The 231,366-nt window shown below is 41.8% G+C and overlaps 2 protein-coding genes, 1 long non-coding RNA gene and 3 pseudogenes across 18 annotated transcripts; 1 reads left to right on the forward strand and 5 right to left on the reverse strand.

Moving 5' to 3' along the window:
* Nucleotides 1-11,229: 11,229 nt before the first annotated feature.
* On the reverse strand, nucleotides 11,230-11,833 carry LOC129013129 (dynein light chain 1, cytoplasmic-like; annotated as a pseudogene).
* A 12,355-nt stretch (nucleotides 11,834-24,188) lies between these two features.
* Nucleotides 24,189-24,888, reverse strand: LOC129012366 (uracil-DNA glycosylase-like; annotated as a pseudogene).
* Nucleotides 24,889-25,355: 467 nt separating this feature from the next.
* STON2 (stonin 2) lies at nucleotides 25,356-199,435 on the reverse strand. Of its 16 annotated transcripts, XM_063651947.1 has the most exons (10): nucleotides 199,245-199,383; nucleotides 189,691-189,801; nucleotides 162,637-162,831; nucleotides 160,649-160,934; nucleotides 158,292-158,576; nucleotides 133,346-133,543; nucleotides 88,418-88,588; nucleotides 41,478-43,316; nucleotides 35,242-35,444; nucleotides 25,356-33,087 (listed from the first exon to the last, which is right to left on the reverse strand). In XM_063651947.1, the coding sequence occupies exons 4-10, from the start codon at nucleotides 160,734-160,736 to the stop codon at nucleotides 33,004-33,006; spliced, it is 2,868 nt and encodes a 955-aa protein (XP_063508017.1). In that variant the 5' UTR covers nucleotides 160,737-160,934; nucleotides 162,637-162,831; nucleotides 189,691-189,801; nucleotides 199,245-199,383; the 3' UTR covers nucleotides 25,356-33,003. The 16 variants fall into 16 exon arrangements, with proteins under 16 accessions (XP_063508017.1, XP_063508019.1, XP_054305598.2 ...); XM_063651949.1 differs by lacking the exon at nucleotides 88,418-88,588 and having other exon boundaries at nucleotides 199,245-199,418; XM_054449623.2 differs by lacking the exon at nucleotides 162,637-162,831 and having other exon boundaries at nucleotides 25,356-26,554; nucleotides 199,245-199,389.
* LOC129013131 (small ribosomal subunit protein eS24-like) lies at nucleotides 97,332-97,752 on the reverse strand (annotated as a pseudogene).
* On the forward strand, nucleotides 175,366-175,934 carry LOC129013132 (dynein light chain 1, cytoplasmic-like). Its single transcript, XM_063651300.1, has one exon. It carries the CDS (start codon nucleotides 175,390-175,392, stop codon nucleotides 175,657-175,659), a length of 270 nt encoding a protein of 89 aa, XP_063507370.1. The 5' UTR covers nucleotides 175,366-175,389; the 3' UTR covers nucleotides 175,660-175,934.
* Nucleotides 199,436-204,912: 5,477 nt separating the features above from the next.
* On the reverse strand, nucleotides 204,913-213,086 carry LOC129012174 (uncharacterized). The gene is made up of 3 exons (XR_008493573.1): nucleotides 212,818-213,086; nucleotides 205,210-205,364; nucleotides 204,913-205,119 (listed from the first exon to the last, which is right to left on the reverse strand). It is a non-coding gene; the product is annotated as an uncharacterized LOC129012174 (long non-coding RNA).
* Between the last annotated feature and the right edge of the window lie 18,280 nt (nucleotides 213,087-231,366).

A 231,366-nucleotide genomic window follows, 5' to 3' on the forward strand; every position in this document is an offset into this window, starting at 1 on the left:
GTAAAGAATGATTCGTGAATTGGGCAGCGCCATGAGCCAGAGTAGGCTCAGACCCTAGTGCACCCCTGTAGCAGAAGGTTTATGGACAAAGGAAAGTGGTGCACAGAAAATCAAAGTGAGGTACAGAAACAGCTGAATTGGTTACAGCTCGGTGTTACCCGTATTTGAACGCAGTTTGAACAGTTGGCCATATTTGATTGGCCAAAACTTGCTGATTGACATAAGAGTAGGCTACGGTCTATATACAGCTCCATTTAGGTTATAGTTCATGATGTACACAGACACCTTTAGGCTGAAGTTAAAATATGTAAGGAAGAAGGTTTAGGCTAAACTTGATTTAACAACATTATACTGATTGGACCTAGTGAGTGAGAAGTGGCAGCTACTCTAGACTTGTAAAACAGTTGTGTGTTCAAGAATGGGAGCTAAACCTGACTAAAATTCAGAGGCCTTCTATCTCAGTTAAATTTCTAGGGGTTCAGTTGTGTGAGGCATACTGAGATAGCCCTTCCAAAGTAAAGGATAAGTTGTTGCCTTTGGCCCCACCTACAGCCAAGAAAGAATTGTAACCTCTAGTGGGCCTATTTAGATTTTAGGTGCAACCTATTCCTTATTTGGATTTGTTACTCCAGCCCATTTACCAAGTGACCCAAAAAGCTGCTAGTTTTGAGTAGGGCCCAGAACAGGAAAAGGCTCTGCAAGAGATCCATACTGCTGTGCAAGCTGCTTTGCCACTGGGGACATATGATCCAGCCAATCCAGTATTGCCTGGAGTCTCAGTGGCAGACAGGAATGCTGATGGAGTCTTTGGAAGGCTCCTGTAGGTGAACTGCAGTGCAGGCCTTTAGGATTTTAGATCGAGACCCTGCCATTTTCTGCAGATAACTATTCTTCTTTTGAGAGACAGCTCTTGGCCTGTTACTGGGCCTTAGTAGAACCTGAGTGCTTGACCATGGGCTACCAATTACTGTGTGACCTGAGCTGCCCTTCATGAACTGGGCATTATTTGACCCACCAAGCCATAAAGTTTAGTGTACACAGCAGCACTCCATCATCATGTTGGTCAGGCTGGTCTTGAACTCCTGTTGCTTTTGAACGCCCTAGTCATTAATATATGGCTCTGAAAAGGGGGAAAAAAAGAAAAATAAATGGAGTAGGGGGTGCTAGCCCTTTTAATCCCCTGGAAGTTGCTTCAGCTGGAGGGGGAGGGGCATACAACAGTTGGGAGAGGTCAACAATGGCTACCTGCCTCTTTGTCTGCTCCTTTGTGAATCAGAAACAGCAATCAGTGATTAAAGTCCAGATCCCTGATATTTGGAGGAAAGGGTCCTTTTTACTCACCCTGGCATCTGCAAGCTATGTGAAAGCTGCTCCTGGAATGTGTGCATGGCTGCTTGCCAAAGGGCTGAGTGGTGGGGGATGGGTAGCTGCTACCGTGCTAAGCTGAAATTGACCAGAATTAACTGCAATTTACCATCCAAGCCTTCCCTGGAAGCTGCAAGCCTTCAACAGACACTAGAGTTTCAAAATAGGTAAGACAGATTCCCTCAGTGCAATTGTTGTTAAGTTGGGGAGACAGATTTCAGGTGCTCTCTACTTTGCTATCTTCCCAGAGTCCTCTCCTCTAATAATTTTTTGAAGGTGGGACTTATTAGAGACTATTTCCTAACTGTTGGAAAAATCCAACAGAAAATCAAAACTTAATAGTACAAGAGAAAGTGCTTATTACAGATATCTGTCCTTGAGAAAGGCTGAAGATAGGCTTTAGAGGTGTTCATCTTTGCTAGGAACATCTTTTGCTTTTGTGTACTGTAAAAGGAGAAAAGAATGTGGGCAAAGAAAGTCAGAATTGAAATGAGAGAAAAGAATGTTAGAATGGGCTAGTAGATTTAGTGGGGAAAGAAAAGTAAGTCCCTGGGATTGCTTTCACTTTTTCTATAGAATACAAGAGAAAGTTACCAGCTGAGAGTGAGGTGTAAAAGATACTAAGGGATTGTGAGAAGTCTGAGAAAAGAGGAGAACACACAAAACAGCCATTTCTTGAGAGCAGAAGATCAAATGTATTAAATACGTGTATAAGTTTGTTATGTAGAATTGATTGCTCACTTGAGATTTGGAGTGAGAATCATCACGGCTGCATACTTTGATCTGTTAGTTGCTTGTGGGAAGGCACAGACTAGGTGGGCATTTAGGCTTAACTAATGTGCAGACATCACTAACTGTCCCCAAATAGTCACATCCTTTTTTCTTTTAATAATAGAATGCCCTGAGTTTTAGTCAGTTGTCTTATTTCATTTGTGCTGCTACAACATATCTGAGAGTGGGTGACTTATAAAGAACAGAAACTTACTTTTCACAGTTCTGGGGGCTGGGAGTCCAAGATTAAGGAGCTGATAGGTTCAGTGTCTGGTGAGAACCTGGACTCAGCTTCCAAGATAGCGTCTTCTGGAAGGGAGGAATGCCATGTCTTCACATGATGGAAGGAATGAAAGGGTTGGAAAAGAGTGAACTTTCCCCCTTCAAGTCCTTTTATAAAAGCATTTATCCATTTATAAAGGCAGAGCCCTTGTTATCTAAATAACTCCCCAAAGGCCCCACTTCCCAGCTGATCCAATAGGGTGCGAAATGTGATGTGTGCAACTCCTGAGTCATCTTCATAAGGAGGAGACCACTTGCCCTGATCTCAGTGAGTGACTATGATGATAGCCCATTGCATATAAGGGGTTCAATGAGATGTGTGTCTTTGAAAGGGCAATAGATAATGAAAAAAATAATAGACTCGGTGAATTAGAAGTTGTAATGAAATAAAATTTTGAAGTGAGATATTAGATAAATTGAGAGGTGACAACGTGCTAGCAGCCCTCGCTCTCCGTGCCTCCTCGGCCTCAGTGTCCACTCTGGCCATGCTCGAGGAGCCCTTCAGCCCACCACTGCGCTGTGGGGGCCCCTCTCTGGACTAGCCGAGGCTGGAGCCGGCTCCCTCTGCTTGCAGGGAGGTGTGGAGGGAGAGGCGCAGGCGGGAACTGGGGCTGCGCAGTGCTCATGGGCCAGTGCCAGTTCTGGGTGGGCACAGGCTCAGCAGGCCCCACACTCAGAGCAGCCGGCTGGGGTCGCCAGGCAGTGAGGTGCTTAGCACCTGGGCCAGCAGCTGCAGAGGGTGCGCCGGGTCCCCCAGCACTGCCGGCCAGCCCACATGGTGCTTGAATTCTCGCCAGGCCTCAGCCGCCTCCCGAAGGCGCAGGGCTCGGGACCTGCAGCCCGCCATGCCCAAGCACCACCCCCTGTGGGCTCCCGCGTGGCCTGAGCCCCCCACTGTCCCCTGCTCCGCGGCACCGGGTCCCATTGACCACCCAAGGGCTGAGAAGTGTGGGTGTGTGGTGCAGGACTGGCGGGCAGCTCCACCAGCGTCCCAGGTGCAGGATCCACTAGGCGCAGGATCCACTAGGGGAAGCCAGCTGGGCTCCTGAGTCGGTGGGAAGTTCCAGAACTTTTATGTCTAGCTGGAGGATTGTATATGCACCAATCAGCACTCTGTATCTAGCTTGGGGTTTGTGGATGTGCCAATCAGCACTCTGTATCTAGCTAATCTGGTGGGGACTTGGAGAACTTTTATGTCTAGCTAAAGGATTGTAAATACACCAGTCAGCACTCTGTCTAGCTCAAGGTTTGTAAACGCACCAATCAGCACTCTGTGTCTAGCTCAAGGTTTGTAAACACACCACTCAGTGCTCTATGTCTAGTTAATCTAGGGGGACTTGGAGAACTTTTACATCTAGGTAGAGGATTGTAAATACACCAATCAGCACTCTGTGTCTAGCTCAGGGATTATAAATGCACCAATCAGCACCCTGTCAAAACAGACCAATCAGCTCTCGTAAAACAGACCAATCAGCTCTCTGTAAAATGGGCCAATCAGCAGGATGTGGGTGGAGTCAGATAAGGGAATGAAAGCAGGCTGCCCCAGCCAGCAGTGGCAACCTGCTTGGGTCACCTTCCATGCTGTGGAAGCTTTGTTCTTTTGCTCTTTGCAATAAATCTTGCTGCTGCTCACTCTTTGGGTGCACACTGCCTTTATGAGCTGTAACACTCACCGGGAAGGTCTGCAGCTTCACTCCTGAGGCCAGTGAGACCATGAACCCACCAGGAGGAATGAACAACTCCAGACGGGAGGAACGAAGAACTTCAGACGCACCGCCTTAACAGCTGTAACACTCACCTGGAAGGTCTGCAGCTTCACTCCTGAAGGCAGCAAGATCACGAACCCAAGAGAAGGAAGAAACTCTGAACGTGTCCAAACATCAGCAGGAACAAACTCCAGACACACCATCTTTAAGAACTGTAACACTCACCGTGAGGGTCCGTGGCTTCATTCTTTAAGTCAGTGAGACCAAGAACCCACCAATTTCGGACACAAAATCACTTGAAAGATAGGGATAGTGGTCAGAGAGTGAAGTGCTTGGATCAAAGAGTATAATTATTGGGCAAATTTATGCCTATAGAAGTGGGCAGCTGATGTGAGATTTAAAAAAAATTAGAGTTGGGGAGGTCAAGGAACTAAGAGGCCTCATTGTTGATTTGATCATCAATCATCAAGATTGGCGATGTGAACCCTGACTATCTGAGACAGGTCTCAGTTAATTTAGAAAGCGTATTTTGCCAACATTGAGTATGCGTGCCCATGACACAGCCTCAAGAGGTCCTGATGACATGTGGCCAAGGTGGTCAGAGCAGTTTGGTTTTATACATTTTAGGGAGACATGAGACATCAATCAACATAAGATGTAAAATGAACATTGGTTCATCTGGAAAGGCAGGACAACAGGGAGGGGGTTTCCAGGTCATAGGTAGGTAAGAGACAAATGGTTGCATTATTTTGAGTTTCTGATTAGCCTCTCCAAAGGAGGCAATCAGATAAGCATTTATCTCAGTGAGCAGAGGGGTGACTTTGAACAGAATGGGAGGCAGATTTGCCCTAAGCAGTTCCCAGCTTGGGTTTTCCCTTTAGTTTAGTGACTTGGGGGCCCAAAGATTTATTTTCCTTTCACAGTGACAGGAGTAGGGATGAATAGAAAGAGAGCCAGGTGCTAAACTCTTCAGTGAATAAGGAGAGGCTTAAATGTCAGCAGTATAGCAATATTTGGGGTTGTAGCATCTGATAGCATAAACTTCAAAGGATTTAAATTTTTGAAGAGGAAAGAGAACAACTTATAAAGCTGCAATAGGAATCAAGAAGGATACTGGTCTTACGCCTCATCTTCAAGCCCAGGGGTGCATGGTATAAGAGTGGAAAAAAACGAAAAAAAAAAAAAAAAAACGCATCCCTTGCAGAGTAGTGCAGGGCAATCAGTGCCCTTAGGGAACAATTGGCTTTCAGTCAGGGCATGAAATTAAGGGAAAGCTCAGAGAAAATATTATAGATGTTGGTAAGAGATCATGAGTCTCCGAGGGCACAGGAAGTGTTCAGGCAATTAGGAACAAGTGGGAGAGGGGGCCATATTCATGGATCAATTGAGGTAGAATGGTAAGAAGTGTTTGAACCTCTACTGGTGCAAAAGGCAAATGGACATGTGAGACATGTTGATATAGTGATCCTGAGGGGCAATTAGAGGAGGGTTGGAAATTGGCTTAAGATAAAAAGACTAGATGCCCCATCACTCTTGCAGTCAGTAGTGCTCTGGCAGATAAAGGGATGAGTGAAAGATACCTGAGATGTTGATTTGTCAATGGTAACGCAGCCATGGCAAGCTCCAAAAACAGTTTCACCGAAAGCTGTGAGAACTCTGTAAACTCATGTTATTTAAAGCCTCAGTTTACTTATCAAGGAAATGAATCAAATGGATATAATAATGATAATTGATAATCATGAAGATTAAATATGTGATAAAGTAATGGCTCCAATTCTTTTTTAATTTAAATTTTAATTGACAAATAACTGTATGTAGTCATGGGGTACATAGTGAAGTTTTGATATATATAATGTATAGTGATCAGATTAGGATAATTAGCATATTAGCATATTAAACATCTCAAACACGTATTATTTCTTTTTTTTTGGAGACAGAGTCTCGCTCTGTCGCCCAGGCTGGAGTGCAGTGGGATGATCTCAGCTTACTGCCTGCCGGGTTCAAGGGATTCTCCTGCCTCAGGCTCCCGAGTAGCTGGGACTACAGGCGCCCACCCCCATACCAGGCTAATTTTCTGTGTTTTTAGTAGAGGCGGGGTTTCACCGTGTTAGCCAGGATGGTCTCTATCTCCTGACCTTGTGATCCACCTGCCTCAGCCTCCCAAAGTGCTGGGATTGCAGGCATGACACCATGCCTGGCCCCAAACATGTGTTATTTCTTTGTGTTGGGAATGTGTTTCAGTATCCTCCTTCTAGCTATTTCAACCTATATACAATATTATTGTTAACTATAGTCATCCTACAGGGTATAGGAAACTAGGATTTAATCCTATCTAGCTGTAATTTTGTATCCTTGAGCAAATCTCTCCCTTCCTCTTCCTTCCTCCTACCCTTCCCAGCCTCTAGTATCCTTTGTTCTACTTTTTACTTCTATGAGATCCACTTTTTTTAGCTTCCACATATGAGGGAGAACATGTGGTGTTTAACTTTCTCTTCCTGGCTTATTTCACTTAACATAATGTCCTCCAGTTCCATCCACGTTGCTGCACATGACAGGGTTTCATTCTTTTTTTTTTTTTTTATCACTGAATAGTATTTTATTGTGTATATATACCACATTTTCTTTATCCAGTCACTGAAATTTATTCCTAGGTATTTTATTTTTTGTAGCTATTTTAAATGGTTTTGCTTTCTTACTCAGCTAGTTCACTGTGTATAGCAACACTACTGATTTTTTATATTAATTTTGTATTCTGCAACTTTACTGAATTCATTGATTGATTAATTCTAAGAGTTTTGGTAGAGTCTTTAGTTTTTTTGTCCATATAAGATCATGTCATTTTCAATGTCTCCTTTCTAATTTGGATGCCCTTTATTTCTGTCTCTTGCCTAATTGGTCTGGCTAAGACTTCCAGTGCCATATTAAGTAAGTCTGGTGAGAGTGGGTATCTTACCTTGTTGCAGTTCTTAAAGAGAAGCTTTTAGCTTTTCCCTGTTCCATAAAGACCTTAGCTGTAGTTTTGTCATATATGGCCTTTATTACGTTGAGGTACTTTCCTTCTATACCTAATTTATTAAGATTTTTCCATCATAGAGGGATATTGAATTTTATCAAAAGCTTTTTCTGCATCTATTCAGATGATCATATGGTTTTGTTCTTCATTCTGTTGCTGTGATGTATGACATTTATTAATTTGCATATGTTAAACCATCCTTCTATTCCTAGAATAAATCCCATTTGATCATGGTGTATTATCTTTTTGATATGTTATTGGATTTAGTTTGCTGGTATTTTGTTGAGGATTTCTGTGTCTATGTTCATTGGGGTATTGGCCTGAAGTATTCTTTTATTGTGTGTTCTTGTCTGGTTTTGGTATCAGGGTAATGCTGGCCTTGTAGAATGAGTTAGGAAGAATTCCCTATGGTCAATTTGTTGAGGTAGTTTGAGAAGAAATTATATTACTTCTTTAGATGTTCAGTAGAATTCAGAATGTTAACACTATCTGGTCCTGGACTACTTTTTGTTGGAAGACTTTTATTACTGATTCAATCTTGTTTCTTATTATTGGTTTGCTCAGGTTTTCTTTTCTTTCTTTCTTTCTTTTTTTTTTTTTTTTTGACATGCTTCTATTATAGAGGATGTTCAGGTTTTCTATTTCTTCTTGGTTCAATCTTTTTAGGTTGTTTGTGTCTAGAAATGTATCTGTAACCTCTAGGTTTTTGAATTTATTGGTATACAGTTGTTCATTGTAGTCTGTATTATCCTTGGTATTTCTGTAGTATTCGTTGTGACATCTCCTTTTTCTTTTCTGATTGTATTTATTTAGGTCTTCTCTCTTTTTTCTTATTTTCACTAATGCTTTGTTGATTTTGTTTATCTTTAAAAAAACAGCTTTTGGTTTTGTTGAATTTTTAGTCTCCATTTTGTTTATTTCTGCTATTTTTATTATTATTTCATTCTATGAATTTTGGGTTTGGTTCTTGCTATTCTAATTCCTTGAGGTGCATTTTTCAGCTCTTTATTTGAAATCTTTCTACTTTTTTGATGTAGGCATTTATTGTTATAAATTTGCCTCTTAATACTGCTTTTCCTGTGACCCATAAGTTTTGGTATGTTGTGTTTCTATTTTTTATTTGTTTCAAGGAATTTTAAAATTTCATTCTTAATTCCTTCACCCATTGGTTGTTCAGCAGTATGTTATTTAATTTCCATATCTTTTTATAGTTTCAAATGTTCCTCTTGTCATTGATGTCTGGTTTTATTCCATCATGACCAGATAAGATACTTGATATGATTTCAATTTTTAAAAATTAAAAAAAATTTTTTGAGACTTGTTTTCTGTCCTAACATATGGTCAGTCCTGGAAAGTGTTCCATGTGCAGATGAAAAGAATGTGTATATATATATATATATATATATATATATATATATATATATATATTTTAAAGATGGAATCTCGCTCTGTTGCCCAGGCTGGAGTGCAGTAGTACAATCTTGGCTCACTGCAGCCTCCACCTCCTAAGTTCAAGCTATTCTCCTGCCTCAGCCTCCAAAGTAGCTGGGACTACAGGTACATGCCACTGCACATGGCTAATTTTTGTATTTTTTTAGTAGAGTTGGGGTTTTACCATGTTGGTAAGGCTGGTCTTGAACTCCTGACCTCAAGTGATCCACCCGCCTTGGCCTCCCAGAGTGCTGAGATTACAGGCGTGAGCCACCGTGCCCCAAATAATGTATATTCTACAGCCGTTGGTGAAGTATTCTGTAAATGTCTGTTAGGTCCATTTGGCCTACGGTACAGTTTAAATTGGATGTTTCTTTAATAATTTTCTGTCTAGATGATCTGTCTAATGTTGAGAGTGGGGTTTTAAGGTCCCCAATTATCTATAGTGGAGTCTATCACTCCCTTTAAATCTAATATTTGCTTTATATATCTGTTGGGTGCATATATATTTATAATTGTTATATTCTCTTACAGAATTGGTTCCTTTATTAAGATATAATTAATGTCATTCTTTTTTTCTTTTTACAGCTTTTGACTTGGAGTATGTTTTATCTAATGTAAGTATAGCTACTCCTGCTCACTTTTGATTTCCAGTTACATGGGGTGTCTTTTTCTATCCCTTCACTTACAATTTTTGTGTGTCTTCACTGATGAGGTGAGTTTTTTTGTAAGTAGCATAAAGTTGGGTCTTGTTATCAATTGTTTTAGTCAATTCCTCCAGTCTATATGTTTTAAATGGGGAATGTAATCCATTTACATTCAAAGTTATTATTGGTAGGTGAGGACTTAACTTCTGTCATTTTATGGATTGTTTTCTGGTCTTTTTGTTTGTTTGATTTTTGTTTTTTTGTTTTGTTTTTTGAGACAGTCCCACTCTGTCGCCCAGGCTGGAGTGCAGTGGCACAATCTTGGCTCACTGAAAGCTCCACCTCCCGGGTTCAGGCGAATCTCCTGCCTCAGTCTCCCGAGTAGCTGGGACTACAGGCGCCCGCTGCTACACCCAGCTAATTTCGGCTAATTTTTTGTATTTTTAGTAGAGATGCGGTTTCATTGTTAGCCAGGATGGTCTCGATCTCCTGACCTCGTGATCCGCCCGCCTTGGCCTCCCAAATTGCTGGGATTACAGTTGTGAACCACTGCTCCCGGCCCTGTTTTCTGGTTGTTTTATATGTCCTTTGTTCCTTACTTTCTTTCGTATTGTTTATTTTTGCAGTTGGGTGGTTTTCTGTAGCAATAAGCTTTGATTCCTTTCTTTCTCCTGCATGTAGGTAAATAATGGTGGTAGTTGTGTTTTCACTTCCAGATGTAAGATACCCTTGAGTATCTCTTGTAAGGCTGGTCTGGTGGTGATAAATTTCCTTAGTTTTTTTCTTGTCTATGAAAGATTTTACTTCTCCTTTATTTTAGAAGTATAGCTATGCTAGGTATAATATTTTTGACTGGCAGTTTCTTTTTCTTTTAGTACTTTGAATATATTATCCTATTCTCTTCTGGCCCAAAAGGTTTCTGCTGAGAAATGCTTTGTTAATTTAATTGAGATTCCCCTATATGTGACTTGATGTTTTTCCTTTAATGTGCCTTGGAGAGGATCTGTTTGGGATTCTTTGATCTTCCTGAACCTAGATCTCTGTCTCTCTCCCAAGAATGTTTCTGCTGATTATTTTATCAACTATGTTTTGCTCACCTTTTCTCTTCTTTTCCTTCTGGAATGCCCATGATACCCATAAATTCTGTATACTTTCTTCATTCGTTTTTATTCTTTATTCTTTATCCCTTTTTTTATGGTCTGTGTATGTTACTTCAAAATACCTGTCTTCAAGTTTAGAAATTCCTTTCTCTGCTTGGTCTAGTCTGTTGTTGAAGCTCTTAAGTATATTTTGTATTTCATTCATTGAATTCTTCAGCTCTTGGATTTCTGTTTGCTTCTTTTTATGATATCTATCTTTTTGTTGAATTTCTCATTCAAATAAACTGATTTTTGTGATTTCAGTAAATAGTCTATCTGTATTCTTTTGCATCTTATTGAGTTTCTTCAAGATTATTATTTTGAATTCTTTTTCTGTCATTTCATATTTTTTATTAGAGTCTGTTACTAGAGAAGTATTGTTTTCCTGGAAAGTGACATATTTCTTTCCCCTTTTCATGGTTGATGTGTTCATACATTGATTTCTACACATCTGGTGGAAAAGTTATGTTTTCCAGTTTTATGAAGAAGGCTTCACAGGGAAACACTTATTTGTACCAATAAACCTTTGGCTGTCAGTTCAGTGGGGTGCATTGACCTTGATTCTAGGTATGTACAGTAGTGTACTCTCCATTTAGTCTCTTCACCTGTAATCCATACTAGTTGCATTTGTGTGTTTCTCAGTGGTCTAGGCTGAGAGAGTTTGTGATAATGATGTGGCTTTGCCAGAGTTGGGCCTTCCAGACTGTTTCTCAGGCCTGGTATGTGTGTGTGTGTGTATGCACACAGTGGGTCAGCCAACTTGGGGTTTGGCTCACTGTGGTTTAGGTCACAGGGTTGTTACTCTGGCTGGGAGCATGCACACATGGTTGCTCAGTTGGCCTTGGGGTGTGCCTGCCAGGAATGGTTTGCGGGACTTTTTTTTTTTCACATCTGCAACATATTTATTTTTTAAAGGAATGGATTTTGAGAGAAAACAACGTGGGGCAGAAGTATGGAATAGAAAATAAATATAAATGTAGGCTATTTTGCTAATTGTTTTATAACCACAACAAGCTAGTACAGAGAATGCCCTGTATAAAACACAACGAAGGTTCAAACATCGAGGAGTTGCCTTAGCAAGGCTGAAAATTTCAGTCTCTGGTATTTGGAATTTAGGCTGCAGTCCTTGTTTTTGGATGGATCACTGGGTGTGTGGCACAGTCCATGCTTTTAACCAGATTTGAACAGAAGAATGGCCACTTGGCCCAGGTAGAAGTAGATGAAGTGTTTGGTTTCATGTGTCACGTAACTACTGAAGTTCCTCCCCACGATGCAATGCCAGGTGGGATTGTACTTCTTGTCACATTCCTTCTTGATATGAGCCACAATGTTCTTCTCTATGTTGTATTTCTCCAGCGCCTGAGTAGCGCACTCCACTGAGTTCTGTTACATCTCTTCCGACATGTCTGCATTTTTTATCACGGCTTTTCGGTCGCACATGGTTACCATGGAGAAAGGGGCTGGCCAACTGCAACGTTCTCCTGGGAGGTGCCAGCACAGCTCAGGCCCGGCTGGAGCTGCCGTTGCTACTGAAGCCGTGGCGCATCTCGGTCTATGGGACTTTCTTCAGCCCAGGATGTGGGCACACAGCTGCTTGGCTGGCCTGGTGATGTGTCTGCCGGGGTGGCCCACAACATGCTTTCTTTGGTTTAGGATGCAGGCATAAAGCTGCTTGGCTGATCTAGGGTGTGTCTTCTCTGGGTGATTCACAGAGTTTCTTAGGCCCAGGACACAGCTGCCCAGTTTCTCAGCTGGCCTGGGGCATGTTTGTTGGGGGTGGTCCCTGAGGTTTCTCAAGCTCAAGACGTGATCACATGGCTTCTTGGCTGGTGTGAGTGCACATCTGCTGAGGATGGTCCAGGGGGCTGTTCCTCTGGCTCAGGATGCTGGTACACAACTGTTTGATTGGCCTGTGGACATGTCTGCCATTGGCGGCCCATGGGGCTGCTTTTCACGCCCAGGATGTGGGCACAAGTCTGCTTGGCTGGCCCAGGGGCACGTCTGCTGGGGGTGGCCCGCAAGTTATTTCTCAGATCCAGTGCATGGGTGCATGACTGCTCTGCTGCCTGTTGGGCACAAGGCTATTTCTCAGACTTATGACATATCTGCATTGCTGCTCAAATGGCCTGGGGTCATTTCTGTGGGTGGTGGCCCATGAGATTATTTCGTAGGCCTGGGCAAGGAGCACAGGACTGCTTAGTCAGCTTGTGGTTATGTCTACTACAGGCAGCCTGCAGGGCTGTTTCTCAATCTAGGACATGGACACACAGCTGGTCATTTGTCCTAGGGGATGACTGTCAGGGACAGCCCACAGGACTGTTTCTCAGGTCTGGGATTCAAGTGCATGGCTGCTCAGCTGGCTCAGGGGCACGCCCACAAGGGGCAGCCTGCGGGGCTGCTTTTTAAGTCCAGGATATGGGCTCTTGGCTGCTTGGCTGCCCTGGAGACGTGCCACTAGTAGTGACCTACAGGACTCTTTCTTAAGCTCTTATCGCAGACACAGGCCCACTGGGCAGGTCAGGAGCATGACTGTTGGGGGCAGGGGTGCTGTGCTGCAGGGCTAGTTCTAGTGTAGCCACTCTGCTGGCCTAGGGCATCTCAGCTCCCATATGTGGGAGGACACACACTGGTTTGGCTAGCTCATGGACAGTTTGCCCTGGGCGAGACTGGCAGACTTTCTCTAGCTGGATGTATGGTGGTGGGAATTGGTTTCCCTGCTTTGCAGGACCAGAGTTACAGCTGATCCTGGGCCCAAGCTCTGCACAGCTAGGGCTGTGGCATCCAGCTACCCTTGTGGGCTTGGCGTAATGAAAATGGAGCCCCAGTGCTGGGGTGGCTGCTGACCCTGGGAGGAGGGTGCACTCCACAGGTGGCTCTGCTGTCAAGATGGGGCTATGCTGCAGCAGCTTCGCTCACAGGGAGTGGGTGGGGGTGGGGAGTGCACACCTTACCCTCCTAATCCAAGGCAGTGCAGCTGCATGAATTCCCGGTAGCTCTCCAAACGGGGCTCAGGGCTTGTGAAAACTGTGGGGTTCTCCTGTAGAAAGGACTATAGGTGTTTGTCAAGACAATGAAGGCTGGTGGGGATCTGCTTACCTTTTCTCCACAACAGGAAGTCCCTCCTGTCTTCAGGCCATTCCGATTTGGGAAGAGCAGATGGGGCTGTAGAGGCCGGGTGCCTCCATGCTGCTCTTCCGGACTTCTATCACCGCAGATTCATCCCACTCCCCCACTGTACTCCAGTGCTCTGCCTTCAACACTCCAGTCAAAGTGAGCTGTTTATTCATTGCCTTGGGCCTTTCTTGTTGGGAGGAACGAGCAGCAGGTGTCTCTAGTCAGCCATCTTGCTGACATTACTCCTGGCTCCAATTCTTTTTTTTTTTTGAGATGGAGTCTCGCCTTGTTGCCCAGGCTGGAGTGCAGTGGTGCTATCTCAGCTCACTGCAACCTCTGCCTCCCGGGTTCAAGTGATTCTCCTACCTCAGCCTCCCAAGTAGCTGGGATTACAGGCGTCTGCCACCGTGCTCAGCTAATTTTTTGTATTTTTTTAGTAGAGATGGGGTTTCACCATGTTGGCCAGGCTGGTCTTGAACTCTGACCTCAGGTGTCCACCTGCCTCGGCCTCCCAAAGTGCTGGGATTACAAGCGTGAGCCACCACACTCGGCCCTGGCTCCAATTCTTTACCCCTCCCTAAGTGCATACTCTTTCCTTGTGACTTCATAGTACACTAAATAGGTGGAGTATGTTTTCCTACCTCTTTAATCTGGTCTGGCCATGTAACTTGATTTGGCCAATAGAATGTGGGAGAAGTGATAGTGTGCCTTTTTTTTTTTTTTTTTTTTTTTTTGAGATGGGGTTTTGCTCTTTTTGCCCAGACTGGAGTGCAATGGCGCAATCTCAACTCACTGCAACTTCTGCCTCCCGGGTTCAAGCAATTCTCCTACCTCAGCCTCCCAAGCAGCTGGGATTCAGGCATGTGCCACCATGCCTGGCTAATTTTTTGTATTTTTAGTAGAGATGGGGTTTCACCATGTTGGTCAGCTGGTCTCAAACTCCAGTCCTCTGGTGATCCACCTGCCTCAGCCTCCCAAAGTGCTGAGATTACAGGCGTGAGCCACCGCACCTGGCCAGATAGTGTGCCATTTTTAAGCCTAGGCCTCAAAAGCTTTATGTGTTTCCACTCTCATTCTTCCCCATGAAAGTGACATATTCAGGCAAGCCTTCTGGTTCCTAGAGGAGGATGAGAGACACATAAAGCAGATCTGTCCTAGCTTAGATGCCCCAGCCATGCATGGCCTGGAGCAGAGCTGCCTGCCAACACTTAGACACCAGAGTGAGCCCAGCCTAGGTCAGCCAACCTCTAATAGACTCACGGATGTGTGACCTATAGTAGAGAAATAACTGTTTTGTAAGCTGCTGAGATTTGGGGTGGTTTGTTGCACAGAAATAGCTAACTGATATAAAATATAAGGCATCAAACATAGAACATGGCATATGGTCATTACCCAACTGATATTAGTGTTCCAGTTATTATGGTTATGTCACAAATTACCTCCAAAATTATTGGCCTGAAACAACCAGTTATTAAGCTCACAGATTATGTGGACTGGCAGTTTGGATAGGGCACAGAGAGAATGGCTTGTCTCGGTTCTTTGGTATCTGGTGCCTCAGCTGGAAGACACTGAGTCTGAGGGCCAAATCATCTGCAGGTTCATGTACTTACGTGTTTTGGTTGATTCTGGCTGTCGGCTGAGACTTTCGCTGGGACTGTCAACTGGAACACCTACATGTAGCCTCTCCATGTGGCCTGGGCTCCCTCACACATAGTAGCTGAGTTCCAAAGGTGAATGTCCTAAGAGAGAGCCAGGCAGAAGCTATATCCTTTATGACCTAGACTTGGAAGTCACATAGCATCACTTCCACTATACTTTCTCAGTTGAAACAGACATAAACTAGTCATAACCCAGATTAAAGAGATGGGAAGGAGACCGCACCATTCGATGGCGGATAGAAGAAATAACATGTGAAACTGAAAATATTGCTGTTCATTGCATTCATTTTGGGAGAACACAGTCTGCCATAGTTAGGCACTTTTATTATTTCTACTATTCTTGTCAAACAGATATACTGATTTTCTCTAAATCCACCATTTACACTTAATTCTGCCTCCTTTACTTACATCAGTGTTCTCTCTACTTGGAATGTACTTCCTTCCTTCACCCTGCCTTGCTCTGCCTTTTGAAGTGGTACCCTTTCCTTCAAGAGCTAGCTGAAAGCATATCCTTTCTCTCAGTCTTTCCCCTGGTTGTAAGAGGCAATTTGATTTCTCCCTGCATTTCCAAAATCCATAACTTTAGCGCCATTTATTTAGCACTTGTTATCTATATCTTGCATTATACAGTATCTTCTTCTCTTTTTTTTTTTTTGAGATGGAGTCTCGCTCTGTTGCCCAGGCTGGAATGCACTGGTGTGATCTTGGCTCACTGCAACCTCCGCCTCCCGGGTTCAAGCAATTCTCCCTGCCTCAACCTCCCGAGTAGCTGGGATTACAGGCGCCCGCCACTACGCCCAGCTAATTTTTGTATTTTTAGTAGAGATGCGGTTTTGCCATGTTGGCCAGGCTGGTCTTGAACTCCTGACTTCAAGTGAGCCGCCTGCCTCAGCCTCCCAAAATTCTGGGATTACAGGCGTGAGCCACCACACCTGGCCTACATTATCTTCTTAAATGTAATTCATTTTGAGGGCAAGAAAGACAATATTTTCAAGTTTTAATGTGTACTGCTTAGTAGTTAGACTAATTATTTTGCTAATCTTAAGAATTCCCTAGGCCGGGCACCATGCCTCACGCCTGTAATCCCAGCACTTTGGGAGGCCGAGGTGGGCGGATCACAATGTCAGGAGTTCGAGACAAGCCTGGCCAACATAGTGAAACCCCATCTCTACTAAAAATTAGCCAGACATGGTGGCATGTGCCTGTAGTCCCAGCTACCTGGGAGGCTGAGGCAGGAGAATCGCTAGAACCCAGGAGGCGGAGATTGCAGTGAGCTGAGATCGCGCCACTGCACTCCGCCCTGGGTGACAGAGCGAGACTCCGTCTCAAAAAAAAAAAAAAGAATTCCCTAAATGAGTTTTGTTTTTGTTGATGAGGGTAATATTATAGAGTGGTCAAGAATACCGTGGTCTCACGACAAATGCAGCTTTATAAGCAAAGGTGAAATAGTCATTGCTGGAATATGCAAATGTGGCCCAGCCTCCCAAAGTCATTCCTAGGAACACTTCTGTATGTACTTGCTTACAATAGACATATTACATTTTCCTAAAGTTTCAAGATTAAGGATGTGCTCATTCTCCATAGGGCCTTCAGTCATTCCCTCTTCACTGGTTTTGGTTTTCCGTTTGTTGCTCCTCTTTTTTTCCTCTCAAATACTTTATTGTTTCCCACAGGCTTATCTGTTTTCCTACGCTTTATTGATACTGGGATTAAAATGAAATAGTAGAACATTCCATCACTGCCCCTATATTTTCTAACATATGGATTCATGTTTCCATAAATTCTATGCATCTAATATTTTCATGCACATCTTTAAAGAATAGATCTCCACAAGCTCATAATTTGGGTACCAACTATAGAACTGAAGATGTCACATACTGTTGTGTAGTTTTCACACTGCATAAAAGGACTGTTTTATAAAGGCAGGGATGAAATCCATTTTTTTTTTTTTTTTGACAGGGTCTTGCTCTGTCACCCAGGCTGGAGTGCAGTGGCATGATCTCAGCCCACTACAGCCTCCACTTCCCAGGCTCAAGGGATACTCCCACCTCAGCCTCCTGAGTAGCTAGGCCTACAGGCATGTGCCACCATGCCTGCCTAATTTTTGTATGTTTTGTAGAGATAGGGTTTCACTATGCTGCTTAGGCTAGTCTCAAACTCCTAGGCTCAAGCAATCTGTTAATCTTGGCCTCCCAAAGTGCTGAGATTACAGGCATGAGCCACTTGGCCCAGCAAAATCCAGCTCTTGATCTACCTGCAACATTCTCTATGTTCTGGTGTGGAGCTTTGTCAGCCAGAAAGTGGGATGCCCTTTTGTAACTCAAACAAAGAGGTCAAGTGTGTTGCTCTTGGCCCTGACGGTAGATGTGATATCAAAACTGTCTTCTGAATGGGTGCTTCTAGAGGGTTGGGACCATATCTCATTTATCTCTATGCCCTTTCAACCTCATGGGGGGCTTAGAGACATTTATTGAATTACTACTATATTGCTCAGCAATTATTCCTAAAGATGACAGAGTGCGCCAAAGATACTAGTTATAACTGTCACCTGAAATGGAATTGACTCACTCACAACCTTCCTGTAGGTGGCAGAAAACCAGAGATGAGAGCTTAAACAAAGATTAGAAGCAGAGATAAAGACAGTAAGTTCCACTATTATCTTTATGACTGTTGGGCAAATTAACTGACCTTCTGTGCTTCAGTTTTTTTTTATCTGTATACCTGTAAAATGAGGATATTTACAGGTATAAAATGTTTAGTAACCCTCCTTTGTAGGGTTATTACAAGGATTAAATGAAGTAATGCATACAAAACACAAAGCAGAGTGCTGGCCATTGCTGCTGTCACTGTTGAGTAATGTAAAGGAAAGCACATTGAGCTAGCAAAGGAACTCACAGACTAAATGTTAAATATGTAAAATTTATGTGATAAGAGGTTTTGTAGTGGAATGTATGTATTTTGTGCCTTATGTTTAATTAGAAGAAATAAAATGTGTTAAGAGGAGAGACTAGTTAAAAGGAAGGCTCTTGCTCTGTCTTGCTCTGTCACCCAGGCTGGAGTGCAGTGGCATGATCTCGGCCCACTACAACAAGTTACTGTGATGATAAGGATGATGCTTATTGTTCCGAAGGTCAACTTTTGGAGGTACTGTCTCCATATCTATCAGGGCACATTAAAAATACTTCTAACCAGAAACAAATACTTCTAAAAATTTACTGCCAAGATCTAGAGGATTTTGAATCCTCTAGATACAAAATCCCTGAGGTGGGATTCCAGAGGTAACACTGTTGGGAAGCTGAATTAGCTTTGCCGTCATTGAAGCATTAAATGGTTTATAAAGAAAAAGTCTCAGGGCACAGATAACTCAATTCTGGGTTGCAGAGATGAGAAAAGCATTGCCTTCAAAATTCCATCCCTATTTGACCATGTTGCCTTGCCTCAGAGAACATTCCCCGATGGAAGCACTGTCTGCCTGCAAGTAGAAATCCCATTACTTGAATATTTTTGGAAAGGGGTCAAGGACCTTGAGTAGAAATGAGGTCCTTGCATTCATTTAGAAGTAAGTCTTCACCTTTGTGGCGTGTCCTGCGGTTTTGCTCTTATTTTTCTTTGGTTATGCAGCTTTTAATTTTTTTTAATGTTTTTATTGACAAATCATAGACTTTCTTGTTAGCTTTTCCTAAACTGAGCAGCAGACTGATGTCTTGGGTACTCATCAAGTTCATAATTTAAAAATCTTAGGAAAGGATATATTGGTATAGAACTTTTTATTTGGTATTTTGGTAGCAAAATAGCAACTTTTTAAGAAAAACATCAGGGTTTTTGATAGGCTACTTATAGGATAAACATGACCAGGTTCCGCATTTCTAAATCATTCTTTTTCCTTTGTTCCACCATTCAATCTGGTCACTAAGTGCTTGCATTCTTCCTTTGCGTGGAACCTTTCTTTTTCATTGCAATTGTCATTCCCTTATTAGAAGTTGTGATATTGTAAAATAAATATTGGGCCTTCTTCCTGTTTCCTGACATACAGCTTGTAAAACCCTTAGAATCTATGGACTGATAAGGGTATCTTTTAGGTGCTAATGATATGACTGGTGGCTGGGGGTCCCTAGATAGCTTCAGGGTAGGGTCTGGTTACTGGAAAGACTGAGGCAGGATTAGAGGGTTGAGACTTTCAGCCTCATACCCCGATCTCAGAGGGAGGTAAGAGGGGCTGAAGGTTGAGTTGATCACCAAAGGCCAACAATTTAATCAATCATGCCTGCATGATGAAACTCCCATAAGAACCTAAAAGGACTGGATTCAGAGAGCTTCTATGTAGCTGAACATATGGAAGTTTCTGTAGGGGCTTGGACGCTCTGCCCTCCTCCCACACTTTGCCCCATACATCTCTTCCATCTGGTTATTTATTTGTATCCTTTGTAATATTCTTTATAAAACATGAGAAAACAGTGTTTTTTCTGGGTTCTGTGAGCTGCTCTAGGAAATTAATTGAAACCCAGCAAGGAGTACTAAAAACCCCTATTTATAACCAGTTAGTCAGAAACAAGCACAGGCCACAATCCATGGCATCTGAAGTGGAGGGCAATGTTGGGGACTAAGCTCTTCAACCTGTGAGATCTGATGCTATCTCCAGGTAGATAGTGTCAGAAGTGCCTGTTCACTCCAGGTGGATCGTGAACTGGAGGACACCTGGCTGCTGTCCACTGGAGAATCTGCTGCAGAATCCACTGCAGAATTGCTTGATTTCTGGCGAAAAACTCCCACACACCTGGTGCCAGAAGCGCTGAGTGACTGTGTGAGAGTAGAGAACAGGAAAAATATGTCTTGTGTTGTTTTTTTCTATTTCTAGAGTTGGTGTCAGAACTGTTGCATTGAGGAACCGAGTAAGAACGGGGAAAAGTACTTTGGTGTTTTTCCTATTTCTCCTTACAGAAGTGTACTGAGTAAAAGGGGATAGATTTTTTACTGCCAGCAAATTAGAAGGAAACATGCTTGCAGCACTCCTGACAGCACTAACCTTGGAGCTGCAAAGAGAAAGAAAAGCAACAGTAGGGAGAAGACTTTCCAGACTGCAGATCCCCAGTAATGGAAACAGGGGATTGACTTCAAGCGATTACATGAAAGTTTTATTAGAATGCAAAATTAAATTTCAGTCATTTTTAATTGCACATTGATTTGTGTTTGCTGATTCACATTATTTTTGGTGTACTTTGCCACACACGGAGAAAGCCAATTCTCTTAATTAACTATTGCTTTTATAATCAGGAGGACAAATCTAATAAATATAAAACACTAAAAAGCAGCACACAAGTATTAAAGGCAACCAGTGAGATATGCAAAAGGAGTGTGGGCAAAAAGCAATCGACCTGGGCAGATAGAATTGGGGACTGTTTCAGATCTCTAAGATATGTCCCTTTCTCTGCCGCTGCCACCAGGTTAGTCTAGGCTCTCAGGACTTCATGCCTGTTAGTGAAGAAGAGAAGAGACAAGAGAGAGGGTAAAGGAGGGGGGAGGAAAAGAGGGGAGAGAAGGTCATGACCCACTGGGTTTGCTCTCCATAGGTGGAGAATAGATTGTATCCTGTTCCTGTCCATATACCTCGACTGTGGCAGGACAGGAAACTATAGGTATTTGGACCTTAATGCTTTCTGAAAATTTTATCTGTGACTTTTGAGACAGCTAAGAAAATTGTGAGTTTTTGTTAGCTCTTTTTTGGAGATTTAAGGCAGATTTCTCTTCTGTTTGTAAAAATTCTTCAATGGGTCCATGACAGGATAAGATGGAATGAACTAAAAATTACTTTGCATAATAAAGGTGGTGTATAATGGAGACTCATTTTACCTCCCATCAAGTTATTTTGTCTGCCATTCCACTCAGTGGGTCTGTGAAGGATGATGTCAAGTCAGAAACAGTCAATTCACGTTGGTAAAACTCAGAATAATTGTGTGACTCATTTTACTCACTTCCCCCACTAACCAAGAACTGGAACACATTGTTCAGGTGGCTGGGATTTACTTGGTGATTACGCTGTCAATGTCAAGGAAGAAACTGAAAAATTAATTGAGGGCCATAGAACAATAAGGTTTGGCTCTTGTGTCCCCACTCAAATCTCATGTTGAATTATAATCTTCAGTGTTGGAGGAATGGCCTGGTGGGAGGTGACTGGATTATGGCAGGGGGATTTTCCCCTTGCTATTCTCATGATAATGAGTGAGGTCTCACAAGATCTGCTTGTTTAAAAGTTTGTGACACTTCCTGCTTAGTGCTCTCTCCTGCTCTACCATGCTAAGACATGCTTGCTTCCTCTTTGCCTTCTGCCATGATTGTAAGATTGTAAGTTTCCTGAGGCCTCCCAGCCATGCTTCCATACAGTCTGCTGAACTGTGAGTCAATTAAACCTTTTTTCTTTATAAATTACCCAGTCTCAGGTGGTTCTGTTTTTTGAGATGGAGTCTCACTCTCACCCAGGCTGGAGTGCAGTGGCATGATCTTGGCTCACTGCAATCTCTGCCTCCTGGGTTCAAGTGATTCTTGTGCCTCAGCCTCCTGAGTAGCTGGGATTACAGGCACGTGCCACCACACCCAGCTAGTTTTTGTATTTTTAGTAGACATGGGTTGGCCAGGCTGGTCTTGAACTCCTGGCCTCAAGCAATCTGCCCACCCCAGCCTCCCAAAGTACTGGGATTATAGGCATGAGCCACTGTGCCTGACCTCAGGTAGTTCTTTATAGCCTTGTGAGAACGTTACTAAAAAATAGAGCAACTTTCATTAAGGAAGACTCCATTAGTCTACTTTATGGGCAATCTATGTTATTTTCAATAGTGTTGACTTTAGAATTTAATCCCCATTAAAGATGAGATTTTCAGAAGAGTTTTCAGTTTTCCTCTGGCAGTTAAAGAGACAATGGTCTGGAACTTGAGGAGTTAGCCCATTTACTCAGGCTAGGATCAAAGGAGAAAGATGTTTGAAAAGGATTTTCTCTATAAAGTATGGTCAGTGAACTTGAGGAGGAGGAATGGGGCTGGGCATGGTGGCTCGCGTCTGTAGTCCCAGTACTTTGGGAGGCCAAGGTGGGAGGATTGCTTGAGCCCAGGAGTTTGAGACCAGCCTGGGCAACATAGTAAGATCCCCTTCTCTACCATAATAAAAATTAAAATTAGCCAGATGTCACCTGTAGTCCCATCTACTTGGGAGTCTGAGGTGGCAGGGTTACTTGAGCCCAGGAGGTCAAGGCTGAAGTGAGCTGTGATCATGCCACTTCACTACATCCTGGGTGACACAGCGAGACTCTGTCTTGAAAAAATTTTTAGAAGTAGAAGAAAGAATAATGTCTGATATTCAGTTAAAAAAAAAACAAAAAACTTCAACAGTCTTTTATTACCAAACTAGCACAGGATTAACTCTAACCCAGCTAACAGCAAAACAGCATCAGTAACAAGATCAAGGATGGAGGTACAAGAACAATAAAGACTGTCTCCTAAAAAACGAATTGGAGGCTGGGGGCAGTGGCTCACGCCTGTAATCCCAGCATTTTGGGAGGCCGAGGTGGGTGGATCACCTGAGGTCAGGAGTTTGAGACCAGCCTGGCCAACATGGTGAAACCCTGTCTCTACTAAAAATACAAAAATTAGCCAGGCATGGTAGTGTGCACCTGTAATCCCAGCTACTTGGGAGGCTGAGGCAGGAGAATCGCTTGAACCTGGGAGGCGGAGGTTGCAGTGAGCCGAGATCGCGCTACTGCACTCTGGCCTGGGCAACAGAGAGAGACTCTGTCTCAAAAAAAATAAAATAAGATAGAAAACGAATTGCGAAAATATATACATATTTGCATAAGTATTTTTTTAAAAAACTAAAACTTTTCAGTGTTGCCGAAAAAATATCGCAAAGTGATTGCAGTCCACAAAAAAACAGCATTTGGCAGTTCGTGCTGCCTTAAAAACCCCAACTCAAGATAACTCTAGGAGAAGCTCACCCCCGCATTTAAGAAAAATGCCTTTTCTCTTCTTCCTTGTTCAAATTCCACTGCTTATTCCATAAAACAACCGAAGAATAACAAGACCCAGGTCACTTTTCTCAGCCCCTGTCTATATGTTAAGGCTCGTACCACGGACTATTCCTTAGGAAACTTCACCTCCCCTACAATCAGGACATTGAGCCCTGATTTCTGGGCTAGATTTCTGGAAATCTGCAGAACATCCTCATGCTTCCTTTATGGAGGGGCCTGAGGACTCCTTAAATGATCAAGGGGGCAGTGTGCCTGGCTGGGACTGGAATGCCAGCCAGGCTGGGAAAAGGGTTCCTCTTTTTTTTTTTTTTTTTTTGAGACGGAGTCTCGCTGTGTCCCCCAGGCTGGAGTGCAGTGGCACGATCTTGGCTCACTGCAAGCTCCGCCTCCCAGGTTCACGCCATTCTCCTGCCTCAGCCTCCCGAGTAGGTGGGACTACAGGCGCCCACCACCACAACCAGCTAATTTTTTGTATTTTCTTTTTTAGTAGAGATGGGTTTTCACCATGTTAGCCAGGATGGTCTCGATCTCCTGACCTCATGATCCGCCTGCCTCGGCCTCCCAAAGTGCTGGGATTACAGGCGTGCGCCACCACACCCGGCATTGAAAAGGGTTCCTTTCTAAGCAAAAACACCCGAACACCTTGTAACTGGAAGTCTAACCAGGCAAAACCTAGTAGCAGCAGGTACAATACTAGGGCTGTACCAAAAAGTGCAATCTCCCCCCTTAAACATAAAAGTAAAGGTGGCGAAGACAGCCAAGTGAATATTTGACCTCACCTGTCTTCTGAGAAGTCTGCATATTTTGGACTGAAGCCATGTTGCAGAGAAAGACATTTGGTCACAAAGTAGCCTTTGCTGTATCTGGCTGGATAAAGCTGCCATTCCTGGGCAGCCTACTTCATGGCTGTTTTAATGGAAGCTTTGCCCCCTTACACAAAGTACTTAAGAATCAATTCAGAAATTTTCAATTCGACTTCATAAATGACAAATACTTTAACAGCAGCTTCTCAAAAACCACCAATGGCAACAGACCACCCATCAGTTGAGGATCACAGCTCCTTCTAGTCTGTGAGCTTCTGGCTGGACTTCTGCAGCAGCTCATTGGTCTTGGAATAAGTGTCTACATCCAAAGAACTCTCTATACACCAACAACCAGAAGAGATGAGCCACCTGCAGTACACAGTGCCACCTCCTATCAGTGGCACCGCCCTCATTCTAAGAGCCCAGAGCAAGAAGACAAGGCCATTCAGTTCAGATTTAGCCAGGACACAACTGCATTGGCAAATGCTCCCAGCCTCTCTCAGGAGAATTGGCTTGATGGAGCTGCACAGTGAAGACGGTGAATAGAACACCTTGTTTGGCCCACCCAGATAAATCTCCATGGCCAGGATGATCAAAACCATCTGTCTGTAGGCAGCGCTTTATACATGTTTTCCAAACTAGGCAGAGATCGCACAGGTCTTTGGACACTAAAGCAGCTTCGTGAGCTTGATAGGGTCTGTGATATGGATCCTGTCCCAGGATGACAACCTCCACACCTCCTATGTCATACATCTGGGTCCAGGTGAAGACTTGGTGTTGGGGAGTATAAACAGTGTAATGTTTTCTTTCTTCTGCAACAAATCCCATTCGTTTTATAGAATATAGTTTTCCGAACTCTCCATTGAGGTGTTTCTTCCAACTCTCACCAAAGACCACAGGTACGTTGTGGGCACGACATCGGCTCACTGCAACATCCGCCTCCCGGGTTCAAGCGATTCTCCTGCCTCAACCTCCTGAGTAGCTGGGATTACAGGTATGCACCACCACACCCGGGTAATTTTGTATTTTTAGTAGAGATGGGGTTTTACCATGTTGGCCAGGATGGTCTCGATCTCTTGACCTTGTGATCCACCCACTTCAGCCTCCCAAAGCACTGGGATTACAGGCGTGAGCCACTGGGTCCGGCCAACCTATCTTGAATTGACTAAATTATATCTATGACAAATTTAACTAGGATAATTAAACAGGTCATTTGTTAATTTGTCAGCTTATGATCACTAACCATATAAGCTGGGTGATTGGCCTTATATTAATAAGCATTAATTTTCATATGTCTGACTTCATTAAATTTGGCATAGTGACACTTTGTTCAAAATTTTTTTTATTAATAATTCATTTTCCTAGCTCAAAAAAGGATATAATCAGTAGAATAACTAAAAACAAAACCTCACCTCTACAGAGATAGCCAGTGTGTAGACTTTATTACATAGGCACATATTAAAAAAAAAACATAAACTAGTTTTACATAAAATTAACCACAATAGTGCAAGAGGTTACACTGAATGAGAACGGATGATGAATGATGGAAAATGCAAGGCTTGGATCAGCTGAATCATTCACTGGATTTTGGGTTCATCCATCCTGATGCACTGAAATTTAGTACAGACATTACAAGAATGGAGGGTGAGGAATGGTGCTTCTCTGTCACCGCCTGGCTACAACACTGATTTTGATTAATCTCTTGAATATGGTAGTTTTCTCCAGGTTCTCATCAAGTAGACATAAAAGTTAAATGAATGCTGGCTTAAGGTCAGAGGAGTTCATATCCCTCTCATCCCTCACCCCTATACTTTAGAACTCTCACACCCAACAGTTTGCTGTTGGGACCTGACTATACATCTGCTTTCCCAGAATGCTCTGGTAGAATACCACTGGGGTTGCTGATCCAAAGCACATGGAGGCGCAACAGTGCTTAAGGCTTCAGTCACAGTGTGGGGCTAGACAGCATCCCCAACTAGAATTGAGGGTTTGATCTGTGGGGGAACACGAACAAGCAGGAAGAGGATGCTGGAATTCCTTACTCTGTCCAGTTGGAATCAATCCAACACATCTGACTACCACAAGTACAACCAGAAAAGAAACTAAAATTACACACTCAAACATACCACGAAAGAGATGCTATTTTGTAGCTTGTACATCGTTTAAAATATTTTTTTAACTACAATTTGATGTTACTAAGAGACAATGAGGATGCAGAGGGGACTGTCCCTTTTCTCTCATCTGGTTTTGCCATAACTTACAAATAGTCCCAGGATGTTTACTGAGTGTCCTCCTTCAATTTTCATATTTTATACAAAATGACATAAGACATATATATATATATATAGACCTCATTGATTATCCTAGCATCCCCAGTACTTGGAGGGTTAGACCTACTTCTGTGTCAGGTAGCACCCAAATCCTAACATCTATTTTGGAGACCTGTCTGTGCCTCTTCACGCTCACACCATTGTTCTGATAGATGATGCCGGTGGAACTTCCAAAGAAGCATTCCACCTGATCTTCACCACCCTCTCCGATCCTCTTTTTAAATCTATGTGTGGAAGCAGCAACTGCAGTGTAGAGGATTTGGAAGGTTGTCTGTTTCTGTCGTCTGGGGAAATGATAAAAAAAAAAAAAAAAGAGAGATGTGAAAAGGAAAAAGATGGACCAGGTGATTTTTCCAATCTTCAAAATTTAAATTTCTTGGTTCTTATAAACATACGAAGAGTCACTGAAAGGTGGCACCAACAGATATTTTGTAAAATAACCCATAACTTTAGAGCTGGAAAGAACTTGAAGAAACAATTAATCCAACTTCCTCACTTTTTTGTCTCAGGAAACTGAAGCCCAATTGGGAAAACAGCAACTTACTTAACATAGTGATTGTCTCCATGGCTATGTCCTTTAAAGATTCAGAGAAACCCCAATTTCTCCTTAATAAATCCATTAGGGCATGCCTATGAGTGACTTTAAATAAACAATCCTCAATGTCCTCGTGTCTAGCCTTTCCTCCCTTTAGGGAAGCTGGCTGCTAACACAGCACCTGACCAGAGTAAGACATTTGATAAATATTTGTTGAGTTGAATTAATCCTGCCGTCTATCCCTTTTTACTGTGCGATCTTTATTTTTCCTAGAGCTTCTTACTTTTAAGAGATGGCTTCTAGTTCAAGTATTTTGAGGCTTGGTATCCAATGCTGATTTGTCATCTCTCTAGATTTTACTTTTTCATATTGAAATTCTTTTTTTAGTCTGTTCTCTTATAGCTTTTGTTACATCCAATGATCATTTGCCTCTCTCCAGGCACTACCAAACTCATTACTGTGGATAGTTTCTGCCTTTACAGGCTTAGAATTGCCAGGTTGAGAGAGACATTTTTTTTTTCAATTCTCAAAACAACTAGACTTTCTCCAGCAGATTTGCTAAGGCACACTAGAAGAAATGTAAAAATCTCACATTCTTGTTTTAGTTAATACACGGGAGAATATTACTAATACATACATTTGTTTTCTACATTGGTGGTTGCCTTATACATCTCCTTCACATTTAATTCCTTAAACACATAAATATGAGTCATGATATCTAAAGCCAGTCTCATTTAAACAAGATAAGAAATGGTGGTTTGTGGGGAATTAGCACTTAGACCTTGGTAATGTTTAGAAATCATCTTTAGAAACTTGGTGAGAATGCCCTAATTTTATGTAAAGAGTCGTCATGGTTTTTGAATGGGACTTGGTAGTAAAGTGTGTGAGACAGTGCATTTACCAAATGATATTTTTTTGTGGATTTAATTTTTTGTTAGTTTTGTTTGAAATTCCTGTTAAATTGCATTCTGGACATGACCTAAGGCTAGCTTGTCCAACCCTTGGCCCATGATGGTTTTGAATGTGGCCCAAGACAAATTCGTAAACTTTCTTAAAATATTATGCTATTTTGGCCAGGCGCGGTGGCTCAGGCCAGTTATCCTAGCACTCTGGGAGGCTAAGGCGGGTGGATCACCTGAGCTCAGAAATTCAAGACCAGCTGGCCAACATAGTGAAATCCCATCTCCACTAAAAATACAAAAATTAGCCAGGCGTGGTGGCGCATGCCTATAGTCCCAGCCACTCGGGAGGTAGAGGCAGGAGAATCACTTGAACCCGGGAGACGGAGGTTGCAGTGAGCCGATGTCATGCCACTGCACTCTAGCCTGGGTGACAGACTGAGACGCCGTCTCAAAAAAAGAAAAAAAAAGAAAATGCTATTTTTTGGCCACGTTTTTAAAGCTCATCAGCTGTTGTTAGTGTATTTTATGTGTGACCCAAGACAATTCTTCCTATGTGGCCCAGGGAAGCCAAAAGATTGGACATCCCTGACTAAGGTCTAGATATGCTGGAATTAACATATAATCCTCATTTTTAGAAGAGTTAAAGTTACCACTCCAACTGGGAGAATTTCTATAAGCAGGCTGGATGGTAGTGCTTCCTACTTAAACCAATTTAATATTCCCAAGGCTTTTAAGAAAAAACTTCAGCTCATTCTGTTTTCCCACCACTAAACTTATGGTGAAATATATATCACCTCTGAAATCATGATTTTATCTCACAAATTTTGACCTTACTATCTCAGACCGCCATCTTACTGTAGTGACAAAATAAATGCACAGTAATGGTCAGCGGTTAGTGCTGGAAGAACAAAGACCTACTGCATGAAGCCTGGTTGTGCACTCTATCAAATGCTTTATTTTCCTACTGACCATTGAAATGGGCAAGGCTCAGGCTCATAGATCTGTTTGACTTGCAGGAACAAAGCAATTAATCACCGTGAATATGGACAGCATCTATGCTACTATGCTTTGGGGCACAAAAATGTTTTTCAATGTGAATGAGGTACATTGTAGTTCAAATTCAGCAGCATATTAAGTGCCTAAGTGCTGACAGGTTTTATTACTTGACTCTGGAGGCAGGAGTAAAAGGAAAGCAAAATTATTTAAGTCCTTCAGGAAATAAAAGCATGCTTGCTGGCTTTATTATGAGTATTTGATGATAAGTAAGGGTTAAGGAGCCTTCCAGTCTCAGGGTCAGTATTCTTTCAGCAAACATTTATTGAATACATACTCATTTTCCTTTATTTCATGAGTATACGTTTGCCCTACCGGCAAGCATTTAAGGTGGCTGAACCCTATTATATTCCAAGCTTTGTGCTAGGTGTTGGAAACACAAAAAATTATATACAGTCCTTGCTTTCATGGATCCCATTTCTCAGAAACATAAGTTTCTAGGGAAATAAACTTACTCCCAGCCACTGGATTTGAATAGAAATCAGTCTCATTTCAAATAAAAAATATTTTAAATCAAACAATGTTCTCAAGGATTATGAACTCTGCCAATAATGCAGGAAGGCACAGTAAGGGAAGAGCCAAATAGAAAAAATGAAACTGTCCAGATAATATTTAATATGAATGAAATGCAAACTTTTGATAAGGAATAACTAGTACTATGTCTGCAAGAGCAGGCAAGGGGGATCATCTAATGGTCTCCCCACAAAGTGCCTCACATTGTCTTGTCTGACATGTCATGAGTACATTTCTTATCTTTTTGCTGTAAAGTCAAAAAGCAGGCCCTAGACTCAAAAGAAAGCACAGCTCTTGATACCATGTGATATCTAATTTATGTTCTAAGAGTAATACTATGTACTGGTAAAATGAATTCATTTTTAATATTTTCACATTATTAACAAAGATTATTTGTGACCACAAAAAAAAAAAATGAAAAGTCCAGGTCCAGGGTGGCAAAAGTAGAATCTGCATATCCACAGGTAATTTGCCCAACTGTTTTCTATGTAGGTTATTACATAGTTAATTTGCCCACTTGTGTTTTCTATAGAAGTTATTTAAACCTAGTAAAACACTCATTATGTCTAAAAATATATAGTAGTAGTATCCCCAAACCCCTAAATGCTACCCATAATCAGTTTCCTAAAAACAGTAGAGGGAAAACAAATTTGATGAAATTAAGATGTTAGGTTTTTAAAAATTAATAATAATTTGTGGGTCCAGCATGGTGGCTCACGCCTGTAATCCCAGAGCTTTGGGAGACTGAGGCAGGCTTATCACCTGAGGTCAGGCATTTGAGACCAGCCTGGCCAACATGGTGAAACCCCATCTCTACTAAAAATACAAAAATTAGTGGTGCATGGTGGCGGGCGCCTGTAATCCCAGCTACTCAGGAGGCTGAGGCAGGAGATTTGGAAGGCAGAGGTTGCAATGAGCCGAGATCACGCCATTGCACTCCAGCCTGGGTGACAAGAGCAAAACTTTGTCTCAATAATAATAATAATAATAATAATAATAATAATACTCTGTCTCAATAATAATAATAATAATAATTTGTTTGCAGAATATAGATAGCATAGAAGGGATTTTTCCCAACTCTTGGTAAAAAAAAAAAAAAAAGTCCAGGTGCATGTACACAGGAAATGAGAATTTACCATGGGGGTGGAAATAAGCTCCAACAAGCAATCCACATGTGATGCTAGCAGATGAGGCAGAGATCTTGACGGAGTGCTAAGCCTGAGTGACTAAGGAAGGTGCTGGGATGAGCTTCATTTCCCTTGCCAACTCTCCAAACCATTTAGATGTTCTATGAGGAATTAATCTCAAAAGCCTTTAGTACAACAGGGGAAGAGATACGCTTTGAAATTCCTTGACAAAAACCTCAAAGGAACTCCACTGTATTTCAAAGAGCATGAAAAACCACTTATGAAGAAAAAGACAAATGAAGTTAGAGAGTCTTATTACTCTTGAGACTAAACCTATATTTAGAAGGAATCTTGGTAGACATATAGACCAAATCCAATGTAAGATTCCCTTTCACAGCACGTGGGATAGGTGGTTATTTTAACCGTTGGGCATTCACAGGAACAGGAAATTTTACTAACTTGAGTCTATTCCTCTTTAGAACAACTCTTATTAGAAAATTCTTCCTTATATTGAAGCAAACATTTGTCACCTGTAAAGTTCCTCTTTGTTCTTATTTTTGCCCTTTGAAGCTACACAGAATAAATCTAATTCCTCTTCCTTTTTATAGCTCAACAGAAATTTCTAGGCAGCTACTGTATCATTCCCTCCTTGTCTGCACTCCCTTTCCAGCTATACCTTCTGTTCCTTCAGGGAAGCTACTCCCTTGTTCTTGCATCATCAGACTCTTTACAACCCTGGTCACCTGCCTGTGGACACAATCAACTTATTAATGTCTCTCTTAAAATATGATACCCATAATTGAACTCAACCCTCCATTTAGATATGGACTAGATGGAGGGTTAATAAAAGCATATAAGGCTTTTATTAACACCAGCTGAATACATTAGCTTTGTGAATAGCCATGATATATTTCTGATTCAACACTGAACCTCCATTTCTGTAAGGAAATATTTCTCTATAAACTACTGTGAAACCAGGTCTTCCTAACACCGTTCCCATCAACACCACACACGTAAACACACACATCCACAAACACACACTCCACTCTGTACTTAGAGGGTTGCATTTTAAAAACGCAGAATATAGGGGTTTCTCATTAATGCCTATTCAATCATCCTTTTACTTTCAGTCTTAGTTCAGATATTTCAAAATACTGTAACTATTTCTATATCCCAGTGTCAATACATATTTAGCTCCAATGATTGTTCATTGAATACATTAATCTTGAATCCATCAGCCAAAAACTGGAGATATTGTTCATTTCTGCGTCATCTACAAATCCAATAAAGTGTGCTTTCTGTCCCCCCATTGTATTCTTCATGGGAGAAAACACTAAGATACAAATAAGAAGCAGAGGTGAGTAGGAACAAATGAAGGAAAAGAAGATTAATTGTCCCAGAAACAGATGAAGAAAAAGAAGATGGAGTGAGCGTTCTGACTCTTGGAATCAGGATATAATGTTCCCAACATTAGAAAAATATGGCTTTTCCATGTCTCTACCCTAGAGATACCTTTTCAATCCAATACAATACTGTGATTATCAAACTCTGAATTTTGGGGGAAAGCTCATTCAAGCTTAATTTTAAAACAGCTTTAAAAATTATCTTTGCAGCTTAAATTTCCTATAAAGTTGGGTTAAAGGGACATGCAACTGTCTGTTGGTCATGAGGTATAAAAAGAACTCCCAAACGCCCCTTACAAATGCCTCAGGTATTATATATATTTGTTTCAGGAATCAGAAGTGGACTGTATTTTTCAGTGTGAATTTGGGAATTCACTGAGATTGAATCTACCTCTTGAACTGAACATCATCTTATATTTAATGTCTCTTTTCTCCAGAATGAAGAAAACTAAGCTTAATTTTGCCTTCCCCTCAACAGCCATTTTGCAGAATGTGGGTCCATTCACAGAATTAAAAAGTCTCCTATTGTGCCTTTTTCCATTGTCTATTGTGACTCAGGATAGCAAATCCTGTGACTGAAACCCTAAAGAGATGGAAAAAGTGTTCCAATCTAAACAATTTAGAGCCTGGAGGGAAATGTCTTGGGAAGCTTAACATTTAAAGAATGGAGACACTTCAGAAAGGTCTAGTAAGACCCAAAGAGGAAATTCGTTTTGCACCTTTTCTGAACCTTTTCTAGACAGAGTAAAAGAGATGGATTCTTAATTAACTTCTCATGACTGCCTTTTCCAGAAACTTATGCGAGTGACAGATGAACATCAGAAGGGAATCGTGCTAACACTGATGTGGGAGGTTCTTTTCCTGACTGTAACAGTCACAACAAACCACATACCAGTGCTGTGAGATAAGCAGAGACAAGACAAGGAGGCTTAATTATACAGTAAGCTCCAACAGTCAGGTGAACCACGTGCTTTAGGCATGATCAGAATCAAAGAGCCTCTCCAAAAGCCACCATTCTCAGGGTTTCCTGGTAAAATACAAGTAACTACAAACAGGAAGATCTGGTACACTATTCCCAACATGGAGTGGCCACAGCAGGTATTGACTGAAACTTCAGCTACTCAGGAAGACACCCTATCATGACTCAGGAAGACACCCTATCATGACTCTGGGATCAGGATTCCTTGCCGCAAGGCTTTGTCACTGCACTCCACACTCCTTGGGATTTTCCATTTCATCTCCTTCAAAGTCCGGCTTCAAACTCTTTTTTTGCTCAATTTCCACCTGCCAAGAATAGAAGTTGGAGATAAAGATCAAAAAGAAGAGAAAAAGCATGCAAATAAATAAATAAACCAAAACTCCATAGGTACTTTGAGATTTCTTATAATTTTGCTAACATTTTGGGCGTTAGCCACATTGGAGCTACTGGCCCTGAGTATATCATGTCTCTCTCTTTGCACATGTTCTTTAATTGGTCTGTAATTCCCTTTCCCTCATGGTCCACCAGGAAAATTCTTATTCTTTGCCTTGTACATTTGGTCAAAGGTCACCCCTTCTGTGAAGCTATTTTTGACTTATTAAGTAGACTTAGGTACTTCTCTCTGTGAATATTTCCACTGTATCTTGCACACCTGTCTGGCTCCACTATACCATGGGCTCCACAAGACAGGGGCAGGATCTTGTTCAATATTTTATGCAATAACGTAGGAATACAGTGGGCAATCGACAAAGATTTATCCAATGAATTAATTCCTTTGTAATTGACTGTTTGTACCCCCTCAATACTTTTTTTTTTTTTTTTTTTTTTTGAGACAGGGTCTCATTCTGTTATCCAGATCGGACTGCACTGGCACAATCTTGGCTCACAGCTCACCGCAACCTCCACTTCCCGGGCTCAAGTGATTCTCCTGCCTCAGCCTCCAGAGTAACTAAGATTACAGGCACACACCACCATGCCTGGCTAATTTTTGAATTTTTAGTGGGGACAGGGTTTCACCATATTGGCCAGGCTGGTCTTGAATTCCTGACCTCAAATGATCCACCTGCCTTGGCCTCCCAAAGGTCTGGGATTACAGCCATGAGCCACAGCACCTAGCCACCTCCAATACTTTCTCTCTTTAGAAAACCTCCAAACTGATAAATACTGGAATGTTTACAGTTCTACCATATCTTCTGCAAAATACTTTCGCAGTATTAATCTTTGAAAGTAATACATCTCAACCGAAATCTTTGATAGCTCAGGCAAGGAATTCTTTGAGCTCAGGGTTCAGGTTGCTCCTCACAGCACCACTTTGGATATTTATGACGCTTGACCTACAGGGTAATGATTCAACACACAACAGTCAGGTTTGAGGGAGGTGCTATTTTTTTCCTAGCCACAAGATGGAGTGTTTGTTCCTTTTGGTAGTTAAGTATTTTAGCCCACACAACTAAGGAAACATTTAGAGGAACAATAAATCACCATATAAATCCAAGGATATTATTATAAATAGAAAACCACTTTGCAAAATCCTTCTTTAACAAACTCCCTTTCCAATCGTTGGCATTTAATCTCCTATTGAATTTCCAACTCCCCAGGAAAGTATCGCTTTCTATTTATGTCAGAAAACTCCAACTTTCATGATTCCTTCCATAGCCCTGACCCTGTTACTATTATAAACATTTGCTTGGTTTTTGAGTTTTGTCCTGTTACAGCCCAGTACCCAGGTCATGTGTGTCCTAACTTTGTTCAGGTCCACTTCATCAACTCTAACTGAAGCATATGCTTTGGGATAGCATTTTCTCCCCTCCATTTCCAAGCTCACTACTCTGTGACATAAATTATACTGCAAACGAATAATAACAACTCCTTTACCCCATTACTCTTTTTCTTTTTTTGAGACACAGTCTTGCTCTGTCACTCAGGCTGGAGTACAGTGGTGCAATCACGGCTCACTGCAGCTCAACCTCCCAGACTCAAGTGATCCTCCCACCTCAGTCTCCTGAGTAGCTGGAATACACGCACATGCCACTATGCCTGGCTAATTTTGTACTTTTTATAGAGATGGGGTTTCGCCATGTTGGCCAGGCTGGTCTTCAACTCCTGAACTCAAGTAATCAGCCCACCTCCACCTCCCAAAGTGCTGGGATTACAGGTGTGAGCCACTGTGCCTGGCCCCCATTATTCTTTTTGTTGTCATTGCTCATAATGACAGAAAGACATTATATTCTCTTTGATGAGCCTCTTTATTTTTCTCCAACCTTTCTCTCATCCACTAGCCAGATTATGCATTTAAATCAGAGCAGACACATCCACAGCTATGTATAGTGAACTTCCTCTAAGGCAGTAAGAGGTTACCAGGCGAACATAGCAAGCATGGCTAAAAGGAATAAGAGGGGGAGGGTAGTGGGGTGAACAAATGGAGTTGGAAGCATTAGCCAGATGCTTCCCAAGGCTACCTGGTAGCTGTAGTGTGCAGAATAATTGACCCACTTCCTGACGTCAGTCTTGTCTTCTACAGACATAGATCTCACGCTGGCTTTGGAGGCAGAAGTTGTGGGCATGCTGAACTCGACATTCACGTGATTGGCAAATCTGGAAGGCACTTCCCGGTCAGAGCCGAGTTCAAGGTGGCAAAAGAAACAGTGTGGGTGACCGGAAGCTATGAAAGAAAGACAATCGAGAGATCAGATTATTTGGGGAGAAAGTAGAAGGAGCAGCCAAAGGAGCCACTTCAGTAATAAAGGAGGCCTGTGGGCTCGGCACCTGGCAGCCTTTCAGAGGGTCTAGTGTTGAGCACGAGGATCTGCCGGGCTCAGCAGAATTCACACTCCTGTGTGCCTCAGCCCCTTGATATAACTCCATCAGATTCTAGCAACCTGGTATCCTAGCAATAAAACCCAAGGCCTGAGAAACAGGGGCCATCCTGCCTGCTCAAGTGAGAGTGATATGTGAACACAGCCCCAACACTAAGAAATAAGGGATAAGGATGTGAAGAATGGAATGGAAGGGATCAGCACTTAGCACCTGATAAAATATCAGTGACAGCTTCCTGGAGCAAATCATTGCTTTCCTTTGAAGAATGAATTGATTTTCTTAATAGTATTTCATATTTTCAAAATGCTTTTGGCATGCTTTTGTGGGTGAATGATATATGTAAATGACAAGGACTTTATAAATAGCACATAGATATTAGGGAAGCATATGGTACACTGGACAAAACACCAACCAGCAGACCACCTGGGTTGGACTTCCAGCTCCCCTACCAAGCAGCAGAGCTCCTGCCCTCAAGTCCTTTATACTCTCCAGGCCTCAATTCCTCCTTTGTAAAGTGGGGAGATTAGGGTACAAGGGATAAAGAGGGAGAAGTACAACAGGGTGGGCTGGTCAATGCCGGCACAGTCCCTTGCTGCTCCTTAATTCTATACATCTATGGGTAATTCCATTATACTCGTGATGGCAAACTTTGGGTTTGATTTTCACTTGAGAATTGTTATTGAGATTTTTGAGGAAAAAGAGAACTTACTTCTGTGACTATAACCACTGAAACATCATTGTCATTCATCTGCCATACAAGAAACACTGAAGCACCCTATGCCTTGTTGTATGTTAAATCTTTTACACAGATTCTCTCTTTGAGTCTTCAGTACGATCCTTTGAGGTCAGAATGTTACCTTCATTTTATAGTCGAGGAAGCTAAGGCTTAGGGAGGTAAAATGAGTTACCCACAGTCACAGCTAGAAAGTGGCAGAGCTAAAAACTGAACCTAGCGGCAGGCTGAGGCGGGCGGATCACGAGGTCAGGAGATCGAGACCATCCTGGCTAACACAGTGAAATCCCGTCTCTACTAAAAATACAAAAAAATTAGCCAGGCGTGGTGGCAGGTGCCTGTAGTCCCAGCTACTCGGGAGGCTGAGGCAGGAGAATGGCGTGAACCCGGGAGGCAGAGCTTGTGGTGAGCCGAGATTGCGCCACTGCACTCCAGCCTGGGGGACAGAGTGAGACTCCGTCTCAAAAAAAAAAAAAAACAAAAAAACAAAACAACTGAACCTAGCAGTCTGACTCCAGAGTGTTCTTAACCACTTTGTCTGAGTCATAACCTCATGGTCCCCAAAACACAAGACCAAGTTTGCAGGGTGACAGGAGTAGAGGGGGATTGAGCTGTAAGAACCCCCATATAGCAACTAGCTATAGATAAACAACATGAAATGACTTTGCCTTAATTATGTAACTGAAACAGCCCCTTAGTTATCCCAGTTTCCACAAACAAACAATTCCAATGTTCTTTATTGGTCTGGCTAGGACTTTTCAATCTCAGAGAGTGAGGACATACACACCCGCTCTCCAAGGAAAACATTAGATAGTGAAGTATTTGTTTTGCTCTGTTTCACAAACGTAACATATTTCAGTGGTTATTTCTAAAGAGTAATGCTTTGGAATACTGAAAAATTTGCACTGATTTTAGGAAAAGAATTTAAGTAAGATACATATAACAGTAAAAATTAAAGTAATTGAAAATGAATCCTCTCAATGTTTTTAAATTGTGTGCCACATATGTAATTATACAGCTATCATTTATGGGACATTTATTACAGGCCAGATACTGCGCTAAGCCCTTAAAAGCATTATCTCATTTCATTCTGAATGAACTAGATATTAATAACCCTATTTTATAGATGAAAAAAATTAGGTTTCTCTGAGAGGGTTAAGTAAATTGCCCGAGGTCACACAGCCGTTAAGTGGTAGAGCTGGAAATAAGATTCAGAGATGACTCTGCCTTCAAACTGTGTCCTAAATTCTTCTCAATATCTTGCTGTGAAATTAGATCACAACAAAGCATACAGATGCATCTCTTAATTTAATAGCAACTTGGACAACTCTTTTAATCTAATTACACTTATTTTGCACATTGCTGGAATATGGAGAAATCTTTCCTTTCTACACAACTGATTCCCTCCTTTTACTCCACCAAAGTGTACTCATAGCAAATTCTGCAAGCAGCATTCTTTACTAGAATCCTAACATCAACTCTCAGATGGGTAAAGGTGGTGGACAGTTAAGGAAGTTCAATTTTGAAAGCTATTATGGTTTAATTCATAGTAATGCATTAATAAGTCCACACATTCTGTCACTTTCCTTGATGAGGCTGAGAAAATTCAACAAAAAATTCAGATTTTTAAAATTTCCCATACAAGGATGAACATATTGGGACTGCTTTCCCTTCACCTGGTCTAATGAGAAGGGGGATTCCTGCAAAGAAAGCCACTTACGCAGGACAAAATGTTTTATTTCCTGGCAGATGATCTGTGGAAGCAGCAGGACTTGTTTTGGTGCCTTCTAAGATTAAGAAAAACTCTTGGGATGAAGGTGGGAGGGGTCCTTGGAGAGCTCAGAGAGGGGAGCTGCCCACGTAGGTGGCTGGGCTGGGCTGGGCCAGGCTGGGCTGGGCCCCACCGGCGGGAGTCACGTTGGAATTCAAAGGTAGCTGCTTGATCTCTTGGTGGCTGGGACTGGGACAAGCCTGCTGTGGCTGTAGGCTAGGGATGCCAGCAACACAAGGGTGCTGACCTGCTGGCCTCTGCTGCCTGGGGTTTGACTGCCCTGCCCACTGGGGCCTGGGAATGCAGGGCCACTGTAGGCAGGAACGTGTGAGGAGAGGTAGGCTTCCAGCCAGTGGGGCCTTTGACCTCAGCTGAGCCCTAGCTTCCTTAAAGAAGGTTAAGGATTACGAAAAATAACCTGTACAAAGCACCTTCCCAGGGCTGTCTAAACACCTGGACAGCAGAGCCCAGGAAAGGGCTATTACTATAAGATAACCATCAATTCTCTGGGTTCCCGGATGGAACACTGCAAGGGAGGACAGGAGCTGGGCACAGTGAATACCAGCAATGAGTGAGAACTTACATTCTGCCTGGAATTCACATCCTATACACCTCAAGTTTCCAAAAAAGGGTGCTGTCTATTTCCCGAACTGGTATGGAAACATACCATTGGCTAGAGAAGTATAAGAAGCCTCTTTTTGGGGTTTCACTATTGAAAATATTGTTATATAACCATGACAGCAAAAGCAGTAATGGGGCAAGGCTGTGAGGATTTAAGTAAGAAACATCAACAGATATCTTTATGCTGTGCCATATTTCAAAAATCTTCCACAAACGAGGTTCCAGCAATCTGGAAACAGATACGTAAAACAGCATATAAGCTGCATTTACTTGCCCTTGAGCCAACAGAACACTCTCCACTGGGAATCATTAAGGAGAGTGTTTGCTGAAGGCCTGGTTTTGCTTTTTCCCTGTCCTGTATCCATCCTCCCTCTCTTCTGGTAGCAGTCTTTTTCTTTCTCTCCTTTTGGGAAGTAATCTTCCCCAGTGCTACATGTTGTCTTGGTGGTCACGTCAGTCAAAAGGCACTCCTCTCCCCTAGTCTCTTGAGCCAAGTTGTAAAAGAACAAAAAATAGGGACGGGTGCGGTGCCTCAGGCCTGTAATCCCAGCACTTCGGGAGTATGAGGCAGGCGGATCACCTGAGGTCAGGAGTTTGAGACCAGTCTGGCCAACATGGTGAAAACCTGTCTCTACTAAAAATACAAAAATTTAGCTACTCAGGAGACTGATGCAGGAGAATCACTTGAATCCAGGAGGTGGAAGTTGCAGTGAGCCGAGATCGTGCCACTGCACTTCAGCCTGGGCAACACAGCAAGACTTCATTTCAAAACAAATAAACAAACAAAAAAAACAAGAACAAAAAATAGTCTGTGATGATTTGTCCTAAGGCTACATGCTGAGGAGACATCCATTAGTCTCTATGACCAGAGCTACTCTAGTGCTGTCTTTCTAAAGTCTTCTTGATCAGTCTTTTCCTCAGGTCTCTGAGCTATCCCATCCAATAATTTGTTTTGTTGCTTAAGGTAGCCAATAAGTCTTTGTTGCTTATAATAATAAAAAAAAAAAACCTGCATGCAGTACTTTTAAATGTTTGGGAGAAATCACTTTGAAACAAATAGATATGTTTGTACACACTGGAAAAACTGCAAATATCTGTTCTTCTCGTGGAAATTATTTCAATATTTGTGTCTATCTGGCTTCATCTACCAGGAGGCACCGGTGATATATTAAGAAAAAGACCCTGGATGTGACTGCATGACTCTCTAGATACGTCACATCACCTTCCCGACCTTAATTTTCTCATCTATAAATAACTTGACTAAGTTATCCAAGGTCCCTTCCAGCTTGAAAATCCGGTAATTCCATGGTTGTCTCTTTCCAAGGGCTTCCGTGTCAAAGGAGAGTTCAGGGTTTTCTTTCTTCCTCTGTCAATTTAGAGGGGCCCCGTGGATACGGTAGAAGTTACAGTGCTACCACCAGCAGAAGACAGTGCTGATTTCAGGGGAAATCAATAAGCAGGCACAGAGAGGAACACTTGGTTTTAAAAATTCTGTCAGTTTAGAAGTAGGGAGTAGCAAATCCAGCCTCAAACACAGAGGTCCAATTGTCTCTTCAGTTTGCACAGCTACACCCAGTGTCTGATACAGAATGCCCTGGTGTGTGTCCACTCCCTGGATTGCCTGGGGAGCTGGCCCGATCACATTGCCGTCTGCCATCACTTTGCATTATACTTAGGAAATAATAATACAGCCACTCCACACTCAGAGCGGGAGAGGAAGACTCTGAACACACTGCTAGGATTTATACTGAGAATGGAAGAAAGGATAGCCACATAAGAGAAAGCCATTTCAATCAAGAGTTTTTCCAAACCTTATTCTTTTTGCTCAGCTAGTGTATCCACTTTTGTTAACAGATGGGCAGAATGTATTCTAAACAAGAAAAGAAGGGGTTTAAAGGCTTACAAGATCATGGGCTTGCTGCCTACCACTGGGGTCACCCAGACATACTCTAAGAAATATGTGTATTAGTGCTGGTTTGACTGCTCCCTCATTTTGTCATTTCACTAAATCTCACAGGACCCACGGGGGAAGTAATTGCCTTCTGGACTCACTCAAGCACAAAAGCATCCCTGATAGCTGTGAGCAGCCCAGCTAGGGCTGGTAAGCATTTTTTTGTTTGTCTAAATAAAACATTCTTTTCTTTATATTTTGTCTGCTAGAATTCTGGCCCTTTTAGAAATTCATGTCCTAGCTGGATCTTCAGTCTGATTGAAGGCCACTTTTCTTTCCCATCCCCCAGTCCCAGAGCCAAAGTCTGAACGTGAGATATTATGACTAACAGGCCTTGCACAGGGTAGCTGGAGTCATAAAATTAACCTCTCAGTGTATTGTCCATGACTGGCCATAAACTGGCCCTTTTACCTACATCGAGGGCAGTGTGAGAAAGATGTCTCTTCAGAAGCCATCTAGAAATGAATCACTTCCAGCACCACAGCTAATACGTTAATGAGTCCCCAAAGAATATAAATTCAGAAGCTGCCCTGAAAAGCTGCTTAGCAGCTCAGCTGAGAAGAATAATCCCTAGTTTTATGGAAGATGTGTGATAATGAGCGGGTGAAAAGACAGAGTGAACTGGGTCACTATACGCATTACTTACCTTGCTCAATTATTTTTACTTTTCTGGTCCCACTTCCCCTCCATCACCACTCCCATCACACAGCAAAAACAAGCACTTCATAGAGGATGTGGAACTTTGATCTCAGCTTTTTCACAACTGTATGTTTGTTTTCACAGAAGAGGAACCACCACCCACCTGAGTTTTTGTCGGGCAGTCGGTTTATCCTCCACACAATGGAGTTGAAGGCATGCTCGTACTTGGCAGTTCCCAGAGTTACTCTCATGACAGGCTCAGAGCCAGAAACACTAGTGGAGCCAAAACTTGCCCCCCGGTTCACTTTGGCTTTCAAAGACTTTTCCCCCAGGACACTTTCCCTGCGGAAGTTTTTCACCCACTCACTGGGCACAGGGTAACGGATCATCACATTCTCACAGGGAACCTGAGTGAGGGGGTCACGATTGGCGGAGAAGCCAGTTGACATCCTCAGCCAGCTCTGCACCTCCACCTCTGCCCCATTGACACTTGCGGCCGTCCTGAGTGTGAAAGGCAAGGTCTTCTCAGCAAACACTGTCCTGAACCGCATTAGCTCAAACCGGCACGCATCCAAAGGGTTGAACAGAATGACCCGTGAGTTGTGGAAAACATCCTCATCCACACACCCGTGGAAACGGCACTCATGGAGCTTGATCCACTTTGTGGTGGTGGTGGGCATGATGTCCTGCCTCAAAACTATTTCATTCCCTTTGACGAGGATGTCATTGAGGCCCAGGCGGCACTCTGCGAGCCCAGACAGGAAACTCAGGATGTGGATCCGTGTCAAGACATGGTGCTGGAGAATCTGGTTGTCTCCTTTGCTCACAATGCCAGAGAATTCATCTCTGACATCCACTGTAATCTCCTCTTCAAGGTAGTTGAGGCCAACTGTGCTCAAGTCCATTGACAACACTGGCAGATCCATGAGACGGTCCTGAACTGCATGGATGAAACTCAGGAAGTCATCGTAATTGGTAGTGCCCAGCTTAATCACCTGTTCCCTCTCTGCTGTGTGGGCCACAGCAGGTTTGGGCTGGTATTTCTTCTTCTCTTTATAGGTGACACGGTCTATCCGCAAGCTGTGGATTCTGCCATTCTCATCATAGTTTTGAAGCCGGGGTTCTGAAATCTCATGACAGATCTCTAGCTTGAACTCACGGAATGGTTTTTCTAGGCCCTGCTCATAATACAGCTGCAGGTAACCAGTGTCTGTCAGTTTGACGTAGATCGGTCCCCAGTGCCTGGAGGACATGATGTTTTTCTTCTCAGGGATCCTCAACATCATTGGCCACCCGTCACGAGGCTGGGACCATGCTGATCCAGGCGGGTGAGCATCTAGTTCAATCCAGGCTATTGGGTCATCATCAGGTAGAGCTGCACTGCCAAAGTGATCAGGGTCATCAATTTGGAGTTGTTTGAGTTTTTCAACAGCATCAGAGTGTGACTGGGTTTTGCTTGAATCATCAAAACTGATGGCATCCTGGTAGATGACAATGAGGGAATCTCTTTGGCTTTTGCCAGTGGTACTGGAAATGGAACTGTTTTGGGAGCGCCTCTCCTGCTCCTCAAAGAAAGCACTGAAAGGGTTGATAGGGGAGGGCTGTACATCCTGCAGAGTCTCATTCAGGAAAGGGTTGGTTGCCCTCCAAGGTGGAGCTTCAGTTACAGAAGGCATGCGGTTTAAAGAGGAAATGTCCAGCTTCTGAACTTTGGAGAAGTTCATCAAAGTGCTCTTGGGACGGTCCCTCTTCTTAAATGATCCCATTGAATTATAAGGTACATCTGGGATCACAGATGCACTTGGTGGTGTATTTGGCTTCAGAGAAGAGGTGACTGGTGGTAAAGGGCAGCTGACTTCATTGTCATCAAAGGTGACCCAGCTGGGAAAACGAGCAGAGGTCACTGGAGGGGCAGGGTGCCCATTCATGGCTGGACTGCTGGCCTGCCAGCTGATGGCCTCCATCTCTACTTCTTCATCTTCTTGAAGCGAGGAGGAATTGTCTAAAAGGAAAAGGAGAACATATGAGCTACTGCTCAGGGGCTCTAGAGGTAAGGAAAACTGAAGTATGGGAATGAGGGATTACTAGAATTTTAACTGGAATCCAGTATATTCCAAAGCAGCTCATTACCTGTTTCAAGTGCTTAGTCTGGGCATAGATCTCACATTTTTGTAATGAGCACCCCAGAGGAGCTATCGCATTAAGTGCAATAAGAACACAATGGCTATATCAATACAGAAGTATTGACTGGTAGTACCAAGTTCTCTTGCAATTTATATACTCTTCCTTATTTTATAAAAGCTTCAGGAATAGATGTTTTCTGTACTTAGCTTTAAGGAATGTATTCTTAATTTTTAAACATTGAAAGCCATCTCCTATATAAAATGATATAAGCTCATCTCACTGAAAAAAAACAAGTTATCATCTGTAAGTGATAATATGATTATAAATAATATTCTTGAAGGGATTTTAGCCTAAACATAATGAATAAATATTAAAGACAAACAGTTAACCTTCTTAATATTCAGTAAGTTTATACATGTGAATAAGAAAAACACAAAAACCCCAAGAGAAGTCTGAGTAAAGAACATAGACAACTCATGAAAGAGAAACTAAAAAATGTCTAGTAAGTATGTGAAAAATATCCAATCTCACTAGTAATAAGAAAAATGGCCGGGCATGGTGGCTCATGCCTGTAATCCCAGCACTTTGGGAGGCCAAGGTGGGCAAATCACGAGGTCAGGAATTCGGGACCAGCCTGGCCAACGTGGTGAAACCCAGTGTCTACTAAAAGTACAAAAAAATTAGCTGGGCGTAGTGGCGGTCACCTGTTATCCCAGCTACTTGGGAGGCTGAGGCAGGAGAATCACTTGAACCCAGGAGGCAGAGATTGCAGTCAGCGGAGATCGCGCCACTGTACTCCAGCCTGGGCAACAGAGCGAGACTCTGTCTCAAAAATGAAAAATGAAAAAAAAAAATCAGTGAAGATTTTGAAAGATTTTAGTGCTCAATGAGGGTAAAGGTGCCATAATAGGAGCACAAAGTGAATGCTTAATGAAACTGTAAGTTGCAACAAATGCTCTGAAAAGAGATTGGGCAATTTATATTAAGGATCTTAACACATGTTCATAAACAATAACTTAGTAATTCTACCCTAAGAAAATAAATCTAAATTATGAACCAAGTTTGAAGAACAGAGATGTCCATTTTGGCATTATTTATAACAGGGAAAAATATTTTAAATATTCAACAATTGGGTGAGTGTTAAGAAATTGAAGCCTACAATAAAATAATACCCACCCACTAAAATGTTTACAAGTAGGCAGTATATCAGGAGGAAATGCTCATGATATAATCTCCTTTTTTTCTCTGAAGTATTTTTCCATCTTGAAGTTTATTTTTTATGATAAAAAGGTTATTACAAATAAAACTCCACTTTAGCAGGGCCTTCAAGGAAGGAGATACAGGACTTGGGTTCGATGAGGGAAAGATCTAAACTTTTTCAGTAACCTAAGGACCGTGGGTATCTGCTGGGGCTGTGGGAAGGGAGGGGAAATGAGGCTTTTAGCAAGGAGGAATGAATTCTGGTGAAGGAACAGCACAGACAACAAATGTGTGCATATAGTAGGTACTCAATAAGGTTTTTTGATTAAATAAGTAAGAAAAGAAACTTTGCTTTAGAGTAGCTCTTCCATTCTCTACGTCTCTGCAGGAATGTGTATAGGGGATCTCTGCTACCATCCTACCCACTGTTTCTATGGCCAGTTGTTTGGAATCAAAGGGAAATGGATACTCAAATGACTGAGTTTTCTGACCACCTCACTACACCTTCATGCATATCACATCCAACCACACCCATCAGCAATGCCGCACATAATTGCACATGCAATTATACAAGGATGGGATGCTGGCTTGTCATCCATCTTTCCAAGTAATTTATTCAAACAGATAGCAATTCTCTCAAATGAAAACATAAGTTTGAAAATGTAGGCTAGGCCGGGCATGGTGGCTCACACCTGTAATCGCAGCACTTTGGGAGGCTGAGGCAGGCAGATCACTTGAGGTCAGGAGTTCAAGACCAGCCTGGCCAAAATGGTGAAACCCTGTCTCTACTAAAAATACAAAAATTAGCTGGGCGTGGTGGCACAAGCCTGTAATCCTAGCTATTCGGGAGGCTGAGTCAGGAGAAGTGCTTGAACCTGGGAGGCAGAGGTTGCAGTGAGCCGAGATGGCGCTACTGCATTCCAGCCTCAGTGATAGAGCGAAACTCTGTCTCAAAAAAAAAAAGAAAAGATAAAGAAAAAAGAAAAGAAAATGTAGGCTAAACACGAGTATGCATATACATATACACATATCCATACCCCCAGAAACATAATGAGCAAAAAGCGTTTTCTTTATCTACAGTGACTAAAAAGGATTCTAAAGCATTTTTAAATTAAAGATGAGAATCTCCTTCAAATTAAGCATGAATCCAGTTTTGTATAAGTGATTAATTTTCTGAAAATCGAAGGGAAAACAGTCAGGAAACAACCTACACTTACAGTATTTATATTTTATTTATCATTTTGGTAACAAAGTCTAAAAGGAACATTGTAGTCCTGAGTGAAATATAATCACTTCCTTGGAATGGTAATTGATCCTGTCTAGAGAACTGGGAAAGGGGTACATCTCAAAACTCATCAATTTCTAATGAGGCAGCTCTAGAGAGCCTTTGTGATGTAGTGTTTCCACCCAAACAATCTCTATTGGCCCACCCCTGGCATCAGGGTTATCCTTTTTGTCTTGGAGCTCACTCTGTAGTTTAAAACAAGCTGAAGTCCTTTTTCTTTGGAGGGTGGCTTTCTGCCAAAGCTGTTTACACTTGCTGCCAAAGGATTCCCTTCTGTTGGGAAGCTTGTCCTCAAAACAGCCCTTCTCATCTTCTAAGCCAAAAATGAAAAGAGAAAAAAAGGCCTTTGTCCCTACTGAAGATCATTTTCTTACAATAAATTCCTTTTCAAACCAAGTTAGTTTAAATCACACCAAGTCCTAAACAGTTTTGAAGCATTAGAGTTATAATACAAACTAAATGAGTGTCTTTAAATTTGAAGGGAAATGTTTGAATTCAATTAATTTCTAGGGATTCTATTTTCTTTCTGACAGTCATTAAAAAATATCAAAAGACTTTGTTACAAAATTATCTTTCCTTTGGCAGTTTCATGTCCCATAATTGCATGTATTTTTAAAACTTATTCTCTGGGATGGTAGCAGGGCATAGGTAAAATTTCTGAAATTGAGATTTTGTTTTTCTATGAAATAATTTATTTAAAGAAATCCGAGAACTGTAAGAAATACATTCTAAGAGTTTATCCTAAGGAAATAACAGGACAAGCATGCAACGATGTACACAGTGATGTTTATTACAGCAATGCTTCTATCACAGAAAAACATGAAAAAACCTGAATGCCCAACAATGGGAGACTAGTTACATCAGTTGTTATACCCTTAAAATGAAATTCCATGTAGCTGTCAAGATGATGCTCTTGATGTATGTTAATTCACACGGAAGTTGACTAGGACATATTGTGTGAATAACAAGAAGCACCTAAAATCTGCAGTCAAATTGCCTGGGTTTCAATTCCATACCTGCAGCTTTTTAGATATGTGATTCTAGGCAAGTCTTAAATTTCCCTCTATCTCAGTTAAATTAGGGAAATATTAAATCCTACCAGACAAATAATAAATGCTCAGTAGCTGTAGGCTGTTCTTACTACTACTACTACTAGAATGATAATGTGTCATTATAGAAAGTATGTATGTATTAGGAAGCTTTGGAATATAATAATCTCGTAATATTTTGATGTGAAAACAAATCTCTCATGGGATAAGAGGTGATTTAAAAATTCGAAATCTGTATTCTTTCTTTCAAAAACTGCAATGTTGCTTCAAAATAAAGCAACATAGCATTATAATAAAAGTTCAAAACATCTCTTTATTATTACTACTAATTAACCTTAGAGAAAGGAAACAAACTGCTTAGCTATAGTCTGTATTGAGAAAGCAGCAGTTAGATCTTTCCCAAGACAATTATGACTGGTGTGGCTGGGACTGGAAACAATGAAAGGGGGAAAAGCTGGCAAATTTCTCCAGTAAGAAATAGGCAAAAACCAAGTATCTTGATCACAAAGCTAATTCTTCTCCACAATTCAATTTACTAATTTATTAAAATAAAACCAAAACCCAAACTCCAGCATTATTTTAATTACTATCTCTCCCACTGGCTACCTCCAAATTGTTTTTATTATGAGTTGGGCTGCTGCCAAACAAAAGCCATGTGTAAGGATTAGGTTCTCAGTCTACACCACAGGGAAAATTTCCAGTACCTAAGAGGTTCCTAGTGTCTTTAGTGATGCAAACTAAAGAGAAGCAGTGGATTCTTTTAATGTTAGGCCACAATCTATTTCAAGCTCCTAAAAGATTAAATTCAATAAAGTGATTTCAGTAGTAGTCAAAGCCACTAAAACTGAGTAAAAAGTAAGAACTATGGGAGGAAAATTAAGTGTCTACATTTTGAATATAGAGACTCTACTATCTTCTTTCCCTTATTTGTTAACCTAATTTGTTAATGCAATGACAAATACAAAAAAACCATATCGATAAATGTTCATTGGAATTTATTAGGAGTGGCAAGAACAAATGTTCTAAGATCACTGCAGGTTTCTAAACATGCAAGAGCAGTGACTGTTACATAACAGCATATAAAGGCATACCTCGTCTTTTTGCACTGCACTTTACAGATACTGCATTTTTTTTTTTTTTTTTTTGAGATGGAGTCTTGCTGTGTCGCCCAGACTGGAGTGCAGTAAGCGCTATCTCGGCTTACTGCAAGCTCCGCCTCCCGGGCTCACGCCATTCTCCTGCCTCAGCCTCCCGAGTAGCTGGGACTACAGGTGCCTGCCACCACGCCCAGCTAATTTTTGTATTTTTAGTAGAGACGGGGTTTCACTGTGTTAGCTAGGATGTTCTCGATCTCCTGACCTCATGATCCACCCGCCTCGGCCTCCCAAAGTGCTGGGATTACAGGCGTGAGCCACCGCGCCCAGCCGATACTGCATTTTTTATGACTAGAAGATCTATGGCAACCCAAAGTCTGTCAGCACCATCTTTACAACAACACGTGCTCACTCTGTCTCTGGGTCACGTTTTGGTAATTCTCGCAACATTTCAAACATTGTCACTATAATTATATCTGTTACAGTGATCTGTGATCTTTGATGATACTATTGTAACTGTTTTGGGGCACCATAAACTGTGCCCATATAAGATGGTGAACTTAATCAATAAATGTGTGTGTTCTGGGCTGCTCCACAGTCTGGCCATTCCCCTATCTCTCTCTCTCTCGAGGCCTCCTTATTCGCTGAGACAAAGCAATATTGAAATTAGGCCAATTAAGAATCCCACTATGGCCTCTAAGTATTCAGATGAAGAGTTACACGTCTCTTATTTTCAATCAAAAGTGAGAGATGAGTAAGCTTAGTGAACAAGGCATGTCAAAAGCGGAGACAGGCCAAAAGCTAGGCCTTCCATGCCAGGTAACCCAGTTGTGAATGCAAAGGAAAACTTCTCAAAGGAAATTAAAAGTGCCACTTTGGTGAACACATGAATGATAAGAAAGTAGTGACAACATTCTCTTAAGCCAGAGCCTAATTCAGATGAAGGCCCTACCTCTCATCAATTCTATGAAAGTGGAAAGAGGTGAGGAAATTGCAGAAGAAATAAATAAATAAATGAAGCTAGCAGAGGTTGGTTCATGAGGTTTAAGGAAAGAAGCCATTTCCATAACATAAAAGTAGAAGGTTAAACAGCAAGTGCTAATGTAGAAGCTGCAACAAGTTATCCAAAAGATTTCCCTAATATAATAGAGGAAGGTGGCTACACTAAGCAACAGATTTTCACTGAAGATAAAACAGCCGTTTACTGGAAGAAGATGCCATCTAGGATGTTAATAGCTAGAGAAAAGTCAGTGCTTGGCTTCACAACTTCAAAGGACAGGCTGACTCTCTTGCTAGTGGCCAGTGTGGCTGGTGACTTTAAGTTGAAGCCATTGCTCATTTACCATTCCAAAAATCTCAGCGCCCTTAACAATTATGCAAATCTACCTTGCCTGTGCTCTATAAATGGAAGAACAAAGCCTGGATGACAACGCATCTGTTTACAGCAGGAATTACTGAATATTGTAAGCCCAGGTTGAGACCTACTGCTCAGAAAATAGAGGTTCCTTCCAAAAATATCACTACACACTGACAATGCACCTGGCCACCCAAGAGCACTGATAGAGATGTACAAGGAGATTAATGTTGTCTTCAGGCCTGCAGCCATGGAACACAACATCCATTCTATATCCCATGGATCAAGGAGTAATTGTGATTTTCAAGTCTTCTTATTTAAGAAATACATTTTGTAAGGCTGCCATAGATAGTAACTCCTCTGATGGATTGGGGCAAGGTAAACTGACAACCTCCTGGAAAGGATTCATCATTCTAGATGCCATTACAAACATTTGTGATTCATGAGAGAAGTTAACATTCACAGGAGTTTGTAAAAGTTGATTCCAAGCCTTGTGGATGACTTTGAGGAGTTCAAGACTTCAGTGGAGGAAATAACTGCAGATGTGGTGGAAGCAGCAAGAGAACGAGAAGCGAAACCTGAAGATATGACTGAATTGCTGTAATCTCATGATAAAACCTTTCTTTGGTCTTTTTTTTTCCTTTTAATGGAGAACGGGGTCTCAAACTCCTGGGCTCAAGCTATCCTTCCGCCTTTGCCTCAGTGCTCAGATTATAAGCATGAGCCACTGCACTCGGCCTCATGATAAAACTTTAATGGATGAGGAGTTGCATCTTATGGATGAGAAAATAAAGTATTTTCTTGAGATAGAATCTACTCCTGGTGAAGATGCTGTGAACACTGTTGAAATGACAGCAAAGAGTTTAGAATATTACATAAACTGGGGCTGAAAAACTACAGATTGGGTACTATGCTTACTACCTGGGTGACAGGATCATTTATACCCCAAACTTCCATGTCATGTAATATGCCCATGTAACAAACCTGCACATGTACCTGCTGAATCTAAAATGAAAGTTGAGGCGGGGTGCGGTGGCTCATGCCTGTAATCCCAGCATTTTGGGATGCCAAGGTGGGTGTATCACTTGAGGTCAGGAGTCCGAGACCAGCCTGGCCAACATGGCGAAACCCCATCTCTACTAAAAATACAAAAAATTAGCTGGGTATGGTGGCGGGCACCTGTAGTCCCAGCCACTCAGGAGGCTGAGGGAGGAGAATCACTTGAACCCAGGAGGTGAAGGTTGCAGTGAGCTGAGACCGCGCCACTGCACTCCAGCCTGGGTGACAGAGCCATTTCCATTTATTTGTCTCAAAAAAATAAAGTAAGTAAACATTGCAAATATGTTGAAAAAGAATATTACATAAACTTAGTTGATAAAGCAGCAGCAGGATTTGAGAGGATTGACTCCAATTCTGAAAGATGTTCTACAGTGTGTTAAATGTTATCAAATAGCATCACATACTACAGACAAATCTTTCATGAAAGGGTCAACTGATGCAGCAAACATCATTGTTGTTTTACATTAAGAAACTGTCACAGCCATTCCAACCCTCAGCAGCCACCACCCTGAGGCAAGGCTGTTCACCAGAAAAAGATTATGTCTTGCTGAAGGCTCAGGTGATCATTAGCACTTTTAGCAATAAAGTGGTTTTAATTAAAGCATGTACATTGTTTACACATAATGCTATTGCACACTTAATAGACGATAGTATAGTGTAAGCATAAGTTTTATCTCTACTAGGAAACAAAAAAATGTGTGTGACTTGCTTTATTGCAATCCTTGCTTTATTGCAGTGGTCTGAAATCAAACCTACAGTATATCTGATGTATGCCTGTACTTAAAACTGTACAACCAGCCACAGATACACAGTAGGTATTTCATATTTATGCAGTAATTTGTTAAGTGAAAAGAGGAACACAGAATTTTGGGGCTTGGAGAGATTTTAGAAATAGTAAAACTTGACCTCTTCATTTTACAGAGAAGCCTGAGGTCAGCAATTTTAGGTAAACTACCCAAGATGAGATCAGAAGTCAAGTCCTGCTTTTAATTTTTAGTAACTCTAGTATTTCCTTAATGCTTGTTCATTAAGCTAAAATCTGGTTAATTTTTCCCATTACCTTTTGAGATTGGCAAGAGTTATCTTGACACAACTTCTCAGGAACATTTTTCAACAGGGAAAATAATTAATTACGGGTTAACATCTATTTACACAGAGAAGTCTTTGGGCAAAACGTCAAGTGATGTCATGCACTAATGTGTAAATGTATAGGGTGAGAGAAGGGAGTTAGTCATCTCAAGCTTATTAAGGGAGCTTCTAACGTGCGTAAAATATGCTGGGATCTACTTAGTCATAACAAAATACTATGATAAAAAGAAGAGCCGGAGGATAAGTCTATGCTGTGACCTACTTAGTCATTACAAATGATACATACTAATGATAAAGAGGACAGCCAGAGGATGAGTGTATTCATCTGTCTCAGCATTGTCCACGACAGAGGATGCTTCGATGCTGGTAAATAAAGTACCTGGTCAGAGATATTCCCAAAGTGAAGAAGCCAGTTCATCAAACTACCACTTAACATTACTTAACAGAATCTTTATCAAGACACCACATTCTCATTTTTACTTACTAAGGTGACCTATGAAGCAGTACTGCACACCTTCTTCAAATGACTGGTTCAGCCTGCCCTGCCAACTCCCTCCCTCCTATTAGGACAGCCTGACCCAACACATTCCAGCTTTCTTTTTTTTGCTCAGAAAAGCAAGCATCAGACTTTAAGTTTGTTGACTGGTTCAGGACTATCCCCAGTTTATTCCATGTTGGTGGGGTATAGCCTCACGTGGTGACCAGGAATATCTTTTCTCTCTGGTTCTAAACTTCTGCCTCTGTTTTACCATTGCCCACTTCCCCATGCTTTCCCCAATACTCTACCTTTGGATCCCCACTTTTGGCCTCTTCCTCTAACAACCAACTATGACTGAACTGGCTTATTGGTTCCCTGCCTCAATGTGCCTTTCTGATATCTGTTTCTTGGGCTGTCTTAAATGAGGGCTCCATTCTCCGACTCAGCCTGGGCAGAGACTCCACTACGACACCTTGCTGTGGTCTGATATGGCAAACACCAGTTCCCCAGCAGAGGTCTCGTGCCGAGGGCAGGGTTAGATTCTGGCATCTATGGTAAACTGAAAAATCAGTATTCTGCTTTATAAATTAACTCCTTAACATTTTATATAACAAGGTATCTTGAAAAGAGTTAACTAGTGATAGCGAAACCTGCAGAGACCCTAAGCTGTGTTTTATTTTATATTGCCATAGCAAAAAGTACCTGTTTCCTTCCTATTCTCCAATATAGTCATTTTCAACTGTAGAGCATATCACTGTTGTTGGTTAATGACAGGAATGTATCCTGAGAAATGCATCATCAATGGTGATTTCCTCATTGTGGGAACATCATACATACAGTGTAGTTACACACACCTAGATAGTATATCATCATAGAGTGTAGTTACACAAACCTAGATAGTATAACCTACTATACTCCGAGGCTATATGGTATAGCCTATTGCTCCTAGGCTACAAATGTGTACAGCATGTTACTGTACTGAATACTGCAGGCAATTATAAGCGTTTGTATACCCAAAGATATCTAAACATAGAAAAGGTACAGTAAAAATACGGTCGTAGAGTCGTATAGGACCACTGACATATACGTGTTCTGTTGTTGACTGAAATGTTATGTGGGGCATGGCTGTACTTATGAGCCCATCAAAGAGAACTAAACCAAGGAGTTTGCAGGAGCTCAGCCTTTTGGATGTGAAGCTCTGCTCAATGGACCATCAAACACCTATATGGTATGAAAAGAAGTGAAAAGGGGGCTTTTTTCGCTTTGGAGGTTAAAAGAGAAGTCGTCCTATATCTAGAGGTACCATAAGGGAGAATGTATCATGTATCATAGGAGCAAGGGAAAAAGGGGGTCTCCATTCTTACTGATTTTAGCACACTTCTTATACCCATGCCAGGGCTGGGGAGCCAGAAAAAGTACTTCCTGGAGGAGCACTGGGTAAGTCCCCAGAAGCAGTGGCAGAACTATAATGCCCACACTCTTACTGTGACCAGGACAGGTGACTCATTAGGACTGCCCTCTGCCACAGAAGTCTCACTCATGTGCGCCTCCACATCCTCACTATTCACCTGCTCACCATGTGAACACACCCCAGCAACAACGCAGGATGCTTGCAAGATCCAAGAAGCCTCTGGACCTTTGAAGAGGTTAGGAACAATTAGGTTCCTGGATGTTAGTGAAGGGCTAGGCTGTATCAGTATAACCTAAAGTGGAATTAGATGGGACTGGACCCTGATGTTACATTTGGTCAGAGATACCTATTTCTAACAGCCACATCACTCTTGAGTGAGCAAGTAAGATCAGTTTCAGGCTTTGTAAGATGATTCTCAGGTCCTGGAATTGCCAAGGAAGCTAAAGCCTCACTGTTGCAATAGTTAGAAGACAGAAAAAAGGACCAGATTTATAAAAGATTAGGGAATATGTGGGGGACTGGTCAGAGTGGTGGGAAAAACTATAGGGAAAGGACGCAACATTCTGAAAGGTCAGAAGGTTCTGCAGAGCCCCGGGGGAGAACAGCTGAAGACAGCTATTCTATAACCCTGAGGCAGAGGGCAAGGAGTGGGTACAAGAGAGTATGGGGGAATTTATCTTAAACAGGCTTATTTACTTATGTTGACCAGGAACTGACCTTTATCATCTGCGTGTGTGACATTCCTTGAAAGGGGAACAATAAATGTTAATTACCTGCAGGTTGTGTTGGCTCCAGGTTTTTGGCATTGTGCCTGCACTGAATAAAAAGCAAGCAGCTCCAGCTTCTTGGGGCTGCACTTGGGCCACCAGAGACGGCCAGTCCCCTAGCTGCCCTTACACTGCATACCTGTGTCTGAGTACTTATTTCATCCATCCGTCTGTTGGCCAGGGTTTGTGGGACAGACCCGGCAGGAATTATACAAGGGCAAGGGCTTGATTATCCTCCTGGTTATGTTGGTGAATAACAGAAAGCCAAGCTATGCCTTAGAGAGAATGTCAAGTGGCCAAATGAAATAAACCTAGAGGTTTCAGTCTCACCAACAGCTCTGTCTATTATCTCCCTCACTGCTTCCTTCAATATATGGGTCTACTTTTAACCAGCACTAAAGTCCTACAGATCAGTAATGCTGCCACAGAGCTGGTCTTCATCAGCCTCTTTATATATAATACTTTTATATTCCATTGTATGGGCACAGACCCATGCCTACTTATTCTGAGAGTGGAGCTTGGGAGTCTCACTAGTCTCAGCTTCTCAGAAGTCTCTTAGCTTCATGGGCAAACATACTTTAAGCACACAAAGCAAAGTCTTCACCTTCACAGTCCTTAAACAGTTATAATAGTGCCATTCTACCAGATTCAAAGTCTGATCATTTTGAACCTTAGTGATGAGAATTTCTGCTTCACTCAAGTTGGGGATTCTGTAACTGTGGTCAGGGGGCTGGTGGTAATGGCAAAGAAAGAGAGCTGAGATCTCTTGCATGTTATTATATGTGCTTGTGTACATGTGTCCTGGGAATTAGGAGAAGAAGATGCGTTCTGAGTCTGTATCACATTGATCTTCTGTTTGTTACCTTTGCTGTGCTATATCATTTCCAGGAGAAATTCAAGAAGTCTGTTGGGGGTAAGGATGCATACAGTCAGCTGACCAGCATCACCCACAGGAAGGTTAGGGGCAAGTACTGCAAGCTGAAAGGATCCCTACAGACGACCCCTTGCATCTGTATTACCCAAAACTCACTGTTCTTTATGTGGACTTTCCAGCAATGACACTGACAACAAAATAACCAAATAGCTCATGTATGCAGTAGGCCTGTCTTTTCGATTGGATTTGGAGTTGATAATTTGATGTCATTTCAGCACTTGTCCAACTCTCTTTTAGTTACCAAGATCAAAGGGGACATCCTTACAGACTGATGGTAGATGCAATTTATAAAAGTGTAAACACATCAAGTTAAGATAATCTCTTAGAAAAAGAGGAAAATAACTAATTCCCAGCATACACCTGGCCCATTGCTCAATAAATGTGAGCTCTCACAGGAAGAATATATATATATATATATGTCTCATTTCAAAATTATTAAAGCAGCAAAAAACAGGATAGGAGGAAGTAGGGAGGGAAAATGCCTTTGAAGTTATATTAGTTATCAATCCAACAGAGAAAAAAGGAAAGGAGACAGGAAGAATGAAGAAAGGAATTGGAGAAAGAAAGAATATGTTTGTTACAGGTTATGATTTCCATGAATCCAAACCTTTCCATAATTATTGCAGGGATAAACTTCAAAGACTTGAGAACTACAAGGGATATGAAAGTCCGTACTTCAGGTATGAAGTACAACTATGAAGACAGAATGTATATGAAGACATATACATTCACAAAGCCATTATGGATATACCAAAGAAGTACAGGAATTCACTACATAAAGGAAGTATTAAGTCATGAATACACTTTGATCAAGACAGAATGTTCAACTTTCTATTATCCCTCTGGTACTGAGAAATGTCTCTGTAATTGCTGGGCAGGTATAAAACATTTTAGCAGTCTAGACAAGCAGTCCCCAAAGTGGAAGAGTAGACTTAAGGAGATACTCAATTGATCCACTGGGGTATGGAAAGAAAATATTTTACAACTTCTATTTTTGTTCACTTTTAACCCATCTTTTCAATGTTTCTACTTTTTATTTATTATGTCACAAAACATTAACTAAAACACCTAGTATGTTTGTATGTTTATTAGTTTTAGTTTAATTTATTAGTTTATTCTAATAAATTAGTTTATTAGAATAAACTAATACATTTATTCTAAATATATTAGAGGATCATGATTAAACGTTTGTAGAAACTTGATCAAACATCTGGAGAAAATGCTTAGTATACTAGGCATGTTTCAAATACTTAGCATGGGTACACGCACACACACGCAAGGATATCACCTCTTCCCTATCCTTTTTAAGAGCAGGCTATTATAGCCAGAAAAATGGCCCTGGTTGTCAGTCCAAAGGGAAAGGTATTTTGACAAATATGAACGATCTGTTATCCCTTTAAACCTTTCTATTATTTGGGCAATAATTCAATCTTAAGTGCTCTAGCTCCCTGGTGACAATGGTAACAGCCTATCTTAGGCTTTCCCTGTTGCCTGGACTTCAGCTAAATGTCGACTTTACTGCCATCCCTTCTTTATTTCTAGAAAGTCTTAAAACCAGCATTCCAATTCTGCACAAATTCTAAAACTGATTTAAACAAACAACTGCTGGAGTTGCTGCCAGGGCCAAGGATCATGTTATCTCACATCAGAACACCAGTCCAGTCCCTTTCTTGGCCATACACTTGGTATCCAATAAATACGTAGCAATGACAAAAAGAGGAGACGTCAGTGAGATCCTGACCCATGCCAGGTGATATGGTTTGGCTGTGTCCCCATCCAAATCTCATCTTGACTTATGGTTCCCATAATCCCCTCTTGTCATTGGAGGGACCTGGTGGCAGTTAATTGAATGATGGGGGCAAGTTACCCCCCGTGCTGTTCTCATGATTGTGAGTTCTCATGAGGTCTGATGGTTTCATAAGGGGTTTTGCCCACTTTGCTTGGCACTTCTCCTTCCTGCCACCATGTGAAGAAGGATGTGTTTGGTTCCCCTTCCATCATGTTTGTAAGTTTCCTGAGGCCTCCCCAACCCTGCAGAACTGTGAGTCAATTAAACCTCTTTCCTTTATAAATTACCCAGTCTTGGGCAGTTCTTTATAGCAGCGTGAGAATGGACTAATAGCACCACTAGCTTTATAACAAGTGTCTTTTGAGTTGAATATTTGAAATTTTCTGTTGTTCAAGTAACAGGCTGAGATTACTACTTTTGCCCTTAATAAATTCTTAAACCAACATGGTTCAGAGGGAAAGGACAAAGTCAACATAGTGAACAACACAGACAGAAAGAATATTGTATTGCCTTCTCTGCATCCCTCTGCACTAATCTGGGTAACAACTTCACAACTGTCCTTTTGGGGACTCCCCCGTCTTGCTCAAGTCTTCACTGATTGTCAACCAAGGTGCACCATCCATGATGCATGTAATTCAAGCACAGTGAGGTTCTTTTTGGAAATCTTGAATGGACTGACTCAAGGGCAGGAAGATAGTGGGGGCTAAGTTATTCAGACGGTGGCACCCTAGAAAGCCTTCACCTTAGTTCTTGCTGACTTGTGTTTTTTTTTTTTTTGAGATGGAGTCTCGCTCTGTCGTCAGGCTGGAGAGTGCAGTGGCGCGATCTTGGCTCACTGTAACCTCTGCCTCCTGGGTTCAAGCCATTCTCCTGCCTCAGCCTCCCAAGTAGCTGGGACTACAGGAGTGTGCCACCACACCCAGCTGATTTTTGTATTTTCAGTAGAGATGGGGTTTCACTACCTTGGGCAGGATGGTCTCTATCTCTTGACCTTGTGATCCACCTGCCTTGGCCTCCCAAAGTGCTGGGATTACAGATGTGAGCCACCACACTCGACTGGTGACTTGAGTCTTAAAGGTGCCAAGGTTCCTGGCCATCTGTGGGAGATAGCAAAAATGGCCACATATTCTTCCTCCTTCTCTATCTGTAGTCTTGGGCAGCTCCCTCCCACTCTGACTCTGAGCTTGGCTATGTGACTTGCTTTAGTCGAGATTAAATACATATATCTTAAACAGAGACTAGAAGAGTGCTTGTGCACTGGGGCTTGCCTTCTTTTGCTATACTTGGAACTCCAAGACCATAATGTGAGTGACCCTTCCAGGGGATGAATGAGCATATGGAGAATCAAGACATAATAGCCAACTAGGCTACTCATGGGACCGCAGACCCATGAGTGAGCCGCTGAGGAGGTCAGCTGAGCCTAGCGCAGGTAGGGGAATGCTCAAGCACCGACCAGATTGCTGATTTGCAGAATCATAAGCTAAACAAATGGTGGGTTTTTTTCTTCAGCTACTAAATTTTGAGGTGGTTGTAACACAGTAAAAGCTGATACACCAACTTCCTGAAGCCTGGGTATTCAGCTTTTCTTTTGCTTCTGTAAGCTACTATGTCTTTAGAATAAGTTATTTTCACTCACAGTAAACTTGGCTTCTGTTACTTGCAATTCAAGCTCCTTAGCAGCCAGACAAGAGATAGATGAAAAGATCCTTGCAGCAACCATGGCAGATATAAATTCCTAGAATCTTCCTATCTTGTCTAACTAAATGAGCAAAAATATTTCAGTTTTATTATGCCTCTTTACTCTTCCTGATTCTTTCTACAAGGAGATAGGACAGTATTCTTATTGCTTAAGTAATGTAAGACATACTTCTGTAAGTTTGGAGGAGTTTTAGGAACCTTAGCAGAAGAATTTCCATCTTTGGCCTAGATCAACCTAGGCATAAACAGGTGAGAAGCAGACAGGACTTAACCGCATTGTTAAGTGGTTAAGGGCATGGACTATGGCTCCATGCTGGTTCATCTCTTGGCTACTCTACTCCGCCTACTAGCTCTGTGACCTTGTGTAAGTTACTTAAATGTACTAGGCCTCCATTCCCTCAACTAAGGCCTATTGAGATAATAATAGTACTTACCTCTTACATTGTTGTGAGAACTGAGTTAATGTATATGAAGTATATATAGCAAACATTTTATTTTTGATATTATTATCATGATTATTCCTTAGAGTCCATGTATCCCTGGGGAAGATCTTGGAAGAGACATCTAGAATTGTGGGGCCTTTGATAAAGTCATGGGATGAAAGGTTTTATTTCTAGTCCTGGCTCTACCACAAACACACTGAGGTCTAAGGCAAGCCTCTTTGTGCCATTTCCTCATGGGAACATGAAATAATCCTAATCCCTGTCCCAGTTCACAGGGTCGTTTGGAAGCAAATATGAAATAACACATGTGAACATGCTTCTAAACATGCAAAACATACCAAACAAAATTGTATGGTAAGGCCTACAATTGCTATTCAGACATTGAGGTAATTCAAGGTTCCAAATCAATCCTTCATTCCTTATGCTGTTTAAGTGGGTGCCGGGTGGGCAGTTATTGCATTTTAGAAATACAAGATTATAGGGCCGGGCACGGTGGCTCACGCCTGTAATCCCAGCACTTTAGGAGGCCGAGGCGGGTGCGTCACAAGATCAGGAGATTGAGACCATCCTGGCTAACACAGTGAAACCCCATCTCTACTAAAAATACGAAAAAATTAGCTGGCTGTGGTGGCGGGCACCTGTAGTCCCAGCTACTCGGGAGGCTGAGGCAGGAGAATGGCTTGAACCCAGGAGGCAGAGGTTACAGTGAGCCGAGATTGTGCCATTGCACTCCAGCCTGGGCTACACAGCGAGACTCCATCTCAAAAAAAAAAAAAAAGAAAAGAAAAGAAAAGAAAAAGATTATAAATATGGAGAAAGCATTCTTGGAATATTTATTTACAGCTATATTAAACCAAAACTTGTCTATACCAACTATGGATCTGTGTTGAGAGTCTTGGTTATGTATCAGATGAAAGAGGTCATGGCTATTTCAATGATCTCCTAAATACCAAAAGAACTTCTGAGAAAGGAAATTAAATCAAGTAACCACAGAATAGGGGAAAGTGGAAAGGCTAGAACATTCTTGCATCTTTATATGTCCTGAAGTGACATATAAAGATGCCACTCAAGTGACTTGTCCCCCACTGTCCTTAGGGCCATAGAGTTAAGTATTCTTTGCCTCCAATGAAAATGACTCAAGATTTAAGGCACATTGAATCTAAGGCATTCACATATGAATTCATTTCAAAGCACATTGGTTTTACAGATGTTCAAGTCACCAAGTTCTAAAATAAATAACAGTTTGTTTCCATAAATATCAAGAAATTAAATTTCTTAATAACTTTAAGAAACTAGTTATATGTTAGAAAATTTGGAAGGTGCAGAAGCACATAAAAAGCACCTAAATCCTGCTGCTACCCCAGATAATCAATGTCACCATCATAATGTGTGTTTCCTTCAAGCAGTCTTACTCTATGTACACATTCATAAACATACACAGTTCTACAACATAAGGATTATTCTGCATATCCAGTTATAGAGCCTACATTTTTTCCGTAGTATTTTGGGATGAGAATTCTCACAGGACAATATTCAAAACAGGCAGTGTGGAAGACAGTAAGTACAGTAGTTGTTGGCAACATCTAACCAAGCTGTTAGTATGAGCATTATGTATGCTAAAACAGTTTGGAGGGCAGAGCATTAAATGTATTTAATTTTAGTACATATATGCAATGTCTGGCTGCCTCAGAGTGGAGAATACAGGATATGTGAAAAGTAATAAGAAAATGTGGTGCTAGATAGAGAACGATCAATGCTGATGATTTGTTTTATGAAGTAAATTTGATTCCTGTTGACATTTAAAGTCAGGGACTTCAGTAGACAAAAATGAGGTAATGGGATTACGACTTCTATTTTTCAAATCTAAAGTTTCCTGCCTGGCTGTGATACACCATGAAATGTTGACAAACATGCTGCCCTCCACTCTAAAAATAGTAACTTTTGTATCCTTCATTGAGGGCATTTCCTAGGGATAGGCTTGAACCTCCTTTGCAGCTGGACACACAGCGGACTGGCACGTCTCTTTTTCTCTTTGTCTCTTTTTCTCTGCATATATGAGAGAAGTCAAGCAAAAGACATAAAGGTGAACTGTCTCCCCACTCATAAGCAAAAACCTTACTTAACTGTAGGGCAGGTTGCACAATATAAAACACAGAGGGTTGCTTCCTCAAAGACCGTTTAAGAACATGTACTGTATAGCACAGAATTTCTATGCTACTTCAAGAGCAGACTGGCAAATACACAAGTCAGCATGCATTTGATAAATGTTGATGGCAAATAAAGAACAAATACTCCCTAAAATATTTAGAGAGGAAGAATGTAACAATCCTATCTAAAACCTTCTTAAGATTTCTGATTAAGATTGTGTAAGAGGAAATAAGCACATACCATCTTCAGCCACCTGGCAAAACTGAACCAAAGAAAAAGATCTTTATGGTATGAGTTTTTCTTTAAAGTATTTAATTTGGGGTTGGATTCTCTAACCCTACAGGACCCTTGGGGACTTCTGGAATGTGTTGGACACTTTGGTGACTCCTGGAGTTGACTTCAGGTTTCAAGGCAGGAGAGGTAGCTGGAAGGATGGAAAGATAAAAATCTACCACCGCTGCCTCCAAGACAAATAGTGGCCTGGCTGACCCTCACCAACCATGTACTGTATGCCAGCTGGTCTGTCTAGAGCTATACCAAAATGATCTCATTTGATCCAGGAGACATCTATATGAAGTAAGTCTCCATTACCTCTATTTTAGTAAGGGGGACACTAAGGCACAGAGGTTAGGTGACATGGCCAAAGTTACACAGCTAGTAAGAGGAAGAGCTAGGATCTGAACCCAAGAGGTCTGAGTTTGCAACCCTTAGTCTTAACCACTCTGGTATACTGCAGCATTTGGATTGTAGCTCTACATTGTTAGAACTGTCCAATCTTGAGCAAATTTCTCAATTTCTGAGTCTGTTTCCTCACTTTTAAAGAGGATAATAATATTTCCTATGCCCCACAATATGGTTGTGAGGACCAAATAAGACATGTGAATGCTATTGCAAAATATGGCATGCTATGTGATTTAAATTATTTTCATTATTACTGGTAAAAAATGAGAAAGAAGGAGCACTTATTCATTCATTTTCAGGTTTGAGGTTTGTTTTGCTTCGTATAGTATAAAACTTTCTAACTTTAATAATCAATAGAAAGTAATAAAAATAACTGGCCAGCCGGGCACGGTGGCTCATGCCTGTAATCCCAGCACTTCGGGAGGCCGAGGTGGGCAGATCACCTGAGGTCTGAGACCAGCCTGACCAACATGGAGAAACCCCATCTCTACTAAAAATACAAAATTAGACACGCTTGGTGGCGCATGCCTGTACTCCCAGCTACTCGGGAGGCTGAGGCAGAAGAATCGCTTGAACCTGGGAGGCGGAGGTTGTGGTGAGCCAAGATCGTGCCATTGCACTCCAGCCTGGGCAACAAGAGCAAAACTCTGTCTCAAAAGAAAAATAATAATAATAACTGATATTTATTGCCATGCACATTAAGTACTGAGAAACAGGAGAAAACATTCCTTCTATCAGGAATCTGTAATTAGAAAGAAAAAAAGGAGTCAAATAGAGCTCCTTGTGGGGGCTCTATAATTCCAGCGATGAAGCCTATTCTAGATGTGGGTGCCCTTCCAGGAAGGAGAAATGAGCTATCAAGAATTTGTGGCTCTCCAGATAATGACTTCCTGTTCCACAAAAACAAAGCACAGCAGCTGGAAATAACAGTCTATCTCCGATCCCTATTCCACATCCTATGGCTGTCATCCACAGACTAGTCTGAGGGAGGCTTCCTCTAGCTCCAGGCCTCTAAAGCCTCAACTGCTTCAGAAGGAAAAAAAAAAAAAAATTCACAGAATTTAAAAGCCAAACTTACTAAGAATTACCCCTGAGCAAAGTCACCCTGGACTCAGACTCCATCTGTTGCAAGTCATTAAATTCCCAAGCACGGCTGAAGTCCCTGATCTATACCTCTGTCATGACACACACAATCTGTTGCTGTTTATTTTCCTGCTCTGGTAAGTTCCTAAGGAAGAGAAACTACAGAAAAGCATGTTGAACAGAACCATGCTAGGAGTTTCATCCACGAAACTGAAGTTGGGACAGATGAAAAAATGAGCACCTTCTAAAATTAAATGATTAAAGGATCAACAGAGAAGTCCTTAGTCACCCACCACGAAATGGTTTGTGAATATGTTGCTCTCAGAGATTTAAGCCAAGCAAGGTGACTTGGATATAATTTTAGAAAGACTTGGTAGAAATGTGTTTGAAGTGTATTAATCTGTAACCTAATTAATTATATAGAATCGTAAAACTTTTTAAAACATAATTCATCCATGTCACTAAAGAAAATCTAGAAAATACACACAAGGGAACGAAATAAAAAGTACCCAAAGTCCCACCTTTACCACCAAAATAAGAGACATCTGTTTTGTTAAGAAGGTTGATAAAGGAAAAACTGAAAATAGCAACAGCCCAAAACGCTCATAAGTTCTAGCCAGAGGGCTCAGGTGGAGATCAAATGACACCAAACTGTATTTGGTACTAGAATCATGGTGGTCACTTTAAAGCACATGCCTGGGCTTCTCTTAGGCAACTCTTCTGCATCCACCAGGAATATTGCAGAAGTCACCCATACATGCATAGAATTAATGTGTTATACAAACATATATGTGAGACTATCTCAATAAAGGTAGAAAAAGTATGGCAAAATTTAACTTACATTAACTGTAACAGGAATACTATTATCACCATACTAAGAATGGAAGGGAACTTCCTCAACCTGATAAAGGGCATATACAAAAAGAAAACCTCAGCTAACATCATAATGGTGAAATATTGAAAGTGTTCCTCCCAGTCTCACCTATTCAGCGTTGTAATGGAGTCCTTAGGCATTGCAACAAGGCAAGAAAAAGGAATAAAAAGTAAAAGAAAGAGGTTGAGCCCTGTGGCTAACTTATGAGCATTTTGGGCTGTTGCTGTTTTCAGTGTTTCCTTTATCAACCTTCTTAACAAAAGTAAACATAATTGTAAAACTGAATACAGCAAGGCCTCGGGATACAAAGTCATTCTTTAAAAACTCAATTATATATTAAAATACTAGTAACAAGTCAACTGGAAATAAGTCCTCTACAAATATTGTTTACAATAGCATAAAAATATCAACTACATAGAAGTAAACTTAATAAAAGATGTGTAAGGCCTCTTCACTGTTGAGAGAAGTTAAAGAAGGCCTAAATAAATGGAGAGATTTCATGTTCATGGATTTGAAAACTCAAAATTGTTAAGATGGAAAATTTTTTTGAAATTGATCTATAGAATCAATATGATTCCAATAAAAACTCCCAAGCTTAAAAAAATTTTTTGATAGTTGGTCAATTTCTATCAAAGCCTATCAATCACCAAGACAATCTCGAAGAAAAATGTTGTAGGACTCACACTACCAAATTTCAAGATTGACTATAAAGTTTCAGTAATTAAGACAGTCTCATAGGAAAGACAAATAAGTTAATGGAACAAAATGAAGAGTGTAGAAGTGGACCCACGCATGTAAAGTCACTTGAGTTTGGGCAAAGATGCCATGGAATTCAATGGGAAAAAAGAGTTCTCAATAAAATGTGCTGGAGCAACTAGATATCCACACAGAAAAAGTAGACCTTTACCCTTCCTTCTCTCTCTATCTAAAAATTAATCTGAAAGGGATCACAGATCTACATGAAAGCCAAAACTATAAAGCTTCTAGAGGAAAACATAGAAAAATATCTCCATGACCTTAGGGTAGGCAAGAATTTCTTAGGACACAAGAGGCACTAACCATAAAAGAAAAAATATAAATAAATTGTACTTCATCAATTTATCAAGACATCAGTAAAAACGTTAAACGGCAAGCCACTGATAAAAGAATACATAACTCCCACAAATCAATAATAAAAATACAAACACCTCAATAGGCCACAACAAAACTATATAAATGGCTAGACAGCACATGAAAAGGTGCTCAGCATCATCAGACACCAGGCAAGTACAAATTAAGCTATAATGAGATCCTAAATACTACCATGATAATATCAAATGTGAACAAAGATGTGGAGCAACTAGGACTCTCATGTGTCATTGGTGAGAGTACAAAATGGTAAAATCACATTTAAAAATGGTTTGGCAGTTAAAAATGGTTTAAATGATAAATTTAAACATTCACCTACTTTATGACCCAACAATTCTACTCCTATGTTTGTTCTCAAGAGAAATGAAAAATATGTCTACAAATAGACTTGTTCAAGAATGTTCACAGCAGCTTTATTAATAATAGTGAAAACCTGAAAACAACCCAAATGCCTATCAATAGGAGAATGAATAAGCAAACAGTATCATATTCATATCACAGAATACCACTATAGCAATAAAAATAAATTGACTATTTATATATGCAACAACATGATGAATCTCATAACCATTCTCTGAATCTTAAAAGTTACTATTGCACCATCATTTCTCCAGGTTTGACACATTCATTTAATCTCACACCAATCCCATAAGGTAGATATTTTTATCCTTCAGCTTTAATAATAGAAATAATAGAGAAAAAATAATATCTAAGATTATATTCTCTCATTCAATATTTATTGAACACATACTATTTGTTACTAGGCAGTAAAACATGTCCCAAGAACATAATGTCAGCCAAAAAAGACACAAGATTTAAACTCAGTCCTTCCACACTACACAACACTGCCAGGTCCTACGACAAGCTAAATGTAAAAGAAGGAATAAGACCTTGTCACTACCTTTAAGAAGTTCAGAGACTAGCAGAGGGAACAGGCAAATAAACCAACAACCACAATACAGCAAAAGCAATTACAACACAACACAAAGTGTTCTTATGGGTATACAAAAAGTGCTGTGTGAACCCAAAAGAGGAAATGACCAGTAATTCTGTCTGGGATAGTTGAAGCCAAACTGGCAAAGGAGCTGACATTTCAGTTGAGTGATATACTAGCAGAGAGAATGTCTGAAGACATTGAGACAGAGTGGAACGTGCTCAAGATTTGGAAGTAAATACACCTGGCTGGGATGCCAGATCAGTATTCGTATTTGTGAAATGTGAACAATTACTCAAAAACTTGAAGGGTTGTTGTGAGAACTGGAAAAAACACAGGTAAAGAACTGAGCCCATGCAGAGGAAACTCAATTTTTAGTAGCTTTTAGTTTTTGAACAAATAACTGTTATTAGTCATATTGCCAATATACATCTTCTATTGTAGATTTGTCAATCTCCAGAAATGCTTGCTTCTCAATACAATAATATTAAGTTTCTGAGGCTAAACAGCTTAAGCCTAGATCTTAAGCCCATGGTGATTTGCTAGCTTTGACCTCCCTCCTCACCTGAATATGACTCGAGCCCCAACCCATAACACGGCACTGTGCACTGAGGGCAGTTGGCTGTCCCAATCAGAGTGGTTTATTAGAAGGCTGGAGGCGAGGACACAAAAACATCAGGACTAATAGGAGTAGTAGCCACTCTGAACTGTGCCTGTCTGTGGAAAACCATTTAGAACAGCATTTGTAAGCATGCACCATATCAGCTGCCCCCTCTGTACCCAGCTTACAGCAATACTCACTTTCATCAGCATCAGATAGCCCTATCTGTCTACAAATTTCTGGAACAGAGGCTAACAATAAATGTTAAAGTAGTCTAAGAGAGACAGTCTAATAAGGAGGCCCAAAATGGCAGAACTTTCTCAATACACACAGGCTCTTCCTGTAGTGATGGAAAGGCTCACTTGGATCCAAGATTTTAATATAGATAATGAAACAGGCTCAGTATCCCTTCTGATGGTGCAGCAGGTTAGTGCTTCTGAATGTTAAAGCATTTATGCAACAACTCAGAAAGTGTTTGCAAAGCTGACTGATTCTTTACTGACATTTCTAGTCAAACTAGACTCATTAAAGTAAGAGAATGACCATGGTGTCAGAATCCATGGTGGCAACTTCTGCTAACACACAGCTTTGCATATAAAGTTGATTGCATGACAAACTGATACAGAGGGTGTTTACATCATTTAATCATCAGAGAGGACACTGAAAATGTCTCTACAAGGAATACAGCACGTCAAGAGACAGCAGGCTTGTGCTGTGCCACAAACAGGCTGTGGGGGACAGTGGGAAAATTATGTAAGATCTGTAAGCCTCAGATCCCTCACCTATCAAATGGGATAATGATGCCCTGCAGGATGTTGTGAGAATTACAGATGATGTGGGCAAGTACCTGACATGGTGCCGTACACAGAATGAACACTTAATGATTGTTTCTGCTATAATCAATGTAAGGCGCTGCCATCTATAGTTTAGAGGGGCAGGAACAAGTAGAAAAATATTTGCTATGAGTTGATTGCTTTTGTTAAATGGCTTTTAGACTGATTATATGGAATGGAGTTCAGTGAGGGTGTACGTGTGTGGGGGGTGTGTGTGTGTGTGTAAGAGATAGAGAATGAATACAAATGAGAATGAGAATAAGAAAATGTGTACTGGGTGAGCAGAGGATAAGCAGAGAGAAAGAAGGGAGGAGACGGGGGAAAAGTAGCTTTCAGAAGAAACATGTCTACCTTGTTACTAGACCAAAATATTTGAAGGGCAAGCCTTCAATGTGTAATGTTGTTTTACTTTTACTCTGTTTTTAGTCATTATTATATGCTCCATCAGAGCCCGACACACAGCAGGCACTCAGTAAATATTTACTAAGCGCATACCTGGATCAAGCATTGTGCGCACTTGCAGGTGTGGCTATGACTAAGCACAGAAAAAGGAAACCAACAGTGGTGGTGTGGGACAAGTGTCAAGCAGTGGCCCTGATAGGCAGAAGTGCCCTTTGCCCCGGTGGCTGAGTCACTGCGCCACCACAGTGACACACTGAGACAGGTTCCATTCACAACATCAATAACGACATGAGGTCATTCTTCCAACAAAGCAATGAACCCCAGAGAGAGGCTCCAAATCTTAACACAGGAAGGGTCTGCCTGCGTTTGTCACCCTCTTCCTCAGTGAGCAGATCAGGTGCATGAAATATTTTACTGTCCCATCCTGGACTGGATTTTGCCTTCATTAACCCTATGACAACCCAAGGGGAGGTATATTTATAGTTTATAGGTGAGGAAAATGAAACTCATAGAGCTTACATAACATGCCTATGGTCAAATATCAACCAGGTTTCGAAACCAATGCCCTTTTAACCTCCTTGAAGTAGAATGCATATACAGAAAAGTGCACATATTGTAGCTCCATATATTTTCACAGTTGAGCACATGCATGTAACCAGCACCCAGATCAAGAAACAATTGCCTTTGTGCTCCTGACCAACCTCTTCCCCGACCAAGAATAATGACTATCCTGACTTTTAACAACTACATGAGTTTTGCCCAGAACACTCTAAACTACAGTAATCACTCCTTCCACCAAATTCCTCTGATTTTCTTATCGGCATCGCTCATTTGGAATTTCCCAATACTCTCTTGTAGGGTCAAATAGTTGTTCTTTTACGTACCTCATCTTTCTGATTATGATTAAAACCTCCTTGAGGCCAGGGTTTTGTACATTTTTAGATTCCCCCACACACTTAGCATGGAGCAGCCACTGTAAAGTGTATGTACTTAAGAGTTATTTTCTGGTTACTGTGTATCTGACACTGTTTCAAGCACTTTACCTGGATTATCTACTCTGATGCTTTCAACAACCCTGTGAGGTAGGTACTGCTATTATCTCCCTCTTACAGATGACAAAACTAAAGCACAAAAAAGTTAAGTAACTTGCCCAAGCTCACGCTGTTAGAGATGAAATCAGGGCCGGGCATGGTGGCTCATGCTTGTAATCCTAGCACTTTGCGAGGCCGAGGCAGGTGGATTGCTTGAGGTCAGGAGTTCAAGACCAGCCTAGCCAACAAGGTGAAACCCTGTCTCCACAAAAAATATCAAAAATTAGCTGGGTGTGAAGAAACGGGCCTGTGATGAATCTCAGCTACTCAGGAGGCTGAGGCATGAGAATTGCTTGAGCCTGGGAGGCGGAGATTGCAGTGAGCCGAGATCACGCCACTGCACTCCAGCCTGGGTGACAGAGTGAGACTGTGTCACAGGAAAAAAGGAAGGAAGGGAGGGAGGGAGGGAGGAAGGGAGGGAGGGATGGAATCAGGATTCAAACCCAGGCATTGTTACTTTAGCCTTTCTTGTTATTCTGTTCTTTTTTTGGCAAACTTTTTTAAAAGTATAAAATACACAGAAAATAACATAAATCATAAGTTTAAAGTTTGATAGCTTTTTACAAAGTGAAGACATGTAAATAATTCACTATCTCAAAAGACAGATCCCCAGAGACCCCTTTGTACCCCCTTCCTATCACTAACTGCCTCTTCCCCCAGGGTAACAATTATTCTGACTCCTAACACCACACTGTAACGTGCTTGTTTTTGAACTTAGATAAATGAATTCATATAGTATGTTCTCTTTATGTTCATGAGATTCATTCATTTCATTGCATGTGATGTGTTAGTTTGCATTTCTGCATTGTATTCAATTGTGTGAATGTGACACAATTTATCCATGTTAGTGTCGATGGACATTTGAAAGCTAGACTTCTATGAATATTCTTGTATATGCCTTTGATACACACAAGCTTGCTTCTATCTTGGGTACCCAGGAGCACAACTGCTCTCTCACTGGATATGCAAAGCGACTATGCCAATTTACACTCCCACCCACTGTGTATATGTGTTCTGGTTGTTCTACATTTTTACCAACACTGGATACTGCCTGTTATTTTCATTTTAGCTAAGACGGTGGGTGTGTGTTGTGTTACACTGTGGATTTTACTGAACTTTCACTGATGAACACTGAAGGTGTATACCTCTTCATATGTTTATTGGCCATTTGGATAGCCTCCTTTGTGAAGTACTTTTTCAAGGCTTTTGTCCATTGGGTGGTCTGCTGTCTTCTTGTTGATCTGTAGAAGTTTTTTTTTTATATATTCAGGATATGATTTCTTTGTCATTATGTATTTATTGCAAATATCTCCTCCTCTTATGCTGCAGCTTGCCTTCAACTTTCTTAACAGTGGCTTTTGCTTAACAGACATTCTTAATTTACATGTGGTTTAATTCATCAATTTTTTTCCTTTGTGGTTAGTCCTTTTTAGGTCTCGTTTAAGATATATTTTTAAGGGACTTACATTATTAGAGATTGACTGGTGGGATTGTCAGTCAAGGTTCCTCACCCTGATGTAGTCACATGCTAACCTAAATCAATGCAAAACTTTTTGCCCGGTATTTGGCTCTTTTGGAAAATGAAAATGAATCTGAAAATGGTTGTGCTCATTTATGAAGACAGCGGTACTCAGCAGAAACCAGCTACAAGTCCTTGCCAGAGACCCAAGAGCTGATCTAGTTCTGGCCTTTTCTGAGCTTGGCCTTTCTCCTTGATTATTTAACTTCCCCTTCAACTCTGTGAGCAGCCCCCACCTTCAACTTGTAGTACACTCTCCTTTTTAATTTTTTTTAATTGCAACCAAAGAATCCTATTGATTCTTTTAAATCTCTCTCTCTCTCTCTCTATATATATATATATACACAGACTCTATTTTATTTATATATATGTATATACACACATACATACTCTATTTTTTTTTTTTTTTTTTTTTTTTGAGATGGAGTTTTGCTCAGTCGCCCAGGCTGGAGTGCGGTGGTGTGATTTCGGCTCCCTGCAACCTTCACCTCCCGGGTTCAAGTGATTCTGCTGTCTCAGCCTCTGAGTAGATGGGACTACAGGTGCCATATGCTCTATTTTTTTTTAAGAGATGGAGTTTATGTTGTCCAGGATGGAGTGCAGTGGCAATTCACAGGTGTGATCATGGCATACTACAGCCTGGAAATCCTGGGCTTAAGTGATTTTCCTGCCTCAGCCTCTCAAGTAGCTGGGACTATAGGTCTATGCCACTGTGCCTGGCTGATGTTCTCTATTTTAATATATGGCACTAAGCACAGACTTAAAGTCTGATCAGTCACACTGTCCAAACAAGAAATTTCACCTTCACGGAATTCAGTCCTCATCCTTTCACGACTGCAGGGTGGCTTCCTGACATCCCCAGAGATGGTTCTGCCTTGACACCACATTAGGAAAAACAATGGCATTTTCATCTCATTGGCTCTTAGGGAAATAAAGAAGAGGAAATCCAGTTAAAACTGAGCATCCTCCAATAAAGCAGACAATTAAAAAAATGCAATAGGACATTAACCCTTTAACAAATTAGCAAGCAAAGTCAGCTCTGCAGCTGTGCCCAAGCAGGATAATTACTATCTTTTTTAGCTGGCACTATAGCAACAAGCACTGATTATTTAAATGGGGAGCAAACAATAATTTAGGTGGAATATTATTTAAATAACGAGCACTTCTAAAAGTCAAGTTGATCATGAATAGCAAGCATGGGGAGGTGCACACTTATAGAAACTCTTGACTGTTATAATTGGAAGGGTGTTTGGGGAATCATCTCAGTGATCACTCCCTTAGATCCTCTACATTTCACAAGATATGAGCACAGGCCAGAATTAACAAGAGAAATTTTAAAAACACACAGAAAGAAATTGCACCTTCAAGTGAGTCTAAGCTGGTGAGCCGTGCACAGATTGCACTGATGCAATTATAACATTAGGCATTTCTGGATTGCATCTTTTGGAAGCATTTCAGAACGGGCAGTGTTGTCTTCAGCATGAACTAAGCAGTAGAAAATCTTCATTCCTTGAGGTTGATTGAGTGTAATTTTTCAAAACAGTCAAAACTCACTTGGACTCGAAGCTAGTGAGTAAATTTCTATAAATTTATTATCTTTTTAAAAAAGGGACAATACAAAAGAGTATGTAAGAGCCTGGGCTTCAGAGTTAGAGAAATCTGGAATCCAACTGACACTGGCTGGTGTGTGATTTTGAATAGAAAAGCCTAGCTGAGCCTCAATCTTCTTGTAAATGAGAAAGAATTAATAGTCTACTGTTCACGCTTGAACCACAGGGGTTTGAACTGCACTGGTCTGCTTATACGCAAATTTTCTTCCGCCTCTGCCACCCCAGACAACCCCTCCTCTTCCTCAGCCTAATCAATGTGAAGGAGACGAGGATGATAATCCACTTACACTTAAGGAACAGTAAATATATTTTCTCTTTCTTATGCTTTTCTTAATAACATTTTCTTTTCTCTAGCTTACTTTATTGTAGGAATGCAGTCTGTAGTATATATAACACAAAAAATATGTGTTAAATCATTTTATGTTATTGGTAAGACTTCCAGTCAACAGTTGGCTATTTTAGTAGTTATGTTTTTGGGGAGTCAAGTTATATGTACATTTTCTACTGCTTGGGGGTGGCATTCCTAACTCCCGTGTTGTTCAAGGGTCAACTGTATCTGATGGGCATGGTTGATAATCAGATAATATATCTGAAGCTGTTATATCTTTATCTTTTATTAGGACACAGAAGCTAAAGGAAAATGGCTTTTGTCTATTGAATATAAATGGGTTCCGAAAGGACTTCCCAAATAGAAATGTATGTTTGAAACATTGTCATTACGCTTACCTGCTCTGGATTTATGCAATCTAGCTCAGACTCAGAAATTATTATTTTTTTTTTTTGAGACAGAGTTTCGTTCTGTCACCCAGGCTGGAGTGGAGACGCGATCTCAGTTCACCGCAACCTGTCTCCTGGGTTCAAGCAATTCTCATGCCTCAGCCTCCCAAGCAGCTGGGATTACAGACACCCACCACCATGCCCCGCTAATTTTTGTATTTTTAGTAGAGATGGGGTTTTGCCATCTTGGCCAGGCTTGTCTTAAACTCCTGACCTCAGGTGATCCGCCCACCTCAGCTTCCCAAAGTGCTGGGATTACAGGCATGAGCCACCGTGCCCAGCCTAGAAATTATTTTTAAAAGAACACTGAGCAGACAAAACCTAATCCCAGAATTCTATGTGCTAAAGGTGGGGCATTTATTCAAGGGTATCCCTCTTGGTGTCTAATAAGGCCTGGCCACTCATGCTACAACTCTACGTCCATCCGTAATAACCCATGGGCAGGGGAGAGAGCAAAGAAGAGACGGCAGCTTTTGGTACAAGGGAGAATAAAAGAACTGAGGGAGGAAACAGCAATTCTCAAGAGACAACCAAATTCACCCAGAGGACATGGTTTTACCCATAGAGAGATATATATATATATATATATATATATATATATATATACATACACTGAAGGGTTATGTGGCAGGATTTGAGACAGAAAGGCTGCTTTAAAAGGCTATGTCTTCAATATTCTCAAGGGCAGGCCAGCTAGGGAGAATAGGCTGGGCTTCTGATAGGAGTGCTTTATTTGGTTCAGCAACTACATTAACCTTTCCCCGGTGTTTGCCTAAAATCTTGCTTTGCCCTGCTTCTATGAGAATGGAAATAAGTTGTCAAAATTCTATAAAAAAAAATCTCGTTATCTTGACCCATGAGCTTCAGTATCCTTATCAATAAATGAGGGAAATCATACTTAACTCACAGTACTGTGCAAATTAAATGAGATCTCATGAAAAGCATTAATTACACTGGCACATGGCAGCTGCTTGACAGGTAACAGTTATTGTTATTACTGGCTTTAAACAAACAAGGAGGTACCAAATATTAGATCTGAACTATTAAAAAAAGATAATCTATAGAGAAAAAAAGTTAGTCTAGTCTGCATAATTCTAGAATTTGCTAAATCTTGGTTTGAACAATATCTATTATATCTTGAATGTATGTTTATTGTCTCCAAATACTTTATGTCTTCTCATTTATTTACATGTACTTTAAAATTTTACTTAGTTATGATAATTTTTTAAATCACTTAATTATCCTTGAGAAAATCTATTAATAAATCCCTAGGTCTAATGCTCTGCAAATCTGACCCTTCCTTGGAATTGCAGAGCTAGAGGATGAGGTTTCACTATGAAACATTCTAGGAAATCCCTGGAGCCATGTATGTAGCTCAGGAATCTTATTTTGTTTTGATCATGATTATGTATCTAAGGGACAGGGTTTGGGGAGGAGCTATCCCAAAGCGGGAAAAAACAGGAACCAATCTTTCTGTCATCATTGCCTCTTCCAAATAATAGGCAGGCATATATTTCCTGTGGAGAGTTAGGGATAACGTACCAAAGACAGGAAGAGACTGGGCCAAAGGTGGTGGTATCTTATTTGAGAGTCCTCTGCACAGATGACCACTCTTACGTTTCAAAACAGCGCTCTCAAACAGTTTTATGTTCATGGTCACTTTGGAAGAGCAGCAGGTCAAGAGATCATATATGCAGGACTCTGAATTAGAGCTGGGAGACCTCCCCTTCTGCCACTCAGAAAATTCATTATTTAATACCCCAGGAATCAATTTCCACATTTTAAAGTGAGGGGGCTGGATTAGATGATCCTGAATTCATCTTGTCTTTAAAACCCTAAAATTCATATATATTCTTCTTCTACTTTATATTATGAGAGACAACAATGTAAGTCACCCAACTTTGGCCAGAATGAATTAAGAATATTACACTGCTTTTGATAAGACACAAATAAAAGATATAGTAAAATAAAAATTCACATTAAAGATAAAATGTATATAAATATAGTACCATCCTGCAGTCATTGCCAGGAGAGCTGCCTGCTTGTTTTGTGATGTGCCTGCTTGTCATACACTTCTTCTCTTGCACAGAACAGTAACTGTGAACCCTCAAAATGGGTTATTTAATTTCAACCTATGAACAATTAAGACAAACTAGAGGTGCAGATAGATGAACCAGTGTGAGTAGCATCTCCTCCCCCATTCAATGTGGTCAACATGTGAGTGGCTGGCAGCATTAGGAACAGGCAGTAAGGTTTATGTAAGACTGAGAAGTCTAATTGCCCTCCAAATAGCTGAGTATCCAGATGGCTAACATTTATTGAGGACTTACTATATTCCAGGCCCTAAAATGATGTTTTATATACATATCTCATTTAATATTCAATTATCTCTCCTATTTTGTGTATCAGGATACACTGCTGCATTGCACTGACATCTCTTTCACAGCAGAGATGGACAGGAAACCTCCCGTTTCCTCTCCCCATGCCCTCTTTCCAGGTCCAATGATTCACATTCCTTCCCCTCAAGCCTGAAAGTCCAGAGGGAATGGAGCTTTTAGGAAGTTTGATATTTGACCTTTGACTTTTCATAAGTGTTTTCCTCTAAATGCAAAGGATTTGAGGACTACTTCTCTGTCTTCTATGGTGAGTCAACGGGTGCCACTGATATCCCTCGAGTACTTGTTCCATATTAGGCATCAGTGCACAGGGTAGGTTTCAGCTAGGATTTGAGCTAAACGGCAAGTATATGGACTGGGAGAAGACGGGAAAGTAAGCCTGGGGCTTAGATGACCACTTCTTGGACAATAGAGCTGAATTTATATTCTTTTTTGTGTTGCACCTAGTATTATACCCAGCCACCAACAGGTTAAGAAGCAGTATAATATACCAGAAAGAGCAATGGAATAGGAGGCAGGAGAAGAGTATGGGAATAGGTCTCTGTCACCCTCATTCCTGCCTAATCATCTCTGCTTTGCTCTGCTCTGCTCGCCTCTCCTCCTCACCGAGGCTCCTCCTACCCCAACAGAACCCCTGATGTTGAGAAGTACCAAATGTCACAAGGGGTGTTTCTAATTTGAGAAGGGTAAAGGAGAAAAGAAAAGGCTGAATATCTCTGCAAGGTACCTATTAAATACAGTAACAATTTTAAAAATCATACGATGAGCCAGGTACTGTACAAAAAAAGATTTCTTAGATGATCTTATTTCCTTCTCACAAGAATCCTATGACAGAGACATTCTATTAACTCCACATAAAATTGAAGAAAATGAGGCACAAGGGTTAAATAACATGGCTGCTAGTTGTACAATTAGGAAGTGGCAGAGCTGAGATTTAAGAGAGGCTTTGCCACTGAAAAGAAAGGGATTTGCTTTGTCAATAATTGTTAAAATGTTATTTATTTCCCACAGGTCTAGAAAGAAGCAGATCCCTAGAAAACAAAGAGAATGCTTATAGGAGACTTTCTCTGGAAACGAGTCAGGGACATGAGATAGGAAAGCACCATATTCATACATATTACTTTTGTTTTGCATATTTCTTAAATGAAGATTGGCCAATTAATATTGCCCAATGAGACATGTGAGCCTTATGGTTTGGCTGCTTGTCAACCCAACACAATTATTTCCTGATCTTTAGCCAACACGGCATGTCTCTTCATCAGTAAGTGAATAAGCAGAATGGACCTGTGTGTGTGTGTACATGCCCATGCTTGTGTATGTACCAGGTGTGCAGCATACGTGTAAAGCCTGCAGGCACACCTTGCATTCTTGGCTAAAATTCCTTCTCCCTCCTAAGAAGAGAGATTATATGATTGTCTTAGTCATTTTCTTTTCGTGAAATGGTTCTGGGACAGATAGAGTCTGCTGGGATCTAAGCTCCCAACTGGACCAGGCAAGCATAAAAAGGCAGGCTACTAACACCCACTGTGTCTGTGGGTGCTGGCAAGAAGGGAACCTCAGGTAACTATGCAGAGAAAGCCTGACTTTGGCCATTAAAGCTAAACTCTTAGGGAGAGGAGTCAGAAAAACTTTTACTGGTCTTACCTGCCCATACTCTCTTATCTACACCTGTCTTCAAGGTAACACGCAAAGAGGCTGCTTCACTTCTTGAAGGCGGAGAGCTTATGCTTTCTACTGAAACTTAATTTACATAGTAAAACTCCTTCCTCTATAGTAGTTCCTCTGAACTACTTCCTCTATAAATTGCAAACTCAGAAAGAAGAAAAGAAGTTGTACCTTCTAATTCAATCAACTTCCCCCTAAGTCTTCTGTACCTAGCAGATGAACGTCCATCACACCTCCAACCTAAGGAATTCTCCCTCTTGCCTGCCAGCATCTAGACTTAGCCTTGCTGCTTAAAATCAAATTGCCCTTCATTGTTTAAACATAACTGGTGTAATGGCTAGCTCTGGTTTCATGATGCATTTGCTTGTATTGACTGTAACTACTGGTTTGCAGGAACCTGCCAATCCTTTTGAAAACTGGTAATTTTTTGAAAGCAAAATATTTTATGCAATTCAGACCACTTTTTGTATGCATGCAATCATCTTTTGGTAGCAAATTCTTTGTGCTATTACACAACAATGCCAGTAAGAATTCCATTTAAGAAACATGTCCTTGCTTGTAAGGCTTGGCAGTCAAAAAAGAAGGACCCTTACAGGCAAACTAATTAAAAGAGCAAAGTCCCATGTTTTCATTGCTTTTCTTGTCATTGTCCTCCTTGTACTCCTCCCTTCCTACCTCTTTCTCTTTTTGTCTACAATTTCCATTCTATATACTATCTACTATAATCTCCTTCCAGGGCCTGACCTCATTCCATGGTTTCTGTCACAAAAGACTTATCAGTCCAGTCAAGGAAAATCAAAACCTATCTAGTGATTAGATCAAAGACAATAACCCAGGGAGTTTTGTTTTGTTTTAATTTCCAGTAGCATATTTTGGGTCTTAGAGATAGATAATAAAGAGAAGAAAAACAGAGAAAGTAAATCTTAAGATCCTTGAGGACAGAGAATGCGATACAATCATCTTTAGACCCTCCATAAAGCCTGACGCAGCACCTTCTGTCGTTCAGTGAATGTTTACTGCGTGACTCCTACATGCAGAGACGATGGTGAACAAAACAGATTGGGTGCTTGCTTCACAACTCTTCAGTCTCACAGTGAGAAAGAAAATTGATTAAAAAAAAAAAAAGCCAGGCCAGGTGTGGTGGCTCATGCCTGTAATCCCAACACTTTGGGAGGCCGAGGCAGGTAGATCACTTGAGGTCAGGAGTTTGAGACCAGCCTGGCCAACATAGTGAAGCCCTATCTCTACTAGAAATACAAAAATTAGCCACGTGTGGTGACGGGTGCCTGTAATCCCAGGTACTCAGGGGGTTGAGGCAGGAGAATCGCTTGAACCTGGGAGGCAGATGTTGCAGTGAGCCAAGATTGTGCCACTGCGCTCCAGCCTTGGTGACAGAGCGAGACTCCGTCTCAAAAAAAAAATACACACACACACACACACACACACCCCCCAATGAAACAGATCACTCATTACAAAGCGTGGTTAAGTATGATGAAAGAAAATAACAGATTTATTAGGGAACATACTCTGGGAGTCCTGATCTAGCCTGAGGTTCAAGGAAGGCTTCCCTGATGAAGCAATACTGAAGCAGAGAGGTGATGTGGTGTCTGACTAAGAGTTAGGGAAGCAGTAAGCGACAGAGCCTTCCAGTGCCTTGCAAACTGTAAGACTTCAATGAAGCAAAGCCTGTTCTACTTTTAAAACAACTGGAATCCTGCTTTTTCACATGTAGGAAGAGATGTAAGACAAATCCTGGAAATCTCATCCAAGTCTTTCATTTTACATATAATGAAATTAAAATCCCCATATGAGCTGGCCAAGGCCACTTCCTGGTAGGACCAGACGTCCAGGCTTCTGGTGCCCAACCCGGTGCCCTTTTGACTACACTGCCACAAGAACGGCAGTTTCAGTGGCCACACAAACTTCAAGGCAGTGATGCGGGCCCTTCAAACTTACACAAGATGAAAGGGTTTATCCTATATTCAAATGCTCTATAGTGGGATAAAGATAAAAGCTTTGAAAAATTGAATTCTGTGCTGTTTGTGAAGAAAGGCTCAATATGTCCAGGTATTTTTGACCAAGATGTATTTGTAAACCAGCAACAAAGAGTGAATCAGGCAGATTTTCCTGCCAGCATGCAAAGTGAAAACAAGACGTAGATGTGATCATGGTACTGTGGCAAAGTGATCCATCAATCCAAAGTGACAGTTAAGGCCTATTGATTCCATGCATTAACCCAGCAAGATCCACAATTAGCCCTAAGCTCTGATTATCACCACACCTGAGCCTTCCCTGCCACTTACAGAGATCACAAGAAACAGGCCTGAGTAATAAGCTAGGCATTTTATTACATGCTGTGAAGCCACCTGGGAACTTAATACCATTTAAGCAACTTTCCTCTGTAGCTTCCTCATGTTCTTCTCTTTACAACACTGCTACACCAAATAAAAACAATACCTCTTTGTTTTTGTTGTTTTGTTTTTAGAGACGGGGGTATTACTCTGTTGCCCAAGGTGGAGTGAAGTGGCATGGCTCACTCCAGCTTTGAACTCTTGGGCTCTAGGAGTCCTCCCACCTCAACCTCCCAAAGTGTTGGGATTACAGGTGTAAGCCACCATGCCTGGCCTAACACCTCCATTTTGCATTCTTGGTTAGCTTTTCCTTCTCAGTAAACAACGAAGATACAGAGTTGGTTAGAAGAATGGTAAATGCAGAGGAAAACCTACATTCTGGTCCACTCTGGCATCTCCAAATTTAGAAGTGAACACAGCAAGAGTTTTTACTATCACTCTATTTGCTAAACAAGAATAGTAAGAGAAAGTTTTTGAAATGTTGCCAGGGGTTACATCTCAGAAGAGAGGCCTCGTTTAGAAGACAGAAAAAGATGCTACCGACTACAGATGAAACCTCAATTCCTTCCTCACTCAACACCTCTTCAACGGACAAAAGACTGGAAATGTCCCTCCAATAAAAACACGTTCTCTCTCCGCCTTTCCATGATTCTTAGCCCCTGCTTTGTGCTGTCTCTTTGTCTCCAAAAAGAAGCTGCTTTATTGAAACATCATAGAAAAAACAGTGGTCCCCCCAGACAATGAAGTCGCCTGCATGCAGGCATTTCCAATGTAGGCAGGCTATGATACTGGCAGAATTCTCAACCTGTTGCTATAGTAGCAGAAAGAATGTGATTCCAGAAGCTCTGCTGAGATCCATATCCAAATCCCTCCTGCTCCCGCAGAGAACATTAACCCTTCATTGTCCTTTCTCAGGGGCAGAAACACCTGGGAAGAATCCCAAATTTTTCTTATGAGCTGGGTGCTGTAGTCTTAGCATTTGCTCATTCACTCATTCAATACCTACTTAGGCTCTATTATGCTGGCTCCCAGGTTTTAAGTGGTAAACAGGGCAGACATGGCCCTTGGCATTGAGCAAGGAGAGGAGGAGGATATGAAATTATTGCTCAAACAACAATATATTATGTAGCATCCATGTATACGGGAGACAATATGATATTTACAGCAAAAACATCACCAGAAAGGTAACAACCTATCCAAGATAACCAGCTTATGTATCAGTTGTAGCAGACCCTACATATTCTGGGCCATTATAATTATTTGATTGTTTGCATGTGTTAATTGGAGAAAAATACCAATAAAAATGCCTGCTCCAATCATATCATGCCTCCTACAAAACATTAGTTAAAACACATTGTTTAATTACACCAATTTTTTTCACATAAAACAGAAATAGTACAATCTATCAGGGAACCACTGCTGAACATGAGGTTATGATCCCTCATTTATAGTCACCAGGCAACAGAAATGGCAGGTGAGGGCTCAGAAAACATGTAAAAGCAGCACAGTCACAAAGACCTTGTGAGAACTTCTAAATAGTCTCCTCACCGTCTATTTCTGTGGTCAGGGCAGTAATGAAGAAACTTCAGGAAATGCAATTTAGGAATGACCTATAATCCAGCTTACTTTCTCTAACATTGTGGTATGGAAATCTCATATTGTTAAACACCTTCCTGCTAGATTTCCTTTTTTCCCATGAAGCACAAACAGTAGGGAGGCGGGGTTTCTTAGGAAGATCAACTCAGTAAGTAACGCTATACTCAGTAAGTAATGCTTGTTTTGGGAAACAAGGTACTATCAGCAGATTGCCAAGAAAAAGCTGAAAAAACAAGAAGATAGGTGGCTAATCTCAGTTGGCCATTAGATGTGATCTCAGGAAGGTTATATAATCCTTTGTACTTCAGTTTCCTCACAGGTAAATTTGATACACCACAGTGTTAGTTCATTTTGCATTGCTACAAAGGAAGACCTGAGACTGGGTAATTTATAAAGAAAGGAGGTTTGGCCGGGCGTGGTGGCTCACGCCTGTAATACCAGCACTTTGGGAGACCGAGGCGGGCGGATCACGAGGTCAGGAGATCAAGACCATCCTGGCTAACATGGTGAAACCCTGTCTCTACCAAAAATACAAAAAATTAGCCGGGCATGTTGGCAGGCGCCTGTAGTCCCAGCTACATGGGAGGCTGAGGCAGGAGAATGGCGTGAAGCCGGGAGGCAGAGGTTGCAATGAGCCGAGATCGCGTCACTGCACTCCAGCCTGGGCGATAGAGTGAGACTCCGTTTCAAAAAAAAGAAAAAAGAAAAGAGGTTTATTTGGGCTCATGGTTGTACAGACTATACAAGAAGCATGGCAGCAGCATCTGCTTTTGGGGAGGCCTCAGGAGGCTTTTACTCACGGTGGGAAGGTGAAGGGGGAGGAGGCGTGTCACGTGGCAAGAGAAAGAGCAAGAGAGATGCTAGGCTCTTTTAAACAACCAGCTGCTGAGTGAACAAATAGAGGGAGCACACGCTCATTAACACAGAGAGGGCACCAAGCCATTCATGAGGGATCTGCCCCCAGGACCCAAACCTCCCACCAGGCCCCACCTCCAAAATAGGGGATCACATTGGAGGGGACAAATATACAAACCAAACTAGCCACATATATTGAAAGGCACAGAATGATCAATAGCAAAGCCTATAAATTAATGGCCTAAAATAAAGTGCTTTATTCTTCTTCTTAGTGTCACCATAAAACATCATTTCTGCCCTGGAGAATATCTGAGAATCTCAATCATATGTGACAACACTCGTTTCCTGTCTCAATGAGAAAGGCTTAGGCACAAGCCTTTCTCAAAATAAATCAGGGAAAGATGTGCCATCAGGAAGGGACAGTCTCACCCAAATCTCTCTTAACCACTGCAATGTTGGGCTCAGCTATGGGAAAAGGTCCCAGCCTTCAGAGTAGATGGAAACTCATACCTTTTCACCTGAGAAAAAGGGGATGACAATAAAGGGATATCATGTGATCTAAAGCAATGACACCACACACATAATACCCCTCCTGGAACTGGGAAGTGGATAACCAAGCCCAGTAACCCGTAATCTTTACATTTTAGAGGATACAGTGGGAATGGAAACAGAGGCATTCTACAGGAATTCCAATGCCATTTCTGCAGCTATCAAGTTTGAGATATCTTCAGGAGTTTCTCTTTTGTTTTTTATTTATTTTTTTATTTTGGGGTTGTGTTTTTGAGGCGGAGTCTCACTCTGTCGCCCAGGCTGGAGTGTAGTGGTGCAACCTTGGCTCACTGCAACCTTCACCTCCTGGGTTCAAGCGAGTCTCCTGCCTCAGCCTCCCGAGTAGCTAGGATTACAGGCGTGCACCACCATGCCCGGCTAATTTGTATTTTTAGTAGAGATGGGGTTTCACCATGTTGGCCAGGCTAATCTCGAACTCCTGACCTCAAGTGATCTGCCAGCCTCGGCCACTCAAAAGTGCTGGGATTATAGGCGTGAGCCACCGCACATGGCAGGAGTTTCTTTCCCTTCAAAATTCCATTAGACAGATCATAGCAGCTATGAGTCCCCTGCTTACTTCCACATCACGAGGAGCAGAAGACGGCTCCAGAGGATGCACACTTCTCTGTTTCTGGGTTATTCTAGGGTCCAGCTAGGACTTTAGGAGCCTTCCAAAGCAGGAAAAAATGCAACTCCCTCCTCATACGCCCTTCTCCCACTGGGGAAGAGTATTTTAATGGCTCTATTTCTTCACTCGTCTCCATATCCATGCCCTTTGCCACAAGTATTTGCAGTTTTTCACGCTAAAAAAGTGAAATAGGCCAGTCCTAGTAGCTCACGTTTGTAATTCCAGCACTTTGAAAGGCCGAGGCGGGCAGATCACTTGAGGGCCTGGTCAACATGGTGAAACCCCATCTCTAGTGAAAATACAAAAATTAGTCAGGTGTGGTGGCCAGCACCTGTAATCCCAGCTACTCGGGGGTCTGAGGCACAATAATCACTTGAACCTGGGAGACGGAACCTGCAATCACGCCAATGCACTCCAGCCTGGGTGACAGAGTGAGAGACTATCTCAAAAAATATAATAAAAAAAAAAATTAAAAACTGAAATACATTTCCCTGTCCTTTGACACTGTGCTTGGTCATGTGACTTTCCTTGACCAATAGGATGCTAACAGATTAGTGACATTATCAGAAGCTTAAAATGAGCTTGCACACTGTGGCTTGTACCCCCAACTCTGCCATCTCCATGAGAATAACATGCTAAAGGTAGCAGCTGGTGCCAAGGGAAGGATGAGAGACACATGGTATAAAGCTACCCGCCTCTTGAGTCCAGCCTAGAATCAGCCGATTGCCCCCCTCAAACTACAGACACAGGGGTTAGGAAATGCACATTGTTGTATAAAACAGATTTTGTGGTTGTTTGTAATGCAGCATTATTGTAAGCAACAACTGGTACATATGCCATAGTAAAATTTCACCTGAAATTTAATGGTTAAAATACTGCTTGCTTTGTTTTCTTACTACATTATAAGTAATTTATACCTGATTTTTTTTTTTCATTAGACTCTAAGATCCTCAAAGCAAGGTCCTATTACATTCCCAGTGTCCAGGATATATTCATGAGTCTGCATCATGTTCTAAACTCCAGGCAGATACAATGGTAAACAATATACATTCTAGCCATCAATATGCAACTGTGGATTTTTCCCATCTAGCATCTGGGTTAGTTTGCTTTTGGCCAAAGGTGATCATAAAGTTTACTTTTGCAGCTAGAAGTATATCAAGTCAGTAATGAACTCTGAACCACCTGAGTGTTATTTGCTTAAGTACAGATGAACTGGAATCACTGCATCTTTCAGTAATGGAAGGGACTGACAAGACCATTGAATTATTGCGTTTTAATCCTGGCCAATTACCAGAGCTTTAAAAATTACAGGTTCTGAATCTTCATCTACAGACATTTGATTGAATACTCTAGTACAAGGCCTAGGCATCTGTGTTAAAAATGTCTCAGAGTAATGCTGACAATCACAAGAACTGAGGATCCACCACCCCCATTTAATAGAACCCCTTCATCCAATGACTGAATCTCTTCTACTGAGTTGAACTAAGGGTTTATAATGACATTAATAGACCCCATAAGGGGACCACATCCAGGGAACTATGTATCAGTTGGCTATGTTAGTATAACAAACCATTCCAAAACTCAGTAGCTTGAAACAACAAGCATTTATTATTGCTTATGAGTCTATGGATCTGGATGGATTTGTCTGATCTCTGCTAGGCCCACTCAAGTGTCTGAGGTTAGCTGGCTGGTCTAGAATTGCCTCACTCACGTGGCCAGTGTAAGGTCACTGTCACCTGGGGTGATGGGGTCTCTGGGCCACAGCAAGCAAGCCCATTCTGTCTACATTCCAAGAGATGCCAGATTCTAGGAGAACAAGCACAAGTGTGTAAGTGAGCCTGTTAAGACCTTGGCTTGGGACCTGGGCTTGGAACTGACATACCCACACACCTTCCCTTCTACGAATTCTGTTGGCTAAAGTAAGTAGTAAGGCCAAGCCCACATTCAGGGGCTAGGGAAAGAGACTCCAACCCTTGATAAGAGGAGCTGCAAAGTCCTATCTCAAGGAAATAGATTTAAAGAGGAGAGTAATTGTGACCATTTTTATAATTAATCCATTACACAGCATAACATGGGGGAGAAATAGCGCTTCCAGCCAAATGTGATTTCTAAGTGAGGGCTGAAGTTTTCACTCTCATCTCAAAAATTACAAAGTCCACAGGTTAAAGCTACATCTTACATTCATTATTTCTACTCCTGCCTGCACATGCACACATCTTACTTAATCCTCAAGATCTCAGTCTGAAACTAAAGCAAAAGCAATCTATTTACTCTCAGCACTATTTTGTATTATCCTTTGGGGTTAAGAAGACTGGATGACACTCCCCTCTTATGAGGATGTGTTCAGGACAGGTCTCTGCAATGTCTCTTCCTGGCTTAGGATATGCCTACAGATGAAATATGACAGTGATCATCAGAGCCACACCCTCGAAAGGACCCCAGAGCATTAGCATGAGGAGCACCAAAGCATAAGAAGAAACATTACAGGAAAAGATAACACACAAGACCAGCAAATAACCCCAAGGAGCAGGAAACTGGAGCTCCTTGAAGACTACAGGCTGATGCTAATTAGATGTTAGGCGTCAGCTGTTTCCTAGGCCCTCTTCACTCTACCTCCCTTCTTCACTCACCCTTGCCAGACTGTGACCACTTAGAAAATGCACTAATACTGCAGGGCCTGAATCCACAACTATTTTCCCTGATCCAAGCTCCAAGATGCATGCAGCGTGTCTGGGATGTCGCAGCAGTTATTCTAGCATCTCTACAGCTAAGGTGCTGCTATTTTTCAGAAAAATCACCATGACCTTTTGGATAGCTCCACTCAAATTCTTTAAATGTTTACGTGTGGGCCAGGCATAGTGGCTCATGCCTGTAACTCCAGCACTTTGGGAGGCCAAGGCAAAAGGATCACTTGAGCCCAGGAGATCAAGACCAGCCTGGGCAACAAAGTGAGAGCCTGTTTCTACTTTAAAAAAAAAAAAAAAAAAAAAAGAATTCCAGAAACCAGAAAACACAGGATGGTAGAGTGGTGGCCACAGCTGGGTATTGTTCTGGAGACTTTTTGGAGGTGATTCAGCAACTGGTAAGGAGAAAGTACATGCTGCTCAAAGGCAAGGGTATCTCAAGTCCATAGTTAGGTGCCTCTTTATATATAGTTTTCAATCTGCTTGGTAGGATCACTGCTTAAAGGACTAAGCAACAGGAGTAGGTGAAAAACACAATGAAATAAAAAGAAATGCTAAATTCACCATACAGTTGCCTTAGGAAAGCCAAATTCAAGCAGATGTTGCATTCAATTTGCTTCACGAAGAAACCCCAGGAAGTTCTAAAAACATACCAAACAGGCCATGAATGGGAATGTATGAAAGATGCACTTGAATGTGTTCAGAGTTCTGAGCTAAGGATTCTGGGAGCAACCAACCCAGAGATCCATTTCTTATCCATGAGGAACATCTGAAGCCCCCATCCCATCCCATGGAAACTGGACCATACAGGGGATCAAGGCCCTTTGATTTGGGTCAAATGAAGGTTGCCAGGTGGAGGTTAGGGGGAGGGTGTTAAGTGAAAATGCTATATAAACTGCATGTTTTTGCTTTTTGTAAGTGGTTGTGGTTTTCCTGTTCAGCCTGCTGCGACTGGACCGTCCCTCTACATAAGTACCCCCTAATAAAAACCTGTCATGTTTGCTGGCCCTGGGTCTCTTCTTCCACCTCTTGAATTGGTGCCATCCCTACTGAAGTTAATAGGGGGCTGGCACTACATGGAGAAAATTTGCCAACACTCTTCTAAACTGTATTCTATTCCTGAGCACTGATTCTGGGACAGAAGCACGTTTGGGGTGGTGATGGTTTTGAACCGTAACGTGTAGCATCCAATGTACAAATGCCTATGAGAGTCAGGATAGCTATCAGTGCCGTTAACTGCATGGGCGACTTAGAGTGGCTTCTATTTGATTTTTAATCATAACTGAAAAGTCACAAATTTGAACCAGCAATCTCTAGGCAAAATCATCCTCACGGTTCCTACCCCCACTTCTTGCTCACTTGGCCTCCAAGTAAATGGCATTCTTGGATTGTCTTCTAATGAGCTGGCTGATGGGGCTGCAAGCAATCTATGCTTTCGATTAATCAGCGAAGGGGAAATTAGAGCCGCAAAAAAACAAACTACTGGTATTATCACCACAGGAACACTGGGCATGGCAATGATGACGTATTGCTGATTCACCTCCAGCAAAAGACATACCGCACTTTCCTGAAACTTGGAAGAGGGGCATTCACCCTAAGACAGAAATTTTCACCCTATCTGTGACCATTCCCACTCATACCCTCACTCACAGCCAACTTCATAGACTTCCTATATGCCAGAAAGTTCAGATGTGCCATCTTGGTACACTGTGTTTTAGGGCAATTTGCTGCAGCTCTAGAAACCTAGACATGTTAAGCATAGGCTGCTCCGTACGGGGAATCCTTAAGTTGCCTGCACACAGTTGCCTAAAACAAACCTGTGCTGCATATTCAGAGTCATCTGGCACAGGTCAAACCTTCACAGGTGTCATGGCAGTGCCTCGGTTTGGGCAATTTCTATTGCATTTCCCATATCGCTCTCCTATAAAACCCCTTAGTTCAGCATCCTCACACTCTGATGTAATTCCTCAAATTAACTTTACATGTAGCCTTGTCTTTCCTACATTTTTATGAATATCTTCCCAGGTATTAAAGTTTGGGCTAGGCCAGGAACAGATGCAGCAACTTTATTCCTTCACATGTCAGTGCAATCAACGGCTTGTGTTTAGAATAAATACTTGAGACACACAAGCCTGTTAACAATGCAGTGCTTGATTACTCTGAATTACTCTCTCACCCACAGCAACTGAGGGAGAGGGCCTTGGCACCAGCTCCCTGCACAAAACCTGCTTCCCAGCCTCCACCATTTGCCTCCCGACCATTCTCTCAAAGAATTCTCAACACACTATACAAAGATCTCAGTTTTCTCCCTTAAATGCCACACAAATTCCACATTGAACACAGACTTTTTTCTTCCCATAGCACCACAGATTTAATTCAATACCTTCATGTTCACAAATATTTAATTGGACTTACCTTGTAACTCTTTTCCTCAAACCCCATCTTGCATCTTCCATTCCACACTGAACTCCTTTAAATAAAGGGGCTCTTTTTGTTTGTTTTGAGATAAAACATCACCTTGGTCTATTACAAAGCTATCGTGACACTTAAGCTACATTTCAATTAGTCAGAGGTGCCTATCTATTAAAATGTCCACAATCCTTCACACTTTTTCTTCCTCAAAACCTATTTGGTAAGCAATGTAGTTTTTTGTTTTGTTTTTCTACAGTGCCAAAAGGGTACATTGTACTAACTAGAGGTAATTAGTATGTTAAGTTTTCTTCCCAGGCCAGGCTATCGGGTTACAACTTCTAATAAACCCTCCTGTGAAAAGACATTTCTTTGTCTTGGGACCACTGAGAACTAACCAAACAAAACACCTTCAATTGTCTCAGAAATTCTGCCATCTAAACACAATCAAAAAGAAAAGCCAACACCAAAGCAAACAAAATGAATGAAGTGTTCCTGCTGCGGGCAGCCCTTACCATTGGGAGCGGAGGCCCCCTCCAGACCCTCGCCGGGGTTCTGGCTCCTCTTGGGCTGGGGTGAGGGTGGCGAGGGGTCCAGGCGGTGGGTGCGGGTGGAGGTATGCTCCGAGCATGCTTGAACAGGACTCACTGCCGTCTGCCTGCCTGTCTGCCACTCGGTCCTCTTGTCTGGGTGGGAAGGGCCAAGATGAAAAAAAAATGTGCAGGTTACTCACTGGCCTTCTCTGGCGGGCAGACACACCCAGGAGGAGGGCGAGGCCAGGCGCAGACAGGAGAGTCTTCAGAGGCTGAGCCTGAGATCTCCCTTCTGATTTCCTTTTGTGATTACTTCCTGAACTTTAAGCTCAGTCTGCACGGGCATGGGTACTTAGGGAGGCAAACAACACTTGGGTAATTAGATTCTAAGGGCTTAATGCAAAGGTTACTTCAAAAGGCAGTGCTTTAGCACACATCCTTTTGCATTTCACTCTGAAATTTGTTTCCTCTGAGTTAGAGTGTTAACACTGGCATAGGAAATGAGAGTGAAGGGTTACTCTGGGGCAGGGGTCTGGAAGAGCCTGGAGCAAGCAAACCTGGATGTGATTTAAACAATGAGTTTCTGGAGTCTCACTTTTAGGCTGAATTTTAGAGAAACAGGATTCTCAACAGTCTCCCAGTGCCTGTGGACTTTGCCTTGTCCAAGGGGCACATTCTTGAAGTAGGTATCTAGAAATCAAGATTTCAGAAATGGATTCACATTGAAAATTCAAGAACTTATTTGATAGCCTGACCTCTGATTAACCCTGAAATGAAGCCTTTCACAAATGGATAATAATTTGTTGGTCTGGAGGAAGCATGCGTGTTCATAAACAAAGGCATGGCAGTAATACAGCCGAGGGAGATGGAACGGAGGGCGAGGGAACAGGTACTTGCCTCAATTAACCCTAAAAATGCGCTTATGAGGGAGGATAACTGTTCCTCTTTCACATGTAAGCACACTGAGATCCAGAGGTTAGGGAACTTGGCTCATGCTGGGCCAGCTAGTGAATGGGAGACCCCGGATTTGGACCCAGGTTTGCCTGAACCCAAGACCTGGTATCCTCCCACCATACAGCCAGGAATGCCTTTCACCACTCCAACACTCACCTTTCCTCCACCTGCAGCTGACCTAAGGCTGGATACCTTTCCTTAAAGTTTTATAACTTTTCCAAAACTGATATGCCATGAAATGTAATTCTGTGGGTTTCTAGTAAGTGCAATAAAAGGGGAAAAATGTACTATATAGGTTTCTCTACTGTAGCTTCTCATAGCCTTTTGTATGTTAATATACATTGTGACTCTCCAAGTTCAGGACCTACAGTGTGCCACGTTTCCCTTCCCAAAGAGGGGAAGGGATCTTCTGAATTTGGAAGAGATGTGTTGTTTTTTTCTCCTCCTCTTTTTTTTTTGAACTTATAAAAAATTCATTATAAAAAACTTCAAACAGTATATAAGGGCACAAAATAAAAAGTAAAAAATTCTCTATTATTCCTAACAATCTGTCCCATTCCCCAGAGGTAACCACTGTTAGGAATTTCTTACGTATCTGGTTCAGAAATGTTTATGCATATAAAGCATATATGACTATCCTCTCAAAAGCAACATAACTGGGATTAAAGGATACCCGTGATGTGTTATTTGGCACTTAAAAAAAAAACTTAATGATACATTTGAGATTTTCCATATCAGCATATAGAATTGCCTGGGCAAGTTAGAGTCAAGAAAAGTAAAAGTTAGGTCTAAAATATTGGATTACCGCTTTATAGTAGGGTCTGCAACAGCGGCCACAGTATGCACTGAGGGGCAGACTGAGAAGGGAGAAAGAAGAGGGACTCATACCCCTGTAAACGTGATTACAGTTGAATAGATACTACACGTTTTACTCTATGGGTTTAAAAAAAAGTGACAGAGACACGAATTTCTTCCCTCTTCCAGCTCTGACTCTCACCCCAATGTATTAATTGAATAAAGCCTTACCCTCAACAACCCCAGCAATCAGTTGCTATTATTATCCTCATTTTACAGATTGAGACAGCCATCTCAGAGTATGTACCCAGCACACAAGAACAGCAAAATAAATGCTTGAAGTTTTATTAATGAAGCAAACATGACATTGGCCACCCTGATTTTTGCCACACTGTGTTCCTAAAAGCCACACTATAAAGTGGATCCTATTTTCCCTTAGGAACAATGTTGTAATTACGGGTTCTGTTCCAAGACCTCATGTTGGTTTCCTGTAAATTCAAGACATAATCAATAAAATCTTGTAAAAACAGAGATACAACAATAAATCTCATAATCATGTAAAACAGTAAAAATGATGTTCCATGACTCAGATTTTGCGAGACTGGCTCATACAACCCCTCCTTTTTACTGATGATGGAAAGAATATCCAGAAGATCCTGTGGATCTTCTCTAAAAGTATATACCTTATACTGTCTCAGTAATGAAACAATTTTAAAATGTGCCCACATTTGAAACCTGCATTACACAAGGAACTCCAACATAATCTACAGTGTACATACAAACATATTGTATCACAAATTTGACACAATATTAATATACAAGTTAGAACAGGCATTACTCATTTAACCAGAAATAGCTTCCCCTGCCTGCCTCCTTAGAATTAAAAGGTCATTTGAGGAATGATTTGACTGACTCATTTCTTAGAAAAACTGTCTACGGATAATGTGAATCGATTCTTTCCTATTTTCTCAATATATTTTTCTGTATAAACCAGAGGCTTTCAACATCATTCCATGGGTTTTATCCCTGCTAACACAGTTGCAGAAGTATCTTCATAGTTTGAGACATTACTTGGGACCTTAGCTTTATTTGGGGTGTACAGTTTGACCTAATCCTCCTGTGCTCCTGCCAATTCTTTCTTTTTTATTCCTCCCCACCCACTGTCCTAAGTCAGGAAGCCAACATGGCAAAACCCCGTCTCCACTAAAAATACAAAAATTAGCCAGGCGTGGTGGCACGTGCCTGTAATCCCAGCTACTTGGGAGGCTGAGGCATGAGAATTGCTTGAACCTGAGAGGCAGAGGCTGCAGTCAGCCGAGATTGTGCCACTACACTCCAGCCTGAGCAATAGAGCAAGACTCCATCTCAAAATAAAATGTGAATTATAATTATTTAATATTATCCAGTCTCTAGACAGTGTTAAATTCCTCTAAATATATCAAATTTTTTTTATACTTTGTTCAAGTCAATACTGCAGTTGTTTCATAGGTGTTGTCGTTTTATCTAAACATTCTTTTTCCATCTTTATTTTTTTCCTTGCAATTTATTTGTTGAAGAACCTGGTTCTTTGCGAGAAAATGTCCCACAATCTACATTTTGATCATGGTATGATTTAATATGTTCCTCTCCCTTTGGAATTTATAGTTAGATAAGAAGTTTGATTGCATTTAGATTTGATTTTTGGACAGACTAGCTATTTGAAAGGCAGTCTTACATACTTCCATCAAGAGGCAACTGGCGTTTGATAAGTTCTGGTATTTGTGCACTTAGCAGCCATTGAGAATCAATGCCTTGGTATTATTTCCTAGGGATTGAAAAATGACTTTCTTCCATTTCTTCCTCACTTACTAACTGGGATGCTATTAATATTAAAGGTTTATACTTTCCAAAATGAAAGCATACATTTCCCATTTCTGTTTTTGGCCATGACACGTTATGTTAGACAATATATATTTTTTTCCACCTACGTATTTCATTAAAATCTATTTTACTGAGAAGATTATTTGCTTTTAACTACTCAGATTTCTGTAAAATAACAACAAGTGGAAAACACCATTCAGAAACCTTCAGTCAAAGAGTGGTGAAGGACTGGTCCACAGCACACCACTCAAGTTCAAACCTAATGTTGCCACCTGTGAGCTCTATGACTTCAAGGCTTTTCATCTTCTTACACTCAGTTTTTTCATCTATAACATGGAGATAATAAAGCCTACCTTACAGCTTTTATGAGAATTCATGATAAAGTATGCAAAGAGTATGTTTCAGTGTCTGACAAATAGTAGATACTCAATAAGTTGTAGTCACGACGAGTTTCATCATTGTCTCCCCCATACCAAGCACAGTGCCTGGCAAACTGCAGCTGCTCAATCAATATCAAGTGAATAACTTCAGGGATGATTGGCTTTACTTTGTCTCAAGCTGATGGTGGCTTTAATAGTTCAAGATGCTGGGAATATAGAAGTCTATTAATTAAATGTAAATAGAAGTCTATTAATTAAATGTAAGTCCATTCATGGACTTACATTTAATTGGCTGTAAGAATGGAAAAGGGCATGATTTGCCCCCAGGTTCAATTATCCCAGTCAGCTATTTTGAAAATAAGTACTACTGGTAACCCAGGGTTGAGGAACAGAATCAACTCAACTGTATCTACAGACAGGTAAGGAGACATCAATTTTCTCCAAAAGAAACATGTAGCAGCATTACTATCACCTTGACTTGGCCTGAGGTGCTTTGAGGGCTCACTTGGTGTACTGAGTTAAACTGTGTCCCTTGAAAGATAGGCCGAGGTCTGTTACAGTTTGGATGTTTGTCCTCTCCGAATCTCATGCTGAAATTGGATCCCCAATGTTGAAGGGGGGTGCCTAATGGGGGATGTATGGGTAATGGGGTGGATGCCTCATGAATAGATCAATGTCCTCCCTGGGGAGGCAAGGGGGCAAGTGAGTTTTCATTCTATTAGTTCCCACGAGAGCTGGCTGTCAAAAAAAGCCCGGCACCTTCCCTCTCACTCTCTCACAGCCTCTCTCACCATGTGACTTCTGTGCATGCCAGCTCCCCTTGTGCTTCCCACCATGAGTGGAAGCAGCCTGAGGCCCTCAACAGATGCACATGACAGCGCCATGCTTCTTGTACAACCTGAAGAACCATGAGCCAAATATCTTTTTCTTTATAAATTACAGTCTCAGGTATCCCTGTATAGCAACACAAAATGGACTATGATGTTGAAATCCTAATCCCCAGGACCTATGAATGTGACTTTATTTGGAAACAGGGTGTTTACAGATGTAATCAAATTAAGACGAGGTCATATTGGATTAGGGCGAACCCTAAATCCAGTCACTGGTGTCGTTATAAGAAGAGACACGGCTGGGCGTGGTGGCTCAGGCCTGTAATCCCAGCACTTTGGGAGGCCGAGGTGGGCAGATCACGAGGTCAGGAGATAGAGACCAACCTGGCTAACACAGTGAAATCCCGTCTCTACTAAAAATACAAAAGAAATTAGCCAGGCGTGGTGGTGGGCGCCTGTAGTCCCAGCTACTGGGGAGGCTGAGGCAGGAGAATGGCGTGAACCCAGGAGGCAGAGCTTGCAGTAAGTCGAGATCACACCACTGCATTCCAGCCTGGGCCACAGAGTTAGACTCTTGTCTCAAAAAAAAAAAAAAAAAAAAAAAAAGAGAGAGAGACACAAAGATACAGGGGAAAACGTCATGCGAAGATGGAGACAGAGACTAGAGTTATGCTGCCACAAGCCAAGGAAAGCCAAGGACTGCCAGCAACTACGAGAAACCCCATTGACATATTGACTTTGGATTTCTAGCCTCCAAGACTGTGAGAGAATACATTTCTGTTGTTTTCAGCCACCCAGTTTGTGGTAATTTGTGACAGCAGCCCTAGGAAACTAAAACATACAGTGAACTCAGACCAAAAGTATGGATCAATCAGCCTACCTATGGCTTAAACCGTTTAGTGGGAAAGAGAGAGAAGGGGGTGGGGGAAATCCTAGACAGGAGAACCTGAGTCAGCTTTAATTTGTCTTAGACCAGCTGGGCCCACAGCTGACTCTTCAAAGCTGCACAAGTACCAAAAGGTAAGCCTGCTTTACCTGAAAAGCAGGTGGGCAGAGGCCACAGGACTTGTTGGCACTGATATGTTAGGAATGAAAATGCCCTTTGTAGGGTAAGGCAGCTTCCGTCTTCCTCCACAGGAGGGAAAGGGGAAATATTAACACCATCCCATGTTGGGGGAGAAGTACTTTATCCTAGGTATCCACCTCTGTATCCTGTTGTATCTCAGGGAGGCTCTATGGCCTAATAAAAACATCTACACTCTCTGACGTGGGATGCTCCTTAGCACTCCCCTGGTTATTCAACCACGCCAAGCCTCAGCATACCACCACCCCCTCTCGGCACCGGGAGAAGAATTCAATGCAATAATGCAGTGGAGAACCTGGCATGTGAGAGGTGCTGGTCTGGCACCCTTTACAAAGCCGTATCTGGATACTTGTGATGGTAAACAGTCATGGTGGCCACTCACAAACCCTCCCCTTGTGTGCCAGGCACTGAGCTGGACACTGTAGAGACTGAGTTACGATCTTTGATAAATGAACTGTGTTAGGGCTTTGGGATTTAGAGATGGTGTCTTTTTTTTTTTTTTCTTAAAATGTTATTTATGTTATAGTAGTGTTTTATAATAAAATGTCTTAAAATTCTGATCTAATATTTTAAAAAAGAAGTGGGAAAAGCTGTCACACATATTTATTAAAAATGTATTTTTTACAACATTGCTCAATTGTTCAGCAAGGCACAGCTGAATCTTGCCAAAGCTCCAAGACAGCCAGTGTCCACCCTTAAATTTCCCCTCACCCACACTGCACTCCAACACTGTCAGTAGCACATGATTTAGCACTTAATTGGTGGCTAATTATTGCAGGTGTGCTAGTTTTATTTTCTTAGCTTAGCTCCCTCAGGGCAAAAATTACCTCCTTTCACACCATCTATTAGCACCTACTCAAAAGTCCCGCATGCCCAAGGATTAGCTGGCCTTACAGACAGGACTATGCAATAGACTTCTCTCTACCTTTCTGGAGAACAAGCCATAACAAGCTGCTTAGTGATTAAGTTAGTGCAAGGAAGGAAGCAGAAGAGACTATGACTAAGAGCTGTGCTCACATTTGGGGTCTGCTAAATAATTTCCTATTGGTCCACTCTGAAATGGCACCACCAAAGCCATGGGGCAAAACATGGAGGTGGTACTCAGAAATCCAGCTATAGGTCAAAAGCACCTGAGAAACCGGTGTGTATGTGTGCAGGCTTGTGTGTGCACTTGTAGCGGCATGTGTACATACCTCAAGGCTAAAGCAATTCAAGCTTTTCTCTTCCTGAGATAAAAAACCAGCCTTTCTCAGTGACTGCTAGAATGTATTATTTCTTTACGACTGCCACAGATGCTTCGGGTACTTGCTGGAAGCAAGAAAGAGACTTTAGCTCCGTTTGTCTTTGGAAATGTGGATAGGAGAATTATGCTCCAGACACTGTGCTAATTTCTTTACATTTGCTCTTTTAATTATTCCACTCAGAGGTTCTAGGGGGTTGGACCAACCCCATTTCACTGGCTGGAAAACTGCCTAGAAAAGGCAGAGCCAGGACTGGATCTGATGTGTCAGTGACTCCAGCATAGACTTCTGCATGACCACAGTTCAATACTACTGGGAGGGAGGGGACAGAGCCACGAACTAGTATCAGGCAAAGTTGTTAGACCCTAGACATTTTCCTCCCGTACCCTCATCCACTGCCCACCAATATAACGAATGAACTTTCACTGCAGACCCTCAGATCACTTCACAAAGAAGGCCTCTAGGCCTAAATCCAGCCATGGATAGAGGGGAGGTAAAAAGAGACCCATGTTGAAGCCGTTGGACTTGAGTTAAAAGCTGCATTGTCCCTCCTCTCCATGCAGAGCAGCTAATTGAGGTTAGAGCCATAGAAACCAAACAAAAGGCTCTGAGGAGCCCACACATCCTAGCCTAACTGCTGCCAATCACTGTGGGAAGGGCCAGAGGAAGCCCTGCTTGCCCTCATTCCTCAACAGTTTAATGAAGATTTGGTCTGTCATCTTCCCAGGGAAGACACTCCTGCATGACTGTCTGAGAGAAACTGATTTTTATTCTCAAACAAAACAGTGGATCCTCCTTTAAAGCCAGAAGTCGGCAATAAAATGGGTCATAAACATATTTATGTATTTATAACCCCCTTAAAATAGGCACTTGGATTTCTCTCCCAGCCCCTGAGCCTGCCAAAACCAAATTTCTGGAGAAGTTCCTCAGCATCATGGCTGGGGAGCGATGGGAAGGTCTGCAGAGGCTGTGGTCCTCCCTGAGACGCTGCCACAGATGGGCACTTTTCGGGCCAGATCTTCCATGGTGTCTGAAAGTTATGAGAATATTCACCCAACACCATCTATTAGCAAATGAGGATATCCGGCTTGCTTTGTATGTTTGGGATGATTCTGAAAGAAGTCACATTCGCATTTTAATATGTCTAAGATTTTATCACATAAATGACACACAAAAAAGCAAAATTTTATATGCACCATAAAGCAAGGATTACCTTTGAACCGGCAAAGAAAAACCCCACCATTTTCTTTTTAGATTTATTTTACTTCTACTCTGTAAAAACCTCTCTTTTGGGGATAGAAATTCCTGGGAAGAAGGCATCATTACTCAGATATTAAAAATATCTTACCGTATGTTCCCCACATGGGCTTGAGTATACTAAACCTACCTCAGTGCCTTGAACTTACTGTCATCTACAACTTTTTGCCATTTCTGTAAATTGACAAGCAGACTTTCTGGGACTCAGGATTTTAGCACTTTTCAAACAGGGAAGAAGCTGTCATATGAAAAAAATATTAGATTTGTTCTTCATGGATTCAAGACATTGTCATAATAACTATAATAATTAAAATAATAATAAATTATTGGAAGAGCTGACATCTATCCAATAAGCATATTTATTATATCAGTCATTATTTTAAGAGCTTTTTTTCACATGAAAGTTTTTAGTTTATTAATATTCCTGTGAAAAATCCACAATGGCCACAGATAACATCATTGCAACACCTTTACCCCTTCAGCTGTGATCCAATCTCCAGCTCACTGCCAGACACCTCATTTCTTTTTAGTGACACCAACATTGGCCTTTGCAGTCCCCTGACTTTCCTCATTCTGTTCTTGTGTTCCTCTCGTTGCTTTCTTGAGTTCTTTTTCTTCTCATACAGACCATGTCTTACAAGTCTATGTTTGGATTCATATTTCTTTGCATAATCCAAGAAGTCATAAATCAAGCCAAAGTCAGTTGTCTTGCCACCACCAAAATGAGTTCTGAATCCAAGTACAAAGATGACATCCAGTGTGGTCTTGTACATTTTGGCTAGTTTTTCCCCAATTTCTGTCTTAGGTACGGTACTGTTGCCTTCCCGGGGTGAAGGACATCCATGACCATTTGTTTCCTCTGAAGTCGTCGGTTGGTCATGAACTTTCTAGTTCAGATAGTTACCGTGTCATTCATGATGGCGGTCTATCCTCAGACAGCCAGAAAGGCTATTCTAGGAGCTTTAAATGTATTTTTTTCATTCAGTCTTCTCAACAACCCTATGAAATCGTTACTGTTATGGCTCTAATTTTGCTGATGAAGAAAACAAAGCTCAGAAAAGTTAAGTGTTTTGTACTGACTCAAACGGCTAGTAAGTAGGGAAGTCAGTTCCAACCAGGCAGTTTGTTGCCACAGGACTAGTTGTTAACTCTAACACTGCATGAACATGGAATGAGCTTCCTCTCTAGACAGCAAGTCCTTCGAGATGAGAGACAGCCACTGTGGTACAAGAACTTGAACTTCACTTGGCAAGTTACCCCATCATGTCCCTGGTGATACCGAATTCGTATTCCATTATATTAAGCTACTTGGTATCAACATGATTTTCTAGTTTTGAACAGGTTCTATAGTTATGTTTTTCATTTTCGCCAGGAAGTTAGTGTGCCATTTAAGAAGCAGAAGGGAGATCAGCTTGTCAGGACAGGCGGCATTCAGATTTCTAATGAAAACATTTAGATTTGTACACCTGTTCTGAGACCGCCTCCACTTCTTCTTAGAGGCAGGTGGTTAAATACATATCTTTATCAAGGTTTCTGCTCTAAAGCCAAGAGGCTCATCCCTGAGGCAGATGCTACACAGCACCTGCAGCTTGCACTACTTTTTTTTTTTTTTTTTTCTGAGATGGAGTCTTGCATTGTTGCCCAGGCTGGAGTACAGTGGCGCGATCTTGGCTCACTGCAACCTCCGCTTCCCGGGTTCAAGTGATTCTCCTGCCTCAGCCTCCCAAGTAGCTGGGATTACAGGCGCCCGCCACCACGCCCAGCTAATTTTTTATATTTTTAGTAGAGACAGGGTTTCACTTTGTTGGCCAGGCTGGTCTCAAACTCCTGACCTCGTGATCCACCCGCCTCAGCTTCCCAAAGTGCTGGGATTACAGGCAGCTTGCACTACTCTTAAGCAAACCCAATGAGAATGGATGTCAGGTTCAAGCACAGCAATAAGGCCAGAAGTGATTCTGATGCTGAAAGGCCAGGTAAGATTCCATTAAACCAGCCTTCTCTAAGTCACTGTGCCACCTCCAGGGCACTGGTAATTGGCCAGATCCAATACCCACCTCCTCTCTGCCAGAAGTGCTGAGTGCAAGAAGCATCTATAAAGAGGTAAAATATTAGATTTGTTGAAAGACTGCTCATTTTGTCTCCCTCGACTACTTTTTCCCTTCACTTCATTTACTTAAGTATTAAGATACAATTCAAGTTCCATCACATACAATGGAGCTTACAACACAGAGGAAGCGGGTAATGTATTCGGTCATCATCCAGCCTTGAATTATTAAGAGGAAAACTTGACCAATCTTCTAGAACCTCTAAAACAGTAACAGCAACCCCCTTTTATTATTCTGAGGGCGAAGAACTAGAATTCTAGGCCTCAGGCAAGCTCTTCATATCTTTCTCTCTTTCTACTTCCAGTTCCTCTTAGCCAACTGTTTCCAAAACGCCCTTTCTGGGCACCCAGAAAGAAAGAGGGACATGTCCTTTTGTAGGGTATGAAGCACATTGGCTGTTGTTACTTCTCCAAGTGAAGCTGAGCAGAAAACTACTGGCAAGCCTAAGGCAGAAATAGGGCAGAAGGACGACTGGGAAAGAGCAAGACAGGGAAAAAGAAATGTCCTATCATAGTCTGGTGTGCTATAACAGGGAGCTGGCTGCTCTTTGGACCAATTACTTTTACCAATTTTATTTATTTATTTATTTAGAGACAGAGTCTCATTCTGTCACCCAGGATGGAATGCAATGGTGTGATCTCAGCTCACTGTAACCTGCATCTCCCAGGCTCAAGCAATCCTCCCAGCTCAGCCTCCCAGGTAGCTGAGGCTACAACACACACCACCACGCCTGGCTAATTTTTTTTTTTTGTATTTTTTTTGTGTGTGTATATAGACAGGGTTTTGCCATGTTGCTCAGGCTGATCTGAAACTCCTGGACTCAAGTGATCTACCTGCTTCGGCCTCCCAAACTGCTGGAATTACAGGTGTGAACCATCACACCTGGCCTACCAATTTTAAATGTAAGAGTTGGCACTAAAAATGGTGACCCATTCTTTATATAAAGACTGGCCAGTGACAGTCTCAAAGACACTATTCAAGAACTCTGTGGTAACGGGAAGAAAATAAAAAAAGATGAGAAAGAACTAGAAGAAGAAAAGGTAGAGAGAAGAAGTCTCAATGTATCTTAATCATGACCCCCTCAAAAGTGACCAAGTATATCCTTTCCCACTCCAAACACTTCCTGTCATTTCCATCTAATGAAATGTGCAGGGATGGTCTGAAGAGATGCATTCAACAGGAAAGGAAGCTGCTCGGTAAGAATATCCAGGGTGTCACCTCTCAAGAGTTATTGTTTTTCTTTTGGTTCTGGGGACATAGCTGGACTGTCAGATACCCTGCTGCAGGAAAAGTCACGCACCTACAAGGGAGACAGAGGAAAGAGCTGAAGGGAGAAACAAAGATGTAAGTTGGAAGAAGACCTAGATTTCAGAGTATTGCAATGGGTTCCATAAGTTTCATAAATAATATTCTTGGATTTACTATGGAGTCAGTCCTGCCAAAATCTACACTTGGACTTGAAACCTAATTGAAGAAAGTCATTCAGAAATACCAAAATGAGTGAAAGTATGACCAAAAAAAAATTATTTTGTTGAGTAGGAATTCATGGAGCATATTTAGGGGAGAGAGAATTTAGGAATGGGAGAGAGAGAGAGACGGATATACACACAATATTAAGAGAAGGTCACTGAAAAGGTAACAAAAACAATTCCTGACTTTTTGGTTTCTGTAGATCTCAGCAGGACAAAGGTTATGAGTGTCTGGTAGGGGCTACTCAGGACTGAGTAGGGGTATGGCGGAAGGTCAAGGAATCAGAATTCCAAGGCTATTCTTACAAGGACTAAAGAAAAAACTGCCCTTGAGGTTGAGGCTGAGTCAGAAGGCAAGTGAAGCCAGGGGATTCATTTCAGGTGAAAATGAGATCCAAAGTTTGGCACGCTGTACAATAGCTGAGAACAGGTAATTCCAATTATACCTGCCATCTATGTAACAGTCATAATTTACAAGTTAACTTACCACTGCATACCTCATTTCATTCCTCAATAAACTCTGTGAAGCAGTTAGGTAGGGTGGGTATCCTTGTTACCACGTTCCAGGAAGAAACTAAGGCTTAGTGGGGTTGAGTGATATCCCAAGGTCTTATGGCTGCTAAGTGGGGGAGTGAGGGCTCCTAGTGAGCTCTTCTGACTTCTACTCCAGTGCTTACTCCACTATACCATAACTCAGGACTACCAGAAATATCACTAAGGGGAAGGTGGATTTGGAAAATACTTAAGTGAAGGGCCAAATCAGCAATGTAAAGTACATGACCTGCATGGAGGGTGGTAGAAGTGGACCCTGCTGGTTTGTGGGAAAATGTGGAACGACGGCAGCTCAACAGGGCATGAAAGTCACCACGGGGAAAGGAGACTATGCCAGTCCTTCCAAGGTTGAGGGAATTAGGACCACAAAGAGAAGAAGGGAAGTCAGGTGACTTTAAGGAATTATAGCGAGCACAATGTAGAGGTAGAAAAGGTAGGACTATCTCCTCACTATCAACAGGGATTTGAAGGATACAAGATGGCTCAGGATGGAGTGAGTGAATGAATTAGTGGGTGAACGAATGAAAGCCAAAGACGCTGGGCAGAGAGGCTTTAACCTCAGATGAGTGATCAGCAGGAGCAGGGATGATGATGACCATGGGTAGAGGAGAGGGTGGGAACTACAGCAGTGACAGGAAAAGAGGTAGCTGTTGGGGAAGTTGCAGAACTTTTCCAAGGTCTTAGTCTTAGTCCCAAGGTTCTAACTGTAGTAATAAATTCGAGGATGTGAAAATCGCTGTGAGCTTTAGAGAAGACAATGTATACGAAAGTGTCTGGCAGTGCCTGGCAAATGGTAGGTGCTCAACAACCTCTGATTAAAACAGAAGTCAAGTCACAGGGACCCTGGGAAATGTGCTCTTCACTATTGACCTTTGTGTTTCAATCAAATATTTACTGTATACTATTATGGGTAACATGTTGGAAGTGATCTAATAATGAATCAGACATTGATATTGCTTTTACCCTCCGGGCACATCTGATACAGATTACAGTGTAATGTGGCAGTAAATTCACCTGTTCAGCAGATAATTATTGAGCATCTACTATGCGCCAGGCACCAGTGATACGCCAATGACAACAGAAAGTCCCTGTGCACGTGGAGTTCATGTGGGCACAAAGGACAATTCAAATCAGACAAATCATTTCAAGTAGGGTTAAGTGCAATGGAGAAAGACAAAGGAGAGTAAAGAGGTAGAGAAGAAAGCGGGCACAGGAGACCCTATTTTACTCATGGGGTGGTTGGGGAAGGCCTGTATGAGGAAGTGACAATTAAGCAGAGACATGAATGGAGTGAGGGAGTGACCCATATGAAGATCTTGAAGAACGACCTTCCAGAAAGAGGGAACAGCAAGAGAAAAAGCCTAAGATATCAGTAAGTATGAACATGAGAATGGAGGAAGTGGTGACTGACATAACACAGCTGCTGAGATAGCAAGGAAGTCAGTCCTACCTTGGGGTGTCACTGTATGTATGGGGGTGTCACATTATGATATAATATGAAATATAAGTTAGGTACAGTAGCATGTGCCTGCAATCCAGTTACTAGGGAGACTGAGGTGAGAGGATCATTTGAACCTAGGAGTTCGAGAAGTCTGGGCAACATGGTGAGACTCCACCATAAATAAAAAAAGAAAACAAGATTTAAAAAAAGAAAGAAAAAGAAAAATATGTTTGGTTTCTACCCCAGGTTCCTAAGACAGAACTCCTAAAGCTCTTGTAGACAGAGGTGATAGGAGAATCTTCTGTTCTAATACTTGGTTGTTGACCCCGATTCTTGACACAGACATCTTAAGTCCCTTGGAATTTCTTGGGTGAAAGTAGCATCTTTTGTCCTAATAAGGCAATTCTTGGTGGACTTCTGAAGGTCAGGATAGGAGCTGGCTGCCAGGGGAACCAACCATGTGATTAAAGGATTGGAACTTGCAGCCTCCTCCCCAACCTAGGAAGGGGAGAGGAGCTGAAGGTTGTGTTGATCACCAATCAATGGCCAATGATGTAATCAATCATGCCTATGTAATAAAGCCTCCATAGAAAACCAAAAGGACAGGGTTCAGGGAGCTTCCAGGTAGGTGGACACACGTGAGTGTCAGAGAGGGTGTGGAAGCTCTGGGCCCCTTTCCACATGTCTTGCTCTGTGTGTCTCTTCTGTCTGGCTGTTACCCTTTAAATGAGAAACCAGTAAATATAAGTACAGTGTTTCTCTGAGTTCTGTGAACCGCTCTAGCAAATTAAACTTAAGGAGGGAGTCATGAGAATTCCAGATTTATATCTGGTCGATCAGAAGTATAGGTGACAACCTACTACAAGCAACTGGTATCTTAAGCGGGGGATAGTCTGTGGACTGAGTCCTCAGCCTGCAGGGGTCTGACACTATGTCCAGGTAGATAGTGTCAGAATTGAGTTAAATTATAGAACATTTCATTGGTGTCTGCTGGATAATTGCTTGTTAGTGGGAAGCAATCCTCACATATTTCGGTGACCAGAGGTGAAACATTCTGTATTGAGAGTAAGAGTGAGAGAAACACTTTGGTCTTTTCGATCCTTAATGGGAGGCATAATAAGGAATCAAGGAAAACTTCCTGGAGGTGCTGGCAATTGAGCTGAACCTGGACAGAAAAGCAGCATTTGGTTCCACAGCAAAGGAACGCTGTAAACCAAGGCCCAAAGGAGGAAAGCAAAGAGTGTGTGTAGGGAGCAAAGAAGAGTTTAGTTTGGATGAAGAGGACCTTTGATAGAGGGAAGTGGTGGCCAATTAGGCAGGAAAGGTGAAGGGAAGCAAGAAAGAGCAGGAGGAAAGAAAGGGCAGGAGAAAAGAAAGGGCAGAAGGAAAGGAAACCTTAATTTTTGAAAATACATTATCTACTAGGCACCTAGGTAGGTTCTTTGTCTTATTTCATTTAATAAACACAGCTACCCTAAAACATTGTAATAGACGGCAAACTGAGGCTAGGAAAGGTTAAACCCCAGAGTGAGTTATGGATGTCAGGCTAAAGAAGTCAGGGTTTAGGCAAGGGAAATCATGGAAGGTCTGTAAATGCAGGAGGGACACAGGCAGAGCTGTGCTGCTCTGGGATTAACCTGGCACACAAGGTGGATGGCAGCTCAGCAGCAGGCGACCAGCAAAGACAGTGCAGATCTCCAACCATCACTATGGGGAAGAACCATCTTGTTTCTTTCACATTCCCAAGGCTCTGAGTAGTAGGTCGATATCAGGTAGCCAGCACTTGATTAACAGACTACCCAATGTGAAGTTCAGAGCCGAGAACAGCATAGCCCCTGTTCAATCTAATCTTCCTTTTCTTGTGACAGGGATGTCATGTATGAGCCAAAGAAGGCTGGGCTAAAGTTTTAGCTTTTTCAGACTGTAAGGTAAAGTATCAAGAAGGAGTGGCTTACTTGCTCCTCAAACACTAAAAAGTTGCATTTGATTTTTTAAAAAATAAAACAAAGCATCATGCTATAATATGATGGAATACTACCCATCAATAGAAAATAATTGATTATTGGTACACATAACAATATAGATGACTCTCAAAATAAGCTGAGTAAGGCCGGGCGTGGTGGCTCACGCCTGTAATCCCAGCACTTTGGGAGGCCGAGGCGGGTAGATCACGAGGTCAGGAGATCAAGTCCATCCTGGCTAACACGGTGAAACCCCATCTCAACTAAAAATACAAAAAATTAGCCGGGCGTGGTGGTGGGCGCCTGTAGTCCTAGCTACTCGGGAGGCTGAGGCAGGAGAATGGCGTAAACCTGGGGGACGGAGCCTGCAGGGAGCCGAGATCGTGCCACCACACTCCAGCCTGGGCGACAGAGCGAGACTCCGTCTCAAAATAAATAAATAAATAAATAAATAAATAAATAAATAAGCTGAGTAAAAGAAGCCAGGCAAATTAGAGAACCTACTCTATGAGTCCAGGTATATAAAATTCTTGAAAATGCAAACTAATTTGTAGCGACAGAAAGCAGAGCAGTGGATGCTTAGGGGTGGGGTGGGGAATAGAGAGAGAGGAAGCGATTATAAATGCACACGCGGAACTATTGGGGTTAGTGGATACGTTCATTATCTTGATTATGGTGATGACTTCACAGGTGGGTACATGTGTCAAAACTCATCAAACTCCACTCTTGAAAGCTGGAGAAAAACACAATGGCTCTATAGATCTTAAATAGGGCCCTTAAAATCAGGGGAGATAAGCACTACGGATTTCCATAGCTTTTGGGACACAGATGTCTTGTGAATATTTGTGTTCTTTCAGGGCACAGAGCTGGACCACATTTTCCAGCCCTGCTGGCAGTAAGCTGTGGCCAGACCCTGAGTTCTGGCCAATAGGATGCGCACTTCCACAGCCCACCCAACACCTAGATGACTCTGAGGACGTAGAGTAGCCTGGGTTCCTGAACTCTGGAGCACTGCACACGGACACCAACTCGCACTAACGGTGGCCTGAATGAAAAATGAACTAGGCTGAGTCACTGAAATATTGGGTTTTTATAGCAGTTAGCCTCCTGGACAAGGACATTATATAAATTATCTAAATACTGTTAATATATATCAATATATAATATATAGAATATTATATAACATCTAATCACTAGTGGAATATGTTACATAATACATGTTAATATATTAATAATTGGTATATTACTATTCTTAATACCAATATTAATACCAGTAGAACAGTAGGCAAATCATTGAAACTTAATAAGTCCTAGTGTCCTCCTCTGTAAAAAGGAAGGACATTTTTCTGCTTACCTCACAGGCTGTAATAAAGGATGAATAAAATCATGTATGTGACAGCTTTTTGAAAACAGACGTACTTTTCACATATAAGATAATGATCATAACTACTATTACAAATGTCCGTATCTGATTTTCTTAGGCCAAGTTCACAGTTTCACTTCCAGTGAGCACCAGGTGACTTTTGTTCCAAGTCAGAAAGACCTCACTCTTAGCTCCAGCAACTCCCTTCTATTTGATACGGCCTGAAAAGCATTCACCAGGACGGTGCTTGTTGATACAAGAAGGGAGAGGGTTGGGTGGATATGTTTAATTGTAAATTCACAGATAAGGGATACATTTTGCAAAATAAAAATAAGATCAGCTATGCTTCTTGCTTTATATTTCCTCATTTTATAAGTGTTTATTTACTTATTTATTTTTTTCAAAAGTCTGGCCCCAAATCCTATTTCTAGGAGGTCACAAGGGAAGCAAAGCAAGACTGATGTATTGCTAACCTAAATCACCACTGCTGGAAAAAGGGCCTCAAAGGGCATTTGAACACTAGCAATTGAGAAGGCACAATGGGAGCAAGTGGGCGTGTATGGGGCACATACCCACTCACCCACAGAGCTCCAATTAACTCCTGGGATTCCTTTCAGACTCTTCTAGATAGTGCTAGTCCACCTACTGTAACGAAAGTTCTGCCAATACTATATTTTAAACAGGTGAAGTAAGAAAGCTTTCAATGAATGTCAGTTTTTCCTTTTGGAATCCATAACCCTAATCTAAATTATGCCACAGTAACAGATAATCTCAGAATCTTCATGTCGTAAAATTACAAAGATTTATTTTTCCCATTTATACCCATCAAGGATCAGCTGCAGCTCTGTTCCTCATCTTCATTCCGGGGCTCAGGCTGAAAGAACAGATCATGTCTACAGCATCTGACTCATCCCTGGCATTCATAGGCACTGATCTAGGAGTTCAGATGCTGGCTCACATAATACATGTTTAAGCATTTAAAAGTATAAACCACGCTAGACTGTTAAAGTATGTGTTATACTCCTTGACCATTATTATGTTCATAACAACCTAGAAAGCCAAAATGGACTTTTTTTTTTTTTTTTTGAGACAGAGTTTCACTCTTGCTGCCCAGGCTGCAGTGCAATGGCGCGATCTCGGCTCACTGCAACCTCCGCCTCCCAGGTTCAAGTGATTCTCCTGCCTTAGCCTCCTGAGTAGCTGGGATTGCAGGCACCCACAACCACGCCCAGCTCATTTTTGTATTTTTAGTAGAGATGGGGTTTCGCCACGTTGGCCAGGCTGGTCTTGAGCTCCTGACTTCAGGTGATCCGCCCATCTCAGCCTCCCAAAGTGCTGGGATTACAGGAGTGAGCCACTGCACCCAGCCCATGATGGACTTTTGATTTCTTCGACTCCTTGGAGCTCCACGCAGAAATGTCACAGTGCAGGGTAAGGTAGCCCCTGGCCTGAGGCCTGCTCCCTTCCCTTTCCCTGTTCCCCGCACTGCTCTAGCCTGCACTGTGAAGGCCCTGTGTGCTGTGTGGGGCCCTCCTGATCCACACATCTGAGCTCTATTCCCGGTCCCCATAAGTCTAGGGGCACACAAGAGCAGCATGGTCCATGCTTAGGTGCACAGATCTTGGAAGAGGCTACAGAAGAGAGTCAGGGTCTGCCTAGGTAGAGGATCCTGGAGTTCCGGGTACATGAACCACGGTCTAGAAGGCGGGGCATGGGGACAAGTGAAGCTAGAGAGCACCAGAACAGAGTCCAAGCCAGGGACTGAGGGGCAACCTGTGAGGCAGTAATGGGTGGTTTTGACAGAGGCAAAAGAGTGGTGGTGGAAGCACAGAGTAATCTGCACTGGAAATGTCATTTCCACCTGCTTTCCATTGGCCCCAACACAAGTCAAGCAGCAATGCCTATGTCCGTAAGGCAGGAGAGCCATCCCGTTATAAAGTGGAGACTACATCCCAGGGAGGGTAGGGCATGCTTCCTCCAAGAATATCATCTTCTTTCCTTAGATACCAGTACCAAGGGTTTAGGAGAAAACACATAAGTTGAAAATAAAAGTTAACAGCTCACAACTGGTAGCTTTCTAAATGTGGTGAAATGACACAGTGCCTTGTAAATAGCAGACACTGAGGGAAAGGGGGAGAACTGGATTGAAATATGCCAAAGTGGAAAACGCCCCCCAATCCCAGCATCCTCTGTGGGAAAAGGACAATAATTTGGCAAAAGAGAAAGCAGTAAGTCTCCTGGGATACATTCTGGCTCAAACTAATAATGTGTTGCTTGCGGCAACCAATTTGTACAAACAAAGCAGTCCTGGGGAGGGGGAGAGGGGAGGCAACTCATACAAGTAAACCTGGCAGCGTCTCCCTTCTCCCACCCTACCCTCCCTCCCACCTCTTCTCAAGAAAGCTTTTCTTCCTGATTCCAATTCTGCAGCAAAATGCCATAGACACAAGCATTTCACAAAGCATATCGGGTAAGCCCACCCTTCAGTCAATGAGAAATGAAAGAATAAAAGAAACCGCCTTTATGAAAACTAGCCAAGGATATCAAATGAAACTTTTTCTAGTTAGATGTAGCTGTTTTTCCACAACTTTAAAAAATTTTCTTCCCATTCACTAAGTCTTAGCTTTAAAATACAAGGAATTCTGAAAAGTACGTTATATTGTCATATTCACAAAAGCTACTCCTTATCATATTCCAGGCATTTTATGTACCTGGTCTCACTTAAACTTCAGAACAAACCTGCAGCTCAGTATTGTCATCATTATTATTATTATTTCCATTCTACAGTTGAGGAAACTAAAGGTCACTGAGGTTACATGATTTGCCCAATATTACAGAGCAGGGAAGTGTTAGAGCTGGTGTTTAACCCTCATCTGTCAAACTCTGAACGCTATGGCTTTCCATTATACTATACCTATGTCCTGTAAAGAATACGGAACTAACATTATGCTGGTGAGAAATTAGCCACTAGCTCATGGCTCTTTCATACAGACAAGACAGACATATTTGAAAGACTAGCCCTCCCCAAAGCAAACAAGCCAGCCCCTAGCCCCTGAGCAAACAGACCAGCCCCTAAACACATCTATCATAAAAGAAATTTAAAAATAGTCCCAGTAAGACACTGAATTTTATTTCAAAATAGAAATATTTTCATTCTAATTTTTTCTGACTTTTAATATATACTTATTATAAATAATTCAAATTATATAGAAATAAATGCAGTAAGGAATAAAAGTCCTATGTCCTCTAGATAACCACTATTAGCAGTTTGGGATATATCCTATCAAACTTTTTCCTAGATATTTAGAAATATACATATACACACACACACACTAATATAGCAAAATTAAATAGAGGCCAATATAGCAAAACTATTACACATTCTGTTCTCTAACCTACCTTTTCAATTAACAATGTAATTGGGATAATTTCCATGACTGCATGGTATTCCACTGTATGTATGTATCATATGTTATTTGATATTTGGTTAGACATCTGGGCTTTGCTTTTGCTAATATAAACACTGCAGTACTGTACACACAGCCACATGTCTAATTATTTCCTTGGGATAAACTAATAGCTAAAGAGTATGACATTTAAACTGACACTGGCTGCCAAGAATGCCCTCCAGAAAGATCTTCCCACAATTCTCGCATGCAAATTCCCAATTCTCCACTGTCAACACTAGATATTTTCAAGCATTTTAACTTTACCAAGTCAATAGACATTATCGTTTAATCCACACAGCTGATTACTGGGATTAAATGATGTTTTTTGTATCATTTCTTTGCGGTTTTTCTTTTATGAACTAATGTAGTATTGACTTTTGAATTGGCATATAAGCCAATGAGAGCAGTGGGATAAACTAACCGCTTGGTGAACCACCAAGTCATTCTGTAGGTAAGCAGGTGAAAAGGCTGACTGAGAGACTTATTAAGTATAAACAACTCTTTCCTCCTTATTACATCTGTGGGAAGTAAGCTATAAATGTTGGATCCAAAACCCAGCTCCTGTAGCTTGTGGCAATGCATGTAATGGCTCCAGAAATACTATATAGGTTGGGCTTACAGTGTCAAACTGGTTATCTTGGGCAGGGTTGGGAGGAAATTTCTGAATTGTAGTTACATAGTATTTTGGGCTGAATTGTGTCCCACACAATACATGTTAAAATTCCTGACCCTGGTACCTCAGAATTGTGACTGTATCAATCAGAGGTATTTAAGATGAAATGAAGTCATTGCGGTGGGCCCTAATCCAATATGTTGTCTTTACAAGAAGAGGACGTTAGGACACAGGCACCACAAAGGGGAGATCACGTGAAGGTACAGGGAGAAAACCGGCCATCTCCCAGCCAAGGAGCGGCCTCAGAAGAAACCAACCCTACTGACACCTTGGTCTTGGACTTCCGCACACAGAATTTTGAGAAAATAAATTTCTGTAATCCTAGCACTTTGGGAGCCTGAGGTAGGAGGATGGCTTGGGCCCAGGAGTTCGAGACCAGCCTTGGTAACATGGTGAAACCTTGTCTCTACAAAAAAACCAAAAATTAGCCGAGCATGGTGGCACATTGCTGTAGTCCCAGCTATGTGGGAGGCTGAGATGGGAGGATGGTTCGAGCCCAGGAGGCAGAGGTTGCAGTGAACCAAGATCGTGCTGCTGCACTCTAGCCTGGGCGACAGAGCCAGACTTTGTCTCAAAAAAAAAAAAAAATTCTGTTGTTCAAGCCACTTAGTCTGTGGTACTTTGTTATGGCAGCCTTAGGAGACTAATACATATAGGACTCCACATAAGCCTAAGGAAAAGTCAACTATCAGTTTCACAGAAGAAAAGACCAATGAGCATCCTTGGTACTGCCACTGGAATGGCTGACATCTTGTTGACAGCCCTGTTTGCAACACTTGTCTGAGTTTCCAGAAGCATCACAAAGTGGTGATGTGATTTGTTCTTGTGTCTCATGGCAGATGTGCTCAGCAGCAGTAAATTCTATCAAAGAAAGCTGCTCTTTTCCAGTAGCTTGGTCTCCTGAACTTTTTATGATGTTTCGTCCCTTTGACCCAATGTAAAGTTGTGAAGTCATTCTCTCCTTTGAAGCAAATATGAAACATTAACTCTCATTTTTTGGGAAAACTTATCTTAGTATCATATCAAAGGGGAGCTTTTTTTCCAGGACCTGAGTAATTTGAGAATAGAAGGAAGAGGTGCCCCTGAGGTAGTGAGGTGGGTGCAAATGGATCTCTAATGTAAAGAAGAATGTCAGCACAACTTCAATGAGAAGATGGACTACAGGTCACTATAAAGAGAACTTAAAGAATTACAAAGACCCAGACATTTCCCCAAAGGACTTTAGTACCAGAGAAAAAGATGTATGATCTAAAACCCATTAGTTTGGACATGAGGACACAGGCACCACAAGGAAGTCAAGAGACTTTCTATAGCCACATCTCATTACAGTGTCAAATTTGTTGTTAAGAAAAAAAAGAAGTGGATTTAAACTGCACTTCAGACCAAATGAACCTAACACATATTTATCGAACATTTATCTAACAGCTGCAGCATACGAATTATTCTCATCAGCACATGTAACATTCTCCAGGATAGACCCTGTGTTAGACCACAAAACAAGTCTCAACACATTTTTAAAAACTAAAATAATATCAAGTATCTTCTCAGACTACAGTGGAATGAAACTAGAAAGAAGTAATTAGAGAAACATTGGAAACAAAGGAAATACATGGAAATTAGACATGTTCCTAAACAACCATGGGGTCAATAAGAAATTTAAGAAGGAAATGAAAACATTTGTTGAAACACATTGAAATGGAAACACAACACACTAAAACCTACGGGCTAAAAGCAGTGCTAAGAGGGAAACAATAAACATATACATCAAAAAATTAGAAGATTTCAAATAAACAATTAACAATGCATCTCAAGGAACTAGAAAAACAAGGACAAACCAAACTCAAAATTGGGTGAAGGAAAGAAATAAGAAAAGATTAGAGCATAGCTAAACCAAATAGAACCAAAAAACAAAACAAAACAAAACAAAAAAACCCTGAAGAATCAACAAAACAAAACTGGCTTTTTGAAAAGATAAAGAAAATTGATAAACTTTTAGCTAGACTAACCAAGGGAAAGGAGAGAAGTTCCCAATAAACAAAATCTGAAACAAAAAAAAGATACGTTAAAACCAATAACACAAATAAAAAGGATCATCGGAGATTATTATGAACATCTATATGTGAACAAATTGGAAAGCTTAGAGGAAATAGATAAATTCCTGGACATATATAAAACCTTCCAATATTGAACAAGGAAGAAAAAGAAAATCTGAATAGACCAATAACAAGTAATGAAATTGAATCAGCAACAACAAGTCTCTTAACAAAGAAAAGCCCAGGGCCAGATGGCTTTACACTGAATTCTACCAAACTTATAAAGAAGAATTAACATCAATTCTTCTCAAACTATTCCAAAAAATTGAAGAGTAGAGAATTCTTCCTAACTCATTTTATAAGGCCAGCATTACCCTGATACCAAACTGGATAAGAAGACAGTAAAAAAAAAAAAAAAACAGAACTACAGGCCAGTATCCCTGATAAACATAGATGCAAAGATCCTCAGCAAAAAACTAGCAAACTGAATCCAAAAACACTAAAAATGTGAGACACCCCCCCATCTCTATAAAATATAAAAACATCCTGGGCATGGTGACACATGCTTGTAGTTCCAGCTACTTTGGAGGCTGAGGCAGGAGGATTGCTTGAGCCCAGGAGTTTGAAACTGTAGTAAGCTACGATTATGCCATTGCAACAACAGAGTGGGACCCTGTCTCTTACAAAAAAAAAAAAAAAAAAAGATAATAAAGTAGGAGTAATCCCTGGGATTCAAGGACGGTTCAACATGTGCAAATCAAGAAATATGATACATTCACATCCACAGAATGAAGAAAAAGACATAAAATCATCTTAATAGGCAAAGAAAGAGCATTTGGTAAAATTCGACTTTCCTTTATGATAAAAACTCTCAACCAATAAGGCTTAGTAAGAATAGCTCTCAACATAATAAAGGCCATATGTGACAAACCCACAGCTAAGAATGAAGACAAGCAGAAAGCCTTTCCTCTCAGAACTGGAACAAGACAAAGATGCCCACTTTCGCCACTCCTATTCATCATAGTACTGGAAGTCCTAGCCAGAGCAATCAGGCAAGAGAAAGACATAAAAAGCATCCAAATTTGAAAAAAGGAAGTAAAATTGTTCCTCTTTGCAGATGATATGATCTTATATAGGAAAACCTAAAAACTCCACTGAAAAACTCTGAGAACTAATAAATTCGGTAAATTGGCAGGATACAAAATCAACACACAAAAATCAGTAGCATTTCTACACACCAATAATGAACTAGCTGAGAAAGAAATAAAGAAAGCAATCCTATTTACAATAACTACAAAAATAATCCCGGGAATAAATGTAACCAAAGAGGTGAAAGACTCCTACAAGGAAAACTACAAACCATTGATTAAAGAAATTGAAGAGGACACCAAAAAAATGGAAAGACATCTCATGCCTATGGATCAGAATAATTAATATTGTTAAAAAGACCATACTACCCAAAGCAATCTATAGAGTCAATGTAATTCCTATCAAAACACCAATGACATTCTTCTCAAAAATAGAAAAAAAAATCCTAAAATTCGTATGAATCCACAAAGGAGCTCAAATATCCAAAGTGATACTGAGCAAAAAGAACCATCTGAAGGTATCATACTACCTTAACTTCAAAATATTCTTCAAAGTTATAGTAACGGCATCGTAATGGTATAAAAACAGACCCATAAGGCCAATGGAAAGAGCCAAGAAATAAATCCATATATTTACAGCCAGCTGATTTTCAACAAAGGTGTTAAGAACATATATTGGGGAAAGGACAACTTCTTCAATAAATTGTGCTGTGAAAAGTGGATATCCACATGCAGAAGAATGAAACTAGACCCCTATCTCTATGCATATACAAAAATCAACTCAAAATGAATTCAAGACTTAAGCCTAACACCCGAAACTATAAAATGACTAGAAAAAAGTAGCAGAAACACTCCAGGGCATTGGTCTACGCAAAGATGTTATGGCTAAGACCTCAAAAGCATAGGCAACAAAAGCAAAAATAGACAAATGGGACTATGTCAAACTAAAAAGCTTGTGCACAGTAAAGGAAATAATAATAGTGCAAAGAGTCAACCTACTGAATGAGAAAAAACATTTTCAAACTATTCATCTGAAAAGGGACTAATATTCAGCATATATAAGGAAATCAAACAACTTAAATGCAGAAAACCAAATTTCCCATTAAAAAGTGGGCAAAGGATCAAACAGATACTTGTCAAAAGAAGACATACAAATGGCCAACAGGCATATGAAAAAAATGCTAAATATCACAAATCATCAGGGAAATGCAAATCAAAGCCACAATGAGACATCTTACCCCCATCAGTATGATATTATCAGGAAGACAAAAAATAACAAATGTTGGCCAGCATGGTGAGAAAGGGGCAATACTGCTGGTGGGAATGTAAATTAGTACAGCCATTATAGAAAACAGTGTGGAGATTTCTCAAAAAACTAAAAATAAAACTACTATATGATCCAGCAATACCATTACTGGGTATTCATCCAAAGGAAAGGGTATCTGTATATCAAAGGTGTATCAGCACCCCCATGTTTATTGTGTCACTATTTACAATAGCCAAGATATGGAATCAACCTAAGTGTCCATCAATGGATGAATAGATAAAGGAAATGTGGCATACATACACAATGGAATATTATTCAGCCAAAAAAAAAGAAGGAAATCCTCTCATTTGCAGCAACATGGATGGAACTGGAGGTCATTATATTAAGTGAAATAAGATAGGCACAAAAAGACAAACAGGCAAGTTCTCACTCATTTGTGGGAGCTGAAAAAGTTGATCTCATGGAGGTAGTGAGTAGAATCATAGTTATCACAGACTTGAAAGGGTATGCAGAGAGGTTGGTTAATGGGTACAAACATACAGTTAGATAGAAGGAACAAGTTCTGTTTGGTAGGATGACTATAGTTAACAATACTACACTGTATATTTGAAAATAGCTAGAGAGAATATGTGAAATGTTCCCGACACAAAGAAATGATAAAGGTTTGCGGTGACGGATACCCTAAATACCCTAACTTGATTATTATACACTGTATACATGTATTAAAATATCACATATACCCCATAAATATGTACAAATATTATGCATCAATTAAAAAAATGTAAGAGAAAGAAAAAATGTTTTCTAGGCTCTGAGGGCCTCTATCTCCATTGGCTCCACTGCTTTTAACTTTCTGCATGACTGAATCGAAACCTTAAGAAAGGCAGTCCATTGTTTAATTCAGAAGAAGAAAAAAAAAAAACTTTCAGAGAGGAATGAAATGAAAAATAATCAGTTGTGCCCAGCCAATCTCTTAGGTTTTTAAACAATTCACAGAATGGGTGGGAGGCAAGGAATTACAAGGCCTGGCTCTGCTCCTAATACTTCTAGGCCTTGGCTTTCTTACCCGTAAAATGTGGAAATTCGACTAAATAATCTCTTAAGTTTCTTCTAACTTTAAAGGTCTGAGACGCTTAAAGAAACCAAAACTCATTATGATTCTAAAACCAAATAAGAAGACTTATTTCCAGAGGCTTTGGGGTTAATAAAGTAATAATAAACACTCGCGGGGGTACTCTGTACCAGCCACCATGGCTTGAGCACTTGATGTCCATTGATACTTGGTTGAGTGCATGTTAACATTTTATCTTCAAAAAGCATAGCTCATAAATCTTTTTGAAGCCCTGACTTTGCACAAGAGATTCAGTGAGCAATTTCTGATGTCATTTAAATCAGTGGTGTTAAATTACTCATCTGGGAAACTACTTAAAGCTGGAGACACCATCTTTCATAGGTGAATCTGATGATTATTTGAAATGCTATCTACAGTTAAAATATTCAGTAAAACAGTTCAGAATTTTGACCGGAGGAACTACTTTCCATTTTTCTCAATTCTCTTTCTAGACTCAAGTGCTTGAGACTAAGGTATTCTGAGGTAAGCTCTTCTTCTTCTTTTTTTTTTTTTCTGATGGGAGGCAAGGGATAATGCTGATTCAATGTGGCAAAAATGGGAAACGTAGCTTTACAAAATTCACTGGACACCTCCCCAACTCCAAGCATTATGCTGAAAACTAGAGTGTGAGGACAATCCAGAAATGAAAACATCACTATTGCCCTGGAGGACTGAAGAGTTTGGTAGGGAGATAACATCCATGCCAAGAGCTCTCCTATAATAAAAGATGACAGGAACTGTGACATGGAGCAAAACTCACGAGAGAACCCGCTTGGGATAGCTTACTTTGAATTTTTTCTTTAGGACCATACTTGGCACAAAGTAAGAACTGTGTGAGAGAAAACATTATTTTAATTTGATCTTATATCATCAGTAGGACTTTGTCATGTGGACAAAAATGGAGTTATTGAGGTGAAAGCAGCAGTAGAGGCACAAAGGTGCAAAATTTTGAAGCGTAATGGGGCAAAGAGTTTGATAGAGATTCTGTCCATTCAAAATGTGAAATCCCTTTTAAATCTGTTCAGTTTTTTTCTAACCTAGTCCAGTTCCCCAGTCCAGGCCACCATCTATCTTGTCTGGATACTGCCCTGACCTCTAGCTGGTATGAGGTTCTAGCCTAGTGGCTGGCACATAGTAGTTCCTCATTTGTTGAATAAATGAATCAGCTGGCCTTAGGCATTAGATCCACAGAGTCTGTGCTTCATTGTATAAGCATCAGAGGCGTATAAGCAAAGCAGGGATTCTTAGCTGTTTTGTGCTATTGACCGTTTGTCAGTCTCCTAAAGCCTAGGACGCCTTCTCAAGATAATGTGTTAAATACATGAACAAATACATAAGACTTAAAAAGAAAAGTATATATTAAAATACTTATCTAATATTAAAAACCAACTTCATGAGTTTCTGATATAACAATATCAGCACTTCTTTATTAACACATTAATACTGTCATAATTAATGGTAGTATTACCATAATAACTATAATAATGCTATCATTATTATGGTTAATACTACTACTAATACAACCATTAATAGAGCCAAGAACTACCATTATTTCCAAGTAGCAATGATAAAAGATAAAGGATATCTTAAGATATCTGTCACAACTATAATGTGCTATGGAAACATCTATGCTTTCTGTTGGTGACTAAGTGGAAGGTACTGCTAATGTTACTGTGATTTGTTGCCTACATTCATAATTGAGGGACATGCTCATCTCATTAACCTCCTTAGGGACTGGAGACAATAAAGATGTAAATCATCCAAGTTGATGGACCCTCTGGATTCTAGGTGGTCCATATCTAGTTTGAATCACCTGACTGGAACCGAAAAAACACAGCATCTTATACTCTCCCCTATAGGATTGGGAACAGAGGAGTGACCCTTCCCGAAGGCCCAACCACAGGAGGGACAGAGCTGCATAATGTTGACAAGCCTGGATGTCATTCTTAATGTTAGCACTTAACTAATGTGTGACTCTGGGCATTGGTGTCCTCATCTGTTAAAGAAGGATCATAACACTAAAAAGAACATCACAGAGGATATCAGTAAAAAGTATTACAGTTGTCACCTCCTCTTCAGTATTACCATATTAGCAATTCTGACAGGGACTTGCAAAAATCTCTGGTTGGAGACCACAAGTTTTTTATTAAGAGCTTCCAAAATATCTCGTTTATACCACCCTTTTGGAACACAGCATCTTAAACTCTGTTGCTCTTTCTTAGATTTTGCTCCACACAGATGGTTCAGTAACCACAAGAATATATTTCAATATCATGGAAAAGCATTCTCTAAGTCACCATATTTGCAGTCTCTGAGGTGAATAGGGAAGAAAAATATGGCTATTTTGGTCAAAGAATGTATAGGACAGTAATATTCTGAAATATATAAACTTAGAGAGCATTCTTCCACTGCACCTCCAGACATCTACATGTATTAATTCAAAAAAAATTTTAAAGATGACAGTAAAATTCAAATAAGAACAGGAAAAAACAAAGAGATTATTGGATAATAGTCTTACATTTGAAAACATGGGGAAAAGTTTTATTTCCACACTAGTCACATCCATGTGTTCTCTTTTAATTCTTACCAATCATGAAAATACATTTCAGTGAGCAAATACACTTAAGCCTAGGTAACTGGAGAAAAGGTTTGGAAATGAAGGTCTTCTAGCTCTGTATCAGAAAATTTAATTTAGGACATTAACAAGATGACAGAATGGAAGGTCCCAGCTTCACTACCCCCAACAAAGAGTTCAACTAGCAAACTATCCACAGACAGGAACACCCAGGTGAAACCCCGCAAACTGGAACAAATCTCAGTCACCTACATGGTCCACAGGATGAAATGAAAACCTCATGGAAAGGGTAAGAGAAATAGACTCACTTTAACCACTTCACTCCTCCCCTTCCCCCACAAGTTGGCACAGGGCCAAAAGAGAGGATTTCCGCTTGGGACCACATTTTCTACAGAGGAAAAAGAAAATCAGAGGCAGACACCCAGCTTCCTTAGGATTCTCAAACACTTCCCAGGAAGCCCACAGTCATTTCACACCTCCACTAAGACCTGTGTCCAAAAGGAAACCATACATCTAAAACACCTGGGGTCAGGTAGCAACAAAGCAAGAAGGCAGAGCCCACAGCAATCAGGATGTAGACCTTGGTGGTAGCTCTGTGTACTTGACAGTGGTGGCGCCCTATCAGAGTTACTAGTTAACAGCATAGCCCACTGACAAAGCTGACCTGCCATACCTAGGAGTTTAAACAGTTCTCAGCCCAGCCTCAGAGCCCACCCCAAGGCCCCACATGGTAAGGAGGCAAACCTCAACTATGTATTTACACTGAGAACAGCAGAGGAAAACAAAGCAGCTTGTCTTATCTTTCCTGATCAGAAACTCCACCTGACCTCTGGGCTTCTCCTGCAACCCTGTCTAGCTGCTAAACTCAAAGAGTGGTATCACCTGGCCAGGTAATGCACCCTGTGGCCTGGCCCAATCTGAGGTGACTACAGGGTCCATCCAACAGCTAAGCCTGACTGCAGAGGTCAGCCAGTGGTCTCACCAGATACTGGAGCCCAGCCAGCTTCCCCATCCAAATGCAAGGCAAAGGAAGTAGCCCAGCCATCTAGAGAATCTGAAAGCAAGTTCTGTCTTTCCAGGGTCCTTACCAGCTGTCCTATCAGAATCACTAAACAGTGAAAGCCTACCTCTGCAAAAGAACACCTGTAACAGCCAGAAAAGATGGCTGCATCCTCAAATATGCAGACGTCGATGCAAGAACACAAGGATTACAAAGACTTAGGAAATCATGACACCTCCAAAAGAAACTAACAAAGCTCCAATGATGCGCCCAAAAGAAAGGGGGATCTATGAAATGACAGACAAAAAATTCAGAATAATTCTCTCAAAAAAGTTCAGTAAATGACAAGAATATATGGATAAATATGCAATAAAATTTGGAAAATAATACATGAACGAGAATTTTGACAAAAAAATAGAAACAACAACAAAAAATAGAAATCCTAGAGATAAAGAACACAATTACTGAAGTGAAAAATGCAACAGAGGCCGGGCATGGTGGCTCACGCCTGTAATCCCAGCACTTTGGGAGGCCAAGGTGGGCGGATCATGAGGTCAGGAGTTCAAGACCAGCCTGGCCAACATGGTGAAGCCCTGTCTCTACTAAAAATACAAAAATTAGCTGGGCATGGTGGCACGTTCCTGTAATCCCAGCTACTCGGGAGGCTGAAGCAGAATTGCTTGAACCGGGACCTGGGAGGCAGAAATTGCAGGGAGCAGAGATCACTCTGTCTCAGAAAAAAAAAAATGAAATAGAACACTTCAACAGCAGGCTTGACTAAACAGAAGAAAGAATGAGTGAGCTCAAAGACAGAACATTTGAAATTACCCATTCAGAAGAGAAAAAAAAAAAGAATGCAAAAGAATGAAGAAAGCCTACAGGACTTATAGATAAGGCACCATCAAGAGACCTAACCTTCACACAACAGAAATTCAAGGAGAAGAAAGAGAAAGGGAGCCAGAAAGTATATTTTAAAAAAAATAGTCAAAAATTTCTCTAACCTGAGGAAAGATGACAACATCCAGGTACAGGAAGTGCAGAAGTCTCCAATAAAATTAAACCCAAAGAGGCGTTCACAAAGACACATAATCAAATTATCAAAAATCAAAGACAAATAAAAAATTATGAGAGCACCAAGAGATAAGAAATATATCATATACAAAGGGGTCCCAATACAACTATAATCAATTTCTCAGCAGAAACTCTGTAGGCCTGAAGAGAATGGAATGATATATTCAAAGTGCTGAAGGAAAAAAGAAACCTGCCAACCAAGAATACTTTGCTCAACAAAGCTGTCTCTGAAATGAGGGAAAAATAAAAAGTTTTCCAGACAAACAAAAGCTAAGGGAGTTCATTGCCAGTATGCCTACTTTGTAGGTACTGATAAGCGAAGTTTTTAAAAGCTGAAGCAAAAAGCTGCTATTAAATAATAAGTAATGTAAAAATTATGAAAGCACAAAACCCAATGGTATAAGTAAAGCAGAGCCATATTCAGAATACTCTAAATGTACTATAATGATGATGTGTAAGGCAATTTTATCCCTAGCATTAAGGGTTAAAAGATAAAACTATTAATAACAACTATAACTAAAATAAATTGTCAAAGGAGACCCATTACAAAATAATATAAATTCTGACATTAAAACCTAAGGTGTGGGGGGAGGGAGGAGTAAACGTGTAGAGTTGTTATATATAATCAAAGTTATCATCAACTTGAAATAGGCGATCTGAAGTATAAGATGTTCTATGTAAGCCTCTTGGTGATCACAAAGCAAAAATCTTTAGTAGAAGAGCAAAAGTACAAAGGATCAAAGCATACCACTACAGAAAGCCATAAAATCACAAATGAAGTCAGAAGAAAGGAAGGAAAATGTATCTATAAAACAACCGAAGGCAATTAATAAAATGGCAGTGGTAAGTTTTTACCTATCAATACTTACCTTGAATGTAAATTGATTAAATTACTCAATAAAAAGACAAAGAGTGACTGAACGGATAAAAAAACAAGACCCAACTATATGCTGGGTCACCTCCCTTTTAAAGACACACATAGAGTGAAGGTGAAGGAATGGAAAAAGATATTCCACACAAATGGAAACCAAAAGAGAGGTGGGATAGCTATACTTATATCAGGCAAAATAGACCTTAAGTCAAAAACATAAGAAGAGACAAATAAGGACATTATATAATGATTAAGGGGTGAATTCATCAAGAGAATACGATGATTATAAATACATATGCCCCCAATATCGAAGCACCTAAATACATAAAACAAATAGTAAAAGACTGAAGGGAAAGACATATTGCAATACAATAATCATATCGGACTTGAATACTCTATGTTCAATAATGGCCAGATTAACCAGACAGAAAAGTAATAAGGAAACATTGGACTTGAACAACACTTTAGACCAAATGGACCTAGCAAACATATACAGAACATTCCATCCAACAGCAACAGAATGTACATTCTTCTCAAGTGCATCCAGAACATTATCCAGTATAGATCATATGTTGGGTCACAAGACAAGTCTTGTTAAATTAAAGAAGACTGAAATGATATCAAGTGTGTTTTCTGACCACAACGTAAACAAATAGAAATCAATCACATGGAGAATTTCAGAAAATTCACAAATATATAGACATTAAACAACATGACTCTCAACAGCCAATGGGTCAAAGAAGAAATTAAAAGGATTTAAACATATCTTGAGACAAACAAAAACAGAAACACAATGTACCACAATTTATGGAATGTGGCAAAGGCAGTTCTAAGAGAAAAGTTTATCGCAATGAACACCTACATCAAAAAATGAGGAATATTGCAAGTAGTAATTTAATGTACACCTCAAGAAAATAGAGAAAGCTGAACAAACTAAACCCAATGTCAATAGAAAAAAGAAATAATAAAGATCAAAGCAGAAATACCTGAAGTAGAGACTAGAAAAATACAAAAAAATCAATGAAACAGAGTTGGTTTTTTGAAAAGATAACATGGAACTTTTCATGGAACTTTTAGCTAGACAAGAAAAAATGGAAGACACAAGTAAATAAAATGAGAAGTGAAAGGGGAGACATTACAACTAATCACAGAAATACAAAGGATATTAAAAGAATATTACAATTACATGCCAAAAAGTAGGATAACCTGGAAGAAACGGATAAATTCCCTAACAAATGTAATCTACCAAGACTGAATCACAAGGAAATAGAAAATCTGAGCAAACCAATAACCAGTAAGGAGATTGAACCAGTGATTTAAAAAAAAAAAAAAAAACTTCCATCAAAGAAAAGTCCCAATGGCTTTACTGCTGAAGTCTGCCATTAGCCAGGTGTGGTGGTGCACACCTGTGGTACCAGCCACATAAGGGGCTGAGGGCAGAGGATCGCTCAATCCTGGGAGGTTGAGGCTGCAGTGAGCTGTCTTCATGCCACTATACTCCAGCCTTGGCAACAGAGCATCACCTTGTCTTAAAAGGAATGTTTTTAAATAAAGAAGAATGCCAATCCTCAAAAACTCTTTAAAAAAATTAAAGAGGAAACATTTCCAAACTCTTTTAATGAGGCCAGCATAGCTCTTCTTATGAGCTAAACAAGGACATTACAAGAAAAGGAAACTACAGGAAAGGATCCTTCATGAACATAAATGCCAAAATCCTCAACAAAATACTGGCAAACTAAATTGAATAGCAAATTAAAATAATCATTCACCTATAATTAAGTGGCATTTATCCCTGGGATGCAAAGATGTTTCAATATATGCAAATCAATATATGTGATAATCACATTAACAAAATAAAAGATAAAGAAAGATCATCTAATTAGATACAGCAAAAACATTTGACAAAATTCAACATTCTTTAATGATTAAAAAAAAACAAATTAGGTATAAAAGGAATGTACCTTAACACAGTAAAGGCCATATGTGATTAAACACACAGCTAACATTATATTTAACAGTGAAAAACTGAAACTCTTTTCTCTAAGTCCTAGAACAAGACAAGGATGCCCACCACTCTTGCCACTTCTATTCAACTTAGTATTGAAAATCCTTAGAGAAATTAGGCAAGAGAAAGAAATAAAAGGCATCCAATTAGAAAAGGAGGAAATGAAATTGCCACTGTTTGTTGATAACATAATCTTCCATATAGAAAACACTTAAGACTCCACCAGTAAACTGTTATAACTAATAAACATACACAGTAAAGTTGCAGGACACAAAATCAACACACAAAAATCAGTACTGTTTCTATACACCAACAAATGTTCTGAAAAAGAAATCAAGAGAGCAATTCCATTTACAATACCTACGAAAACAAAAGAATACATTTAACCAAAGAGGTGAAAACTATAAAATATTTATGAAATAAATTTAAGAAGATACAAATAAATGGAAAGATATCTTGTGCTCATGGATTAGAACAATTCATACTGTTAAAATGACCATACCACCCAAAGCAATCTACAGAATCAATGCAATCCCTATCAAAATTCCAATGTCATTTTTCATTAAAATAGAAAACAATCCTAAAATTCCACACTGAATTAAAAACAAAACAAAACAAATACCAAATAGCCACAGCTATCATAAGCAAAAACAACAAAGTTGGAGGTATCACACTACGTGACTTGAAACTATACTACAAGGATATAGAAATTAAAAGAGCATGATACTAGCATAAAAATACACCCATTAACCAATGGAACAGAACAGAAAGCCCAGAAATGAACCCACACATGTACAGTCATTTGATTTTTGACAAAGGTGCCAACGCATTAGGAAAAGGATCATCTCTTCAATAAATGGTGTTGGGGAAACTGGATATCCACATGCAGAAGAATAAAATTAGACCCTTATCTCACACCATATACAAAATCAACTCAAAATGGATTAAAGGTTTAAACATAAGACCTGAAACTGTAAAACTATTAGAAGAAAATATAAGGGAAAAACTAGACAATATTGGTCTAGGCAATGATTTTTTACATTTGACCCCAAAGGCACAGGAAACAAAATAAAAAAGACGAATGGGATTAAATCAAAATAAAAAGTGTTTGTACAACAAAGGAAACAACAGAATGAAGAGACAAACTATGAATTTGGAGAAAATATTTGCAAGCCACATATCTGATAAAGGATTAATATCCAAGATATATACGAAACTCAAACAACTCTATAGAAAGAAAACAAATAATCTGATTTAAAAATAAGCAAAGGACCTGAACGACATTTCTCAAACGAAGACATACAAAAGGCTAACAAATATATATATAATACTCAACATCACTATTAGAGGAATGCAAATTAAAACCACCATGAGATATCACCTCACACCTGTCAGAATGGCATTATCAAAAAGATTAAATATAACTAGTGTTGGTGAGGATGCGGAGAAAAGGGACCCTTGTATAATGTTGGTGGGAACGTAATTTAGTACAGCCATTATGAAAAAGGTTCCTCAGAAAACTAAAAATGGAATTATGATATGATCCAGCAATCCCAGTTCTGGGTACTTACTCAAAAGATTTGAAATCAGTATGCCAAAGGGATGTCTGCACGCCCATGTTCACTACAGCACTATTAAACAATACACAAGTTATGGAATCAACCTAAGTGTCCATCAGTGGATGAATGGATGAAGAAAATGTGGCATACATACACAATGAAATACTATTTAGCCTTTAAACAGAAAAATATTTTGTAATTTGCAACAACATAGATAGACTTGGATAACATTATGATAAGTGAAATAAGCCAGGCACAGAAAAACAAGTACCACATGTTCTCCCTTATATGTGGAATGTAGAACAATCGAACTCAAAGAAGCAGAAAGTAGAATGGTGGTTACCAGAGCCTGGGGAGATGCAGGGAATGGGAAGATGTTGGTCAAAGGGTACAAAGCCTCAATTAGACAGTAGTAATAAGGTTTTTATTTCTTGAAAATATATTACACGGTGTGATGAATACAGTGACTAATACTGTATTTTAGTTTGGAAAATTGCTAAGAGAATATATTTCAAATCTTCTCACCACAAAAATAGTAAGTATTTAAGGTGATAGATATGTTAATTGATTTAATTGTTCCACATTGTATTAAAAAATCATAACATAACTTTGTACCCCATAAATACATATACTTTGTCTACTTATAATTTTAAAATTTTAAATTTAAAAAAGGATTAATTTATTCCACAAAAATCCACTGTGTAATTTCAATGTGCCAGGCAACATGCTGGGGATATACAATAGAGGTGGCTCCTGCTTACACAAAGGTCTCGGTACAGCGGAGGACTCCTAAACAAAGAATTGCGGTCCGGTGAAATAAGTACATGATGGGGGTTTGTATATTGCTCCTGGGAAATGCAGCAGAGGCAGCACTGCATCTGGGGAAGGCTCTCTATAATTGCACCTTCCGGCAAGCGACATGTGTTCACAAACACCAGCCTCCCACAGTATACCAGGCACAGGGCAGGGTGAGCCCAGGAAAGAGACTTGGGTTGAATCCCAACTACCTTTTTTATTTGTGTGACTTTTGCCAAATCATTTAACCTCTTTAGCTGTTGTTTCTGCATTCATAAAATGCAGAATATGTACTTTTAAATTGTGAAGATTAAATGAGATAATATATGTATAAAGTATATAGGACATTCCTGGCACATAGTAGAAACAATTACACATAGAAACAATTTTAAAAATTATATATAAAAATCATTTTAATGGCAAAAAAAGCTGTTTGCAGATTATCACTTCCTCATGGGAAAATATCACATAGCGTACTTTTCTTTGTATTCTCAGTAACTGACAAATGGTAGGAACTCAATATATGTGTTTCTGAGAAACTTTTGAACCTCCTGGAAAAAGCTTCAAACAAAGCAATCATTAGAGTTTTTTGGTTTTAATAAGGATTAAAATCTAAAATGCACAACAAATGAAGACAAAAATACATAAGAACAGAAATGAGGCCAAATTTGTTAATGAAAGAGTGAAAAGACGTGATTTGTTTTAAAAAAAAACTGCTCTGCTATTCTTCCATTTTGAGGAAGGAAAATATTGTTCAGGAAGAAGATGAGTATCTCTGACATTTGTAGCTAGGAGAAATAATTTTAAAAATTAGTTAACTTGTTTTTGTTTTCCAAGCAAAATATATTCAAGGTGTAAAAATATCATAAAATAGAGATGTGCCTTAAGAACAACAAAAATTTCCTGTAATCCCATCAAGCACAATGGTAATCACTGTTTACCTGCGAATCTGGGCCCTCCACTCTGGTTTGGAGCTCTACGAGCTGAAGCAGGATTACAGAAAAACAGGCAACAGAGAAACATGTTATATCCTGTACAGAGACATGCAGCCCAGGTGATGATCTTATTAAATAATGACAAGAGAACCTTTCCTGAGCGTCTAAAGTTGTTGTCACAAAAATTGAGGTTCCCCAGGCCACAACTCTCTACTCACTTTGGGAAATCACTTTGGGATACCCTTTGGGAAATGCCCGACTCTAAAATCCAAATAGAATACAAACACTTGTTTCTGAGAAAAAGAAACTGAGTTCAAAGTCTCTAGGGATATCCTACTGCTCTGGCAGAAGTCCACTGTGATCCGTTAAATGCAAATGAATCAAGAACATCTGGTCTAAACTTGTTTTAAAGCCTATGAGGGTTTAAATACAAAGAAAGTTTGGCAAAATATAGATTTGAGTCTGCTGAATCTAGAATTTCATATTTTTTAAAAAGGCCAAGAGGTTCAGCAGAGCAAGAGACAAAGTAAGGCTAACTTTATAAAGTTAACTAACACAGGTAGTTTGTCAAAATATTTCTTACTGGTTTCTCTAGCTTTCTAACACTTTAGCAGTGTTAGAAAACACTGCTAAAAAGGCATGTACTTCCAAGTCAGCTTTGCCAATTTATGTATGTTTGGGTTTCTGTACACCATGATCTGACCAAGCAGGCAGTAGAGATTAATGAAAAGCTACATTTGTATATAGATGTGTGTGTATACATATACATGTATATAAATATAAATTATAAATATACATACATATAATTTCAGGAATTTTCAGTCTTTAATAAGCTAATACATGTTATAAATCTCCAACAAAGGGGGTACAGTGTGACCTAATACACTGGCCCCAGCATCTGGATCTTTTTGGCCTTCTGCATGGGACACACTTTGGAAAATGCTGGACTCTTAAGTTCAAGTGGGATACAAATGTCAGGGATGCAGACGATTTTAGCCACCTGTATGGTAAATCCACCTGATAGCAATAACATAAGCACAACCTGAGAAGGACCCTGTATGGCAGATGCACATGAATGTGTGTGCTGAGCTAATGAATCCAGGCGTAGCCAACTTGGGGATTTGTTCCCTGTCTATGAGGAACATCTGAGCCCCCAGTCCATCCCATGGAACACAGGCTATACAGTGGATCAAGGCCCCAAGTTCTGGGTTGAATAAAGGTTGCCAGGTGGAGGTTGCTAGCAAAATGGTGCTAACTTAAAATGCTATATAAACTGCATGCTTTTTGCAAGTGGTTGCTGTTCTCCTGTCCAGTCTCCCACCGGTGGACTCTCTTCCCTGTATGTAAGCCTCCAGTAAAGGCCCATGTCTTGTTTGCTGGCCTTGGGTCTCTTCTTCAGCCCCTTGAACCTGGTGCCATCCCCACTAGAGTTGACAGGGGTTTGGCACACCACTACCTGCAATCTCAAGCTATCCATTCAAGGATACATTAAACAATTATTAAATACCTGCTATGTGTTTCATCCAGTCTTGACATTCCTCAGTTTACACATATCTGAGCATTCTAATCCTACACTTAAGTCTACACTTTTCTTATGCATAAAAGAGAGCCTGGACAGGTGCAGTGGCTCATGCTTGTAATCCCAGCACTTTGGGAGGCCGAGGTGGGCAGATCACTTGAGGTTAGGAGTTCAAGACCAACCTGGCCAACACAGTGAAACCCCGTCTCTACTAAAAATACAAAAATTAGCCAGACATGGTGGCACGTGCCTGTGGTCCCAGCTACTCAGGAGGCTGAGATGAGAGGATCACTTGAACCCGGAAGGTGGAGGTTGCAGTGAGCCGAGACTATGCCACTGCACTCTAGCCTGGGTGACAGAGCAAGACTCTGTCTCAAAATAAAAAAATTAAAAAAAAAAAAAACCCAAACCAAAGACTACTACTTAAGAGCAGCCTGTGTGCAAGCTTTACGTATTTTCTCTTCCCTGATTGGAATGAACTTCAAAGGCAGAAGGTTTAACGCTTTTATTCCCTCGACCGTCTTACTATTCACCAACCCCCATGTGAACCTAGTGGCATTACAGAGCTACCCTGACTGGTGAAAATGGCAGGGTGTGCCCACCTTGTCTAGACAAAGGAGACTCCTGTGGAGATGAGGGGTAAGAGAGGAGTGAAATGTTGTTTGGGATCTTGCCTATTAACAATTCTCCTGCCATTTGCTCTTGAGAGCAGACCTCAGAGCTAACATCAACACTACTCTCCAGCTCTGTCCCCCCACACCCTGTGATTTAACCAAGGTAAGGGGATTTGTTTGCCTTCCTACTAATTATCCCCTTGGTGAGAAAATGAGAATAAAGTGTAGGCTGATCACAGAGTCTTTCCCTCCACGATTATGCTGGGAACTGGATTGCCCCGAGGGGCTGCCAAATCCCTGCAGAACTCTGCCACAGATGACAGGGAGGAGGCTGTGGCTCTGCTCTCAGCAGCCCTCTACCAAGCAAGGGGGCCAAGGCAAATAGGCTGGACCCAGAGCACCGTAATCCCTCTCCAAACAAGAGATGAATCACAGAACATGACGTGCCCAGTGGTTACCCTGACACACTGTGCTGCCAGGGAGAGCCCAGCTCAGCTGAGGGAGCTCCAGATGAGGCTGCAATTCCAAGGAGCTCTTCACCCTCTACCACCCTCTGCAACGCTAAAGGGCACGGCAACGGGCGGGCGGGACAATGACAAACGTCTCCCCAAGGCAGTTACTCCCAAGGTTCCTCAGGCACAGAAACCAATCATACCGAACTCCCCACAGCGTCTCTGTATTTACTGCTTGCTGCTGAGAAATGCAAAGCCCTTCTCAGATCTCATTTCACGTGCTATATAGTTTGAGTAACAGCTCTCTTTGGGGGTAGCAGAGGAGTCGACAGTAATTATCCTTATGTCCCATATCAAATGGAAATGAGGCAGAGAGATATTAAGATTTTTTTATTCCTACAGCACTTGGCACTGTACGAAACACCTTCATATATACCCTGTCACCCTGACTGAGCAGGATCACTCAGTTACATTTTACAGGTAAGAAAGTAAAGCTCTGAAGAAATGACTTACCCAGAGGACAGACTGATGGGAATCTGCCCCATAACCCCAGAGGGATTCAGTTTACCCAACCGGAACCATCCAGCCTCAAAGCAGGGCTCTCCCAGAGGTTGGCACTGCCACAAGCCTGGTGCCAGGCAGAGGGCAGGGCATCAACATCACCTGGCTGGAGGGCTTTCCAATGTGTACAGATACCCTTGAAGCTCTCAATAGCTCATCTGAAAGCATTTTTTTCTTCCTTTTTTTTTTTTTGAGAACAAGTCTCACTCTGTCAGCCAGGCTGGAGTGCGGTGGCGCGATCTTGGCTCACTGCAGCCTCCGCCTCCTGGGTTCAAGCGATTCTCCTGCCTCAGCCTCTCAAGTAGCTGGGAAACACAGGCGCACCACCATGCCCAGCTAATTTTTGTATTTTAGTAGAGATGGGGTTTCACCATGTTGGCCAGGCTGGTCTGAAACTCCTAGCTTCAAGTGATCCACCCACCTCAGCCTCCCAAAGTGCCGGGAATACAGGCACGAGCCACCACGCCTGAACAAATGAAAGCATTTTTAAATTCCCTGCTATGGGAGTAAATGGATAAATGTCACAGGTTGAAAAATACTTGTTCATTCTCTTAAACTTTGTCTTTCCTTCTCTTCCCTCTATTCTGGGACCCAAGATGAGTTAAAGACTTCAAAGCCAGGGCTCTACCCTGATAGCACACGTCAGGATGTTCAGGAAGAGCCTCATGGGTTACTACAGCTCAGGATGCATCCAGACACTGTCTCCACGGCCTGCGGAGCTGCTCTCTGAGGACTCACTTCACTGCCTCTCATTTCCCAGGCTCATGGAGATACACTACCTGTCACTTCTGGGCCTGGAGGGCAGATGGAGGTGAGATGCGAAGGAAGACTGTGTTGTCAAAGCAGATGGAAGCATTCCCTAGCACCTGGGCCATCCTGGGTCCTAGCTTGATTACTAAAGAATAGGGAGATTTCAAAGTAAAATGTCTAGAAACTTGTTTATAGAACATAGTACTGTGGGCACACAGCAGTTTTCTGTAAGCATTCATATCTGTCAAGGACGTATGGACTTTATCCTCAAGCTCTGCCTGCTACACATCTTGTTTTAAATCCCTCGGTCCTCTTTATGTTAAAAATAAGCCCCCAAGGCAAAATATGTATATATGCTTGTATGCATCCTCTATAGATATCTGTATGGAAGGTCTGGGGGGTAACATAGCAAATAAATAACTACGGTGACTTGAGGCACTGCCAGGTTTGGGAACTGGCTGGAAAAGGGTTTGGAAGTTTCACTGAAATTCAGGTCATCCATTTCTCAGTGGTGTTCTCTTAACAAGCTGATTTACCTTTCTCAGACTCAGTGTCAACTAGGAAATGGGGAGAATGACACCTGCCTTGCAGGATTGCTGTAAAAGCCACAGATCATACACCTCATATGCTGGCACACAGCAGACACTCAGTAAGTGCTAGCTATAACTATTGCTACTGTAAAAGAGGATGGGGCTGGGCATGGTGGCTCACGCTTATAATCCTAGCACTTTGAGAGGCCAAGGCAGGCGGATCACCTGAGGTCAGGAGTTTGAGATCAGCCTGACCAACATGGCGAAACCCTGTCTCTACTAAAATAACAAAAATTAGCCAGGTGTGGTGGCACACACCTGTAATCCCAGCTACTCGGGAGGCTGAGGCAGGAAAATCACTTGAGGCTGGGAGGCAGAGGTTGCAGTGAGCCAAGATTGCACCACCGCACTCCAGCCTAGGGGACAGAGCGAGACTCCGTCTCAAAAAACAAACAAACAAACAAAAACAAACAAACAAAAAAGAGGATGGTTGCCAAAAGGCCATACCTCTACCCTCCTTGTAGCCATGGAAACTGCCTCTTGTTGAATAAGAGCATCCCTCCTCATTCTTTAGTCCCAGATTTGCCTTTGAGTCTCTGACGTAAACTCTGGCATAGGGGCCAGTTAGTTCCTGGTGAAGATCAAGTGTGCTGGCTATTCCAACACACCTGTTCCCCGCTTCCAACCTCAGATCCACTCTATCTGCTCTGGTGACTGACCTCTGTGGGCTGCTTCCCCAGGGCTTCATGTCCTTTGGCCTCAGGCTAGGATCTGCCAGTTGGAAACACCCGCACCAGATCTGGGAATTTATTCTTCCCTGTCTCCTTGCTTGGTCAAATCTCTGCAGTGGCTCTGTCCTTTCTGTCATAGCTCCTGTTGGGCAGTCCCTCTGCTATGATTCCAGCGCTTGCTTCCTCCGTAGGTGGTCCCTTCATTAAGCTCTCTCCAGATAAACCTTTTCAGGGCACCATCTGCTTCCTGCCAGGACCCCAACCAAAACAGGGGAGGAGGTTTCCTTGATGCAAACTATAACACTGTTAGAATGACTTTAGAACAAGGAGATGTTAAAAATAATTATAAGCTGTGGAGGCAGACTAATAATGTCTAGTTCAGGCTAGGGCTCTGGTTTTCATTACTTGAACCTCCAAGAATTAAAGCAACTTTCATCTAATAAGAAAGTAGATTAGGCAATGAAAAAACAGCCTCAGCCTAGAGATCTTGGCTTTTCCTTCAGTGAGGGGCCCGTTTTGCAACTCTCCAAAGCAACAAGAACCTTGTAGCAGGAAAGAGAACTTGTTTCAACCCTGATGGCCACTTATTCTGTGTCAAGCATCACGTAAGTTATTCTACATAAACCGTCTCATTTGGAGCTGATAACAACCTGGTGAGGTATACCCATTTTTCAGATGAGGAAATGGAGTCATAAAGATAGTAAGGATCCTGCTCGAGGTCACACAGCTGGTCAGTGCAGAATCAGGGTTTGAACCTGAGCAGTCTGGCTCTGGAGTCTGGGTACTCTGAATCAATGCATATGGGCCTCCTCCCTGGAAAGGCCTGGAAAGGGGTCCAAGAGCAATGAAAAGTGAAGCAGGGAGGCAAGCTCAGCCTCTCTTCCTAACAGCCTCAGCTGCTGAAGATGTGCTCGCATCCATAAGATGCCCCCACTGTGGAAATGGGGCTGTGGGGGCATATTTCAGCCACCGACCAGGATCATCAGCCACGGAGACAAACCAGAACTGAAGGAGTGTCTGTGAAAACAAAATGCTATAAAGAACCACAGCTTCTGAAGACAAAGGGGGTCCACGATAAACTAGGATTCTCTGCAACATACCAAACCAAATCCTGCCTGAACCCTTCAGTCTGCAAGACAGATCCCTCTTTATACTTGTAGAATTCAATGGCATATAGCATGACGGCAAACATCCAAAGCTTAAAAATGATCTGGAAACTCTGAACAACATTGAGGAGGAAAAACAAATGTTGTCAACACACTGGATAATTTCCTCCACAGAGAAATGAGCAGTAACTTCATCACTTTCAGAAGAAACCAATCTCTTGGGCCAAATAACCAAAACACCAAGAACATCTTTCCAATGCCAAGTATCTTTCCAATGCCATTCCCAAACCTTGCCTGTAATTCAGCACTTGTTAACAGACCCATATTCCACCTGCAAAGAAAGCCAGCATTCCATCTTACTCTTACTGGAAAGTTTAATAAATGAGGCATAGTGCATTGCCGATTGATGTATCACTCAACCAAGGCACAACAGAATAAACACTTAACTGCAAAATGATTTATAGTCTGGACACAGTGGCTGAGTCTCGATTCTCATTCTGTTTCACATAACATTTTTTTCTCTGCTCAAATCTACCTCCCTCTTATTGAAAAGGCAAGATGCATGGGTAGTAGGATGAAAGATTCAGCCTTGTGCATATTTACACACAGTTCAGTAATCCCAGGAGAAAATAAATTGACACAGAATGGTATTTATACCAAACAGTCAGAAAACAACATATTAAGATACACTGTCAAATGGTTGCCGAGTACGAATAATCTGCCAACCAAGGATCCAATTTGTGTATACATCTTCCCCAATGCAATTTCCAGCCACTTCGGGTTCTAGCTTTTTGACTGGATAACAACACCTGAACTCATTCTGCAAAGGAAGCCAGCTGCAGCGATTTTTAAAAGGACTTTAAAGTGGCCCTGGTACACCAAAAGTGATGTGCAAAGCCCTCTGGCTTAGAGCTCCATCTTACCGGTCGAGTCAGCCCCAGAAGCCTGGCCACTCGTCTGCTCCTCAGCATTGATGAGCTGCAGGTCTGTATACGAACATCCAAAGCTAGGACTGCTGGTGTCTTCAGAATGGGTGGTCCAGCTACTCTCAGAAGTCAGAGGGCATCTCCCCAGGGAGTCAAAGGAAGGGCATGTCCAGCAGGGCATGGTCAATGGTAGGGCTGGGGAGAGACCAAAAACCAAAAGCATACAATATAAATAGTTGTACTTTATCTTTAGTGCTTATCTTACTTTGATGTTACTCACATCATATGAAATCTCAACAGTAATACGAGGCAAAGAAGTCTTGTATGGAGAGTATCACTCATGACACATATAGGAAAAACTGATTGACTAAGACCCCATGGTGAGTCAGTATCAAAACCAGTACGAAAAGTAAGGTCCTGGCTGGGTGCAGTGGCTCACACCTGTAATCCCAACACTCTGGGAGGCCGAGGTGGGCGGATCATGAGGTCAGAAGATCGAGACCATCCTGGCTAACACGGTGAAACCCCGTCTCTACTAAAAATACAAAAAATTAGCCAGGCATGGTGGCGGGCACCTGCAGTCCCAGCTACTCGGGAGGCTGAGGCAGGAGAATGGCGTGAACTCGGGAGGCGGAGCTTGCAGCACTCCAGCCTGGGCGACAGAACGAGACTGAGTCTCAAAAAAAAAAAAAAAAAAGAAAGAAAACTAAGGTCCCAGGACTCTGCAATCAAAGAAAATCTCACTAAAGGAACACAAGTTACTTCAGGGTCTAATTTTACTTCTTAACTTAGATTTCAGCTTCTTTCAAACCCAAACTACAGGAATCTTGCAGTTGCACCCTTACTGTTACATTTCCTCCATTTTTAGTGGCACAAAAAAACTCACCAATTTACACTGAAACATTAGAGCCAGTTTAGGTTAAAGGATAAAGAGTAGATATGTAACTATATATGAACATCTATGTGGCATGCCCCTGCTTGCTTTGAGTTGACTGTAACTGGAGATTCTGCTGACTGTCACATTTACAAACGGAGATTTACTGAGGCTGCCAACCTGCTGCAATACAGTGAAAAATACCTTTAAGGGGAAAATGTACAAAGCTTGGCTTTATCTCCTTAGTCTTGAGAACCAAATCAGACTTTAAAAACTACTTTAGAAATGTTTTTTAAAATCTTTCAAATTTGAAACTTTCCAATTCTCCTAATTTGTCATTAGTTAATTTCCTATCACATGCCGTCTCCACAGTGCTGCATAAGAATCATATCATTACGGCTGGGCATGGTGGCTCACGCCTGTAATCCCAGGACTTTGGAAAGCCAAGGCGGGTGGATCACCTGAGGTCAGGAGTTCAAGACCAGCCTGCCAACATGGCGAAACCCCATCTCTACTAAAAAAAATACAAAAATTAGCTGGGCATGGTGGCGGGTGCCTGTAATCCCAGCTACTTGGGAAGCTGACGCACAAGAACCGCTTGAACCCGGGAGGCGGGCGTCGCTGTGAGATCACGCCATTGCACTCTAGCCTGGACAACAAGAGAGAAACTCTATCTCAAAAAAAAAGAAGAATCATATCATTGCAAATTTACCAACAGGTACTGAAACGAGTGCTGAAAATAGCCTAGATAAGACAGGAAGAATGAAAACAAGAGAAACTACCATGTATCGAGTACCCATCAAATGTCAGGTATTTTACAAATGTCTTGTTTCATCCCTCTATCCTGAGAGATAGGCAGTAGTCTTATTTTAACTCAAAGACATTAAGAAACTTGCCCAAGATGATAATGTCAGTTCTCCTGCCGGGAAAACCAAAACAAGTAGAAAAAGAAAAATTGAGATTTAAGAGAGAAGAAAGAATAAACATCAATGCTTGCAATAGTATAAATATAAAATTTTTCATTCCTTATTCTCTTAGGCATTTGTAAAGCATTTAGGTCCTTTTTCTGGAGTGCTTATTGTTCATATCCTCTTTTCTTTAAAAATGTCACCCTTTCTGCATATTCCTGAGCTATTCTCTCCAAAGATGTGAGGTCCCCTTCCCTGCTTTATTTTTCATTAGTGTTATCACTGTCTAATGTACTACACGCCCATGTCTTCCATACTAGAATCCAAGCTCCTTGCGGGGGCAGGGATTTTTGTCTATTATGTTCACTTCTATACCCCCATTCCTGGAATAGTGCCTGGTATAAGGCAGGCATTCAACAAATATTTGTTGGTTATATCAACAGAAGCACCACAAATCATTCCATAACAGTCTATACTAAATACAGAATATTAAAATTGGACTGGTATCTATAACCCCCACCTCAAACATAGAAAAAAATTAAAATACTAAAAAAGAAGGAAAAATAAAATTTTTTTATAAACCAACCAAAAGTAAAAAGCAAAGCCAAATTTATAAAAGCTTGCTATATGATGCCATTTCCTATAGTATGGTGGTTTAGATACTTTAAACTACTATGGAAATAAAATTAAAATATTTGTAAAATGTAATAACATTATTTAAAATGCATCACAGGGTGAGCAACAAAGTAAAGAATCATCAGAGGCCGAGTGAAAGCTGCAACCCCAAAAGAGTAATCAGAGGATACAAGCTGATTTTCACTCTCAAGATTTTGAACAAACCAGACTCTTGAGTTTTCCAAACCTCTTATGAAGAAGGCAAATGATAAAGAACCTAGGGCCAACCGAAGATGGGGAACATAAGAGCTGATGCATAAAGTGAGAATTCCTAAAAGGCTTAAAGGGTAAGTTAGAAATAACCTCCACCCCTAGCTGGAGATAGCAAAGAAGATTGTCTGCCTTATGATTGCATGAAGAGTAGAGGAAACAATATCTCCTGAGAATTAATAACCACAAATTTTTTCACATGGGGTGTACAGCTAAAACTACTTGTGTGGTCTGAAAAACCTCCAAGTTGAGACTAGTTTAAGTACTTCCAGGTTAGTAGCCTCAGGCATCCAGGAAAAGCAAATACTATAATAATGCCTTTTTTTTGTTTTTTTTGAGACAGAGTCTCGCTTTGCTGCCCAGGCTGGAGTGCAGTGGTGCAATCCCAGCTCACTGCAATCTCCACCTCCCGGGCTCAAGTGATTCTCATGCTTTAGCCTCCCAAGTAGCTGGGACTGCAGTCTCCTGCCACCATGCCCGGCCAATTTTTTTTTTGTATTTTTAGTAGAGACAGCTTTCACCATGTTGGCCAGGCTGGTCTCGAACTCCTGACCTCAAGTGATCCATCTGCCCGCTTCTGCCTCCCAAAGTGTTAGGATTACAGGCGTGAGCCACCATGCCCAGCCAATAATCCTTTCTGAAGGAAGATACCTTCAAACCAGCCTCCTCAGACAGAATGTTCCTAAGTTGATGTGCATATGGTAGAAAAAATAATAAATAATAAATAAATAAATCACAAAATGCAAAAAAAATCAAGTTACCATGAACAAGAACCAGCAAAGTGTGTGGGTGGGTGGGGTGAACAGGCAGAATGAGATCTGCAAAGAATTTTCAGACACTAGAATTATTGAGCAAAAAATACAACTATGTTTAATCTGTTTAAGGAAATAAGAAAAGAAATTTAAAATATGAAAAAGGAGCATGTACAATTGAAAAAGAACTAAATAAACTTCCAGAGAAGAAAAAATATACTACTGTAAATACAAAATTGAATGGATAACATAGACAAAAAAAGAATGAAAATATGAAAGAGATGAAGACACATGGAGAACAGCGTGAGACAGTCTCATAGATATCTAATCTGAGTTCCTAAGGAGAGGAGAAAGAAGATGGTAGAGGGGCAATATTTAAAAAAATACTGGTTGAAAATTCCCTAGAATTTATGAAAGATTTTACTTGTCAGATTAGAAATTCCAAGGCAGGGTAACTAAAAATAAATCTACAAATAGACACCAAAACTACATAAGACCAAAAACAAAGAGAAGATCTTAACAGCCATCAAAGAGAAAATACATATTACCTTCAAACGAAGAATGTTTAGACTGACTACCACCTCTTTCCAGAGTAGGAGAAGCCAATGTGCACTTCAATGTATAGACGGAAAAATAACTATGAAGTTAGAATTACATACCCAGTGAAATATCTTCACAGAACAAGGGAAAAAATAAAGACAATTTAGACAAACAAAAACTATAAATATCCTTAAAGGAGGGAAGAAAGGTGAAATAAAAGGAATGTAAGAGGTTAGAAATAAAACTATATCAGTACTTAAACATAAATGGACTAAGCATTCAAGATAAAAAGACTGTCAGGTTGAATTAACAAAGGAAATTTAACATGGTATGCACAAAAAATATATCGAAAATATAAAGGATTATCAATGATGAAAGTAAAGGGATGGGAAAACCATATAAGATAAAATATTAATGAAAAGAAAGTTGATATATTATAGATTATGGATAGACTTTACATATGACAAAATGTCATTATTTTACATGTGACATATGACAAAATTGTCATTTTGTCATTACAAAATGACAAAAAGTACAATTCATCAGAAATATAATAATCCTAAACTTGGATATATTTAATAATATAGCCTCAAAATTATTAATGCAAAAATTGACAGAACTGTGAGAAAGTAAGAAATGTCCATCATCATAATGGTAGATGTTAAAATACATCTCTCAGTTATTGACATATCAAGCAAGCAAAAATATCAGCAAGCAAACAGAAGCTTTAAACAACAGAATGAACATGCGGGTCTAATGATCATAGAACATTACACTCAACCGGTGAAGAATGCATATTTTTTATAATAACACCAAGAATTTTTATGATAAGTGATAACATGCTATCACTTGACATGAAGCAAGCTGGAACAAATTTCAAAAAATTGGTATACAGACCACACACACTGGTTACGATACAATTAAGTATCTAGTTATCTAACTAGTTGTCTGGTTAACTAGTATCTAGTTGTTTATACCAGATAAAAAACAATTTGAAAAATTTAAAAATTAAGAAACATACTTCTAAATAATTCACTGGCCAAAGAAGAAATCTTAATAAATATTAGGAAATATTTTGAATCAAGCAATAATGAAAATACTATATGTGAAAATTTTAAGAATATATGTAAGCAGTATTGTCAGCTTATATTAGAAGACAACTGAAACTTAATACAATAAGCTCCCAACTTATTAAGATACAAAAGTAGAGCAAAATAAATCAGAGAATGTTAGAAAAAGGAAATAATAAATATAAAAGCATAAATTATTAAAAAAATTTTTAAATACACAGATAAAATGTTCTTAGAGAAGACTAATAGAATTAAAGACAAATAACAGTAGGAATGAAAAGCGTACACAATTACAAATACTATATTTAGAAGGCAATGAAGGGAAATAATAAATGTCTTTATACCAATACATAAACACGGATAAAACTATAGAAGTCCTAACAAAACATAACTTTTCAAAACTGATTCAAGAAGAAAGTTAAAAACCTGACTTGTCCAATAACCTTGAAATAAAGTGAACCAAGACTTAAAACCTTCCCACCAGAAAAATGTCAGGCCAGGTGCTTTTACTGAAAAGTTCTATCAAATGTTAAAGGAAAAAAAAAATTTTTAATTTTCCACTAACTACTCCAGAGTACACAAGAGGAAAGGCCACTCACCTACTCATTTTATAAGGTTAGCATTTGTAAGGTTAGACACCAAAACCTGACAATATATACCCAATTTATATGTAAAGTCTCTAAAAGGAGAATTACAGAATAATCTCAATCATGGACATAGGTAAAAGAATCCCAAACAAATTATCAAAGAGAATTTAGTGATCTATGAAAAGGAGAATTATATAATGACTAAACTGAGTTATCCAATTTATATAAGGTTGGTTTAACACAATGTTTCTCAACCTTTTTCTCATTATTGTCCCCCCAAGGAAACTTCTTGTACATTTTTTCCCCTAATCACTCTCTTGAATTCCCCTCCTCTAGTAGAATATTACAATCAGAAAATTGACATTAATACAATCCACCAATCTTATTCAGATTTCCCCAGTTTTACATGCATGTGGGGGGGGGGGTGTGTGTATCTAGTTCTATGCAATGTTATCAATGTGTAGGTACATGTATCCACCACAGTCAAGATACAGAACAGTTCCATCACTGCAAGGATCTTTCATGCTGCACTTTTATAAGCATGCCTATTTCCCTCCTACCTTGCCTCCATCTCCATGCTCTGTTCCTAACCTTTGACAACCACTAATCTGTTTTTCATTTCTATAATTTTGTCATTTCAAGAATGCAATATAAATGAAATCATGCATTATACAACTTTTTAGGACTGGCTTTCATTACTCAGCATAATGCCTTTGAGCGTCATCTGAGTTGTTGCATGTACCAGTAGTTCATTCCTTTTTATTGCTGAGTAGTATTCCATGGTATACATATATCACAGTTAGTTTCCTTCTTTCCCCATCAAAGGACATCTAGGCTGTTTTTGGTTCTTAGCTATTATGAATAAAGCTCCTATAAACATTTGTGTACAGGTTTTTGTATGAACATAAGTTTCCATTTCTCTGGGATAAAGTCCAAGAGTACAATTGCTGGGTCACATGGTAATTGCATGTTTAGTTTTATAAGAAACTGCCAAACTGTTTTCCAAAGTGGTTGTACCATTTTATATTCCCACCAGCAATGCATGAATGATCCAATCTCTTGGCATCCTCACTAGCATTTAGTCTTACCATTACTTTTTATTTCAGTTATTCTAATAGAGGTGCAGTGAAAGGATCATTTTAATTTGTATTTCCCTAATGGATAATGATATTGAATATCTTTTCATGTGATTACTTACTATCTCGATATATTCTCTTTGGTGAAACATATGTTTATTTCTTTAGCTCATTTTTTTGTTTTTTTTGGAAGATGGAGTTTTGCTCTTGTTGCCCAGACTGGAGTGCAATGGCATGATCTCAGCTCACCGCAACCTCCACTTCCTGGGTTCAAGCAATTCTCCTGCCTCAGCCTCCCAAGTAGCTGGGATTACAGGCATGTACCACCATGCCTGACTAGTTTTGTATTTTTAGTAGAGACGCAGTTTCACCATGTTGGTCAGGCTGGTCTCGAACTCCCGACCTCAGGTGACCGCCCACCTTGGCCTCCCAAAGTGCTGGGATTACAGGCATGAGCCACCACATCTGGCCTAGCCCATTTTTTTAACGGGAAATTTTTACTGTTGGGTTTTGAGATTTTTCTATATATTCTAGATACTAGTCCTTTTGTTTTTATTCTGAGACAGTGTTTCACTCTGTTGTCCAGGTTGGAGTGGAGTGATGCCCTCTCAGCTCACTGTAACTTCCACCTCCCAGGTTCAAGCGATCCACCCACCTCAGCCTCCAGAGTAGCTGGAACTACAGGTGCACACCACTATGCATAGTTAGTTTTTCATATTTTCATAGAGATGGAGTTTCACTATGTTTCCTGGGCTGGTTGCAAACTCCTGGGCTCAAGTGATCCACCTGCCTTGGCCTCCCAAAGTGCTGGGATTACAGGCATGAGCCACTATGCCTGGCCTGATACTAGTCCTTTGTTGGCTGTGGTTTGCAAATATTTTCTCCCAGTCTGTAGCTTGTCTTTTCATCCTTTTCACAGAGTTTTTGCAAAGTAAAAGTTTTTGAAATTTTAATGCTACACATATATGTTTACTTTTGTACTGTATATATATATTATAGCTATTCTGTATACAACAAAAATTACAATTTATTTGCCCTACTCAAGAACTATTTTTAGCCCCCTTGGGGATAATATCACCCTGTTGAGAATACATGGGTTAACATTAGAAAACCAATTAATGTAATTCACTGCAATAACATATTAAAAGAGAAAAATCTTACCATCATAATATAGAAAAAGCACTAAAAATAAATTTTAGTCTTTATTCATGGTAGTAATTTTTAGCAAATTAGAAACAGAAGGACTCCCTAAACCTAACAGAAATACCCCCCAAACCTCACAGAAAACATCACATAAAGCTTAATTAACCCTTGAAGATTCTGATCAAGATGGTGATGTTCATTACCCTCTCTTCTGTTCAACATCATATTTATGATCAGAGCCTGCACAGTAAGGCAGGAAGTGAAAAGAAGTAAAAGAAACAAAACTGTCATTATTTGCAGATGATATTTTTGTATATGTAAAATAACCAAAAGACTTTACCAATAAGTTAGCAAATTAATAATGTTAGCAACGTATGCTTGTTAATTAAAAAATCAATATATAAAAATGAATTGTGTTTCTGAAAGCCAGCAAAAAATATTTAGAAAATGAAATTTAAAACAAAGCAGCATTTATAATAGCAATAAAAAGTATGAAGCATATATAGTATCAAACCTAACAAAAAATGTGCTAAGCCTTAGAGGAGGCATTCCTAAAATTTATTAACAGACAATAAAGAAGATTAAATAAATGGAGAGAGATATATATGGAGATATATATATGAAGATAGAGATAAATAGATAAATATTTAGAGATTGAAAGATTTAATGTTGTAAAGATGTTAATTTTCCCCAAACTGGTTTATAAATTTACTTCAATGTCAATTAAAATTCTAGCATGGCAAAACAATCCTAAGCAAAAAGAACACAGCTAGAGACATCACACTACCCTTTTCAAACTATACCACAAGGCTACGATAATTAAAACTGCATGGTACAGTATAAAAACAGATACACAGACCAATGAAACAGGTTAGAGAACCCAGAATAAAGCTGCACAACTACAACCATCTGATCTTCTACAAAGCCAACAATAATAAACAATGGGGAAAAGACTTTCTATTCAATAAATGGTGCTGAGAAAACTGGCTAGGCATTTGCAGAAGATTGAAAGTGGACTCCTACCTCTCACCATATATAAAAAAAACTCAAGATGGATAAAGGCTTAAATGTAAAACATAAAACTATAAAAACCCTAGAAGAAAACATAGGGAATACCATTCTGGACACTGGCCCTAGCAAGAACTTCATGACAAAGATTCCAAAAGCAATTGCAGGAAAAACAAAAATTGACAAGTGGGACCTAATTAAACTAAAGAGCTTCTGCACAACAAAAGAAACTATCAATGGAGTAAACAGACAATCTACAAAGTGGGAAAAATATTTGCAAACTATGCATCTGACAAAGGTCTAATATCAAGAACCTATAAGAAACTTAAATCACCGAGCAAAAAACAACCCCATTAAAATGGGCAAAGGCCATGAACAGACACTTCTCAAAAAAAGATAAACATACGGCAAACAAGCATATGAAAAAATGCTCAATATCACTAATCATTAGGGGAATGCAAATCAAAACCACAATGAGATACCATCTCATCCCAGTCAGAATGGCTATTATCAAAAAGTCAAAAAATAATAGGTGCTGTTGAGGTTGCAGAGAAAAGAGAATGCTTACACACTGCTGGTGGGAATGTAAATTAATTCAGCCACTGTGGAAAGCAGTCTGAAGATTTCTCAAAGAACTTAAAACAGAACTACCATTTGACCTAGCAATCCCATTACTGTGTATATACCCAAAGGAATAACAACACATGCACACATATGTTCCTTGCAGCACTATTCACAATACCAAAGATGTAGAATCAACCCAGATGCTCATCAATGGCAGACTGGATAAAGAAAATGTGGTACATATACACGATGGAATACTACACAGCCATAAAAAAAATGAGATCACGTCCTTTGCAGCAACATGGATGGAGCTGGAGGTCATTATCCTAAACAAATTAACCCAGGAACAGAAAACCAAATACTACATGTTCTCACTTGTAAATGGGAGCTAAACACTAAGTACACACAGAAATAAAGAAGAAAACAACAGACCCTGGGGCCCACTTGAGGGTGGAGGGTGGGAGGAGAGTGAGGATTGAAAAACTACCTATTGGGTATTATGCTGATTACCTGGGTGAAAAATTATCTGTAGACCAAACCCCCATGACAGGCAATTTACTCAGGTAACAAACCTGCACATGTACCCCTTAAATCTAAAATAAATGTTGGAAAGAAAAAAAAATTATAGCATGGCTTTCACCCATATTAACAAGCAGAATCATTATTTAGATATGAATGAAGCTGAGTTTTGAGTAACATATTTATAAGTATTCACGTTAAAATAAACACAACAATAAAACAGTATTGGAAAAACTGGATATCTACATGAAAATGTGAAACTAGACTTGTACTTCAAACTGTACAGAAAAATCAATTCTAGCTAGACTGAATGTCAAAGTGTGAAGGCTATATAAGAAACATTTTAGAAGACAATATAGCCAAATGCGTTCATGACTTCAGAGAAATATTTTCTTTACCAAGACACAGAAAGCACTAATAATAAAAGAGAAATTGAAAAAAATTATATCATTAAAATAAATAACTTATTTTTGCCAAAAGACATAAGGAGAATGAAAAGACCATTCACAGGATAGGAGATAATATGTGCCACACATTGAATGCACCAGGAACTCCTAGAAATCAGCAGGAAAAAGGCAGAGACACCAACAGGAATATAGCTGAACAGGGATTTCATGAAAGAAAAATCCAAACGGCACCAAAAAAGGATGCTCAACCTTGTTAGTAATCTAGGAAATGCAATTTAAAACCACATGAGATACTAAGATCCTATTACCCTTCCCCCTTTCTTTCTCCACTTCCCTGATGACAAAAATAGAAAAATATGACAATCCTAAGTGCAGCTAAGGAAATGGAGCCACAGTGTCTTTCATGTACAGCTGGTAGAATAGTAACTAGAAACCACTTTAGAAAATGGCTTGGTGTTATCTGATTAAGCTGAATATGAACACATCCTACAGCACAGCAATTCCCATCCTACTTTTTTATACAAGAGAAACACCTGCACATGTTCACCAGGATACATGTTAAAAATGTTCATAGAAAGACAAAAATAATGCTCATGGAAGTGCATTACCATCTTAGAAACAACCCAAATGGGCCGGGCACGGTGGCTGACGCCTGTAATCCCAGCACTTTGGGAGGCTGACACGGGCGGATTATGAGGTCAGGAGTTTGCGACCAGCCTGGCCAACACAGTGAAACCCCATCTCTACTAAAAACACAAAAAATTAGCCAGGCGTGGTGGCAGGCACCTGTAATCCCAGCTACTCAGGAGGCTGAGGCAGGAGAATCACTTGAACCCGGGAGGCGGACGTTGTAGTGAGCTGAGATCGTGCCACTGCATTCCAGCCAGGGTGACAGAGCAAGACTCCATCTCAAAAAAAAGAAAAGAAAAGAAACAATCCAAATGTCCATCAAAAACAGAATGGATAAATGGATTGTAGCGTATTACTATAATGGAATACAGAGTAATAAAAACTAAAAGAACCATAGCTACAAGTTCTTTTCGTTTTTGACATGGACAATTCCCACAAATAATGTATTAAAGGAGTAAGCCACAGAGTAATACAGTATTATTCCATATATATAAAGTTCAAAACCAGGCTAAATTATATCATTCTTGATGCATGTGTAGGTAGTAAAACTGTCAAGAAAAGTAAGGTAGTTATCATCATGAAACTCAGAAGGTGGTGATACAGAGGGGAGGGAAGGGGATGTGATGAGGGAGGAGGGTGTGATCAGTAGGGAAACACGCAGGGCCTCCAGCGATGACAATATTCCATTTATTAAACTGGGTGATGGGTTGTACTGCTGTTCTTTATAATCTAATACACATTCTTAAATGTTCTTTTGTATTTATTCAATAGGTAATAAAACTTATTAAAACCACATATCAAAAAAAGACAGATTACTCAGTAAGAAAGCTATTTCACTTAATGGTATTTGCACATCGGCTCCTTACATTTGTGAGATAAAACGCCAACGTTTCTCTTGAAAGAGAAACTAGGAACAGTGCATTTGGGAGAGGCAAAGCTCCTGCCTCTCACAAACTGTTCTCATTCGCTCTAATACGCTTTGTTTATTTTTTGGCTTAGAAATCTCCGATGAGTTATTTTATTCAGGTTCTTAGTTGAATGTCCTCAGGCCACAAGCTTAGCTGAAAGAGAGAAAGTACTGGGCCTGGAGCTGCCTCTGCTCCCAGGGGCCAAACCTTTGATGTCTGGGCCAGGTAAAAACAGGATGCTGCCATCATATTTCAAGCCACATCCATCCAGCTTGAAGGAATAAAGTGAAGGAAAGATCAATATCTGCCTCTTCTCCTTTCCTATGGGGTTAAGATCAGGGACCCTGGATCCAGACTGCCTGGTTTGCATACCAAATCCAGCCCTGTAGCCTGGAGCAAGTTGCTCAAATCCATTTGTTCCTCCTTTTTCTCACCCGTAAAATGGAGCTGGATAGAGTACAAACCTCATAAGGGGATTAGGTTAATACTGACGAAGCACTAGCAAAAGTGCTTGGCACGAAAAGAGTACTCAACATGGGTTAGGTGGTGATGGTTATTATTCTCAAACATATCTTTTTGTCCAAATCGACTTGACATCTCCATCTGGGTCTCTAACTTTACATGTTCAAAACTAAGCTCCTGTTATTTCCTCCAAATCAGCCCCTGCATCCTTTCAACTGCTCAGAACAAAACCATCAAGTCATCCTTGATTCTTCTCACAGTTGCTCCATTACAATTTTTGCTAGTCCTACCTTCAAAATACATCTGGAATCCAATCACTTCCTGCCTTCTCCAAGCTACCACCCTGCTACAAGCCACAATCCTCCCTTTCTGGATGGATACAGTGGCCTCCTACCTGGTCTCCTTGCCTCTACCTCTGTCCTCTCCTCCCAGTCTATTCTCAGATACACCACTCTCAACCGCTACACCATAGCTGCCACACAGTTTTAACAGAATTACTGTTGAAACTCAAGTTGGATCAGGCCACACCTCTGTTCAAAACCCTCCATTAGCTTTCCATCTCACCCACAATAAAAAATCAAAGTCCTCACCATGTCTGCCAAGGACCTGTGTGTCTGAGTCTCTGTCATCTTTCTGCCTCACCTCCGTCTCTTCTCTCCACGTTCACTCTACTCCGGTCACACACCAGGAGCACAGCTGCCCCTCAAGGGCTATTCACTTGCTGTTCCTTCCACATGGAAGGCTCCTCCCCACTTTCTGCAAGGCTTGCTGTCCCATTTCCCCCAGGTCTTCACTCACATTTACCTCTCAAACAGTCACTCCCTGGCCTTATGGAAAATTTCACATCCCCCTCACCATAGTCCCTTCTTTTGCCTCATTTTTCTCTCCTTCCCACTTTGTTACCTAACACACTTACTGTATTATTTTTATTTATTTATTTATTTATTTATTTTATTTTTTGGAGACACAGTCTTGCTCTGTTGCCTAGGCTGGAGTGCAGTAGCACAATCTCAGCTCACTGCAACCTCTGCTTCCCCGGTTGAAGCAAGTCTCCTGTCTCAGCCTCTCGAGTAACTGGGATTACAGGCACATGGCTAATTTTTATATTTTTAGTAGTGACGGGGTTTCACTATGTTGGCCAGGCTGGTCTCAAACTCCTGACCTCAAGTGATCCGCCCACCTCAGCCTACCAAAGTGCTGGGATTACAGGCGTAAACCATCGCGCCCAGCCCCTAACACACTTTATATTTACTTCTTTAGTGTGTTTCTGGTATGAACCCCCCTCCCTGTCCCCCCACAGAATGTGGGCTCCATGGGGCAGGAGTATTTGGCTGTATCCACAGTGCTTGAACATGACTTGAATGTGAGCATAGAGTGGGAGATCAAAATAACATGGATTATGTGAATAATAAATCTGCAAGTTGTCAGCTAATACAGTATTTTTCTTTCTTCTTGTCATTCGGGATCCTGGGTAGATTAAAATTCTAAATACGTATATTTTGATGTCATATCCTTTATATTTTGATGTTTAATCACCAGAGTTATAGGATTTTTTTGATGTTGTAAACGTGCCCATCCATGCACAGAAAATAGATTTAACTCCATTCTTTATCTGTGGCTCCTCTGCTTTTTCATAGCTGGCAATACGAAGCAGCTACTGCTCCCAGGACTAGCTCAGAGGAGCTCTTGTTCACTCCCCAAAAGCTCCATTAGTAACAGATTGCCCAACTGTTAGGCAACTTCAACGTGGGGAGAGCAGGGACTGTGTCCAGCTCTCCCATAATTGTATTCCCAGCACCTACATTTTTTTCTGCATGAATGAACTAGTTAATTGATGCATGCTTGGGTAGTTTATTGTGTTTTGTATCCCTCACCAAGGGTGAGCTAGGCCACATGGCCTCTCTGGGTGAGCTTGCATATTCTCTGCAAGAGGAGAATATTGGAGTTTTAATAAAATATTTTGTTTCCTTTTAGATACTGGAAAGAGTTATCTTTGAGAGCACTTCACCATCCTCCGTGGCATGATGACACTTTTAAATACAACAAAACTATTGCTTTTAAATGTGCTTTTTAAAGCTGCCCTCAGGAAAAAAATATAGGTGTATTAGTGTATGTATATCCATGTATGTGTGTATGTATCTATGTATATGTCCATGGTGTGTATACACCCATGTATGCACGTACATATGTGTGTGGAACAATGGGAAATCATAACCTGATGAAAATAGCTGAAAGGAAGGGGACAGGATGTGTAAGAGGCCAGTTTCCTTGCCTATCTTGTTTAAAAAACAACAAGCTGACTTCGCTGAGGGTGCCATCCTTCAAGTTCTACCTAACAGCTCATTAGCCCCACAAATGGGAGTCAGTCACTTAGTCATTCTGCAGAAGGTTTCATGTCCATCTTTTCTCTCTCCTTTCACTAGTCCAGCAAATCCTTTCACCAGTCCAGCAAATCTCTCTCCTTTCACTAGTCCAGCAAATCCTTAGTAGGAACCTACTAAGTTCCTCAAACCATATTCTGGAATAAAGAATAAATTAGATAGACAAAGTCCTTCCCTTTATGGAGAAGGGAGATAATAAACAAGTAAACTAATGCATATTTGACCCAATCGCAGGTAGAGGCATGGGCTGCAAAGACATTTGAAGCAGAAAAAAGCTAGAGAGTGGAGGTGGAGGGTTCTGGCCCCCCCTGCAGAGGCGATGCTTGAGCAGAGTTTGGAGTGAAAATGTGGAGGAAAAGCTCTCAGGGCAGAGGGAACAGCCAGGGCAGCAGTGAACTGGCCTGGAACGGCAAGAGAGGCAGTGCAATTACAGCAGACGGAGCCCAGGAGAGAGGATCAAAGACGGCATCAACCCTGAGAAGGAAGGGCTCTGCTGAAATTTATTCCTGGGTACAGCATCCTCTGAGACAGACTCCACAAAGGTCATTAACTACATTTAGAAGCACAGAAGAACAACTGAAGGTATTAAAAAAACTAAAGCCTCTTCTGTTGCAGGGGGAATTACATATGCATGCAAAATGCAGTAGGCCTTGTCCACATACTCACCAAAAGGGTTGGGATATCTTATTCCTCCCCCACCCACCACTCACTACCCCCATTAGCCAGAATGAACAACATAATAGAAATTAACGGCTGGGCTAGTCTTCTTCAGGATGAAGCCTCTCAGCTGTCACCCCTGCCTCCCTCTTAAATGGCTGACGTCATCTCTGATCCTCCCCCAAACAAGTGGCTCTTTCTCTAGTCCCAGATAATTAGTTTCCCCAGACACAATGGGAAGGCCTTAGCCCAAGCTTTTAGGGAAGACGTTTGAGGCATAAGGGAATACTAGTGTTTTGCTTGGGCTATGGGACAAATGTTCCGGAAATGAAAGGGTTTTTTTGTTGTTGTTTGTAATTATGCACATCCTGCAGTATCTGCATAATGGGTCCAATTCAGCCCCGGCCTTGCAGAAAAATTACCATGTCCCTGGAGGAAGGTCAGCGTATGAGTGAACAGGAAGCTTCATGCTGACAATAGTGCCCTAATTTTTTTTTTTTTTTTTTTTTAAGGATGAACTTTGCTCTTTTAGTCCATTTGTCTGCAGGCATTTGCAGACATGTTCTAAACACACCCACACTTGTAAAATGCACATACTTAAAATCAGCCTTGGCTTTGAGAGAACAGTATAAATATTTTAGATGATAGATGAGCTGACTGCTATATTCTTCCCGGTACCTGGTGGAATTTTAAAGCCAGAGGAAGCCTTATATGTTAGTCAAAGTTTTTGTAGCTAGAGAAAGTCAGGAACACTATTGGCTAAAGGACCCAACATGAATAAGACATGAGATGGGTTTAGGTTCATTTTCAAAAAAATTTCTTTAGAGAACTATACAAAATTTCATTTTGATTTAAATACATTCACCAGAAGGTTTTTTTTTTTTTTTTTAACACTCTGGTTCTGCTCATGGTTTTGTAGAATACCTATGCATCTAGTTCAGAGTTCAATAAATGAGTTTTCAGTTAAATTTGTTGACATTTTTCACCATACAACTTTAAATCATATGGTAACCTCAAATTGGAGATGTGAACAGTGTTCTTGTGGCTAATTTAAGTATTTGACATTAAAGGTTCTAATAAAAATCTAGATCTAAAGAGATCACTTATCAACATGGCTTGACCCAAATGGGTCTTATGAAGTCAAAGAGGTATGAATCCCTCATTTGGCCTCCCTCAAATTTCAAGGGTTTTAATGTTGAACATAATTTTCATAAAAGATTCAAGGGGTATGACTCCATATGCTTCCTCATTCCTAGTAAACTCAGGTCTGAAGAACTGATGCTCTTTTTCCATATATATGGTTATACAAAGGCTTTTGTCAGGCCAGGCGTGGTGGCTCACGCCTGTAATCCCAGCACTTTGGTAGGCTGAGGTGGGTGGATCACCCACCTGAGGTCAGGAGTTCAAGACCAGTCTGGCCAACATGGTAAAACCCGTCTCTACTAAAAATACAAAAATTAGCTGGGCATGGTGGCAGGTGCCTGTAGTCCCGGTAACTCAGGATGCTGAGGCAGGAGAATCACTTGAACCCAGAGGCAGAGGTTGCACTGAGCTGAGATCACACAACTGCACTCCAGCCTGGGCGACAAGAGTGAGACTCAGTCTCAAAAAAAAAAGGCTTTTGTCACTCTCATTTTATTTTAATCATATTTTTCTTTCTTTCTTTCTTTCTTTCTTTTGTTTGAGATGGAGGCTCACTCTGTTACCCAGGCTGGACTACAGTGGCACAATCTTGGCTCACTGCAACCTCCGCCTCCCAGGTTCAAGCGATTCTCCTGCCTCAGCCTCCCAAGTAGCTGAGACTACAGGCGCCCGCCACCATACCCGGCTAATTTTTGTATTTTTAGTAGAGACGGGGTTTCACCATGTTGGCCAGGCTGGTCTCAAACTCCTGACCTTGTAATCCGCCTGCCTTGGGCTCCCAAAGTGCTGGGATTACAGGCGTGAGCCACCATGCCTGGCCAATTTTAATCACATGTTTCTAAGGGAGACTGTATATCTCCTTTTTTCACTGGCCAACCATGATGGCACTTATTCACTTCAAATCCTGCCCTAATTAAAGTCCAAGAGAAAGTGGTTGCCTTGATGATTTAAACATTTCTGGAGTTGTTTTTCCTACCAGCTGTTGCTCCTGGTTATCCAATCAACCTTGGTACGCTTCAGTGCACAATAAAATAAGTAGCCAGGTCACTAGGGTGGGGACTAACAACTCCCTGGCTTCTCTAAGGTTCTCAGTGCAGCTTCTAGCCATTTAAATACCATAAAAAATAAGAGATGTACCATTAATGACAGTCTCTTTGTCCCTAACTCCACTGTGCCCACAGCCTTGTTGCATTTTAATTAGGGCAAATAGTACATTCCAATTCCAGGCTGAAGTCCAATGCTCGCTTGGCTTTATTCTTAAGTGGCACAGTTTAAAAGATGTATTCTTTTGTTTTTTACTCTTCATCTGCCAGAAAAACTTCAAAGAGTGGAAGAAAGGGAATTGGGGGACGGGAAAGGAATATCCCGGATAACCTCGCTACTTCCTCTGTGTGTGTTATGTGTGTGCTAGTCTCTTTCCCAACTTCTCTCTGAAAGCCAGGATGTTCAGGTACGAAACAGCTGGCTAAGTAAGGTTTCACTTTTTCTTCCAGAAATTAAAACTAGGAACAGCACTGATCAGTTCCACTTCTCCTCCTCCTTCTCTTCCCACCACCTTTTTCTCTTATGACCTTCTCACAAAACAACATCCACAGAGGGGTTGCATGAGACAGGTACCAAGATAAACATTTTTACATCTCTCCCGACATGAAGACATCGGATCAGAAAGTATGGGCTTCTAATAGAAGTAAATGGAATATGAAGAGTAAAATGGGAAGAAACTAAACACTGCAACTATACATTATATATAGGAAAGAGTCCGTTTGCTCCAGTGATACTAATGTGATTGGGAAAAGGGCTAAAGCCAAAAATTAGTTTCCACTGATCCTTTTTTTCCTGGCTGAAATTATTTCTTGCATACAGAGACACACCTACATACTCCAAACTTCACCAAAGATTCCAAATTTTTGCATTTAAATACAGCACACCAAACATCTCTCTTGCCCTAATTCCATTTCATCCTTGCGTTATCCATGCCAAAAAGAGTTTGCTCAGTCTACATGAGTGAAGCTATAGCCCAAAATAGATCTAACATCTGACTGATGGAAATTAATAAACTAAGAAAAGCATTTTAGAGTGGATAAATGAGAAATTGATGGGCAAGTCATTTCTATGTGGTCAGATTAGACAAAAAGCACGAGAAGGCCATTTTTCTAAGCTGGTCACCTAGCCGTTGGCAAAGTGGCCACTACTTGGCCCACAGCTAGGTGGCCAATTTAGACAAAAGTTTATCCTAGGTCAGTAGTGCCCACTTTCTCCAAGTGAGGAAAACTGGATAAAACTGAGTAAGAGCTTTGGGGAAGCCCCAGAAGTAAATGACAATTAACAAGGGAAGTTGCTTTAAATTCTGATTTTCATCCTTCACAGGAAGAGACAATAGATGCACCTGTCATAAAATGAACTTCTCAGGCAAGTAATTCTCCCAGCATCCACTTCTTCCTTTGCTTCCTCAGAGCCAGTTCCAAATTCTCAGCTGTATGAAATGAAAAACGTAGGCCAGGCACGGTGGCTTATGCCTGTAATCCCAGCACTTTGGGAGGCCAAGGTGGGCAGATCATTTGAGGTCAGGAGTTTGTGACCAGCCTGGCCAACATAATGAAACCCATCTCTACTAAAAATACAAAAATTAGCTGGATGTGGTGGCACACACCTGTAATCCCAGCTATTTGGGAGCTGAAGCAGAGGAATCACTTGAACCCAGTGAGTCGAGATTGCGCCACTGGACTCCAGCCTGAGTGACAGAGTGAGACTCCATTTCAAAAAAAGAAAAACTTAAAAACAGAAAGACAAGTAGTGGTTGAAAGACAACCGCAAGAGATGGTAATCACAGGAGCACAGGTTGGCTCTGGTTTGCTACTAGAGGATCCAGGAAGAAGCCCAGTGGATTTCTGCTCAATTCTGAGCACTGTGCTATGTCTTTGAATATCCACACCTAGCAGAACTATACAGAGGAAGTGCTTAGTAAATATCTGGTGACTCAATGAGTAAATTATAAGGAGCTGTAAGGTTTAGGGACAAAGCACACTGACATGCACACATCTCCTTAAAAAATACCCTGCATCGTGAGCTGAGATCGCGCCACTGCACTCCAGAGCCTGGGCAACAGAGCGAGACTCCGTCTCAAAAAAAAAAAAAAAAAAAAAAAAAGTCCTGCATCATTACAGATGCTCCCCTAATTCAGACTGACTCATTCTCACCCTTATGCAAAGGGTTCCATTTTAAGATTTTACAGACTTAGTACATTAGTTTCCTATGGCTGCTGTAACAAATTACCACAAACTTGGTATCTTAAAACAACAGTAATTTATTCTCTCATAGTTCTGCAGGCCAGAGTCTGAGATGAGAATCACTGTGCTAAAATCAAGATGTCAGCAGAACTGCACTCCCTGCAGAGGCTTTAGGGAAGCATCTGTTTCTTGTATCTTGCAGCTTCTGGTGGCTGCCGGCATTCCTTGGCTGTGGCTTCATCACTAAAATCTTTAAGATCAGCATTTTCAAATTTCTTTCTGTTTCATCTTCACAGTGCCTTCTCTTCTGTGTAAGCAAAATCGCCCTCTGCCACTTTCATAAGGATGCATGTGATCGCAGTTAAGGCCCACAGATAATCCAGGATTATCTCCCCATCTCAAAATCCTTACTCTCATCTACAAAGACCGTTTACCCAAATACTATAATATTTATAGGTTCCAGCGAGGGCAACTTGATGTCTTTGGGAGCCATTACTCAGCTTAGTATTACTGAAAGAATAGAGCAGGTAGCAGTGATTGCAGCAAGTCTCACACTGTCTCTACTTGCTGCAAACATCTGTGTTATTTCTGCATAATGCCTGCAGTTACATATGTGGTATTATTGCAATATACAGCACACGCATTCAAACATCGTAGATTCAAATTAAAATCTGAGCTGCACAACAGCCTCTGGAATGGAATGACTGTGTAACTTGGGGAATGTCTACATTATCCACTATGTGGGGGCAGGAGTGGGGGGGCTAACGCCTAGTCTCTCCTGTGTAATTGGCCTTAGCTCTGCCAATTACTCTATCCTTATTGCTAAACACAAACCATGAGAGGAAACCCAAGAGGGAATTAGCTTAGGTGGGAGAGGTTAGTTTGGGTAAGAGGAATGTACTCTGCAGCTTTTGATTCAGTTTAGGTTCATTGATGGGTCAAGTTGGGTATTGGCAGAAAATTTGGAATTGGACCATTTTCTTTACCACTCTAATGCTGTGCACCGTCCCCTATGCTCCTTGGGTTTCTAGGTTAGAAACACTACTTGAGGTGGGGCTGGCCCTCCGCATGGTTTATTTCTGCTTCTTGCCTACAGACTGGGCATCAAGTCTGCTGGGAACCCATCCTACAGGACCCTCCTAAGGTAGAGAACTCCATCTCCACAGGGTTGAGTTAAATTTTCACACATATGAACAGATGGAATTATTCATACTTGAGCAGTTTTGAAAATTATGCTTTCATGCATTTGAACATTGCATTTCTTGATTTATTCTCTAGTAATATTAATAAATCTAAAATTCTTAGGACAATGCAGGGCTGAGATTAGGCTAAGGCAAGTGACACACTTGCCTGGGATGTAAAATTTAAGGGGGTGCCAAAAAACTCAGTAATCAAAATAACATTTTAATGCAGTATGTTAAAAATATCAAATCAAAATCAAAGCAGCAAACTATGGTTCAAAGGTTGACTATTTCTGTAAATAAAGTTTTATTAGAACCAGTAAGACAGCCAGAGGGGAGGGGGTCCCCGGAAAAACTCCAACTGGCCTGTGCACTGGGGTGGAGCCGTGGAAGTTTGTGCCACTTGCAGCAGGGAAGAGCCTGGCTCCTCCTCTTCCTGTGTGGAACCCGGGATTTGAGCTGCGGTGCGGAAGTGCTTTAGGTGAACTCTGGCCTTGCTGAGAGTCCCTGTTTCCCCTCTTTTTTCCTTTTCACCCAATAAAGCCCTGCTTTACTTACCCTTCAAACCATCTGTGAGCCTGAATTTTCATGGCCATGGGATGGACAAGGACACCATCTTTAGCTGAACTGTAGGAAAATTCCTGCAACACCAGGTCCAGGATAAGGGTGGGGCCAAGTGTGGCACAGTCATGCAAGTGTTAATTGGATCTTGTCTTTAAAATACTGATATTTTGTTCATTAAGAATTTTTTGCATTATGTGATTTTAAAAAATAATTTTAAAATAACTTTAATTTTTAAACTGAATTCTTAAAAATTAAAAAAAACCTTTTTTTTCAAGACAATTATTACAATTTGATATGGAGCAAAAGTGCTTCATGTATTTTTTCCCAATCCATCACAATGTTAAAAAGACATACTCAAGAATCACAATTTTAAGAAATTAATAATTTTTACTGCCTTATCAAGGATATTGTTGGGTGAAATAGACATTTTGTTTTACTGTGAGTAGACAACGGCCAAAAGTTTTGTCTGCTGTTATTTTTTAACCATCAATGCAAATGTCAATGCAGTGAAAAGGCAAATAACATCTTAGAATTAGAATGAAAATGATTTTAACCCCAAAGACCCCTTGAAAGGGTCTCAGGAGACACCGAGGTCTATGGGCCAGACTGTGAATTGCTGCCTTAAAGGGTAAAGCTTTCACAATATATCAAAAGCATTGTCAGTCACAAGATAAGATCCTCAGTCAGATGGGGGCAACATAATTATGACTAATCTCAAAATTAGTTTTGGAAAAATCAGTGAAGAGTTGAGCAAATTGACTGTCATATAAATAGTTTTGAGCAATCAGGAAATCTTTGAGGCTAAAGATAAAATGTGAAAGAATCTGAATGGCATGAATATAATCCATGACCTGAAGGCATGGCCATTTTAGGGCAGCAAAGTGGAGAAAGAGCACCCCACCCATCACTTACCTTCCATTCCTTGCCCCCACTGCCTCCTGGGTAATGAGGGAGCAGAGGATACTAGAGCAGCAGCAGCAGCAGCAGCAGGAAAAGTGAGGCAAACGGAAGGAGAGCACAGGGCATCCGAAGGCTGCTCCAAGACCTTGGAGCCAGTCGGCCTGGTGCGGAAGCTCTCCTGCCATTTCCTAGCACACAACCTTGGTTGAATTCCCAAAGCACTGTCTGGCTGAGTCTCCTCCACCATGTGTAATATGGATTAATATTAATACCTTCCTCATACAATTGTTGTAAGGAGTACATGAGATGATGTAGCTAAGGCACTGAGCACAGAAACTGAGACAATAAGTATGCAGTAAATGTATCACATTAAGCAGAAGGAACATATTTCTGTGCTCATTCAGTGTCCAGTGTTCGGTAACTTTTCCCTACATGTATGAATGCTTAGCCCAGAGCCTTCTCAGAGTTAGGTGTTCAGTAAGGGAAGCCTGTCTGGACCTGTCACTTCTTCCATGCTGCACTGAGAGACATGACTCAATGACAATTCATGCAGAAATATAATGCTTAGGCTGGGCACAGTGGCTCACGCCTGTAATGCCAGCACTTTGGGAGGCTAAGGCAGGTGGATCACCTGAGGTCAAGGAGTTTGAAACCAGCCTGGCCAATATGGCAAAATCCTGTCTCTACTAAAAATACAAAAATTAGCCAGGCGTAGTGATGAGTGCTTGTAATCCCAGCTACTCGGGAGGCTGAGACCTGAGAAACGCCTGAACCCCAGGGGCGGAGGTTGCAGTGAGCTGAGATTGCACCACTGCACTCCAGCCTGGGCAACAGAGCAAGACTCCATCTCAAACAAACAAAAAAAAGGAAATCTGATGTTTAAATATGAAAAAATAGACATAAATTGTGCAAATTATTATGTAAAAATATAAATGTTTCTTACACAATTGTTTTATATTTTCTTAAAATCATTTTAGTATTGAAAACACATTGAAAAACAAAGGAATCAGCCTTAAAAAGTGACACTAGCAAAACATTTCACACACCAACAGAAAAGCACACCAACCCTGCTTTTTGCTAGTAGGTCTCTGTGGTAGACAGAATAATGCCTCCCATTCTACCCCAGATGTCCACATCTTGATTTCCAGAACCTGTGAATGTGTTACTTTATATGGCAAAAGAACTTTACTGATGTGATTATGTTAAGGACCTTGAGATGGGGACATTATCCTGGTGAGCCCAGTGTAACCACAGAGGTCCTTAATGCCTGGTGAGCCCAACATAACCACAGAGGTCCTTAATGGAAGACAAAGTCAGATGTCAGGGAAAGATGTGACTTCAGAAGAAAGGCACAGAGAGATGCCACATTCCTGGCTTTGGAGATAGAGGAAGGGGCCATATGCCAAGGAATGTTGACAGCCTCTGAAAGCTGGGAAGGGCCAGGAAACAGACTCTCCCCTAGAGCTTCCAGAAAGGAACGCAGCCCTGCCAACACCTTGATTTTGACCCGGTGACACCCATGATGGACTTCTGAAATACAGAATAATAAGATGATAAACTCATGTTGTTTAAGCCACTACACTCGTGGTGACTTGTTACAGCAGCAAATAGAAAACTAATACGGTCCCAAAGCTTATCCAATCACCTGTGGCATACTTCAGTGCACAACAAAGAAGTAGCCAGGTCACCAGGGTGGGGACTAACAACTCCTACAGTTTACTAAGCTCCCCAGTGCAGCTTCTGGCCATTGAAATGCCACAAAATGAGAGATTTCTCATGAACAACCATCCCTACCCATGAGGATGTGGATTCAAGAGTTCTGAAGTGTGAGAATATCCATGTTTAACAAATCCTATTGGTGACTTGGTTAGACATGGTCAGTGGTCCACACTTTCACACACATTCATTTCTCTTTTTTTATTTTTTGGATTCAGAGTCTCACTCTGTCACCCAGGCTGGAGTGCAGTGGCACGATCTCAGCTTACTGCAACCTCCACTCCCAGGTTCAGCAATTCACATGCCTCAGCCTCCTGAGTGGCTGGGATTACAGAAGTGCGTGACCACGCCCAGCTAATTTTTGTATTTTTAGTAGACAGGGTTTCTCCATGTTAGCCAGGTGGGTCTCAAACTCCTGACCTCAAGTGAGCCACCCTCCTCGGCCTCTCAAAGTGATGAAATTATAGGCATGAGCCACCGCACCCAGCGGAAACATTCATTTCTGTATGTAAGGTGCTTACAATTTAGGAGCTGAGTAAATATAATTCCAATCCCTAATAGAAAAATATATATGCATTATTTTAAAGACAAGTCAACAGCCAGGGACAAGAGTAAAGGACTAGAAATGTCCTAGAACACATACATTCTTTTGTATGCTTATGTCAACAAAAACAAGCTACAGAATTAAACCAGATGAGGACTCCGTCTGCTCTCCTCTATGCGACCAGTGCTTCAGGGTTAGGGGGCAGGTGAAATGGAATCCTGGCAGCCCTACAGACCTCTCACTGAAAAGCATTCCTGCTGACCACATACCCAAGCCAGGCCCTTCCTAACTTCTCACCTGTCTCAGCTGTTTCCTGATGAGGTGGAGATGTGCTGGCCCAGGGCGTGTCGTCTTCAAACTGAACCCAGTTGCTGATGGCCGAGGCCAGGTCAGGTGGGGGCTGCTCAGGGCTCCCAGGTGGGGAAGCTGCTTCAGAGATGAGGCCCATCTTTTCAGAGGAGTCATCCTGCTCCGAGTGGGAATGGTCTTGAGAGCCTCCATCCGCCACATGGTTCTCCCCGGAGGAGCTCTCGGACTGGTCTGGGGAAGATGACAGTCCTGGGGGGTGCTCTTCCGTGCCCCCTGAAACAGATACCAGATGTCACCATCATGTGAGGAAGGCCGCTCTTCAGAGCCATCTCATGGAGGCAAAAACTAAGGATGGCCATGGGGTGCCCACACGACTCACCACTGCAGTGAGTGGGGAGAAGAAAGAGCCACACCCGTCTGACTCCATGTTAAATGACTGTTTCCCTAATTACGTGTAAACACTGTAAGCTCAGCACGTCTCCAGTCAGTATCCTGGCAGGCAGAGACTAGGAGCCTTCTTCACTATTCTTATGCCAGCATCTACTCCAGTGCTTGGGGGTCACAAAGGAAAGTGCTTACAGACGTCAAGTAAGACCTGAGTCAAGTGAGACAAGTGAAAGGCAAAAGGGACTGGTGGGGACTGTGGCTGAACAGGAGCACTTCTGTCTGAAGACATTCAAATTCAAATTTCAAACTCTTTGCAGTCTAAGCTATACACAGCCACAGGACACCAGGTGCAAACCCGTGTGCACTAATGACCAGCTGAATGTAACCTAGAGGCTATTCCTGCAGCACTGTATCACTTGATTGGCCCTAGAAAATTTAACAGCCTTCAAAATTTTTTTTTGGAAATTAAAAAAACTGGCCAGGCGCAGTGGCTCACACCTATAATCCCAACACTTTGGGAGGCCGAGGTGAGTGGATCACCTGAGGTCAGCGGTTCGAGACCAGCCTGACCAACATGGTGAAACCCCGTCTCTACTAAAAATACAAAATTAGCTGGGCATGGTGGCACATGCCTGTAATCCCAGCTACTTGGGAAGCTGAGGCAGGAGAATCGCTTGAACCCAGGAGGCGGAGGTTGCAATGAGCTGAGATTGCGCCATTGCACTCCAGCCTGGGCAACAAGAGCAAAACTCCAACTCAAAACAACGACAACAAAAAAAAAAACTGTATCCTGATTATGGTGGTAGATACACAAATCTATACATGTGCTGAAATTCATCAGCTGTACAACAAAAGAAGTCAATTTTTCTGTATACATTTTTTTAGTCAAATAATTAATATAAAATCTTTTCTCCCATCACTAGCCAACTGGTCCATCTGCAAGTATTCAAAGCCTCTATAGCACTGTCAAACAGAAATAAAATGTGAGCTACATATGTAATTTTAAATTTTCTAGTAGCCACATGAAAAAAATTAAACACAACAGGAGAAAGTATTTTAATAATACACATTTCAACCCAATGTTGAAAATTTATAATTTCGACATGTAAGAAATATAAAATTATTAGCTATTTAATTTTTTTAAACTAGGTCTTTGAAATTTAGCATAGGTATTTGATGCTTACAGCACATCCCAATCCAGACTTGTCACATTTCAGGGGCTCAGTAACCACATGGCCACCATATTGGAGAGCATACCTGTCGACTCACACTTTCTAGGTGTTATAAATGAAGGTGGGATGACTTCAGTTGGCACTGGTAGCTGTAGTAGAACAGAACCAACTCACACGTCTCTGCAAATATCTCCTGGACCCTACCTTGGCCTTCATCCCTGAGCACAAGTTCTCCAAAGTCAATATAGTCATCCTCCTTATGATCAAGGATGACCGTACTGAGCTCTTTCCACATGCCAAGTCTCACAGCAACCTGTGAGATAGGTACCGATTATCCCTACTGTACAGATAATGAAACTATGCATGGAGAGGTTAAATAAATAATCTACTCAAAAGCATATCACTCATTCCTGGTGCAACAGGGATTTGAACCCAAGCACTCTGACTCCAGAGCCTGTCACTTTTAACAACTACTTTTAACAACTACATTTTTAAAAGGCTGAGAGTAAAGTACTTGGTAAATAATAAGTTTTTGTTCCTTGGGAGAAAAGAGCCACTACTTTTGGTGTTTCCAAGCCTCTTTTTAGGGCCCTAAGGTTCCCAAGATGCTTTTTCAGTGTGTAAATTCTTCCACTTAGGATTCTAAGATCTCAAGAAAGAAAGTGAGAAACTGACTCTTTTTTCTATATTAAGATCCCACCCAAAGAATAATCAAGTAGAAGCCATAACAAATAGACATGGTTCTTCGACAATCTCTTCACTTTAGGAAACGAAGGCACTCCTTACCCTGCAAGTCGGCAGGAAAGGGTGGCTCTTCATTGAAGGAGACCCATTCTGACTGGTGGGTGGCAATCACATGGTCCAAAGTCGTCATGCTAAAAAGGCACTGGTCATCTTCACACTGCTGACCTCAGGTGAACCCCAGAATACTGTCTGGGGTGGGCTGGAGTAGGGGTATGGTAGTATGGTAGACTTGGTTCCAGGGTCTGTTCTAGGTGTCTTGCCAAGGGCAGTACTCAGAATGTAGACAGATCAGCCCCTCTTGCCGTTGGTTAATCTGCCAGGCAGAAATCTGTTTAACAAACAAACAAACAAACAAAAAATTTAAAAGGATAACCATCACATCATACTGAATCCACATAGATCTAGGGCTTTTAGCACTGCCCACAAGAAGGCCTGGGGTGGTTTCCAACTTGCCTTACTTCGCTCTGTTCCTGTCATGCCCTCACCTTTTATACTGAAATGTCTGTCTTTAGCATCAAGGTTTCTAGATAAGCCTTCATATCACACTTGCAAATAATTACACAAATTTCAGCAATTAGATTCTCTAATTTCCCTAATTATTGTATTTTAGAAATATTGTCATCTATAATACTATCATTGCAAAACAAATATTAAAACTTTTCAAAATGCTTTCACTTTCTCTTACCAGCTGGCAAAATAAAAGCATGTTCTTTTCTATTATATTAGTCCAGTTTCTTGCCTTAGGCAGGTAACTCTTCATAAACCTGATTTAAATCTCTGGCAGAAACCCAACAATCTCCAGATGATATCTCCAAGCATGGTTTATCAATCAAGAAAAATAGAAATGAAGTGATCTTGTTCATTTGGAGTAAGAGGATAGGGAATATCTGTGGTAGTGAAAAATGGGAGTTAGAGTAACATTTTCAATCTAGGCCTATTTAAATTAGTTACAATGGTCTAGCCTTTGCTCACACTGCAATTATGTTCCAGGAATACAGAAAGATTCTTAATTGACATAATTTTGTTTATGGTATTAATATCTTTTTACGACCTGAACCTAGCTCTTGATCTAATAATGATTTATAATGAATTAGTAAAATCTGAATTTATCAAAAATTAATGTGCTTCCACAAAAGAGCTACTATATACCTTGAACAATATCAGTTCTTATTAACTGAATATACACAATATTCAGATAGTTTCTAGAACAACTTAACTCACAGTCTTCCAATTGCTGCACAATGAAAAGTTTAGGAAATTTTACTACAGGTTATCATCTGCAGTAAATAATCTCTACGTGGGAAAATCGGTAAAAACATGAACAGCTTTTGCTTTTTTGGTGTTTAAAACAGTTTTGGCACATGCTGCTTCCTAAAAACAACTAATGTTTATATAGAATTTATAATTTTCAGAAACACGTTTTCATACCATACTTCACTTGATTCAGTAGCCATTTTGATGAGTAGGACACATAGTACTCTAATTCTTCTATGGATAAAGAAATTTGGGCTGAGAAAAATTAAGTGACTTACCTAACACTTTTAGTGTTTCCAGGCCCTTTTGGTAAAATGCTTCCTCCAGGCTAAGTGGAAGAGTTTACAAATCTCAGCACAGTGGCTGACTTTTCTTCATAATAAGATCTCACCCAAAGAATAATCAAGTAAAAGCCATAACAAGAAGGTGTGTTTGAAGCACCACACTAAGTGATAGATCCAACCCTTGAGCCCAGGTCTTCTGCAGCCAAAACACTCTAACCCTGGTGTCATAGCCACAAAGAAGTACAACAGAATACAGTACATATAGACTATCACCCAACTTAAGTACTTTACAAATATCAATTACAATGGAACTGTAATGAAATGTCCAGGAAACTCCCCATGTGAAAGTTTGCCAGCACACCCCAAGCTGTATAAAGGACGGGAAGCCCAGAAGCCTCTTCTTCAAGTCCCTCTCCTAGGATCCTTGCCAACCACAAGGCCAGACATAGGCAAACAGCCTGGAGAGAGCAGGTCTCCCAAACCAGATCTTACCAGAGAGCAGCGCAGGGTCCACAAGCACAAAGAGCTGATTCCCACTGGCTTCTGCCTATGACGACTTTCTCAAGCCCTGTCAAATTGTGTCACTCAATGTGGTAATGGCTGCAGGCCAAGATAAGGCAGTAAAACTGAAGAGTCAGATTCCTCCTCTCTCAACGACAGCAGCATGTAAACCAGCCCCACAGCACCCTTCAAAAAAAAAAAAAAAAACCACAATACAAGTCCCTATGCTGACACATGCAGTGTCATCACTCAACGGGGAAAACATCCTGCCAATCCTGCAATGATGAACCCAGCAAAAGTCATGGATAAGTGGGGTAGGGAAGGAAACAGGGGACGAAGGTGAAGGTAAGGGGAAAATATTTAAAAATTTTACATTGAAAGGTTTTAAAGACCAACAACTTCAGGTGTTATGAGAAAATGAGGCCCAAGGAAATCAGGCACACGAATAGAGATTGTGATCATGGGCCCAGGAGTTAGGTTGTTTGGATTTGAGTCCTATACAGTCTTGGAGTCCTATACAGTCGTGGACTCATAACTCAACCTCTTTAAGCTCCAGTTCAACCTTGTACAGAAAGAATAATAAAACTCACTCCATAATTCTGAGGATTAAACAAGATAATGTACGCCAAGTACTCAGGACTGGATGTAATAAACCCTCTGTAACAATGACAATGAAAACAGCAGGTGACCTTACAGAGGGCTTACTGTGCCCCAGGCTCCATTCCAAACCAATGTTAGCCATCGCCAGCACTGCTGCTGTTGTTAAATGACTCGCCCAAGGTTGCATAACTTGTTCGTAGAAGTCTTGGGACTGGAATGCAGATTTCATGAAACCACTCCATTTCTGTCATTTGCAGATTCTGGTTTCAGTCATTGTTCAAGAAGTTCTAGATGCTAAGTAGAGTCATGTGTTCAGCTACAGTGCCCAGAAGGCAGATTCGAAATCCTCTTCATTATAGATATAGGTACATTCTGGCCAAAGTACCAAGACCATTCCTCAGAATGTATGAATAAAAAAAGAGCCCCAAAACTTTATCTATCCTTCCTTCACTTGTCCCAGACCAGACATGGGCTGGTGACAGACAATGAGTGGTCCCAATGAAGACTGGTGGAACAAATTGATCACATGGAACCCCCATCATATTCCATACCATAAATCCATAAAATGGATTTTAGGTACTTGCCATGGAAGAGCCACACCAATAAGCCATAAGAAATTAGACCTTGAAAAGTGCTGTGCTAGCAGCTGGAAACCCACAGAAGAACCCAATAATTGTGAGGTTAAGTTCATACTGGAATTAGTTTCTTGGTAAAAACCTCACCCCATTTTTAGAATGTGAATCATAAAATGAGGTTTAGAATCACCACAAATGAGTGGTGACTCAGTATCAGCAGGAGGATTGACCAACAGATGCTAAAAGTTTCATTGAAGTCTTGAGTTGCCATTTCAGAGAGCTACTTCTTTCTCAGCATTATACAAAAATTTGTAGAAGGGAGAATGCAATTGTCTGATAAGATGGGGGTCATAGAAGTAGTTTTGTCTTATGACAGTCCTCTAATTGCCACAGTTTAGCCGTAGGGAGATCTCTGAGAGGTGGAACCATATGGGACTGGGTGGGTTTCTGAGATCTGAAGGATGTCCTTGATTCTGGACCAACAGAGGGACAAGTGAGGGAAGCCTCTGGACAGGGGATCACCGCAAGTGACAGTAAAAATCAGAAGCAGACCTTAACAAGGTGTGTTTCTGTCTGAACAAGCCTCTGTCTGATGAGAGCAGAGGTATCTACTGGGGGAATATGGAGTGAAGGGATTGATTGACCATAAAAGCAAAGGAGAGTTCAAGGGGAAATGAGAAGCTGTGGGAGGTTTAAAAGCAGAGAGTGACTCAAGAAGTGTGCTTAAGGGAGATTAGCCTTCCTCAGACAGTGCTGGACAGAAGCGTGGTGATGGAATTTTTCAGCCATCAGTACCTCTGGTGTGTTTCACAAAGTTGGGGGCCACAGTCATCAGGAAAATGTACTGTTTCTGCCCATTCTAGGGCCTGACGGTCAAGGAAGAACAAAACAGCATCTCTGCCCTCAAGCAGCTGTCAACTGCAGGGAGATATGACAACAACCTAAAACAATAACCTCTACTCTCTAACCTATTCTGGCAGTTAGTCACCAAAAGTAGGACAGCAGCAAGTAAGAGTGTTAAGAGACTCCTGAGAGCTTGAGCTATAGGTGGTCTTGAACTGTACTCTAAGCCGGAAAGGAGGGGTCTGAGCAAAAGAGCTGTGGGGCACAGGCACTCTGGAAGGGGGAGCAGGAATGGCACGTCTAGCCCACAGTGAGTTACACTCTGTTCATCTGAAGAGGGTATCAAGTGTCCTGGAAAAGGAGCTCTAAGTTTCAGAACGAGTTTGAGCTCTGAGCTTACCCTCTCCAATCCCACTGCCAATGCCTTGGCTCAGTCCCTCATGATGTCTCACGCAGACAGTTACAAGTCTCCTACCTGTCTCCCTGCCTTCATATCACCTGCTCAAACCTACCATCCAACATATTATGCTAGAGTTATCTTCCTAAAACCTGAAAATGGCTATGCCACAGCTCTGCTTACAGCTCCTCAAAGTCTCCTCACAGGATAAAGTGAAGTATGAGAAATGAACAAAGGATTCCTGAGAGCAGGGGTTGCATGCTATACCCTCAGCATTGAGCATAGTGCCTGGCACATGTTAGCAGCTCAATAAAAATTGTTGTATAAATGCAGGCACTTTGTGAATCTGGCCCTGATCCACCTCTCTAATCCCATGTGTCATTCTCTCCCCTTGTGAATCCTATATTCCTGATGAACTGAGTTATCTGAAAGACTGTGTTTTTGAATATCCTTTGTCCTATTCGATCACTTGTTCATACATTAATTCAATACATTATTAAATATTATCTTTGGGATACATTTTCCCTACATTTTTATTTCATGAGCTCCTGCTCACCTTCAAGTCTTAGCTCAATCATTATCTCAGGCTTGGTTCAACAAGCATTTATGCCAAATGGCAATCACTGAATGCAAAGACAAAGAACACAAATTATTTTGCCATAAAACCTTTATAATATGTATGCTCATTGTTTTTTGCCTACTCAATACCCAAAACTCCTTTCTTTTTTGAGAAAAAAATAATATCTTTACATCCCTCTTGGCAATTAATCCAGGCTTTGTCAATGGCTCCTAGAATATTGAGGGAATGCTAAAAGGTACAAGGGCCTTGAACACATGCAAGAGTGGCATGTGAACAATGGAAACTTGACCCAAGCCCAGAAGCAGGCACAACCCAATTCCGTGGCAATGGTGACAAGTGTGGCATCCTAACCAGACCCATCGTGTGACTCTGGCTCTGTTCACTGCTGGCTAGGTCCTGTGGTTCCTACCTATTTTCCAAGCCACGTTTGACAGTCATCTGGCAATCCAATGAGCTCTTTCATACCTTTCAATAGACTTCTTTCCTGCTTATATTAGCTAAAATTAATTTCTGTTGCTTGCAACCAAAAAAACTCTGATCTATGGTGGTACTCCTCAACTTCCAATAAGTAAAGTACCATACTTCCCACTTGCCCTTTATCCCTCATAACTTCTGAATGCTGATACTATCTTAACCTACACTCATTTACCAAATTATGATGAAATTATTTGTTAATGTGGCTATATGAGGAAAGGGACTTGATCTTTTGCTTACTGATGTCTTTAACTCTTAGAATAGGGTATGGCTTTTAGTAAATGTTTGTTGGGTAATCAGCTGATTGAATGAATGAATGAATGAATTTGCCTTAACATACAGTAGGTAGCCTCTTCAGCTCTTTTGAGATGTTAATAAATGTTTTAGGAAGGTTAATTTAAACACTATGTGTAAAATAGCTTCGGAGAAAATCTGGATATAGGGAAATATGTTCATTCCCCTTTCTCTTTGATCTAAAATTATATCATCCAATTCCAATAGAGCAGACACTAGACACAGGGACTACTGACATGTAGTTAATCCAAATGAGTTGTTCCTTAAGTGTAAAATATACACCAGATTTTAAAGAGTATAAAAATGTGTAAAATATCTAATAATTTTATACTGCTTTCATGTTAAAATGGTATCTTGGATGTATTCGCTTAAGTAAAACATACTGTTAAAATTAATTTCCCCAGTTCCTTTTAACTTTTTTAAATGAAACTACTAAAATATTTAAAATCATTTATAAGTAGCCCATGCTATATTTCTTCCTTTTTTAACTGAGACAGGATCTCACTCTTGTTCAGGCTGGAGTACCAGGGCACTATCACAGCTCACTACAGCCTTGACCTCTGCAGGCCCATGTGATCCTCCCACCTCAGCCTCCTGAGTAGCTGGGTCTATAAGTGCACACCATCACACCAAGCTAATTTTAAAAAATGTTTCCATAGAGACAGGGTCTCACCATGTTGCCCAGGCTGGTCTCAAACTCCTGGGCTCAAGCAATCCTCCCGCCTCAGTCTCCCAAAGTGCTGGGATTACAGGCGCGAGTTACTGCACCTGGCCTAATGGTATATTCCTATTGGACAGCATTGCTCTAAAGCAGTCCATTTTTCATTTCATCCTTTATTTTGAAGGCTACTTTTCACAAGACATAGAATTTTTCCTTCAGTATTTTGCCTTTTGGTTTGAATGCTTCTAATGAGCAGCTGATTATATGTAATTACTCATGCTTATATAATGTGTCTTCTTTCTTCTAATGGCTTTCAATATTTTCTCTTTATCTTTCATTTTCAGCAACTGACTATATAGTGCATTTGGATGTAGTTTTCTTAGAACTCATTTTACTCAAAGTTAGTGGAGTTTCTTGAATCTGTATGTGTTTTTTCATTAAATTTGGAAAAACTGAGTCAGTATTTCTTCAAATGTGTTTTTCTGCCTCTTTTCCATCTCTTCTGTTAATCTGTCCTTGGGTTCACTGACTCTTTCTCTTCTCATCTCCATTCTCCCATAAGCTTATCCTGTGAATTTTATCTTAGTTATTCAGCTTTTCCATTTTATAATGTTCTTTTATAGTTTCTATTTCTCTGCTGAGATGCCTTATATATTCACTCATTGTGACAATATTTTCCTTTAGTTCTTTGAACACATTTATAATGGCTGCTTTAAAGACTTTGTCTGCTAAATCCAAACTTTGGACCATTTGGGATTAGTTACTATTGACTTTTTTTTTTTTTTTTTTTTTTTTTTTGCTTGACTATGGGTAATACTTTTCTACTATGGGTAATACTTTTCTACTATGGGTAATACTTTCCTAAGGTTTTTTTGTTTTGTTTTGTTTTGTTTTTTGCTTTGTTTTGTTTTATTGCATACCTAATAATTGTTGGTGATACACTGAAGACCTTCTGGATTTGACTTTCCACTGCAGAGTGCTGATTTTTGTTCCAGCAGGCAGTCTGACCAAGCGCTGCTCACCTAGAGCTTGTATAAAGCTTGGTCTTTTACTTCACTGGATTAATTTGTTTCCCAAGGCCCTCTAATTGCTGTAGGACTCAATTTCTAAACTCTGTCTCCCCTGCAGATCTTAACAGGGTATGATGGTTAATATTGAGCATCAACTTGATTGGACTGAAGGATGCAAAGTATTGTTCCCAGGTATGTCTTTAAGAGTGTTGCCAAAGGAGATTAACATTTGAGTCAGTGGACTGGGAGAGGCAGACCCACTCTCAATCTGGGTGGGTACCATCTAATCAGTAGCCAGTGTGGCTAGAATAAAGCAGGCAGAAGAAAGTGGAATGACCAGACTTGCTGAGTCTTCTGGCTTTCATCTTTCTCCCATGCTGGATGCTTCCTGCCCTCAAACATCAGACTCCAATTTCTTCAGCTTTTGGACGGTTGGACTTACACCAGTGATTTGCCAGGGGCTCCTGGGCCTTTCGCCATGGACTGAAGGCCACACTGTTGGCTTCCCTACTTTTGAGGTTTTGGGACTCGGATTCAATTCCTTGCTCCTCAGCTTGAAGACAGCCTACTGTGGGACTTCACCTTGTGATCAATACTCCTTAATAAACTCCCCTTCATATATATCATCTATCCTATTAATTCTGTCCCTTTAGAGAACCCTGACTAATACACAGGGCTTGGTTCTAGGCTTTGCTAGGGTAGGTTTAAAGTAAATCTTACTCTAGAGCATGGGCTGGCAAACTACGGCCACAGCCTTAGTCTGGCCATCTGCCTTTTTTGGTAAATAAAGTTGTATTATTAGTATATTTACCAGCCACACTCATTAGTTTACATATTGTCTATGGTTGCTTTTGGTCTACAATAGCAGAGTTGAGTAGCTGTGACAGATACTGTATGGCTCACAGGGACCGAAATAATTACTGCTCAATAATAATAACTACTGGCCCTTTATAGAAAAAAATTTACAGACCCTCCTTGAGAACATGATCCTTACCCCTAAGACACAGGCTTTCTATACTTGGTTGGATGCTTGAGATGTTAATAAGACATTAACGAGCTCTTTCCACTGTGGCTAGGCTGGACCAGACCACCAATGTCCCCCACTATTGCCTGATGTCCAGTATCTTTGTCCCATTCTCAATCCTCCAGCAGCCACTCTATTAAGCTCTGTATGGTTTCAGTGTGTACCTGTGCACTCTAAGCTGGCCAAGGGTTCTCTCAGTACACCCAGACATACTTCTGCTCCTCTCCCCATCCCCATGCTCTCTGCTCCCCAACTCTCTGCTCTCTGGTGGCCTGTCCTGCAGATTCCAGCTGCTTCAATTGCCCCAAACTCTGATCTCTGTTTTCTTAGCTCAGCAGGACCGCTGTGCTTGGCTTAGACTCCAGCTGACCACACTGCAGTCAGGAAACTCTTCCCTGGAAAAGAGCCAAGGCGAGTGTCAGGCTCACCTCAGGACAGAAAATCTTGTGCTGCCTGTTGACCGAACCCTGAAAACAGTTGCCTCACAGATGTTGTTGTTTTGTGGTTGTTCGCTGCAGAAGAAGGGCTAGTTACCAAGTATAACCAGAACTGGAAGTCCTCCCCTGGAACATTACTTTCTGACTTGTGTTCACTTTTAAAAAGAGATTAGTTCAGACATCTAAATACAGGTCATTTCATAGTAATGTACTGAAAATTAATTGGAAATTTTACAGAAATTTTATAAATCATATGAGAATAAAAGGAAGGTTTCATTCAGCCATATAGATTAATTCCATTGCTCCAGAGCTGGGAAAATGATTTATTTTGTTAGGTTAGCTATGCTATATAATACAAAAATATTACTTGTGCCTGGTTAGTGATCCAAAAGAGGTTGTTAAATCTTTGGCCATCTTCCCTGTCTACCTCTTTTTCATAGGTATTCAGCTAGGTAGCGTCTATGAAAATCTCCACATCCACTTTTTTGGGTTTGAGACTACTGGCAACCACTGTCCAGCCATCTGTTTGGAGTTTATGCAAAAACATCTTCAACTAGATCCTGGTGTCCATTCCAAACCCACAAGTAAGGCCTCAGTTTTCTCTTAAATAAGGACAAGCATCTAAAGGTCAAATCAAAAGCTACAAAGAAAGGAAGAATGGGAAAAACAGACTACATAAATTCTATATATTTCTTTACAGCGTTCTTCTAAAGCAAGATATTCAGCTACCTTATTGAGCATCTACTATGCACTCAGAATTGTGCATAGCACAACACAAGATAGCAACAAGCTTTCATACACTGATATCTGTGTCACAGTGGGCTACAGGAGCCATAGAAGCTGAATCAGAAAGTTGAAATAACCATGCTGCTTGTATCATAAGTTGCTAGAACAAAGAGAAGACTGGAAGGCCCCATTACCCTCTGAGAAAGACTAAATCAGATTAAGGACTTCAATACTGCTTCTCTTCCCTTTCCTTCTTCCACATTCTTTTCCTTGATGAGAGACCTGAATTCTCATTAATAAAACCTGAACAGAGTTCACTGAAGAACACACACACACACACACACACACACACACATATTAACTAACAGGTATCTTGATGCTCCTAGAAGAGAAAATGAGTTGAGTAATCCTGGTTGTTTGCTCTTATTATTTCGACTTTTAAAAATGTCATTCTTTCATTTAAATATTTTATTTTAAAAAACAAAAGGAGACCTCCCAATCTTCTTCCAATTTCCATTGAAAACTGGGGAACAGAATGAACACCTCAGCCTCAAATCAAACATGTATGAGAAAGAAGTCCAAAAGAAACAAATGTCATACTTTGACCACAGTTAGCATCTATCTATGATTCTCCATAAGTGAACTCCCTCTTCTTTTTGTCTTACAAGCACACACAGCATAATCTCCTAACCCTGGGTGCCTTCCCTTGTCTAAAGTCATATTACTTGTGGGTATGAGTGTGTCTGTATGTGTGTATACACACTTATAAATACACACATTTATGTACATGCATACATATATGTATATCCCGAGGTTATAATTACAAAATACTCTATTGTGTGATTTTCCTTCAAAATAAACAATCCCGATGGCTCTGCTATCTAACAATTCCATGGCCCCACATTCAGAGTCAAGAATCTAAGTTACACTTGGCTTGAAAAACTGGTTAGGCATTGCCTCTGATCTTTGGTGCATTCCTGAGGCAGTGACCTTGACTGATATCCCTAGGTACCTGAGCAGTGTATCACATTAGTGAATGGCTCTGGTAGGAGGTCAGGCTTTAAAGTTTGCAAAACATTTTCCAGTTCCTTGAACTCTTAGAAGATATTAACTTACTCCATCTTGGTGCATTCATCTTGGTTTAACTCCATATTTTTTTTTGAAATGAGAATACTAATATTTTGCCTGTGTGACAGTGGGGAGTTGATGTGGATAATTTCTTATCTATATTTTAGAGCCATATATAAATTAGATGCATTTTACAATTCATCTAATTTCAGAGAAGATAAAATATTTTTTAAGGCTGGGCACAGTGGCTCACACCTGTAATCCTAGCAATTTGGAAGGCCGAGGAGAGAGGATCACTTGAGGTCAGGATTTTCTGACTAGACTGGCCAACATGGTGAAACCTCATCTCTATTAAAAATACGAAAATTAGCCAGCCATAGTGGTGTGCGCCCGTTAATTCCAGCTACTCGGGAGGCTGAGGCAGGAGAATCACTTGAACCCAGGAGGTGGAGATTGCAGTGAGCCGAGACTGCAGTACTGCACTCTAGCCTGGGTAACAGAGTGAGACTCCATTTCAAAAAAAAAATATATATATATATATATATTTACTTATTTATACACACATACACATATATTTCTTAGAATCAATGAAATTGTCTTATTTTTTACCAGTTATCAAAAATTATAATTAGTATATAGTTCCAGAATGCAAAGAACTTCATGGGTTATTTCAATTCACTTTTACAGTAACCCTGAGATAAGTAAAGCAAATATTTCTCTCACTTGATAAAGTAACTGGCTCAGAGAGGTTCTGTGACTAGATCAAGGTCACAGAGCTAACCATCTCCCAGAATTGGGACAGAATTACAGACCTCCTGACTCTATAAATTCTGCACTCTTTCTACAACAGCACATTCTGCCTTCTAGAAATGAGGTATAACTGACAGTGTTCGCTGCATCACCAGCATCCATTTCTTCTCATCATCCTGGTTTAAGCCAATCACAATAATTCCTATTCCTGCTCTCCTATCTTCACCTAGAGGTGGTAACTTCACCAAGTTCTAGCTAGTTAGACGTAAATGGAGATACAGTGAGAAATATAGTTCTAAAAAGTATTTTTTGTCTTGGTTTTGTTTTGCTATCCCAATGAAGGAGACAGATGTAGTTCATGAAGCTCTGATCCTTCTCATTTTCTCTTTTTTCCCAACTTGAATACGGTCTTAATAGCTGGAGCTACAATAATCACAGAAAGGACAGGCTAAGAGAATAACAGTCATTGGCCCTGATGTCACTGAGCCACTGAACTGATATCAACAATCATTTGTTTCTCTACTTTTTATGTGAAAAATTATATTTTTGCTTAAGCTATTAGAATTAGACTTTCTGATGCATGCAGAGGAATGTAACTCTAACCAAAAAAAAAAAAAAAAAAAAAAAAAACAGAAGAGATCAATGTGGTAGGCAGAATCCTAAAATGACCTCATTATATCTGAGCCCTGGTATTACTCTTGTAGTTATGTTATACTGCATGGCAAAACAGATTTTACAGATGCAATTAAGGTTACTACTCAATTGACCTTAAGACAGGGAGATGATCCAGGTGAGCCAAATCTAATTAATGCGCTCTTTAAATGGCAGCCTCAGTCCTGCAACCACAAGGAACTGAACTCTGCCAACAATAGGCCATAGCCTGAAGGGGACCCTGAGCTCCAGTGAGAACACCACTGGCCAACCCTTGATTTCTGCCCATGGTACCCTGAGCAGGGAACCCATTCAGACTGTGCCAGACTTCTGACCTAACAAAGAGTGAGGTTTCAACACACATTTTGTGGTCCTGTGATACACACTTACAGAAAACCAATACAAAAACCAAGAAAATCTCTGATTGTCAATGAGATTGTGAAAGAGAAAGGGAGTATAACAGTAAAACATGGGAGGAGAATTTACTCCAGAGCTTAAAGTCTTCGAAGTCTAGCCAAAGCCTTCTTTAAATAATTTCCCAATATGGATAAGGGACTGAACTTCAACTAAAATCAACCATTATCCACAGTAGGGAATAAACAAAGACAATGCAAAACTGCAGAAAATACAAAATTACACATGTCGCACTTTGAAACACACTACATGGGTATTCTCTCTCCAGGTTTAATTTCTGTTTTTCTGCCTTGCTTATTTAGGCCACTGCAAAATTAGGTTGCTTCTTCAGAGACATGGGGCAAGGCTGGAAAAGTGATCATTTTTAGTGGAGAAGGTTAAGGAAAATTTTGGGGTATGTCCCCTTTCGACATCAGGAGGCCAATGGCAATTCAACCAGTTTTCTGGAGCAGCAGTGATCATTACACGCCAGTGATTCTTCTTAACAGTGAGGGATGTTAACATTTTAGAATGTTTTGAAGGTGGGATGAGGGGAGAGTGAGGAAAAAAGGAAGGAAAGGAAAAGTAAACTTGATTGTGGTATCTTCTCTCACACTCTTTCCTTAAACAGGATATTTATTCATTCATCCAACAAGTGGTTATTAAATACCAGCTAGATGTTCAGGGTACAAAAGTAAATGAGAGCTGGGCGCACTGGCTTCACGCCTGTAATCCCAGCACTTTGGGAGGCCGAGACAGGTGGATCACCTGAGGTCAGGAGTTCGAGACCAGCCTGACCAACATGGCGAAACCCCGCCTCTACTAAAAATACAAAAATTAGCCGGGTGTGGTGGCACATGCCTGTAATCCTGGTCACTCCAGAGGGTGAGGCAGGAGAATCGCTTGAACCCGGGAGGCAGAGGTTGCAGTGAGCCGAGATCACACCATTGCACTCTAGCCTGGCAAGGCTTTGCAACAAGAGTGAAACTCCGCCTAAAAAATGAAAAAAAATAATAAATTTAAAAAAGTAAATGACACAGATATAGACCCTGCCTTCAAGGGGCTTATATCATGAGGGAAAAGGAAGTATGAAACAAATCAACCAAAAACAAAAGACCTACAAATAAACAGAGTTAAGACAAGGAATAACAACGAATCTTATACATAGAGTGACAGAAGATGTCTCTGAAGAGGTGACACTTAACTATCATCTCAAAGATAAGAAGAAGCCAACCACGACGGGATGAAAAGTGAAGAGGATTCAAGGTAAAGGGAACCAAAGACACAAAGAGTCTGAGATGAGAAAAACAAATAAACAAATCCAGAAAACACTTGACCTGGGAATAGAGTAGCCAAGAGGCATGAGAGGTTGTAAAGGTCATGAGTCTTTAGAACTACAAGGTCTTGTGATTCAGATTAAGATGTTTAACTTTTATTCCAAGCACGATGAGAAGTCACTGAAGAAGTTTAAAGAGAAGCAACAAAATTTGATTTGCCTTTTTTGAAACTCAGCAAAGAATATGGAAAGGGAAAGATTGGAATTAAAGCGAACAATTAGGAGGCTGTCAAAACAGTTGAGAAAAGAGATGATGGTGGCCTGAAACAACCTAGGTGTCCGATGATGAACGGGATGGATAAGCAAAATGTAGTATATACATGCAATGGAACATTATTCAGCCTTAAAAAGAAAGCAAATTCTGATACATGCTACAACATGAATGACCCTTGAGGACATCATGCTAAGTGAAATAAGCCAGTTACAAAACGACAAATACTATATGATTCCACTTACATGAAGTACTTAAAGTAGTCACATTAACAGAACAGAGAGTAGAATAGTGGTTGCCAGGGGCCAGGGAGGCAGAGGAGTTAGTGTTTAACAGGTACGAAGTTTCAGTTTTGCAAGATAAAAAGAGTTCTGGAGATGGATGTGGCAATAGCTGCACAACGATGTGAAAGGACATAATGCCGCTGAACTCTACTCTTAAAAATGGTTAAGGTGGTCCATTTTATAGCTGTAATTTAACAGAATTTTTAAAATTAAAAAAAAAATGACCACGCAAGCTGAAACTATGCAAAGCAGTCTTCGCAAAGGGGAAAATATGATTGCTTTGTGACCTTTAAAACTCTCTGTCAAACATTAAAAGCTTTCTTCTTAGATGCGCCACAGCTTCGGTAGCGATGGCAGCTCCAGCCGGGCGATGCTAGCACCTCCCCAGGAGACCGTTGCAGTCAGCCAGCCCCCTTCTCCATGGGTAACCATGTGTGACCAAAAGGCCGTGATCAAAAATGCGGACATGTCGGAAGAGATGCAACAGAACTCAGTGGAGTGCGCTACTCAGGCGCTGGAGAAATACAACATAGAGAAGAACATTGCGGCTCATATCAAGAAGGAATGTGACAAGAAGTACAATCCCACCTGGCATTGCATCGTGGGGAGGAACTTCAGTAGTTACGTGACACATGAAACCAAACACTTCATCTACTTCTACCTGGGCCAAGTGGCCATTCTTCTGTTCAAATCTGGTTAAAAGCATGGACTGTGCCACCCACCAGTGGTCCATCCAAAAACGAGGACTGCAGCCTAAATTCCAAATACCAGAGACTGAAATTTTCAGCCTTGCTAAGGGAACACCTCGATGTTTGAACCTTTATTGTGTTTTATACAGGGCATTCTCTGTACTAGTTTGTTGTGGTTATAAAACAATTAGCAAAATAGCCTACATTTGTATTTATTTTCTCTTCCATACTTCTGCCTCACGTTGTTTTCTCTTAAAATCCATTCCTTTAAAAAATAAATCTGTTGGCTGGGCGCAGTGGCTCACGCCTGTAATCTCAGCACTTTGGGAGGCTGAGGTGGGCAGATCAAGTGGTCAGGTGTTCGAGACCAGCCTGGTGAAACCCCGTCTCTATTAAAAATACAAAAAAGTTAGCCTGGCATAGTGGCATTCGTCTGTAATCCCAACTACTTGGGAGGCTGAGGCAGGAGAATTGCTTGAACCCGGGAGGTGGAGGTTGCAGTGAGCAGAAATCATGCCATTGCACTCCAGCCTAGGCAACAGGAGAAAGACTCCATCTCAAAAAATAAATAAATAAATAAATAAACAAACAAATCTGTTGCACATGTGAAGAAAACAAAGCTTTCTTACTGTTGTAATTTAAAATATTAGCAACATTTAAACATTAAAAGCTTTCTTACTGTTTTAATTTAAAATATTAGCAACATTGAGAATAAAGTGTTTTATTTCTTTATAAAGAAAAAGAAAGATGATGATGGCCAGAGTCTGGATGAAACAATGGAGATGAAGAGAAAGAGATGTCATCTGAGATATATTTTAGAGGCAGGGTCTTCAGGACTTACTGATGGATGTCACATAGGAGGGAGGACAAGGAATTCTGGTGGAGGACAGGGTGGGTGATAGTGCCACTGACCAGGGTAGAGAGAAAGAGTTAGGATTTGGGAGTAAAGTAAGCATTTCTTTTTAAATATGATACATTTGGGATGCTCATTAGACATCCAAGAGAGATGTCAACTAGGCACTTGGACTTTTGAGTTTGAAGCTTGAGGCCAGAGATACAAGTTAGGACATGATCATCAGACGGAAGGGATCCAGTTATCTAGGGAGAAGCTGTAGCAAAAGAAAAGAAGTGGCCAATGTTGTCACACGCCAGGGCAATGTGGATGCTCACACTTAGAAAGCTCCATCCAAGTTTTAGAACCCTGTGACGCCAAATGGACACAGAAGATGGTGGAGTCCCAGATAGGGAGTGCTGCTGTGCCCTGCTCTTCAATACAAGGGCATGCATGAGTTAGAGGTCCTGGACCAAGCAGCCCACTCTCTATCTGGCCACTTGGAAACAGAAAAGTTTGAAATGAGGCTTTTCTCTGTAAGATTCCTTGAATACTAGATGTGAAAAAAAAATGAGGATGTTGCCAAAGAACTCAGTAAATACAAGAACAAATGTCCTCCACGGTAACTCTGCCACTAGGGGAGGAGAAGGTGCCAGGAATGATACAACAAGAGCAGGAATTTCCTGACACCACAACCCATTTAATATTGATTTAAAGAGTAATTATTAAATGAAATAATAATTATAAATGAGATAACGTAAATTATTGAGATAATGAGATTATTACTTCATTTAAGAATGTGAGTGAGAATGCTTGGTGGCCTGATGTGGGTGAGGATGCTTGCTGGGCTGCAGAGTGTTATTTAAAAGGTAAAATCTGCCCATTGTTGTCCATCAAATGGCAGAATGTGGAAAGGGGCTAAGGGCTCTGGGAACAAAGTCAGGTGCTTTGGAGACTCTCTTACGATCACCAATCCTTCTTCTCCGTGGCTGGCTGGGGACACAAAGACACAGAGAAGGGAAGCAGCTGGAGTGGCTCTCACTTTGCTGACAATGATGCCCATGACCTGTCTCCTACCACCCCTGCCCTGGACCCAAGCACTGTTCATGACAGTTCACTTTTGCCATCCTATAGATGAGGTACATTACCTCCTTTGTTCCTCTTATCAACCTTATGAGGTAGGTACTATTATTAATAACACCAGCATTTCAGAGATGACAAAAGCTGAGGCCAGAGAGGTTAAGTAACGTGCTCAAGGTCAGAGAGTAGTAAAGAGTAGTCTGGGATTCTAACTAAAATCTTTCTGATGTCTGAGACTGTTCACAGACAATTCATTGACTCATTCATTCAATCAACCAAGACAAATTAAGAGCCCCCAGTGTGCCGAGCCCTGACCCTCTGCTAGATGTTAGGGATATAACACTAAAAATACAAAAATTAGCTGGGTGTGGTGGTGCACACCTGTAGTCCCAGCTACTTGGGAGGCTGAGGCAGGAGAATCACTTGAACCCCGGAGGCAGAGGTGGCAGTGAGCCAAGATGGCACCACTGCACTCCAGCCTGGCAACAGAGTGAGACTCCATCTCAAAGAAAAAAAAAAAAAAACTATTGTAAGTCCTATAGCTGCCTTGCACATACCAAAATTATATCACGTTGTAGGTTTCTATGTATATGATTATACACTTAAGGTTTTAATTTGGTCAAATCAGAGAAGAAAATATATCCAAAAAAATCATAATATTTTTCTAATCCTGTCTTGGAGCTTCCTCAGTTTTTAATATTCTGGGAACTCAGAAAAAGCAAGGAACATAGGTCTCTCTCCACCACCTTTGAGAGGCCCTGAGCTTGCATGACAGCACAGGTTACTAAGGAGCATGACCAAAGGTCAGAGGCAGGGTGTGGGGAGCCCAGGGAGGCTTCCTGGAAGAGGCTGTATCTAACCTGAGTCTTAGGAGGAAGCCTAGGATACCCTTCAGAGCACAAGCTCTTCAGGCAGCAGGCCAAGTCCCCCGTTGTTAACTCTAGTCACGGAATATCTCTGTCTCTGAAATGCTCTAAGCCTGAGTTTCATCTAGTAGTATCTACCTCAGAGATTCTGGAAGAGGCTGTAGGTAAACCTTTTCATGAATAATAAGCGCTCAGTCAATGCTATCTATTACCATCGTTATTTCTACCCATGCAGGTTGGGAGGAGTTAGCCTAGTCAAGAGAGAGAACAAGAACTTGCTGATTTCATTCCTGTGGTCATGGCATTCAGGAAGTGAAAGTGCAAAGAAGGAGGAGACCTTAGAAATTTGGGGAAAAAAAGGAAGCAGTGGTGTGAGCTTCGGCCTGAGACAGGAAAGAGCCTAGCTGGCTCAATGCGGGGCATCGGTTGGCCTGGAAATGAGTAGTGAGAGAAGGTACCGGAGGCAGGGTCAACACAGTGGACAACTTCAGGGCCCATTCCCATGGTCATCTATGTGAGCCATGCCCACGAAGAGTGTGTACCACACAGTCTGTGCAGTGGAAGATGGCAACCTGCCTGTCTGGGTGCTCCACAGGCCCCTGAACAAAGGACACTGCTGCTATAAGCGTCAGCCAAGGTGTCCTACTGCTGGTGTGGCCAAGTCATCTGGGCCATTTCAGTCGACTGGAGGCAGCACTGTGACCAAAGCTATGACCAACCTCTTTGGACCATAGGAAAACCATATCCAAGGGAGTCCAGTTGTGACGTGAGGGTCTGGTTTTATCCTAATTTATCAGTAGAGCTGCAGGCACACAAAACCTTTATGTGTAAAGCTCCTGCCAACACTCTCTATACCAAGAATAACAAGGATTAGAGGAAAACAGAGCTCCAGGCCACAAATCTCAAGCTTGGTGGGTAGCTCTACAATGAAGTCAGCTCAATGCAGATCTGTCTAGAAAAACACAGGGTTTTATTCCCCAGGTAGATGACGCAGAGGAAAAATTATTTCCCCCTTCCTCTTTTGTAAAAATCAAACTTTCCTTGTGGGTTAAACTGCCAACTCCCCTCAACTTGTTCCTGCCACTCAAGTCTTTGGCATCCCAAAAGGACTCAGTGACACTCCATCCCTTGCATGCTTACACTCCCACAGCACTGTGTTGCACAACTCCAGGAGGTGCCATTCACACAATGCAATATAAACCACGTTCTCTTATCTGACGCTGCCCCTAGAGCTATTCACCACCCCGCCCCCGGCCCCCCGCTCTGCAACAGGACGGGCCCTCCCACATCACCATCCACACTGTAGAAAAGCAAAGAAATGTTGAATGTTCAGGAGAAAACCTTAACTGGGCAAAAAGATGAAAGTAGAGAAAACACCTTATAGCCACAGGAATCCTTGGTCTTGTTCTTTATTCAACAGAATAGAAGAAACAACAGTGACAGGAAATAGCAATTAAGCTTGGGTGATAGGAGAATAGTAGTGCCATAGTATCTGAGGTAAGGGCAGAGAAGACCCCAATACATACCCTAAGGAAACTAGGAGTGGTCCCTTAAACTATGCAATTAATTGGAGACAGGATAAGAAGTAAGTTTTTGGGATATGTTGAGATGCAAAAGACTGTGAAAATGTAGATTTGGTGCCTAGAGAAAAATTACGGGTGAAAAGTTAGATTTTAGAGTCATCCAAGAAAAAACAATGTATGAAGCCAAGGGAATGAATAGGTTATCAATAGGGGAAGTAAAAAGATAGAAGAAGATGACTGATTCTTGCAGCATGCCTACATAAGGGAGTGGGGCTGGGAAGGGGGAAGTTAGACCCTCGGGTGACAGAGCCAGGCAGAGAGAGAGAGAAAAACCAGAGGGCTCCAGGCTATGATGGCAAGAGGGAATTTTGAACAAGAAGTTTTCTCTAGTGTCAAATGCTGAGGAGAGACATAAAGGGCCTTGGGTGGTCGCTGGTGACTTGAGAAAGCTTGCAGAGTTTAGCTTCTGAAGGGATGGACCCTTCCTGGCAGCATTTCTAGCGCTCAGTGCCATTACACAGAAGGAAAGTGTATTAGTCCGTTTTCATATAAAGACATACCCAAGACTGGGCAATTTACAAAAGAAAAAGGTTTAATTGGACTTACAGTTCCACGTGGCTGTGGAAGCCTCACAATCATGGCAGAAGGGAAGGAGGAGCAAGTCACATCTTACATGGATGGCAGCAGGCAAAGAGAGAGAGCCTGTGCATGGGAACTCCTCTTAATAAAACCATCAGATCTCGTGAGACTTATTCACTATCATGAGAACAGCACAGGAAAGACTTGTCCCCATGATTCAATTACCTCCCACCAAGTCTCTCCTATAATACGTGGGCATTCAAGATGAGATTTGGGTGGGGACACAGCCAAACCGTATCAGAAAGCGACAAGCATTTGTAGAATAAAGTAGAACAGCTGAACTGGAAGCTTGATTGCCAGGAGTTAATAATAAACCCGGATTACAGTTTAAAGCTTAATGACTCTTAATACAGCTTTGTAAAAAAAAGGCAAAAAGTTACCAGCATACACATTGTTAATCCCGATTATGTGCTTCCCTTCCCTGGAGGAAGTACTTTTCTGTTTACCTGGCACAGATTGAAGCTTGCCTCAGGTAGGGGGCAAGAGGCTAGTTCCTGGGATCTTCTCTGCCACAAATTCTCTGAATAACCACAGCACAACTGTAAAACCTTTCTGCTTTTGTTTCCACAAATTTATTAATTTGGGATTGATATAAAGTTATTCGCAAAGACCTTAAAAATATTTGGAAGATGGGAAATACACTTATGTAGTCTCAAGCCCCATGTGGTTCTCACACATTTCCAATAAAACAAAATATCTGGCAGGTAAACACCACTTCCATAGAAGCTTTTTATCATGCCTTCCCACCCTTTTTAGCAAGATTAAAACTGGGTCTGAGATTTTGATTCCCTAGAAAAAAGTTTCAGACCAAGAAAATATCTTTTAAAATCTCAATAAAATCTTTCTAAGCTCTACAAATTAAAAAAAAAAAAAACTCTAAACTTAAATTTGTTTACTATACTAGGATTAACACTCTATCATTCTCAAATTGTATTTTAAAGAGAGAATATTAATAACTATAACTAATATCTTGTGAGTGCTTACTCTATACAGTACTGTGTTGAGGCCTACAAATGCATTATCTTGTCCCATCTTTACAACAACATCCTGACATAAGCTGCTATTACTAATGACTCTTTTCCAGGTGAGGAAACTAAGGCTTGGACTGGCCAACTTTCTCAAGGTCACACAAGTAGTAAGTGGCAAAGCTAGGATTTAAACCCAGAATACATCACAGTTATTGTTAAGGATCCATTTTCACAGCTGTATCACTGACATAAAAGTTTATATATATATATATATATATATATATATATATATATATACGTTTATATATATATATAAAAGTTTATATATATATACGTTTATATATATATAAAAGTTTATATATATAAACGTTTATATATATATAAAAGTTTATATATATATACATTTATATATATACAAGTTTATATATATATTTATATATATACATATATATATGCATGTATGTATTTGATTTCTTAAGTTGGGATTTTTAAAAACAGGAAATTATGGAACAGATGGTCAGCCTCCATAGGAACTAGTTCACAGGTTCTAAATGATGGATCTTTTTCTACTAATGCATCCATCTGCCCAATTCCCCTAAATGAGGGTGGCCAACACCACTCACTTGTGTAGAGAAGGACAGCGGATGCATGGCTGAAGCCTTGAACTTCCAGGCAAGCCCTGCTGCATCCATGCTCTAGAGACCACCTGATGCATACTGTTCTTCCCTCTCCCACCTCCACTGGCCCATGATTCTCTAGGGAAATACTGGCAGGTGTGAACATGTCTTAGGCCAGATTCCTTAGGAGACAGAGCCTGAGGCCAATCTTCTACACCAGTGTTTTACAGCAATCCCAGGGAAGCCCAAGTAAGAGAAGAGAAGTAAGGTAGGGAAAGCAAATGTAAGATGGAGTGGGCCTAAACTGGCCATGGCTTCACAAGAATCAGCTTGTTGCTGGGTCAGAGAGGCTATTGGGAACTAAGGTATCTCAAAACCTTTCATTGCAGGGGCTGGTGCTTGGACAGGAAATGTACCTGCCAGCTCCCACCTGTCTCTTATTCCCCTTTGGTCAGAGTTCACACCATGTTGGCCCAACTCCCCACATTTTGGGGGTGCATCTTCTAGATCCTTTAGCAGCAGATGAGAAATCCAGATTCCACACCCTTCAATGTGGTATTTCATCTGAGTCTCGAAGTAGTGAAAGGACCTGCAGTAGTAGTCTCGGATGGCAGAATGATTCAGTCCAGTAGCCCAGAGACAGGTAGGGCTAAGAGGGTTTGAGATGTGCCTAAGAGATAGCCAATATGGAAAGTTAAAATCTGGATAAGAATCAATGCTGGTATGCAATGCCACATGCGTAGAATATAAAGAGATGATCTAACAGGTCTTGTTGGACTCTGGGTTATTTATGCTCACGGAGCTTATGCAGGTTTTTAGAAGTCTGTCACAGAACATCGCCCATTCATTCATTCATTCATTCAATAAGCATTTATTCAGCATCTCCTATTGCTAGGGATGTTGTTGTGAAATTCTAAGAACAGAGAGAGGACTAAGATCCAGCCCCTGCCTTGGAGAGAGAGACAGGCAAATAAATAATCACAGTATGGTGTGATCAGGGCAACTTCTGGAGATTGTAGCAGTGCGATGGGTGCACAAGAGTGACACCTAGCCCAATTTGGGGTCAGTGAAGAATAACAGGGAAGGTAACAACTGGTTGAAAGATTAATAGAAATTAGTTCTGTGAGGCAGGAGTCACTGGTGGAGAAAATGGACATTCCAAGCTGGCAGGATGGCATCTACAAGAACAAAGCATGACAATACAAAATGGTCAATAAGAGGGTACCATTGCATTCAGCCATGCTTAACCACTCACGTTAACATGCAAAACTATTATTTGCTACCAAAGGGTGTGTGCAACCTCCCTGATTCCTACGTCTATCCCCAGACCTGCCCCCTCCCTAACCTCACACCTGAACATCACCCATCACTGACCCCAACCCCTGCAATGTGTGTCACACACAGGGTGGGATCTGGAGATGAATAAGGCATGCTGTGAAGGGAGGACGAGAGGCTCAGAAATGAGGTTCATGTTCAAGGATGGCCTGAGATTCAGCATTAATGTTAGAAATAGGTCAGGCGGAAGGGATGGGATGAAGCACTGAGATGGTATGAAGATGTCTTTTTGTTACCCGACTTGGAATGTGAAGTGTAATAGTTTTTTCAAGGCCTCCACTCAAAACAGCTGCATTAAAAATGTATTATGCCCCTACTGAGTCCAGAAGATGAATAAAAAGATATGTTTTCTGAACTATAGGTGATTTACTTTGACGAAGCAATGAGCCAGAAGGAGAAGAGTAAGACAGGAGGCTGGAGAGCTAGGAGTCATGTCAGACAGGGCCCAGTAGGCCATGCCAAGAAGGTTGGGTTTTGTCGTAAAGGCAATGGAGATCGATTAAAGAATTTAAGCAGGGAAATAACGTGACCCAATTTGTTTTTTAGAAAAAGGTTATTCTGGAAGCAATGAGAGAGATCAACCGGAGAGTGAAAAGACCAGCTAGTAATTAGAGTGATTAGGCATCGCAAGATGGGGGATAGAGAGGAAAGGTGTTTTTACAGCCATTTACGATGTAATGTTATCAAGATATGGGGATAGAATCTTTTTTGGACTCATTGAGATTGTGGAAGTAAAGATGCGGTAGGTGGATGAAAAAAACCTTTGGAAAACTGGATCAATTTTTGTACCACTTGCCAAGATAAGGACTTCAAGAGGAAGAATGGTTGGGAGATAAAAGGGAGGTGATGAGCTTAGCATTAGGCCCAGTGATTTGATGGGCCCGTGGGACAACCACATTGAGATGTTGTCTTTAGGACCTGTTAAATAGGCAGATTTAGAGCGCAGAAGAAGAGAGATGAGTGCTAAAAACACAGACTGAGAGGCCACTGGAAACTGGGGATTTGGACTGGGTCACTCAGAATAATGAGAGGAAAAACAAGAACCAAGGCTAGAACCCTGAGGAAGGTCATTTGTGTTTAGCACAGGATAAACAGCCACTTGGAGGAAGTTCCTCATAAATGTGTTATCTTGTCACCATCATGAGGGCCTGGATTATCTTAGAACTTAGCAGAAGATCAGGTGCTATGATTTGGACATGCTTTGTTTGGCCCTGCCAAGTCTCCTGTTGCAGTTTGATCCCCAGTGTTGGTAGTGGGGCCCGGTAAGAGGTGTTTGGATTGTGAGGCCAGATCCCTATGAATGGCTTGGTGCCATTCTCACAGGAGTGAGAGAGTTCTCACTTAGTTCCCACGAGAACTGAAGTTGAAAAGAGCCTGGCACCTCCTCCTTTTTCTCTTGTTTCTGCTGTCTTGCTATGTGATCTCTGCACACCTGGGTCCCCTTTACCTTCCATCCTGAGTGGAACCAACCTGAAGCCCTCACCAAAAGCAGATGTGGGCGCCATGCTTCTTCTACAACCTGCAGAACTATGAGCCAAATAAACCTCTTTTCTTTATAAATTACCCAGTCTTGGCTGTTCCTTAACAGCAACACAAACACACTGAGACATCAGGTAAAAGAGATATTTGTGTTCATTCCAACTAGTCAATACTATGATGATACAGAATATTAAGGGAGCTCTGAGTGTGCTTGAGAAAGGAGAGAATAGGAGGCATTAGGACAGATGTCACAGATTTCTGGATGCCCAGTTTTCCAGCATCTGAAAAAGTGAAACCTTCATCTTTCTGCAGCATGGGCTTCAGTAAGTGCATGGGTTTCTGTGGGTCCAACTAATATTTCTAGATTTCCAGGCCAGGCGCAGTGGCTCACGCCTGTAATCGCAGCACTTTGGGAGGCTGAGGCGGGCGGATCACGAGGTCAGGAGTTCAAGACTAGCCTGGCCAACATGGTGAAACCTTGTCTCTACTAAAGATACAAAAAACTTAGCTGGGTGTGGAGGTACGCACCTGTAATCCCAGCTACTCAAGAGGCTGAGGTAGGAAAATTGCTTGAACCTTGGAGACGGAGGTTGCAGTGAGCCAAGATGGTGCCACCGCACTCCAGCCTGGCAGACAGGGCAAGACTCTGTCTCAAAAAAAAAAAAAGATTTCTAGAGTTCCAGCTTTCCAGCACTTGAAAAAGTGAAACCTTCTTCAACTTCCTGCAACATGACCTTCTATAGGTATACCTAAGGTGCGCTGCACACTTTTCTTGATATTATCACTACATACACAAGTCACCAATCAGGAAGAGTTCTCAAGTTAGGGCCAAGACCAAGATGTACAACTCAGACTTGAAGGCCTCTCCTTGAAACTGGTTCTTAGCCTTTAAACAAAAAATTATAGCTCTCTGAATCTCTTTGAATTATAATTTAAGCCAGAGACTCTCATCTCTGGAAAAATACACATACACGCAACATTAATTATAATTTAAGGCACTTCACAGACACACTTCTCAAAGTCCTAGAGATCTGTGGACTCCCTGTTAAAAACTGTCACCCTAGAACTTATTTGGCTCAAGTTGCTTTCGGGCCTTTCAAAACAAAACAAAATTATTCCAGAGGAGCCCAGCAGAAGGAAGCCAGGCACTGTGGCTTCTACTGACCCTGAACTGATAATTCCTTATTTCCGTTTTCAGCAAAGCAGAGGATATGTCCTTCCCTTTTCTGAGAATCCTTCCCCTCCCTCTTCCCCCAACAAACAGACGCATGGGCATAAAACCAAAACAGCCTGGCCAAACGCTAAAACGCAGGCTGCTGCAATGGCCTCATGGGGCAGCTCCACAGGGGCCCCTGGCTGATCATGATGTTATCCTTGTGAACCAGGCCTCTCACAAACAAGAAACAGACACATCCCAAGTTTGTGTCTGCTGACTGAAGGCAGGGGCATGTGGGTGTCTCCAACTGCCGGGGACAGCCACAAGGAACCAGGACACACTGGGTGGGCTTGGCACAGTGTGAGAGTCGATGTCTGTTGACTGAGGCCTGGCTGCTTTGGTAGAGTGGAGTCTGAGGTTTTGATACATGAAATGCACTACTGACATCCCCTATGTTTAAAGTAAATTCTAAATGTGGAGAGCAGGTATGTTATGAAATGTCACAGCTTGCAGAACAAAAGAATTCTCACAGAATAAAATGTGAGCAAATGAGCACCTTTCAATGGTGACAACTCACTCATCCCCACACTCCTAGTTTATTTCCTTCTTTTATTTTTCCTAATCAGGCACGGTGGCTCATGCCTATAATCCCAGCACTTTGGGAGGCCAAGGCAGGCAGATCACTTGATGTCAGGAGTTTGAGACCAGCCTGGCCAACATGGTGAAACCCCATCTCTACTAAAAAGACAAAAATTGGCTGGGAGTGGTGGCGCACACCTATAACCCCAGCTACTCGGGAGGCTGAGGCAGGAGAATTGCTTGAACACGGAAAGCTGAGGTTGCAGTGAGCCAAGATCGCGCCACTGTACTCCAGCCTGGATGACAAAGCAAGACTCCATATCAAAAAAAAAATATTTTTCTGATTTCTGTTTTTATTATAAACAGAATACACTCTCACTAAAAAAAAAAAAAAAATGGAAAATACAGAAAAGTATAATCACTGGGGTACTTCTACAATGATTTGATTTAAAAAATTCCATCAGCATGCATTTCTTCAACTTCTCAGGGACATTTCCATTGTTTAAGGGTAAGGCATTCCTTCTAGCGGGAGGACAGGCTGTCACCACAGACAATGGGACAGGATCCTTTGACCTTGTGACTTCCTGGGCTCTCATCTCAGTGGCTAAGAATTATGTATTCTATTGTTTTTTCCAAGTTGATGGAAATTTCCCACCATGTATGCCTATTCTCCTTACTTCCTCAATCTGAAAGACCAAAAGAAAAATTTAATCACTGGAAGCTCTTTCCTATTAATGTTTCTGCTTTGTTGTTTCTAAAGATTTTTTCTTTCAGTCCTCACATCACTCTCTCCCATCTAGAGATGGTTTCTCAAAAACCACAGTAGGGATATAGAAACACACCACACTGTTACATACATTTGGTCCTGACACCACTAATAGCAGTACTTCTTTTGGTAGATGTCTCACTGACAGTAACTCTTGCAAAACAGAAAAGCTACAAATTCAAAGCATATAAACCATAAATGCAAACACAGCAGACATAATTATTAGAGAATAGAGTGACAAGACTTCAGAATGTGATTCTCCATATCTCTGGGTTCTTATTTAGCTTTGAGAGTGAGAGTGTTTTAGAAACAGATTCAGAATATTATTATTTGCTGAGTGAAATAAAATGGATTAGAGGAATTTTCCAACCAAGTGTAAAACTTGGTTTTAAAATAGTAGAGAAGGCTGGGCTCGGTGGCTCACGCCTGGAATCCCACCACTTTGGGAGGCCGAGGAGGAGGGTGGATCATTTGAGGTCAGGAGTTCGAGACCAGCTTAACCAACAAAGTGAAACGCCATCTCCACTAACAACACAAAATTAGATGGGCATGGTGGCTCACACCTGTACTCCCAGCTACTTGGGAGGCTTAGGCAGGAGAATCACTTGAACTCAGGAGACAGAGGTTGCAGTGAGCCAAGATCATGCCACTGCACTCCAGCCTGGACGACAGAGTGAAACTCCGCCATCAAAAAAAAATAGTAGGGAAGATTGGTTAGTATCTTAGGGAAGAGTGAGAGAATCTTCTTACCTGGCTCATGGTGGCAAAGAGCAAACATGAGGTTATTATACGTGATACTAAAACACTGTCATCCAGTGGTATGTCTTTTGTTCTGTGTTTCAGTTTTCATATCTCTGAATGCTTGAGCATCTGCAATTCTTGTAGCAATTATCACATATAGAGGCCGGATCTGATCACTGGATGTAATGTTTCAATTACAGAGAAAACACAGTCGCTGGCATATGTGTGTAGTTACTATAGTATCTCCCTGACCGCTCTCTTTTACTTTTTTTTTTAAAGAAGAAAAACAGTAGCAATAGAAGTTGAATTAAAATGCGGTTTTCAGCTTAGGGAAAATTCAAAGCACTTTAAACATGTGTGACTGTCACCACTCCTCACTTTTAACAAATTTACATGAACGGTGAGAATCTTTCAAGACATAAAGTGGTGAACAGCTTCATAGCATCAACGTTGCACTTACTGAGCCCTCACACCTATGAGATGGGCATTTTTAACCACCAGTTCTCATCTCACAGGCAAAGAAACTGAGTCTCAGAGACTAATAACTTGCCCAAGGGCACAAAGATAGTAAGAGGTCAAATGGTATCCGACCCTAGTCTTAGGCACCTAACCATGGCATTATAGAGCTCAAATGATAAAACCACCCAAAGAAAATGCCGATGGGTCCATACCTCATTTTACACTGGCAAAGTGAAGAAAAGCACAAACTAGAAAACTCGAGCCAGCTTGAATTTCCCAGTGAAGCTGGAATGCCCCCTGATTCAACCCTAGGACCCCTTCTCCAGCTGTTAAATACCTTCATTCCTTCACAGTGTTAGATTCCATTTATAAGCTAGGGACCCCCACACAGATGCTTCCAGCCTTGACTTCTCACCTGACTTCTCCTGGTGCCCACTGAGCATCTTCACTTCAACATCTAACAAGACTCTCACACTTAACGCATCCAGATTTGACCAGCGACTCTCCCTTCCCTGAAATGACAGGAACCCTTCCCATCCAAGATGATGGCACTCTACCCCTCCAGTCCCCCTCGCCCGAAACATCGAGTCATCCAACCTTGTCTTCTCTCTTCCTCTGACACAGTTTCTCTCATGTTCATTTTACAAAAAGGCAGTTTACGTACATATTTCTCACATGATTCTTTAAAATGGCTAGTTTCCCTAGGACACTTTATAAGATTTCATTTGAGCATGACTCACCGTGAGTACCTTAACTGAGGTAGTCACGTAAGCTTCGTCTAACACAGCACTGTAACCTACAAACCATGATGTTCACCTACCGCTTTATTTTTATGTGCTATTTGATAAACACTTACGTAACACTTCTCGTCTCTCAGACATTGATGTCAAAGTGCTTTACTGCTCATTTAATTAAATTATCATATAATCCTCATAACCCTATGAAGTAGGTTCCCTTTGTAGAGATAAGGAAACTGAGGCTCAGGGAGATTAAATAGCTTACCTGAAACCGCACAATTCAAACCCAGGCAGTCTGGCTCCAGAGTCTGTACTTGTAACCACTTCGCCCTGCTCCACCCACGAGATGTACTTTTTTGCCTCGTGAGTTGTTTTCCTGTGAGTAGAAACATACATGTATAAATGAACCTGCACTCTTATCTGGCTTTCTTATAGCCAGGACCCACCTCTGCAAAATGCCTGACCTGACTGGGTGCATATTCTCTATCCTCTTCACAGGAAAATGGCAACCAAATGACAGGAGATCACAGCCCCTGGGCTCAGGAGCACTGTGCCGTGACCAGCCAAGTCACCCAGACAGGAGTCTGATATGCGACAGCAAACAACTCTGACTCCTTGGGATTGCCTCCCCAAGGCCTGCTCAGGAATCGGGAACTTAAAATCAACCGGAAGCAGAGCATATGCGCTCCAGTGTGCCTGAGTATGATGGATGGCACAGCTGGAGGAGCTGGCTCTGTTGCAGACTGCACAGCCCCGCCTATGCCAATTAGGTTGATGGGTGGTGACTGAGAAACATGCTGGATTCACTCAAATAGATCCTCACTCCCTAACTCACCAACTTTTTAGACATCATAACAAAAAGAATAAGGATAAGATAGGGAAAAAAAGAGAAAAAAGTGTGCTTTGACTGCCCTGCTGATACTGTGAACTGACCCTGCAAAAACAAAAGCAGTTTTCCTCCTACTAGGCATCTCCCAGGGTGTGGCGAGAGTACATGGATAGCCCCTGTTAACTCTTTAGAGCACACTTCCTTTTGCTTCCAGATACTACAGTGACTCAGGGCATAGCTTCTAGATCTAAGAGATTAAGAGAGGTAGGTTTAAAGCCCAGCTCCATTACAACCTTTGACAAAGTACTTAGCTCCAGCCTCTGTCTGTCTCATGTAATGCTACTCCTCATGTAATGCTACTCCTTGGATGAGATACTACTCCTCCTGCCCTTACAGCATTGAGGTGCAAATTCAGTAAGATAACATGGTATAACCACTCAGCAGAAGACATAAAACTCAATGCATGATAGCTATTGATAGTGTGTTTGATAATTTCAGCAATGATAAAAGTTTTCCACCATTCAACTGTTCAAAGTCTGAAGTGGAGGGAAATGTAGGGACACGGAATGATTTAGAAAAAAATGAATATTTTACGTTTGGCAAGGATGGGGAAAAACACAAAGTATATTTTTGACAGCTCTGAGTTCACATAATAGACAACATTTAAACAACATATAACTGGATACGTCTACCAAATATGGATCACCCCAGCCTTATCCACTTAACCATGGCATTATCATTATTCTCTTTTAAAAGCTTAAGACAAATGGGCCAGGCATGGTGGCTCACGCCTGTAATCCCAGCACTTTAGGAGGCTGAGGCAGGTGGGCTGCTTGAGGCTAGAAGTTTGAGACCAGCCAGGCCAACATGGCAAAACCCCGTCTCTACTGAAAATACAAAAATTAGCCAGGCATGGTGGCACACACCTGTAGTCCTAGCTACTGGGGAAGGAGAGACACGAGAATCGCTTGAACCCAGGAGGTGGAGGCTGCAGTGAGCTGAGATCCTGCCACTGCACTCCAGCCTGGGTGACACAATGATACTCCTCTCAAAAAAAAACAGAAACAAAAACCAAAAAAACTTAAGACAAATGTTTTCCGTTTCTAAGGTAAATAGTGAAATAAAGTCTGTTTTCATTTAAAGTATCCCATTTGGTTTTTCTAAACCAGTTAGCTAACTTCAAAGGGCAGCCAATGGAAGGACTATCAAGCTGGCAACGGTCTAGTGTCTAACTTCAAAGTTCAGGTAGATAGAAAGCCACTGATGGTCCCACTATACTTCTCGGCATTTGGCATGAAAAATGTTTGAGAATGCCCTTTCATTCAGATGGTGTGTTTGCATGGACACACTAAACACTAAAATGGTACCTTCTTTCAATGAAAGAAGCACTAAAATGGTACCTTCTTTCAATGAAAGCCAGGGAGAAGCCTGAAAGAGAAGCGTACAATGATCTCACCCCAAGCTTAAAATTAACAAGGACCCTTTGGGGTCACAGCTGAGAGCCCCCATAGGGCATAATATGGGTAGGAGAAATCCTATCTAAATGACAGGAGCCCTAGTGTCATCTTAGTGTCATTCTTAGTGTCAGCATCCCTATGGAGATATGAAGTGACTTAAGCTAGACACTGCCAAATGTCAGGGGAAGCAGGGTCAGTTATTACAGAAGCACCAGGGGATTTCTGCATGACTTTCAACAAGTCATTTGACTTTTCCAGGTTAGATTGCAAGTGGAGTAGGACCAACTGCCTGCAAGTTTGACAGAGTTTATAATAGGATTAGATTTTATTTATATAGACATTTGACATCCTTAGCTCCAAAGTGCTTTCCTATTAACACAATGAACATGTTAAGAGGGCCAAATCAGAGTTCAGTGTTATTCATCTACTAATAAATCACTGAATGGCTTCATTTGTAGGAGGTTATGCAGCCATTCAGATTAAATAGTGCTTTTGATAATTTAGGCAAAGATTAAATAGTCCGATGGCAGTCAAGAAAGGATAGCTTTAAGAAGTCATCTAGGCCGGGCACGGTGGTTCACACCTGTAATCCCAGCACTTTGGGAGGCCGAGGCGGGCGGATCACGAAGTCAGGAGTCAAGACCATCCTGGCTAACACGGTGAAACCCCATCTCTACTAAAAATACAAAAAATTAGCCGGGCGTGGTGGCGGGCGCCTGTAGTCCCAGCTACTCGGGAGGCTGAGGCAGGAGAATGGCGTGAACCCGGGAGGCGGAGGTTGCAGTGAGCCGAGATTGTGCCACTGCACTCCAGCCTGGGTGACAGAGCGAGACTCTGTGTCAAAAAAAAAAAAAAAGAAGTCATCTAGGCCGGGCACGGTGGCTTACGCCTGTAATCCCAACACTTTGGGAGGCCGAGGCAGGTGGATCACCTGAGGTCAGAAGTTCGAGACCAGCCTGGCCAACATGGTGAAACCCCGTCTCTACTAAAAATACAAAAAATTAGCTGGGCGTGGTGGTGGGCGCCTGTAATCCCCGCTGAGGAAGGAGAATTACTTGAACCCGGGAGGCAGAGGTTGCAGTGAGCTGAGATCACGCCACTGCACTCCAGCCTGGATGACAGAGCAAGACTCTGTCTCAAAAAAAAAAAAAAAAAGAAAAAAGAAGTCTCTAGCTCCGACTTCCCTTCTCTCCCACTTGACCCCTTTACTTCAGATACAGTAGTCCAGTGAATGGACCTGAAAAGACTTGTGGACCAGTGCAGGGGCACAGTTCACTTAGACCCATTCCTTCCCTAAAGACTACGGTTCCCACCTTGCTAAATCCTACTTCTCCATCCAGCCCGGAGAAGCTGCTCCTCCCTGAACCTTCCCAGCCCAGCACAATCTGGGAAAGACTCGCTGTCTGAATTCATAGCACTTGATAGCCCACTGGATTATTTGCCTACTGTTGGTCTCGCTGTGGTTTAACTATCATTGATTTTATATAAATATTATGTCTTTTCTCTCTCAGCATAGAGGCTGTGTCAGAGACTGAGCATAATACTTCTCTGAATTCCTCATACGTTTTCCTCAAAGCCTTGCACTCAGCAGATGGTCAATAATACCATTCAAATGAACATAACTCCCAAAGGTTTCACTGAGCCATTAGCAATCTGCAAAGCGGCTTCACACTCCTCACTGTGATGAAACATCACAAGGAACACTGACCACCCCTTGCCACTTAGTGAGGCCACTTCAGGGCACCAGTCCAAGTTAGTAGGCAGCCAACTGGGGTGACAAAGGTTGTACACTCTGAATGAAAAATTCAAGTTTCAATCCTGCCCTACTATTATCTATCTATAGAATTTTGGCCAACTGTTTCTATCTTTGTTACTGCATTTCAGAAAGAGAGCGATAACACTGAAGTCTACCTCCTGAAAGTGCTAGAGATGTGAAAATATATATATATGATATATAAGCATTTCTTTAATACAACTAGATAATAGGAGATAACACTTTTCTATGATTTGATACTTAACATTTCTTAAATACCAAATTGCTGGGTAAATGTTATCCAGTGGGGATGGCAGCACCTTCTAATGAATTGTTCAGCATTTTAAATCCCCCTGGCTGGTTTAAGTGTCCCTTCTCTCACTGGCTCTCAGAGTTACATCTGCAGTTTTCTTTGCTGCACCTTTTGAAATTTTAGGCGAGGTTTCCTGGAAACCTGAGCTGGAGGGAACTGTGGTAGTTCCCCATAGAGCAGACCGAGTGAAGGCAGTACCAAGGCCACAGCTGCACAAGGGGGAAAAACTGCTGGCTCTCCAAAATGACCTGGAGAGGGAAACAGCTGGCTTCAGGCCTCCAGGACAGAGGTTATAGTTCTAAGCTTTCTCATCCACCTCTGGGAAGGTACACAGAATCCCGGGGGAGTTTCTCCTGTTTCAGAAAGCACACCTTCAAGGTATGACTTGCCTCTCAAATCTCAACTGGAACAAGGATCTTTTCAAATCTCACTCACTTCATTTTATAATATGAGCTCATCATAATATTTCTTATTTTATACACATTTAACATGCATATAGAAGGCCGGATGCAGTGGCCCACACCTGTAATCCTAGCACTTTGAGAGGCTGAAGCAGGCAGATCACTTGCGGTCAGGAGTTTGAGACCAGCCTGGCCAACATAGTAAAACCTCATCTCTACTAAAAATAGAAAAATTACCCGTGACCAGGCACGGTGGCTCGCGCCTGTAATCCCAGCACTTTGGGAGGCCAAGGTGGGCACATTACCTGAGATCAAGAGTTCAAGACCAGCCTGACCAACATGGCAAAACTCTGTCTCTACTAAAAATACAAAATTAGCCAGGCATAGTGGCGCATTCCTGTAATCCCAGCTACTAAGGAGGCTGAGGCAGGAGAATTGCTTGAACCCGGGAGCCGGAGGTTGCAGTAAGCCAAGATTGCGCACTGCACTCTAGGCTGGGCAACAACAGCGAAACTCTGTCTCGAAAAAAAAAAAAAAAATTAGCTGGGCGTGGTGGTGAGTACCTGTAATCCCAGCTACTTGGGAGACTGAGGCAGGAGAATCTCTTGAACCTGGGAGGTAGAGGTTGCAGCGAGCTTAGATCACACCACTGCACTAAAGCCTGGGGGACAAGAGCAAAACTCTATCTCAAAAAAATAAAATGCATATAGAATTTCTAGAATTTTCTATTCATACCCCAGTGGATAATTCTGCACTCATCCTACCTTGAAACAAATATTCTAATCTGGTAGCCAGCACTTAGAATGGTGATCCTAGAAGTATTTCATGCATTTACATGCTCTCTGTCACGTGCTGGCAAACCACTGGTTTATTGGGACCCTAGGTAGAGTTCAAATTTGTGCCATGCTTACGAATGAGAAAAACTATAGCAAAAAAAAAAAAAACAAAAAAAAAACACTCTCACTGTGTTTTATTTCCTGTGTCGCGTTATACACCCCAACATATTTGCTCCTTTACGTCCATTTCTGGCATGCCCTGTTGTTACAGGAGTGATGAGTCACGGTTGGGGGGAATTGTAGTAACTTGCTCCATCTCATAGTATAAGCCAAACCATGGACAATCTTGGGTTCTCAGGGGGTTATTTATCTTGGGGGTGGGTGCCGATCACAATCTGTATGACCACATGGCACAGATGTTTAATTATGATGGTGACCTCAAGTAAAGCAAGCAATTTCTTCGTCTGACTATATGAAAATTCAGCCAAATGTCCACCCAGTGGGAAAGCTCAGCTCCAGAAGAAATTATAGCTGGAATGACAAGAAGTGTGATGGATCAGGACTGGAATATGTGGACAGGCCTGAGTGAGAGGTCTGGAGCCAGACAAAAGGGTGTGTGCTAGATGACAGGAGGGGAAGTCTGGGCAAAATTACAAAGGGATGGGACATAGCAGCACTTGCATACTTCTTCTCTGGATCCAAGCTTTTCATTTCCTCACTATGAGCACTGCATCTGCAATTTAATATACACCTAGAGACTCAGCTACTCTTACAGAGCCTACTGCTCATGGCCAGAGCCAGCCTTCGGCAAAACTGCTGCATGGAGAATGCTGAGACCTTCCAGCTCTTTTCCTTCTTCCATTGGACTCTTCCATTCAGGTATTTATCTCAATCACATCTTAATGTCTCCCCTTAGTTTAGTGGTTTTCGAAGTATGGGACCAGCGGCATCAGTATCCCCTGAGCACTTGTCAGAAATACTCATTTCCAGGCCCCAGGCCAGACTGACTGATTCAGGAACTCAGGGGGCCAGGCCCAGCAATCTGCATTTTCTCAGTCCCTCCAGGTGATTCGGATGCACACTAAAGTTTGAGATCCACTGCTTCAGGTGATATAAAATAACAACTTCAAGATGAGAGAGCATGTGCATTTTAAGAGAGAACTTGTGAAGAAGGCAAGCTGCTCAAGAGCCAACTAAATCAGTTTCTAGCAGTGGAATTTGAAGTCATGTAACAGATGGTGAGAGAGAGACTGGAGGCCACCGTATTTGCCCTGGCCCTCATCACCTCTTGCTTTTTAGCTCACCTATTTCAATCTTCTCTCCACCTGGCCACTAGAAATGTGTGTTCAGCAGGAAAATCCCACCCTGTCAAAGCCCAGCTCAAAACTCTTCAGTGGCTGCTCCCTGCCAATGGATAAAGTCCCAATCCCCTGGCACCCGACCCAGGGTCCTTCATCATCTGCCACTGGGCCACCTCCTGACCTTGCTTCCTTCTGCACTTTTCCTCCCGCTCAGCCATACCTCGCTGTCTGCAGCTGGTTTAGACCTCCCCATACCACGGACAGCAGACTCTGCCATGTAAGTTACCTTGACCAACGGCATGAGAGCTGAAGTGACGGCTGCTACTTCTGAGCAGACTTTAGATGCGATCATTTTGTTCTATCATGTCCTTTTTCCCTTTGTCATAAATAAGATCCACATTGTTCCAGAGAGAGACTGTTTCTTAAGCCTCAGTGGGTCCCGGAATGATGACAAATGAGGGGTAGAACTATGCCTGACTTACACTGGACATGCAGCATGAGAGGGAACTAAATCTTGGCTGCTGTAAATTACTGAGATTTGGGGGTTACTTGTTATTTATCGTTAAGCTGACTGTAACAGTACTTTTGATCGCTTCTCTCAGTCTGGAATGTCTTCTCTTCTCTGCTCTACCTTGTTTCCAATCCCACCTCACCCCTGCCTGCACAAGAGACTTGCTCATCATTTTGCACTCAGTTCAAGTTTACCCCTCGGTCAAGCTTTTTGTGTCTTTCCCAGGTATAACTTTTAAGATCTTCTCTGGATGCTACAGACCTGTAACCACGTCCCTGGAACTGTGCCACGGCACCTCCATTCATTAGTACTATCCTTAGAACAACCTCTAAGAAAAAATAATAATAAAATTAAAAATTCAACAACTCATTTTATAAAACAGAAGCCTGGCTCAGAAAAACAAAGCAATTTGTTGAAGTTTCCCAGAGTCAGTCACAGTCTGAGATCTCACGAGGTGGGAGTCTGGCTCTGAACTCAGGAGTCTTTGCCCCGCCCAACACATCTCTCTTACTCCCCCCAGCAGCAAGCGTTCAGATCCTCCCACGCCACTAGAGAGAGTAAAAGTCCTCTTATCAACAACTGAAAGGGCTGCCATGCTAATCTGAGACTTGAAAGATTGCATCTGGAAGTGGGCTTCTTACCCCCTGAGAAGATAAGCATTTCCTCTAAGTCAATGTATTCATTCTAAGGCTCCTGGCAAAAGCACAAGAGACCCTAGAAGAACTGGGGCATTTTGTTTGCATCCTTTCCCCAGGTCCTAGCCTATGGGTTGGGGGGTAGGGGGTAGTATGGTGTGGTAAGACAGATTCCCACCGACATCACCCTAGAGAAGCTTTGAGAAGGTTTTTTGGATTCGTCACAGAGTAGGAGGCAACTAAGCAGAGGGTTCAGAACTCCAAGCAGGTCTGCTACATGTCGATATTTTAAGTTTTAAAAAGAAAAATAAAGGGGCCAATTATTTGACTTTTCAGATTAACCAAGAAAATAAAAGTGACATAGTGACAAAGAATTAAACCAGACCACCCAGGTCAGGCATAGGAAAAAAACACCTAAAAGTAGCAACTGCAATTTTAGGTTTCTATGAGCCACTGGCATTTTTGTTGTGTGGTTGAGTTTTTTTTTCTCTCTCTCTCTTTCTCCCTCCCTCTCTTTTTAATTTTACCTTTTCGTTTAAGGGAGGAGTAAAAAGTATAAAACTTTCAAATACTTCCCCCAAATCAGCCATGCTAATGAAAGGTGAACATTGTTAACAAAGTACCATGATATTATTTTCACACAATATTCATACCAATTTTTTCAAAGGTCACAAAGCTTTTCTCAGTTACTAGTTGGAATGCATTTCTCTCTCTCACCATTCCAGTGGATCGGTTTTTTACCGCCCCCGAAAAGGATATGCTACCTTTAAAGATACCATCAGTCTCATTAATAATAGCATTTTTTTCCTTTCAAATGTAGAAAGCTGTTCAGAGCTGCAAACGGTTGCTAGGCCAGTTTGGACACGTCTGATTTACTCTTTAAAAGCCCATCCACTCCGTATAATAAATAATAAGAGCCGGTATTTGTTGAGTGCTTAGCGCTGTGCTCGGTGTTTTTCACGCACTGGCTCATATAATCCTCAAAACAACGCTATCAGACCGGTGCAATCATTATCGCCACCTTACAGATCAGGAGAGGGGGGCACAGAGAGTAAGAAGGACCTGCCCAAGGGGGAAACCGGGAGCGTCGGGAGAGGCGGGGAGGCAGGCAAAGGCCAGGAGCTGCACAAAAGCACAGTTAATGATTCACTCACAGCCCTCAGGCAGCTCCTTCCAGTAGGGGTTGCACCAGAACACACGGACGCGCACACACACACACGCACGAATGCACACACACGCACACGCGCGCGCACACACGCACTCTCATCTTCAACTCTTCATCCCAGCGAGAGGCGGGTGTCCGACAAATTGCTTGGCAACGCGCAGAGGAAACTCCATCCGAGCCCCACGTCCAGGCCGCCTCTGGGCGCTGTCCAGCGGGCAGAGCGCCTGAGGCCAGGCTGGGGTCCTGCCTCCCGACACTCCGAAGGTGGGGCGCGGCGCCAAGGCCGGGGTTTCAGGCGAGGGGAGTGTAGGGGAAGCACCGTCCCCAGGGACACCTGTTGTCGCCTCCCCACTCGTGCCGATGAAGACATCCTGGGCGTCCCAATCTCGAAGACACCCGTCGGCCAGAAGTGTCTGTGTATGGGGCCAGGGGTCGCAGCAGTCCTCCTCCACCCCCACCTGCCTTAAGCAGAGTCCCCTCGTCCTCTCCCACCCCGGGACGCCCGCGGCTGGTGGAAACGCCGCGCCTCCGCGTGGCTCGACCGGGCAGGCTCGGGGGCGCCAGGGGGCACCGCGGCGCTAGGACCTCGCGGCCGGCCCGCCCCCCGCCCGCTCCACCTGCGGGGCCCCTCTTGGGGGGCCCTCTCGCCCTTCTGCTGCGGGGCGTGGGTGCAGTTACCTGCGCCGCGGTCCGCAGGGTCCCCGGCGTCCGCCGGAAGGTCGCCGCGGCAAAGCCGGCTTCTCTGGCCGCAAGATACCCACCCGGCCGCGCTGCTCCCGCCACGCTCCCTCCCGGCCGCAGCGCCTACGCCTGCTCCAGACTCTCGGGCTCGCTCTGCGCCCGCCGGCTCCCGGCGCCGCTCCCGCCGTTCCTGATTGGCCGCGGCGCGCTCCCGAGCCGTGCCATGATTGGGCAGCCGGGGAGCCGGGGCGGGGGGGACTGGCCGGGCGCCGCCGGGATCTGCTGGCCAAGCTTCCCGCGCCGCAGCCTTGCTTTCCCGCGGCTCCCGGGGCCCCAACCAGACGCCGAAGTCGGGATCCTTCCCCTCTGCGCCTAGTGGGGCCGGCCGTCCAGGCACGAGGCAACACGGAAAGCATCGATTCGAGCGACATGGAAATGGCGTGGAATGGGGAGCGCATGGGAGTCCCACCGGCTCCGCCTGCGGGCTGGTAGTTGAGACCTCCTAGGAGCGGGAATCGTGGCTCAACTAGCCTCACTCCTGTACGTTCATTTATTGATACTTTTGACTCTACAAAGGGCGTAGGCTCAGGACAGTGGCTTGTAAACAGCGGGCGCCAAATAGTTCTGTGGACTCATATCGGACTCTACACACAACCTCTCAGTGGTCCTACCTGAGCTCTCAAAGGGAGAGCAACTTGTTTAAGGTCTTAATCACGCCAACAAATTATTAAAAACACCGTGCTAGGTGTTTAGGGGGAAAAAAGATAAAAATGGTGAGATCTTCGATTATGGGGAAGTTCATACCTAGCTGGAGAGATGAGGCTGGATAGTGATAATGACCCTACCGTTTTTATGGTGCATATTATTTACTAGGCACTATTCCAAACGCTTTACATTTATTAATTCAGAAATACAGAAAGAGGCTGTCATAAGAACATCCATATGCCCCGTGAACATGTGGACAAGTGACACCAGTTTTTAGTCTGGAGAGATTTTCATTGAAAGACACACCAGCAGTCACTCCACGCTGTGGAGGAGAGGCACTGGTTAGAACCGAGGGCGAACAGGGAATTGAAATTGTTCTGTCCTCCGTCTCTTCTCCCATCTGCCCTGAATCTTTCTAAGGAATAAAAACAAACCATAAATCTGGGTGCCACCAGACCTTTGTTCTGTTACTCATAAAACACCCCCTCTAAACACCCAGATAGGAAATGAGTAGAAATAAGTAACACAACGGACCTTTGGCTTGGTGGCACTACCTTGAAAGCAAGTATGTAGCCATTTTTCTACAGACATTTCCCCCTTGTTTATTATCCTATGTTGACAGAACGCCTTCAGTGAGAAATTTGGCTTAGGAGAGAAGTAAAGACTCAAGGATTTAACAGTTTCACCCACTCTGAACAGTCTTGACCCTTACCCTAGGGTGAGCTTACAGTCATTTACTTTGAGGAGCCCAAGACCCCAAGAGGAAATTACCTCTGTTTTCTCCAGTTTATATCAATGGACAAACAGTTGATTCACTTCAATTTTTTTTTTTTTTTTTTAGCCGGAGTCTCGCTCTGTCGCCCAGGCTGGAGTGCAGTGGCACGATCTTGGCTCTCTGCAACCTCTGCCTCCCGGGTTCAAGCTATACTCATGCCTCAGCCTCCTGAGTAGCTGGGATTACAGGCACGTGCCACCACGCCCAGCTAATTTTTGTATTTTTAGTAGAGACGGGGTTTCACCATGTTGGCCAGGCTGTCTCAAACTCCTGGCGTCAAGTGATCCGCCCGCCTCAGCCTCCCAAAGTGCTCGGATTACAGGCGTAAGCCACCGTGCCGGGCCTCAGTTGATTCACTTTATATTGAATAGGTGGATACGCATGGGTTGAACCTCACCTGGGAGGAACACTAGACAGAGCACAGCATGGTGTGGACTGTGTGAGGAGAGTTCTTTCATGGGCATCCCTCTCCAAGCATCAGAAGCACATGGAGACATCAGCCCATAATTCAGGTTGCTCGCTTTCCATAGCTGTGGCTTCTGCCAAAACAGAAGTTCCATTTGGATTGGTCAAACTATCACTCCAACGAAGAAGGACTGTTTCAGCCAGAGAAGCAAGCTGACCCAAGATGGTTTGTCAAACTGCTCAACCCTCATCACATCACCATAAACTCAGCCCGGAGATGACAAGTGAAAGAAGGATGGCAAATGAAGGAAGAGTGACAAGTGAAAGAAGAACCTGAATTCTACTTCCATTACCTTGGAATCTTACTGGGGCCAGGAACTGCTTATGTCTTGGTCTGTTCTCTGTCTGTAGCAAAATGCTTTATTTAGTTCGCCCCCATATCACATTTCTTCCCTGGTGACTACTGCTTAATGCTCAAAACTCAGATATTCTTTCCTCTGTGAAGCCTTCACTCATTCTCCCAGGCTGAGCTGTGAACCCCTTGCCTGTCTTATATTCCCGTAACATCAATAAGCAACAGCATTCTAGTGATCTGCTCAAATGGCCATCTTTCTAACTAGCAGACTGTGCATTACTTAGCGATGTGTCCTCAATCAATGTATCCCCAATTAAGTAGGTACTTAATAAACATGAAGTGACTGATGAAAACCCCTGACAGGCTAATAGGGTGGTATTAAGGAGACTAGGGCCACACCCTATCCTGGTCTTCAACAGGGCATTCTTCAGTTCCAGACTGGAAGGACATTTGGTGTGGAGCAAAGCAATCATCCATCCAATCCAACAGTAAATAGATAGTTTCTGTATGTCAAGCACTGTCAGGTCAAGAGAAGAATAAGCTCTTCCTTAAATGAACACAAGGTGAAGTGGTGCAGTTAATTTACAAGGCAGTTTTGCAATTTCTCCAAAAGTTAAACATAAGAGTTACCATATGACCCAGTAATTCCATTCCTTGATATACACCGAAGAGAACTGAAAGCATCTGCCCACCCAAAACTTGTGCACAAATGTTCATAGCATCATTATTCATAATAGCTGAAGGTAGAAACCACCCAAACGCCCGTCAATTAATGATAGATAAACAAAATGTATTAAATAGTACAGAAGGTCCTCCAATAACGTTGTTTCATTAGGATGTTGATGAGAAAAAAAAGATCAACTCCCAGCTGAAAGTTTGCATGTTCTCCCCACATCTGCATGGGTTTTCTCCAGGTACTCCAGTTTCCTTTTGCATTCCAAAGATGTGTACGTTGGGTTCATTGGCATGTCTAAATTGTCCCAGAATGAGTGTGTGTGTGTGTGTGTGTGTGTGTGTGTGTGAGAGAGAGAGAGAGAGAGAAAGAGAGAGAGAGAGGCTTGCGATGGAATGATGTCCTGTTTGGGACTGGTTCCCTGTTGGTGTGCTGAGCTGCCAGATGGGTTCCCATCACCTGAGACCTTGAACTGGAGTAATGGGGCAAATAATTATCTTACTTGTTTTTATTAATCTTTTAAAAGTGTACATATAGCTCACATTTATTTCCACCTTTAATATTAGAAGGGTTTTTGCTCTTTATTTAGCAGTTTGGTGATGTTTTTGTGACCAGAAATGTGCTGTAGGAACTTAATTCTTGTTTATGTGAATTCTCTTATGGGAAAATTGGGGTTTTTTATACATTGTTTTGCTTAAAGGTTGCCGTTTCGAGAACCTATCAATGACAATAAGTGAGAACTTACTGTATATCCATATAATGGAATATTATTCAGGCATGAAATAAATGAGGTACTGATAAAAGGCAAAATATGGATAACTCTGGAAAACATCATGCTATGTGAAAGAAGCCAGAAACAAAAGGCCACACACTGTATGATTCTATTTACATGAAATATTCAGAATAGGCAAATCCATAGACAGAGAGCAGATTAGTGGTTGCCGGGGGAAATGAGGAGTGACTGCTTAATGGCTATGAACTTTCTTTTTGGGGTGATGAAAATGTTCTGTAATTAGTGGTTATGGTTATGCAACTTTGTGAATATGCTAAAAACCTCTGAATTGTTAAAGAAAATTCACTGCATGCTCTCTGAGAATACATGCATTCTGAAAGTGTGGAAACCATCAGTAATGGACGTGTTGGTTAAATCCTAAGGTATAGTAGCTAAAAGTGAAAAGAACTTTTCTAAGCCTGTGAAAAGCAGTTAAATGTGGCTCCCACCTTCAGCATCCCAGAGAGGATTTACTCTTTAGATCTGCGTTATTCAGTTGAATCTTCTAAGATGATGGAAATGTTCTTTATCTGAGCTATTTAATATGGAAGCCACTAGGCATGTGTGGCTATTGGACACTTGAAATGTGATTAGTGCAATTTGAAGAACTGAATTTTACATTGTGTTGAAATTTAAATATCCACATGTGGTTAGAGGCTACCAATACGGCAGTGCAGCTTTTGCTGGATTGGAGGACTAGCGCCATTTTAGTCGGCAGTTTGGAAGAATACTGGTGGTCATGGGTGTGGGAAAATCTATGTCTTTATGTCTCACAACCCAAATCAACCCTGTGTGCACTAGAAACCCTTCATAAGATCTCACAGCTCCCACCTTTCTCCTCTCTATAAACTCTTAATAAACTTCAGTCCATAAGAGAGGGTTTAGTTTTGTCTTTATGGCAAGGTACTTCTTCCACCCCACACATATTTATGGGCCAGGCATTTTTTGGAACGTGCTAGGAACAGGAAGGATTGTAGACAATGACAGCCAAATTCTAAAGCGTTGGTCTTGAGAAAAGTGAGAGGAAAAAGGTACAAGAGAAATTCATTACAAAGACCTGGCCATTTCCCTCCTTCCCTCCAACACCCCACTCTCAGACACACACAGACACACACTCCAACACTCAGACACACACACACACACACACACACACACACTTCCAAGTAGGAAATCTTGCTAGTAAGATGCTGAAGTGGTACTGAAGAATCTTTATTTAGATTTCCTGTTTGCAACTCAAGCTCCGTAACATCCTAACTCGTCCAATACATCCTCTATTCATATTGATCTTTTCCATCTATGAACTTTCACTGAACTTGAAATCAATAACATGGAATGTAATTTCTTTTGTTTTTTTGTTTTGTTTTTTCTTTGAGACGGAGTCTCGCTCTGTTGCCCAGGCTGGAGTGCAATGGTGCAATCTCAGCTCACTGCAACCTCCACCTCCCAGGTTCATGCCATTCTCCTGCGTCAGCCTCCCGAGTAGCTGGGACTACAGGCGCCCACCACTACACCAGGCTAATTTTTTGTATTTTTAGTACAGAAGGGGTTTGACTGCGTTAGCCAGGATGGTCTCGATCTCCTGACCTCATGATCCACCCGCCTGGGCCTCCCAAAGTGTTGGGATTACAGGCATGAGCCACCCGGCCCAGCTGGAATGTAATGGCTTTCCAAGTGTTCTTCTAAATGTGGTGTCCTCACTGCAAGATTCATTTGTTGCACAAGTATTTATTGGACTCATACCTATTTTGTGCCAGAACAGTCTCAAGGGGTGTGGATAAAAAGGATGAAAGACAGAGTCACTGGACAACTCAGAGCCTGATGAGGAGGCACACAAAGAAACCTTTCTACCACAGCAGCTCTGCTTAGATGTGTAGGAAGGTTTGCTGAAAGCGCAGGGCAAGGAGCTGCCAAGGAGACACAGAAAAATCAGGGAAGGCTTCTCAGAGGAAGTGATATTTGAGGAATTTGAAGGATAAATACAAATTTCAAGTTGTTTTTATTTAATTTACCTTTATTGTGCACTTTCAAAAGTTAGATTTAAGGTAGCTTTTCAGGAGAAGTTTTAGGACCTAATGTTGGAAAGAATGCATTAACCTCAGGGTCTATTTCAACGTCTGTGACAATGTTTTGCATTGCTGATGAGATTCTTAGCTGGACAGTCACTCTTGCTGCCCTCCAGACTTATTCCTGAGAGGAAAACAAAATTAATAGAAGATAAGTCTTTCTGATATCAAGGAGTTTAAAATCTCTCATGTGCTGTTGCAGTATCCTTCTTACCGGTTTCTTGGGGGCTTATTTTCTTCTAATCCAATGTATCCCAAATTTCAGTCATTTATGTCCCGTTGTCACCATTCTTACCATTTCCATGTATCATCTGCACGATTATGTACTTAATTGCTTCTCTGAATTGGCTTTCATTTTGCTCAGTTTTCCTAGAAAGGATTTTTGATATCATTATCATCAATGAAAAACCAGTGTCATTTGCCATAAAGAGATCATTAAGCATAAAAATCACACAATAAAAACAAAACTACATTATTTAATCTTGGCTGGATATTGTTGGTTGCTGAAGGTTCTGAGTTTGAGGCCCTGCTCTTTCTTTGATGAAAAGGGAGGTTACCAAGTCTTGGAGAGACATGAAACACATACAGGCACCAAATGGATCATTTCTCCTCAAGTTAATCAAACAGACTACAAGAGAATTTTAAAGGGAATAACTCTCTCACTATATGAGCCAATGAAATTCAATTTCCGTTATGCATACCACTTAGAACCAGCTCTTGCACCAAATAAAATCAGTTTGTCCTGGGTACCACACTTGTAAATATTGCTCTGATCCCTCCCTCTCATAGCGATTGGAATGATCTAATACATAAATATCATCATTTCTCTCTCCTATTAAAATTCCTTCAATGGCTCTTTATTACTTATGGGAAAAATCTTAGTTCCTTATGATGAGATACAAGATCCTCCTATGTTAGCCTTAGCCTACTTCTCCATCCTTAACTCCTGTCATCCTCCTCTTTAACTTCTCATTCCACCAATGGTGATCTATTTGTGGTTCCCAGAACGTACCATATACCATCACGTTTCTGTGCCTTTGAACATACTCTTCCCTTTACCCAGTGTGCTATTCATCAACTAGTCATCCTTATCATCTTCCATTTCTCTTCTCTGCTTATTTGTATTTATCTGCCTAATACCATATGCATACCACCAACAATAACTACAGTATAACAGCATTCCTGTGGAAACACCTGCCCCTTTCTTCTGGGGGATCCTCCTCCACTGTCTCCAAGCACATGATTTTAGCAGGAACTGACAAGTTCTCATATGACTTCATATTCCTGACCACAGCTGGTTGTCCTACATGTGGGCAACCTAACCAAGGTGAACCGATCAGATTTCCTGAGAATTTCATACCAAGAACAGCACATTGGAGTTACTCTTTCTCTGTTTTAAGATGCAGAGAGAAACCGAGGCAAGTAAAGTAGACATTCTCTACTCCAGGGGTCTCCATCCCCCAGGCTGCAGACTAGTACTGGTCCGTGGCCTGTTAGGAAATGGGCCACTCAGCAGGAGGTGAGCAGCAGCAGGTGAGTGAGAATTATTGCCTGAGCTCCACCTCCTGTCAGATCAGTGGTTTAGATTCTCATAGGAGGGCTACCCCTATTGTGAACTGTGCGTGCGAGGGATCTAGGTTGTGTGTTCCTTATGAGAGTCTAATGCCTGATGATCTGAGATGGAACAGTTTCATCCTGAAACCACCCCCCTTTCCCCCACCCCTGCTACCATGGAAAAAATTGTCTTCCAAGAAACCAGTCCCTGGTGCCAAAAAGGTTGGGGACCACTGCTCTAATCCACTTGTGCTGAAGACCCGCTATTTCCCTGCCCTTCCTTCCTTTAGGTCATTCAGCTTTTCCTTTTATTTTGTGAAAGCGATTCCAGTATCCTTACAATTAAGTCTCTTTTTCTTAAACTAGTTTGAGTTGAGTTTCTGTCACTTGCACCCAAGTGTCCTAATACATTCCTAATTGTCCTTGAGGTCCCAATAAATGCTACTCCTTTGTGAAGGCTTCCCTGACTCCCCCAATCTCACAAAGGTGCCCCTTCTCTTATGCCATCCTGCATTTTGTCACACCAGACCCCCTTTTTAGCAATTGTCTTGGTGATCTTGACATTTTTGTCTGGGGAATAGTGTGTGCTGTCCCTGTCACCTATTTTGAGTATTTCATTAATCACCCTGATGGGAAGCGGGATTTAAAGCACAACAACCCATTAACATTATGCTTTCAGAGAAGTCAACATGTACCAAGAAAAAGTTTTGTTTAACTATTATTAGCTTCTCCACTGTGAATAATTTTTTTAAAACTAAGCTTAATCTTTAAAAGGACTTCAAGGATCTACCAACCACAAGGAGTTCTTCTCTCCTGCCCTTTCAGGACAGAATTAGAAATGTAGAGGCTTATGACCATGATCCCACAAATAGCAACCACCAGGACAGAGGCAGCACCTGGAGATGAGGGCAGAAACTGACGAGCACATGGAAGGGAGGGTCAGAGAAAAAGGGAGATCTAAGAGAAAAGAAACCCTGGGAGTCCTACCTGCCACCGAATCTCTCTGAATTAAAAGACAACTTCATAAAAAAGTAAATAATGTCTTCCACCATCCATGAATTTACATCTGTGATCATACTTAGCTAAATAACATTGAATTCTTTTAGGAAATTGATTGAACCTTTGTACCCTCTCAGGTGTTACTAGCATGACACAGAAGTCACATCTGTTTGCACATTTATCTCATGTCTAGACTGGAAACTTTTTTAGAAAAGAGATTCTTCCAATCTTTGAGATGTTGTTGAGCATCTCACATAGGACCCAGCACTTAGCCCACCCTTGAGCTGGACTTTGATGATTTTAGCCTATATTTTGTAGGAATGCTTTCCAGCTGCAAGTATCAGAATTACCAGCTGTAGTAACTCACAGAGTAAAGACATTTCATTATCTGACCTGAACAGTCTGGACATTAGAAGTCCCAGAGTATGTTGTTTAATAATGGCAAAATGGGCCAGGCATGGTGGCTCATGCCTGTAATCCCAAAACTTTGGGAGGCCGAGGCAGGTGGATCACTTGAGGTCAGGAGTTTGAGACCAGCCTGGCCAACATGGTGAAACCTGTCTCTACTAAAAATACAAAAATTAGCCGGGCATGGTGACAAGCACCTGTAATCCCAGCTACTTGGGAGAATCACTTGAACCTGGAAGATGGAGGTTGCAGTGAGCAGACATCGTGCCACTGCACTCCAGTCTGGGTGACAGAGCAAGAGTCCGTCTCAAATAAATAAAAATAAAATAAAATAAAATAAATAATAATAATGGCAAAAGGACCCTGGCTCTTTCTAGTCTCTATCCTAGGCTTTTTGTCTCTTTATCTTAGGTTTGTTGCCTTGTGATTGCAAAATGGCTGCCACAGCTCCAGGTATCTCATCTTTAGAAAGCTTATTTAAGGAAGGAAGAAAGTGATCTGGGCTGGAAAAGAGGCTTTTTTTTTTTTTTAATATCAGGGAGGAAAGTCTTTCTAAAACACCTCCTCCCAACCTGGTAAATTCTCACTTATATCTCAGTGGCTAGGACTGAATCACATGGCCATGCCTAGTTGCAAGAGAGACGGGAAAACTAATTTAGTATCTGACTTTTCCAGCCTCAGGAATGAAAAGTAGGTGTATTACTGGCAATGCTGCCCTTAAACCAGACAAATGGAGCCCTGGGCCAGGATCCAGGCCTCATGGGTTCTACACTTTGCGACACCAGCTGGGGCTGACAGTGCTAGCTGGGTGGGTGACCCTGAGCCTGGATCAAGACCCAAATGCAACGTCCTCACTTCTGTTCCCATTTCTTCACCTCAGAGCACTCTTCACCCATTATCACCCATGTGGAGTTGACCAGAGACCCCGAGGAACTCTTGGATTCCTATCTATGGGAACTTTTTGGTATCTTGTGGCTGGATTCTTCATCCAGGAGGACCGCCTGGAGTGTGGATTGCCTCACCGGCCTGTGAATTATTTCTTTCGTTAGATCGCACAAGATTGAGCTGCCAGAATCATGCTGGGGTGCAGATTTGGGGTGATTCTCACTCACATCACACACAGGATGAGTTCGGGGCTCTGAACAATTGATAGTTCTCTGTTCCCTGCTAACCTTCCGTGTGAGCTGCATGTGTGGGCCCATGCCCTGGTTTTAACTGGCTATATTTCAAATGCAAGGCCACCTCTGGACCTGAGGGCAGCTGGGTTGGGGGAGACATCCTTTACCCTGTGCTGGGACCCAAGGCAGTTACCCTCTACCCCGTGGGCGCCCCACCAGTTCCCTAGGGACAGTCATACCTATTTCCGTCCAGGGCTTTCCAGGCCATCACCCCACGTTGCCAATAAGCCCTTCTGGTCCATGTACCCTCTCACTTCTGATCAATGGGGTGAGATAATTCTCTTGTTGGTCAGTCTTAATCTTTGTGGAAAGGGATACACATTCCTTGCATGAATGAAATTACTCTTTTTTTTTTTTTTTTTTTTTTTTTTTTAAAGAGACAGGGTCTCATTCTGTTTCCCGGGCTGGAGTGCAGTAGTGCCGTCATAGCTCACTGCAATCTCGAATGCTGGGCTCAAGCAATCCTCCCGCCTCAAGCCCTTTGAGTGGCTGGGATTATAAGTGTGTGTCACCACAGCTGGCTACTTTTTAATTCATTTGTAGAGACAGGGTCTCACTATGTTGCCCAGGGTGGTGTCCAAGTCCTGGCCTTCAGTGATCCTCTTGTCTCAGCCTCCCAGGGATTACAGGTGTGAGCCACTGTGGCTGGCCCGAGACTGCTCTTCCTGTTTGTTCTATTGTCCCCACCAGTGGCAGTGTATGGAAGGCAGAGGTTTAGCCAACAACCAGAGAGCACCCTCTGGGAATGCAGTGGTTAGAACCTAAAGATCTCTAAAGATCTCTCGAGCTTGTTGGAAGGGGTGTTGTTCTTGATAGGGTTGCTGGGAGATTCAAATGAGATTGTGCACGAGAGAATCCTCTGCAATCTACACTGTTACACACAGATATTAGTTATTTTATTCCCATTTGACAGACAAGAAAACCAGAAAAGAGGAAAGTTAAACTCCTCCCATGACAGAAAGGCCCCATGGGAGTGCTGCTGGGAAGGGAAGCTCTGGTTTCAGATGACCTGGGATGGCTCACTCAGCTCTGCCAGCTCCTAGCTGGGCCATCCTGGGTCAGTTTCTGAGCCCTAGTTCCATAGTTACTAAGTGGGGAGAACAATCCACCTATGTCAGAGGGTTTTGGTGAGCATTAAGTGTGCCTGGAACTTGATAAATATTAGCAGGTACTCAACAAATATTAACTGCTATTATTATTTTATTACACAGATATTTGTAGGAGAGCCACAGGTCTCCTGGGCCACAGCCCTGCTGTGCACTAGAAATGAGTTATGAAAAAGTATTTCCAAAATGAGATTGCCAGAGGCTGCAGCAGTATGTTAGATTGCTTGGCATTGGAGAGGCAATATAGCAGATGGGAAACATTACAGACTTGGGAGCCAGGAGGCCTGGATTTGGATCCTGACTCAGTCACTTAATCATTAAATCATTTAACAGGTCTTTGGCAAGTTACTTAGCCTCTCTGTGCCTCGGTTTCTTCATTTCTGAAATGGGGATATTAGCACCCACCTTATAGGTTTTTATGAGGATTGAATGAGTTAATGTACATCAAGTGTTTAGGACAGTGCCTGGGTCATACTGTTAGGAATTATTGGATGCTATGAATTTTATTATTTTGAATTCATTTAAAATTCAAAACAAACTTTGCTCTTAAAAATCCCAATTGGTGGGCTTGGCGTGGTGGCTCACACCTGTAATCCCAGCACTTTGAGAGGCTGAGGCAGGTGGATCCTCTGAGGTCAGGAGTTCGAGACCAGCATGACCAACATGGTAAAACCCCATCTCTACTAAAAATACAAAATGAGCCGGCCACGGTAGTGCATGCCTGTAATCCCAGCTACTTGGGAGGCTGAGGCAGGAGAATTGCTTGAACCTGGGAGGCAGAGATTGTAGTGAGCCAAAATCGTGCCATTGCCCTCCAGCCTGGGCAAAAAGAGCGAAACTCTGTCTCAAAAAAAATAAAATGGAATGCAATGAAATGAAATAAAATAAAAATAAAAAAAATAATTCCAATTGGCTTTTATTTCAGGAAACCTGCATTTTAGTGATTCAGAAAAAAAAAAAAAAAGAAAAGAAAAAAAAGGTAGGCACAAAGATATACTTCTGTCTTTGTACCTTTGCTTGTGTTGTTCCCTTTGCCTGAAATCCTTCCTCTTAGACCCATAAAACTACCACATATTGTCCACTCTTCCAGAGGCAAGGACTCATTCTATCACACTCTTGTCCCTCAAGCAAGATCCATGTCTCCTTTTTACTTATCTGTGTAATTCTTGACATGTTCAATAAATGTTTCTCGAATGGAAAGGTGAAAGAAAGTAAGGGACATTATTTTCAATTCTTGCAGTTTGCGAATGCAACATTGTAGTTCATAGTGGACTAATGTCCTCCTTCTCAGAGAATGAAGGGATTGGCAGAGTGACTTGGGGAGATGGTGCCAGTCTCAACAGTAGGAGGGAAAAACACAAAGAATAACAAATAGCCCAGTCTTTCACTAAAAGGGGCTCCATCCTCCGACACCATGTTTTCCTGGACTGGGGAGAAGTAGTAGCATAGACTGACCCAGAGGGGAGCTGTGGACTCAGGACAACCTCTGTATGATTCCAATTCTATCATCCAATGGCTGTTTAACCCTAGAACCAAACATCTCTGAGCCTGTTTTCTTGCCTGTAAAATGAGGGTAATACCAGCCCCAAAGTGTACCTTTGATGATGAAATGAGATAATAGTGCAATGCCTGGCACTTAGGGAATGCTTAATTAATGTTTTTTTTTTTAAATGAATGAAGAGGGCTTTTAAAGAAAGTGCTATTGTTGAGGGAGACTGCTATCCTTGAAAGCACAGCATTGCTTGATGCTATGCACTGTTTGTCGCAGATCAGTGATTGATTCTCCAATCATCACGGGGCCACCTCCTCAGACTCTCAGTCCAGAGTTGAACCACAACCAACAAGTCTGGGAGGCAGGATTTGGCAACCTCCTTCCCAAACCCTTCTCCTCTCCAGCTGGCACAAAAACACTCCACATTTGCAGCTTCCACAGCAATTACGAGAACCTACACCCTTTTATTGTTTGACTTTCCCTAGCGATGGAGCAATCACATGATTTTCACAGGAAAAACAACTCTGGGATCGGAGACAGTCTGGACTGAGCCATGAACTTTCTGGTCCCTGTGTCTGAGTTCCCAGAGAGAAAAGACATTTGATGCTGGCAGGATGAGGGCTGAGCTGGACAAAAAACACAGCCAGCACATGCTCATAGCAGGCTGGCCAACTGAGCAGGTTGCATTTCAGGATTAAAAACAGTAATGATCCTAACAAAATAGAAGCTCATATATATACTGAGTGCTAAGTACCAGGTACAGACGTCGTCAAGCTGAATCATCACCACAATCCAAGACGAAGATTTTATTATCTTCATTACATCAAGGGGCAGAAGTCAAGGGCTTAGATAGCATTTCACCCCTTTTGCACTCCCCAGAGCCTACGTGTTTATCCTCCAGCTCCATGTCTACCTACAGCAGCAGCGCTTCCAAGCTCTTTGCACACAAATCTCCTGGGGATCTTGGAATGCAGATTCTGAGATTCTGCACTTCTAACGAGCTTCCAGGGAATGCTGCTGGTCCAGGGCCTTTAGTTGCAAGGGTTGGACCGGTGGTCTCAACCTTGGTTGCACATTGGACTCACCTGAAAGCTTTCCACATACTGATGCCTTGGCCGCATCCTGGAGAGTCTGATTTTGTTGGTCTGGGGTGCAGCTCTGGCACAGCATTTCTAAAGCCCTCCCGTTAAAGGAATATGCAGCCAGGGCTGAGACCACAGTTCTGGAGGGAGGTAATATCTGCAGGTTCTTGAGGATATTTCGTTACCCTGAGCTCCCCTTTCCCAACCACAGGGACATCCATGGCTGGGCTTCAAGGACGCCCTTGAAGAGGCCTCTCCCAGAAAACTCCAAGCCCACGAAAAGGCCAGAGCCACCACCTGTTTCCTTGAAATAGTTAGCAGCTGTGCTGGGTGACCTCATAGCTCTGGCTCTGCCTCAGGCGAAGCTGCGATCTGGAAAGCCCTCCTCCCAAGTCGGGGCTCCCCTTGTGTTGGGGGCAGAGGGGGAAGAGCCGCAGCTCAGGAGGAGCTGCAGGTTGACGGTAGAGCCCATCTGGGGCTAGTGGGAAGAATGAGGGTGCAGGGTGGGGGCACCCCAAGGGGCTTCACAATGGGCAGTCCCTGGGCTGTGACGCCATGGCTGTGAGCGCAGCTGACTGCCTCACCCCGGCTTCCTCCATTGCTCACCCTCCCCAAACACTTGGGAACCGATGAAATCATGAGGGGTTTCTTGTCCCCCTCCTGTAAGTGATGCATAAACAAACAAACATTGAAGTATCTAAGTAAAAATGCAAAGCCCATTTCTTTTTCCCCGTTTCCAAGAGGCAATCACCTATAGCAGCTGGGCTTATATCCTTCTAAATCTTTTCTATACATTAATATGTGTATTTCTACACACAAACATACATATGCAATCCTGTTTTATAAACAAAAATGCATCATAGAATATAAGTGCAAACACTATCTTGCATATTTTTTCCATGCAGTTATATATACTTACCAATTGTTTTAGTGTCTGGAAACTTGTCTGGAAATCAGAATCTCTCAGGGGTGCTTTTTAAACGTCGAGATTGACAGGTCTCACTTCAAACCTGCTGAATGAGAATTTCTCAGGGAGGCACCTGGGGAAGTCTGTGTGTGTGTGTGTGTGTGTGTGTGTATACAATGTGTGTGTGCATGGAGAGAGAGAGAGAGAGAAACAGGGTCTTGTTCTGTTCCCAAGGCTGGAGTGCAGTGGCACAATCGTAGCTCACTGCAGCCTCAATCTCCTGGGCTCAAGTGATCCTCCCACCTCAGCCTCCCATGTAGCTGAAACTACAGGCATGCGCCCCCACACCTGGCTGTTTTTAAGTTTTTTGTAGAGACAGGGTTTTGCTATGTTGCCCAGGCTGGTTTCAAACTCCTGGCTTTAAGTGATCCTCTGACCTTGGCCTCCCAAAGTGCTGGGATTACAAGCATGAGCCACCATACCTGGCATATATTGATATTTTTAATAAGTGTCTCAGGTGATTCTTATGGGAAATATCTTGCCTTTTTAATGCCTGTACATTTCCCATGGATGTACTATCATTTATTAACCAGTTCCTTTCTGTTGAACATTTAGTTTGTTTTCAGCTTTTTTCTTCATGCTACAAACAATACTACAAACATACACGCATCGTACAGATCCCCATGTGTGTTTCTGTAGGATAGTTCCCTAGGAGTGGATGGCTAAGTGCAAGGCTTGCCTGGAACTTCTTTTCCCCTCTAAGACTGCTCGTATTTGAATCATGGAAACTCATAGCAGGACAGAACCTTAAAATCTGTGTAAAGACCAATACTGTCCTATAGAAATATAATGTACGTTATACATATAATTTGAAACTTTCAGTAGCTACATTAATTTTAATAATATATTTTTACTTAACCTAATATATCAAATCTATTATGATCTCAACATATAATCAAACAAAAAGTATTAATGAAAATACTTGCTATAGTCTGAATGTTTGTTTCTCCTCAAAATTTATATGTTGAAATCCTAACCTCCAAGGTGATGGTGTTAGAAAGTGGGGCCTTTGGGAGGTGATTAGGTCATGAGGGTGGGGCCCTCAGAAGGGGGTTAGAGCCCTTATAGGAAAGGCCTGTAATCCTAGCACTCAGGAGGCTAAGGCAGAAGGATCACTTGAGGCCAGCAGTTGGAGATCAGCCGGGGCAACATAGCAAAACTACGTCTCTATGAAAATAAATAAATACATAAATAATTTTTTTCAAAAAGAGGCCTGAGGCCAGGTGTGGTGGCTCATGCCTGTAATCGCAGCACTTTGGGAGGCCGAGGTGGGCGGATCACCTGAGGTGAGGAGTTTGAGACCAGCCTGGCCAACATGGAGAAACCCCATCTCTACTAAAAATACAAAAACTAGCTGGGCCTGGTGGTGTGTACCTGGAATCCCAGCCGCTGAGGCAGGAGAATCACTTGAGCCCAGGAGGCTGAGGTGGGAGAATGGCTGCTTGAATCAGGGAGGCAGAGATTGCAATGAGCCATGATCACACCACTGCACTCCTGCCTGGGTAACAGAGCGAGACTCTGATTCAAAAAAAAAAAGAGGCCTGAGAGAGACTCCCTCACCCCTTCTACCATGTAAGGATAGAAAGAAAAGGTGCCATCTATGAAACAGAAAGTGGGCCCTCGTCAGGCACAGAATCTGCTAGGGTCCCTGATCTTGGACTTTCCAGCCTCTAGAACTGTGAGAAATCAATTTCTGTTGCTTATAAGCTACCCAGTTTGTGGTACTTTGTTATAGCAGCCTGCATGGACCAAAACAATATTGTCCATCTGCTTTTCCTGTGAAGTCTTTGGAGACTGTGTAGGTTTTACACTTAAAGCATGCCTCACTGGGACCAGTCACATTCCAAGTGTTCACAGCCACATGGGATAAGTAACTGTTGTATCCGGTAGTGCAGATCTAAACCTTTTATTTTACTTGGAGAATATTCATAGGGGACAGGAACAAACAATCATGGAGCAGCTACGATCTACTTGTCCCCGAATAAGCACTTAACATCCATTATTGTTACTGTGCCCTTGAGTTGCTGCCCGGAGTCCCTGTCCATTGCTGCGGTTTGGAATTATCCCTCTCTGCCTGCAGAGCTGCAGACGTGGCAGGAGAGAGTTGGGAGGGTGGGGCAGGGTGCAGGCAGAGTTCTGGACAGGGATGCAGGGCAGCGACTGGGTGAGCGAAGCAGCTTCTTTGTGAGCCCTCGTAGAAGTTCGGGGGTGGGGCAGTGTAAGGAAGGCAGGGCATGGGTAATTATTATGCTCATTATTTCAACTTGAGGTCTGTAATTTGCCAGCATCACACAGCCACAACACAGAGGCAGAAATGCAATCGAATCTTCAGATTCCAGAGCCCATGCTTCTCTTTTATCCCATAGATGTCTCCAAGACAGTCATTCAAAGTCTATCCTTACCCTAGAGATGCACGGAGAGCTGTAAACAAATTAAGTGAATGATTACAAGTCACATTGTCAAACTATTCTGAACGGTGTCCCATTCCGCAGACTTGTGGTTAAAAACACACGCGCTGAGGTCCCCTGGTGGAAGTCAGAGTTATTACAAGGGGCAGGCAAATGGGTTTGTGGCTTTCCTAGTTCATTACCTGAATACATAAAAATAGGACATTACATGAATGTCTTTCAATTTTTTTTTCAAAAAAGACCTAATACTTGGCAAATATTGGAATCACTGCAATATATTCTCCCATCTCAGACTGTCAGAGGGACAGTCACAAAGAGATCCTAGCTGCAGGTTCTGCTTCAGTTATATCATTTTTTGGATAAGTATGTTCAGCTGTACATGGTTATATCTCAGTTTCTACTACGTGTGTTAATGTGCCTGTTCTCCAGCTAGATTGTCAGCTGATCAAAGGAAAGGCTCGAACCCCTAGTTTAAGGCCCTGCACATTCTGGGTTCTTAAATGATAATCAATGACATTAAATAAATGTTGTTGATTGCCTGAGTAAAATGATATAAAAGCACAAAATGAATTTGGTATTAATAATGGATATCTATGGCTTTTGCCTGCTCAGGGTCCCCCCTACCTTTTTTTGAGATGGAGTCTTTCTGTCGCCCAGCCTGGAGTGCAATGGCGTGATCTCGGCTCTCTGCAACCTCCGGCTCCCGAGTTCAAGGGATTCTCCAGCCTCAGGTTCCCGAACAGCTGGTTCTACAGGCAGCCGCCACCACACACAGCTAATTTTTGTATTTTCAGTGGAGATGGGTTTTCACCACGTTGGCCAGGTTGGTCTGGAATTCCTGACCTCAAGTGATCCACCCGCCTTGGCCTCCCAAAGTGCTGGGAATACAGGTGTGAGCCACCACACCCAGACGGTCTCTTTCTTTTTCTTTGGGCTGTAGCACCTGGATTCTCTTTTCCTCTCACAATCCACACAGTTTTTGTGAGGCTGCCAATCAAGTGCCCTGCCCTTCCTGGCTAAGGGGTGGGCCTAGAGATTTGAATCTTAAATAGAACTGCTGCCTCTTACAAGAAGTGCTGCCTCTTCTCCATCAGCGGGGATAATAATTTCAATTAAATAATCAGCCCTGTCTGCATATTCAGCTTTTCTTTGTGTGATTCTGGGACCTACCCCATACCCTAATGATAAATTTCTTTATCATTGCATCTAGAATAAATCTGACAGATGGCATTTCACATTTTTACTTAATTCTGCTTCAGTTTGGAAATTTACACACGTTTCCATAAGCATCGAAGAAATGGAAGACTTCCATTTGCTAAGTGTACAGCTAGCTATTTTTCTCTAGGGGGCAAAATGACAACCAATTAATTCAATAAAAATTGTCTTTTATAAATCTTATGCAACAATTTGATCATCTCTAAGGGTTTGGGTACCAGCAAGAGCTATGAAGAGAGAACTTTATGAAGCAAGTGAAACAGCTTTACATTGGCACCTGTTCAAGCCAGAAGACTAGAATTCTAGCCTTCTGTTGCTGGAGCCTGGTGTTGCACTGTAGACCTTTGGCCATTAACAGTGGTTGTAGAAGACCCGCTTGGGGAACTGGTTTCTCCACTCCAGAGAGCCTCTTAGAGGGTCTGCTGCTGCTCTGACCCCCATGACCCCTACACTGTGGCCTCCCTTTTAACCAGCCCTGGGCTCCTGACCCACCATAACCCCCACTAACCTCGATACCTAAACAGGAAGGGCCACATCCTCTTCTTTACCCACAGATCCCCAGAGTGTCTCTCTGCTCTTGGCTGGACCACACAGCCTAGAGGGAGGTCTGAGTTCATCCACCCAAGTCAGGGTGGTAGCACTGAGTTAGTTTTGAGAATCATATTTTCAAATATTAAAAATTCAAATATTGATGAATTCAAGGTGATAGAACAACAATCCCAACACAACAATGTCACCATTGCTGATGGCTAACAGTTATGGACATGCTGCTGTATTTACAGTGTTTCCGTACTCTGTGAAAAGAATGTCAGGGATCCTTCACGGTTTTTTTTTTTCCTCCCCACGATTATATAAGAGTTAATCATCACCAAAAAGCTCTCGCAGGGGCTTTGGACTAAATCATGCACTACTATGAAGATTAATGCCCGCGTCGAGTCCGTGAAATGGTAATCAGCACTCACTTCATACTTGTTGATGGCAACCTGATGACTGAGTCCAGATGAGAGTTTAACTGAAGCTTCAGTGGACTGTAGTGTGTCATCTAATTGAGTGACAACCTTAATGACAAAAAGGGGAAGGATTCAGGAAATTGAATGTGTAAAGAGCTCCTCGCTGGCTTAAGATTCTCCATGCCTAGAAAATGAGTCATTAATGGCAGGAATATTGGGGGGAAATTTTTGGCCTCAAAATATTCACCACATCAGGCAATGACTCTTTGCTCAAGGACAAAGTTACTGTGACAGTTGTGTAAAATGATATAAACCACAGGGTGGATACTCAACATGTGGCTATATGGGAATTAAGTGTGTGTTTGGTCAGAGAAATGAAAATGGGGAGTCCGGGAAATTCCATTTTTGAGCTCAGTGTAAAGTTTTCTTCCAGTTGGGCAGGTATTATGAAAAACTCCAAGGTGATAAAACCTTACTTCAAGATTTTACAACTGTAGGCAAAATAATATATTCTATCAGGTTTCTAAATTCAACTAATGAGATAATCCTTCAATTGGTGATAGAAAGGGGGAACACAGTAATTTTGTTATCACTAATTTTTTTTTTGAGACAGGGTCTTGCTCTGTTGCCCAGGCTGAAGTGCAGTACACCATTGTGGTTCACTATAACTTCCACCTCCTGGGTTCAAGTAATCCCGCTGCCTCAGCCTACCGAGTAGCTGGGACTATAAGTGTGCACCACCAAAGCCGGCTAATTTTTGTACTTTTTGTAGAGATGGGGTTTTGCCATGTTGCTCAGGCTGGTCTTGATCTCCTGGGTTCAAATAATCCACCCACCTCAGCTTCCCAAAGTGTTGGGATTCAGGCATGAGCCACTGCAGCCAGCTACTAACGTTTTAAGAAGATGCACCGGCTGGGCGCGGTGGTTCACACCTGTAATCCCAGCACTTTGGGAGATCGAGGTGGGCAGATCACCTGAGGTCAGGAGTTCGAGACCAGCCTGGTCAACATGGTGAAACCCCGTCTCTACTAAAAATACAAAAAATTAGCCGGGCGTGGTGGCAGGTGCCTGTAATTCCAGCTACTCAGGAGGCTGAGGCAGGAGAATCGCTTGAACCTGGGAGGTGGAAGTTGCAGTGAGTCGAGATCACGCCACTGCACTCCAGCCTGGGCAACAAGAGAGAAACTCTGTCTTAAAAAAAAAAAAAAAAAAAAAAAAAAGCATAAGCTTAAGTGTAACTTTAAAATTAGATTTCTCACTTTTAATTTAAAGTCTGAATAGGTAACACAATTACATGGTTCAGGGTATATGGTCCTATTGGCATCCAGTTTTCTTCCCTCTAAGCACACCAGTGTCAAAAAATATATGTTTTACAAATTTTTTTCTGTGATAATTTAGGCATATGCAAATACATGTAGCTATTCTTTCTTTTCATTTTTACAAAAAGGGTACCATTATAAGCATTGTGCTCCTTGCATTTTTCACTGACTACATTTTGGAGCTTTTATCATATCACTACACAGAAAGACTCCTCATTCCTTTTTGTGGCTACATAGTGTCATGTTCCTTGGATGTATTATAGCATAATTTATTTAACCAGTCCTTTTGATGGACATTTAAGTTATTGCTAATCTTTTGCTATTACAAACAGTGCCGCAATACCCTCACACTGCGCATGCCAAACAGGGGCTGTATCACCTGCAAACGGGTGAAAATGGGTTCTTGGCGGGGCAAAGAAATTTCTGTTTTTCTTTATAACACACAGATACGCATACAGCATACAAATATATGTACAGCACACAGATATACAATATATCTATGATATTATAATTTCTTGAGGGGGTAGAGAGCAAAGAAAAAAATATCTAAAAAGTTTCCTTGGGATGCCAACAACAAAAACACTGTTGATGGCTGGGCATGGTGGCTCACACCTGTAATCCCAGCACTTTGGGAGGCCGAGGTGGGTGGATTACTCAAGGTCAGGAGTTCGAGACCAGCCTGGCGAACATGGCAAAAACCCGTATCTACTAAAAATATAAAAAAATTAGGTCGGGCGCGGTGGCTCATGCCTGTAATCCCAGCACTTTGGGAGGCCGAGCTGGGTGGATCACGAGGTCAGGAGATCGAAACTAGCCTAACCAACATGTGAAATCCCGTCTCTACTAAAAATACAAAAATTATCCGGGGGTGGTGGCACGTGCCTATAATCCCAGCTACTCAGGAGGCTGAGGCAGGAGAATCACTTGAACTCAGGAGGCGGAGGTTGCAGTGACCTGAGATCGTGCCATTGCACTCCAGCCTGGGTGAGAGAGCTAGACTCTGTCTCAAAACAACAACAAGAACAATTATATATAATATATAATTTACATATAATATATAATTATATTATATATAATTTATATATATATAAATTATATATATAATTTATATATACATAAATTATGTATATAAATTTTATATATATATAAATTATATATATATATAAATTAGCCAGGTGTGGTGGTGCATGCCTGTAGTCTCAGCTACTCAGGAGGCTGAATGAGGCAGGAGACTTGGTTGAACTCGGGAGGTAGGGGTTGCTGTGGGCGGAAATCACGCCACTACACACTCCAGCCTGGGCGACAGGGCGAGACTCTGTCTTAAAAAAAAAAAAAAAAATTGAGAAACACTACCCTAGCCCAGTTACCATTGTCAAGGGGGTACAGGACTGCTAGCTATGAACAGCTAAGACTCAATCATGCTGGCATGACACTCTGTAGGAACCGTGCTCACTGATGTTGGAGCAAAGTTGGGATGCTGAGAGCAAAGTGGAATGCAGGTGACGGTCAGAAATCTCCCAGAAGATTGGTAATCTTGAGTCTACTGGCATCTGGACCAAGGAGGGCTGTCCTACCAGGAGCTTGGAAACCCTTGGAGCCTTGGACTCTGGTTTGGTGTGTGGGGCAGGACATGGAATGAATGAGGGAACGTCTCCAATGACAATCTCACCTCTTAACTCAGAAACATTTGAACTGTTATCGTAGTTTCCTTTTTTTCTTCTTCTTTTTTTTTTTTTTTTTTTTTTTTTGAGACAGAGTCTCGCTCTGTCGCCCAGGCTGGAGTGCAGTGGCACAATCTTGGCTCACTGCAACCTCCGCCTCCCTGGTTCAAGCCATTCTCCCACCTTACCCTCCCGAGTAGCTGGGATTACAGGAGCCCACCACCACACCTGGCTAATTTTTGTATTTTTTGTAGAGACGGGGTTTCACCATGTTAGCCAGGCTGGTCTCGACCTCCTGACCTCAGGTGATCCGCCCACCTCGGCCTCCCAAAGTGCTGGGATTACAGGCGTGAGCCACCACACCCGGCCCAATTTCCTCTTAATTTTAGAGTTTCTGGATTAAAAAAAAATCTCCCAAAGGTCACTTGGGAAACGTCCTCTCCACTCATGAACGCATTTGGCACCAGTCAGGGTTTAGAATAACTCGTACTCTCCCTTGTGTGTAATTACAGTCGGCATTCTTTGAGAAAAAGAGGAATAAAGGGGTCATGACCAAAACATAGTCGTTTACAAATTACTGTGAGTCCTTCTCTAGTTAAAAGCCAGTTAACACACACCAAGCATTTTAACCACTGAAGATTTGTTGGGGGTCACACGTATTTCTGATCTCTTTCAAAACCTCTCTCTGCTGCTCGCACAGAAGCCATTGCTCTCCCCACGCCCTGCCTCGTCCTTTCACAGTCCAGCAGGTTTGTTTTCTGCTTCCAAAACCATTGCTAGTCCTTGTCCAGCCTTCTGGGGGACAAGCTGGCTTCCTGTGTCCGAATGGGGAAGACAGTTTCTGTTCCTATTGTTCATCAGGAACCAGTCAGGTTGCAGACGTAGCCAGTCTCAGGACAGGAGAGGCAAACAATGTCACCAAAATGCCAAGACAGCCCTTGAAATACAGCCAGAGGAACTAAGCTGCACTTACAAGAATTCCAGCTCTGACTGGAGGGTGTGCCTGCGGCAGCTGAGGGGGACCCCTCTGCTGTGCAAGGTGCTAGTTCCAGGAGCTCTTGCTGGCTGCCAGCTGCCTTCTAAAGAAGGTGGACCCTGCACCTTTCTCCTCCACCATTCACCCTATTTTCTAAATTTCTTTCTCTCTCTCTCTCTCTCTCCCCCACCTCTCTCTCTCCATTTCTCAGACAGGGTCTTGCTCTGTTGCCCAGGCTGGAGTTCAGTGATGAGATCACGGCTCACTGCAGCCTCGACCTCCTAGGCCCGAGGGATCCTCCCACCTCCGCCTCCCAAGTAGCTGGTACCACAGGCACATGCCACTATGTCCGGCTAATTTTTTTTGTTGTTTGTTTCTTAGAGAGATGAGGGTCTCCCTGTGTTACCTAGCTGGTCCTGAACTCCTGGGTTCAAGCGGTCCTCCTGCCTCAGCCTCCTGAGTAGCTGAGACTAGAGGCATGCACCAACACACCCAGCTAATTTTTTACTTTTTGTAGAGACAGGGTCTCACTTTGTTGCCCAGACTGGTCTCAAACTCCTGGGCTCAAGCAATCCTTCCACCTCAGCCTCCCAAAGTGCTGGGATTATGGGTGTGAGCCACTGCATGTGACTTGTTTTTTCAAAGCACTGGGGTAACAGAGGACAGCCGGCAGCAACCTGAGGAGTCATCTTGTCTACCCAGGTGTCGAGTGCAATGACATGAGAAACAAAAGATCCTTGAGCTTTTTGTTTTGTTTTGAGATGGAGTTTTGCTCTTGTTGCCCAGGCTGAAGTGCAATGGTGCAGTCTTGGCTCACTGCAACCTCTGCCTCCCAGATTCAAGCGATTCTCCTACCTAAGCCTCCCTAGTGGGTGGTACTACAGGCGCCCGCCACTACGCCCAGCTAATTTTTTGTATTTTTAGTAAAGACAGGGTTTCACTATGTTGGCCAGGCTGGTCTCGAACTCCTGATCTCAGGCGATCCACCCACCTCAGCCTCCCCAAGTGCTGGGATTACAGGTGTGACACCCCGCACCTGGCTCGACCCTTGAGCTTTGTATCCACTCCATAGGCCCTCCATACACCACTTTCCAGACCTCTTCAGCTCCCACCTTCCAACGTTGTTCCTTCCACATCCGTGAGAAGCTGAGAAGCAGAGAGAAGCAGAGAGAAGCAGACCTCAGATGTGGGAAGCACAGTGTGTGCTGAAAGCGTCTGCAGCTGCAGGTCACTCAGAGGTGGTCCCCCAGGAGGACGTCTGCTATATAAGGTGGTCCCTCTTTCCCAGTAAGAATCTCCAAAGAGCTCTCAGTGTAGTTTTTGTTTGCATTTCTTTTACTAGTGAGGCTGACTATCTTTCATGTGCTAAAAGTCATATGCATTTCATTTTCTGTGAACTGTTAATCATGTTTGTTCACTTTCCCTATCATATTAGTTTATTGATCCTTATGGATTTCTATGAGATTTTATGTCTTCAGGAAATGAATCTCTTGCTGGAAAATGAAGTGCAAGTATTTTTGCACTTTGACTTTGCTTTTTGACTTTGATCACAGCAGGTTTGTCAAGCATACTGTTTTCATTTTATGGTGAAACGTATCCATCTTTTCCTTTATGGCTTCTGGAACTTGAGTGATAATTAGGTAACTTTTGTCTTTTTAAATGTATGTTTCCAACAAAGAAAGAAAGAAAGAATATCTTAGAAAATAAGACAACTGATTAGGGCTGAATATGGTGCCTGGGTAGGTAGGCTAATAAGAGAAATGTTGCAAATTAATATTCTTCAAATATTTATTTAAATTTATTTAGGCTGGGTGCAGTGGCTCATGCCTGTAATCTCAGCACTTTGTAAGGCTAAGGGAGGAGCATTCCTTGAGACCAGGAGTTTGAGACCAGCCTGGGCAACATAGTGAGACTCCCATCTCTTAAAAAAAAAAATTAAATTAGCTGGACATGATGGTGCATGCCCATTGTCCCAGGAGGCTGAGGCAGGAGGATCACTTGAGCCCAGGAGATTGATGCCGCAATGAGCTATGATTGTACCACTGCACTCCAGCCTGGGTGACAGAGTGAGACCTGTCTCTAAAAAATAAGGACTAAAAGGGCTGGGCGCAGTGGCTCACACCTGTAATCCCAGTACTTTGGGAGGCCGAGATGGGCAGATCATGAAGTGAGGAGTTCGAGACCAGCCTGGCAAATATAGTGAAACCCTGTCTCTACTAAAAATACAAAAAAATTAGCCAGGCGTGGTGGCAGGTGCATGTAATTCCAGCTACTTAGGAGGCTGAAGCAGGAGAATCACTTGAACAGGGAGGTGGAGGTTGCAGTGAGCTGAGATCACGCCATTGCACTCCAGCTCAGATGACAGTGTGAGACTCGGTCTCAAAATAATAATAATTAAAAAAAGGACTAAAAAAAAAAATAAGGCCATATCTGAGCCTGCTTCAGGACTCCAAAAACAAACAAGGAGGAATTTGGGAGGGGTCCAGAGTTCTCACAGACAGGTTAGAGATGGAACCAATAGCCCTTTTGTCTGGGTGCGGTGTAATCCCAGCACTTTGGGAGGCCAAGGTGGATGGATCACGAGGTCAGGAGCTTGAGACCATCCTGGTCAACATGGTGAAACCCCGTCTCTACTAAAAATACAAAAAATTAGCTGGACGTGGTTGTGGGCGCCTGTAATCTCAGCTACTCTGGAGGCTGAGGCAGGAGAATCGCTTGAACCTGGGAGGTGGAGGTTGCAGTAAGCTGAGATCGTGCCACTGCACTCCAGTCCAGCCTGGGCGACAGAGTGAGACTCTGTCACAAAAAAAAAAAAAGAAAAGAAAAAAAGAAAGAAAGAGCCCTTTTGTTACTGTCAATGTGATAATATCTTTACCTGTAGCACAGTGATATCTGGGAAAAACAGTATTGGTTAGGTAAGAGAAGAAGAAGGGGCAAGGATGTTAGAGTCTGAGTAGCAAGCTTGGGGAGAGTTTATCCTGTAATAGTGAGCCATGGAGGGTTCTTGAGCAGAGGAAGTATGTGTTTGTTGCAAATTATTTAAGGTAGATTCATCTGGTATCTAGGGGAGATCAGAAGGGCAGGGGAACAGAGATGGCATGAACACTGTCACCGAGGTATAATGCGATTGGAGGACCATAACCAAGATGGTAACAGCAGAAATGAAAAGGATGGAGAGTCCGAGAGAGCACAGAGGAAGTGCTTGTCTTCAGATGGAGCATTCCCATGGCCTCCAGTGCCTGCCTCTCAGCCTGGCTAACTCCAGCTTTTTTTCCATAGCCCAGCTCCTCCTCATTCAGGAAGGCTCCTCAAACTCCCACCGTATTGCCCAGGCTGGTCTCAAACCTGTGACCTCAAGCGATCTGCCTGTCTCGGCCTTCCAAAGTACTGGGATTATAGGCATGAGCCACTGTGCCTGGCCTTGAACTACATTTCTTAATTTTTTTTTTTTTTTTTTTTGAGACGCAGTCTCACTCTGTCTTGGCCTCCCAAAGTGCTGGGATTACAGGCGTGAGCCACCACGCCCGGCCTCTCAACTTTTAAAAAAGAATTCTTCTAAGGAGCCCTTTTAGACATTTTCCCCTCCTAATTGTCCTTCTCCTCCCTGCTATGTATAAAACTTTAATACCACAAATATACTGTCTATCTGTTTATGTTTATACATAAAGCTGTTTATAGAGCCTCTTGGAGGATGACACACCATTGTAATATCTAGGACTTCTTCACACCCTCCCGGGAGCCCATTCTCTCCTCCTTGGGGTCACATCGCTCCCATTGACCACTCATGGTATAGGATGACTGGGCTAGTTTCCTGGGCTTATTGTAACAAATTACACCACAAACTTGGTGGCTTAAAACAACAGAAACTTATTCTCTCATAGTTCTGGGGTTCAGAAGGTCAAAATCAAGGTGTCTGCAGGGCTGTGCTACCTCCGGAGGCCCTAAAAGGGAACACTTCCTGACTTCTTCCAGCTCCTAGTGGCTCCTGGCATGGCTTGTGGCAGCTGAACTCCGATCTCTGCCTCCATCTTCACAAAGCATTTTCCTCTGCTCTGTGTCTTCTCCTTTTCTGTGTGTCAAATCTCCCTCCGCCTTTCTCATATAAGGACACCTATTGGCCGGGCATGGTGGCTCACGCCTGTAATCCCAGCATTTTGGGATGCCGAGGAGGGTGGATCACGAGGTCAGGAGTTCAAGACCAGCCTGGCCAAGATGGTGAAACCCTGTCTCTACAAAAAATACAAAAATTAGCCTGGCGTGGTGGTGGGTGCTTGCAATCCCAGCTACTCGGGAGGCTGAGGCAGAGAATTGTTTGAACCCAGGAGGTGAAGGTTGCAGTGAGCCGAGATCACACCACTGCACTCCAGCCTGGGTGACAGAGTGAGACTCCCTTTCAAAATAAATAAATAAATAAATAAAAAATAAAAATAAAAGAATAAGGACACCTGTCACTGGATTTTGGGCCCACACCGATAATCTAGAATATCTCAGCTGGCGAGCCTTAACTTTTTCCAAATAAGGCCACACACACAGGTGCCAGTGGCTAAGACATCTCTTTATGGAAGCCATCATTTAGTCGCGATGATGACGAAAATATTTCTAGAGGCAGGGGGTGCATCACTTGCCGACAGAGGAACGTCACATTCATTCTTCAGCGACATCAGCCAGAAAGCTCTGTGTACACGTCACAACTCACACTGCTGGCCTAGTGTACTTTTTAACATTTTGTGATGTTTCTAGTAGTTACAGTGATTTTATGCCAGGAAATCTGGGGAGCACCTGTCCCTCAGATTTTGCCTACCCCAGAAAAGAGTTTTCGAAGTTTTCTGAAAAACCCAGAAAGTTTTATCACCTAAACTTTGCCTCAGATGTAGCCCTTTTGTGCTCTCTAGTGGAAATTTTGGTAACTGCAGTCATACTTTTCCAAGGAACCAGTAGTCGCAGATTTAAAAAGATTAGTGAGACATAGGTTGCGTTTCAACCCAAAAAAGGAGCTTGGACCGTCTATACTATGATCCAATCCAATGTACTGTGCATCTTTGAGAGAAGCAATGTTAAACAGAGCAAAAGGAGACTGCCTGAGTTGTGAGTTCGGTTCTTCTCCACCCTGCACTTTCTTTTTACAGAAACAAAAGAAGTGGAGGCTTCTTGGGGGAGGAAGACAGAATGACGACAGCTGTGTATCTCCTCCAGCCATAAAATCCTAAGAAGGGGGTGCAGCGCTTTCCTTAAAGAGATATTGAAATGTCTTGGTTTTCAGTTTTTAATCATACTTTGGCCAGAGTATCACTACTTGGTAACATTTTCATTTATTTATTATTATTTTTTTTTGAGACAGAGTCTCGCTCTCTTGCCCAGGCTGGAGTGCAGTGGCACGATCTTGTTTCACCACAACCTCCGCCTCCTAGGTTCAAGCAGTTCTCTGCCTCAGCCTTCCGACTAGCTGGGATTACAGGCGCACGCCATTACGCCCGGCTATTTATTTTTATTTTTATTTTTAGTAGAGATGGGGTTTCACCATGTTGGCCAGGCTGGTCTTGAACTCCTGACCTCATGATTCACCCGCCTTGGCCTCCCAAAGTGTTGGCAAAGTGTTGGGATTACAGGCGTGAGCCACCTCGCCCAGCCGGTAACACTTTTAAGAAAATCTAAGCAAATCCTCCAACTATATTTCTTGCAATTTCTCATCATGATCTCATGACAGTGTCAACCTACTGGAGGAAGAAAGACATGCGTGGAAAGGCCATGCCCCGTGTAAGAATATTCACGCCCAACAGCATCTCCAGGTAGCATTCGTGGAAGAGTTAGCCCCCAGATCCATCACAGTGCCCCTCCTTCCTGGCACAAGGCCTCGGCCTAATAAGCATTCAGGCAGTGTTGAGTGGAATTGCCACACTGTAGCGAGGAGGGCGGGCGGGGGCTGCCTTGGTTTCTTTTCAGCAGTGGCTTAAGTACTCCGTGTTACCTGCTTTTTGGTTGGCAAAGGGCTTTGTCACTTCAGTGGATGCCTTCAATGTAGAGCCCTCCTGACCCAATTTCTGGAAAACAGCCACCCCACTGCGGGGTAGAAGTTGTCACCCCGGGCCCCCCATGGGCCATGAAAGCACCTGCCAGACATACTCACGTTCTTTTCCCTCCTTGAAGCTGTTTTTCTAGGAGAGGTTTCTCCTGCTTTCTTGGGAATAGGGAGAATTGATTGGGTAAAGAGTTCAGAGAAATCTTACAAGAAGTAGCTAGTTAAGTACACAATGCCACATAAGTCATTCAAGTACATTTGTATTTAGGCAGGTTTTCACAAGAGATGACTCTGGGTCTTCACCATCTTTCAGAATGTTATTTCTACTGGAAAGTCCATCTGCTCCTTCAAACTCAAATATATATATATGGTCAGCCGTGGTGGCTCATGCCTGTAATCCCAGCACTTTGGGAGGCCAAGGTGGGCGGATCACCTGAGGTCAGGAGTTCGAGACCACCCTGGCCAACATGGAGAAACCCCGTCTCTACTAAAAATACAAAAATTAGCCGGGCATGGTGGTGGGTGCCTGTAATCCCGGTCACTCAAGAGGCTGAGGTAGGAGAATCGCTTGAACCTGGGAGGCGGAGGTTGCAGTGAGCTGAGATCCCACTGCTGCACTCCAGCCTGGGTAACAGAGTGAGACTCCATTTTATAAAAATATAAATAAATAAATAAACAAATATATATATATAGATGGAGTCTCGCTCTGTGGCCGTCGCCCAGGCTGGAGTGCAGCGGCGTCATCTCAGCTCACTGCAACCTCCACATCCCGGCTTCAAGCGATTCTCATGCCTCAGTCTCTCTAGTGGCTGGGATTACAGGTATGCACCATCATGTCTGGCTAATTTTTAATTCAACTATTAATCAGTATTAAGTGTTGGACATTGTGCCAAGCTCTGGGCACACACCACACTGGTGGGTAAGATGGACTGGTGCCTGTCCTTTTGAGATTTAACGATAGGGATATGAAGATTAATTAAATACCATAATCAATAAGTGCTATAAAGGGAAAACACGGGGAGTGTATAACAGATGGACTTGATTTAATAGGGGGGCAGTCAGGCAAGTCTGAGTAGAGACTTGGAGGAGAGTGAGCTTGGGCAGAGGGCAGAGGGAGGGAAAAAAGGCACAGCGTAGTGTTGAGGCCCCAGCAGCGAGGAGAATTGAAATAGGTATGATGAATACTGCTCACGCACACACTCCCCCATTAGTTCCATTAATCTTCATTAGCTCAGCTATTTCAGGTAAATGGATGTGGGAGGTCTCGTTCTAAATTTGTAGACAAACTGAATTGGTAGCAGTTAAATGAGAAGCTCTTAAAAATTCCAACCAGGGAAGTAGCGTTAGTCTTGCCAAGCGCCTGAAGGCCACTGTTTAGGGAGTCCTTGAAGGTAGTGCTGATACCCGATTCACTGTGTCACCCTGTATTACCGCAATTGATAGCATAAGTTATACACAGAGAAGTGATCTAGAAGCAAGTCAAACGCTGATGTTTTCTGTAACTATTTACTAACTATAAAGTTTGCTGATACCATGGAGAAGAATGAATTTGTGATTGTGGCAGCCTCATCTGAAGAGGGCCACAATCCACTCCTTCCCTCCTTGGATGCCCAAGTCACTCCTCCACTGGGAGGTGGATCCTGTTTCTCCAACCAGCAACCCTTGAATCTGGGCTGGCCCAAGGGACCTGTGGACCAATAGGATGCAGTGGAATGATGGTTGAGTGTTTTTGTTGTTGTTGTTGTTGTTGTTGTTGTTTTTGAGATAGAGTCTTGCTCTGTCACCCAGGCTGGAGTGCAGTGGTGCAATCTCGGCTCACTGCAAGCTCTGCCTCCTGGGTTCATGCCATTCTCCTGCCTCATCCTCCCGAGTAGCTGGGACTACAGGTGCCCGCCACCACACCTGGCTAATTTTTTGTATTTTTAGTTGAGGTGGGGTTTCACCATGTTAGCCTGGATGGTCTTGATCTCCTGACCTCATGATCTGCCTGCCTCGGCCTCCCAAAGTGCTGGGATTACAGGTGTGACCCACCACACCCAGCCAATGGTTGAGATTTCTAAGTCTAGTCCTAAGAAGCCCCTGAGCACCATCTTGGCTCTTGGAGTGCTCACTCTGAGGCAGTTTTGTCTACCCCGAGATCCGCACACGTGGAGAGGGTGATGCTGGCCAGCCCAGCCTGGGCACCAGGCATGTGCATGAAGGAGCTGTCTTGGATGTTCAGCTCCAGGTGTATGTCAAACGAAAAAAGGCTGTGGTCCCAGCCACATGGCTCCTCAAACCATTCAAGCCATCTCACCTCACACTAGACATGGTGGAGCAGAGACAAGCCAATCCCGATGTGCTCTAGCTGTTTTTTTTATGTCTTTACAACTGTAAAGCAGCAGATGTCTGCAAACACTGCTTTAGCAGCACATGCTAAGCATAGAACAGCACTTGTGAGCATGGACTAGGATGACACACACTTGGGAGAAATGTTGCTCATTTTGTTGTTACTCTTTTCTGTTCCTTCATGGGCACTGCGTTTATAACTCCACTGTAAACTTTACCATGCTGTATTAAAGAGACAGCATAACATAACAGTTTACAACTTGGGTGCTTTTAGCCAAGACAGTTTTTTTTTAAATTTTGAGACAGAGTCTCACTCTGTCCCCCAGGCTGGAGTGCAGTGGAATGATCTCGGCTCACTGAAACCTCTGTCTCCCAGGTTCAAGCAATTCTCCTGCCTCAGCCTCCCGAGTATCTGGGATTACAGGCATGCATCACCACACCCAACTAATTTTTGTATTATTAGTAGAGACGGGGTTTCACCATGTTGGCCAGGCTGGTCTCAAACTCCTGACCTCAGGTGATCCACCGGCCTTGGCCTCCCAAAGTGCTGGGATTACAGGTGTGAGTCGCCATGCCCTGCCCAGTTCTTTATTTGAATTCGAGTTTTATGACTAACACTAGCTGAGTGACCTTGAGCAAGTTGCTTAGCTTGTCCAAGCCTGTTGCCTCATCTGTTAAATGAGAATGACATGACTAGTACTGACATCCTGGA

The sequence above is a fragment of the Pongo pygmaeus genome, chromosome 15 (assembly GCF_028885625.2).
Source record: "Pongo pygmaeus isolate AG05252 chromosome 15, NHGRI_mPonPyg2-v2.0_pri, whole genome shotgun sequence".
In the NCBI taxonomy this organism is placed as follows: Eukaryota; Metazoa; Chordata; class Mammalia; order Primates; family Hominidae; genus Pongo; species Pongo pygmaeus.

Coding starts and splice junctions, on each gene's coding strand:
- LOC129013132 (XM_063651300.1), top strand. CDS start 175,390: ATGTGTGACCAAAAGGCCGTGATCAAAAATGCGGACATGTCGGAAGAG.
- STON2 (XM_054449620.2), bottom strand. CDS start 160,736: ATGACGACTTTGGACCATGTGATTGCCACCCACCAGTCAGAATGGGTC. Junction 133,544..158,291: donor TCAGGAAACAGCTGAGACAG/GTGAGAAGTTAG, acceptor GTCTCTCCCCAG/CCCTACCATTGACCATGCCC. Junction 43,317..88,417: donor GGGGGCCTCCGCTCCCAATG/GTAAGGGCTGCC, acceptor TTTTCCTTTTAG/ACAATTCCTCCTCGCTTCAA.